Below are 288,358 nucleotides of genomic sequence, written 5' to 3' on the forward strand. Positions count from 1 at the left end.
CAACAGAATTTTTACATAAATTTCATTTTCATTCACCAATATCCAAGTTACAATATCTTCCCTTCTCAATGTTGAGGTTATGTGAGCTTACTCTAAAAATGCCTTTTTAACAAAAATTGGTTAAATATAGCTTTTAGAGAACTTTTTACTTTTGATATAATATAGTTAAGATGAACTAGGCATATGGAACAAATAATCAAGTTTCAGATAACATACATAATGATGAATAACTTCCTAGTCCACCTCTACTGGCCAAGTTGGATGATTTATTTTCAACACCAAGTGCAAATTTACAGAATTTTGTATGTTTGCTGAGTTTTGACTGCTGGGTCCAAATTATTGTCACATTAACCTATTATGTCTGTTTTGGTTGCTTACCAATTTTTTTGTTATACTTGTTTACATCATTGCTAGTCCACTTCTTATCGGATTTAATGTTCTTAAATGATGAATTTTTGGTTTACCTTTTTTGGCAATTTTAGCAAATACTAGAGTAGAGAAAAAAATCAATTTTAGTCTATAAATGTTGGAGATTGAAAGTTGTTGAAGATGCACGTGTATTTTGAGCCTTATTTTGAGTATTATATTATTATTAGTAGTATGGGTACTGCTTTTTTTTTTTCAAGTACTGTTTATTTGTGAAATAAAAATAAGAAAATCGAAGGCAAAATTAATGGTTTACATATTGTTTTAAATGCTACAATTTTGTTTTCATTTTTACTTAATAGAAATTAATCTGCTTAAACTGCAGATTTTTTCATTCAGAGTTGGCCTTAGGTTCATTTTGGTTGTTCTTGTTTTTAACCTTTTCACTAACTGGATTGAAACAGTTGTCAGGCTCCGAGGGATTTAAATGGCAAATATTGTGATTTAAAGTTTATAAATAATTGAAATGTGCAACGACGGGTGCCATATGTACAACAGGATCTGCTTACCCTTCCGAAAAACCTGAGATCATTAAGGGGGGTTAAGAAAAAAAATTACTAGATTTTTCGAATCTTGCAATCTATCAATATAAAGACTAAAAAAAATTAACAAGAAATGTAAAGTATAGTTCAACAGAGTTGGCCGACTGGGACATTTGGATCGATGGCATTTTTTTTTTTTTTCAAAACGAAAGAAGACCGTCATATTAGAACCAGAAGTATGTACTATTTAGTTAAAAGTGGCTTACATTCTTTGGACAAGGTTCACTTTAGGCCAAATATGGCCTTGAATTTCAAAATGGCCATAATTTGGTTCTTGATTGGATCTATTTCAAAAGTTTTACCACTAGGTTAAACAATTCTCTGCTTTAGAGTACATTTAATGATATATTGTCATTAAACGATGATTTTGTGCATTTTTCGGACTAAATAGATTAAGGAAACCCTTTGGCCGCAGTCTAAGATTAAAAATGTTCTGTAACCAAAAGTTGCTAATGATGATATTGAATCCCTAGACATAAAAACTTTCTGTAGCAGGGGTGGCGACTAAAGTAAAGTATGCTAAAAACTGCTAAGAATTATTGAAAATTTGACGAAAAATGATGCATACTTGCGGGGTCATTTCTTCGTCATTTTTAATGTGATGTGCCAAAATGAAGTTATTTTGTATTAAAACTTCGTGAACTTACTCCGTTGGGTTAAAATGAAAAAAACAAATTATTATAAAAATAATACAAACTCTAGAACACTCACGCAATTAAACAATAAATTTAAAGAGGAAATATAATGTGAGAAGAAAATGATATTGAATTTTCAATTATTAAGAATTAAATTGTGAGATTGCCATATGTGTGCGATTAACAACGGTCTTTAGTTGAAGCAAACCGCTTTTGAAAAGAATGAATCATTTAATATAATCTTACACAAAATATCAAATTAACCGGTATTTTTTTTTTATCCTTTAGGAAAATTTATTATTAATATTTTGTGTTATGTAATTTCTGTCCTCATTTTTCAGTGGATCCAAATGTTCCGGTCGGCCAATTCTGTTGATCTATCTTTCAGATTTATTGGTTTTTTTTTCTGGTCTAACTGTTTATTATTAATGGTATACTCAGGACAAATTAACGATCAATACAATAGTCAGGTTTAATGAAGGTACGTAAACCAAAATGATTGGCGGGTAATTTGGAATGCCACTGGAAAAGATGGTGATTGGATAGTAGTCAAATTTTCCTTGCTAAAGGCCACCTACGGTTCCCTTAGCAAAAAGTTTCAAAGGTCTTTCAGTGGCATTCAGCGGGACACTCACTCAACACGAGCATTTAATTTAACGTCCCGATTCCGACTGGACGTGGCTGCGTATTTAAACGTCCTTAACAGTCTTACAAACGCTTCATTTTGCAAGGGATTGGTTGATTGCTTAACGTCCAAAGCCTAATATTTTATGCATCATAAGAACGAGTACAAATTAACAGGTAGTGCAATTTTTTAGATCTGCAAGATTTGACGGGTGGGAAATAATGGTATGCTGTATAGGAGGGGCAGGCATTTAAACTTTGAATTTTTCGAAATATTAAGGATTTTCTACCCTAGGAATGACTTACCTTAGCTGTATTTGGCAAAACCATTTGCAGACGAAACGCGCGTCTGGCGAACAACATTTTAATCCTGGCATCTATGATCAGTTTATTATTCACATTGGAACAAACAAACTTGTCTCTTCCTGGGGTAATAAATACTAAGTATTTCGAAGAATTCAAATTTTTGTAAACAGTTAATTTATAATTATGACCATATCAATCATAAGTCATTCTTCCGTGATTTTCAATACGGTAACCTTACTTTTGAAAGTTTCCAACGGTGACTGACAATTAAGATTTAACATATGAAAATAAAAAATAAACTCTATGTTATGCCGTAGCAAACAAAGCAGGGCATTCAAACGCATGACGAGAAAAATGTCTCAAATGTCTAAATAAACTTTTAACGTGTTTTTACACAAGGCATGGATCTGAAGATAGCTTGGATGTATGAAACGATAGTATTCTTGCTGGCATTATCTTATACATCTTCATTGATATCAATAACTCAATGATTGCTGACTCTTCTTCTCTTTGATGTCACCTTTCGAAACAATTACTATGTCGTCATTTCTGTCCATTTTTATTTCAGCATTCATTTCCATCTTCCATTTTATACTGGTCATTTCCTTTGCTTCATTAAAAGTTTGCTGCTTTTTTATGGCAATGTTCATGTGTCCCAAAATTACCTTGTATATAAATAAAGACTTTTCGGGGTGTTTTTAAGCTGGCCAGATATCCCAACAGTTACTTTTATTTACCTGTGAAGTGTTACTAGTGAAAGAGAGATCGAGTGTTGACCGTGAAGTTCGTGTTATATATGTTGGCGCTGTTACAACTTGTTCTAAGTAATTTTATTGGCATATATCAATTAGTTCCAGATAAAGTGTATCTACATATATGTGATCATTATTCTCCTGTTTTTGTAAATCATATATACCCTGAATCAAAAATTGCATGATTGTCTCCATTTTATACTTTTGCACGCTCCTTTGTAAAAAAAAAAAATAAAAATGTCATATCACAGACCAGTAATTAACGTGAAGTCGAGGAAGAAAAAAGGTACGGATAGAAAAATCTGGGATATAGGAGAATGGTAAAAATGGACAAACATATTTGAGAAGTGGGACAAATAATAAAAAAAATAGCGGAATTTGGGAAGTGAGCACCACTTTGTCACCCCCTCTTTGGTGATATTTTATAATGCTCTTCAATATTTATTATTTTCGGATTCAGAATTTCTTTTTACGTACCGTTCATACTGTTGAACGGCAAACGCCTGAATCTGACAGATAGAGGTCAATTTGTCGACAAAAAAAGTACCCGTATGTAAAATGTTTACGCCCACAAACAGCGCCACCTATAATTTTTTCTACGGCGTCTTTGAGAACGACGTTCCGTTCTGTAGTAAATTAAAACATTAAATTAACTAAAACATAGAAAAGTAAGTGTATAAAACTAATTAAAAGATATATTTGCACATGACTGGTTATGCATGATACGCTGGCAATGTGCGCAATGTCCTTTAATCCAAGATTCAAAATTAGTTTTTTTCCTATGTCAAAATGGCGGATTCCAATGTTTACATTTTTTCATCGATTTGAGAGCTGACTCAAATTCGTATCCAATCATTAATTTGCATATTATGTACTGTGTAGGGTAGCTTATCCAATGGGATTTACTGTTATAAAGTGGCTATACGTTACCATCCATCGTTACAAAAGTGCCATGTGATTTGTGTGTATAGCTCAGGAATGATGTGTATTCATTATTTACGGTAAATAATCAATGATATGTTCATTATATTTCCATGCATACACAAGTCATAACAGCAAATGCATTTTTTATAGAACTTATTAGGTAAACAGACATGTTGAACTGTCTGCTTTAGCAAAAATTCGTGTAAATAAACCCGATGGGTCGTTTTGAATATTCAAGCACAGCAGACAAACACGTGGTAGATTATTGATGTTTGTTTACCTAAATTGCACGCTGTTGTTACTAAATACTTAGAAATAACCATTATCGTGTTATTATTGTTTAACAGCAGATAAAATTAATTTTACAATTGCATTTAACTACTTTCAAGAGTTATATAATACACCTTGCCTAAGAAATAGGTCTAGCTAGGTCCAGGGACCTCCTTTACTAGGTCCTTAAAAAAGAGGCTGTAATAATGTACATGATGTAAATTACCATATTTACATTCCAGCATTTTTTTGCATTTGATATATTTCATATACATGTACATGTATGTACATAGAGTAAATGAACATACATGGGTTTAATTCCCACCCTAGGTATTAATTTTAATACTCATTAGAGGTTGGAGCAAATAGGGCAGATTGCAATTGACCATAATGTAGTGTCTAAAAATGCTGATTGATGTGGCCAAGTCCTCAACATCCTTTTTTCTAAGTATACAGCAGCTCCTTTAAGGATTAGTAAGGGAACACTTTACATATATAGTCCAGTGGCTAAGTCCTGTCTTTTTTGTCTCTATATTTTTCTTATTTATATTATTATATTCTCTTGTACATGTAGTAAGCTAAAAAGCTATCATTACTCTTTTTCCTCATCTGCCTGATAACAATGAAATGTATTTATTGTTGATGTCTGTAAAGTGACTTATAATTTAACTGCTAACAGACATTTGGACTCTGGTGGATAGTGTCTATACTGTTATCTCATTGGCAATCATACCACATCTCTTTATTTTAGTACAGGTTAAGTATTTAAAGTAAGTGACGAACAAACATTAAATCATTTGAAAGAAAAATTCTGCAATGATTTCAGTTTACATATATCAACAATAAAATTTGGTTGTATAAATTGTGTCATTATGTTTATAATGACCACTGTAATTGTGAACTGCCATGACTGTCTTGTACAAAATATATTTGAATAAGTTCCCTAATGAATAGTATATAGATGTTTAAAAAAACAAATGTATGTACTAGTTCCAGATCTATCAATTCAAAAATAATTGATGTTTTTTTTAATTAATTGAATAATAACAACTTATTGCAATAATCATGATAATCATGATATTAAAATACAAACTAGCATTCTTATATGTGATAGATATATAACTTAATGCAGCTTATTCTGAAATTGTAAGGTATGTCATAAAAAAGAGATTTTTTGTAAAAGTTACCAAAATTGTCTGTATTTCAACCACATTTAGGCCTAGGAACCTTAAATTTTTAAGTGTAGAGGTTGACAAGCTAAGTCATGACTGTAAATTCAGATATTATCATGAGGTTTTTATTAAAGTAAATAATGCGATTAAATTGATTATCTCAATAAAAAAAACTCTCATTCTGATTTGATACTATGAGATTTTTTCTGATATCAGAAAAATAAATATCTCATTGTTGTCCATTGTTCAAAAAATTTCTGAACATACTGTACATGTATTTAAGTCAGCTTTGTTTTTGTCTGAGACTACTATAACATGGGAAGTGACCAATCTCTATGTTAATTGTTATAGTAGTCTCAGGTTTTTGTTTTGTAGTTCAATTGACTATGCATTTTAGAGCAGTTAAATATGAATTTGGATTAAATTTGAAGTTGATTCAGTATATTTTATGACATAATAACACTCTTTTATTTAAACAAAGCATTTTCAGACTTTATTTACAGACCAGCTTAGCTAATCATTCATTATTCAATAAATAATTTAATTAAAGGACTCAACAGTTGTTTGTAGGACTTATGAATTCAAATATAAGGAAAAAAAATCAAAACTTGAAGTAATACATGTAATAGGAATTATGAGAACTGCATGATATCAGATTGCAATACAGCTTTTTGTTCAGTTTTCTTTGTGTTGATTATAATGTTTTAAATCCCTTTCTGGCTTTTTGGATGTTAAGATTTTTTCTCTTGATTAAGAGCGAGCAACGGAACTTGTACATCTTATATAGTTTCTTATCTCGGGGGTGGATCAAGCCAATTTTCAAAGAGGAGGGGGGCATGTATTGTCTACATTTTCTTTTTTTCCATATTGTATTTTAATGTAATGCAAAGTTAAATTCTATTGTAACACAAGTTCTGCTGACAAATGGCTGATAAACCCCTCTTGTATGTAATTATTTGGCATGAAATGAAATGTTATAAATAACTATGGCTGCCTATTAAGGCAAACTTCTTGAGGAAAAATATGTTGTCTTTTTTCACGTCCTAGAGCTGCGGTCATTTTCTTTCTATTTTTGGTGGTTATTGGCGATCTGAGCTCGATCTAGTCCATTTAGAATCAGGTCTTCCTCTCCTCATGAGTCTCGTATGTGGACAGTTACATACCTCCCTGAGACATCTATCCCTTTTTGAACGGTTTTTTGAAAATTTGTATCTATTGTGTCTATTGTAGTATTGACTCAAGTTTAGACTTCAAATCAGTTTTGTTTATTTGCGATACTACAGCTATGATGTGTATGAAGTGCGGGTTCAGGACAACCAACATACCGAATGCAATTTCGCGATATTTTATTGGCTTACTAATTGTTTTTAGCATGGGTATTACTTTTACTGTTTGGTCTGTTTTTGGGGATATACATTTGACGTGGTTCTTTACTTATGCATCCCGTCATTGTGTTGTTTGTATTATTTTTCATTTTTACTTGTGTGCTTTGTCCGTGTGACTTTTTATGTTTCTTTAATACATATGACGTGTCTCTGTACTTTAAACATCCCGCCATTGTGTTATTGTTCTATTCTAATTTTTGCATACTTTGAACGACTAAATTATTTTATGTCTCTACCTGTGTGACGTTTGCATTCTGACGTCAAACACGCGATTCTACGCCAGAGTTAATGTTAAAATTACGATTCGGTCCCAGTGCTTAAAATCACTCGATACTTTATGGGTTGATTTGGCATACATAAATAAAATACAAAAATAAGTAAGCAATGAATGAGATTGTTAAATGTGATATATGCTTTTTTGTGCTTCTTTGTTAAATATTTGTTTGTTTTTGTTGTTGTCCATTCGTTTGATGTGTTTGTGCTTTTGATTTTGCCATTTGATTAGGGACTTTCCGTTTTGAATTTTCCTCGGAGTTCAGTATTTTTGTGATTTAACTTTTTCCCTAGCATAACAAATTATTACAATACCCAGGAAGACGATGATCTGTTCAGCCTCAAAAACACGGAAACTGATTTTTTTTGTTTATCAGTGAATCAAATATATTTGTTATGTATGCTATAACGTTCATTTCTGGATACATCATTAATACATTATAAAAAAAAAAAAAAAAAAAATACCGAACTCCAAGGAAAAATCAAAACGGAAAGTCCTTTAACAAATGGCAAAATCAAAAGCTCCAACACATCAAGCGAATGGAAAAAATCGAATGCCATGTATTACATTCATTCGACAGGATGATACAATCTATTCCTTTAAGTTCACACACATCCTAATTTTCATCCTCATGTTTGTCTTATACTTAACTGACGGGTTTTGTTTTGCCTGATTTCGATTTAGGATTTTTCAACTAACAATAATCTTTTTTTTATGTTATGATTTAGTACCCTATTATATAAAAGTGTTTGTATGCTCATGTAAACGCGATGTAAAAGTAATTTTATAAAAATCATTGCTCTAAGATTGTTATAAACAATGTTTTTAATACAACATTATTCAAAAATACAATTTTTAACCTTGAAATATACTTTTTGTTTTATATTTCTTATCTTTAAAAATATGAAGATAATATACTCATTGCTAATAATTTTACAAGCGCTTTTGTTTTATCTTTGTCAAGTGAAATGCATAGCTGATTCTTAACCACCTCTAAAATACTAGAATGTATTTATCCTTGTTATCTTATTAGCTTAGTAAACCTTGTTATAATTGATAAATACCGTAAAGAATTTCTCAAATAATTATATAAACAAAACAACGGCACCCAATGAAAATAAAAACAATATATGCATGTACAAATAAAAATAAGTAAAACTCCGAACAGCCAATTCTATGAACTACTTCGTGTTGTAAAGTATTATATGTGTCAGATTAATTTTTTCATTCCTAGCCTTGTTTCTGTCGGCGAGGAAAGAATTTTAAATGTTATTATCCATATTCATTTTGTTTATTTCTTAATCGTGTTTATTATTATTTGTTCACCACTTATTGCACAAAATTTGAGAGAAATGTTTGAAATTTGAATTTGAAAAACAGAAAAACGAGGGAAGAAATTCTAAAATTAATTTCTATTGTCTACATGTGAACCTGAATCAATCATTATTCATGACTTGAACATTTTATATTTCTATTTTCATTTTCTATGATGAAATACAAATTGTAATTGGCAAACATGAAATATCTTTTAAAATTCGTTGATTGATAAATTGTTGTTTGCTCAACGTTCAGTGGCATGTATTTCATGCAATATTAAGGACGACTGAGATCTAATGAACAATAAATCTGTTGCTCAGTAGGTCCTACAAAGTAAAAGATCTGAGATGAATGGCTGAAAATTTAGATTGCCACCGGGAAAGGATGATATGTTGGATAGGAAGATAAATCATCGGGTCGCCTACTAATTTAACATCCCCATTTCGAATGAAAATAAATATTTTTAGATTATTGCTTCCATGATAAAAACAGTTATAAAATATATTGAAATATATTGCAATACAACCATATCGTATATTTATGAAAGAAATCTAAGATCTCTAAAAAAACAATGTGGTAGTTATTCGGCCAAACACAAATATAATGAAAAAATCTTTTGCATACAGTTCTGCAATTCTATGGAATAACTTACCAACGAACATAGAAACATCAACTTCCTTATGTTTATTTAAATCTAAATGCTTCAAATATCTCCATCAAGCCACACAGCACTATGAATGATATTAATCTTATGTATATATACTGCTTGATTGCTTTTATTGTTTATTTGTATGTACTTTATCATGTTTGTACATACTTTATGAGGGCTCCAAGTAAGATTAGTGAAAACTAATTGGGTTACCATCTTTAAATAAAGAATATTATTATTATTATCGTGTTACATTTGTGTACCTTTACAAAAAATACTTAAGAAGTCAATCGCGACATTTGAGCCCAACAAATATTTTCCAGTTCTCTTAAATAAAGCGTGTATTGTGAATATTAATATTTCGCTTAATCAAGTATAACAGTTACCTTTTCTGTGATTATTTATTAGGAATGCGATTATTAATTAAGATATTCTGATTTAAAAGATATATGAAAAAAACTTACATTTTGCATGAAAATCGTGAACTACATAATTAGTAAACACGTTAAATAAGTTGTTATTATAGTATAAACAAGCTTATGATCCTGTATTATTTGTTGACAAAAAAGTTACATCCGTTTTAAGTATAAAAATCATGAATTTAATTCAGTTTGCTTCATTCCCGCTAAAATCGTCCTTTTGGCGCCGTCTTTTGACGTTGTCAGTGTTTCTCTGTATTGTGACGTTACCATGGACCATTGACGTTCTACACAGTAAACAAGTTTTGTGTGTAGAAGCCATAAATGTCCCTTTGGCAGCAAGAGGGTTAAGAGCTATATAACCTTAAAGGATCTACTTAGCATAGCCAAACTCATGTAGGGTCAACTTTGACTGAGGGAGTTTGTACCTTAGTTTCTTCATTATTTCTTAATTTTCTAACGGGGTAATTAAGAATTTATCTCTACTGAGCTGATGATAACCTTTGAACATGGAGTAGATAAGACAGTGACTCATTTAATAAAATGGATGTTAAAGGAACTAGTCCTTTATTACCATGATTATTGTGGGTCTATCATAGATGTCCCCACTGATGAAATATCATCCATTTATAATGTATACCGCCTAATGTTATAAGTGTATTTAACACACATACATGACATACAAATCATGAAGAATGTATTCAAATTTCCAACTTCTCTAAAACAAAATAAAAACGTAACAGGAGTAATGTGTTGGTTCAATAATTGGATGACAACATGACCTACATATTCAATCTTTAACTTGTGATTGGTAATAATTCTAAAATGTTCTCTGAAAAATCTAGTACAAAGCCAAATGTTTTGAATCATTACAGGATTGATAATTGGGATACCTACATATGATCCTTTTAGATTCGTGTGACGATTATGGGTGCTCTGCTGCGAGCACTATTCCAATTTTCAGAATTGATTTCCGACAAAGCCTATTGTATAAATACCATGCTTCTATCACCTGTTACTGGAATTACTGCATTGACATGTCCATTTATTCGTTTTTCTGATCCTCTGAATTCGCCATGCAAACCTGGGGGTCGAAATCTCAGTTTGACCCTTCACGGGATTAGAGCATGCAAGTTCATGATAATAGCATGTACATTTTCCTGTATGGCCATAGCGTGGTGTTTTAATCGAACCGAAAGTTCACCTAACCTCTTACAAATAAATCAATAGTCACATTTCCATATGCTCTGAAATTTAACCAATTTTAATTGGAATGATGTCCAGATGCTTCGGATGAGATAGATGTAATTTGGCCGCAAAAGGCAAAATTAGCTTAATATGACAACAAGATGCATCTGGAAATTAATATATCACTGATATTATATGAAGAACACTTAAGTTGAACCAGCTGTTAAACGATAAAAGTTTATAAAAGATTGTGCATAAAAAGTGAGTACGAAATAAAATAGTTAAAAATTTATTTAAGACAATTACAAGTCTGGTAATTCTTCACAATCACTGTTAGAGTCGACGCTGCTGTCTTTGTCATCATTGCCAATGTCTACATAACCTGAGAGAATTCGACTTTTTTTGTTTTATTTTTTATGCTACTTTGGTTTATTACTCTTCGTCTTATTATTATCGGATAACGAATATCTCTTCACGCATCGCTTACATTTGATGCGACATCAAATAAGGTTCAATCTTGAAATTTTGTAAAAAGAAAGGAAAGGTTTACTATAGAATCCTGTGGGATTTTTTCAAGATCTACATAACATCAACATGACTAAAATTGTCAGTTAATATAAGTTATTACCCTTGTTTACATTGAATTTTTTAACTTTACGATTCTACATCAATCCACATTTATTTTCATTACGTTACTACAATTAAACTGCAATTGTTTACACAAAAAATTTGATATACAATAAAAGGATGACAGAATTACATCAGAGAAGCGAAAGATACCAAAGGGTCATTCAAACTCACAAGTCGAAAATAAACTGACAACGCCATAGCAAAAAAAAAATAACAAAAGACAAGCAATAGAAAACTAAAGACTTAATACCCTTATTTTAAATCAACCTCCCCCCCCCCCCCCCCCAAAAAAAAAAAAACCAAAATCAATAATTTTATGAAAGAAAAAAGGGTTTGTGTAAAGGACTTTATAAATTTCCTTGATGACTTTTTGAATGGAACTCCAATAATATTTCTGCAAGAAGAAAGCTCTGATTGTGCAATCGTAATACCTATTGTTTGTGGGTCATATAATGAACATGAAATGGTAGTCATTTCAAGAAGAGACTAATCATCTGTCTTTCTTTTGGATTAGCTAATTGTGATGAAGCTTGAAAATGGGATGACTAAACCAAGTAAAAACGTGCATTTTATCCCTTCATTTGATTTTTATCTTAAATAGTGTGTTTTGAAAATTCCTCTTATTCTTTTTCAACCGGTTTGTCGTTAGTACGGGACGGTAATTCGTGAATAATGTTCTGTATAAAGGTGGAAATGTAATGGTTCCAAGCCAAAGATTTCATAGTTATCCATGTTGAGATGATAAATTGAAATGAGGTAAACTTTCTATTAATTTTGAAATGGATTTAAATTTCCCTTTTTCAGCTAGTCAAAACGTGTTGTTGATTTTGTTTTGCCGACTCTCTCATCAAGTATGAGGGGTTCAATGCCATAGCAACGACCAAATTTACCATGATCTTTTGCATGCACTCAACATACACAGGGATAAATGTCACTTCTCTGTTGTCCGATTTCAAATTCTCTTGCAGGACCATCACCCCTGAATACACACATTACATTAAAAACTTGAATGTTACCATTGTCCGTAGTTATGGGCATGTATATTATTTACAAGTCTTCAATTCTAACTGCTATGTAACTAGATTGTTCCAAGTCACTGCTACCTGATTGGCGAAAATTGATAACTTTTTTTTTTCAACAAAGCTTTGTATGGTATTGGTTAACAGTCTGTACTCGTCATCTGTAAGCACAATCATAAGTAAGAATAGTTTAGGATGATGCTGTGGTCGTGTCAAAGTTTACTTTTTCATGTCCTTTCGATGCGTTTGTGATGTTCAATTTTTCCAAAGAGTTCCTGCTTGTGGTTTCTGTCAGATCCTGATGTAACGGGATTCAAATTGTTTCTTGGTTACATTTTCATCTTCTTGGTCCTTCAAATACTTTGAGACTCCACTGCTCACCTGTTACTGAAAAGTTGTTTTTCTTAAGTCTACTGAAAGGGAATTCTCTACCATATATTACGATCAATTTCTGCTGCAATTTTCTCTCGCTTATCGTTGTTGAAATAATAATTATCTTTCCTGCTATTTCTTCACCTAAATGTAAATCGCTGGAAGATATCTTTTCGCTTATATCATCCTTTAAATGGTATGAAGCTAGGGTAAATTTTTGTTTTTTAACACTTGTTTCACTCTTCTTATCCTCCTGTAGTATGCCCTACGGTTTTAATAAACTATAGATTTAAATTATGGAACTAATTCCATTGCTCTATTCCTGTAGGACTTGTCCGTGTTTGCAGGAAAATTTCCGTTGCAGGTGATATATCTTCTCGCTAGAGTTGGCCAGTTGAAAGTGTTTCCTTTGTTTTTTTTTTTTTCTTTTTTTTTTTTTTTATCCGAGTCCAAATTTTTGTTTTGTCAAATCTGTAGGAACCAAATTGTCCATGGTGTTTTTTGGTGTTTTCTCTATGATTTTGTTTATTCTCTTCTGGGCATAGTCTTTGCTTTCACGGAAAATGCCAAGGCGAATCTTTTCGCGCTCACGAAAAGATATTGTTGTAGATGTAAAATTGTAAACATTACCGACATCGGCCAAAGACTTCACTTTTATGTTTGTGGTTTGCAAGTTCCTTGATGTTGCTGATAGTAAAAGCATGACGGAATCTGAAATGGTTCTGGTACATTTCACGTCTAAATGTTGCTCTACAAAAGATTGTATGGTGTTGACGATCTATTTCATTACTTTGTGGTGGTACAATGTATTTGATTACTCTTTAATGATGTGATCTTCAAGAAGTTTCCTTGTATATAAAGAATATGTGCATTTGCATAATTGTATGCTATGGATTTATGTAAACTTAAAAAGTCATGGTGTACAGTGTAACAAGGCCTAAGATCAACTAGTTGAAGTCTTTCGTTTGAAGCTGAACAATTACTAAAAGTTTGCTTGAGGTCTACAACGTTTTATGTTAAGACTGCTGTACTTCATGACTTTACGGGTTCATGTTTTTGTAATAATCAATTTCAGAAAGAGAAATGTGTATTTATTACAAGCATCTGCCTGTCAGTATATTTGCAATTTTTGATCAAGGGTTGACTAGTGTAAAGACATATGGTTATCTGGACTATCCGGTACTAAGACCCAGGTAATAGAGGGCGTCCTGTGAAATACGAAGGAATTTTTTCCCAAGGAATAGATTTCGGAATTTTGGGTCCCCAATGCTCTTCAACTTCGTATTTAATTTGGCCTTTTTAACTTTTTTGATTCGAGCGTCACTGATGAGTCTTTTGTAGACGAAACGCGCGTCTGGCGTACAAAATTTTAATCCTGGTATCTATGATGAGTTTCTTTGGTTATTTTGGATGTATAAATACGCAGCCATGAACGGGCACGATAAAACCGATGTCATGTGTATCGATTTTTCCACAGTTCTGCACTGTAAAGAAACCTTGCGATAACTTGCAGAAATATTATTGGAGTTCCATTCAAAGAGTCAGCAAGGAAATTTATAATGTCATTATACATTTTTGGTATAAATACTCAAAATTGCAGTTTTGAACTATCTTCAGACGTTTAAGATTAAGAAATCTGTTTTCAGAAATTAGCCATAATATATTTAGACCCTTTAGTACACTCATGTAGCTATGATTCTATAAATTTAAGTAAATGTTGAAATAGTCCTGGTGTGAAATAAATTCAACTAAAATTAGCCTATCTGTTTTAAAACACATTATGATATAATATGACACGAATCATTATGTTTTTCTTGAAAATGGTCATTCTAAAAATGGAAAAGGTATCTTAAAGTCTGATTCCGGCTAGAGCTCCATAGCGCCTAATGAATAATTTTGATTTGAAATGACTTATTCATGGTTAGTTGTAGTATAAGCATATCTAAATTTCAGTGTTATAATTGTTGCCAATCTTTATGACAAAAATAGTTTTTATATATTCCTTCCTTATTTTACAATGCAAAATGCCTTTGTCGAAGGTTGTCTTACAGAATAAATAACCAGATACCTTAGGAAATGATAATACATGCAGGCACAATAAATATGTTTAACAGATTTTTTTTTTTAAATATATTTTCGTAAGTCGTAAGTTTTAGGACGGGACGTATTATGGTATACAGTTGTCCGTCCGTCGTCGACACTTCGGGCAACAACTATGAATTTTTTTACCAATTTTCATGAAAATTTGGATAATTGTTTACATCTATTGACGTAAGCTACCGTTTTATTTTTATAAATTTTAGATTTTACGTTTCCGAGTTATGGAATTTTATAAGTTATACACAGTTAACACTTTCAGATATTCTTAGAAGCAATTGTGAGAACACAAGTATATTAATTAGTAATTTTGAAAATGTGGTATAATCAATCCCAAGAAATATAATGCCAATTATGTTTTGGCCAGCTGTCTAGACCATAGTATATTGCTTTTGTCATAAGACAGCATTGCACCTACAAAAAGAGTGTATCTTTACAAAAAAAAAGGGGGGAGGGGGTACCTTGCTACATTTTATCTCCCCACCCCGTTTAAAATTTTGCGTCCTCAAAAATTCAACAAAATCCTTTTATCTGTCAAATAAAGCTCTGAATTTATCCTTCAAAAATGTACCAATTCATACCTTAGCAATAACATGAATAATATAATGTAACAGATTCAATAGATAAATAAATAACAATCAATTTCACACAATCTTTCATTCTCAACATTCTTCTTGAAAGTTTAAAGAAAACAATTATCTTTTCATTATTAAACTGAAACTGGAGTCAAGGTCGGAATCCGTCAAGAGTGGTGGACACCTGCTCCAGGACCTCCTAGACTACCTCCATCGGTGACTCTTCCGATAAGTAACCTGGTGATGACAGGTGCCCAAATCGTATAGGGGGTAGCAAAAATGATGCCAGCTCTGCATCAGAATCTGGTGGACCAAAGGTTGGTATGTATAAACTAGTTGAGGTTTTATCAAAGGAGGAGGTGCTGGCTCCTCAAGAACAACTTATTGGATCTATGACTGTGCCTTTTTATTTTTTATTAACTCCACTAAATGAAAATCTTTGTCTTTCTCTGGTTGATAGGGATTTTCACTTCTAAAGTAGAAGTCCCCCTCGAACGTGTGGCCAGCCAAAGCTTCAGACTTCTGCTCTATGTGTTTCTGGTGAAAATTTATATGTGCTTTGAACTGGTTTTGTTTTGTTGTTTTTTACCCACACAGTAGGCAATAATAAGGTACTCTGGTAGGTTCCACGTGCTACATTAATATATGGGTGACTACGCGATATCTTGGCCTCTGAAAAGGCTCCTCTTCCGGGCACCTGAGGCAAACAGTAGCCCTTCATACAGCCTTACCATAATCATTGTTGTATGTGCTCATCTGAAAAGATTATAGGACCTTAAAAACTTGTCTAATTATAAAAAAAAATGATAATAAAGACAACACCCATCAATTACTGCATGGTAAGATTTAAATGTGGTCTGCATATTTCGCCAACAGGTGTGGCGTCTTCAGGACAAATACAAGTGTGAACAATTACCGTGAAATATGAATTCTGTGGTTGTGTGGTTCGCACAAATGTAGTCATAACGACGTTATTGTAAATTGAAAGCGAAAGTAATAATGTATGTATATATAGAACTGTTAGTATGTTCTTGTCTTGTAACAGTGGATCGTGTGGTTGGTATCTATGCCATTCATTTCAATGTCGGGATATTCTCCTGTAATGTGCCGATATCCCTCCAGGCCTTGATAGCTAGAATATATAAATAAACTTAAGACTGTTTCCAAAGTTGTGACTGTATATGTGTATTCTGGTGGTGTAGCTGTTTCTTGTGGTGTAATTTCGTCTTCCTCTTCATCACTAATGCTGATATATAAATCTGCTGATAAATCTACCATATTGTTATTGAGATCTGCTTTGGGTATTAAACGAAACATTGGTGGTTTTTTCCAATAAGTCTTCTTTGTGGCCTCCATTGGTGGTATCCAAGGCTTAATTTTTTCCGCTCATTCGCGGGGTGTTTTTTTCTTCCGTGATTAAACCTTTGGTATGCGATATATTGTGGTGTCTTTTCATGTGTCTCTTTGCAGAGTCCTTCCTGATAAATGTTTTATTGCACCAAGATCACAAAAAAAATTGGGTTATTGTTGGGTGGTGATCGGTGTTGAAGTGTCTTCTTAAGCTGCTTACATCTTTATATTGCTTGTTGCATCGATTACAACAGTTTAACGGAAATGGTTCCCGAGGTTTTTGGGGAATTGTTTTCGTTTCTGCCTTTAGATTATGTCCTTATGTTGAGTCCCCATGGCGATTTTGTGCTCAAGTGGTGAATGTATGCCTCTTCTGTGCGTAGTCGTATGTTGACGTTGGCAACGGTGGTCTTGATACCTGTTATTGTTATGTCGTATGTACTGTGATCTTCTGTGAAATGTTTTAAAACGGGTTTATGTTCGTTTTAGTTTTTGATGTCATTCAAGTGCCCGTAAAATCTTTCACAAATGGTGTTCCCTGTTTGGCCTATATATTGTTTGTTACATTTTTTGCATGTGATTTTATATATATAACACTGGTGGTTAGACATGTAATTTGTTCCTTGATTCTGATTGATTTTCCGTTTGAGTAGCTTTTTATTTCGGTTGATTGGGTCATCTTTTTGCAAATATGGCATCCCCGGCCGCAGGCCGGTTACCCATTGTTTTTGGTGGTTTTATGTCCGTGTTAAATAGTAATTGGCATAGACTGGTTGTTTTGCGTGTGGTGACATTGAACTTCATGAGGGACATGTGGTTTGTTTCAGGTGTTCTTTCTAATATATTCTTTCGTCTATTGATAATTTTTCTTATTGCTGGGTTGTGGGTGATAATGAATTGAACATTTTCTTCTGTGGTTCCATTTCTTTGAGTGAAGAGTGAATTCCGATCTTGCTCACGTGCCTTTTTAATAGCCTTTTCTATAGGGTAGCCTCTTTTTAAGAAATTCTCTTTCATTTTCTGTGTGTGTATCTGATAGTCGGCTAATGTGCTGCATATGTCGTCGATATATCGAAACCACATAAGTGGTTTGTGTGTTGAGGAAATTTCGTTCTAATTTGTCCATAAATATTATGGCATATTCTGGTGCCCATGCTGGTCCCGCGCTTTTGTAAGTAGTAATTATTCTCAAATCGAAAGCAGTTGCAAGTTGAAATAAAATATATCCATCTTAAGACGATCTTAGGCACGTATCGTTTGTTCCTCTCTTGTGTCTATCATCTCTTTTGTTGCGAGTAATCCTTCTCTATGTTGGATAGATGTGTAAAGTGCCGAAACGTCTGCGGTTACTAGAATACTGTTTGCAGGTACAGGGCTTATGTTTTTTTTATTTAAAAAAAAGTCTTTTCTTGATCTGTTTGGTTTCTTGTTTTTTCATGGAACTAGCTATGACAAGAGCTGTTTTTGTGCATTTTGCACATGAACCACATTTTGAATATTCCATGTTATAGGTCTCGGGACAATCACAATCACGGGGGTTACTACATCTTGACATGGCATCAGCATTTCCATGTTTAGGACCTGGTCTATATTCTACTCTAAAATCAAAGGGAGATAATATCTCTACACAACGGGCTATTCTACCCTTGCGCACTTTCAGACTGAAAAGCCAATTAAAGCTTGGTGATCTGTTCGGACAGTAAACTTCTACCCAACAAATATTGTCGATAGTATTCTATAAAATATCTAACTGCTAATAATTCTTTATCTGTGATACAATAATTGCGTTCAGCTTTGTTAAGTGTTCAACTTCAATAGGCTATAACTCTTGTCTGGCCATCTTGAATTTGGCTTAATACTGCACCAATAGAAACATCAATGGCGTAAGTATCTTATATGAAGTTTCCTTCATCTAAAGAAAAAGCCATTATATCTGGACAAATAAATGATTGCTTTGGCTTTAAAATGCATTTTGACTTTCAACTGTCCAAATACATTTATTGGATTTCATTATCAATTCTGACAGGGGTTTCACCATCAAAGAAAAATCTTTAATGAGTCTTCTATAATAACTACCCATCCCTAATATTTTTCGAACTTTTGGTTTATTTTGTGGAGTTAGCCATGCCAATATTTTAGCAAAATTATCAGGATTAGGTTGTACCCCTCCCCCTAATACTACATGACCTAGAAAGGTTACTTTAGTTTTGAAAATTTTGCTTTTTTCCTGTTTTAATTCTAAACCAGCTTCAGATATTCTTGTGAGTACCACATCTAGTCTTTTTAGGTGCTGTTCAAAATTCGAACCAAAGACAATAATATCGTCCAAATAAACCAGACATGTTTGCCATTGCAAACCATTCAAATCTAACTCCATAAGTCTTTGACATGTGGAAGGACCATTATACAGTCCCATAGGAAGAGTTTTAGACTCGTATAAACCATATTTAGTCACAAAAGCTGGAATGTCCTTTTTCTTTACAGGTATTTGATGAAATCCACTGAGTGTATCCAAAGTCTTGTATACGGGGCAAGGGAAAATTGTCCCGTTTTGATAGCTGGTTGACCCCCCGAAAATCTGCAATGGGGCGCAGCTTGCCTGACTTTTTGACCACAAGAACGAGAGGACTGGCCAAAGGACTGTATGACCTCTGTATAATACCTTGATCTAACATCTGATCTATTTTTTTAAATTTCTTCTCATCATTTGCATATGCCATTGGCATCCTGCGTGGCGGTTGCCTTACTGGTTTAGCATCACCAGTATTTATACTATGTTCTGTTAACTTGGTAAGGCTTAAGTCTGTTTCATTCTTTGAGAATGTATTTGAAAATTGATTTAAGAACTTTACAATATCTGCAAACTCATTTTCAGAACGGCCCTTTATGGCATCATTATAGTTGCCTTGTAAATGATCTGGGACTATCCCACTTTTCCCCCTATCAGCAGTTCCCTTTTTGGTTAAATTTCTAATAATACCAGTATTAGTTTCCCACTGAACAGGTTGAGCATCTCCCAACTTGATGCGCCTGACTGAAGAAAAATTGGTAACTTCTTCCATGTCCTCACATTCTACCAATACTTTAGTCTCAGTGGTCAACTGTTCAGCTTCCCCAAGTACAGTATCTTGATGCAGCTCAAATTGCTGATCAAAAGGATTCATAACTCTTACAATACAAGTAACATCTTTTTCTAAATTAACAACGGTAGGGCCATAATAATAGGGAATTTCTGTAAAATATCAGCATTAGATTCTAATTCAAAATCTTTGGACTTGGAACTTTGATCAATTTCAAATCGATCAATAAATACATCTATTAACATTTCACTACTGGGAGGTATAGGAAAATTATCTGCTACCCTGATTTTTCTAACTTTTTCAGGTAAGCCAATTTGTTTGAAAGGAATGGAGATACCCACCCCCTTCCAGCAGCATAATTCAATCGCTTAATCTATGATTATCAGGACCACAAACTGCCTTCATTAGTACATCTAGACCTAATAAGGCATCATCTTCAATATAAGCAACAACTCATTCAATATTAAAATCTAATTCCTCTAATTTTACATTAAAAATGGCTTTCCCCAACTCATCTTAAGGTTTGTCATCAGCACCGGCCAGCATATTAGAACTTTTCAAAATGGTCTTTTGGACTTTGGAATATGTTGGAAAGCTTATCTCGACAATACTGTTCGAGCAGTTCCGGTATCCACAGTAAAATTTATCCCAATGCCCTGTACTTGACCCTTAACATAAACTCCATCACTACGGAGTACTTGACGTCCAACAACCTGTGGATTGATCAACTCGTGTTCCTTACTGTCGTCACAGTAGGTACATTGATTTTTCTTCTCAGTTTTAGAAGTACTAAGTTCATCTTTTGAACCCCCGTTATTAACTTCAATAACCTCCGAATTTCTGCTGCTGTGTAATACATCTCCATTCACTACATTCAAAGTTTGACCTTTTTCCTGAAAATGATGGGTCAGCTCCTGGTCATTGGAGTTTATCCATCTAGTTTAAAGCAAAATCAGGGAAAGGTCTATTTTTCCCCAATTTTGTATCAGATGTCACAGGAGTAGCCTCTCTATGATTACTTTCAGACCAAACCTAACCAGTTATCGTCTGGTCTGGTTTTCTTTTAGGGTTGCTAGAGCAATTTCTGACAATGTCCTGGTTGACCATAATAAAAACACAGGAAATTTCTATTGTGGGTGTTGACCTAAGACACTGTCTTTGGGACCATTACAATTAATGGGTTTTCTATCTTTATAGTTTGGTCTGGGACCAAATGGTTTATTTCTCTGGTAACTGCTTATATTTTGGTTTTCTTCTTTCCTATTTTCTTCATACATTTGTTGGAACACTTTCTTTACTTGTTCCAACTGTGTTTTACCCAACCCATCTACAGAAGAAGTCATATTCTGTTCCCTTTGCCATTTAATTTCCCTGTTTTTCAGTCAGGCTTCTTTGACTCATTTTTTAGTTGCCTTACTTGTTTCTTAAATTCCCCCCTGATTGTTCCTCTTCAGGACTGATAGAAGTCTCAAGATAAGTTATAACATCATGTATAACTTCATCCATTTTACTAGGATCTTTATACAATTCTACATGAACCATGGTTTTATGGTCTGAAAGACCTATTAAGGGAGCTACCATTTGATTTTTATGAGGGCGGGGGGCTAGGATAAAATTTGAAAAAAATAGGCAGGACAGGAGTTTTAGGTAAAAAAAAAAAAGGCAGGATGAGACACTTTGCAAAAAAAAAGGCAGGATGACAATTTATGTAAAAAAAAGTCAGGATAAACTAAAAAAAAAAAAAGGCAGGACTGAATAGAGTGAAAAATAAAAAGGCAGGACAGAGATTACAACTAAAAAAAAATGCAGGACAAAATTTTTCATCCTAATTTGTAGGTCTTTTTGGTCTCAAATACACCAAACCTATTTTGCATTTCTTTGGTCATTTTACCATAACTAGACAAAATCGGCAACTGTCACTGGGAACGATTTCAACGCATACTTTAATGTTATTTGTTATGAAAGCGTAACGTTAAGCTCGGTGCTATCAATCGTGTTTGAATTGCTTCTGAATTTTTGAATCAGATTTTTATTTGGTTTATTTATTCCAACAATGTATGCCATTGCTTTGGCGTTTGGTGTTCTATTCTGGGGGATATCTACAATATTAAGCCAATGTAAAAAAAATCAACTCTTTTGTATGAGGCATATTAACTGGGATAGGGGAATGTAACCTAGTCCTTCAACAGTTTTTTGCTGAATACAAAAAGTTGTTTTTCTGACTATGTAATATCGTTTATATTATACCTCAGCTTAAATTGGCTGCAATTATAGTTATTTCAATGTAAAAAACAAACTCATCTTCTATCCCCTAACAAGCCCTAGATTGTTAAAAAAAAAGTAATGTGACATTAAAACAACATTGCCACATATGGAGCAGGATCTGCTCTCCCTTCCGGAGAACCTGAGATCACCCCAAGTTTTTGGTGGGGTTCGTGTTGCTCAGTTTTTAGTTTTTTATGTTGTGTTTTGTCTGTTGGTCTTTTTCTATTTTAGCCATAGTGTTGTCAGTTTATTTTCGAATCATGAGTGGAATGTCCCTTTGGTATCTTTTGCCTCTCTTTTCTCTTGCACAGAATGTTTGTATAAGTACAAGTTCAGATATCACTGATGGAACTTTTCATTCAAACAAACCGAAGGACAAGCTTATTGAAAGTAGGAGTATAAAAGAGGGACGAAAGATACCAGAGGGACAGTCAAACTCACAGATCGAAAACAAACTGACAACTCCATGGCCAAAAATAAAAAGACAAACAGACAAATAATAGTACAGATGACACAACATAGAAAACTAAAGACTAAGCAACACGAACCCCACCAAAAACTGGGGGGGGATCTCAGGTGCTCCTGAAGGGTAAGCAGATCCTGCTCCACACGTGGCACCCGTCGTGTTGCTTATGTTATTACAAATCCGGTAAATAGTCTAATTCGGTAAGTCACATTCGTGAAAAGGGAAGGGTATTGTAGTTACGACATAAGGGACATGTCCGATATCATCTGTGAAACGGTTATTCCATAACGGTCAACCAACGTCCGTAAAATCTACGAAGGGATGATTTCAACTTCACCATTTGGAACTCTTGGTTTAATAGCTTCCTTGTGAGCAGCAATCCTCTATCAAGGAAATCATGATAGGAAACATATGCCCGGGAATATCGTATCAATTGGGAGAAATATCATACACCATAAAAATTTACCTGAAATAGAACTAAACGACTCACTAAAAGTTGTGCAACTAGGGCATGTTATTGGTTGCAAAAATTTGATATTTTTCATTTAAATGCAATATTTTTATTTAATTGATATATTTCTTCATTTAAATGCAATATTTTTTTATTTGAATGGTATATTTTTTCATTTAAATGCAATATTTTTTATTCAAATGTTATAATTTGTCATGCAAATGCAATATTTTTTATTCAATTGGTATAACTTGTCATTTTAATGCAATATTTTTTATTCAATTGGTATAGTAGTTTTTTATTTATATGCAATAATTGCATTATGGGAAATTCTTTGACGTCATAAGGTCAAATTTGCAACAACGTTTGTGATTGGTCGGTAATTGTTTGGATTTCTCCCCTTTCTTTCTAAACATAAGTGACCAAGAATTAAAAAACGCGTCAGAATATCGCCCCTCAAACTAAATCTGACGTTCGTGCGAGTCCTGCTCTGGCTGTTAAAATCTTCTGGTCCTAACTATTATTTCTATTGCAAAATTTCGATGGTCAAAACGTTCGGACCACAACTTTTCAAAAACTTTCATTGTATATGGATCTATATGCAAGTATATCGTTTTTTTTTTAAATAGATAAGACGGCACCGTTGGTTTTCCCGTTTGAATGGTTTTACAATAGTCATTTTTGATGGGGCCCTTTATAGCTTGCTGTTCGGTGTGAGCCAAGGCTCCGTGTTGAAAACCGTACTTTGACCTATAATGGTTTACAAATTATGACTTGGATGGAGAGTTGTCTCATTGGCACTCATACCACATCTTCTTATATCTATATACAACGTAAACCAGACGTTTCTCAGACTGTTTTCTTTTTTAATAAATCCTTTGCCGCGCGTTGTGTACTGATTGATACTTCAGTCTGGGAGAACAAGATTTATTTCAGTACTAGTTGTTATTAGCTTTGAGCAAACTTCCACTGAGTAATTGACAATACTCTAATGTCAGTGCTTTGTGTCTATTGTCTTAATGTTAGTTTTTTTTTTTGTGTGTCTCGTACCGATCTTTGACTAATTGCAACTGATTAGTGCAGGTTGTTTTTTTATTGTACTGTTACACCACTGTCCCAGCTTCGGGATGGGTTGAGTGCTCACAAACATGTTGTACTGTTACACCACTGTCCCAGGTTAGGGGGAGGATTGGGATCCCGCTAACATGTTTAACCCTGCCACATTCTGTATGTATGTGCTTGACCCAAGTCAGGAGCCTGTAAATCAGTAGTTGCCGTTTGTTTCTGTGTTATACATATTTTTGTTTCGTTCATTTTTTGTACATTAATTCGGCCGTTAGTTTTCTCGTTTGAATTGTTTTACATTTGTGATTTCGGGGCCTTTTATAGCTGACTATGCGGTGTAGGCTTTGCTTATTGTCGAAGGCTGTACGGTGACTTATAGCTGTTGATTTCTGTGTAATATGGTCTCTTGTGGAGAGTTGTCTCATTTGCAATCATACCACATCTTCGTTTTTATATCAACCCTACCATATTCTTTATTTGCCTGTCCCAGGTAAGGAGCCTGTAATTTAGTGGTTGTCGTTGGTTCATGTCTCGACTCATATTTGATATTTTGTAAATTGTTTTGTTATGTATAATTAGGCCATTAGTTTTTTCGTTTGAATTGTTCCCACTTTTCATATCGGGCCTTTTATAGACGACTTTACAGTATCAGGTTTTTGTCATTGTTGAAGGCCTTACGATTGTCTATAATTGCTAACATCCACTTCATATTTGAACTCCTGTGGATAGTTGCCTAATTAGCAATCATATCCTATCCCATCTCTTCGTTTTTATATTATATACCTGACTTCTGAATTCGTGTTTTCCTGAACAAGCATGAAATATTTGTCACTGGGCGTTAAAAATTAGCAACAAACAATCAATCAATTTAAAATTGTGTTAAATAAGTGGAAAACCATTTGATATTAATCTACTTGTTGGGGTGGGGGACAGAAGGATTTCATATATGAATATGGTTGCCTGGTAAGAGCTGAAAAATAGGCATGATTAGCAACAGATTAAAATGAATAATAATACCCTCTCTTTCTTTCCCCATTCTTCATCTATAAATTTAAACTGACCACCACGGAATAGCCCAATAGTGTTCAAAGTAGCGTTAAACACCAATCAATCAAAATCCCTTCCCTAGAATATCTAATAATCGTCCCCTAACTGTTATTGTCCGACGGTGTAGTTCTGATATTTATCCAGCTAATCGTCCTACAGGGATGTCCTACTAAGGCTGTCATACCATAAAAACGTTTATAACACAGCTCACATTCTAATATATCTGCATTCATAAATTTATTAGTCATTTAGACTAAACGACGCCATATGTTTGTTATGTGCCTCTGCCGTCTAAACAACCTATCAAAAATGAATAGGTGGAAGAGAGCCAGAAGATCTTCCCAATGCAAAAAAAAAACAGAAATAGACTTCTTCTGGCTCACTACCGAAGAACAAAAAAACGCGCCCCATTATTATGTTTTAAAAACGCCTTGTCCCTACCCTTTTTTCCCCAAAAATTGGCATTGTTAAATATATATACATATAAATAATCATCATTACAATGCTATTGTATTTTTATAAGACCTACTTTATTACATGATCTGGGACTAATGACATCTATCTATAAGTCCAATCATACAGTAAATTATTATAATATGAATATGTTTCTTGTTTTAATAACCACATATGATGCTATGCATGAGTCACCATTTATCCGGACAGGAATTGGGTTTACATAGAGCGAATAATGTGCAAAAAATAGATAAGGGGCGGGACCAAACCTATAGATAACATAATAAAGAAATGATGAAATATAAAGAATACGTTGATTGTTTTTTGGTTGCCTTATGTCCAGTGGCAAATATTTCACGCATGTTTAGGACAAATATAATAGAGATCAAAGGATAAAGAAAAGAGTGAAATGGTAAAAACTAAAAGATTTAGAATTATAGAAACTATCTTTGATCTGAACCCCCTCCCTCTCCCATCACACACACACACCATAACCATTACTGCCAATACTCGCATATATACATTTCTATACAAATATCTAAATCTGAACCCCCTCCCCCCTAGACACCGAGGTTCTGGATCCGCCCCTGTTAAATGTATCTTATTATATACATTTTGTACGGGTCTAGATAATAGCTAAACGTACAATCCTACAATTTGTTGGATACAAATCATTAGAGATTTATATCTAATTATATTATATACTGTGTCACAAAATAAAGTTACTTGTATACCCCCCCCCCCTTGTCCCAATGCAGTATTGAAAAGTAAATCAATTAAAAGTCCTGAAGAAAAAAATATGTTTTGAAATATGCCCTGCATACTTATTTATGCAAAGACATATAGTAGTTATTGAACTACTGTGGGGCTTGAAAAAAAATTCTATTTAAGGGATTCGGAGATAGGAACAGTAAAAAAAGCTCAGCAACGAATCCTAAATGTAAAATGATATGCGGTATAAGACCTAAGAGCACAAATTATAGATAGTCCAAAATATGAAGTTCACGCCTTCATATACAGTGTACCTCCTATGTCATAGGACTATTGTTGTAACATGGGTTAGTAACTGGTTCCAATTTATCCCGAATTGTCTTTATTAAAGAATTAGTTCCGGAGTATCACAGCGCATGTCTCTTCTTGTGGGTCTCTGTGAACTGGTTCTGCTGTCGTAATTAGGTGATTTTTTTTCTACATGTAGCAAAAAAGAGGGAACTTAGTCCAAATAATTATAACGTCCTGGAAGGCTTTTTATTCTTTTTTATGTTTGCCTTCCTCCAATTGTCTCTGAGGATCAAGAAAAGTAAAAAATGATATAGTATCAGAGAACGTCATGATTACATGTATCTGGACTTAGAAGGGGGGGGGGGGGGGGGGGGGGGGGGGGAGGGAGGCTAGCTATGTATTTTTTTTTTTATTTCAATGTGTAGACTGTAGGGGAGTTTCTTCAGAAAGGGTTTTCATGACCTTGTGACGTCAATGAATTTCCCATAATGCAATTATTGCATATAAATAAAAATTGAATAAAAGATATTGCATTTGAATGACAAATTATACCATTTGAATAAAAAATATTGCATTTAAATGAAAAAATATACCATTTAAATGAAAAATTATACCATTTGAATAAAAAATATTGCATTTAAATGAAGAAATATACCCTTTAAATAAAAAAATATTACATTTAAATGAAGAAATATACCAATTGAATAAAAAATATTGCATTTAAATGAAAAATATCAAATTTTTGCAACCGATACCATGCCATATGCAACACCTCTATTTTGGTCAAAGTAAATAGAATCTTCCGAAATTAACAGCAATATCATTTTGCCAAATACAACAAGTTGGACTCTAACTTTTCATCGTCATGATTTATAATGATTTATAATTATCACTACAGAGGCTGTTCAAGCACTGAATGCATTGGAGGGTCATGAGAGGCCCTTTTTTAGACCCATATAATTCCATTTCACTTATAAATCTTACAAAATTCTGAGGAAAATCCAACCATCTGTATTTAAATAATTTGAGTGCCTTATTCCCACCACCATATATATTTTGGAACAGAGCAGACAATAAAGTAAAGAAATATCTAGATCAAATCTTACACAAATACAAACAATTTTTTTTTTTTAATTTGGCACTGCCAACAGGTGCTTCCAAAAAAGCACATCTCAATTTATCATCTGGAATCCATATATTTTCAAAGAAAAACCAAATGACAAAGTTCTTTACATGTATGTGCTCCTGATTTATTTTTTTGTTGGGGGGGGGGGGGGGGGGGGGGGGGGGATAAAATGTCAGACTTCTATATATAGTATGAACTCAAACAAAAAGCATCAATAGTATTTAGTTGAGAAAATATTGTAATTTTTACTCTGAAAAAGGAGAATCTATATTTATGATATGACACACGTCCATAAAATACAGCATTTTGATTAAGTGTGGTTGAAAGAACTAAGTGTTTTAAATTATTTTTTTATGAAATTGAAATATGAATACTACACCAACAATGATAAATGAAAATCTATATATACTTGATGATGTGATGGTAGAGGGGTCTATGCACAGAAGTTTTTGAATATATCCATGTGCTACAATCACGTCCTGTTTTTGTATTGCTACCTTTAAAAGGGCATTAGCTGTCAAATTCATGTTCACCGATTTGACTCAAATTCTCATAGATGATTTATAACATACTAAAACATATATCCAAATTATAAGATGTCTAAAACAAACAATTTACGATGCATGAACCCAATAATATGTATTAGCATTTCTTGTGTTTTTCAGTCTAGACGCCATCTAGTTAACCATCGAGGTAACCTCCGAAGACTGCCGACGATCATTTAACCGATATCCAGGAATTTTCAACAAAATTTCTGGAATTCATGCCTTCTCATCTCCTCCTGCTGATTCTCCTGGGTGAATTCCTCCATCCAATATGGTGCCGACTTCTTATTTGTGGTTTTATTTTCTTGTGCTGCTTGTGTGGTGGCTGGTGTTGATGGTTTAGTTGTAATTTAATACATATAAAGAACAGTCAGTAAAGTAAAGAAATATTTTAGATCATATCTTACACACATACCAATTTTTTTTTAATTTCGCACTGCCAACAGGTGCTTCCAAAACAGCACATCTTAATTTATCATCTGGAATCCATATATTTTTAAAGAAAAACCAAAGGACAAAGTTCTTTACATGTATGTGCTCCTGATTTTTTTTTTTTGTTGGGGGGGGGGGGGATAAAATGTCAGACTTTTATATATAGAATATATATGTTCAAGCACTGAATGCATTGGAGGGTCATGAGAGGCCCTTTTTTAGACCCATATAATTCCATTTCACTTATAAATCTTACAAAATTCTGAGGAAAATCCAACCATCTGTATTTAAATAATTTGAGTGCCTTATTCCCACCACCATATATATTTTGGAACAGAGCAGACAATAAAGTAAAGAAATATCTAGATCAAATCTTACACAAATACAAACAATTTTTTTTTTTTAATTTGGCACTGCCAACAGGTGCTTCCAAAAAAGCACATCTCAATTTATCATCTGGAATCCATATATTTTCAAAGAAAAACCAAATGACAAAGTTCTTTACATGTATGTGCTCCTGATTTATTTTTTTGTTGGGGGGGGGGATAAAATGTCAGACTTCTATATATAGTATGAACTCAAACAAAAAGCATCAATAGTATTTAGTTGAGAAAATATTGTAATTTTTACTCTGAAAAAGGAGAATCTATATTTATGATATGACACACGTCCATAAAATACAGCATTTTGATTAAGTGTGGTTGAAAGAACTAAGTGTTTTAAATTATTTTTTTATGAAATTGAAATATGAATACTACACCAACAATGATAAATGAAAATCTATATATACTTGATGATGTGATGGTAGAGGGGTCTATGCACAGAAGTTTTTGAATATATCCATGTGCTACAATCACGTCCTGTTTTTGTATTGCTACCTTTAAAAGGGCATTAGCTGTCAAATTCATGTTCACCGATTTGACTCAAATTCTCATAGATGATTTATAACATACTAAAACATATATCCAAATTATAAGATGTCTAAAACAAACAATTTACGATGCATGAACCCAATAATATGTATTAGCATTTCTTGTGTTTTTCAGTCTAGACGCCATCTAGTTAACCATCGAGGTAACCTCCGAAGACTGCCGACGATCATTTAACCGATATCCAGGAATTTTCAACAAAATTTCTGGAATTCATGCCTTCTCATCTCCTCCTGCTGATTCTCCTGGGTGAATTCCTCCATCCAATATGGTGCCGACTTCTTATTTGTGGTTTTATTTTCTTGTGCTGCTTGTGTGGTGGCTGGTGTTGATGGTTTAGTTGTAATTTAATACATATAAAGAACAGTCAGTAAAGTAAAGAAATATTTTAGATCATATCTTACACACATACCAATTTTTTTTTAATTTCGCACTGCCAACAGGTGCTTCCAAAACAGCACATCTTAATTTATCATCTGGAATCCATATATTTTTAAAGAAAAACCAAAGGACAAAGTTCTTTACATGTATGTGCTCCTGATTTTTTTTTTTGTTGGGGGGGGGGGGGGATAAAATGTCAGACTTCTATATATAGAATATATATGTTCAAGCACTGAATGCATTGGAGGGTCATGAGAGGCCCTTTTTTAGACCCATATAATTCCATTTCACTTATAAATCTTACAAAATTCTGAGGAAAATCCAACCATCTGTATTTAAATAATTTGAGTGCCTTATTCCCACCACCATATATATTTTGGAACAGAGCAGACAATAAAGTAAAGAAATATCTAGATCAAATCTTACACAAATACAAACAATTTTTTTTTTTTTAATTTGGCACTGCCAACAGGTGCTTCCAAAAAAGCACATCTCAATTTATCATCTGGAATCCATATATTTTCAAAGAAAAACCAAAGGACAAAGTTCTTTACATGTATGTGCTCCTGATTTATTTTTTTGTTGGGGGGGGGGATAAAATGTCAGACTTCTATATATAGTATGAACTCAAACAAAAAGCATCAATAGTATTTAGTTGAGAAAATATTGTAATTTTTACTCTGAAAAAGGAGAATCTATATTTATGATATGACACACGTCCATAAAATACAGCATTTTGATTAAGTGTGGTTGAAAGAACTAAGTGTTTTAAATTATTTTTTTATGAAATTGAAATATGAATACTACACCAACAATGATAAATGAAAATCTATATATACTTGATGATGTGATGGTAGAGGGGTCTATGCACAGAAGTTTTTGAATATATCCATGTGCTACAATCACGTCCTGTTTTTGTATTGCTACCTTTAAAAGGGCATTAGCTGTCAAATTCATGTTCACCGATTTGACTCAAATTTCTCATAGATGATTTATAACATACTAAAACATATATCCAAATTATAAGATGTCTAAAACAAACAATTTACGATGCATGAACCCAATAATATGTATTAGCATTTCTTGTGTTTTTCAGTCTAGACGCCATCTAGTTAACCATCGAGGTAACCTCCGAAGACTGCCGACGATCATTTAACCGATATCCAGGAATTTTCAACAAAATTTCTGGAATTCATGCCTTCTCATCTCCTCCTGCTGATTCTCCTGGGTGAATTCCTCCATCCAATATGGTGCCGACTTCTTATTTGTGGTTTTATTTTCTTGTGCTGCTTGTGTGGTGGCTGGTGTTGATGGTTTAGTTGTAATTTAATACATATAAAGAACAGTCAGTAAAGTAAAGAAAAATTTTAGATCATATCTTACACACATACCAATTTTTTTTTAATTTCGCACTGCCAACAGGTGCTTCCAAAACAGCACATCTTAATTTATCATCTGGAATCCATATATTTTTAAAGAAAAACCAAATGACAAAGTTCTTTACATGTATGTGCTCCTGATTTTTTTTTTTGTTGGGGGGGGGGGGGGGGGGATAAAATGTCAGACTTCTATATATAGTATGAACTCAAACAAAAAGCATCAATAGTATTTAGTTGAGAAAATATTGTAATTTTTACTCTGAAAAAGGAGAATCTATATTTATGATATGACACACGTCCATAAAATACAGCATTTTGATTAAGTGTGGTTGAAAGAACTAAGTGTTTTAAATTATTTTTTTATGAAATTGAAATATGAATACTACACCAACAATGATAAATGAAAATCTATATATACTTGATGATGTGATGGTAGAGGGGTCTATGCACAGAAGTTTTTGAATATATCCATGTGCTACAATCACGTCCTGTTTTTGTATTGCTACCTTTAAAAGGGCATTAGCTGTCAAATTCATGTTCACCGATTTGACTCAAATTCTCATAGATGATTTATAACATACTAAAACATATATCCAAATTATAAGATGTCTAAAACAAACAATTTACGATGCATGAACCCAATAATATGTATTAGCATTTCTTGTGTTTTTCAGTCTAGACGCCATCTAGTTAACCATCGAGGTAACCTCCGAAGACTGCCGACGATCATTTAACCGATATCCAGGAATTTTCAACAAAATTTCTGGAATTCATGCCTTCTCATCTCCTCCTGCTGATTCTCCTGGGTGAATTCCTCCATCCAATATGGTGCCGACTTCTTATTTGTGGTTTTATTTTCTTGTGCTGCTTGTGTGGTGGCTGGTGTTGATGGTTTAGTTGTAACTTAATACATATAAAGAACAGTCAGTAAAGTAAAGAAATATTTTAGATCATATCTTACACACATACCAATTTTTTTTTAATTTCGCACTGCCAACAGGTGCTTCCAAAACAGCACATCTTAATTTATCATCTGGAATCCATATATTTTTAAAGAAAAACCAAAGGACAAAGTTCTTGACATGTATGTGTTCCTGAGTTTTTTTGTTTTTGTTTTTTTTTGGGGGGGGGGGGGGGGATAAAATGTCAGACTTCTATATATAGTATGAATTCAAACAGAATGCGTCAATAGTATTTAGTTGAGAAAATATTGTAATTTTTACTCTGAAAAAGGAGAATCTATATTTATGATATGACACACATCCATAAAATACAGCATTTTGATTTTATAGGTGTGGTTGAAAGAACTAAGTGTTCAAAATTATTTTTTTATGAAATTTAAATATGAATAATACACCAACAATAATCTATATATACTTGATGATATGATCTTTACAGGTTTGGTAAAGGGATCTATGCACAGAAGGTTTTAAATAAAGCCATGTTCTACAATCACGTCCTGTTTTTGTATTGCTATTTCTAATAGTTCTGTATCTGAAATATAAAAGAATAGCATTTCTATATTAATGAAAAGATTTTAATACATGATGGACTGCTTAGATGTATTATTAGCTGATAAGGGCTTCTAAAAGGTCTAGTCAAACTTATGAACAGTAGGTCAAACATTACAAGTCATCAATTCAGGTATCCTATATGATAGTCTGTGATGTTATATATAAATCCTATATCTTCATTGTTTTTTCTTAATTGGTGGAAGATATGATATATTGGAAGCACAACGATTTAAAGATGTTTGGTGCTCGGTACTACAAACTAAATGAAAGGTCTGTTTTCTTAGTTTTGTCATATACGTCGAGTAGCATAAAAGTAAAGTGTTTAATTTCAATATTCATATATTAATTGAATCGACTCGAAAACAAACTTTTCCCGGATTGCATAAACTGTTTTATAATTTTCCGCTTTTTACCATAACGATATAGTTTCCAGGTTCTGTTTTTTCGTTTTTTTTTCTTGTGATTGGGTTTTACATTTTACAATATATAAGCTCGAAATGGCAAACCGAGGGTGAACTTAAAATCTCTGTCTGATTAGCCTTGCACTGCATGTCTATGTTCGTTCGTTTGTATTCACGAACAGCGTTTTTTTTTTGTGGTCTGTTATTTCTTATATTAGTTGTTCATCCTGACCATCCTCGTACAAGCTACCATCAAGGGTGACTGGGGAATAGAATTATGGTCACTACAGGTCTTCTTCCGACCGGCAGTAAAAACCCTTGCCAAAGTGGGGCGTCCGTTTGGATGTGTGGGATGTACAAGTACGCAGCCACGTCCGTTCAGAATAAGGACGTTAAATCATGTTCTTCGTGTAGAGAGATCGCTACGCTCTCTGCACATAAAGAACCCTTGCAACAACTCTGTGGTCCGTAGGTGGTCTGTTGCAAGGCAAAATTTCTGTCCCAAGCTAAATTAACCATTTTCCAGTGTGCAGGACCCATGGCTAAAATCGGAAGCAGTCAAGTCATACTGAAGTTTGAATGTTTAAAAGTATAATTATAAACTTCAGTTTTCAACAATTTTTTATGTTTCGCTAAAATCAGCTACTTGTTTTTATAGTATAGGTCCACGTGCTTTTTTTCAAGCTACACTTTGTTCATGAATAAACACTTTTTTGTGAATAGAAAGAAATCTAACAGATAACATTTTATAGTAAATTTCTGAAAACGGAAATAAGTACATATGGAATTTGCTTTTTGTTGCAAAAGGAAAACCTACCTATGAGATATGTAGTCTCTATGAAATGTTACAATACATCTGTCGGCATTGTCTTTGTTTGCATAGACAAAAACCACTTTTTGCTTGCACTTCCGAGATTTCATTTCTCCTTGGTTTGACTTAAAAACATCTTCTCTGTATACAAGGTAAGAGTCACCATTTGTATCCGTGTGCTCTGAAATTTGACTGTTTTTATCATCTAAGATCTCGATGCTCCTTTCCAGCATCAAGAGCGAAATTTAAACCAAATAAATAAATAGTGGTATCAATGAGTGTTTTTGGAGTAGCATTTCAAAGAATTCCCTTCTATCATAGCATCTTTTCTTTATCGTTAGTCTTTCCCTGTTCTTTTTTCTTGTTAGTTCCTAAACCAGATCTCGCTCGTTCTTTTATAGTGTGATCGAGTGTACTAGTATTCTTTATCTGGATAAAACAATCTTCATGTAGAAATTTGAAATATTTTCCTTTGCCTCAAAATATAATTGTATGTTTATTAAAATTTCATAAAGGGTTTGACCTGGATATTTTTCTCCGTTTTCTTTTTTAATCTCACAGATGAACCTAGAAAGATCATAACACAGTTCATACTTTGTCGTCTTTTTCCGATAGAACGTTCGAATAAACTTTGGAAATAAAACAGCATTATTAATATATTTAAACCATTAATCGTTTAATATATACTTTTTGGTATTTTTGGTTATCTCTAATGTAATGAATATTTTTAAATAATTTAAAAGTTAATTTTGAGTCTATACTTTTCAAATGTACTTATAACGGTCTGTTTGTTTTTTTCTTTATCGTATTTCCATAATCTTTGTGTTTTCCTTATGTTTTCTGCGTCTAGAGTAATTTTGGCATCATAAAAGAGTTGTATTATGCTTTCTACATCATAATCTATTCTTTCTTGCTCGTTTTCGTTTATACCAAATATAATTAAATTATTTTCCCTTGTTTTTCTTTCGTTGATCTTTTCTAATAATGTGGTTACTGTTTCATTTTTTGGGTGGCACTGTACCTTCATTTGGCTCATTTGATGCTATATTGGATATAGCACCTACTTTTGTATCTTCATTTTTTGCTATTTCTCTTAGTATGTCTTCATTGCAACTTTGTTTCATTATTTCTTCGTTGACAATTTCTCTTACTCTTCTTCATCGCATTTCTTGTCTATTGCATTTTCCATGACGCTGATTCTTTGTTCGTAATTCTCCATTATCTCCCTACACCTCCTTTCAATTTTTAGGTCTGTTACTATAAAATTATGCTCTTCCACGATATGTCGACAAGGAGCGCAAAACCGCATTGTATCTGAGTTGCTCAAAATGTCATATTAAGCTTTTGTTTTAAAGCATTTGATGCCAAAATGTTCTTTGCATCTTTGGCATTCCAAGAGTTTTGCATCTTCATTTTTATATATTTTTTTTGCATAATTTACATTCCCATAGATCATCTTTTTATACCCCACGCAACGCGTTGATGAGGGTATAATGTTTTTGACCCGTCCGTCAGTCCTGTTTCTTGTCATCGCAACTCCTCTCAAACCACCCAACAGAATTTCACGAAACCTTTTAATATAATAAGGACATACTATGTAGTTGTGCATATCGACAGGAAATTGCGATTCAATTTTTTTTCTAGGAGTTACGCCCCTTTGAACTTATTTACTTTAATGTACTACTGCAACAGTTTGTCATCGCAACTCCTCTCAAACCACACAACAGAATTTCATGAAACCTTTTCAGATAATAAGGAAATACTACGTAGATGTGCATATCGACAGGAAATTACGATTCAATTTTTTTTCCAGGAGTTACGCCCCTTTGAACTTATTTGCCCAATATACTACTGCAACTTTTTGTCATCGCAACTCCTCTCAAACCACCCAACAGAATTTCACGAAACCTTTTTAGATAATAAGGACATACTATGTAGTTGTGCAAACCGACAGGAAATTGCGAATCAATTTTTTTCTAGGAGTTACGCCCCTTTGAACTTATTTACTTTAATGTACTACTGCAACAGTTTGTCATCGCAACTCCTCTCAAACCACACAACAGAATTTCATGAAACCTTTTCAGATAATAAGGACATACTACGTAGATGTGCATATCGACAGGAAATTACGATTCAATTTTTTTCCAGGAGTTACGCCCCTTTGAACTTATTTGCCCAATACACTACTGCAACCTTTTGTCATCGCAACTCCTCTCAAACCACACAACAGAATTTCATGAAACCTTTTCAGATAATAAGGACATACTACGTAGATGTGCATATCGACAGGAAATTACGTTTCAATTTTTTTCCAGGAGTTACGCCCCTTTGAACTTATTTGCCAAATATACTACTGCAACCTTTTGTCATCGCAACTCCTCTCAAACCACACAACAGAATTTCATGAAACCTTTTCAGATAATAAGGACATACTACGTAGATGTGCATATCGACAGGAAATTACGATTCAATTTTTTTTCCAGGAGTAACGCCCCTTTGAACTTATTTGCCCAATATACTACTGCAACCTTTTGTCATCGCAACTCCCCTCAAACCACACAACAGAATTTCATGAAACTGTGTAGACAATAAGGACATACTATGTAGATGCGCATATTGACAGGAAATTATGATTCAATTTTTTTTTCTGATACAATTTTTTTTTCTTACACTTATTTTATTTCTACAATGACAATGTGGGGACGTGGGGTATGTGAGCGCGCTCACTAAGGTTCTTTCATTTTGAATCATTTGAGGTATTTGAGTTCGATTTATTATTATTATTCTAGGATAGGGCTTCCCTTTCACTACTTTGAATTTAAGTTTTATTGTTTCATTTATTAGGGCCTCCCCAAAAAAGTTACGGCTATTTATATAACATTTATTTTTCTGTTATTCTAGGATAGGGATTCCCTTTCACTACTTTGAATTTAAGTTTTATTGTTTCATTTATTAGGGCTTTCCCAAAAAAGTTACAGCTATTTATATTATATTTATTTTTCTATTAAGCTAGGATAGGGCTTCGCTGAAAAATGTTACAGCTATTTATATTATGTTTATTTTTCTATTATTCTAGGATAGGGCTTCCCTATCACTACTTTGAATTTAGGGTCTAATGTTTCCTTTATAAGGGCTTCCCCAAAAATGTTACAGCTATTTATGTTATATTTATTTTACCTATCTACTTATGGTTTTAGGGCTTCCCACCGAACCTAGGGAAGCTCTATCGCTTCCCTATCTAAAATGCAGTTCTTGTAGTTTGTATGCAGATCTATTCTATGTTATAAGGGCTTCCCTAAAGATTGATCGTACGTTACAATAGTACTTATCACTTCTTCTCTACAGTAGGTCGTATAGGGCTTCCCTATCAGACCTACAAATCTTCTGAATATTTCTTTTTAGATGGGACTTCCCTATCTAAATTTTATGGGTGACGAAAAAAATGGTCTTCTTTGGTATGTATTGACCCCCTGTATTTTCCTTTTTTCGTGTGACTATCCTACTTCTACAGTTTGGTACAATTTAAGTGAAAATAGGGCTTCCCTATTTTTTCCTTGTGTTATTATTAAGTATGAAAACAGTTCAATTGTTATTTCGGGAATAGATAATAGGGCTTCATATTATCTATTCTCGAAAATCTATTCCTCTCCTTGTTTTGTTTTCATATATGTAAAATGAGGGCTTCCCTCATTTAATGACTAAATGTTGATTTCGTATTAAGTTTGTTAAATAAGGATTCTTCATTTAACATATAAACTAGTTAGTTTGTTATTTGATTAATAACATCCCTCTTCGGATAATTCCAGAGCCAACTCAATGAATTTTAGAGTCCACAGTTTTGCTATTGCTCGTAATGGATGTACCCCATCCAGCAATAAGTTGTAGTTTTTTTTTTCTGTATTTCACTCTACTGTCCCTTCTTGTTTTGTTAGACAAAATTATATCCTTGGATATCCTCGGTGTTGAGCAGAATCTATTTATTAGCTTTAGATGTTCGTTGTAGTAATCAATTTGTTCACAAACCTGTTTGTCAATATTGGAAGCCAATTGAATCTGTCTGTGTCCTTTAAGTGCTGGGCAGTGTTTTTTACTGGTGTTTAAATTAGGTTTGATTAATTCCTTCTTGTCTCTGTTTTTATTTGCTCTTGTGATTGAATAGTAAGGGAACTCTATAAATAGTACGGTAGTTAACGTTTTGTTTCTGATAATTCTGTCTTTAGTTCCCTGTACTGTGTTAAATGTTCTAGTATGGACAATCTCTAAATCTAATGATCTTATTTGATGTTTTAGTAATTTTACCCAGCCAAATTAATATTATGGGTTGGTCTAAATCTTTAATTTTGTCCAAGAGGGACTTTATGTCGCTTTCATTGTCGACTGTTCCACCTCTCTTGGGTAGTACTTTAAATTTATCCCCTATGGAATCGGGAACAAAATCTTGAAGGCCGACGCCTTTACTGTCTGTGAAAAGGATAGTGTCCCTACTTATTTTGGCTCCCCGTACCCTTTGGTATATCTTTTTCCTTTCCTTGATGATTTTCCGTACAGATATATAATATTGTGTTATAGATATAATTACTATTAATACTGCATAGCACAAGTCTTTCAATATAAGTTAATAGTGTCAATTTCGCTCGTTAATCCAACTATACTTTCGGTTATACTGACCAACGCAAAGTTTGATATTTATTAATAAAAGTTGTATTTTGATTCCGCAAAAAATAATGAATAATAGGACTTCCCTATTTTTTAATTGTCTTTAATCAAAATGAAGAAAACTTACTCAAATCACGGATCACTGTGCTTTCAGTTACACTGACCAAAGTAAAGTTTGATATGTATTTTCAAGTTGTATATTGATTACGCAAAAATAAATAATAGGGCTTCCCAATTTTCTAATTGTCATCAATCAAACACAAAAACACTGTCAAACTAAAATTTTGGAACAAAAACACAACTGTACAGAAACATGGTTTGACCAACGAACTAGAATCAAAATTGTTTTCTACATATTGGTTTGGAAGCGATCAAAATGAATTAAATATGATGTAATGTGATATAGACAATAGGATTGATGTGTTTTTGTTTATGTCGATGGACACAGATTACCAACAAAATCCACGGATTTTTATCTGAATTTCCTGAGCTACAAAAATTCCAACATGAAGTTCGAATAGTGAATACTTACTCACTTTATGAGAAACATTGATTACGAATTTGTGATTTGTAAAGGATGCATTTAACTCGGTTCCGTGCAAACTATGTAAAACTATCGTAGGGGAACGATAAAGTTCTTCATCCAAGAAAATCATTGTATACATAACAATGGTTTAAGTAAGATAATTTAAAAGAACGTCGCGCGTTGATTTTCGTTTTCGAATCCACTACTTCTTATAAATTCTCATCTACTTGCAATTTGGTTAAAGACTATAGCTTCATGTATTTTCAAAATGCAAGGCCAGAAAGAAAAATGACATTTTCCTTACAAGCACTTAGCTAGTCGGTATAGCTACGGTTTTAGCCATAGGGTTGACTATGGTATAGTAATATGGTTATCTGGACTACAACCAATGTTAGAGAGGTCGTCCCATTCGGAATATGCCTGTACCAAGTAGAAATGTGACAATTGTTTTCCACGCGGAAGTTGGTTAAAATAGTCGAGCGTTTTGGTCTTGTTGGTTTTTATGGACTTCCCCCTTTTTTAATTTACCTTGGAGTTCAGTAATTTTGTTATCACATTTTATGGCTGTATTGGATGTATAAATACGCAGCCAAGTATCTTGTTAAATCCGATGACTCTTATGTGGAATAGGCTACAAATCTGAAGTGCATATAGGTGACCGGTTGCAAAGGCAAAATTTCTGTCCCTATCCAATATTTCCTTTACTTTTGAGAGGCTGTCCAAATTTTCAACTTTTCAAGCCTTTCCAACCTGTTTTCAGATCTTCCATATGTATTTTATATAAAATATTTGTTCTCGTCTTGAATATTCCTGAAATATTTGACAATCTTTAAGTAAGCAATGAAAAGCACAATAGACACAGTTCTATCCATTAATGTTTAAAAAACGGGAGTTGGTATATATGCTAACGAGACAACTATCTGCCAGATACCAATGACGTAAATATAAGCAACTATAGGTCACCGTACGACCTTGAACAATAGGCAAACCCCAAACCGTATAGTAAGCTGTAAAAGGTCCCGACATGGAAAAAATAAAACAATTTAAACCAAAAAACCAACGGCCAGAGTTATCATGATAAAACAATAAACGAAACACAAATATTACAAACAGCAACCAACGACAGCCACTGAAGTATAGGCTCTTCACTTGGGACAAAAACAAACAGAATGTAGCAGGGTTAAACATGTTTGCTAGTATTTAAAGTGCGACTATGAGTCGTGTTTCTTGCTTTGTTATTTTCGAATGGCAGTCTATTTTTTTTTTTAGTTTGTTTGTTTTGTTTTGGGGGGTTTTTTTTGGCTTTTTTTCGCTAATTTTTTTATTTACAGATCCATGCTTTATATTGTTTTCACTTGTTCCATTGATTGATAGCATTTGATTTTGTCAGTTTGTATGGCCTTTTTGAATTTGCCTTGGAGTTCGGTATTTTTGCTATACTTTTTTACGATGATGCACAATTCACAATACTTTCCATACTCGAACTACAATATTTATTTGAATAGAGGTTAGGAAAATTTACATGTTTTTGTAAAAAAAAATGTCCTTGGAGGGCTTACCAAAATGAATTAATTCGTATCAAAAAAAAAACAATTTATAATTTAGTGATTTGTTTAGAAATTAGTCACAATATTGCTAGAACCTTAAAGTACACTCATGGAGCTATGATTTTATGAATTTAAGTAAATTTTGAAATGGTCCTGGTGTGAAATTAGCCCTATCTCTTTAACAGCACATTATCAAAGATATGCAACGAATCGTTATGTTACTTTGGAATTATTCATTCTAGAAATCGAAAAGGTATCTTTTTAAAGTCTTGATTTCGACCAGAAAACAATAGTGGCAAAATGATCAATTGGATTTGAAAAGGCTTGTTCATAATGATTGTTATTGAAGTATGTTTAAGCATATCTTAATTCCAGTGTTATGAAAGCATAATGTGAATCTCAGTGCTGTCGATCGTGTTTGAATGGTGTCAAAACTTTACATCATATTTTATTTGGTGTATTTATGAAATTCTTGCATTAACGCATTTTATGTATTGTGTTGTTTTGTTAGGTTTGTCAATTTGCATGTACATATATGCAACAATGTAGTAATCAATTCAATTGCTCTTAATTTTCCTGCAAGGCAAAACGGTATCTTTGAAATTCTAAAAACAAATACGTAAACACAAAAGGTCACTCTGTCACTTGATTTTGCCATTTGATAAGGGACTTTCCGTTTTGAATTTTGCTTGGAGTTCGATATTTTTGCTATTTTTCTTTTACATTTGTCAATGTCAACTCTTTATTTTTTTTTAATTGAGAATGAAAGCTATATAAGTACATAGTTCAAAACATATAACACTTTTTTCGGAGTGACTTCATTAACCCCGCCTTCTTTGAATCACACAGTAAAACGTTCATGTAGACTGTAATGACTTAAATGACTTAAATGAATAAAACTGAAAATCACATAATTTGTTTCTAATCCCTCGACACTTTAGTCACAAAAACTTGTTGATTAAGTTCGTTGAGATTTTGCCAGATATTATTTTTATCTTTGGAAATGAAGAGAAATAATTACACGAAGTGCGTTGAAAGTGCAGAATGCATCATCTATGCGCAATAATTTGACGTTTTATTGACATTTGAGGAAACATTACTATTGAAATCAACTTGAGTAGTTTTTTTCAGTGACATTTATGATAAGAACCTAAGTCATATTCATTCAATTAATTTTGTATTCTGTAGTGTAATGTACAGAACTTATGACAGCTTGTAACCTTCGAAGTTTTAATTATCTAATCGAAGTACAATTATAGTTCTTAATGCTGGTGATTTGTGTTGCAAATATTTAAAGCTGTATCAATAATGATTATTTTCAATTTCTATTAGTCAAGGTTTTTGTAGAGAGTTACATTTTTTCAATATTTTTTACAAATATAAATTCCCGTTATTTTATAAATCCGCTTCATTTTTGGTGGATTAGAAAAAGCTAAATTATCATAACAACTAAAGAAAGAAATAGGATTATGGCGCATTTCTTTTTTTTTATATTATTATTTACCAGAAAATAACCAATTTTTAAGTAAACTCTATTGGACCAGGTACTTTATTTGCAAATTTAATGTAGCAATAGATACTTCGCCATTAAAAACAACTTCCACTATTGGTTGATAAAATGTTTCTCTGATGAAAAGAATATACGTTCAGTACGTTTGTTATTAAAAAGGTTTACATACGGGCTCATTTATGATATCTGAAATGTATTCATCTATGTGTTTTGTATGTTTTTGGCTTTTGGAGGCCAAGTTGGAATTTTATTAACATCATTATTTAAAGTACAACAGCAAATAGAAATATAAGTTTATTGAATAGAAGAGTAAATGGTTGTACAGAATTAGATATTTAGCTGCAATTACCTGTTTAGAATTCTTTTCACAACATTTAAAAAAAATCAAAACGTTTAAAAAATTGAGTACCCTACTCGTACGCGTATCGGGCGGTCATTAGCCTATTTAATTTCTAGGTTCAGCTGTATCATTCGTTACATATTAGATTTTTAGCAATGTAAGAAAACTTGCAATAACACTTTAGTTGATTAGTTAACATTTTGAGAGGGGAAATATCTTTAAACATCGATTTTTTTTTTTCGAAACTTTTAAGAAATTCGAATTTATTATTTTTTTTCAAAATTAATCTTAACAATCAGTTTTTGAAAATGTAAAATGCAATAAGTTTGAAAGTTATTTCTTTAATTTGTAATTGTCTTGCTGGCCTGACATGTTAAAACAGATTTGCTGAACAACTCTAGAGGAACAAATCTAGAGGTGATTATATAGAGTTTTTTCCACATTCAAAGAAAGATAATTCTAACTGCCTTGAACGACACCGCAGTCGAACAAATAGACTTTTCTTGAATTTTGAAAATAAACCTGTTATGTTCTAATTCATAACTTTAAGCGAACATAAATTATTTACAAAATAAACTCACCACCTTTGTATGGGATCAGCTCGCCTGACAGTGTGCAGCAAAACTTTAATTTTATTAAAGACAAATGCAAAATAAAGTTCATCTGTTACTGTCTGCCTAGTAACAAACACAAAAAAAAATCTACAAGAATAAAAACAATTTTGTCGGGTGGGAGGGTGGGAAACTTTACTGCACCAAAAGCGAACCTCGAATGACAATATCTTAAATTCACACAACCGCCAAAAGTATAGCACGAAATATTTGAATTGACCTTATTCAAATAGGATGGTCAGTTCTAACTCAACTAATGAAAATCATTTAACCTAGTATATACCTTCAACACGTGTATAATTATAAACAAATACACGTGGTAATGTTTACATACCGGTGTACATAACTTTAATAAATATATTTTTAGTATCAGCATGAATACACCTTTTGTCGTGATAAGCATACACCAACTTGTAATTCAAAGTATCAGCTAACAGAAGGCATATGTCTGACAGCTCTGAACAGTTCAGACCATAATATGCGATAGACAAGATTTGTTGATGTGCTTATCCCAAATCAAGAGCATGTAGTCCATTGTATGTCGTTGGTTGATGTCTGTCATGATTGTTTTCGTTTTATATAACATAATTCATGTCGTTGGTTTTCTCTTGGATTGTTTCACATTTTATTTATCCCGCGGCATTTTATAGCGTACTATACGGTATTCGTTCTGCTCAGTGTTGAAGGCCGCAATGTGACCTGTAGTTGTTATCATCCTTATTCTTTGGTGGATAGTTGTCTCATAGTCAATCATACCATATGTCCTAATTTTTTATATTGGGCAAGATGTGATGTAAAACAACTTATATCGGGGATCTTTTTGTTACCGTTATTCCGTTTCTAGCCAAGTTTGTTGCAGTTTCTTTCCGCAATTTTATCACTTTGTTGATGTATCAAACAAGAGAAGATGAAAGTGGACTTATTTGCAACGATTTCGAGTTATTTTTTTATAAATAAATCGCTCGCGAAAATAAACTGGTTTACAATATAATGAATGCCATGAAGATACTTAATTGTGCTTCTTCCTTTTGATAAACAGACATTCGGTATGACACTTGTAGGTTTAATGTTTTGTAATGATATTTTGGAAGCACTTGATTTTTATTTTACGTAAATCTGATTAATCAAAATAGTTTTACGACTACAGAAATAATGTTAAACGCTTTGAATAAAGTCATCATTCAATGTTTACTTAGTTTATGTTGATTAGGTCTTTAGTTTGCAATTTTGATTTTGAATACATTTGTATTGGTATTAGATTTTGTATTGCTTCTGTTCGATTTTATTCTCTACTTTTCCAGACTCTGGACGAGTGAGATTGATTGATTGATTGTTGGTTGCTTAACGTCCACTATGGGACGAGATAGAGCAATCCCTTAAACATCTTAATGTCTACAAAATCGTTACTTTCATGGAATTTAACAAAGCTTTGTCAGAAGTTTCTTCATAATCAAGATGTTGCATTCTGAGGATTTTTTTAATTCATTTTCCGTAACTGATGAAAGAACTAACTTTGCATGCAGTTAACACAAATGTAACTCTTTCACACTGATAACATCAGTCGGAGGCGAGACGTGGGGTTCCTCGAAACCCTTTACGAATTGTTTTACAAAACACGTAAAATGTGCAATATTTTTAATAGACTTTTACAGTATCATGTAGTGTTGAATAACATTTTGATCAAGTCTTTTTTGTAGCTGAATATCTTTCTGATCGAATCTTTTTGTAAATATTATTTTATTTAGACTTTGTAATAATCAAATACATGCATGTTTCAAAAATTTTCCAATTTTTGCCCATTCAGTAAAATAAATGCAATTTGGAAAATTGGTCAAACCTTTTTCAAACAAGAAACAATATTTTGTGTGATACATCTTGTGTAAAATACACAGTAGACAGAAAAGCATGGAAGATTTGGGATTCAGTTTTAAACGTTTTGTGAATTGACAAATTCAACCATAGGAGCAACTGACAGTAGTTTTGGTTCAATTCAACAATCATTTGCGTTGTTTTACATGTGTTCTTTTTTTTTTTTTTTTGGAATAAAAGACGATTGCAGAATTAATTGGAGACGGGCACTGACTTGTATTATTATCTGAATACATTTTATTGTTACGTATCAAACACGTATATTCCGGGAAATAACAGACTCACAAAGAAAGTGGACCAGGAGAATTAATAGATACATAAAAGAAAGAGATAAAGTAAATCAAAAGTGACGTGGATCTAAAATAGATGTAGCCATACATCAAAATACGCTTAGGGAAAACAAAAATTAAATCGTCAACATTACAGAGAGGTGAACAAGTTTAACTTCCAATGCTTATACACAATAAAGAGAACACAGCAAGCGACAAACATGGATACGAACTTACACAGTACATCAATTTGTACAGCAAGAAAAATAGAACAAGTAGAAGTAGGAAGAATGTGTTTATATATAATTTCCTATATTTATAATTATAATGACTTTAAATTAATTTGTTCATCACCCCAATGGTTTAATGAAGTATAGAAATATTGTGTCATCCCTGAACTTCTCAGTCTAACAGTAAAATCCTGGCTAAAGACGTCTGTCCGATTGTCTGTGTGGAATGTATCAATATGCAGTTACGTCCGGAGAAGTTAAATTCGATGCCTCGTGTAGGACGAGTGCTACGATCTCTTTACTTTGAAATAGTATTGCAGCAATTTTCTGATAGAGTGGTTCGTGTGTGGCCTGTCACAAGGCAACATTTCTGTCCCTATTCAGCATTCGTGTTATTTCCAGTGATATACCTTAATCCAGTCGACCTACCTTGCATGACAACTCATCAAAGATACCAGGCTTATAATAGTGTACGCCAGACGCGCGTTTCGTCTACACAAGACTTGTCAGTGGCGCTCGAATAAAAATTTGGAAGGCAAAGTCAAATACGAAGTTGAAGAGCTTTATAAACCGAAAATTCCGAATAGTTGCGCAAAATAAGGTTAAGGCAATCTATACCCTATCTAATGTATTAATTGTTGATTTGCATATCTGAATATGCATGAAATATTTGCCACTGGAGGTTAGCAAGTAACCAACAATTAATTAATAACCAACTTATGACAGCAAACTCCTTTCTTCGATATTATCTTGTAATGAAAACGTTAATTTCATTGAAACCTAAGATGTAACTGAACGAATGCACATCGAGAAATTTTTAAAATTATTATACATGAGGGAGCGAACGAAACATCACTATTAAGACCAGGGCATTTAACAATAGCGAAAAAAAAAATTGTCGTGTTCGTCATAAATGTTGGACCTTCTTTGGAAAGTTTTATTTCAAGATTATTTTTACAATGTGCATTATTAAAAGTCCAAATTTCATTTGAAGTAGCTGAATTGTTGTCCCATATTTTTGTCATTATACGAAATTTGCCAATTTTCTGCCAGATTTGGGGTTTTTTCAAGAAATAAAAAGTTGCCCGTTCGGTCTGTATTTCACAATTTGATACATACAAAAGGAGATAATATTTTTTAAGTCCATGACAGCCATTCAGTTGTCATTAGCATTACCATTCGTTCAAATAACAACGAAAGACCCATCAGTCCTTGACAAAGCTATGCTCTATTCATATTTAAATTATGTTGTTTACAAATATGAAAAGAACACCTGACCAGTTATTGTCACGGTCAATTCATTCACTCAATTACCTTTTATTTACCTTGTGTGATAATTTTTAACATTAGACCTAATGAATCAACATTTCAATTACAAAGTAAATTTATAATAAAAAACTATACTTTTGGAAAACAGTATCACACGTCCTGAACTATACTTATAGTAGACAGTATCACACTTCATGAATGTCACTTATGGCAGACAGTATCACACGTCTTGCACTATACATATGTAGACAGTACCACACGTCCTGCACTATACACATGTAGACAGTATCACACGTCCTGCACTATACATAATATGTAGACAGTACCACACGTCCTGCGCTATACATATGTAGACGGTACCACACGTCCTGCACTATACTTAAGTAGACAGTATCACACGTCCTGCACTATACATATGAAGAGTTTTTTGTAGACAGTATCACAAATTCTGAACTATGCGTCTAGTAGACAGTATCCCACGTCCTTGTCAATACATATGTAGACAGTTCCACACGTCCTGACCTTTACTGATGTAGACAGTACCATACGTCCTGACCTATACATAAGTAGATCGTACCACACGTTCAGACCTATACATATGTAGACAGGACCACACGTCCTGTTCTATACTTATGCAGACAGTATCCCACGTCCAGACCTATAGTATAAGATAAGAATTTTATTAATCTAATCAAGAACCCATAAAGGGCATCATTTCACAACAACAATATGCACAATATGATTGGAAAAAAGAAAAATAAGAACCTAATATAATTCAATCATGTTATGGACAGAATCAGAGCCTAACACATCATGTGTCTTATATCACTATTTCAACATATCTCATAATAATCAAATATCTTTTATATATTTTGTTTCCACCTGGATCTTATTTCTAAACACTGAATAATATAATTTCCTAGGTACATAAGAGTTGGTAAATGCTCATTTGTGAACAGCCAGAAATATTTTTTATCCATGGGTAATTCTTTAAAATAAGAACAAAAACTGTTTACTTTATCCAATAATAATTTTCTCTGTTCATTATATAAAGGACAACTTACTGTAAAATGGTTCTATACATATGTAGTCAGCTCAATACGTCCTGACCTATACCTATGTAGACAGTATCCCCCGTCCTGACCTATACTCATGTAGAGAGGACCACATGTCCTGAACTATACCTATGTAGACAGTATCCCACGACCTGGCCTATACTTATGTAGACAGTCCCATACGTCCTGACCTACATGTATACCTTTGTAGGCAGTAACCCACGTCCTGACCTATACTCATGTAGACAGAACCACACGTCCTTACCTATACCTATGTAGACAGCAGTGGCGGATCCAGAGGGGGGCGTAGAGGGCGTACGCCCCCCCCCCTTTTGCTTGCACTTTTTTTTTTTTTTTGTAAAATGATTAATCAGACTAGACTTCGTGAACTTTGCCATTTCCCGTGTATTTAATTTTTATGCGACAATTCTTTACTTATAAAGATATTTTTCGCTCGTATTTAGTGTAATATATTATTGATTATGTCAAAGTCATGTGATTCTCTACGGTGGAGCTGACCAGTTCGTCGAAAAAAACGTCACTCAGTCATTTTGAAATTCAAATCACAGTAACACATTGCTTAGGCTGAGGATGACAAGCACGACGCCTTCAAAGCGACAAAGTATTGAGCAAGAACGTATTGAATTCTACTTCACAATTCCGCCCAACAGAAAGTAATACTCTATTACACTCTCATGAAAAAAAAAGTTCCACAGCAATATTATTTACCTACGAAAACATGTTTAACCCCACATGCCCCAGCCCATTAATAACATTGCTGAATAGTGATCCCCAGTCAGTAAGCTATAGATATAGATTTAAAGTCTAAGGTACGGACCATTTGATCTGAGGGGGCAGTCTGAGATTTTTAAGAGAAAAAATTCTGACCCTGATTTTTGCCTTAAACAAAAATTCTGGCCGTATCTGGATTGAAAACAATAATCTTGTCCACTTTTTTGCTATTAGAAAAAAATATTTTCAACAGAATTATTTAGCATTAAATGAACATGATGAATAAAAAACGGGCGTATTTTTTTTTTTGGGGGGGGGGGTTGCATATGAATCCCATATCTGACCGGAATGTCTGTTTCGCCGAACTGATATATTGAATACTTTTTCAAGGCCCGACTGCAACTTGCCTGCTGGGTGTGGCCTATATGTCTCCATGTGTCGACCGTCATTCACAACTTCATTGTCATTTCCGACTAATTCGTAGCCTTTGGTTGATTTGGAACCCCTCACTTCCCTTGTTGGGTAAAACATTTCAACCAAACATTTGGATGAAAATTGCTTGTTTGTCTTTCTTCGTGTCGGTCGTATTGTAAATTTCATTGAATAGCCGTATATCTTGTTTACAACAAGAAATCTGTGAGGTTTAAGCTAACTAACCATACAACAAACGATAATTTTCCATGTCCATTTTTTACTGACAAATCCCACATCAAATATATTAATTAGTACATAGCTTTGGATCCATCCAATCATTTCATAATAGACAATTGGTGGAGAGGATACGGCACCAAAAATGTCCAACCCCTACACTTTAACTATAAAATGCATTTTACACTTATTTTATGTTTTTTAGCCAAAAAAAGGTCCAAAAACTTTATTACTACGCCCCCCCTTTCCAAAATCCTGGATCCGCCCCTGGACAGGACCACACGTCCTGACCTATACCTAGGAAGACAGTATTCCACGTCCTGGCCTATACCTATGTAGACAGTACCACACGTCCTGACCTATACCTATGTAGACAGTACCACACGTCATGGCCTATACATATGTAAACCATTCCATACGTCCTGACCTATACATATGTAGACAGTACCACACGTCCTGACCTATACATATGTAGACCGTATCCCACGTCCTCACCTATACATATGTAGACAGTATCCCACGTCCTGACCTATACATATGTGGACAGTACCACACATCCTGGCCTTTACTTATGTAAACATAATCACATATACTGAACTATGAAACCCGCCAAATTCTGCATGTGCCTGTACCCAGGACAGGAGCCTGTAATTCACTGGCTGTTGTTTGATGCTGTATGTCATATTTGTTTTTCGTTTATTGTTTTGTACATAAATCAGGCTGTTAGTTTTCTAGTTTGAATTGTTTTACATTTGTCAATTTAGAACCTTTTAAAGCTTACTTTGCAGTGTGGATGTTGCTCATTGTTTAAGACCATGCGGTGACCTATAGTCGTTAACTTCTATGTCACTTGGTCTCTAGTGGATAATTGTCTTATTGGAAATAATACCACATCTTATTGTTATAATAGTAGACAGTATCTCACGTCCTGAACTATACTTTTTGTAGAACTTACCACACGTCCAGAACTATACTTGTGGTAGACAGTATGACACATCATGTACTTTGCTTAAGGTAGATAGTATCACATGCCCTTAGCTGAACTTAAAGTAGATAGTACCACACGTCCTGAAGCTTCATATAACTGTTTAAACTAAATGATAATTTCAGTGTTCTAAAGTATATAAAAACTACCAACAAATTATTTTGGTACTTAATGAAATATATGATAATACTAGTATACTATTTTTTCTTTCTTCATTAGTTGACTAATTTGAAAACCTCGTATACCTTTTACATTTATGATAACCGATTTTTTAATGACATCTTTGCCTCTGATTCATGCAACAAGACGGCGTTAACATTGATATCAACAGTTGTAAACGCAGATACATGATTATAATCAGGATACATAAATATAAAAGCTCATACCTTTCTCTCGATTACATTAAAATAGGATTTATATTCTTCAAAGCAGTCTTAAAACTGTTATGATTAAAGATGAATCACTGCTAGATTCAAAGATACTTTAGTAATTTTTTTAACGCCATTATTCTAAGAATGGAAATAAAAATATTTCTTGCATACTTAAATGTAAAGGAACCATTATCTATCATCAAATTAGAATTAAGACTGTTTACCCTTTTCAAACAAATACAACTGAATAATAAATCTTATGCATAACATACAATGCAAGGTTTACCCATTTGAATTATATAGAAAGACTATTATCCAGTACCTAATACATCAAACATATACTAGACGGTCTTATAATCAATTGACTGGATCTAACAATGGACCAACAAGAAATTTTAAATGTATATGAAGTATAAGGTATTTTGTTGCTGTTTATCGGGTAAAGTGTCGTTTTCTCTGGTTTTCCTTGAGTTATTGATTGTTGGTTGCTTAACGTCTAGTGGTAATTATTTCATGCATTTGCAGGACGAAAACGAATTAATAATAAATACAATAGGTAGGTCCTGTTATAGAGGCCGTTCGGGATGAAGGTCGGGGAAATTTGGACTGATACTGGAAATGAGGGTATTTAGGATAGGGACAGAATTTTTGCCTTGCAACAGGCCACCTACGGTCTCATCAAAGAGTTGCTGCAATGGTTCTTAACGTGTGCTGAGAGCGTGGCACTCTCTACAGGAGCAATCGGATTAAACGTCTGAATACCGGACGTGGCTGCGCACTTATACATCCCGAACAGCCAAACGGACACCCACCTTTGCAAGAGTTTTACTGCCGGTCGGGAGAAGACCATATTTCTATTCTCCAGTCACCCTTGGGTTTCGGATTTGATGGAGAGTAACTATGATTGTTTTATATCTATGTAGTGTTTTTAAAATGTTAATTATAGTATCACATGTTCTTTCTTGTAAATATTTTCACCATTGAAGGTACATAAATGTTTGTGTTTTGATATCGTCTTATTGCATGCCGACCGTGCGAGAACATCATAGGTAGCCAAGATCGTTAAACACTCTCCTAGTAGTAATCTTATTGCGGACTACATTTATATTTCTTTTAAGACCTAAATGATATTTCTTCAGCTCTTATCTTGTGTGTTGGGGGAGGGGTTGGATTTGGAAGAAGATATCAAATGGAAAATAAAAAATAATAAGTTGGAAAAAAACAGACGATATCATGGCCTAAAATAAAAACAAGACAACATTCTATGAAACATTATACATCGAACTAAAGACTGAGCAACAACAACCCACAAGAAACTAAAGTAATATCAGGTACTCCAGAAGGTTTAGCAGATTCTGTTCATGGCACCCGTCGTTGATATGTCGCATTCAGAAACTGTCACAATCATGGAAACTGAAGAGGACGGGATTGTGATTACGACAGTTGAAACACATTCGTGGTTATCTTGACATATATATTCCACAACGGCCAACCAAATCATGAAAGCGTCCGTAAAACTTTCAAAGTGATGATTTCAATTATACCATACCACTTAGAACCCTTGGTTAAATAGCTTCCTTGTAAGCAGCATCCCTCTATAAAGGAAATCACGATAGGAAATGCAAGCTCTGTGATATCGTATTGTGTGTAATGAAGTTATCTTCAGAACATATATAGACACGGTTATACAGTCATATGAAACGGAATGTTAAGGAAATTGTTAAACCAATGCATGTATTAATACTAAACTAAGTCATATATGCACGATTTGTTTACAATGATCACAAATCAATAACATATAATCGACAAAAAGTAGTTCATCCAATGAAAACTTTCCCTGCTAACTAACTTTCGTGCTTTCTTGACGAAGTTTACCGGACGTGACTTTAATAAACAATCAACACAGAACCATGGAGCACGTGAAAAATAGTTGAGAATAGAGCGATGTTTTTAGCATTTTCCCTGCGTTTCTATTTGTTTATTAAACTTGCATAAAAGTTGTTAAATGATTTAGTGTACTTAAAAACTTACTTTCTAAACCTATATACACTATATAATTTCCACATTTGTTTACCTTTTCTTTTATCACGGTTCTTCCCTCGCACTGCCGAAGTAATACCGATAGGTCTCGTGGTTAAGGTCATTGTATACGGGAAAAAATAGGTGAATTAGAGTGCGGGAAGACAATAATTCAATAGCAGTACGTTTCAGAAGATTTTGATAAGATAAAGGATTTTCCTGTAAAAGAAAGCTTATGTACACGTGTTATATAGTAACACTTAACCATTTAGGTATCTCAAACGAATTCATTTTTTTTTTAAATTCGAAGTACATGTATCATTTGACTTAAAAGCTAAATACTTATAAACTGTGCTGAAAAGAATCATATACAATATGATATCAAATAAATCCATTTGTACAAAAATAAGTAAAAAAACTGTTACCAAAGACAACCACATAAAAAAGTAACATTCAAGCACATGGAATGCCGATAAAAACAGCTATGCTTCAAATTAGGACATTTTTAAAGTTTTATTTTCATTCATTCGGTTGTCAATTTGTCGGTTTTTTTTTGGGGGGGGGGGGAGGGGGGGGGCTTAGTGTTGTCGGTTTCTTTTCGACATATGCGTTTTGATTTTCCTCTGGAATTCCGACTCTATTTTTTTCGACTTTTATCAACAGGGTACTTGCTGTATTGATTGCTCCACTCATCACTAGACGCCTTCAGAAAATATCACGACAAAAGAATACGATTAAAAGAGTGTTACTTTGCTACACACATTGTAAGTTCCTGATATTTATGTATATTGTTTCGTGTACATCTACCTATATTCCTTTTTCACATGTTACATCTAACATTGATGTAACAACATTCTAGATGAAGTACGGTAATTGCTTGAGACTGATGACATTGCACTATATATCTACTAAATCTCTGCATATTGTGCAGTAAACAAAGCCATCTGTCTGTAATAGTCTGTTCTCTATAAAACACAATCAACCTGTCTCTATACATACTTGAAGTGAATATTTGGAGTCGTCTGTAAAAATTGTGATAAATTAGTTAATAATTCATAAGTGTTATTAGATTAGTGTAAAGAGCTAGAAAAAACAAATTATGAATGAATGAACTTCTTTAGGTTTGCACTTGATAGTATAAAAAGAGACAGGCATTGGTAAAGGTTAACTTAGAGTAATGGTATTATGTTTTATGTTCTACGGAAATTAAATTATTTTGACACACTCTTTTGCAAGTATAAATATAAGTGTAACTGATTTCAATCCATTTGGCGTTCTTTGGTTCCTATAATTGTCAATTAATCGGATTTAAATTCGGAGTAAACATAAGTATATTACATAATGTGATTGTTATAAAAACTTATTACAAACAGAAAAAGAAATTAAACAATTTGAAAGGTTGGCAGACGAAAGCAATAAAAACAAAAGCGTGAAAATTCTATCTAAAGTGTGATCTAAACCCAGTAGACGAAATTTGAAAGTTTACACTAGATGGATTTTACTTATTTTTGTATTTGTGCCTTTGGGTACCTTTTGGTCTTTGGATACCTTTTGGTCATGTTGCTTCTCAGGTATATAAGTATTTGTACAGCGTTGGTTTTCATACTTTGGGGTTTGGATATTCCTGATGAACGTAAAAAAGGCGCTTCGGACGCAACAAACTTTAAGTGTTCTTTTCATTTTCTAGCATTAGATCGATAACGTTGTTGGTAGACTGCTGGTCCCCAAAGGTATCATCAGCTCAGTAGTCAGTTCTTTGGAACTCCCATGATTCACAACAAATTGATAAATTAACAAATTATTTAAAAGAAATTCCAACACCCTCAGGTAAAATTGAAATTATACATGTAAGTTTAGCCATTCTTTTTTGGTCCCTTTTTGGTCATATAGCTCTCAAGTATTTATAAATCATCCATTGGCTTTCAAATTGTTGTGTTTGAGCGGTCATAATTAAGGTAAATTCAGAAAAGGGCATCAGACGCACCAAATGTATAAGTTTTAAATTCCTTTTAAATGAATTTATACTTGAAGTAGTTATTTCTGCAATTTTTGCAAACAAAGGCTTGTATTTTATATATAACTTAAATGGAAAATACCTGTTTAAACTATTCAAAAATATATGGAGAGGCTGTGTGCCAACAATTTTTGAATAGGTTGGATGTGACTGTCACTGAGTTAATTATTTAAAAAAAATACCAACGGGGCTACACATTTTCAAACAACAGAAAAACAGCGTATCAAGATAATATCTATAGTTGCCATAATCTCTTTCTCCATTACTGTTGTATGACTTGTCACCGAATGAGTTTTATTACCGGATTTTCATTCTTATTCAGCAACATGACAGTTTCCACCAGTGCAGTAGTAATAAACGCTGGCCGCCACGAAATAGCCAAGTGTTGAAATTGGCGCTAAACATAAAAAAAAACAATCGATCAATCAATCGATCGATTGGTAAAAAACAATGGCTTGGTTTTTGGTTTTTTCTATTTATAGTTTGGAGGGTATCAGTATTGTTCTGATAGAAAATAAGACACTTGTAGATTGTGCGGTACAAAAATTTGAGAGAACCTTGTAACTATTCTAAGTTCATTAGACTACATAGACAAGTTACCGCAAAGTGTGGAATACTTACTTTTCCACAAACTTATAATGTCTTATACATGTAAGTAATATACAATAGTAAATGATCTACTTTTTCGGATTTACGTTTTAAGAACAGTACAGTCATCAAATATTAGCATAAAACATCTGTCAAAAGAGTATTAATGGCTTTTTTTATATATACATTTACGGTACATCGCAAGTTTCCTCTTTGTATACATTACCATGAGAAATACACTTCAATCTGATTCTGATTCATTAATTTATTTATATTTTGCGTAATTGACTGGAGAAATTATTTTTGGCAGTCTGTATGCAATTTCAAAACAAACAGAAAAAAGCAAAAACTATTTAGAAACATCACACCTGTCTTCAAATGTTGCTTATTTAACCGATAATGTCTTTGATATATAAAAATAAATCTCATCTGTTTATTTTTCATTAGAGAATTCATTTGTTAAATTTGTTTTTCACATTTCATTTAGAAAAAGTTGACACCAATTTGTACGTATTATAAAGTAGTTTTTGACAAGTCGACGAACCATGTATGCGATGATACCGGTTTCTTTTATTCTTTTTAAATTGAAGACTGTATTTAACAAAAACTGGTCAAGACTTTATTACTTTATATAGTGACATTTTATGGTACTACAATAAAGCCTCCCTTTGTATTCTAGACTTTATACTTTGATTTAACTTCATGATTACGATATACTTTGTGAGACTAACGTGGACGGTTACTCCATATATTATGTGAAATGATTGTAAATTTGAAACGTTTTGTTGAAAATATTCGATGATCAACCTTTGTGATTTATTTCTGTACGAAACAGTTACTTTAATAAATTAACTTCTAATCCTAACGTGTAATTAAATTCACATTGAAATCGTCCACCTGAATCTTCATAAATAAGAAATATAGGTTTATCTACTTTACAGCGAGTTCCCGTAGTGATTATGACTTTACTTTTCCTACTGTCAAGATTAAACGTAACGCTAAGAGCGTCGTGACTTACAACTTCTCGCTACCATCAAAATTGAGAGGGTTGTGATTAAAAATTTCGATGAGAAAAAAGAAATTATTTGTAGATCAGTGAGAATATGGGAACGGAAATACCTACGTTGGTAGTAAGAATCTTGATATAAGTTACTGTTTGGTTGTATTATCAGTGAACAGTAGTTGAAAGTACTCAATTTATCTGAACCTATGGATAAAGGAGGGTAGATAAATAGAAAGGGATATTTTTTTTTAAACTGTAATCTAATCAACTTCCTCAATGACAGTTGGAATACATCGTGCATTGAAAAAAAATAAAGAGAAAAAAAAAAAACAACAAAATTTGAAGTTTTGAATATTAATGTGTTTCAACTTCCGAAATGATATAATCAAGAAAGCTATTCGATTTCAACACATAAGATTGTCGATAGGAGAACTAGTGTAAATAAAGAATTTAAACAGTATTTTAAATGTTGAATGGAGGTTTAAATTGTTATAAGAACATCGTTCTTTTATAATTCCTAAAAATGTGCAATATTTTGGAATTGTCTTTCATATTTTTTGCAATTTTCTGTGATATTATTCATTCCTGGAACGAACCTGGCTTGCAGAGAGACGAAAATAGATATAGATGGCAGCGAGATGATCCAAATTCCAGACTGCGGGGGTAGGTCATATTTTTTAATATTGATCCTTATTCTAGAATACGGGGTATGTTTTTTTACTTTATCTTCATATTTTATATATGCATTTAGAATGGTACATCTTTTTATTCATTATTTTCTGTTGCGTAATTAACTGTCATGTTTAAAGTAGTATGTTAGCTTTTATTTTTATTACTAACTTCAAAATTTTGTTTCTTGCGGTTCAAAACTATATGCTGACAGCGTGTAGAAATTGAAGTTATTTGTTTAACATCATATTTTGACAGAAAACAGACATATTGCCACTTTCATGAGATAAGATTTTCACTTATAATTTAAAACAAATCCTAATTATTACAGATGGAAATTATCTATTTGAGAAATCTGGGTAGTGATAGTATTTTAACACTTAAATGAAGGTCAATAGAGTATATATGAGTTCTATCTAGAGAAAAAAATTTCCAAATTGACGCATCCAAAAAAACCAATAACCTCCAAATCTGAAAAAGTGGGACTCCGATTTCAGATGTTAAACAAGAGGTACTACGATCAAAGCTAACAAAATGATACCCCGTCGCTTGCAAAGACAATGAATTGTTAAGGGAAGACCCAGAAATAATTCGGGTTAGAAACAAAGTTGGAGGAACACAGTGTCATTGTATGAGATTCTGAGAAACTTCCATTAGAATATGATAAGGGTTCAAGGAAAAGAAGCGGATACAAATGTGTACTATGGTGTGCAGATATGACGAAGTCCATGTTTTCCCAAAGTAAACCCTTAAAATTATTCAGACGTAAAAAAATAATTATGAGGTGCAAACATACATAATGTGAGTAAGATTCTGTAAAAGATTCACAAATCAAGTAAAGCGGTTCAGGAGCAGTTGTGGATACATCAGTAGGTCAGAAGAAAGAACAAACGAGCAAACGAACGGCCGGACGAACAAACGGATAAACTCCCTATCACTGTGGAGGTATAATAATTCGTGACGAATTAATACTGTGAAGGGAAAAGGAATATTCTGAATTAAAGTTTGTCAACAAAACACTCCGTTATATTATCACAATATTTGTCCAAATTTGATGTAACTACAATTAGAAGTTAAATGAACCAAGTCAAAATGTCTCATTCAACCGGATTATTTCTGGGTCTGTATGTCCATTATTTTGATACGATCAATGCGCCTTACCCTAGACGGATGAACTAGAAACATTGAATATTCTTCGTTTTAAAGTACCCAGTTCTCACTATGTCTGACTTTATTTGTTTAAGATATTAATCTTTTGAATGGTTTCACAATACTTGTTGTAAATATTTTCAACAAGTGTCGAATTTTAAGGCCTCTTATCTGTTTATGTAAACTTTCGCTTATTCTTAACCCTTTAACATATCTTTAAAATATGTTAAGTGTGTATTCTCGTATTTTACTGCTGATATCTGACAAACTAAGAATATTTCGATTATTTTCATGATGATTTAGCAAATATTAAACAAACCACATGGTTATGATTAAAATGAGATTTTAGGAAAACTTTAATCGAACAATACCAACAAAACGCTTTTACGAAAAATAGACACCAGTCTGTATATCCTCCTGCTCAACTCTTAACAAAATCCCATATTATGGTTTTGTTGTATCCCCTCATTTCTTTGACAACAACTTTTCGAGTCTACCAAATATACTATTTTGCGTGTGGAAAAAGATATAGTTATTGTTTTTATCAATTAAAATAATACAAAAGCAGAAGATTCTGATCATACATTTTCAGCTGCTCGAAAAAATAAAAGTTTTGAGCTCGTCTGCTATGCTCACGCGCGGCACGAGTTCATTTATCAACATGTTGAATTTTTTCCCAACATTCTACGATAACTTGTTATGTAATATTGTTAACATTTGATGTGTTTCGGTTTCTGCAATACCGATATAATCAACTGTAATGTTCTAGCTGATTTTTATTACAAGTTTTATGACTTTTTGTGTATCTTTGTTCTTTCACTGATCGAGACAAAACGCAAATTGGGAGGGTTGATAAGTCACAAAACTAGGTAAACACATGGTTTTGCAAGTTTCCCTGTCGATTTTCTTCTGCCAGCACTTTTGCGGTCCCTTAATGTTTTTATCCGTTGAAAATAATTTTATTTATATGCTGACGGAATTTATTTTAGGCGCAAATGTTCAAGAAATGACTTCATCAAGATGAATGTATGTCGAATAAACGGTCTATACGCATTTTCTTTAGTAGAATTCGTTAGAACAAAATCCGCGAGATAACATGTCTGACATAATTTTTTGTTTAGCTACAATAAATAATACACTTTACAATCTATCAATCGTCAAGTGTGTTTATATTGTAGAACAATGTAGACTTTAGATCTTGACGTTCGCATGTTAAATACCTCATTGCATTTTTGTATTCTTACAAGATTTAAAGTATTGATAAATCTTGAAGTCAATTTGAGTAGCTAAGAATTAATAGCTATTGGGCTGTTTACCCCCCATCCCCACCCCAACCCCCTTTTTAGCTCACCAGGGCTTCGGGCCCCATGTGACCTTATGCCATCACTTGGCGTCCGTCGTCGTCCGTCGTCTGTCGTCGTCGTCTGTCGTCGTAAACTATTTCAAAAGTCTTCTCCTCTGAAACTACTGGGCCAAATACCTTCAAATTTTAACTAAATGTTCCTTAGGGTATCTTGTTTATAAATTGTATCCGAAGTTTTGATCCATCGACAAACATGGCCGCCATGGCTAAAAATAGACCATAAGGGTCAAATGCAGTTTTTGGCTTATATCTCAAAAACTAAAGCTTTTAGAGCAAATCTGACAGGGTTAAATTGTTCAATTGGTCAAGATCTATCAGCTCTGAAATTTTCAGACGAATCGAACAACCCATTGTTGGGTTGCTGCCACCGAATTGGTAGTTTTAACAAAATTTTGCAGTTTTTTGTTATTATTTTGAATATTATTATAGATATATATAAACTGTAAGCAGCAATAATGTTCAGCAAAGTAAGATCTACAAAAAAGTTAATATGACCATAATTGTCAATTGACCCCTTAAGGAGTTATTGCCCTTTAAAGACAATTTTACACAATTTGTTCATCAAGTTTGCTAACATTTAAAAATCTTCTCCTCTGAAACTACTGGGCCAATTACCTTCAAACTTTAACTAAATGTTCCTTAGGGTATCTTGTTTATAAATTGTATCCGAAGTTTGTATCCATCGACAAACATGGCCGCCATGGCTAAAAATAGAACATAAGGGTCAAATGCAGTTTTTGGCTTAAATCTTAAAAACTAAATCTTTTAGAGCAAATGTGACGGGGTAAAATTGTTTAATTGGTCAAGATCTATCTGCCCTGAAATTTTCAGACGAATCGAACAAGCCATTGTTGGGTTGCTGCCACCGAATTGGTAGTTTTAACAAATTTTTGCAGTTTTTTGTTATTATTTTGAATATTATTATAGATATATATAAACTGTAAGCAGCAATAATGTTCAGCAAAGTAGGATATACAAAAAAGTTAATATGACCATAATTGTCAATTGACCCCTTAAGGAGTTATTGCCCTTTAAAGACAATTTTACACAATTTTTTCATCAAGTTTGCTAACATTTAAAAATCTTCTCCTCTGAAATACAGGTGAGCGATCCAGGCTCTTGAGAGCCTCTTGTTTTGTTTGCCCAACTTTCACTGCACAACGCCTTTTGTTGTAGAAGTATATAGGGTATATTTAAGTAAAAAGATTATTGATGAGCATTTCAGTGCGGAAACATGTTGACAATTTATCAATTGATAGACTTTTAAAAGTGGGTAGAATTTATTAGCAATAAAGGAAATGTCCAATGAAAACCAACTACAAAATGGAAAAAAATGTTCTCAGAAATCTGTTTGAAAGACAACTATTCTCATTAAATGCTTTATAAATGTTTACGATGACATAAAAGGAATTAAAAAATAAAACATACATTATTTAAAAAAAATAAAGGATATGGGGTATCCATCCATGACACAAAATCAGAATATGCACCGCAAAAAAATACACACAAAAAAAGCAAAGGATAAGCGCTTTTATTGCTGTTCTGACTGTTATATTAACAAAAGTATTACTTTGAAAACTGTACTGCTTCCCTTGCTTTGTAACAGGAAGTTTGAAATACTTTTAAACATTAAGTTTATTTGTAAAATAAAAAATACGATGCTCCGCCTTTTTCATCGTTCAGATAATCCCGTCAAGTACATTTGCATTATATAAGTTTCAACAAATAAATAATATCAAAATGCAATCAATCAACGGGCAGACTTACAAAAGGAACTTAATGAAAGATAGCAAGGATTAAAGAAAAATGAAAACCTACATGTTGAGAACATCTTTTCGGGAAATAAATCTTTTAGATAAGTTATAATTTAACGCCTACGTCACTACGTTTTACGTAATGTTTGTTGTGTTTAACAGATGGTTTTCAGATATACTTTCCGTTTTGTTTTGTTTTTTTGTTTGTTATTTTTTATATATTTTTTTTACAATCTATCAACATTATGTATACAATAATTGTTTCGATTGACGAAAAATACAACCATTTTTATATACCACTGGATCGATACCTCTGCTGGTGGACTGTTAGTCCCTGAAGGTATCACCACCCCAGTAATGAGTGCTTCGATACTGGCATGAAAAAGAAGCATACTGTGTAATTGTTTGCTGTTACAAAATTTTGGAAATTATTTCAAATTAAGGAATATAGTATCTCCCTCGTGCTAAGCTCTGATTCTTTGCACGGCTTCGGCTTTACTTTTTGTCTTTTTGGTTTTATCAGCTCTTCAACATTTTTATGATTTTTTGATTTTCAAATATTTTGGCATCGAGAATCACTGAAGAGATATTAATTGTTGAAATGCTCATCTCGGGCAGTAAAATTGGTACCGTGAATCATGAGTGAGGGAAATGAACAATATTACAATCGCAAGAGTGCAAGACTAAAAATATCATGCAACCGTAGGCTCTATCGATGCTTTCCGAGTCAAAAATGCGGACTTAAAATCTTACCCCAGGGTTATGAGATTTCTTCTGATTTTGCATTATTTTCATTTTTTGGTACTTTTTCTCGCCTGTTGGATTTTCAAATAGATTAACAATATTTAGATATTGCGAGGAAAGCAGCGCGTATAGTGTCATCCAGGAGATTATTATGAACTAAGATATTCCTGTCTAAGCCATTTTCCAAGCCCTATTAAAGATCGTCAATCTTTCGTTCGGGTGGTAAAGATTTCATTTTTGGTGTTTGATTCTTTCAAAATATCTTAGTACATAGATACCATGCATATATATACTAACACTATAGACATTCAAGTTGCGCTGAATTAATGACAATTAACAATTTCTATCTGTGTAATCAAAGTCAATGTTCCTGTTTTTTTATTGAAAATCACCATGAAACCTATGTTTATCTTAATGGCAATAATAATTGAAATTGTTCAAGGTTTTGGTAAGAGTATCGCATTCTTCACTTTTCAAGGATGTTTGACAAAATTTTAGACGCTATTTACATCAAAACTTCTTTTTACTATGCTTTAAGCCAAAGCTTATAAAACTTGTGGATGATGCAAGTGTCCTGTGCAAAGAAAATGTCCCTATATACATTATAACTTGACAGTTCAAATTTAGCTTGAAACATGACGATTTTGGTGAACATAAGTATTCCGTCTGAAAAAAAAATTTCATGACCCCCCCCCCCCCACCCCGAATATCAAATGGTCGTCCCTTTTTAAAAAGAAGGAAGTAACCATACAAGGCAAAAACTCATTAATAGGTCTAACACTAAGTTGGCCAGACGCTTGTTTCGTTTACACAAGACTTAGAATAGAAACAATCGGAGGCTTAATCAATGACGAAGTTGATTATTGAAAACAAACAAATCCAAAACGTTTTGCCAAATATGCATAACTCAGGCCATCTATGCCTTGGGGGAAGTATTAGTTATTTTAAATGATTTTTAGTATTTAATGAACTTTTTGATAAGTCTGAAAATGCTGTATACTGGGTTGGTAATATGTGGTAATTAGTGGGATCTATACCCGGTGGATGTAGAAAGTCATCAAAGGTACCAGGATTTAGTACGCATGACGCTTAGTTTGTTTTTTTGTTTTTTGTTGTTTTTTTTTTTGGGGGGGGGTTCTTTGTTTACTTTTTTCTGCTGGAAAAGAATGACATATCCTTTTCTTCTAAAACGCTTCGGGGTTGCACCAAACTCATTTTATAAATATGTTGCATAGTTGTGATTTCAGAATTCCATGGCTTATAGGCTTTATCAGGTATCATAGTTCTATGATATTTCATTGCTGATAATATTTCAATCCATCCGTCTTCTACTTGACACGTGGACATTCTTACGCCCATTAATTTTTATAGTTATTCGCCTCCTCTAGAAAAAGAAGACTTCTGTTGTAAAAACACCTTAAATTCTTGCATTATCTCATAAAACTATACACTAGTATACAAAGATCTTTTTATTATAATTATGATATCTTTTTAAGTATTTCAGTAATTAAAAGATGACAGATAAAATCGTGATAATTATTGAGAGGTTTCTAAGTATCGAAATTTATATTGCGCTTCCGCCGTCTCCCCAATAAGCACGTGCTGAGAAAATAAAACATCTGGAGAACTGAATCACAATAATAAAACTTAGACTGTGTTGGATGTAGGGTTAACTTTATATATACAAATTATGTTATTGTTACAATATCAAAGATATGTGTACTTCTGCTTTTTTCAACTGAAAAATAATTAGCCAAGAGATAAACACAGCGAAACCCTGTGTTATGATATAATGCTCGAGATGATGGATTGATAAATCATTAGACTTTCAAAATGTTTTTCAAGTGATATTGAAATAATTTCATGAGCAAGAAAAAAATGAATTCGCCCTGTAGAGTGGATGGATTCAAAGTAAGTAAGTTGGTGTTTATAGCTAACAATATAGATAGACCTGGATTTTATTTCTTTGAAGATTTGATGAACTCCAACAGTATTTTTGCAAAGGTTCATTTTTCTGAAAAACAAAAGCCCTCCATGTTTACAGAACTTCGGATTAATATAAACTATTACTGCAAACGTATGTTTCTCTTGCATCCAGCTGACGTCTGCATTCTCAAAAGGTTCCTATACAAACATGGAGAAAATCAGTATACCCATCAGGGCTAATTATTTTGTATGGGGTAAGATAAACTCAAATCAGTACAGTTTTAGTATAGGATTAATTATATTCACACAAATATTCCTAAAAAGGAAGTCAGTAAATGGGCGTTAGTATAAAGCCAATGTCGATTTTTTTTTTGCATGTTAAAATATCCTTATGAATGGCCACTGGTTGTGACCTTACAACAAAATGTTCTCCTTGGAGTGAAAATTCAACCCAAAAAAGTCTCCCAATATTCCTGTCACAAAATTGTTTCGTGTTAACTAAGGTAGAATCAAATGATTTAATTTGGGACATATTTCTTATTTTATAATTTAAATCGAAACAAACTCTTGAAGTCTTTGATGAAGGAATTGTAGAGGTTGTCTAAGTCGTTGACATTGGCTTTGAAGCAAATACTTTGTCATTTGTTTTCACAAATTGACATAACCTCCTATCAAGTAGCGTTTTCTAATGGATAAACAAAGTGATTTTTCAAACTTTATAAGGTATTGGTTTAAAATTAAATCATTTCAATTGCTCATTCGAATGATCGTGAGCTTAAAATTATAGCTAGCTTATTATCAATAAAGATATTGATTGTTACATATTATATATAAATAAAAGGAGATGAGGTACACGCCAAAGGAGACAGCAACGTATAATGACATACATAACAAACAGACATGCGCCTTTCCCAAGCCAGGAGCTTCTGGCCTTTGTTAGTTTTGTATGTTTATTTTTAATTTTAGTTCATTTAGATGTTTCGGAGTTTAGTGTGACGTCCATTTTCACTGAACTAGTACACATTTTTGTTTAGTGGCAAGCTGAAGCCCGCCTCCGGGTGCTGGATTTTCTCGCGCTGTGTTGGAGACCCATTGATGGCTTTGGGCTGTTTTCTGAACTTTGGTCGGGTTGTTGTCTCTTTGACACATTCCCCATTTCCATTCTCAATTTTATCAACACAGTCTTGTAAAGGTGTCTATGTAATATATGTAGTATTGAAAACCATTCAGAGCCAAAATGTGAGCAAATTAAACATAAACTATCAAAGACATGCCAGTAACATCAAATATAATAAAGATGTGATGTTAAACAACCACTGACAAGGCTACCGAGTTTAGAGAGAGGCTGCTTAAATATGATATATCAACATTGTCAAAACATTGATATATAAAGATAAAAGTGTGATGATTTTTTTTTGTATTTTATATTTTTATTAGATTCATTTACACGAGCATTCGGCGATATCAAAAGCTGTCAACTCCAAAAATAGGAATAGCATTAGATTTGATATAAATGATGTACACATTTTGTAATTTTATCGTACGTACTTACAATGTATACCTCCATATAGAATAACAAGTTACCAAAATCGAAACTTTTCGAGAGAAAAAGAAATACTGTAGGTGGTGCTTGAAAACAAATCTGACAGAAAGTTGAAAGTGTCAAACGTTAAAGGGCAATTAACCCCACAAAACATTAAAAGTGGACCAGCAAAAACCAGCTTAACACATGTGCCTCGAAAGTGTGAATGTGTGTCTGTCCAAAGTCATCAACCGCGGAAGTCGTTTTCTTTAGTCATGTCGTAATGTATTTTAATATAGCTCTTTAGTTAATTTTAGTATTGGTGTCAGATCTTTAAAATTCTCTTTTAAACCTTTTCTCGGCTTTTCTAGGCTCTGGTTGATTTAGAGCTTGATATATTGTTTCATCACTTGTCTTTTGTTGGGGCCCATATGTTTACCTCTATATAAAAATAGATGAGGTATGATTGCCAATGAGACAATTATCCACCAGATACAAAATGGCGTAGATTTATTCAACTATGGGTTGCTAGATATCTTTTGATTTAATGTGTTTTGTTTGATTTTGATTTTTTTTATAAACTTTCATCAATTGTTTTTATAGAGGGTGTCTTTATGCGTTATCTCGTCCATGTACACCCTCACCTTCTTTTCATGGTGACTTGCATGAGACAGGTCTTGCTATCTTAACACGAAACTGATGTTATTGTTAGCGTGATGGTATTGACAGGTCTCCTTGCAAATGAATGCCACTCAATGTTTTTGATGGATATTAAAACTGCAGTCATTATTTTCTCCTAAGGGGTAATAATGCAGTTTCACAAAATATCAAAGCATCGCTGCGTTTTGCCTTTACAACCCATGGGTGACTGGTGATTAGAAGTATGGTCACTTTCGTCTTCTTCCGACCGGCAGTAGAATCCTTGCCGAAATGGGGCGTCTGTTTAGTTGTGCCATATGTATAAATACACAGTTAGGATGGGAACGTTGTACATCCGAAGCTTCGTGCAGAGAGAGTGCCACGCTCTGTGCACGTTAAGAACACTTACAACAACTCTTTCACATGGCCTTTTGTGTTCTAGTGTGTGATGCCTAGATGTGATTGTTATAATTAGAAGTTTAAAGAGCTTCTGTAAGTTTATGCTTTCAGACCGATAAGGAACAATTCCTTTAACATCACATCCTTGTTCTTACTATAAATAGTATTATCATCATCATTATTCAAGGTTCTTTCTATTGTTATATCCGTTACAAATCATTGTCGCAATATAGTCGTTTCAGGCAATAATCAACCAATCAACCGATCATATATTATTATTTAGTATTACATATATAATTCAGTTGTTCATATGTAGTCAAGGACATTAATCATTCCCGTAGTACTATAGTTCATATACAATATTGAAATAGATGGGGGTAGACCCCAATCATTCAAATATGTGTAACCGTACAATTTTAATAGATAAAGGGGTGTCAAATCTAATAGTCAGTTGAAAAAAATATAATGAACTGATATTAGTTTACCATTTACATGTCACATATTTAAATCGCTAGTTAAAGACGCTTTTATTATATTAGACCCTGCTATTTAATCATTATACATCTTCAATGAACAGGTATTTCAATATTCTGCATTTTTAAATATTTATTTTTAATTATAACTACTTTAGTATTTCGTTATTAAATAGTACTCGATCTCTTTCCTATTGATATCTCAGCAGTTTAGCTTATTCATCACTTTTTAGATAACCAGTTAAGGCTACCGAACGTTCACTATCTATTACCGTTTGTATGTGACCTGTCAAATTTTTCCGCCCCAGTCTCGTTGTATGTATGTCCGCCTCTTTCTTCGGCAATTTATCTTAAGAAATTAAGATGTCCTTATCGGGTCATCAACTTTAACTCTATTAGTCTGTATTGGTGGTCTAAATATCAGCATATCAGTTTAATACAGGTGGTTGTAGGGTGAATTTTGATCCACATCAAATATTAAATTCACGTTGAATGATACTTACCGGTAGATGGTGAGCTATTTCTGGTATGGAACTTTAGAAAGAAAAAATAGATTACACAATTGATTTAAACTTTTAAGAACAGAAAAGTCATTATATCGACTGGACAATTATTTCATTGAACATATGTACAGAATATCCTCATTAGTTCACTTGAATTAACGGGCCATTATGCAACTAACAATTATTATTAAGCCCACTTTGTTATTATCATTGAAGACCTTGTCATAATGTATATTTGTAATATTGTCTCATTCTCCGAGATAATGTTTCCTGTAGTTGTAGCTCGTGAAAGGAAATAACGCACATTTCTTTCCAAATTAGTCTATATCACTTTCGGTATCACGATTTTTTCACCAACACTCTAAGACATTGATTGAAACTTATGAGATTCCAGGGATATTGTTCTTTCGTATTCTTATTTTTATGGCGAAAATTTTATTATAAGTTGGTGTGGCTCAATATAATAATGTCGTGTTAAACTACGCTAAAAATTATCTCTACATGGAATATCTCCAAGAGGACAGTTTTATTTCAGAGTGAAAAAAAAATGAGCTGTCAATGATTTGTGTCGCTTTATATCATTTATATCATATAGGAGTCACACTGTCTGCCTGTTAGTTCGTCTGTCTGCCTGACTCTCCATATATTCCTTGTAAGCGCAATTCTTCCAAACGGACTACATGGAAACTTACACTTCATCATGATGTGCATAAAGGAATATTATGCCGGTCATGTTAAGGGGTAATACGTAATTTGCATGGCTTTTTGTGGTTCCATTTGTGAGTTCACTCATTTTATCTCATACGATAACAATAAAAATTCGCACGTGTAGTGGTGAGTAAAATAGTATATATATAATTTTTATTACCTTAATTGCAAAATCCGCACGTGTAGTGGTGAGTAAAAAAGTATATATATAATTTTTATTACCTAAATTGCATGAACAGAGAATGACTGCTGACAGTTTTATTTGTTGCAGTGAGCCAAATATCTGCTCGTTAATCTGCTAGACTGTCACGCATGTGTCATTAAAACTAAATTGCTGCTTGACATTTCACCTATAATCGTAAAAATAAGACAGAATCGTTCTCTGTAAATAATACAGTAAATTAAGTAATTTGGAATTAATTGTGAGAATTAATTGTATTTCTAGGTGAAAGCCAAATTCTTGTTTATAATTCGGCAAGTCTAAGATTTAATATTTTCTATAAGCAACATATTACTAAGTTGTATAACGGGTTTGATGATGTTGACAAGAAACAAACCTCTACTTGACATTTGACCTTGAAAATCAGCATGCAGTAATCAAACTCATTAATGTATTTTGTATACTTAATCTGAATTGTATCTGTACATAAGATTTAAAAGGGGCTACTGTTTGCTAATAATTAGGTGTTCCAAGTTTGACAGGATTAATAAAACTGTATACGTTTGGCAAGTTCAGCCGCACCTTGTTGTGTCTTTGATCTCCAAATTTTGAACTTTTAGTATATCACTGTTTCAAGGTTCAAGTCTTCTTATAATCAATAACTCGCTGGTTTTTTGTATACCAAGACTGTGGAATAATGGTTTCCGTTATTTTGTTTTTATTTTGTTATAATTTAATTTTTTGAAAATCAGTTTTTCAAGGTGATAAGTTACGTTACAGTTGCCAACCTAATTATTCTACATCGCATTGGCAGAATCATTGATTCAGCATGATCTGGAACCCTGAACATTTCATGACAGCAATTCTTTCTTGAAGAATAATTTGTGTACACCCTAGGCCTATAACTAGCTATCTGTATTGCAGTACTCGATTGCAAAATTACATAGCTGTTTGCAATTGCAATGTCAATCGGAACAAAAAGTCTGCTGTTCACAGATCCTAATTGTATTTACCGTAATGATAGCCAGTTATACGGAGTAGTGTGATGTTTTTCCAAATTGCAACTCAAAGAAATGGCCTTTATTAGCCCTCTCTCTTTTCCATCGTTAGGTTTCTTCTCCATATTCCATTCCCATTTTCTTCAATTTTGTTTTAATAGATATCAACAAATGTAAAAATAGTTAGATATATAAAGTTTTACTCCCAATGTACAATTTTGTTTTAACTGAATTTAGCGACGTTTTTGGTTTGTTTATAATTTTGGTTGATTATGCTTACTGTTTTCGTATTTCCACGATTAAAAAAGAATTGTGAGTATCAATGTCGGGAAATTTAATATGCATATCAGAAACTTATTTTGTGTACATTATTAATTCTTTCTTTTCGTGGTATTTATTTGTTTGAATTCATACGGATCACTTTCCTTTGCAGAAAGGTTTGTGGACCATTAACTAGACGATATTGTTGTCGTGGTTGGACTAGAACTCCCGGTAGTTATAGCTGCATAATTCGTAAGTATAGATATTCCATCATACAATAATGTCATCTGGCAACATTTATTGTCTAAAGAATGACATACTATTGTTCTAAGTTCAATGCAATAAAACAGATTTTTCAAAATTGACACAAAAAATTAAATTTTGACCATCAACACTTCAGTTAAGCAATACCTTTTGGCTTTTCATAATTTGCGTTTGTGATGTTACATTGTAGATTAATATATCCTGCAATCAGCCAACAATTGTACAAATAACAGGTTCACAAATTAATGTTTGCTTTATTTGTACTTGTAACTTAAACTATGTCGATTTCTTTGAAAAAACAGAGACAACTGTTTGAATTTTATCAACTAAACCTTTAAGTTCCGGGTATGGATTGCAGGATAAAAACAATATATGTACATTGTCGGAAATATAAATGTATTTGTATTCGCTACGAAATAGGAGAAAAGATCGACGAGTCTCGTTTTTCGTCCTGTTTCTAAAGCTCGTACATATAAATTTTATATTTTCCGGCAATGTACATATATTGTATATATATTGTACTTTAGAGATTCTTATAATTACTTCTGTATGCTACAACCATGCAATTAAGAGGTCCATCAAGCTTTCCGTTTCTTTTTCTATGCATTGTTTTTACGCAATATCAAGTACAAATAAAGCAATCATATCTCATCTCCTTATTTTTATATTTGATAATAATAATTGCAGTACAATATAAAAATAAGGAGATGTGGTATGATTGCCAGTGAGACATCAATCCACCAAAGTTAAAATGAAGTGGATGTAAGCAATTATAGGCAACCGTACGGCCTTCAACAATATCAGATAAAGACCAAATTATAGGCAAATCTATCCTTGTTTTAATAAATGTCTCACCCCCTTGAGACGCAAAATATGACACTCCGAGCCAAACATTAAATTTCGATGAACAATTAACTTTGAAACCAACGAATGTTGACTAAGAAGCTGGCATTTGGTTAAATTCTATGATAGGAATTAATTTCTATATAAATCATACTTGAAAAATCGCCAAAGTAGTTTTTTATTGTGCAACATGCATATGAAGTCTCAAAATCTGCAACACGGAAAACTAGGGAGAGGTGTTTGAGAAAACGGAGCACTGGAAACTTCTGCTTCTGCTTGATGGAAATAGATTATGGTTCGGTTCCTTCCGTGCAATACATTATTTGGTACTCACAATTCTCAAAACAGAAATTTTGATACTTTTACTTACCTTAATCGCTTTTTCTCCGCTTCAAAACCGCCACCCCGTGTCAAACACAGCTAACACCACCGCATGTGGCGTTCTACATGGAGGAATACAAGAATAAATCTATGATAAAAAGCAGTGACACTGTAATGATCTAAGAGAAAGAAAATACAGACCGCAAAATATAGTACATGAATATTCATTTAAGAGATATATTTGACAGCACTGACATCTAAATAACCTCCATAAAAAGGGATGTATAAATACCCTGCCACGTCCGGTCTGTTTTTGTTACTTGTTTTTCTGCTTTGTATCGATCTGATGAGTTAAGACCTTAATTTTCAACTGATTTTTATAGTTTGATCATATGCTGTATTGTTACAACACTGTCCCATGTTAGGGGAGGATTGGGTGCCCGCTAACATGTTAAACCCCGCCACATTCTGTATGTGCCTGTCCTAAGTCAGGAGCCTGTCATTCAGTGTTTGTCGTTTGTTGCTGTATATCATATTTGTAAATTCGATCATTGTTTTTTTAATAAATCAGGCTGCTAGTTTTCTCGTTTGAATTGTTTTATATTTGTCATTTCGGGGACTTTTATAACTGACTATAAGATATGGGTTTTGCTCATAGTTGAAGGCCGTACGGTGACCTATAGTTGTTAACTGCTATGCCATTTGGTCTCTGGTGGAGTGTATGTCTCATTGGCAATTATATCACATCTTCTTATTTTTATATCCTCATAGATACCAGAAAAACCACATCTTATTTTTATATCCTCATTGATACTAGGAAAATTTTGTACGCCAGATGCGCGGCTAACTTTACGTGCCTTCAAAACGATCCTACAATATTCTCAGTGTGCTTTTTTCAAACAAAAAGCCTACAATTCAGTGGTTTGCTTGTCGTTGTGTTACATTTGTGTTTAGATTTATGTTATGGACTTTAATAATGCCGTTGTAGATTATTTTGACTTCCTAATGTTTGCCTATTAAGTTTTACTTACCTTACGAAATGGGTCATTCCCCATTGTGGAATTCGTACAGTTGCCAGTATTTTCTTAGACATATTTCATCCACGAACTGATAGCAAGAAAGGTTGAAAATTCAACTATTATACGCACTATGATGTTTTTGTTCTCTGGGTTTAATTTCATGCAAGTGTATAGATTCTTTCCATACAACTTTCTCAATTTTTGTATTTCTGTTGGATTTTTTAACAGTGTGTTCATTTCAATATATTTTCTTTCATTGATACTGTCATGAAATGCATTTTTTTTTATTTTCTCTAATCCATAGAAATAAGATAATGTGGTATGACTGCCAATGAGACAACTCTCCATCCATGCTTGTTTCTTACATTCTTTTGAATTTCTTAATAATTTTTGGAAATTCGTGGTGCTGCATAATCTAATTCAAATACTGTGTATTCATTTTTATTCGTGGGATAACAATTTCCGTGGATTTTGTGTGCACAGCTGAACCACGAATTTAAATGTACAATTTTTTTTTTCTATATGCTTATATGCAGTATTTTGCCAAAACCACGAAATAAAATATCTACGAAAATGCAAGTTTTTCTAAAGCCACGAAAATTGATATTCTCGATAATAAATTAATCCAGAGTACCATTATTACCTTGAAAAATCTTTAAAACAGACACACTGGGTGTCAGATATTTACTCCGATTCAGAGTTTTTAAACCGTTGGGTCGATGCACGTCATTTACTAGTACTAAAATTTAAACCTAAATCTTTTGGGGTTTGTTTATACAAAGATTCATTTTATGAAACATGTATCCATAAAGATAAAAAAAAATCCCCCACTGTGACATGGAATAGAAATTCCTTTATAATGTTTAAATAAAGTAAATATTCTGGAATATTATTTCCACTGGACGAATTATTACAGCATTTGCTCCAAACGGAATAAAGGGTATATTGTATAGAAAAATTGTTCCAACAGGATGAAATATTTTTGCCATAGGGAACTTCTGTCAGGAGGAACAAATAATAAGTTAACAACTGAGGAGGAGAAACAAATATATGTTGACCACTGAGGAGGAACAAATATACGTTGTCAACTGAGGAGGAACAAATATACGTTGACAACTGGAGAGGAAAAAATATACGTTGACAGCAAAATCAAATCCAATCAAATCATTTTATTGGTGTAAAATCTAAATGACAATGTTTACAAACATACAATATTTAAATTTAAGCAACATTCATATTATATAAGTATCTCGTACAACTGAGGAGGAACGAATATACGTCTTAATATGGAAATAAGGGTGTTAACAAGTACGGGTTATCATACGGCCTTCAACAAAATATCAAAACTCAAACCCGATAGCTAGCTTTAAACTGCTCAGCAATACAAAATGAGAAACAATTCAAAAGAAGCCAACGGCCTGATTTATACAAAAACAATACGGTAAACGAAAAACAGCTTTGACATATATTAACCAATGGCAGTCAATGGACCTTCGTTGCTTTTGGACTTTAATTAAAAATGTCAAAATCAGTGCAATATTAATTCATTTTTTCTGATGTAAGTGCTCATAAAAATAATAATTTTAGTGAAATTGGTCAATCTTTAAGAAGAATCTACTTAGTTTTATGACTTTTAACAACCGCAGGGATTGTGTAACATCTATGCAACAAATTTAACCCAGTAATTATCACTAAAAGTACTTTAACTGTACGCCTAAATCGGTTTTGGGCTGAGCAAAACTTGCGTAATGGATAATTGTCATAAAAATTCAGTAACAGGGGTAAACTGACTTGAAGAATCCATGACGTTTTATATCTTTTCAAATAATCAGCCTGAGACGGTCCGTGCAATGGATTAAATCTAGTCAATTATCCAGTCTATATCGAGCCTGCTTCCTATGTCCCCAAATTTAGCAATGTTAGGATGTATATCATGATCAGAAATAGCTATGGTATGTGTCAACCTGCTTAAGTGGGATCAAAATGTGTTTGAAGTGCATAAATTAAAACGTCAGTGTTAACTTTCAATGTATAAAACTTGATACAAAGGTAACCTTATGCTTATAAAAGTATCTTGTTGTATTTTATTATAAGATTTATTTAACTAGTATTGGCTTACTACTATTTAAGATCAGTTTGTTATAATTTGTTTTGTTGACACTTGTGGTATAGGTGAATCGAGTAAAGATTGTGTTCAGATGATTAAATTTATTTATTTTTATACTAAAAGCGAATTAAAGGCGAGCAATCAATATAATGCAGTAGTGCTGGAAAATGTGAAATTGATTGGAATTTAATAAGGATATGTATATATATGTATATATTTATTGGGAGCATATCATAAGATCATTTCTTCATGCATGCATATATACATGTAGTATTGTAAACCCCCATAATTTGAATAGGATAAAACATCATTTAGTCTTCATATTATATGTAACGAATGCTGAAACATTCAATGATGATTTGTCTACTCATTACACAATCAAATATCAAAACAATACTTGCAAGGTCTTAGAACAACTGGAAATGTGTCGTTTTAGAAGTTAAATTTTCGTTTTTGGGTTGAACGAATGAAAACAGAACAAACCATATATAAGGTCTGTAATACATGTATGTGACGCATCCAAGGAATTGTAATAACGAGTGAGAATTTTTTTTTAAGACGGTCAAAGATAAAGCAAAAGAAATAGTTATATATCGCAAGTACTATGCATGCATAAAAGGATGCATTGGGTATACGTCAATGAGACAGCAATCCTACGGCAGAAAATAACATATATATATGATATATACTGTCAATAGACATCGACATTTGACAGGTGTCTATGCAATGTGTTAAAAGCTCTAAATCGTCCCAAGTTTATATTATTAAGTTGTGAATAAATTGAACAGAAGCCATCGACACAAAATTCCCAAAGTAACAAAATCATCAGGAAACGAGAAAAGGCAACCAATGACAAGGTTTCTGATTTGAGACAGGCGTATGAATGTTTAGCGTGGTCAAACTATTTTGTCAGATCTCAGCCTCACTTTTTAAAATCTAGATCAATGGAATAACAAAAGATATATAAAAGATGGCATTAAAACATGTTGCGGTCAATGATAATCTTTAATGATAATGGTAATAGTCAGTCGATTGAGTGGTCAGGGGATCTTAAATGTCGACTGAGAGGAAACCTTAGGTCTGGCTTACATTCATTTATTGCGCATAGTATCGTTTTTCATATACTGGTAGTATCGTTTTTCCCTTCATAACGATCCGACGCTCTCGTAAGAGTGTCCGATCTTTGCCTATTATCTAGAAGTTTCATACATCTAAAGTTTGTGTTGTAAAACATATTTTTCTTTTCTCTTATATTTAGCTACGTGTATACAAAGTTGCAATGGTGGTAGATGTGTACAACCTAATCGATGTTACTGTCAAAATGGACAGATGTCTCAAAACTGTCCTCTAACACGTATGTATATGATTATTTATTTGATAGATAGAAATCAATGCCGACAACCAATGAATTACAAGCTCCTGACTTAGGACATTTATGCAGCATAACAACGGCATAATCGAGACAACAAAATCCCATGTACTGTACTGTAAGACAAGTGAATACTAAATACGGAGTAATACCGTATCAACGAATGGTCGCAGTTACTACAAGTAACGGAAATTGATCAACCTGCTAATAACGAATTTATGTCGCTCATACTGTAATATTGACGGCTGTACATTGGAGTAGATTCCATCTGAAACTACTATAACACATAGTGTTATAGTGGTCTCAATTCTATGTGTTATAGTAGTCTCAGATTCCATCCATACAGCTTAAACGACAATCTATCAGCTAAAAATAAAATATAAATCGTTCAGTAAACAGCACAGAAGACACGATTTTACATCATCAAAGTTATAATGTATATAGTTTGTTTATAAATGTGTATAGAATTTCTTCAATGAAGAAAAATGCACGGTCTTCTTCAAAATATTTGCAAGGCGAATTATTTATACTTTTATACCGTGATAGTAGTTTCCTTTTGGAATCCAACTATACTAATTTATATATAACCAATGCCAGTCTATTCATATAAGATTTCCCCTCTACTTCATCATCAGGTTAGTTCGTTGAACCTTGTGTGATTTTCTCAATAAAATAATGAATGGTAGCTTCTGATAGTTTTATATGATTATTTAATCACGGATAAAAAAATCTCTCCCCGATATAATGTTCCCCATTCTTACTTTGTAATTTTGAATATTGTGTAATACTGAGACATACTCATTGTTAGTATTATATATTCCCAGAGCAGCTAGGTAAAAGAAATCATGTCAGTTGCTATATTACTGAGTCTGCCGCAGTTAACAATTCTAGCTGTTTGATAGTCTTTAGTTTTATATGTTATGTTTTGTGTACTACTTGTCTTTTCGTCGTTTTCTTCTTTTTGTGCCGTGGCATTGACGGTCACTTTGTTTTCGACCAACTTGAGATTGAATATCTCTTTGTTATCTTTCACATCTCCTTTAAAAAGAAAATAATACAACCAGAATCACTGTGGGATTAATGAAGTCATTTGAGTTCATTTAAATTTTTTAAATGAAAAAGAATAAGAATATTTATTGAATCCAAATAAAGGGCCCATTTCCGAGCATATACATATATATATAAAATGAATGTGTATTCATGATAAAGCAACAAAGAACGCCTTCAAATGCGATTACATATACGGATTTTGTACACAATCGTTCCGGATGGATTCTAAAGCATATTAATTTTGGCGGGAAGAATTGTCAACAACTTGCTAAATCTGTTCGTAATATTTCATATTTGTGTAATTTTCGCGATTTGATAATGTATCTGATTGGTAGCCATACCAGATGATATTTTGGAAAACTTTTTCAATAATAATTTGGTCGCCGTGATTCATCTTCATTTAAATTAAATCACTTAATTTAAAAGAGTGTTATCAAATATTGACTAAAAATGAAATTTGAACGCCTTTCTGCTGATGTTTAAAACATGTGAACACCGATAACAATACATTGATAAACTAAAAGGACATAATCAAGGTATTCACAAGATTCACATCATTCAGTGATTCCCGTCCCGATTGCATCTGGATTTTTTTTAGCAAGATCAACAGTCGGACAATAACCAGTCCAGTCGAGAAAAAAAAAACACGACTGAATGCTACGCGAGGTTTTGCACTTGCCTTAAAGACAACACCAGAAAATAAATATTATAATTGCAACATTTGGACCCCATGCAGTCTTCACGCTCAACCACAGGCCCACCAAACCAGGCTTGTAAAAATGCTGTCGGGTCTGAAAAAATCATCTCTACAAGCCAATAGAATCGTAAAATTCAGCTTCGGGCCTGTAGATTTTAAACTTTATCGTGAAGACAGGGACCTTAAGTGCCTGCATTTCTATGCCACAGTATATGCTGCAATAGAAAATTTCCACCAGCACTGTAAATAAAAACCAGCCAGCAGCATAGAATACATGTTTAATCCAAAGGCAAAGGTCCTGTTAAGGACCACCCAAATCTTTCATAAAGAAGTCTTAAATTGTTGTCTACATCAATCATTTGTCAATAGAATAATTAAAAATAAATAAGTAAATAGGTCTTTAAAAAGATAAATAATACCAATATTACTGTTTGCCATCTTTAAGTCCTCCACGCAAGGTGGCAAAGGGGCTGGGTGCCCAAGGCAATGACCACATGCATGTTTTCTACTGTTGTTGAATTTGTGTGGCACAAGATAACACCAGATAATCAACATCGATGCATTTCATTTTGCAGCACAGATGTGAGACATCAAAATAAGTAATTAAAAATTCAGATAGCTAATCATGAATGCGCATGCATTTGTTTCCACCCACTGGCATTGGGAAGTAATTTATCACCCCATACATGTATTTGCCATTGAGTGTACAAGTCCCTGTCCAAATCAGACGGTCCATTTTGGCCAGGGACTGAATTTTCTTCCAATTTTTCTGAATATTTTTGAAAAATTTCCTCCATTAAGCTTTAAAGATTTTTTTTATATTTGTATGAGTAGGAATTTGCCCCTAAAAAGCAAAATCATGAACCCCTGACCCTGTTGCAGATTTGCCTCAAAAGTGTTAACTTTAAAAACATTCAAAATAGACGATGATGGAAGGCAAAAACAAGTTTTATTTTGCAATTTAAAAATTGTTTTGGTTTTATTTTCAATAAATTAACAATGAAATATCTTTAAATTACAACTTTGAGTCAAATTGTGCTCATCAGGGGGTCACAAAGTCCATTTTTAGGTGTAGTTGGTTATGCCACTTGGGAATGAGAACACAGTTATGTTTAGTGGACAACATATTGACGGTTGATATCTGTGTTTCCTGGACCAACTGTGCAGGGGCGTAGCTACCCGGAGGCACGGTAGCACGTGCATCAACGTCGTTTTCACAAAAAAAAAAAAAGAGAGAGAGAGGGAGAGAGGTTGAGGAACAAAGTTAACATATAGGAATTGGTCTTTCTATGTATGCATTTTAAAAACTACACAAAGAATAAAAGCAAGAGGAATACACATGCAGCGGAATTTTTAATCCTGTAAGACATGTATGTGTACAATAAATACATACAACTGGTGTAAACTTAGAGGAACTTTTTATATTACGGGCATTGTTTAGAAAATACCAGCTACATAGTTGTTGGTACCACAACCATACAGTATACTCGCTTTGAGTGCAAAAAAAAAACATAATCCCTTTAGGGTTAACAAAAAAACTTGAAAATTATTATTTTCCGCTTCGCCCTAAAGCACACATCTTACTAGAATGAAGACTCTTCAACTAGTATCGATCCGGGAATAATGACTGTTACCTTGTGAACTAGTTCAATATTGACTAAGTATGTAGGTCTTGACAACACGAATAGTTCATTTTCACATCACGCCAACGTATCTCGTCCTGTGTGCATGTAATATTTGCTATCAGACATTTATAACAATTCAATCAATCAATAGTTTCCGTATACTAGTAGATGAGAAGTTGGAACTGCTGTTGTTATAAAAAAAAAGTACACATTTTCCAGTACATGTTTTATGTTTTAATTTATTTTACAAAAAAATTCTTTTATATAGATTCGATAATTCGAAGTCGTTTCTATATGGGCCGGCTATACGAATGGTTGATTGTAAAACATTTAAATAAATTGTTAATTCTAGCTCGTTTTACTGGACTATTAGGTCATTCAATTTTAAAAAGAACTGTCTGTCCGAGTAGGACACTAAACTGAGGGGCCTGATGGGGGGGTCTCATCACGATTCACGAGTTGATTTTTTTGTCAATCACGATTCACAGAAAATAAATTTCCATGATCACAGATCACGAAATTATATAAAAAAAAAAAATCTGTAGAAAAACGGATCACCATAGTGAAAATGCGCCGATCACGAAGAACGAAAATAACCCATCAGGCCCCTCTAAACTGCTGATTCTTGTTCGAAAGATACACCAAACTTTTATTACACGTATCTTCACTGTTATCATCTAGATATTGCCATACAACTGGTCGAATGCATATGCATTTGTTAATTAGCTGGCTAATTAAAAACGCAGATCGTGATCAAATTACCATTAACTCTGAAAAAGTTCATTAATTTCAACTTCGAATATTCCTAACTACGTAAAATTCGAAATTCCCATCTCTCTCTTGTAGAGTTTACCCATAAAATTTTTAAACATCTGAATACATATGTTAAGCAAAATATATATGAGAATGTGTCCAACAAGTATTGGGTATCCATTATGTTTATGCTAACAGAAACTCCACATATAGTATTGTGTTTATGTTTATTGTTTGTTTTTTTAAATCTACTTTGCTCAATACAAATACTAGCATATGGAACAAATCTCTGTGATTTTAAAAGCTTTCACTTACAAAAAACGCAAGCGATAATGTTAAGTCTTCATTCGACTCTAAGTTAAACAAATAGTTGACCAAAAAATTACAACAAAAATTTTTAAGTTTTATTTCGGTTGTGATTGTTTTGAAACGCTGTATATGCGGAGCTTTCGGGGGGCTTTGCCCCCCTCGCCCCCCCTACCAGGGCTTTGCCATGGACCTACTGGGGGCATTAGGCGGCCCCCAGACCCCTCGCCCTTTAGTTTGTGATTCCACTTTATTAAGAAGGTAGCTACGCCCCTGCTGTGCAACAAAAATTGAAACTTATATTACTTTATAAATATGATCAATTATAAAAGTGCAATGTTGATTGTTTTTCTTTTACCTACTTTCTGCTTCCTCTGATATTGACTTGTGTAATTACTAAACTGTTTTACAGTCAGTTGATTAATTGCTAATTACTACAAAATATTACATCACTGATGAGATCTGCCAATAGTATACACAACAATAATGTGGCCTTGTGTTGGATCTTTTAAGCTTCCTTTGGTCATGTAGCTTCTATTTATTTTAATCATTAGGCTTTCTAGACTTCGAGCATGCACAATATCAGAGGGGCTCCCGATGAAAGAAAGTAATGAAGATCTTCGTCTACGTTTCACTTTTATTGACTCATTGCTCTTAGTGTAACAGAAAGCCTTGAATTTATGTTATCACTCAATGCAAAAACTTAGCATGAATTTCCCACCTATATTTCATAGCTAAAATGTCACTCCCTAAAATCAAAGCAGAATTGTTTACAGTTCAACCCAGCTCAGTATCTTCTGTAGCTATGTGAAAAGCTGACAAAATTATCAATTTATTTAGGATTACTTGTACAAGACATGTCAACATGTTACACTATCAGTAACAGATTACATGTAGATCTTGGTTTCAGAACATTTTAATTGTTATGATAGTGATTATTGACAATTTATTTGTTAAAATGAGGAAGAAGATACATTTTTATGCACCTGTCCCAAGTCAGGAGCCTGTTTTTCAGTGGTTGTCGTTTGTTGATGTGGTTCATAAGTGTTTCTCGTTTCTCGTTTTTTATATAGATTACACCGTTGGTTTTCCTATTTGAATTGTTTTACACTAGTTTTTTTTGGGGCCCTTTATAGCTTGCTGTTCGGTGTGAGCCAATGCTCCATGTTGAAGGCCGTACTTTGACCTATATTATTGTTTACTTTTTACACATTGTGACTTGGATCGATAGTTGTCTCATTGGCACTCATACCACATCTTCTTATTTATACTTAAAAAGATGTGGAAGATACCAAGGAAACATTTAAGAGGAACTGACAATGCCATGGCAAAAAAGGAAAGATTATGAAAATACAAACAAGACCACAGAGCACTACACAGTAAACTGCAGATCTAGTAACATGAAACCCTACCATATGATCCCTAAATCATTGATATGTCAATTATGATACTTTTCCATAGTTCATAGGTATTTTAAGGTGTTTCAAAACATCAAGTGAAAGGAAAACTTATAATTTCTTTCTTCATTGCATTAACATGTACCCAGTTGGTGAAATGTTACCATATATAAGAACATTACTGTTTCATTTCAGAAAACTGTAGTCCTGGATGTTTGAATGGAGGAAAATGTTTGGGAAACAACAGGTGTGCATGTTCTTATGGATTTTCAGGGAAAAGATGTGAAGTTGGTATGTTGTATTGCATAGAACTACATAGAGCCAAGTGCATTTTGAAATATTAAGTATACAAATGCAAAATGGGTATTTTATTTATAATTGTTTGAAAAATTATACACCCTTCTAAGATTAAGATTTGCAAAGGCTTGATCATTGCAAATCTCAAATGAACGAATAATTGGACATTTTTATCTTCATTTTACATATTAGTATAAATAATAAGAAACACAACTCACAGAACATACATGACATACCATGACTGGTATTTTTATTGTGGAATAAGTATTGTGTCTAAGTGCATATCCTAAAAATGCATTATAATGATTTAATTATGGTATGTACAGTAGTTAATACATGTAGTGATTTTTTTTACCTCAATATAATTTTATGCAGTACAACATAATGCTGCATTATTTGTTTCACCATAGGTTGCATTTCATGCTTGAGCCACTTTTATTAGGTATTATATAAGATCTAATATATAAACAGTTACAAAACGCTTTTGCAGATTGACTTCTGTGGCTCTCTTGGTGGTCATCTATGTCTGATGCAGAAATTACAGACTAATGTATTGAAATCAACTACATAGCCAACAGGCTTTAATTTTTTTGTTGAAATTTTCATAGAGATCAGTGTTTACAAGTATAAGTAGGAGTCACATTAAGTGTCTGTTTATATTAGAATTGGCAATAAAATGCTATGCAGACAAAAAATGTCAGTAACAACATGAACAAGGGAAGTGTCAGAAAATAACTATTTGAAAAGATGGATACAAAGATAACAAATTTACTTACTATTTGTTTATTTTATTGGCAGGAATGTTGCTTTTAACCCTGATTTATAGATATTTTGACATTTTTGACACCATGTTGTGTTTTATCTTGTTAAAACAGATTAAGATGATGTTTGTTGCTACCTTAAAGTAAAAGTATACATAGTTAATTAAATACGAGACAAACATATATATATTTACACCAAGATGTCATTAAATGTAATGGGATATTCTGCATTTGTCATGCTTTACGATAAAATAAGATCAAATTTGAAATTGCTGAAAGACACCCTTCTTAATTATTGCAACATATCCTTTTGTATAACCATAATATCTTGATTTAGATTAGGAACACCCAATTGAGCTAATGCCCTCATGGGTGTATTTAATACATATTCACTTTATCAAAACCACCTTATTATCAAGCCTCTGTTATTGTTCAGAAAGGTTGTGTTTCCTATTTCATGCATAAAATATAAAGAAATGAATTTGGAAAGTGTATGAACAAAATTTGCAAGTTATACACTGTCCACACTAGGGACTATATTTGTAGACAACAAAAATCAAAGGACGATAACTGTGTCCTTGGACCAATTGTCAGTTGACTCCTTATTGGAGGTATTGCCCTTTAATGACAAATTTTATCAATATTTTGTGTTTTTGCTTTTACCTTGAAAACTATAAAAGATATAGATAAAAAAAATTTAAATTGGAGGGGCCTTTGTGGCCAAGCAGTTTTAAAAGTATTTCAACTACTATATCACTAGCCTGTCAACACTGAAGTTGTGTGTATGAATCCCGCATGTGGCAGGTGTGTTCGACTCCAATTGTAACTGACTGGGATTGTCAATTTTCCTCCAGAAGGTTGTGGTTCTTTCAACGCACTCCTGCTTTCTCCACCAAAAAAAACCTGACCAGTTCAAGTTAGCCATTAGTACTGAATGTAGTGTGAAACATCAATCATTCAATTAATCATTCAATTAATCAATTTAAAAACAGGATAAGATCTACAATAAGGTCAAGATTGCTTTATTGGAGTTATTGCCCTTTAATTATGATTTTTACCAATTTTTGCATTTTTTGAGAAGACCTTGGTAGGTAAAAAAAAACTGTAAACAGCAATAATGAGCAACATTGCAAGATCTACAAATATGTGAACATAGCTGAAATTGTCAGTCAAATCCTTCCAGGAGTTATTGTCCTTAAATGACAATTTTTACCCATTTGTGGGTATTTTGGTCAAAAACTAGAGTAGATAGAAAGAAAATGTAAACAATAAAAATAGATCATCAAGACATGATGAAAAAAAAAAGAGATATTATTCATGAATTATATTTTAGTCTACAATATGTTGGAGAGTGGCTTTATTTGAAGATGCACATAGATCCAGATGAGCAACAAAGACTCTTAATGGGCCTCTAGTAGCAGATGCTAGTAATCTTTCAGCCTGCACCAAAATATTTTCCAATTCTAGTTAGAAGACCAATATTCCGACATTTTTCTTATGTGTCTAGACAAAATGTTGGAAATACTTACAAGTTTGAATTAAATTTCTGTGGCAGACTGTGTTTGCTAAAACTGTTGATTAATTTCAAATCAAATGTTGCTTTTTGTCAACTTTACCAACAGCTGTGAGCTATGAAAAACCTGTAATTTGTAAGTCTGTATGATAAGTGACATAATTGAGGTTTTATAGAAATCGTGTATACTACAAATATATTTTAGTATGTAAACAACAAAATTATAACCTAAAAATACATTATTCAACTAAAGTAAGTCAGATTCTTAACATTACAAATTCAACAGGTGTTCAAACTACTTGTATTTCAGATGTAGAGATTTGAATGAACCTGTTTCATAATATTGTTGTAGTTTGAACTTTATTTATTGTTTATTTGATATTGATTCTGGATTTAAAATAGTAAACATATTTTCTCAAGACAAATTGAATTATGTTGAATCATACTAAACTCATATTCATAGGCTTTAAATAATGACCACTTGTTTAATGTGTAAGCAATTGATTCAACACAGATGAAAATATTGGTTGTGACTTTTAAACTTAAATGCAAATACAAATAATGTAAATTTGTGAATTTAAGTTGTGTAAATGGTATTTGGGGAACAAAAATCTTTTAAAAACACATATTTGGTAGAAAAAAGAAAAATTATGATATTGCCAGTGTCTTTAGATGTGATGTGTTTGTGTATTTGGAAACTAATTATTTCTCTCTTTCATTCACTTAAATTTTCTAATTAAATAGAAATAATTTGAATAGTCTTTCTCATACAACCTTTTCAGGGTTGTTTTACCATGATACAGTATGTCAAGTATACTTGACCTTCATGTGATTTTGACTTCAAGGTCAAATAAGTTACTTTTGGAACATTTCTTGTCCAGATTAACTTTTTTCTCCTTTGATGTTGAATTTTGATATTTGCCATGTTCAAGATCAAGTGTCACATACCATATGCAGGTGACCTCTGACCTTGACCTTTGATTTCAATGTAATCTTTTTGGAAAAAAGGAGGTCTTGTCTGGAGCAGGATCATAACTTATCCTTTGAATAAGGCTTTTGATGTTTTCAAATTGTGTACATTACATCAAGATGATGTGTAGCATAATAATCCAGATGACCAGACCTTGACTGTTAACATCAAGGTCATACGAGTTGTTATTTTTGTAACATTTATTGAGTCTACCCTATTTATATTCTTGCTTATTATGGCCAGACCTTTCTAATGCACTTTGGATTTGTCCCTAGTGGTCATTCCCTGTCCAATGATGCAATAAATTGATAAATATATCAGACACTGTTCAGATTACTACCCCTAAACTATATAGAGTCTTAATTAGGGCCCCGCTGAATGGCGGACGCCCTATAGTGATCAGTCTGTCCGTCCATCCGTCCTTAACAAATTGTGTCCGCTCTATATCAAGAGAACCGTTATGATTTCAAAGTTTTTACTTGACATGTATATTAACCAACACCAGAGGGTGTGTCATAATGTTTGTTCAACTTCCTAGGTCAAAGGTAAAGGTCAAAAACTTTGGTTTTAGTTGACAACCCCATGTCCTATGGTAAAGATCGTGTCTGCTCTATATCTTGAGAACCGTTATGATTTCAAAGTTTATACTTGATATGTATATAAACCAACACCAGAGGGTGTGTCATAATTTATGTACAACTTCTTAGGTCAAAGGTCAAGGTCAAAAAATTTGGTTTCAGTTGACAACCCCATGTCCAATGATAAAGATACAAATTTTTTACCACACATTATTCACAGCGGGGCCCACAGAGATGGCTCCCATCTCAATGATATCTAGTTGTAGTTAAACATGGAAGACCTTTCTAGTGCACCATACTAAGGTATTGTTCCCAACAGTCACACCATATTTGCTTCAGGGCTAGGAACCATTTTCTTATTAGTATATACAATTTGAGCTCTAACAGCAATGCTCTTTTGACTTTGATACCTTGGGGAAAAAAATATTTTCATAAAACTGCCATTAGTATTCTGTCACACCCCAGGTGATTTGTTATCAAACTTTGTCTTTAATTGAATAGTTCACCTGAACCTGACATATGACATGTACCATATGATGTACAGGTTGTTAAAAATGTAAGAAAATTTTACCACTGAGTGATTTCTTTTTCTATTGAAAATTAAAAGAAAATAATCGGATAAAAGATTTGTAATGCTGATGGCTATAATAGAACAGATCATTTTATAACTGGTTTTTCAAGGGAAAATATTATTTTTAATTTTTGGTAGTATTGGGGTGGCAGCTTCAGCTGTTTCTGTGCAATAATTGTGGAACAGTTTGGCCAATGCCTTTCAGACTTTGATATGTTGTTACTGGTGACAATTTTCAATTTTGTCCTCCTGGACTTACGGTTCTTGATTATTGAAAATTGCAATTTTTTATGTTCTTTCCATCATGTCCATGGAATAACTTAAGAACCCTCCAACCAATGGTTATCAAATTTTAATATATTGTTACTGATGACAAAATGGAGGTCAAGATAGATAGTGACGATTTTCAATTTTGATTTAGGAGTTATGGTCCTTAGTTGATTTGAAAATGACACTTTATGTGGATTCCCAGTCATTCCCAAGGTTGCCTGACATTGGGCAAAGTCCACTAAAATTTGGTTTGGTCCAGTTAAGTGATATGCATTACTGGACCATTTGACCAGTAAAATTTTTTATTTTGTCCAAATCATATGTGTAAATGTCCTGTAAAATAAAAGTCCAGTTAAGAAGAATGGTTTACTTGATCAAATGTCCAGTTAATTTCTCAAAGCCTTGGGAACCACTGGATTCGATGTGATAACTTGAGAATGCTTTATCCAATCCTTTTTGAAATTCAAAAATATCTTGTTTCTATTGTCATAATGGAAGTAAAGATTGGTCTTGACAATTTAAATTTTGCTTTTTTGGAGTTATGGCCTTCAATTGCCTTATCCCAAACAAAAGTACTACATGTTAAAAAAGCCTGTTTTCAGCCTCATGTTGAAAGGTATATTAATATTAGGGCTTATACATATATGTAAGGAATATGTGGTTAGTGGTTCATCTTATTATAAAACCCTCTCCAAAATAGAGGTTATACTGCTTTACCTTTGTCTGTCCTTCTCTGTGTCTTTTAGTCTGTCCCATTAAATTTCTGTCCCATTTTTCTCCAGAGCTACAAATTGCAGCTTCCTAAAATTTGGAAGAAAGCTTCATGTGAGTATGCTATACAGCATGATGCACTTTCACATCCATTGCTAAACTACTTTCTGTTAACTGTATTCTTAAGCTTATGGTGGGGGTATAATTAGTGGGCCATTGCTCACAGTTCAACTTGTTTAAATAAAAAGATGGTCATTGTTATATGGTTAAAATAATTCTGTAAAAAAGAAAAAAAACAAGGTTCTAATAGAAATAAGAAGATGTGGTATGAGTGCCAATGACCAACTCTCCATCCAAGTCACAATGTGTAAAAAGTAAACCATTATAGGTCAAAGTACAGCCTTCAACACGGAGCCTTGGCTCACATCGAACAGCAAGCTATAAAGGACCCCGAAATGACTAGTGTAAAACAATTCAAACAGGAAAACCAACAGTCTAATCTAGATAAAAAACAAGAAACACTAATGAACCACATCAACAAACGACAACCACTGAACAACAGGTTCCTGACTTAGGACAGGTGCAAACAAATGCAGTGGGTTTAAACGTTTTAACAGGCGCCAACCTTCACCATTCACTGAAATAGTAGTGTAACATTACAACATAGAAAGACACACTATCTAACTCCATTAGGCAAAGTTGACTTTCGATGGTTTTGTCCATTTTTGTCATATAGCTCCTCAAGAATTTACTCATCCTTGGCTTTAAAATGTTTGCTTTGAGCATTCCTGTTGAAGGTAAATCCAGAGAGACAAAATTTTTGCTTTGAGCATTCCTGATGATGGTAAATCCAGAGAGACAAAATTTTTGTTTTACTCTTATCCCTATCCTAAAACATAACATTAACCATATGCAAATCTAACCAAAAGTTTTGAGTCAATGTTGAAGAAGACAAAGTCAGCTACTTTTTAATTGTATTCAATTTCAAATACTTACTGAATATAACATCCAATGTTTCTATAATCTTCAGCAGAGCATTTACATGTAAATATTTGTCTGTTTGGGTATCATGAAAACTATCTAGGATTTTCTACTAAGTACTTATGTATCATGTTTTATTTTCTATTTTTAGACTACAGAACTGGACCATGTTTTACCGAGTTGTCTGATGATATGTGCAGGGGTCAGCTGACAGGTGTTGTATGTACAAAACTGTTATGTTGTGCCACTGTAGGAAAGGCATGGGGCAATCCTTGTGAACAATGTCCAACAGGGCCGACTATTTGTAGAAAGGGATTCCTGCCAAATCATCAGACTAAAACTTGCCAAGGTATGGCTTTGTTTAGTTTAAATAGTGTATCCTAAAAAAACAATTTCCTGAATACTGAAATCATTCTAAAGCTGGCAAATGTACTACATAAATTTTATCTCTGTGATCAATGCCCCCTAAGGCTGGCAGTTTTATGAAAAATCTCATAAAAAATCCTTTTAAGAATTGTCATGGCTCCACATGAATTGATCCTTAAAAGCAATGGCTAATGCGCACAGTAGTTGATTTTCTGGAAAGATCATAATTCACTCCAATAAAGTTTGCCCACATAACGGTTAAAGTAATTTGTGTAAATAATTCCCAAATGGCTGACAGCCTGCTGAAGAGACTTCCACTTAAACCATCTTTTTAAAGCATTCAGAGGTACTGTTTAATTATTGAAAAAATGTTTTTCAGAATCAACAGAAGCCCTTATTAATTATCATTTTTAGCTCACCTGGCCAAAAGGCCAAGTGAGCATTTCTCATCACTTTTCGTCCGTCGTCGTCCATTAACCATTAACTTTTACAAAAATCTTCTCCTCTGAAACTAGAGGGCCAAATTTGACCAAACTTGGCCACAATCATTATTAGGGTATCTAGTTTGAAAAAAATGTGTCTGATGACCTCGTCTGTCAACCAAGATTGGCATCATGGCTAAAAGTAGAACATAGGGGGTAAAATGCAAGTTTAGCCTATTATTTCAAAAACTGCTATAAATAGAGAAAATCTGACATGATCAGAAATGTGCAGAATGTTGAGCTCTACCTATTGTCCATTTAAGTCAAAGCTCTCAGGTGAAGTCTTCTAGGAGTTATTGCCCTTAATTGACAAATTTTACCATTTTTTAAATTTTTTGCTTATTACATGTATTATCTCGAAAATCATAATAAATAGACAGAAATTTTAAAAGACAAAAATGATCAGCAAGACAAGATCTACAAATAAGTCAACATGACCAAAATTGTCAGACGACTCCTTATTAGAGTTATTGCCCTTTAATGACAATGTTTACCCATTTTTTGAGTTATTGCTTAATATCTTATAAACTATAATAGATATGATAGAATCTTTGAAGGCAAAAATGATCAGCACAACAGGATCTACAAATAAGTCAACATAGCGGAAATTTTCTGTCAACTACTTATTAGAGTTTTTGCCCTTTAATGACACTGTTTACCAATTTTTTCTGTTTTTGCCTAATATCTTAAAACTATAAAAGATAGATAGTAACTTTAAATAGCAGTTGTCAATTTACTCTTAATAGAGTTGTTCCCCTTTAATGATTATTTTTACTAAAAAGTGGTAATTTTTGAAGATGAAGGTGAACGACACAGGCTCTTTAAAGCCTCTAGTTAAACTTAACAAGCTACCATGTCAATTTAAAAGGGAAAACAATGTTCATTTGGTCTAATTTAAAAAGACTTTCTTCTAAATTATCAGTCAGCTTTGGGCAATTTAGAATTCTTATCAACTGTTTCACATGAATATAAGTCTGTCAAAATATTAGTTCAAAAGGTGTCAGAAAGAGTAAAGAAAAATAAGATATTTACTGCATTAGATCTGCATTTTTTATTGCATGAAGCAAAAAAATTGCTCAGATATTTAAAAGTACTGACAATTTGTAAACTTGATTATTACTTATTGATCCTGCAACTTACTGCATTATGCAAAATGGCTAGAGATAACAATGAAATCACGGCTCTTTATTTTACTAATTTAAAGATATAATTTTGTGTATACAAGATTTTTTTTTTTTCTCCAGATATAGATGAATGTAAAGCTATTCCTGGTTTGTGTATTGGAGGAAAGTGTGTCAATACTATGGGGTCTTACATATGTCAGTGTAGGGACGGCCAGCGAGAGAATCCAATAACAAAAAAATGTGAAGGTAAGGTCATATACACTCCAGACTTTCAACACATAAAGCCATTAATAACAATGTGACATTGTTTAAGTGATAATCATTGTTCTTTCCAAGAATATCATATAAAAAATTTGGCCTCCTTTTTACATGAACCCAAGGTCACTGAGTATTTTTTGATAAAAATTCATGTTGTAATTTTACAGTCCCAAGGTTATTATACTCCCTCAAATAAAGTTTGGGGAGGGGGGTATATAGGAATCACCATGTCTGTCCATCTATCTGTCCTGCTTCTTGCCTGGTGCATAAAGTTTTGTTCTGTAAAATTTTGGTCAACCAAACTTGGTATGCAGTTGCATCATGGGCTGAGTGTGTGTCATATACCAAAGTCAGGTCACTCTCACCTTGACTTTGACAGTTGACCCCTATGATAGTAAAACCTTGTCCAATTCGTGTCAGGTGAATAACTTTTGTACCGTCAAACATAGGATAACCAAAATTAGTATGCAGTTGCATTATGAGCTGGGGGTGTGTCATATACCAAAGTCAAGTCATTCTGACCTTGACTTTAACCTTGAACCCCTATCAGAGTAAAACCTTGTCCAGTTCGTGTCAGATGCATAACTTTTTGTACTGTAAAACTTAGGATAACCAAACTTGTATGCAGTTGCATCATGGGCTGGGGAAGTTGTCATATACCAAAGTCAGGTCACTCTGACCTTGACTTTGACCTTTGACCACTATGATAGTAAAACCCTCTCCAAGTCATGTCCGCTGCAAAACTTTTGTGCCATTAAACTTCAGATAACCAAACTTATTATGCAGTGGCATCATGGGCTGAGTGTGTGACACATTCTAAAATCAAGTCACTGTGCGGCTCATAAATTTTAAACTTTAAAACTAAACCTTAACTCAAGTTAAGCATTTGCTAATTCATTGATAACATTCTTGCGTATCACAAACAAACAACTTGATTATGAAAAAAATATAAGGATACATACCACTCTCATACAGAGAAATTCATGTATCACTTTCAATTTTTCTTTCACACTGATGGGTTACAATCATATCCTAGGTTATTGTTTTGACATGTCAATATCATTTTTTCAGATTCACCTATCATTAACCATGTGTCTATCTAACACAGAGGCAATGATTATATGAAATGAATAGCTGAAACCAATTTCAAAACGTCATTGCCTCAATACTGAATTTCACAGACTAGCAACTAAAATGCATGTGAGTTATGAAAAATGATATGGCATATCCAGTTTACTGTATGTTTTTTTTTAATTCATTTTAGATTTAAATGAATGTGAATCAGTACCAAATGCTTGTACCAATGGACAGTGTATCAATACAGAGGGTAGCTATTTCTGTAGATGTAATCCTGGGTTTGAGTTGACAGCCGATAGAACTCAGTGTCTTGGTAAGAAAAATAAAGAAATATTTGTAATATTTTATATCTCTTGTTGCTAGCATCAAGCTATCAGGCTGTCTTTCTTCAGTTTTTGTTGTTGGTTCATCTTTCGATTTAAGATAGTTTTAAATGTGAAAAAGATGTGATGCCACAAAATTCAGAATTATGGATGGCAGCAATGGATTCATCACTATGATTTAGTACAGATCTTTTATCAGACTTGTGTGTACCTCATGTTTCATTTTGATTAGTCAAATAATAAATTCAACCATCTACCCCTCCAAAATGGTGGCCAAGGGAAAGAACACATACTCAAATTATGTCATATCAAAACCTATCTATTGGTAGAGGACATTGCATTAACTAAGCAGAACTTTCAGAATGCTTGTTGGTTAAGTTTCAGGGTTAGGAAGTTTGGTTTGAAGAAAATTTGACAATACAATGTAACCACCTCTGATTATGTCAAGATAGAACACAAAATAAACAGTTGAATGATTGTGATATGCCATGTCGTGGTTCAGTGATTTTTTTGAAAGAATATTTTGAATTATATGTACATGAAAGTTGCCTATAATATAAGTAACTTTTCAGTGAGCAATGTTAAGTTTTCATTTTTTTAGTTTCATGATGGGTAAAGCTTTTGCTGTGGGTCACTGTCCATTGTTCATAGAATATTTCTATTTATCATTGATTTTTATTGAACACATGTTTTAAGTAGTAAATAATTCATGGTAGCGTCAACAGATTCAAGTTTGGAACAAATGAATACTAACAAATGATTCCTTTCCATTCAGAGTACTGTAAGAGAAGCTTCAGCTCCTTAGGCAAAATGTTTTGCTATGGAATCCACATGTTAAGAGAGTAAATTTGAAAGATCTCAAAATTTTTGTTTATAACACATTTTAATTACTGGCATTTTAATGATTAAAAATTATTTGTTACCATCTTCAAAGCACTATCTTTATAGAAATTACAAATATAAATAACATTGTTAATTTTGTGCATCCAAAACTTTTCTGGAATTACCTTCATCAGGAACCCTCACATCCAAAGGATGTACAAGACCTAAATACACTATATAAAAGGGACCTAAATGATTATTTTGTATATCCTTTTTTATACAGCTATTCTGAGAAAGTATTGTTTCGGCAGAGTATCTGGTTCCAGATGCACTGATAGAATGTCCAGATTGTTATCCTTATCTGACTGTTGTTGTGGAGTAGGCAGAGGATGGGGAGATTCGGAACAGTGTATGCAATGTCCAATATCAGGAACTCGTAAGTAATCCTTATATGACTGTTGTTGTGGAGTAGGAAGAGAGGGGGGGGGGAGAGAGATTCAGAACAGTGCAGGCAATGTCCATCATACGGAACAAGGTAATCCTTATCTGACTGTTGTGGTGGAGTAGGCAGGGGGTGGGGAGATTCAGAACAGTGTATGTAATGTCCAACATAAGGAACTCGTAAGTAAACCTTATCTGACTGTTGTTGTGGAGTAGGCAGAGGGTGGGGAGATTCAGAACAGTGCAGGTAATGTCCAATATCAGAAACTCGTAAGTAATCCTTATCTGACTGTTCTTATCTGACTGTTGTGGTGGAGTAGGCAGAGGGTGGGGAGATTCAGAACAGTGCATGCAATGTCCAACAAGGAACTCGTAAGTAATCCTTATCTGACTGTTGTTGTGGAGTAGGCAGAGGGTGGGGAGATTCAGAACAGTGTATGCAATGTCCAACAAGGAACTCGTAACTCATGGAAATTTACTTGCTTTTTTAAATATTTCAGCTGGATACCAGGAGTTATGTAGACCTGGTTCTGATAGAATTTTATTTGCCTTTTAAATATTTCTGGATACCAGGAGTTATGTAGACCTGTTTCTCATAGAATTTTACATGCCTTTTAAATATTTCAGCTGGATACCAGGAGTTATGTAGACAATTAGGAGGGAACCAGACTTTAAATGAATGCAGGATATTATTGAACTTATGTGACAATGGCCGGTGTGTAGATACACCAGATGGGTACAGATGTGATTGTAATGTTGGATACAGACCAGATTCAGCAGGACATAGGTGTACAGGTATATTTATCATCAACATGATACATATATTTTAACTGGACAAGGAATTCTGAGATAAATGTAACTTTAAATATCAAACCTACCGGTACACATACAGATATGGCCATATATACTATTGTATTAACCAAACATTATTGTGCTGTGAGCGAACAAGCACTTCTCTTTTAAGTCTCACCAATTCTCCATATCAGTTCCAAAAAGAGAAGTCACTTTTCCCTATGATTCTAGAGTAGTGTGAGTCCTGATTAGATGACAATTTGTGTCCAAATCCCATTTGTAAAAAAAATGTTCTGAGTATTCCCAAAAAGTCTCCAGGTATTGTTTTAACCTGTTGGTATGAAGCAGGGTCTATAACATAGATTACTTAAATTGAAAATAATATCCTCTCCCGTTTGGCAATGTTGGTAAGTTTTACTACTGAAGGTCGGTGGCAGATATTCCAAAAAATATTTGAGTCAGCTGGACATTTTATGCCTTATCCCGATTTTAATCCCTTAAGACTTAATAACAAAAGGCAATTATGGACCATGGTAATCAGTTGGTCATCATATAACCAATGATTGACATTAAAAAAACAATATTAAACTTTACTTTGATATAAATTCGATGTTCTGACTTAAACTGTTAAATTGACAGTGCATCATTCGAAGTGTGCAACATCAGCGTACTAATATCTGCCTTAGACTCTTTATTTGTGCAAAATAACATTGTCAAAAACTTTTTCGTTTTTAAAAAGCACATTTTCCTAATACCGGATGTTGACTTGACAATGGTAAAACATGGACCAGAGACGGATATGTAAAATGTCCGGTAAATTTATAAATGTCCGGAATATATGACCGTTTTGGAAGCCATGGTCGGTGGTTCTCTCTGGGCACTCTGCTTTCTCCACCAATAAAAAGTGACCACTATGAAATAGCAGAATAGTGCTAAAAGTGACTTTAAACACCATTCAATCGATTAATCAATCAATGTTGGTAGGTAATATCAGTCATAACTTCAGGCATGATATAAACATTGCAAATTGTTAATAATTCTGTATTGTATATTGCATAATAAATTGGCTTGTAAAGCAAATGGATGTAAAAAGTTTAGTTTAAAAACCTCCTCTTTACAGACATAAATGAATGTGTAGAAAGAAGAGGACTGTGTAGAAATGGGAGATGTAGGAATACACCTGGAGGGTTTACGTGTGATTGTAACACAGGTTATGTCCTGTCAAAGGATGGAACTTACTGCACAGGTATTCAAATATTCTGGGTAGCCTGCTAGAAGTAGAGCAATATATGGGGGGACTAGGGTTTTGAATTACAAGTTGAATTTTATTTCTTGGTAAAAATGAAGGGTCTGGATGTTTATTGTATGGTGGTTTCCCAAAAATTCTATAATTATGTACATGATGTAGGCACTGATTATATGAATGGAATAATATAATTATACTGTATCATACACTTATCTATTAATGGTTGTTTCAGGAATCTGTTATGAATTGTAAATGAAGCCTTTATTATAAATATAACATTTGTATCACCTGTTATATGACTAATATTGATAACTTAAATTGATGCTAACAACTGATACTGCTTTTTTCAATGTACAGCACACAAAAGGTTTTTTTAGTAAAAAATTCGCCCCTTTCAATTTTTGAGGTAATTATTGTGAAATATTGGTGATAGTTGATGGTTTAGGGGTGATAACACTGGTTTACAACCCTGTCTTATATTACATATTTGAAATAGGAGAAGATATTTCAGAGTAAATCACCCATATTCACCAGCATCTACATGTATATCTAACCTCCAAGAGGGATTTTTAACTGAAACATTTTTTGTGTATTTCTAGTATTCTCTGACAAATATTTCCATTTTTTTTAATTTTAGACATGAATGAATGTGCAACAACAAGGATGTGCCCTAATGGTCGTTGTGTTAATATGAATGGTGGTTACAAATGTGAATGTAACCCTGGCTTTAGACAATCACTCAACCAAATGATCTGTTATGGTAAGAGTCTAAATTCAAAAGCATCAAGAGAGAAACTAGATTTTATCAGTATGTAAATTGTCGCCTTTTGAGAGATTTATGCATTTAATTTTGAGGAAATTGTTATATGTTCAGGAACAAAATTCTTACCAGATTTAAATTATAGAGATGGATTCAATTTAAATTTTTCTTTTGAAGACAGTTTTTTTCTTTATGCTTTTCAGTTGATGCCATATTGAGTGTATTAATAAATTCTTGCAGACACTAGTTTACATGGAAATTTGAATGAACAAGTTCATTTATTTCATTGTTATTTCTTTCTGTAGTTGTTTCAAGAAATCAAAGAATGTTTCTTTAATTTATATTCAATATTGGAAATAATTTAGTTGATTGAATACAAATCAATAAATGTTGTATTTAGATGGACTAAAGTCTACCGAATGACTGACTAACAGTTATGTGAATTGCAGCCTGAATAGTTTACCATTAATTAAATTTGAAATACTGATAACGTCACAGTACCCAAATTGCACCAAGTACTCAATTTGCAAAAGGAGTGTTTTATGATTACCAATGAGGCAACTATCCTCCAAAGACTTAAGGACAAGACCAAAAATAAAATTTGAATTATTTGATGTTGCCTACCTACCCACCTAAAAAACAGCCTTCCAGTAAAATTTTATGACACAAATCGTTTCAATTTTTTTTTTAAGATTTTTTCCTGCTTTAAAAGGTTTTCTTGTCTAAAACATGTAACTGATATTGTTGGCAAAAAAAAATAAAATCCCTACCTACCTACCTGACCCTTTGTGGCATGGGTAGGCAACATCAAACACATAATTTTTTAAGGGTGGCTCGAGGATATAAATATCTGGTCATGAGGTCACAGTATGACCTTCAGTAATTAGCAAAATCCATGCCATATAGCAAGTTATGAAAGGCCTGGTCAAAGTTTTCAAACAAAAAAAATCAGTCCTAGCTCCCCTGAATTTTCTACTTAGAAAAGATGAAAATTTGCAAAGACGATTAGTAAAAGAATCCTATCCTTGTTTCATCTATTTCAATTGAATCTGAAAATTTGATCAGAACCATTATATTTTCAGATATTGACGAATGTAATGAAAATGGTAAACTATGTATAAATGGTCAGTGTGAAAACACAGTAGGATCCTATAGATGTATATGCGATAGAGGTTTCCAACTTTCTCCAGATGGTGCATACTGTCTGGGTAAGTATTGTAGTACTAGTGTGGTGGAAAATCACTTACCTCTGTCAAAGGCAATGTCACTGATTTGTGTATGATTTTGAGAAATGATTCTTTTAACTTATATTTTCTGAAAAAAAATCCCTATTAAAAAGTGCACATTGTATAGAATGCATGCAATAACAAATGGAAAATGTTGTATCAAATCTCACCAGTTTATAGATATACCCAGTAAGTGTTTTAAGAATATTAACTTTTGACACTAATTATACCCCACGCAACGAGTTGCGGAGGGTATAATGTTTTTGACCCGTCCGTCTGTCCGTCCGTCTGTCTGTCCGTCCGTCAGTCCTGTTTCTTGTCATCGCAACTCCTCTCAAACCACACAACAGAATTTAACGAAACCTTTTTAGATAATAAGGACATACTATGTAGTTGTGCATATCGACAGGAAATTACAATTCAATTTTTTTTCTAGGAGTTACGCCCCTTTGAACTGATTTACTTTAATGTACTACTGCAACAGTTTGTCATCTCAACTCCTCTGAAACCACACAACAAAATTTCATAAAACTTTGTAGATAATAAGGACATACTACGTAGATGTGCATATCGACAGGAAATTACGATTCAATTTTTTTTCCAGGAGTTATGCCCCTTTGAACTTATTTGCCCAATATACTACTGCAACCTTTTGTCATCGCAACTCCTCTCAAACCACACAATAGAATTTCATGAAACCTTTTCATATAATAAGGACATACTACGTAGATGTGCATATCGACAGGAAATTACGATTCAATTTTTTTTTCTAGGAGTTACGCCCCTTTGAACTTATTTGCTTCAATATACCTCTGCAACAGTTTGTCATCGCAACTCCTCTGAAACCACACAACAGAATTTCATGAAACTTTGTAGATAATAAGGACATACTAGGTAGATGTGCATATCTACAGGAAATTATGATTCAATTTTTTTTTCTAGGAGTTACGCCCCTTTGAACTTATTTACTTTAATGTACTACTGCAACAGTTTGTCATCTCAACTCCTCTGAAAGCACACAACAAAATTTCATGAAACTTTGTAGATAATAAGGCCATACTACGTAGATGTGAATATCGACAGGAAATTACGATTCAATTTTTTTTCCAGGAGTTACGCCCCTTTGAACTTATTTGCCCAATATACTACTGCAACCTTTTGTCATCGCAACTCCTCTGAAACCACACAAAAGAATTTCATGAAAACTTTTCAGATAATAAGGACATACTACGTAGATGTGCATATCGACAGGAAATTACGATTCAATTTTTTTTCTAGGAGTTACGCCCCTTTGAACTTATTTGCTTCAATATACCTCTGCAACAGTTTGTCATCGCAACTCCTCTGAACCCACACAACAGAATTTCATGAAACTTTGTAGATAATAAGGACATACTATGTAGATGTGCATATCGACAGGAAATTATGATTCAATTTTTTTTTCTTATACAATTTTTTTTTCTTACAGTTATTTTATTTCTCCAGTGACAATGTGGGGACGTGGGGTAAGTGAGCGCGCTCACTAAGGTTCTTTAATTCATGTAATTATTTACAGATTCATTCAGTTTAACATGATAGTTTTGTCTTACTATTTTGTCATGTTAATGTGGACATGTTAAAGCAGGTAAAAAAGAATGGCAATCAGATTTCAGTATTATGTAAACATTATATTTCACCTACGTTTTCTTTCTTAAAAAATGTCTCAAAAAGAAAATATAATAAATTACATAGAAGATTTATATATCCTATTGCCTTGAGAATTTGTATACATATACCGGGGTATATAGTTCACTGTGAAAGTATGGTAAAAGTAGGGTGTGTTAAATTTTTGTTTTTATTTCGAAAAAGAAGGGTTGTATGTTCTGATTTTTCTTTCAATTTTATGTTAAACTAAGACAATCTGCATATCTTGGTGTCCACCTCAAACTTTATCAATAATTCACATGTTTTAATTAAAAAATACTTTTTTAATAGATTATAATGAATGTGCCAAGTCTGGGATGTGTACTCATGGTAAATGTGTGAATATGAATGGTGGTTACATGTGTATCTGTAATCCAGGATTTGTTGCTGCACCTGATGGAAAAGTGTGCATTGGTAAATAACTGAGTATATACTGTATATTATCATAATAATAGATTTAACAGAAAGTGTATTTTAGAAGTACTGTGTTGGTGAGGCAATTTCTAAATAATTGTTTATCTATACATAAGAAACAAAAACAAAAAATCTGCACAATCAATTGCGCTAGTTCTTTGTAATGCCTTGATTTTTGTCGAGCTTAGCTCGATATAAGGAAAGTGATCCGGCGGCGGCGGAGTTAGCTAACTTCTTAAAAGCTTTATATTTTCCAAGGTGGAAGACCTGGATGCTTCATACTTTGTATATAGATGCCTTATGTTATGAAGTTTCCGTCTGTCATATGTCTATTGTCCTTGACCTCATTTTCATGGTTCAGTGACTACTTGAAAAAAAAGGGAAGATTTTTTGTAATGTTAATTTCTCTCTTATTATGAGTAATAGGATAACTATATTTAATATGTGCGTACCTTGCAAGGTCCTCATGCCCGTCAGACAGTTTTCATCTGACCTCGACCTCATTTCATGGATCAGTGAACAAGGTTAAGTTTTCCTGGTCAAGTCCATATATTAGATACTATAAGCAATAGGTCTTCTATATTTGGTGTCTGGAATGATTGTAAGGTGAACATGTCCAACTGGCAGGTGTCATCTGACCTTGACCTCATTTTCATGGTTCAGTGGTTAAAGTTAAGTTTTTGTGTTTTGGTCTTTTTTTCTAATACTATATGCAATAGGTCAATTATATTTGGTGTGTGGAAATATTTTACAATGTACTTATCAGTCTGGCAGGTTTTATTTGACCTTGACCTCATTTTCACGGTTCATTACTCAAGTGTTTAGTTTTTGTGTTTTGGTCTGTTTTTCTTTAACTATAACCAATAGGTCAAATATATTTGTTGTATGGAATGATTGTAAGGTGCATATATCTGTCTGGCAGGTATCATCTGACCTTGACCTCATTTTCATGGTTCATTGGTCAATGTTAAGTTTTCATGGTTAAGTTTGTTTCTTAGATACTGTAAGCAATAGGTCAACTATATTTAATGCAAAGATTGATTGTAAGGTGTACATGTCTGTCTGACATGGTTCATCTGACCTTGACCTTATTTTCATGGTTCATTGGTCAATGTTAAGTTTTCCTGTTTAAGTCTGTTTCTTAGAAACTATAGGCAATAGGTCAACTATATTTGGTGTATTGAATGATTGTAAGGTGTACATGTATTTCCGGTTTGGTTTATCTGACCTTGACCTAATTTTTTTGGATCATGTTAAGTTTATGTGATACTTTTAGTAAAGCTTTATATTTAGGACTATCAACATAAAATCAATGGTCAGTAAAAAAGGCGAGATATTTCAGCGTGTGCACTCTTGTCTTCCAAATGCCCAGAGATGATTCCAACATAAGGCTATTCCATTAAAATGTATGTGGGAGGGTAGGAAGGGACTTTCAAAATATCCCTACAACCAAGAACCATTTTTGTCGAGCCTGCGACTTTTGTCGCAGAAAGCTCGACATAGGGATAGTGATCCGGCAGCGGCTACAGCGGCGGCGGCGTTAGCTAACTTCTTAAAAGCTTTATATTTTAGAAGGTGGAAGGTCTGGATGCTTCATACTTTGTATATGGATGCCTCATGTTACGAAGTTTCCGTCAGTCACATGTCAAATGTCCTTGACCTCATTTTCATGGTTCAGTGACTACTTGAAAAAAAAGTTCAGATTTTTTGTAATGTTTGTTTCTCTCTTATTATAAGTAATAGGATAACTATATTTGGTATGTGCGTACCTTGCAAGGTCCTCATGCCCATCAGACAGTTTTCACTTGACCTCGACCTCATTTCATGGATCAGTGAACAAGGTTAAGTTTTGGTGGTCAAGTCCATATCTCAGATACTATAAGCAATAGGTCTAGTATATTCGGTGTATGGAAGGACTGTAAGGTGTACATGTCCAACTGGCAGGTGTCATCTGACCTTGACCTCATTTTCATGGTTCAGTGGTTATAGTTAAGTTTTTGTGTTTTGGTCTGTTTTTCTTATACTGTATGCCATAGGTCTACTATATTTGGTGTATGGAATGATTGTAAGGTGTACATGTCTAGCGGGCAGGTGTCATTTGACCTTGACCTCATTTTCATGGTTCAGTGGTCAAAGTTAAGTTTTTGAGTTTTGGTCTTTTTTTCTAATACTATGTGCAATAGTTCAACCATATTTGGTATGTGCGTACCTTGCAAGGTCCTCATGCCCGTCAGACAGTTTTCACTTGACCTCGACCTCATTTCATGGATCAATGAACAAGGTTAAGTTTTGGTGGTCAAGTCCATATCTCAGATACTATAAGCAATAGGTCTAGTATATCCGGTGTATGGAAGGACTGTAAGGTGTACATGTCCAACTGGCAGGTGTCATCTGACCTTGACCTCATTTTCATGGTTCAGTGGTTATAGTTAAGTTTTTGTGTTTTGGTCTGTTTTTCTTATACTATATGCAATAGTTCAACTATATTTGGTGTATGGAAATATTTTATGATCTATTTGGCAGTCACGCAGGTTTTATTTGACCTTGACCTCATTTTCAAGGTTCATTGCTCAGTGTTAAGTTTTTGTGTTTTGGTCTGTTTTTCTTAAACTATAAGCAATAGGTCAACTCTATTTGTTGTATGGAAGAATTGTTAGCTGTACATGCCTGCCTAGCATGGTTCATCTGACCTTGACCTCATTTTCATGGTTCATTGGTCAATGTTTAGTTTACTTGGTTAATGTTAAGTTTATGTGACAGTTGTAATAAAGCTTTATATTTAGGACTATCAACATAATATCAATGATTAGTAAAGAAGGCGAGACATTTCAGCGTGTGCACTCTTGTTTAGATAATTTTGCATAATGGTAAGACGCATACTGAAAGTAGACCCATGACCCACATTCAATAATTAAACTTCCTTTCCTACCCTCCCACATACATTTTAATGGAATAGCCCTAAAAAAAAACAATTTTTGGGGGTATTTTCTATTAATGCACTTTCAGATTCTTATAAAATAAAACTTTGGAAAACATGGGGTAGAGGATAGTATGAAGATGAAAATTTATATATTGCCATATTTGGCACTAACAGAGTTATAAAAGCCAAACAGAAAGCATATATTTGTTTTATGGTTCATATAATAACAATATTAATTCCATAGTTCTTAAAATATCCATGTTTATAAAACACTGAATTGACTAGATAGCAGGCTAGAAAACAGGAGCTGCAAAACCACAAAATAAATATTTCTAAGTAGTTAATAAAGTTACAATGAAATAACAGTGTTATTTAATAATGAAATGTATTGTAGATGTAGATGAATGTGAGAGAAATCCATGTGTTAATGGAATCTGTATAAATAACCAAGGAAGTTTTAGATGTGAATGTCCAGAAAGCTTCCAACTACAGACAGATGGCAGAACTTGCTTAGGTATAGTATCACATCGCATATTGAATATAGATATAAAACTGTTACATTTATGTTTATTTGGGAAGAAGGAGGGGGAAAGAATGGATCTCATTTCATAAATATACTATTAAAAAAAGAATAAACATTGCAATATTGAAAATAAGTACTGTGGATATCATTTTCTTGGATTGAGGAAAAATGTCTTGTGGAGATTTGATTTTGTGGTTTTGCCAAAGTCTGCATAAAAGTATACATAAAATTTGTACTTCGTTGAACATTAAATTTTTGGTTTAACTTTACCCATGAAATCCACAAAAATTGGTATCCCACAACTAATAATGAATCCACAGTAAACATTTATAAAAAGCATAAACAATGCAATATGGAAAATAAGTAGATCCTTTAAACCTGCTACTTGATATACCTAGTCTTTAGTTTTATACCGGCTACATGACATATAAGTCTTTAATAGAAAAACAAAGGATATGGGGTATCCATCCATGACACAAAATTAGTACATGCACAGCAAAAGACACACACAAAGCAAAGGAACAGCCCCTTCCACAGCTTTAGTTTATACCTGACATGAAACACAGATGTATATGATGCATTGACATATTAGATATTTATTTCTTCGAACTTAAAACATCAATTAAAAAAACAAATGGAAAAGAATGTACATGATTTTAATAAGCAAAAATTACCGTAGAATACAGGGAATAACCAACATATTAAACTTGCAAATGCTTTCCTATACAAGGTATACATCTAATACTATATAATATATTTCTGATAATTCATAGATCATTCATTATTGCAGTGAGTCAGGAGAGGCAACCCCCTTCTTGAAAATTTCTACATATGTATAGTTCATGATTTAAATCTGAATTTACAAAATTACAGATGTGAAGACTGATATATGTTACCAAGACAAGAAGAGAGGCGTGTGTGTTTTGCCCCTTCCACGGCCAATGACAAGATCCATGTGTTGCTGCACAGATATAAGTTCAGCTCTTTATAAAAGATGGGGCGCTGCATGTGAAATTTGTCCTCTGACAGGAACCCCACAGTATAAACAACTGTGTGATGCTTTGCCAGACATAGGTAAACCACCAAATATGAATAGAATCACATAATCTCAGTGTATATCAGTTTTTCAAAAGTCAATAAAACCACATATTTACCTCATCAAAAGACAGTAATTTTTATGTCTATGTGTGAACAGTTCTAGGTTACATGTTTTGTTGAAAATTGTGGGATAACTGATGAGTTTAGGAGGATATATCAATCTTTTTATTCATATCTATAAATATATATTTTTTTTTTTTTTTAATTTGAAGAGAAAGTAATTAATTTTAATGTAAAAATATGGCATTTAAATGACTGATTGATCACTAAAATAATAAGATTGAACATGAAAAGTACAACACATTACATTTATTTTTATTTAGAAAAAGTGAAACTATTAATACATTACTTGTAAGACATTATTATTTATTGAATTATTTTCACAGTTTTTAACTGCAGACAATCTATGCAAAAAGTAAGATAAACTAGTCAGTTCATTAATTAGTTTTTAAATGGCCTGAATAAGTAGTTATATTACACTGTCCATTACCTTTAAGGCAGGAATCTAATTTTAAGGAATTTTCTACCAAAAGATATAACATCACCCATCTGCATTACAAATTATTATATAGAAAAAGGCAAAGACTGAAGAAAATAATCGCACAAACTGATGTATCCAGATTAAATAATACAAAACAGATTTTAAAGATGAAAATAACACTTTATAAATTGTATGTGTCCAAAGCACTTTTCTGGATTAAGGATGTTCGCTCCTCTTGTTTTTGAATTTTTGCCAGATTGTTTTATCCATGTTTGGCCATGGAATAATTTATTACTAACCCCTACTTTTCTTTTCATAATTTTATTACATTTAGTTTAAAAAGCCATATTTGGAAATCTTATAAAATCCTTATTATTTTTTCATTGTTTTTGAAAGAAAAACGGTGCCAATGTTTAATGTATGAAAAATCTAGAGAGAATCATTTCCCGCCAAATTTTCAAAGGCTTATATCTCGAAAACAAGCACACGGACCCTTCATTTTTTTTCTGCTATTTTAGTTCCTTCATTCATATACTATCAATTTATACCAGTCTTTTAAAAAGCTTCTGAAACAGAGTAGCGAACATCCTTATCTTCTTCAGGAACACTCTAATCCAAAAAATTGAAAATCAAAGATGTATATGAACTGAAACATGTGAAGAGCTATATCATTAAAACTTTTTATAAATATTAGCCAAATCCATCTAAGTTCAACTTTGCATGAAGGGGTTAGAACCTCGTTTTCTGAATAATTTCTTAATTACTGTAAATTCAGAAATTATTGCGATTTTGTCATTTAAGACTAAAATGCGATTTTAATTTTTGCGATATTCAGAAAAATCCTGTTTGATTCATATAAAAAATTTCAAAATGCGAGTTTTAATTATTACGATTATAACCCTGTCGCATTTTTCGCAATAATAAAAACATCGCAATAATTTCTGAATTTACAGTAATAAATTGAAAATTTAAGAAAGGATGTTAAAAAAAATCATGCTAGCACCGTTTAAGCATTGTTTGAAATTTAATTTATTCATATCAGAATTTAATTACATTTTTGTGTGTTTATATCAGAAATGCAACATGCGTAGTATTTAATTTACAGATGTGAACGAATGTGCCATGAATCCAGAGATATGCCAGAATGGAGCATGTGAAAACTTAGACAAGTCTTATAGATGTATCTGTAACCCTGGTTATCAAGTAGACCAGTCTGGTAAAAGATGCCGAGGTAAGTAAAAAGATTGCTATCAAAGATATATACAAAATAAAATTGAACTTTGAAAATAAAAATAGAATTGGTATTTGTTGAAGAATTTCATCTTAAAAATACATGCTTTTCTTTTCATGTAAACTTTATAATAAAAATAGAATTGATATTTATTCTAGATTTTCATCTTAAACATACATACTTTTTTTTTCATGTAAACTTGTAATAAAAATAGAAATGATATTTATTATAGATTTTCATCTTAAACATACTTGCTTTTCTTTTCATGTAAACTTTGTAACAAAAATAGAATTGATTTTTATTGTAGATTTTCATCTTAAACATACTTGCTTCTCTTTAAATGTAAACTATTTAATGAAAATAGATTTGCACTGATTGTAATCACCAACTTAAGTATACACACTTTTATTTTAAGAATTTTATGAATTGAATTAGTTTTTAAAAGATCTTAATCACTTTTAGCATCATGTTAGTTTCACAGGTTGATTGACATGACAGACTATTAAAGGTTGTGAGGAATTTAAGACAATAAATTTTAAATTAAAGTACTACCTAAGTTCATAAAAATTTGAAGAAAGCTAATACCCTTGATAAACTTTAAATTGGACAAACAAGAACATTAAATGGTTTCTTTGTATTTCTTGAAAATATATAACTTGTACATATGTGTACTGCATCAAGATTTTATAAAAAATATATTATGAATGCAATATTTATATTTATGCAAAATACTTTTGATGCAGATGATTTTTTTATATCAATTTGAGTTGAACAAATTTAAAGTGTCATCTAAAAACTAATATTTGATCTTTCCTTATGATTTCAGATATTAATGAATGCCAAACATACCCCCATTTTTGTACTGGAGGACAGTGTAGGAATACAGAAGGAAGCTATCATTGCACTTGTCCTACTGGGTATAGATTTAATCCAGACCGGTCTTCTTGTCAAGGTATTAGACTGAAGTTGTTAACATAATATATTGTTATTTCTTGTACCAGAACAAAGAATTTGAAATGATATCATAATGTAATTGGTTGTACAAAAAAAGTATGAGCATTTGAAAAAAACACAGTATCGCAATTTGCATGAGAGGAAAAAAGAACTTGCAAAAACTCAGAAATGATATTTGATTGGGAAAGTGTTTTATTTTAAGGCATGAATGTTGACAAAAGAGACCCTTTATAATAGATTCCTCTTTTAGTATTGATCAGGTGGCATATATTTGAGCAATGATGTCAGCGTTTGTGCCAATTGAAACCTTTGGAAAAATCCAATCTGGAACAACTTAGCCAATATAAGTAATTCTTGGCTATTTTAATCTCTGGTGCATTTCAAAATACAACAGACATTTAAAATACAATTTTGACGTCGAGCACACATACCAGTTCCCCCTGTTTAGTTGGAATTTTGAATGATTTATAACAAGTCCTGCATATAAAGTCTCATTTTGTTTTATATGAAGAAAGAGAAAATTCAGCCAAAGTCAAAGCTTTATTCTAATCAGTAAATTTTTTAATTCTTTCTCTGAAAGTAAAAGGCCAAATCTATATAATAAGTGATGATTTTAGACTTAATAAAAAAAAAATTCAGTTTGTTTTAATGGGATGGCATACATGCCAGTAGTTATGCCTGGAAGATTTCCATTGAATCTTACGGGGAATCATATTCCCATATTCATCTCTGAATATGATATGGACTAGACCTCGCTGAAATATTAAATGTTGTGGAGGGGAGAAAACATGGCATTCCCTTATAAGATAATTTGACAATAGCTCAGATTGAGTTTTCAATAGTGTATTAATATGATCTTTGGATTACAATTGAAGTTTTTTTTTTAAATTGCATTCATTTAACACAATGCAATTGATAATAATTTTCTAAGTATTTGTTTCTTAGGTATCATAGATTTATTCTTAGCTTTTTAAGTAGGCTCTTCTCAGCAGTTTATGTGACAATAATTGTCATGATCCATTAAGATGTCAATCAAATCTATAGCACTTCTATAAAAAAGGAAAATAGAGCATTATAGAGGAAGCTCAACTAACACCTGTGTTAATATGTTGTTACAGATATAAATGAATGTGTTGAGAGTAAACCATGTATTGATGCCCGCTGTACAAACACTCCAGGAAGTTTTAAATGTGACTGTACTGATCCAGGAATGAGATTAGACTCCACTGGCAGAATATGTATAGGTAAAATTTTAGAAATTATTCTTTCATGATGTGGTCTATGCTCATTTTAACATATGTAGGTTTTATATTTGTCAATATCTTTATACCAAGTGATAGTGAGTTGTAAAATGTTGACAAATAAATCCCAACCCATGTGAACCTGAACATAGAGCAGGATCGACATGTAAAAATTATTTTGTTTTATTAGGAAAAAAATTTTAATTTAGTGGTTTGAACCTACAAGATGCATTGGAAAGACGGCCATTTTGATTTGATGATGCTGAAATTTATAAATAAAAGAAGCGTTTCAGTATTAAAGTGAGCAAATACTTATAGGCTTACTTTTTTTAAAGATTTAATTGAACTTAATAGCAAGCAACTCTCATAGAAATTTTCATTTTGATCTCCAGTTCAAAATACAAATGACGTTTCAAATTCAATTGTGAAGTCAATAGATATAAGAAGATGTGGTTTGAGTGCCAATGAGACAACTCTCCATCCTAGTCACATTTAGTAAAAGTAAACCATTATAGGTCAAAGTACGGTCTTCAACACGGAGCCTTGGCTCACACCGAACAGCAAGTTATAAAGGGCCCCAAAAATTACTAGTGTAAAACCATTCAAGTGGGAAAACTAACGGTCTAATCTATATAAAAAACAAGAAATGAGAAACACTTATGAACCACATCAACAAACGACAACTACTGAACATCAGATTCCTGACTTAGGACAGGAGCAAACAATTGCAACGGGTTTAAACGTTTTAATGGTACCAAACCTTTACCCTTATCTGAAACAATAGTGTAACATCACGACATAGAAAGACATATGTCTTCATCATGTGTAACCATCTGACAGAATTCACTAAACTTGTCTTGTACGGTGGATTTATTATTATTTTCTTATAGGTGGACCACAAATATAAATGTTCTTGGAAGTATACATTTTCTATAGGCTTGTATACAGACTTTTGTAGAACTATGAAATTAAATATTCAAAAAACATTTTTTCCTTAATCCACATAAATTGGTACACAGAAATAAAACAGTATATATCCAGTGGATACCCTTGCATATGAGTAAGACACAATCTGAAAAGGATCTATGTTAATCAATTCGTCCAAGGTTATAACACTTATTGGTATACACAAGTGTTAATGATGTTAATATTTGTCTTTTTCCAGATGACAGAAGAGCCTCTTGTTGGTTGGAGGTGAGAGGAGGTAGATGTGAGAAAGATATAAAGACACCTGTAACTAAAGCTGAGTGTTGTGGCAGTATAGGAAAAGCTTGGGGAAGTCCTTGTGAAGAATGTCCAAGATCTGGTATACAAAATATTCAGTTGAATAGCAATGTAGCTTAATTGATACTTTGGCAGATTGAAAAAACTTTTATTTCTGATTAGTCTAGATCTGGTTGATAGGGAAAACTAAAATACATCTAAGGGTCCTTTACTAAAAAAGGGTAAAAGGGGTTTGAACAAAATCTGAATAATGAGACCATGAGTATCACTCCCACTTTGATATTAGAATTTTTAAAGTTGTAAAAGTCTTTAACACCATTTTGATCCGTCATCAGACATATACTGTAAATTCAGAAATTATTGCGAGGTTTTTATTGTTGCGACAAATGCGACAGAGTTGTAAACACAATAATTTAAACTCGCATTTTTAAATACTTTATATGAATTAAACAGGATTTTCTCAAAATCGTAAAAATTAAAATCGCATTTAAGTCTAAAATGACAAAATCGCAATAATAAATGCACGCAATAATTTCTGAATTTACAGTAGATGAAATGGTATTAAAAAAAACAAATAATAAGAAGCAATTGCAACATGTATGGACATTTTTTTAGGATATTGCACTAGCAAATAAAGCCTTCTTTTAATTGTTTGAAAAATTATGCTGAGGAAAAAACCAATTAAATTTTACATACATTTTGGTGAACATACATATAGATACAATGTGATGTTTTGATATATTGTACATTAGATTATTTCAGAAGAACAATGGGGAAATCTTGAGGCCTTCAAAATTATGGATGGATAAATTTGGGGAGAGGAGGGCTTTGAATGAATTGTTGAAGAATGAAATCCCAGTTTCCTTATTTGGTCAAAATTGCAGGAGAAAAAAGTCTTCCAACTTCCCTCCTCTCTTACCTGATTTATATTTATATTGTTATACTTAAACTGTAGTACAAGTTTTATTTGTTTTAGAGGATATGAAATGCAGAAAAGGATTCAAATCTGATGATGGAATAACTTGCATAGGTATGTTTGTATTTGATTTTTGTCAAGTCTGCAGATGAAATTCACCAAAGGGAGACATAGCAGTCCTGCATTTGTTAGTGGCATTGTCAACATTTAGGTTCAGTCTGTTAAAAGGTTTTTAGACATCAATGACTTTGTCAAACTTTTATAGAATTTTACAAACTTTGACAAAAGCTTCCTTATGATCAATCATTTGTAATTTAAGATTATCTTAAAACTTTTTTTTTTTTTTTTCGTATTCTCAAAATCAAAAGTAGAATGGTTTAATCCTGAGGAATTTACAGTTTTAAGTTATTAAAATCATTTCAATTTTTAAGTGTTGCATTCCATTAATTGTTCTGATACTTTTTTACCATAAAAGGACAGAAATTTCATGAAGTAAATGCTGTGAAACCGTCGGTACAAGCTTTAAGTTTTATATGCCGTGATTTATAGTATGAATTTGACAGTTTAAAAAAGGACTTGAACTATTAAATCATTTTGAAAATGACAACATTTGCATTATACAATCAAAAATACATAAGACAACAGTTTATTCAAATTATTGTTATTTTCATGCTTATAATCTATACTTTTGTATTGATTTTATGAGCTTTTTTTCAGACATTAATGAATGTGAATTATTTCCTGATATATGTGTTGGTGGATTCTGTACAAATACCAGAGGATCATTTAGGTGCACCTGTCCTCCGGGGCTTTCACTGGATTCCTCAGGGCGTAAATGTGTAGGTAGGTTATTTATAATGTGCACCATGTTAAAAATCACTATAATAATTTATAATTATAGAGAAAACTTGAATGAAACTTTGAAATGAGTAAATGAATGATCATTTCTTAGTCTAAGTATCACAGTGACTATATACTCTAAAATGGTTTATTTTTGTGAACATTAAATGTCATGATTTCAGATGCAAAATCTGTTAGACTAGGTTTTCGTTCATGTTTTTGTAGTTACAGACTCTAATCTTAAAGACAAAATTAACCTGAGGGAACATTTTCGTGATTTCATGTTAATTACAAAATTAGCATAAATAAACCCCTCTTCATATTTCCGTCCGTCCATCCGTAACAAATTGTGTCCGCTCTATATCTAGAGAACCGCTATAATTTCATACTTTATACTTGACATTTATATTAACCATCACCAGAGGGTGTGTCATAATGTTTGTTCAACTTCCTAGGTCAAAGGTCAAGGTCAAAAACTTCGGTTTCAGTCGACAACTGTTATTTACAGCGGGGCCCACAGAGATGGCTCCCTTCTCAATGATGTCTAGTTCTTTTTCAATTTTATATCAAAGTTTAATAAATGTCTTTTTACTGATTTAGCCTTTTTCTTATTTCTAAGTTGGTCCTATTAATTTTTGCATGAGGCTATAAATATCTGATTTATAGAGGAATAATAAATTGTCATGCACAACTTGGATACAATGGAAAAGTCATGAACAAATTAGGTCACCCCAAACTAGATTTTGTGCATGAACGACTTATTAAAATTGAAAAAATAATGAACAATGGAAGGGGTTAGTTTGGGTAGTTTTTGTTTTTGAAAGTTGCTGATAACCAAAAAAAGACAAATCAAGTAAGAAAGTCTGCATGAATAGTAGAGCTAGGTGAACTTAGAAATATCTATTTGAATGAGACTATAAAAAAATGGTCAATTCAAAAATATTATTTTAAAAGCAAACTAAACTTTACAATTAGTATTTAATGTATATATATATTTGAAACAGATACGCGACAGTCATCATGTTTTATGGAGTACAGCAGAGGATTATGTTCCAGTCCTATCTTTGGAAACTACCTGAAATCTACCTGTTGTTGTTCATTAGGAAAGGCTTGGGGATCCCCTTATAAATCATGTCCTAGAAAGGGAACAGGTACAGTGTCATAGTTACTGTAAATTCAGAAATTTTTGCGATGTTTTCATTATTGCAAAAGATGAAACAGAACATGTTTCACAAAATTTAAAACTCACAATTCAAATTTTAATATGTATGCAGCATTTACTGAAATTGCTATAATTGCATGATCTCACTTTTAATCCATTCTCCAAAAATCCCAATCATAAATGCATGCAAATATTTCTTAATTTACAGTTTCAAATTTTTTTTTACCTAAACTATATTAGAAGGGACTAGATTGATTGATTGATGATAGTTCAACACATTGCAAGCCCACATGGGTTGTGTTGTGGCAATTTTCATTCCGACATTGTATTTAAATAAAAAAAAAAGAGTAATAATAATACATGGAGAGATAAAAAAAAAAAAACATGCTATTTATAAATAAAAAAAAAATCACTTTTTGAAATATTTGAAATGATAATTAATATAAAAATCAGGAGATTTGGTATGATTGCCAATGAGACAACTATTCACCAGAGTTTAAATGACTAAGATATAAGCAATTGAGTTAATACCAACTTTCTTATGTTAGATATGAAAATTCTATGAAGCGCTTCAATTTTAATTTTGAAAATACATATGCTTCAGCTTCATAAATATTTTTTATTTTCAGATGAATACACATCTCTTTGTGGCAGTGTAGTAGGTAAAGTATTTTTAGAATAAGTTATTTACCTTAATTCAGTGAAAATTTGGTGTTGTAAAGGTCATGGCAATATTATAATAATTCAAATTACTGTCTGAACAGTTCAAGGATGAATGACTTACAAGAATGAATATTTTCAATTAACAAATGGTTCAGTACAATTCAGGCCAGACCAATTAAACAAAGGTTGTCATAAAGGCAGAAATATTCCCTGATGACATATTCCACGAGTTGTATGCCATTTTTTTAATTTTTGAAAGTGTCCCTTTTTTATTTTTTAATTTTTTTTTGGTGGGGGGGGGAGGTGGATGATGTTTACGTAGCCTATTATGTAGCTAAACCTTTTTAAATACATATTGATCACATTATGAATAATGAATCAATACCATTAGTGTGTGTGTATGAAAAATAGACATGTATAAACTGTTCTTTCATTCAAAATTATGGATGAATTATGAATTATTTTTAAGTAAGAGATTTCACTATTTGTAGTTCATTATTTCATTGTAACTGGATTTGTATAAAAGTAAGAAGATGTGGTTTGATTGCCAATGAGACAACTCTCCACCAGAGAGCAAATGACGTGAAGTTAGCAAATATTAGATCCGTACAGCCTTCATCCATGAGCAAAACCCATATCTCATAGAAAGCTATAAAAGGTCCTGTAATAACAAATGTAAAACAATTCCAGACTTGGGACAGGCACATACAGAATGTTGTTAAGCTAATCATGTTGTAGTTTACTTTGTGTAATCTGGTATCTACAAAGCACAAGACCACAAGTACTGAGTTTAGAAATTGTAAGGATAATTCCAGTTAAGACCAATACCGATACTTGTACATTTCATATTTAACTAAATTATTTTTAGTAAAAGCATTAAAAGTTGAATAATATTATATTTTATTACATATTGTTTATTGACAGATTTGATAAATGAATGTGTAGAGTTCCCTGATGTTTGTTATAATGGACAATGTAAGAATACATTAGAAGGATTTGAATGTATTTGTAATCCTGGCTTTGCTACAGACCAACGAGGGGTAAATTGTACAGGTAAACACTATATTTAGAAAAAAAAAGAAATGTAGGGTATAAATCAATAAGACAGCAATCCAACAACACCAAAAAACAAAAAGAAATCTATAGGTCTCAGTATGGTCTTTAACACTAAACTTGGCTTTACAATATGCCAACCCCTTAATTTCCCTGAATGTAAAAAAAGTTTTGAATATATTTAACAGACTATGATAGATCAGTCAGCATTCCAAACACCTCTACAAAAAATAAGGATATAATAAAAACACAACAAAACCAGATGGCAGAATTAATAAAGTTTATTATGGAAAACATTGGACATAAAATAACCAATCTAATCAAAATGTTACATATTCAATTAATCTATCATTGTAGCAAGGGACAAGTATGCAGAGAATGGTACCATTCAAAAGTAAAGAGCAAGTTTATTGAGATGTTTATTCAGTTGCAATCTTTGCATTTATAAACACTTGCATATAGTATTTATTTCACACAGAAAATAGTTGAACAAATAGACAGAGGAAGGAGCACAAAAATAACTATGGAATAAAGGCATTAAAAAGCAAATCAGTTAAATGTTCAACAAAGCACAAATTTTCTATAGGCTTGTATGCATGCAGACTTTGGCAGAATCAAGAAATCAATATCCACAAAAATACATATTTTCCTCAATCCACAAAAGTTGGTAGCCACAAAAAATAAATGAATCCACAGTATGCTAAGGTTGATGACAATAATTAAAGTTAAGTTGTAATTTATAAGTAAAAGATATCATTACACAGTGGAAATATTGTATATTTTACAGATATAGACGAATGTAAGATTTCCTTTGGTGTATGTGGTGATGGTACCTGTGTCAATCTACCTGGTAGATTCAGGTGTCAATGTAATGTAGGATTTGAACCAGTCATGATGGAACAAATGTGTATGGGTAAGTTTCGTGTATATTAAGAGCAAAAATTTTAACTTTGATTTAGGGAAGAAAAACATTGTATGTTATGATTGTGTAATCGTATGCGTGTTGTATACCAGCTGCTATACTAATGAAATACTCAGTGCAGGACGTTTGCGCTTTTTCATAGGTCATTTGCACTTATTTTAATGGACATTTGCGCTTCAATTTATAGGACATTTGCACTTTTTATATAGGACATTTACGCTTTTACAATATTTGCTTTTTATGACTTCCCTCCTATTTTATCCAGGCTTAGAACTGGTAGGTCTGACCTAATTTTCATTATGGTTAAAAGTTTGATAGCCATTTCATAGCAAATTGGTGTATAAGTCATTTCATAACACATTGATATAGTTATATATAGATAAAAGTAAACATTCTAAAGACAATAAAGACACGTATGGTCATCACAGGATCATAAAAATTCATCGTGACATATACATTATTTTCCTTTGCTAGTCTATAACTTTAAACTCTATGTTTAAGACTGTGTCAATGTGAACTAACGAACCACAAATATAAGTTGAATTTATTTACGTAATGATTACAACTCATTAAAATTACAGGTTGACGACTATAGGTAAAAAGTGCAAATGTCCAATCAATTTGATACAGGTGTATCAAAATTTAAAGCACAAATGTCCTATCGTGTTACAGGTAAAAAAGCACAAACGTCCTGTTGGTAATTTATTTATATATTCAGGTGAATTTTTTTTTTTAATTTACCATCTGCAGATCAATTTCTCTTATTGATTTGCATACTGAATTTACCTTTTTACACAGGTTTGTAAATAAAGTTATAACTTTCTTACAGCAATACTTATATTTAATATGAATATAATGATATGTTGGATATACATATATGTAAGAAAACAATCAAAAGAAATGAAAACCAAAAAGACCCTTCTAACCTTTAGTATTTGAATATATGTTTCAGATATTGATGAGTGTCAGACCCAGCCAAATATATGTACAGGAGGTACATGTGAAAACTCACCAGGAAGTTATATCTGTCATTGTCCACCAGGTCATATACTGTCACCAGATGGACGATCATGTAGAGGTAACATCATTAGGATTTTATTTAGTGTAGTGGCTCAGTGTTCAAAAATGTAGCAGTATTACCACAATTATTTATGTATGAAAGTAAGAAGATATTGTATAGGCATCAGTGACACAGTTACAAAATAGTAGACATTTATTAATCAATTAATTTTGATTTTAAAAAGTTATAGTATTAGTTTCTGTAAGAATAAATACTAAAAATTGATAAATTCAAGACCTTTTAACTTGAGTCAAGTGACAATATAGGTAATGTTTACATAAATCAGGCCGTTAGTTTCCTTGTTTGAATTGTTTAACATTTGTCATTTCTGGGCCTTTAATAGCTTAATTTGAGTTATGGGTTTTGGTCATTGTCGAAGGCCATACAGTGACCTATAGTTGTTGATTACACGTCATTTGGTCTGTAGTAGAGAGTTGTCTCATTGGCAATCATACCCCATCTTCTTAAGATCTACATTTTGTTATTATTTGTAGATCTTATCTTGCTGATCATTTTTGCTGTCTACAGTTTTTGTTTCATAAATGAACCAATTTTTGTCTTACTGTGGATTTTTTATAATTAGTAGGGTACCAAATTTCTGGATTTCAAGTGTCCAGTTGAACCACAAATTTACATGTTCAACAAATTACAAATTTTCTATAGGCTTGTATGCAGACTTTGGCAAAACCAGGAAATCAAATATCCACAAAAATTCAAGTTTTCCTCAATCCATGAAATCAAATATCCACAAAAATTCAAGTTTTCCTCAATCCTAAAAAAATTGCTACGTACGAAAATAAATGAATCCACCGTATGTCTAACAGAATCTTTCAATATGTTTTAACTTCTATTTACAGATGTGAATGAATGTTCAGAAGACAGCAGTATCTGTACTAACGGTATCTGTGAGAATTATATGGGTGGATATCAGTGTCGATGTCTGGATGGATATCAGCCTAATGCTCAACATACATCATGCTTAGGTAAAAATAACTCTGTAGTTAAAAAGTCTTTCATGATATCAGCCTAATGCTCAACATACATCATGCTTAGGTAAAAATAACTCTATAGTTAAAAAGTCTTTCATGATATCAACCTAATGCTCAACATACATCATGCTTAGGTAAAAATAACTCTGTAGTTAAAGTCTTTCATGATATCAGCCTAATGCTCAACATACATCATGCTTAGGTAAAAATATGCTGTAGTTAAAATAGTCTTTCAGGGAATATGAATTAAAAATGTATATTTAAGAAATTAAAAAAAAAAAAAATTCCCAATTCCAATAGGGAAAATAAACAATAAGTTATAGTCGTCTAGCCTCACTGTTTGTCCTGTTTCTAAAGCTCGTACAAATAAATTTTATATTTTACAACAATGTGCAGATATTGTTTTTATCCTGTAATTTACACCCAGCAATGTACGGTTTGGTTGTTTTAATCCAAATAGTTGCTTCTGGTTTTTCAAAGAAATCAACATAGTTTAAACGTGAACTGCGAAGAGGACCCCAAAATGTACTGTTACGCAAAAAAATATTCACATTACTGTTTGCGCAACATGGGAGCGGAGTAACAGGAGACTATTGGTACAAGTACAAAATAAACTAAAAATTATTTGTGTACCTGTTTTTTGTACAATAGTTGGCTGATTGCAGGATAAATTGAATTGATTCTGTTTAAAACATAACTGAAATACATCTGGATTCAAACAGGAATTGCCATTTTCCTATTTCCTGATGTTTACATGTTTTTGTGATTACAGCAACAAATGACCATCTTTTCTAACTTCATTCTGTGAAAAATGGTATTTCACAACCATAAAGTAATAAAAATCATTAAACCTTAAAAATTTCAAGCAAATGGTCAAATTTTAGAACTATATAAGCATCTTGGTAATAAACCCCTTCAAAAATATAACATAGTGTTAATTTGGTAATTTGCTTGATTCACATGAATGTGAATGACAGTAACACTTCCAAAAGTATGAAGGATCAACTGTCCATCCCCCACCCAATAAATTTTGGAACTGCACTAGGAAAACAGTATACACAAAGTAGTTCAAAGGTGAATATGTTGTCAAGTAAGGTTATATTTACAGATGTTGATGAGTGTGCTGTAAGGAATGGTGGATGTCAAGCTATCTGTATAAATACTCCAGGATCCTTCACCTGTGGATGTAAACCTGGCTTCATCTTACTACCAGATCAGAGGTCTTGCCAAGGTATACATTGATAGATATATTGTTATAAAATGTTTAATTAGATATTATTTGGTGATCCTTGAAAGATTCTTGAGACCTACAAATAATGGAATTTAGATTTTAATCTGGTTCATGATGACACCAATAAGTCAATCTGTAACATGCTATGTAGAGATGACATTGCTATGGAGAGATGTCCAAGTTACTCTTTAAAAATTTTGCATTTTTTCAAGATTTAAACCTACAGAAAAACTTTAAAAGTTCATAAAAATATTTTGGGGTTCAAAATATTGCTTCAATGAAAGTTGAATATTTCAAAATTATATAATTTATTAGACTTTGTTTTTGTATAATAGTTTTCCCCTTTCTTACCCTTACAAAATAAAAAAGAGAATTTGCACAACCTCCAGATAAAAAAACAAGGTAGGTTTCATATAATTTTTATTATGATTTCAAATAGCATAACGAATAATGCATTTTGGCAATATTTTATCTTTCTATTGATTTTGTTAAGGATCCCTTAGTCACCTTATTAGCATAAGAAGTTCGGATATAATATAAGAATCAATTTTTGTACATTTCAGTTATTGGTAAAATAGAAAAAAAAAAAATAAAAAAGTGGATAGAACTTCAATTTGAATCAGAATAATTTTACACATCAATGAGATACTTTTTTAAAACATTTCTTGTGCCTTTTAGTTTTTTGTCAAGCCTGCAACTTTTGTTGCAGAAAGCTCGACATAGGGATAGTGATCCGGAGGCGGCGGCATTAGCTAACTTCTTAAAATCTTTATACTTTAGAAGGTGGAAGACCTGGATGCTTCATACTTTGTATATAGATGCCTCATGTTACGAAGTTTCCGTCTGTCCATTGTCCATTGTCCTTGACCTCATTGTCCTTGACCTCATTTTCATGGTTCAGTGACTACTTGAAAAAAAGTTAAGATTTTTTGTAATGTTAATTTCTCTCTTATTATGAGTAATAGGATAACTATATTTGGTATGTGCATACCTTGCAAGGTCCTCATGCCCGTCAGACAGTTTTCACTTGACCTCGACCTCATTTCATGGATCAGTGAACAAGGTTAAGTTTTGGTGGTCAAGTCCATATCTCAGATACTATAGGCAAAAGTATATTCGGTGTATGGAAGGACTGTAAGATGTACATGTCCAACTGGCAGGTGTCATCTGACCTTGACCTCATTTTCATGGTTCAGTTGTTATAGTTAAGTTTTTGTGTTTTGGTTTGTTTTTCTTATACTGTATGCAATAAGTCTACTATATTTGGTGTATGGAATGATTGTAAGGTGTACGTGTCTAGGTGGCAGGTGTCATCTGACCTTGACCTCATTTTCATGGTTCAGTGGTCAAAGTTAAGTTTTTGAGTTTTAGTCTTTTTTTCTAATACTACATGCAACTATAGGTCAACTATATTTGGTGTATGGCAATATTTTATGATGTACATGTCAGTCTCACAGATTTTATTTGACCTTGACCTCATTTTCACGGCTCATTGCTCAGTGTTAAGTTTTTGTGTTTTGGTCTGTTTTTCTTAAACTATAAGCAATAAGTCAACTATGTTTGTTGTATGGAAGAATTGTAAGCTGTACATGTCTGCCTGGCATGGTTCATCTGACCTTGACCTCGTTTTCATGGTTCATTGGTCAATGTTTAGTTTTCAGGGTTAAGTCTGTTTCTTATAAACTATAAGCAATAGGTCAACTATATTTAGTGTATTGAATGATTGTATGGTGTATGTATTTCTTGTTTGGTTTATATGACCTTGACCTCATTTTCCTGGATCATGTTAAGTTTATGTGATAGTTGTAGTAAAGCTTTATATTTAGGACTATCAACATAATATCAATGATTAGTAAAGAAGGCGAGACATTTCAGCATGTGCACTCTTGTGATTTATAAATATAATATGTTAACCTAATTTGATGACACACTTTTTGTTTCAGATGTAGACGAATGTAAGGAGAACCCAGACATATGTAGTAGTGGTAGATGTACCAACCTACAAGGGTCATATAGATGTACTTGTCTGGGTGGTCTAGCTCCTACTGATGATAACAAAAATTGTATAGGTATGCTGAAATTATTAGCAAGTTTTTTTGCAATCAAAAATATCAAATATTTTGGAACTTATTTTGAAAAATTAAACTCCGTCTGGTGAACCAATGCCTGTGTGAATCCTTTCGGTAATTTTTATTTTGAAAAAGTTGCAAAAAAAGCAGTTTGTAAAAATTTTGTGCTACTTATTTTTTGTGGAATTTATTAAGATAAGTAAAAATTTGGTTGTTTCCCATTCTAGCACAGATTTTTTGTCCAGCTTAACAGTAGTCAAAGATATCAGTAGATAGAGCTTTAGGGTTAAACTTCAGATAAAGCTTCGCAAGGATATAGCCTTTTTGTGCTGATGTGGCGTAAAACAATCAACAATCAATCAATCAGATATAGCTATTTATTAGCAATCCAAATCCAATGTCCTATAGATTCATTGACTAATGTTTAAAACATTTTCAGACATAGATGAATGCAACTTAGGAAAGGATTTCTGTAGAAATGGACAATGTAGAAATACACATGGATCATTTACCTGTGTATGTGATCCAGGATATTCTGTCAAAGAAAGTACAAATGATCCAGGATGTACAGGTATGTAGAAATACTATGACCTACAAATGATCCAGGGTGTACATTCATGTAGAAATACTATGACCTACAAGTGATTCAGGGTGTACATTCATGTAGAAATACTATGACCTGCAAGTGATTCAGGGTGTAAGGGTATATAGAAATACTATGACCTACAAGTGATCCAGTGTTTAATGGTATGTACAAATACTATGACCTACGAGTGATCCAGAATGTACTGGTAAGTAGAAATACTATGACTAACAAGTGATCCGAGGTGTAAGGGTATTTAGAAATACTATGACCTACAAGTGATCTAAAGCATATGGGTATGTAGAAATTCTATGCTCTACAAATGATACAAGATATATAGGTATGTAAAAACAGGATTATATGAACTATAAATATACAGCAAAGATACTGTATTTCTTTTGTTCCATCAACTCCTATTTCAATGTGTGATAATATCTTTAAGGATTGCATTTTAGATGCTCATTATTTAATTGAATTTATAACAGTTTTTGCACAAGTTATTGGCTGCAGCAAACTCTTATAGGAAATTAATGAAATAACGAACACATTTTACGCTTATTTCAGATCTGGATGAATGCACTGAAGGTTCAGCTAGGTGTGATCCACAGGCAGTGTGTATCAATACCATTGGTTCATTTAAGTGTGACTGCAGACCTGGCTATAGTGGTGATGGATTTACCTGTAGAGGTAAGGTTCATATTAACCTTGCTATAGTGGTGTTGAATTTAGGTCATGAGGTAAGGTTTGTGTAATTCTGGCTGTATTGGGATAGCTTTATTTGTGGGGAGTAAGTTAAGTTTAATAGGTACTTCCATATAATAGAGACACATTTAATAGCAGAGGTTTCTAGCCTAACATTTGTTATCTTGCGATACTGTGAATTCATTAATATTCGTCGGATACCATTTTCCTGCATTTCGTGGGTAAAGGTGAACCACAAATTTAAGTGTTCAGTGAAGTGTAAGTTTTCTATATGCTTGTACGCAGACATTGTTATAACTTCAAAATCAAATATCCATGAATAGACAATTTTTCCGGAATCCACGAAAACTGGTACCCACGAAAAAATTAATGAAATCACAATAATGGAGTAAAATCTTCTTACAGTGGTAAGGCTCAAGTAAATCTGGCAATTATCTTTTACAGATTTATTTACAAATCTAAAGTTTCTAAAAAAAAATATTATGTTGTGGAGACAAGTTCACTTGTAGAGGTAAGGTATATATAAACCTGGCTATTATTGAAATGAAATTACTTGTATGGTAAGATTTAATAGATGTAAGTAGTCACATGCTTGTCTAGGTAATCCTTTATATCAAATATTAAAGAAGAAAAAACTTGTGCATAATTATGTTTTTTGTCCAGTATTTTATTTTAAACTTTTGATTAAATTGAGTTGATTTTCTGATATGCCTTCATGTAATAAGATACATCTTTATGTATATAAATTCAGCTTAATTATGAAACTGAATGATAGTTTCATCTTCGAAGAAGTAAAAATTAGTTAGGAAGAATAAAAATGGTTGATATGAAATATATTTTATTAATCATTTGATATTCATTTCTTTATAGATGTAAATGAATGTACACGTAACAACGGTGGCTGTGATATAGATGCCACCTGTGTAAATGTACCAGGCAGTTTTAGATGTGTTTGTGATGATGGTTATACTGGTGATGGGTTCCATTGTAGAGGTATGTTTTAACTTGTTTCTTTAAAGTCAGTGATAGAAAAAGGGGTCATTCCTTGTCAAGTTTTCTACCAACTATATTGTCACTGTTGATGTTGATTGTCCATATTGATATCAGTTGTCAAACAATAGAACAACAGGAAAACTTCACAAACATTATAAATAATCAATTACTCCCATACATAGCTTCTAAAGATACAACTAGTATACATTATTGTTTAGGGGCCAGCTGAAGCCCACCTCCAGTTGCGGGATTTTCTCGCTGTGTTTAAGACCCATTGGTGGCCTTGGGCTGTTTTCTGCTCTTTGGTCGTGTTGTTGTCTCTTTGACACATTCCCCATTTCCATTCTCTATTTTTTATACATAATTAAATACAAATGGTAATAGTTTATTGCTTAATATGATGCAAGTATTTTTAAGGACAGCTATATTTTTTGTTAAATACAATTTTAGTGGTTATCACAAGAAAACAATGGTGGTTGATGTTGGAGGCCATATGGCCAAAGACCACAATTAATGATCCCGCTTTTCGTTGTCCACGAATATAGTTCCTTTTAATTAGAGTGTATTTTTTCTTAATTTTTTTTCTTTCCCTTCCTCACTCATTTCTTAGATTTTTTTGGATGGAAATGAAAGAAGAGAGGTGAAATAAACTTTTGGATGTTGTATTTTAACTGATTTTGATATGGAAAGAGTAATTAGGCCAGGTGCAAAAAGGTGATATTTACAGTTTTCGGAACATCTCTTGACTTGTCCATAGGGGTATGGATGTGTATTGGCTAAATTTGTAAGATGCTGGGGAGCGATATTTCTGAATGTTTGATATATGTTTGGACTAGTACTGTACTTTACACACACAAAATATTTGACAAAAAGAACCGGAGCATTTTTTTTAATGAAACAAAACGTTATAAAGAACTAATAGAGAATTTAATTGTGGTCTGTGGCCTAAGAGGTGAAATTCAGGAAATATTGAATTTGTACTTTGACAACTTCCCTGAATGATCTATTGGTATTAATTTGTCAAACTACATGAGAATAAATGATTTCCACTTTTATTTGATAGAAATTTTGTAAAAAAGTGACATTTCAGCCTACATGCCCAAAATTGAACTTTTTCAGTTGTTTCAATATTTTTACAAAAGTAGCATGCTTACTTTCTCTCTCACAGGTTTTTCTGATTTTCTACTTGTGTTTGTGGTATCTAATGTAGATGTTTAACTCATTTTTGAACACTAAACATACAAAAAAAGTAGATAAAATCAGAATAAGAGTGCAAAATGTGCTGCTTTAATGGTCCTAGTCTAACGGTCAGTATGAAGCAAGTGAAAAATGAGGTTCTATGCACATACAAGTTGAATTCCTTTTAGCAGATTTCACTGAAACTGTATCAAAAGCACTTATTACTGGTTGTTTGACCTTGTCTGTTTCACAGACTACCTTTATTTTCTTTTGTTTGATAGCTAGTGGTTAAAATATTGGCCTTTTGAGGCTGAAATTTCATGCCGGTTTTAAAAAGTAAAGTAAATAACTTTGCATTAGATCATACTGTCTACATATATAGTTGAAAGTGACAGTCTTGTTACATCCAGGCTCCATGTTTTATCATATCTGAGCAAAGATTTGAGCAAAAAGAAGCATATCTTCATCTCCCATATCATTTATATGCTTTTTAATATGCAAATGTGGGGAACGACCTAAATTGACAACCTGTTTTTTTAAGCTTGACATTGCTGAAGACCATTTTATTCACATGTGTTATGCTATTTGAAACTTATATTTCCATTAAAAGTACATTTATAACATGTAAAAGGTTTTTTTATAACTTAGCAACTTCAGAAAATTGTGGTAAGTGAAAAATATTACATTGCATATAAGGCCTCACTTCATTTGAAAACCTCTATTTTTTGGCACAGGCCCATATGAAATTTACTTCTGGCCATTTTTTATAAGTCTGAAACATGAAGTATGCTATCTGTTGCTTTTAATAGGTGATAACTTATACATAGAGACATTAAAAAGTGTAAGTTTTGGTATATTTTGGTTTTTAGAAGCCCAAATTTGATAGTTGAAATTATTCTAATTCAACGCCACAATTCAGCACCCAAAGTTCAGATATGAAAAATGCCACAATTTTTATAATTGGTATCATATGGCTTTGAAACTTTATAAACTGTTTCATAATACACTAAGCTTAAATCATACCAAGTTTTATTAGAATTGGTCAAGGTTTAGACCCCTAATAGGCCAAGGACCACAATTAATGATCCCGCTTTTCGTTGTCCACGAATATAGTTCCTTTTAATTAGAGTGTATTTTTTCTTAATTTTTTTTCTTTCCCTTCCTCACTCATTTCTTAGATTTTTTTGGATGGAAATGAAAGAAGAGAGATGAAATAAACTTTTGGATGTTGTATTTTAACTGATTTTGATATGGAAAGAGTAATTAGGCCAGGTGCAAAAAGGTGATATTTACAGTTTTCGGAACATCTCTTGACTTGTCCATAGGGGTATGGATGTGTATTGGCTAAATTTGTAAGATGCTGGGGAGCGATATTTCTGAATGTTTGATATATGTTTGGACTAGTACTGTACTTTACACACACAAAATATTTGACAAAAAGAACCGGAGCATTTTTTTTAATGAAACAAAACATTATAAAGAACTAATAGAGAATTTAATTGTGGTCTGTGGCCATATAGTAGTCAAGATAACCCAGTGAACATTTTGCTGGTGTTTGCCTCATTTTCAGTTAATCTTGATCTCCATAATTGTGTATTATTTATGTATATCAAGATTTATGTTTGCAGATGTGGATGAGTGTACTGTTGACAGATTATCTTGTCAGAATGGACAATGTATAAACATTCCAGGCAGTTATAGGTGTGAATGTGAGATGGGATTTACTACGTCAGAAGATGAGAAAGCTTGCCAAGGTATCCATCTAGTCATATTATGCTAAGATAAAAAAAAAATATAACAAGAAACCAACAAATTAATAAATGCAAGGACCATTTGTTCACAAAAATCATAGTGTGTCGTAGGAATTTCAAGATGCTCATTACACCTCTCTAACAGTTATAGTTGAATTATTAATTAAAAGTTTAAAGATTTTATTATTATAGCTGTAACTTTGTAAGGAAAAAAGGTACTGAATGGGTTGTCAAGAAGTGATTACAGTCTTGTAAGTGCTCTCACAACTTCATTTCTTGACAGAATTTTATTAAATTTAAATCAGCCTTGTCCTGGACAACTTTGAAAATCAGCTACAACCAACTGTTCTTACAGGATTTATGCCCTTTGAAATGTAAATTATGTAGAAAATTGCATATTCACCTACCTTTCATGTAAACATTTTTTTAAATTATATCAAGGTTCATATGAGCACCCCCAAGGGTGACTGGGGAACAGAAATATGGTCACTTTGGACTTCTTCAGACCAGCAGTAAAACCCTTGCCAAAGTGGGTCATCCATTAGGCTGCAGCCATGTCAGAATGGGGACGTTAAATCCAATGCCTGGTGTTGAGAGAGTGCCATACTTTGCACGTTAAGAACCCTTGCAACAACTCTAAAATGGATCTGTAGGTGGCCTGGTGCACGGCAAAATGTCTGTCCCTATCCAAAATCTTAATATAATACATGGACTATTTTTATACTGGTTCTCACATCATGTTTTGTTTGATTTTCAGACATTGATGAGTGTATATTCAAGCACTTGTGTGTTAATGGACAATGTGAGAATACATATGGACACTTCAGATGTAACTGTGAACAGGGCTATACACTGGACCAGACAGGTGGAAATTGTACAGGTACATTATTTCTTATATTATGTTTTATTTAAAGACTGGTTCCTGAAAACAATTTTACCTGATGGAAAAAGTTTGATATCTTTTGATCTGTATGAGATAAATGGGTGACTTAAAGACATTTCCTCAGTACCATACATAGTAGCAATTTATTTTAATATAACATAAGATAATAATTACTGATACCTCAACTTTCTAATATTTTTACACATTTAAATTGGGGTTTTTTTGTAAGCATATATACTATATTAGAGTACAATCTTTTTGGTTTTAACAAACTAATTAAGATTCATTGCCGTTTTTGTAAAATAAAAAAAAGTTGATTTAAATTCTATTTATTGTTTTAAAATGGTGAATCTGTAGAAGTTCAACACATATTGTCATACTTTCAGATATAAATGAGTGTTTGAACCCAGATAACTGTAGATATGGGACGTGTATAAACACCAGTGGAAAGTACATCTGTCAGTGTCCACCAAACTTTACGTTGACACCATCTGGAACAGCTTGTATTGGTAAGTACATCTGTCAGTTCACCAAACTTTACGTTGACACCATCTGGAACAGCTTGTATTGGTAAGTACATCTGTCAGTGTCCACCAAACTTTACGTTGACACCATCTGGAACAGCATGTATTGGTAAGACTCTATGTTAGATAAGTGCTATTAATAGCATACTTTAATGACTGAAGCAAACATTTTTCACTGTAAATTTTAGTGTTGATAAATTGAAATTGCCTATAAATTTCAACAAAAATGCTACTTAAGTGCAGTCAGTAGTAGGAGTGAACAGAAAACTTAGAATGTTGAATGAATATTCAAATTTGTATAAATAAAAACCTTAAAGAATATGTTCATAGTTGAAGCATTTCTTGAAATGTTTTTCAGTAAAGAAGCAAGTCCTAACCAAAACCTAGTTGTCTTGGGTTAGGACATATTTCAAAATCTGATTATGGAGAGAAGTGCTTAATAGTTAGTATAATATTTGAAAAATAAGCTACAAGTAATAAAAAGTTTTCTTTTTGTCAATGTCTAATCTTGATGAAATTCCACTGGCTAAAACATTTTTGTAATTTAGATTTAAGAATTGGTACCTGTTACTTGGAAGGGCCTGCTGTATCACAAGGAGTTGGTAGATGTAGAGGAGAGATTGGTACAAACTTATTACGATCTTCATGTTGTTGTTCTGTTGGTAAAGGATGGGGTGAAGCAAGGGGCATGTGTGAGCACTGTCCCAGAAATGGATCATGTAAGTAGAAATTTACGTAAAACTCCGTTTTTATAGTTAAAAAATTCTTCCTAGAATTTCTTCATATTCCAGAAACAGTGCCAATTAAGTTATATGATATTTAAAGTAAATGGACAGATTAAATAAGAAAGATAGCCTTAGATAAATAAAAAAAGAGAGACAAATTTGATGCAAGGTTTTTTTCTGATGATGATCCATTTGTAAAAGCCGTATTATCCATATCTGTTATTATCACAGACAGTTATCAAAATGATTACTGTAAATTCAGAAATTATTGCGACTGGGTGATGATCGCAATAATAAGAATTCGCATTATGATATCTGATACATATGTCCTTATGCAGATTTTCTTGAAATCGCAATAATTCATTCCACATTTTTGTCCATTCTTAAAAAATCACAATAATAAATGAACGCAATAATTTCTGAATTTACAGTATCATATTTTTTTATTTTTAGCTGAGTATAGATCCCTCTGTCCAGGTGGTCCAGGATTCAAACCAGGAAACACCACAACAGGAGGTATAGATGGTAAGAATGAGCAGTAGTTCTGTATTAATATAAAATATGGGGTATATGTCAATGAGACAACAACCTGACTATAGAGTTAACCAAATGACTTTCAGGAGCCAATATACAATCTTCAGCAATAGACAGGTGTCTATACAACATGTTGAACTTTAAATTGTCTCAAGTCTATGAGAGTTGTGAATAAATTAAACAGAAGCAAAGAAAAATCTGTGATCAAGACCAATTTTATTCTCCAAATAACAGATATGACATAGGACAATCACTGACAAGATTTCTGACTCTGGACGGGCACATGCATGTATAGGCAAGGTTAAACTTGTTTGAGATCTCAACCCTGCCCCTTTTAATCTTGATAAGTGAAATAATAAAATGTACATAAAAGGCATACAATAAAAATCTGTAGAGGAAAAGCACTGAACTCTAAATAACGGTATAATTAAGAAATGACTGTAATATTTTTTTCTGTCTATGAAGAAATAACATAAAAAATGTGGTGCACACTGAATAAACCTAGTAGTTGTTTATTTAAAAGTGTGCACCACATTTTTTGAGGTTATTTCAAATAGACACAAAAAATATTACAGTCATTCCTTATAACTTAATTCTAATTTCCATTTTTAAGGAGTAAATCATGAAAAAATGTTGATGATGTCACGGTCACATTACAAAATTATGTCTTATGAGCTGATAGACAAACAAATTTCAGCCAATCAGAAGACATGTTACATCAAAAATTAAAAACGATAATTTGTTTTGTTCTGAATATGCATGAATATTCGCAACTGTATGTTTAGAAAAGAACAGTTGATCAATTAGTGATACTGTCAATTGAACATCGAACATCTAAAAGCTCTTCTTTTGTAAAAAAAAAAATGTGTTGAGAATGCACATGACAACGCATAATATAATTGTTGCTCTGTATAGATATGAACTGTTTGCCTTATTTTGTTAGACATAGACGAATGTGTAGAAATCTCTGGTATATGTGAAGGTGGAGAATGTCAGAATACTTATGGTGGATATATCTGTATATGTCCTACTGGATATAGACTCCAGCGTCACAGGTGCATAGGTATGTTATGTCTGGTAGACACAGAATACTTATGGTGGATATATCTGTATACGTCCTACTGGATATAGACTCCAGGGTTACAGGTGTATAGTTATTTTTAGTAGCATTGTATTATTTATAGGAAAAACCCAGAATAGTTATGAATAATGAGAGTATTTGTAGTGAATACATTATGAGACAACACAAATAACCTAAATACATCTAGTGGTCAACATACAATCTTCAACAAAAGATGGCTTTCTATCAAATATTTCAACCTGTTAATCATCCAGAGCCTAAATAAGTTGTGAATAAATTAAACAGACACCATCAAAGATTTTCCAAAGGCACAAAATTTTTCAAATATTTACAAAAAAATTTCGGCATATATGTGAACAGGGCCTGTTGTATCATTCCCACATAAATGATGCTCAATAAATTATGTTTTTTCCTATAAGAAATGAAGTTTTGGTATTGAGCAGGTCCTGCTTCCTTCATGTTGGATTATACAAGATACTCATCAAAGATACCAAGCTTAAAATTTTGTATGAGGGTCTGATTGAGGGGTCCTTCAATTCTGTATTCTTTAATTTTTTAGGCCATTTTTCTCTATTCTTTATATTTTTTGCTCATTATTCTCTATTCTGTAAACTGGGCCATCCACACCCTCTTGTATGCCAGATGTTTTATATACAAAAGATTCATCAGTGATGCACGAATCAAAAAAGTTAAAATGCCTAATAACGTACAAAGTTGAAGAGCTTTGAGGACCCACAAGATAACCACTGATCTGAAAGAGACATGAAATTTACAATATGTTACAGTCAGGGAGTTTTGGAAAGTTAGCTGCAATCTACATGCTTGCCACACTATCTATCTGGCAGTAAATTTATGTGTAAATGTAAAATTTTTAAAGAAAGAGACATATTAGCACAGAATGTTATTGCAGTGTTGAAAATGAATAGGTTTTAGAATACATAAATACTTTGCAATGATTTCATTTGGAAGGCATGATTGAATCCCATGTAAAGACAAACAAGGATGGAAATTAACTGTTTTAAAATTCTTGAATTTAATATTTATACTGAAAATAAAAAGAAATTAAACAAATTTTGTGTTTAATTGAGCTTTTTTTTAAATAGATATTGATGAATGTAGAGAGAATCCTACATTATGTGGAGAAGGGACATGTGCTAATATACAAGGTAGCTTCAAGTGCATGTGTCCTGATGGATATGTACCAATGATTGGTGAGAAAGGTTGTATGGGTAAGTCTTATTTTAGATGTATTGCTTGAATTCAAAAGTTTATTTTGAAGTATTACTCAAATGGGAATTGCTGAACAAAAACTTTTTGTCCACAGACATGACATGTTTGTTTTTGAACAAAAAATCAACCATTTTTACAGACATTTACATTATTGGTCGAAGTGGGCAGCCAAAGGATGAGTGTGACCTAATGAATACAAGTTCACTAACCAATACTAAATTCTCTCATACCCATCATAAAATATTAATAAGAATAGAATGTGTTACCTACATTGTTTAAATATGCTTCATTTGTATCCTGTTTGATAGTCGTCTCATTGGCAACCATACCACATCTCCTTATTTTATATTACTTGTTTAAATATTTACTCTGAAAATCCTTTGTCATATAAACACTAATTATCAAAACAAAATAAGTTGAACTGATTTACATATTACACCATTACAAAGTAAACAAATCAAACTAAATTCATTGGAAATTGCAGAGTCATTATGATTCGTGGGATATCAAAGAAGTAGTTTCGATAAGGCTCGAGATGGCCCCTTTTTTAGTTATAATTTCAAAATTAGGATTTATTGACCAATATCACAATGAATTATAGCTGATACAGTGACTAGATATGAAATATGTCTTTTTGTTGAAAATTTACGTACTTGCGTTCTATTCATGACGTCACAAATAGAACTCATGTTGATTTTCCATGAATATGGGTAAATTTCCATTGATTTTTTAGTCAGGATCCATAGATCGCATGTGTCGACAGAAAAGATCTTTCAAAATAATGTTTGTTATAACATTTTACATATCTGACTTGAATATTTTGTTTGTCTATGTATGCACTCTGTTTCCTAGGCCTGAATTTGGTTAAAATCCGGATGATTTTGTCAAATTTCGCAGAAGTCTCTATTTGTGGCTTATTTGGGATGTAAAAATCGACGTTTTAAAATATAAATTTGACAAAAATAGTCCTATTTAACTTTCTTACATGTCTTTTCATCAACTTAAAACATTTTTTATCTTGAAACATTGAACTATATAATCTGGGCCAAATATGGTCCTTACTGAACTTAAATTACTCCTTTCATGGATTTCGTTGGTAAATGATAACCATGAATTTAAATGTTTAACTTAGTACACATTTTCTATATGCTTGTATGCAGACTTTTGCAAAACCACAAAATCAGATGTCTATGAAAATACAACTTTTTATCAATCCACGAATAAATAGTATCCATGAAAACAAATTAATCCACAGTACATATGATCTTATATGATGAGATGTTTCTGTTTTAGATATGAGGAAAGGAAACTGTTATTCATCATACTTTACACAGCTGAGACGACCATACCAGCTGGTTTGTGAAAGTCCTTTGTCATCTAATGTCACCAAAAAGATGTGTTGTTGTAGTTCACTTGGTAAAGCTTGGAATTCTCCCTGTGAAGTATGCCCAGAAGCTGGAACTGGTAGGTTAAAAATAGAATTTAGTAAGTAAAAAAAAAAATGTTTCGAAAAAACATATATACCAAACAACCATTGAACTTTATTTGCAAATCCGACCATTTTTTTTGTCTAGCATGTTTTGATCTGAATCACTGATTCATGCTCAACAATCAATCAATTAGCTTGGAAGTTTACAGTGATTTGTATGCCACAACTACATTAGTAGGGGGACGTTATGTTTTTAGTCTTGTGTGTTTGTCTATTCATTCGTTAATAGTCTAGTACTTTACCATGGGATGTGGTCACATCAACTTAAATCTCTCATACACATATTCATTATGATGTGAACTATTTTAAAAATATTTGCCAAATTAAAGTTTCGATGCTGATTTAACTACTCATTGAAATGGTGATGTGATAGTGTGAGCAGTGCATCGTGTCTTATGGAAACATATTCTTGTTAAAAAGTCAAATGACTAAATAAAATCATGTGAAGAAAAACTTGTTAAATAAACACTAATTAGATCACAAGACAGACTAACATAGAATAATAAAAAATCCAAAAAGTCTGTTATGAGAATAGTTTCATTGGTTATTTACTGTGGTTTCATTATTATTTGTTGGATATCAATTTTCGTGGGTTTCGTAGGTACAAGTAAACCATGAATTCAAATGTTCAACGAATTACAAATTTTTCATAGGTTTTGTATGCAGAGATTGGTAAAACCACTAAATCAAATATCCACGAAAATGCAAGTTTTCCTCAATCCACGAAAATTGGTACCTACGAAAATAAATGAATCCACAGTATATATGATTTCTAGTTAACTTTTTGGTCAGATCCAGCTTTTATTGCTATAACTGTATCAGAGATGTGAAAAAAATATTTGTGTCTGCTCATAGTTAAGTAATTGTTTCACTTATGCTGTGTTTAGATTTATCTTTTGTTTCTTTTGGTAATATTTTTTTTATTTAGACCATTGTAAATTGTACTTGCAGGAGACTATAGTGAGCTATGTGGACCAAAAGATATTAGTCGTAAGTAGATATATGTGTAAAGATTAATTAAAAGAAATACATTTCTATTTCAATTTCTTTGAAAAATACCCTTTTTTTAAGGTTTGGAAAATTTCTTGCAGATTTAATGGGTCCATTCAAAATAAAGACTTAGAAATTTTGTAGTTGGTTTGGTATTGTATTGTTTCAATGATGACTGAAATGTGGAATTAGCTTCCTAGCAGAATATAACATTTTGTAACATCATATTTTTTTACGTGACAGCTATTCCAAAAGATTCTTCAAAAGCAGCACATTTAGAATATTTCTTTACCAAATTTGTCAAGGCTGTTCCAGAAATAAATGTGTGGAAGGGTGGGAAAGCTCTAATTTTCATTCTGCCAAGCATAAAATAGTAATTAAATATTTCCCCTCCCCCTCCCAACCCTCTACAATCAATTCTTGAACAGGTTTTAGTAAGCTTAAATATATAAACTATAGATATATAAAGTTAAAATTTATTCAGTTTATATCAGCTTTGTAACACATCCAGTTATTTTTGTTTGAAGTAAAGTACATAATTTTGTATATGTAATATTTTTACCTATGTTGCCAACAACAATGGCCGGTCTAGAAACTGCTCGACTTCGTTCCTCATTCTCCCCATCTGTCTGGCCAAAAGACCTTGAGTAGAAAACTTGGCTTCTATGACTGGGAATGATTTTATATTTGGTCTGCAACTTGATAATGTTTTGTGACATATAAGCAATTTTAAGGTCTACTTTGCAGCTACGTTTTGTTTCCCGTAGTTTAAAATTTCAATCATTATACACAGTGATGTCGGTCCAGACCCAGTTTTGGTCTTGTTTTACTTGAACTCAATAAATATGATTAGATCTATATATTTTTCAGGTATAAATGAATGTGAGATATTTGGAAACAACATATGTAAGAATGGTCAATGTTTTGACACAGCAGAAAGTTTCAGATGTCAATGTAATACTGGTTACCTGTATAATCCAACAACATTTAACTGTGAAGGTAAATTATAATACTGGTTACCTGTATAATCTAGCTACATGTAATTGTGAAGGAAGAATATTATATTCTTAAGAATTGTTAAAATTTAGAGAAAATTGGAAATGATTTATCTACAGAAATGCAAATTTACATCTTATTTCATTACTGGCTGATGGTGAAGGATACAGTACTTGTAGTGCCAAAATATTTTAAAACACCGATCAATCATTAAACATAAACACGTCACTAAATTCCTAAGTCTTTCCTAGTTTAGCAATAGTTACTAAAAGATCATGTTGTGTATTTATAACAAAGACTTTTGATGTATATATATATATAGATTCTTACATTGGTACCAGTGGATTATCAGATTTATCCAGAGATAGTTAAATTATCAAATTTTAAAGTCCGAGCCTTGTCAAGGACTTAAAAATTGATAATTTAACTATTAAGGTTGGATAAATCCCATAATCCACGAGTGACTATGTAAGAATCTGTTTCTCTACTGATGATCAAATAATTTTTTTGTAATTAACGAAAATCCCCTTCGAGTGCTTTCCACATTCCACAAAGTTGTCAACTTCGTTAACACCTTACACTTTGATTCATTCAGTGAGCTGACAGAGGTTATGACCCTTAAACTCATCCAATCATCTTCTGAGATCATTGGCAACAACCCATTAATTAGATTTTTTCATACAATGGGTCCAGAAAGCGTTGAATTGCCAAAGAATTATAGAAATGTATACATGTATATGTAACTGTAACCTTGTTGATTTGATTGATTCTGTACAAAAGATTGCATATAGATTTTTTACAATTTCATATTTTCAGACGAGGATGAATGCAGAAGACAATTGTCACCATGTGCTGGTATATCACAATGTATGAACACTCAAGGAAGTTATTTCTGTAGGTGTCCCACTGGATATAAACTGACCCCTGACCTTCACAGTTGTCAAGGTAAGTTTTGCATTCATGTTCTTACATAGAAACAGTGTTGTGAATCCACTTATAGGTATATTAAGAATGTAAAAAAACTTTACATCCTTGAAATGAAAAATAACACACTTGTTTTTTAAGTGTTTGATAGTTCGCCTATGGTGTTGTTGACTCAAGAGATGGTATTTTGTTCAATTGTTATTTCTTAAGATTCTAGATGTTTATCAGACTTTGATCAATATTATACAACATCTAGTGTTAAGTTAAATACAAATAGCATACAATATATTTTTTTAGGTGAATATTTTCTTAAATTATGTGAATTTATGTTGATTGTGTCACTCACAATGAAAAATCATTCATTTGAAATCATCTACATTAGCTACTATAAATCTTTGTAGATATTTTAAGTATATAATGATTAATTTGTAGACGTGGATGAATGTAGGGATATTTCTGGAATCTGCAACAATGGTGAATGTACCAACTTGGATGGCAGCTTCAAGTGTATCTGTAGACCTGGTTATAGGCTTAACCAAAACAGGGACTCTTGTATAGGTATGCTATACATATACATGTATATCTGTTTTAAAAAAGGCTTTCAGGAAATCATTTCAGAGAAATTTTCATTATTTATGTAATTTTCGCCACTACAAGGATGTAAAGCGGGCATGGAAATACCTGTCCTTTTGGTCTTCTATTATAAATAAGAAGAGGTGGTATGAGTGCCAATGAGACAACTCTCCATCCAAGTCAAAATGTATAAAAAGTTAACAATTATAGGTCAAAGTACGGCCTTCAACATGGAGCCTTGGCGTACACCAAACAGCAAGCTTTAAAGGGCCCCAAAATGACTAGTGTAAAACAATTCAAACTGGAAAACCAACGTTCTAATCTATATAAAAAAAAACGAGAAACACTTATGAACCACACCAACAAACGACAACAACTGAACAACAGGCTCCTGACTTAGGACAGGTGCATACAAATGCAGCGGGTTGAAACATTTAAACAGGCGCCAACCTTCATCCTAACCTGAGATAGTAGTGTAACATTACAACATAAAATATCAATTGAAATGGCTTAACTCTATCAAAAAGACATATAAACAAAAACTAGTTAACATACACTGAATGAATAAGTTTGATCTATGACACAAAATAAATACAATATTAATAAAAAAAAGATGTAGCAATAGTGTCAAAAAGACAACTCTAACCTGGAACTATTTTTAAAAGGAGTTAGGCCCTGGAAATAGAATTATATGGAAGATATCATTGTAAGCACATTAGAGTTGACATTGGAGCACTGTTACTTTTATTTATGGTAAATTTAATCAGTTAAATTAAACAAGCAATTTAATTTATCTTTAACTGCATTATTGGTTTGAACAATTAAACATGTGTAGTAGCAGACATAAAATTATGTTCAAAGCAAATTTCCAGAAAGATAAAAAAATTTCATCGTTAAAAGTTTATATTATGAAGAAAAATAGATCATTTTTGTTTGGAAATGGCAAATAAATGTATAAACTTATATTCTCCTGCTAGAGAAAAAAATTGTTAGCAAGTATGACAGTAAACAATGGCTATTTCATTCCTGGTTGCTTGAATTGTAGACAGTTTACACTGAAGATTTCATATTTTATTAGATATTGATGAATGTGTGGCCAGACCAGGATTTTGTAGAAATGGTACATGTGAAAACTTGGAAGGAGATTTCAGCTGTCATTGTAACCCAGGCTTTAGATTGTCAGAATCCAGAGATTGTGAAGGTATTGTAAAATAAGGAGATATGGTATGATTGCCAATTAGACAACTTTCCATCAAAGTTCAAATGAAGTTGATGTAAGCAATTATAAGCAACCGTACGGCCTTCAACAATAAGAAAACCCATACCATATAGTCTGCTAGAAAAGGGCCAGACATCAAAAATATAAAACAATTCAGTTGAGAAAACTAACTGCCTAATTTATAACAAAACAATTTACGAAAAACAAAAATGACAGTCATGAACCAACAACAACCACTGAACTACAGGCTCCTGACTTGGGACAGGCACATTAAGAATAGTTATAAATAGAATCTGTTTAATGTGTTTAATTCTCTTATATCATAAACTGAAGAAATAAGGGAGGAAATTGGTTTACATTATGTTATATTTTTCTATCATTTTAATGTATACACATTGTTGAAGGCCGTACCGTGACCTATAGTTGTTAATTTCTATGTCATTTGGTCTCTTGTGGAGAGTTGTCTCATTGGCAATCATACCACATCTTCTTTTTTATACATCTATTGATATAGAATATCATGATTTTTACAGCTGTTATCCTAATGCTAGCAAGTTACAGGTTTGGTTAGCTTGCTTGCTTTGTTTGTATTAAAGTTTGCTCAAGCATTGTTATTAAGATTGACATCTGCAAACAATATAAGTAAGCAGAGTTAAACCTGTATATAGCTAAATTTGATTATTTGATAATGTCCAATCAAATTTAAATATTATGTATAGAAGTTTAACTCCGCCTTTTGATATTGTTTTCAGATGTCAATCTTAACTACAATGCTTGAGCAAACATTAATACAAACAATGCAAGCAAGCCAACCAAACCTTTAAATTGCTAGCATTAGGATAACAGCTGTAAATTGAAAAAGAAAATTAGCCTTTACAGAGGACATAACTATAATAATAATACATGACTAGCATTTGTATAGTCTATTTTGAAAAATATGTCTACCAAGCCAGTTGACATATGCTATTGACCAAAGTGTTTGATGCCAAGGTTTCTAAAGAAATTCTTTGAAGACAAGACTGTTTAATAGGCAAAAGTGTCTGGAGATTTTCATATAACTGAGAATAGAATTTTTAACAGTACACGATATCCCTAAAGTTCATTTCATAATGCCCCATAGGGTGAAGAAGATCTATATTCTTAGGTCACTTGGTCATAGGTCAAGGTCACAGCATCTATTGATAGACTTATCACAATGAGTCATAGTTAAAACTAAGACTTAAAAATACATTTATTTTCCAAAGCCTTAATGTCAATGTTTCAAAAGAAAATTCTCCAAAATTTGCTCTTTTTCATGTTATCACATAGACTTGATATTTTGGGCCAAATGATTGGTTTTCCATCATCTGACATAAATTCTCAGCAGATTTTACAGTCTCCATCCCCCTAAAACAAAACAGTACCAAACACAAAAAACAGTACTTATATTACAAGTCCATGAGTTCTGCAAATGTGCCAATAATGCTTCTGTATTTTTTGCTCAGTATGAATGAATACTTAATATATATATTTGTAGATGTAAATGAGTGCCTTAACCAGGTAGGAATGTGTCAGAATGGACGATGTATAAACACAGTTGGAAGTTTTACTTGTCAGTGTCAAGTTGGCTTCACATTGTCACCAGATGGTAGCAACTGTATAGGTTAGTTTTAAAGACTTCAGAATATTTCTAGATATGCAAGCTGTATAGGTAATTTATAAACACTGTTATTGAAAGTTTACTTGTCAGTGTCAAGCCAGCTTCAGATTGTTGTAAGATGGTACCAACTGTATATAGCTAGGTTTTAAAGGCTTCAGAATATCACTAGATTGTACCAACTGTATGTGTAATTTATAAATATTTCTCAATACCAAACTAGTTTCAGACATTCACTAGATGGTACAGACTAAAAAATTTATAACTACTGTGGAAAGTGTTTATTTTTAGTAACAAGCACTCTTGAATCAGTCAATTGATGATGAAAACTGCATAAGTTAGTTATGTTGAAGCAGTAATTTTGTCTTGTCAGTGTCGAAAGACTTCCAAATATCACTGGATGGTATACACTGTATAGTATATTATGAATACTGAGTTTTCGATGACAAAAAGTAACTTTATATCTGTATAGATAAATTATGAATTTTGTTGATAGATGTGGATGAGTGTCAAGAGGACCGAGACATATGTAGGAATGGAATATGTAGGAACACAGATGGATTTTATAGATGTTTCTGTGATGATGGGTATATTATGTCCCAGTCAGGAGAGTTTTGTGTTGGTAAGTACCTAAATGGCCACAGAGTCGCATGTAAAAAGAGTTAGAGAATACTAAGGGGTATCTCAAAAACCTAGTAAAGTGAAAGACAAAACTGTGACAAAAACAAAAACATTTAAAAAACAAAAACAGTCCATGAAGCACTTAACAGAAAACTAATGATGATCAATACGAAATCCATCAACACCTTTTGTGTACTCTGGTGTGCATAAAGGTGTAAAATATATCACTGTAGTTAATGCAGACACATTGATAGTAATTGAATTTTTACCAATTTTTCTTTTTTCTTCTGATTTTACCTTTCTTCAACAAATTGGACATTTTGATAGAAAAACAAAGGATATGGGGTATCCTTCCATGACACAAAATCAGTACATGCACAACAAAAAACACAAAAAGTAAAGGAACAGCTTTTTATTGCTGTTCTTCATCTCAAAGTCACAGTGAGACCTTCAATATGGAGCAAAAAAACTCTCACCTCACTGCAAGTTTAAGACGACCCCTAGCACCAGCAAGCGGAATTCTTTGCAAAAATTGTTTGGAAAGATTTTGTGAGATGTAACACCACTAAATCGGGCCCGGTCAAAAAAGAACATACTGAGTCTGGTTACAAATACCCTACAAGAATTATAATGTAGAATTTAAGACTAGAACATCAAATGTTTCACAACAAAGCAATTGTGATAGTTCATATGCTTAGATAAAGAATCTTTGAATGAGTTTTGGCTGGCTTTTTTAAAGTTGATAATGGATATTTGCTTCACATCTTCTTATTTCTTTGACTGGGATCTGATGACTTTTGATTATGTAAGTTTATTTGATATATATATTTGATATCTTTAACTATTTTAAGGCTATTTTACATAAAAATTAGACCAGTAACAAGGTTCTTTATTTTCTCTGAAAAATGTGTATGAATATATGTTTTCAGACAAGAATGAATGTTTAACAGAAGCAGGATTGTGTGCCAATGGTAGATGTGTTAATACTGTTGGTGGATTTAAATGTATCTGTCCTCCAGGGTCACTAATGACATTGGATGGTAGAAGTTGCTTAGGTAATATTTTATGAAATGATTTTCCCATCTATATCTACATGTCATAATATATCCTGTGAATTAAATGAATTCATGCTTAATAAATACATATGGTATAGATAAGTTCTTAATATATTGTTGAGAAGTTTAAGTACCCAGAAAACTAGTTTAGTCCATCAAATTTGGTTTCTTTTAGCCTTTATATCTTATTCTTTATTGGTTTTCTTTGTTAGTAATATTTTTTCTTGGTTGAGTTCATTGTTGGGTGTTTGATGCAGTTTACCATTTTGTCCAGTATGGTTTATTTCTCTCATCTTTACTGTATATCATATAATTTAACTTGTTATATTATTTAGAAAACATGTTTACAGCTCAAAATTATTTGAACAGAACTTAAAATTAAAATGTTGAAAGCTTGGTAACTGAAGGACAAAAGAAAAACTTGAGGTCACCTTCATCTATAGGAATGAAACCTTGTTTGGGTGTCAGAAATATTTCTGATAATTCTCAAATCATAAAAAATGATTGAAAAAAAAGAATAATAGTCTGACTGTGCAAGAGACAACTATACAAAGTAAATCATGAGTAATTGTAAATTTTGAAAGTTTTATTGTTGTTCTTTATCTTGATAGTTATCAATGAATTTTGAGGAAATCAACTGATCCACAAGAAATTGTTAGTTTTGCCAGATTCCTTAAATTACAACACAATGCACAACTACTTTTTATATACAGATATAAGAGAAGGTAACTGTTTCAACAGATTTACCAATGGCCGTTGTTTGGATCCAAGGTCCAGAAATACAACACGTCCCAAATGTTGCTGCAGTCGAGGCGAAGCCTGGGGAAGCTCAGAACTTTGTGAGATTTGTCCCAAACCTGGAGAAGGTAACTCTTTTTAAGTAGGAAATTTTATAGACTGAAAGCGTATTGATTGAAATATTGTAGAAAATAAGCCAACATATGGTGACAGTAAATCTGACGTTTTCTTAAACAAATCAAAGCCAGGTGTATGTAAATCTTACCCTTACTTTAACAATGCAACAGATATTGTCAGTAAATTATACTTCTGATTTTAACAAAGGCAGTACCTGGTGCCATACTGTAACCATTCTCATACCTTAAAAGTTTTAACAAGCAAGAACAAGCAGCAAATATTGTAAGTACTTTCAGAACATAAATATAAACCTTGCTAAATTACTAAACCACTACACTGAGCCAAATTTTTTAAATGTGTGTTAATTTAAGAGGTTGCAGTGTAGATGAAGACATGTCACAGTACCCAGGCATAATTATGACTGGCCTGTCTTTGCTCTAACTCCTAAATGCTGTGTGTACAGAGAGAAAATACCAGTTTAGAGTCTGGTTTGAAATGGCTTTTGATCAAACCTATAACATTTCACTCTTGATGAGTGTGCTACCACAACACCAGAGAAGTGGTTCACTTTAACAAGGCAATATTCAGTATCAGTAAATCATGACTTCTAGTTGTATAAGTGAACATTTTATTTGTTTTAAAGCCATTCTTATTATATATAAGATAATTTTCTCAATCATAGTTGCTTACAAATTACCTTTAAATTGATTGCTGATGTAAATTAATCCAAAGAGTTTAACATATGAAGTAAGTGTACTGTATTTTGCAGCTGGTTTTGACCTACTATGTCCTGATGGTTTTGGAAGAATCACAGATCCATCTGGAGGAACAAGAGGTTAGCTGATATTTATCTTTATTAGCAATATATATTTTTTGAAGTTTTAAAGAAGATTTCATAAAAAACTGAAAGGTAAAACTATCATCTTGTTGTTTGATCGAAATTGTTCATTCCTAATTTGATTTTTTGTTTGTTTGTATTGAATGATTCAAAATAGATTAATGGCTATGTTTCATTTCTCCAGATATCAATGAGTGTGTAGATAATCCAGACCTTTGTAGGAACGGTAGATGTATTAACACTGATGGATCATTCAGGTGTGATTGTGACCCTGGTTATAAACTGGACAGATCTGGTACTACATGTATTGGTGAGTTTTATTAGGATATATATCTTGACAACAGAACAAGAGTAAGCTATGTCAGTGGTTGTCATCGTTTCCCTATATTTTTGTCTGATAGGAATTTTGATGTTCAAGGCAGTTCTTCAATAGCTTCTAATGAATTCAATCACACATGTCTCTAAACTCAATCTCCTTTCATTTATATAAAATATAAGAAACAGCCATCCTAAAAAGCATAAGTGAAAGACATGGGTTGCCATATGACCCCCGTAGATGCCCAATACAATTATGCTTATTTTACTGTGTCTATAGCAACTTATTTTATTGTCTGTAACTGCAAAGCATAGAAGGCCCTTGAAATGCTGATGTCCCTTTATCTGTCCAATGAAGTTATACAGTCACACCTACAGTTGTCTTCAGATTTTGATAAAATTTATGTCAAACAAGATTAAAATTCAGTGCTGATAGATTTTTGTTTTGAGAGTTATGCTACTTGATAAAAAAAACCCAAAAAATGATTAATTTTACATTGCAAGTGCTCTCTTGGCAAAATTTCTCATTGAATTTATGTCAAAGGTTAAAATCAGCAAAATCTATTATACATTGATTTCGAAAAATCAGCTCTTATCATATATTTTGGACAGTTATGCCCCTTAGAAATGGAAATAATAGGAAGTCAACATTGTAAGGGTTCTCACACCTACATATCTCATTGGGGTTTAATCAAATTTATATCAAAGGTTTATATCAGCAAAAGTCATTTGAAAATCGGTGCAGATGGATTATTTTTGCTGCTGTTATGCCCTTTAAAATTAGTGAAATGGAATATTCCAGTGTATCCACAAGGAACATTGGCATATATGGAGCAATCTTGTTAATCTGTGTATAATTTGCAGTTAATGAACTAATGTTAATTATTAGTCCCCTAACGACGAAATAGAAGGGGACTTAAGGTTTGCACTCCACACTTTTTTCCTCGTGATTGAATATATTGATTTGATATATGGTGTATTGTTTTATCATGACAAGTTACAGATCAAGTTAGAATTTTGTTCCGGTCTGACAATTTTGTGCAGAGTTATGGTCCTTGGACTTAGAAAATTCACTCAAATAATCAGTTTTCCGCACTTTTTTTTGTCATGCTTGAAGATATTGATTAGATGATTGGTATATAGTTTTATCATGACAAGTTATAGATCAAGCTCGAATTTTGGTCTGGTCTAATGATTTTGTGCTGAGTTATGGTCCTTGGACTTAGAAAATTCACTCAAATAATCAGTTTTCCTCACTTTTTTTCATCATGCTTGAAGATATTGACTTGATATTTGTTATATAGTTTACACCATGACAATTTATAGATCAAGTAAGCATTTTGTTCCAGTACAATGAATTTTTAACCAGTAGGGAACTATGTATTGCCAGGCAATACTCACAGAATGCTTTTTCAGTATTTATTTTTAAATCTTTAACTGATATTTGTTATACATGTTTATTTTACAGATGATGATGAGTGTGTAAGCAGACCCGGTATTTGTGGAAATGGCACCTGTACTAATGTCATTGGTAGCTTCCGGTGTTCTTGTAGTGCTGGATTTGAACAAGGCATAGACAATACATGTCAAGGTAAAAATATAAAATTGTTCAAAAGATATATTCACCTAATTCAGCCCCTGGTGCTGTTTGCTGAGGGCCTGTACAGAGTCAGGACTATAACAGAAATTACTATCAACTGTTCCAGTGATAGTAATTTGAAGGGATTTTTTGTTGGCCAGAATATATTTTTTATAATATATTTTTATATATATATGCATTTTCTTTAAAATTTAGTGTTATTCTTTATTCTAATATGATGCTCTTCTTTGCTTTATAAATAAAGCTATGTTCTAATTCCAATAAAACCTGGAGTACATATTTTTGACATCAGAATTGAATTTGTAACATTAGATTATTTTGAATGATGCCTGAGTTATAGTTGATATTTCTATGGAAGTTTCTTGCTATGAAATTCAATGTAACCTCTAAAAAGTAAGTCTATACTGTATCTGCTCTGTTTCAGTCATAGAACATTTGTTGTTTTAAGAATGCTTTTGCTTCATTTAATAAAAATGGCTGCCTTTCAAATGTGTCTCAAAGGTCAGTTTCAATAAAAAAAAGTTGAAAAATTTTCCTACATGTACTAGTATTTAAATAACTTTTTCATGGCATGATCTATGCACATTTTAACATGGATAATGCTCAGTGTAAAGATATTGATAAATGAAATGCATACCCATGTTAAAATGAGCATAGAGCATGACATGAACAAATTGTTTCATTAAAAATATCTAACTATATTAACTGTACCAAATAATTGTAAATATTTGAAAAGCTGTTAATCATTGGGATTTATGATTTTAATGACTGCTATGAAAGTTCAATTCTTATTTATCATTTCAGATATAAATGAATGTAATGGTCCATTGAACAACTGTGCATTCAGGTGTGTCAATATACCTGGATCATTTGCCTGTATCTGTCCAATGGGATATTCTTTAGCTTCTGATGGTATTCATTGTCAAGGTAACTGTTCTATCTTATACTGACATGAATTTATGGTTAAGTGTAAACACCCTGTTCAAATTTTGAAAGATTTTCATTTTCTGCACAAATGAATAAATTGGTGGGGGAAAATGATAACCAGCTTTCTATATTTTGATAGTTGCTGTACCTCATTTAATGCACTGAAATCTTAGTTAACCACATGTTCAAGAATTAAATCTTGATTGATTGGTGGTGTTTAACTTCGCTTTCAGCACTCTTGGCTATATCATTGTGGCCAGTTTTTATTGGTGGAGGAAGCCAGAGTACCCAGAGAGAAACCTAATTTTATCTTGAATATTTTCATTTAATCTGCATAAAATTTCACAAAACTAGACATGAGGTAATATCAGAATAAAATTGATAGGATGATTAATTCTCAATTTTCAGTATTTTGAATATAAAATGGATTTGAATTTTTTTACATTGCCATCATACCTGCCAACAAACCTGATTTTATTGATATGATTATGGAATTTTCCCAACACACCAAAGATTTTTAAATGATCAGCCTGGGGCATCCAACAACCCAGGATTTGATGATCTGACCCATTTTCACCTGTATTATAGTTCCATGAGACTTTTGATGTCTTACATGCAAAATTCTTCATTAGGACAATTTTCAGGTTTGTCATTACAGAGTTAGATGGTACTTTAAACTAAAAAAATCAGCAATTGTTCTTATGCTTGGGTTAACTTGAATGTATATTCATATATCATCTTGACATTTGTACACACTGTTTTGTTCATTCAGTAACATGTTTTTAAGTCTACATGTGTCCAATCTCATTGATATGTGGATAGGCACAACATGCATTCCTAGTGCAGCTGATTATATTAATGCATGTAATGTAAGACTCCATATGAAAATACTTAAAATATGTGTTAAAATCTATTTATAGATGTGGATGAATGTCAGACCCAAGCTAACACATGTCGATATGCCTGTAAAAATTTAGTGGGATCATTTATGTGTATCTGTCCTGAAGGTTACAGAGAAGTAGGACCAAATCAGTGTGTTGGTTAGTGTATCTTATAGTCTACTTTGTATTAAATACTTTTGTGAATATAGCGCTTCTCTAAAGGAGCCAAGTTATACTGATTAACTTTTGTCTGTCGGTGCATCTTAACATATTTCTGTTGCATTTTCTCAGTAACTTTAAATCAGAGTTTCTTGATATTTTGTACGAAGTTTCATATTGGTAGGTTTAATAATGCCTCATTTTCAGATCTGTTTCTTATCCTCTTCCTGTTTTCCTGAATACATGTATGTTCTTCACATTTATGCGTGTTTAAAAAAAAAGTTATTATTAGCAACTTCAAATTAAAGCTTCAATATCCTTTCCAAAAGGAAAAGGACAAGCAGACAAACAATCGTTCATAAAACATTACACAGAAAACATCATTGTATATTAAGAAACATGAACCACCTAGACCCTGGGGGATTTCTGCTTTTGAAAACACTGAAAATGGCAAAAATAGTATAGAGTCCATTAGAATCGTTGTTTGGTTGCATTTTATATTAAAGAAGTAAAAAATAGTGTAATATTAAAATGATTATTGTTTTAGATATAAATGAATGTCAGACTATACAAGGTGTATGTCAGCATGGACGCTGTACTAATCTACAGGGTAGTTACAGATGCCAATGCCAGCCTGGATATAGTGTCAGCAGTGATGGAAAACATTGTGTTGGTGAGTACCAGCACTCTAAGGGATTGTTGAATGCCCTTAAGATGTGATGTTTTATGGTATACCAATGGCTGTCTGACTGTCAAAATGTCTGTCCATTTGTCTTTATGAGCAAAGCCTTTAACTTTCAATTATGATTTTTTTTTTTTTAATTTATCAACTTTTATTCTGTTATGCAGGAAAAAGTCTCTGACTTAAAGCTGAAATATTGTCAAGAAATGTATGCTAGCTGTGTCTACTGTGTACATTTAAAAGAATCAGTAAATGTACTGTAAATTCAGAAATATATGTGTGCATTTATTATTGAGAAGCCTTTACCTCTCAGCAACGTAATACATTTGCAGTTGTATAAAGAGAAATACAAATTTCTTTGAATGTAAAATTTTTAGTAACTACTCAACATGGTTGTGCTCTTGAGAAATTCTCACAGTACTATCTAATAACATGAGAAAACTAAATAGTTTGCAAATATGATATATTACTGGACTAGATACCCAGAGAAGTAGGTATTCGTGTTGGCATGAACCTTTTGAGTTGACCCTCTGTGCTGTACATAAACTTGATCCCCTTTCTTCAGATTCATTAAAACAGTTGATGTTTGTGAGTTCCAGGAACCTCCGCTACTTGTGTTCCCTAAGGTGTAGCTATTTCCATTTAACATAATCTGGTAGGTGAATATATTTGTATCATATCCTACTATAGTACAAGATATTTGGTAAATTCCTGGTTTAGGTGCCGTAAAGTACCCTGTAGATGGGTTGTAAGAACTACCCTTGTTAATCTTGACATTGGCAAATTTAAGAACTTCATATCCATTTGACGTTACATCATTAGCTAGGAATGCAAAGAAAACTGGATCTGACGGCTCTGAAAAAGAAAAAAAGAAAAGTTTATAATATTGTTGATTCATTTGTTTTCATGGGTACCAATTATTGTGGATTGAGGAAAAATTGCATTTCCATGGATATTTGATTTCATGGTTTTGCCAAAGTCTGCATACAAGCTTATAGAATATTTGTTATTTGTTGAACATTTCAATATGTGGCTTACCTTTACCCACGAAAATTGGTATCCAATGAATAAAAATGAATCCACAGTAGATATGATTTTATTCCCAGCTGTAAATCAATACAAATTAAATATACAGTTGACTCTCAGAAAATGTGAATGGGATATGATGGTAATAGTTCTTGAAAATTTGTTATACATTGTATTTTGGCTATTCAAAAAGAATTCATATTTAAAAATTCTGTCTTAGAAATCAAGGTTGATGCTAGTGATAATGGAAGATGCATTTCAGTTTTACAGTCAGTGAAAAAAATGATTGACAGAAAAGATATAAATATGCACAAAAACTTTATTGAGAAAAAGTCTAAATTGAAAACAACTTTCAAACCTATGATTGCGTTGGATAAAAACCACAATTTTTATACGTGTGCATGCAAAACAAATTTCTTTGTTTACATATTTATTAGGGATCATAGATTTATTCTTACGAGGAAGCTCCGAGCATGCTCGGAGGATGCTCAGAGCTTTTTCAGTAGTCTCTTCTCTGCAGTTTATGTGAAAATAATTATCATGATCCATTAAGATGTCAATCAAATCTACACCACTTCTATAATAAGGAAAGTTGAGCATTATAGAGGAAGCTCAATTAACACCTGTGTAAACAACTGATCTATTCAAATACATTTTGCATGACATTTTACAAATTATAGAAAAGATAAGAAATTCTTCAACAGTACTGTGTAATGCTTGGAAAGAAATCTCAAGTCTCCACAAAAAAGTGAAAGTCATTTAACAAAAAATATACAATTATTATATTTATTAATCATTTCTTTTTTTATAATAAAAAAAATTCTCAAATCTTATAATTAGATGATATGATTTAAATAGGGTTTATATTATATAATATGCTACATAAAAGTTATCAAGACACAAACAACAGTCAGGGGGCGATACTAAACAACTTATTTTTTTTAGTTACTTAATATATACTAATAGGTATTTTTTGTTTTTTTAAATTATTTGATATAAACTCAATAGTTATTTTAAATGTCAAAAGTGGACTAAATGTAGTATTTAAGAATTTTTTCATCATTTCATTAAGTAGAATTAAGTATTTATCCAACTTGAGATGAGTATAGAGAGATTACTTTCAAAATAATGAAAAAATATTACTTTTATAAATTATTTTATACATCTTTGAAAAACTAAGCATACTTACAATTATTTAAGGAACATATGTAATTGTTTTTGATAAAGATTTCAAATTATAAATAACTTCAAGTCTTAATTAAATCACAAAGTTCCATCCATTTATATTTGTTCATCACTAAGATTTTAAAGGAAAATGTTATTTTAATAGCCCCAAGAGACCAATCTATGACCAAGAAGTGTGGCATCAGAAAGGCAATTAGTGTTTCAGGAGGATTTAAATAGTTTTATACTGCATGGGGAAAATAACCAGATGTGAAAATTTGGTAAAGCTTGTAAAACCTGTATGAATGGACACCTATAGAAATAATATTAACAGAAGTTACTTATTCATGATATATAAGTAATATTTGAAACAACCTTGTTTTCAATATAACTTGTATAAGTAATTTTGAAAATTACTTGTTTAAGTAATGCCCCTAACTATTAAAACAATGATAATTTTTTTTTTTTTTATAAAATAGCAAAGTTAGTTTTTTATAAAAAAAAGTATGGCTACTCTAAGAAAAGTTGAGGAGGTAATACCACCATTGTTTTCCCTCTAGTACGTCTCACTTTAATTGTCATTTTTTTTATAATTGTGCGGATTTGGTTTTTTTTAAATAAAGAAATACTTGGCATAATTATATAAGTGAAGTTTTATCCTGACCTGTACTTGAATGAAAATCTAATATAAAATTGTTTCCCCCTATCAGTCTTTGTTTAATTGGTATTTTTCAAAAAATATGTGCAGAATTTATCTATGTTTTAAATAAAGAAATACTTGACATGAGTAAAGTTTTTTCTTGTCCTGTACTATAGTAATAAAACAACATAATTTTTCAGTGCATATAAGAAAGAAGACATCACCAGAATTAACCAACCAAATTCTATCCCCCTTTTTTTTTTCTCTGTTTACAAGCTTAAGTAGCCATGTCCCCTAAAATTGCAAAAATATTTTATATAAAAAACTTTGCTATTTTATAAAAAAAAAATACCATTGTTTAGTTAAGGGCATTATTTAAACTAGTAATTTTCAAAATTACCTATACAAGTTATATTGAAAACAAATATTACTTATATATCATGAATAAGTAACTTCTGTTAATATTATTTCTATAGGTGTCCATTCATAAAGGTTTTACAAGCTTTAACAAATTTTCACATCTGGTTATTTTCCCCATGCAGTATAAAACTATTTAAATCCTCCTGAAACACTAATTGCCTTTCTGATGCCACACTTCTTGGTCATAGATTGGTCTCTTGGGGCTATTAAAATAAAATTTTCCTTCAAAATCTTAGAGATGAACAAATATAAATGGATGGAACCTTGTGATTTAATTAAGACTTGAAGTTATTTATACATGTAATTTGAAATATTTATCAAAAACAATTACATATGTTCCTTAAATAATTGTAAGTATGCTTAGTTTTTCGAAGATGTATAAAATAATTTATAAAAGTAATATTTTTTCATTATTTTGAAAGTAATCTCTCTATACTCATCTCAAGTTGGATAAATACTTAATTTTACTTAATGAAATGATGAAAAAATTCTTAAAAACTACATTTTGTCCACTTTTGACATTTAAAATAACAATTGAGATTATATCAAATAATTTAAAAAAACAAAAAATACCTATTAATATAAGTAACTAAAAAAAATAACTCGTTTAGTATCGCCCCCTGACTGTTGTTTGTGTCTTGATAACTTTTATGTAGCATATTATATAATATAAACCCTATTTAAATCATATCATCTAATTATAAGATTTGAGAATTTTTTTTATTATAAAAAAAGAAATGATTATTTTAAAAATATAATAATTGTATATTTTTTGTTAAATGACTTTCACTTTTTGTGGAGACTTGAGATTTCTTTCCAAGCATTACACAGTACTGTTGAAGAATTTCTAATCTATTCTATAGTTTTGTAAAATTTCAGGCAAAATGTATTTGAATAGATTAGATGTTTACACAGGTGTTAATTGAGCTTCCTCTATAATGCTCTACTTTCCTTATTATAGAAGTGGTGTAGATTTGATTGACCTCTTAATGGATCATGATAATTATTTTCACATAAACTGCAGAGAAGAGCCTACTGAAAAAGCTCTGAGCATCCTCCGAGCATACTCGGAGCTTCCTCGTAAGAATAAATCTATGATCCCTTATATACTTTATAGTAAGAACAAACATGAAGTGTTTATGATATATGGCATTTTCAATATGACACACTGCATCAAACCTGAACCAATATAATCATCAGCAGAACTCTTGAGATTATATAAGTGTCTCAGATTGATTTGGGTGTGATAATGAAATAGTCATTTAGCATTCTCTGTATACAACTACATTTATACAAGGAAAGGAAACTAGAAATAAGACCAGATTAGTTTCCTTATCCAGGTCATAATTTCCCTTTCATTATAAAGGTGGTAATTAGAGGAAATGTAAGGATGTTGTCCATATACTGTAACAAGATCATTTAAATACATTATATAAACATTGTTCAAACATTGTTCATGGATTTCAGCCAAATTTCCATCATTTCATATAAAATGTCATGAGAAAATGATGGAATATACATCAATGAGCCAGCAACTCAATGAAAGTAAATAACCAAAGACATGTCTTCAACAATAAACAGAATGTATGTCAAACTCTAAAGCATCCGTAGTCTGTAAAAGTTGTGAATAAATTAGATTGAAACAATCAAAGATCTGATATTAATACTAAGTTCTCCAAATAATAAGAAAACATTAAGATATGAAATGAGACAACCACTGACTTGGTTATTGACTTGGGAAAGGTACATGAACATGTGGCTGTGTTAAACTTGAATTAGTTTATTTTATATTTCAACATTACCTCCCCTCTTCAATCTCAATTAGTGGCATTACCTAACATACAAAAAGAGCATACAATAGAAAGCAGTTCATAGAAAGGACTTAACTTTATTATATTGTATAAAAAAGTGCTCACAGCTGTAGGTTCTTAGATATAAGAAGATGTGGTATGAGTGCCAATGAGACAACTCTTTATCCAAGTCAAAATTTATAAAAGTAAACCATTATAGGTCAAAGTACGGTCTTCAACACGGAGCCTTGGCTCACACCGAACAGCAAGCTATAAAGGGCCCCAAAAATTACTAGTGTTAAACCATTCAAACGGGGAAACCAACGGTCTAATCTATATAAAAAACAAGAAACGAGAAACACTTATGAACCACATCAACAAACGACAACTACTGAACATCAGATTCCTGACTTAGGACAGGTGCAAACAATTGCAGCGGTTTTTAACCAGCTTAAGAGTGTAGGATGGCATGTAAATTCATACTTTAATGTCATAAACAGTACAAAATACATGACCTTGATCATTATTCCCCAGAATAAAATTATACCGAAAAAAAAAACAACATTTTTTTAGTATTGCTTCAAACTATAAATTAATGAATTGATTATGCAAAGAAATACCAGTAACAGTGATTGAACAACAATAACTATTATTTTATCCTTTATCAACAAGTTTATTTAGCCAAAATGAAGATTTGAAGGACATTTCCTAGACTTGTTAGCTTTATAAACAATATTTCTGAAAAATATGGATGTGAATAACACTTTTTATTAAATTCCTGCTTCCACTTTGAATCTATATTTGTTATCAAAAGTAGAAAGGTTTTTACTTATGTACAACTATCAGCATTTTTAATTTTCAGGCTTCATCACCATCAGGATAGCCACAAGGCTAATACACCCATGCTCCTTCTGTAATTTTTCAATGATTTAGAATTTCATCAAATTGATTGCTACCTCAGTCCTCATTTTATTGACCCGTCATTGAGATCAGAAGATAAAAATTGATTTTTTAAAAATATATCATGTTTTGTTTTGCCAAAATTGTATATAAATATCAATGAAAGAAGGTGGTTTACACCAATGAGACAGAAGTCCAACAACTTAAATAAAAAGACATCCAGAGGTCAACATATGGTTTACAACAATTAATTCATGATTGAACCAATAAATTCTGAAACAAACAAAAAACTTTTATAAGAATAACAAAAAACAGTACAACATATTACCATCAACACGTGATCTGTTCATAGTCAGCAATGCATGAATTACATCCTCTTCAACACAGATTGTCTTTCCTATAATAAAAGATTTAAGTTAGTACACAAATGACTAAAACATAATATAATGTACTGGATTTTATAATGTCTGAATTAAAAAAGTATAACGAGTCAACTTTCTATAATGCCAGGGTTGGACAGTTTTTCCCCAAAAAATTTACTATCTCATTGCCTGCCAGGATACTGATTATAGAAGCCATTGACACTGAGAAATTATACATCCGTCTGTCCAATCAAAATTTGCTTAAACTTTTCTCAGGAACTACAATTCAGAGCTTCTTGATATTTTATATCAATATTCATGTGAGCATGCTAAACTGTGTGAGTTCATCTTTCATCCGCTATCTGTTTAGTGAATAAATATATATTCTTACATGTAATGGACATTTATGAAATGTGCATCAATTTTTTTCTGAAGAATTACAAATCAAGGCTTTCTGAAATTTGGAATCTACTTTTATGTGACCATGCTTTACTGTGTGATGCCTTTTCACATCCTTCTTTCGTCATCTTCCTGTTAACCAAATACTTTTAAAAAGCATCAGTAGTGAGCAATAGCTCACAGTTCCACTTTGTTCTTTTACTTCTAATTAACAATGAAAATTTTCTTACCATTAGTTGTAGAAAAACTTGCAGCAGCACAAATCAGAAAAATTGTAAATATATATTGCATACTATTCATCCTGGTCCATGAATAATTGTTTGAATTAATAAGTTTTGAAATTCTTAATGTTTATGTATGAGCTACAAGCATTAACTTCCTGGACATACTGCGTTATAATTGTATTTATATTCTTTATTTCCTGTAAATGAAAATATTGAGGACAATCATTTTTTATCGACAAGATTAGGGCAGGTAGCTGCAAGTCTGAAGTAATTAAAAGTTGAATACAAATATAATCGAAAAAAAAAGAGTTTTCATTGGCAAAATGCATTTGAAAAGAAAAACGCTTTCATTGGCAAAATTAATTTGAATAGAAATGAGTTTTTATATGCAAAATGTATTTGAATAGAAAAAAAAATTTTCATATGCAAAATTTATTTGAATAGAAAAAAAAATTTTCATATGCAAAATGTATTTGAATAGAAAAAAAAATTTTCATATGCAAAATGTATTTGAATAGAAAAAAAAATTTTCATATGCAAAATGCCAGTGACTATCAATTTTTTATAGGGCAGGTGTTGAAAATGTCTGTCTGAGATCTGCATGGAACTTTTAAATGTTGTTAGAGGACCATCCATAATATTACATTAGAAGTCTGATAGACTTTTATTTTAAATTTATGTTTCTATGGGCAGTGAAATCATTATAACAATGTAACAATTTATTTAAAATTTTAATTGCTAAAAAACCATATTTAAATGTTCATTTATTCAAAGGCAGAAGATATCTCAATGACGACATATATGTGTTTTGGACAGGAAAATACATTTCAAGCCCATTAACTCATTTTTATTCCTCTTTTGGAACAGTTGATACATTAGACATGTCTTTCATGATTTTTCTCAGTAATAACTTTCTATCTCTTGTTGTTGGGTCATTTATACAGGTATTTATCTCTATCTCCGTATACCCTTTTTTCATCTAGTTTAATCTGAACTGTGATGGAATTCTTTGTTAATCATCTAATTATTTGTGTACCTGATGGATCGTATTACCCCGCCCCAATGAAGGGAAATTCCATCAGCTAACTAAATACCAGTGTAAGAAAACTTAGAAAGTACATCATTAACCATAAGCAAATCTAAAAGAAAGATGTGATTTGCAATAATATATTCACAGAGAAACCAACTATAAAATATAAAAGGCTAACATTAACTAATTTAAGAAATAAGGAATTTGATTTCAACGAAAGAAATCTCTGTATTACTGAAAAATTATTACAAACTAGTCAAAACATTTACTAAATTTTATCATCGGTACAAGGACATCATTCGTAAATATAAATCAATATGCAGACATCTTATACGTTCAGGTATTTCACATCCAATATTTTATGGTAATATTCTTTACAAAGCACAAAAATGTCGGCATTCACCTCAAAAGCTAACCAAACCTTTAAACAGACTTATTCGGAAAGGATATAGTTACGATACTGTTGTCAAGTCATTAAGGATTGCATATTTTGGTATTAATATTGATTCACTCATAGGGTCTTTGCATCGGAAATAAACACATTTATTCTAAAACCAGTAGTTGGCATGATACGGGTTCTTCTCATATATTTTATGATGGTATGAAATCAAACCTGGAACGGGAGGGATTGTACTTGATTTTCATATGATGAAGACATAATCTTTCAATCAGTTTAATTGAGGTCTGGAGCTGGCATGTCAGTAACTGCTACTAGTCCTTTGTTCATTTATGTATCATTGTCATTTTGCTTAGTTTCTTTTGTTACCTATTCTGACATCGGACTCGGACTTCTTTTAAACTGAGTTTTACTGTGCGTATTGCTATGTGTTTCTTTTTTATACATTGGCTAGAGGTATAGGGGAGGGTTGAGATCTCACAAAACATGTTTAACCCCGCCACATTTTTGCGCCTGTCCCAAGTCAGGAGCCTCTGGCCTTTGTTAGTCTTGTATGTTTTTTAATTTTAGTTCATTTATATGTTTTGGAGTTTAGTATGATGTCCATTTTCACTGAACTAGTACACAATTTTATTTAGGGGCCAGCTGAGGACCACCTCCATGTGCGGGATTTTCTCGCTGCGTTGAAGACCCATTGGTGGCCTTCGGCTGTTGTCTGCTCTTTGGTCGGGTTGTTGTCTCTTTGAAATATTCCCCATTTCCATTCTCAATTTTAAATATGGGACAATCCCTGACGATACCTATATGCAAAACCCATTCAAATTTTTTTTTAAATGTAGTTGAAACACTAGATTAGTTGAAGGATGGATTTAAAAAATTAGATAAATATAGCCTATCAGTTTTATTTTTTTACCAGAATTTTTTAACCTTCTCAGACTCTTAGATGGAGCATTTTTATTCAACAACTCATTGAAATAAGGGTTGATATGAATTGCATAAAGATGACTAATGTTGGAATATATGTGGATGTTGGGTTACCATTTCAATTTAGATTAAACAAATCCAGACCCAAGAGATTAAAAATAATAAAAGTAATCTAACAGACAACAACAGGAAGAAAAACAATGAACCCAAAAATCAGTGTTATTATTGGAATGGTTAATTTATCATTTCCCTTATTTGTTAGCATTTTTGTTTGCTAGATTTTTCAGAATTTTTGTCATATTTATTTTATTTATTGGAAGCAGTCAGTTTAAGATTACCTGGTCCAAAGTTTGAGCCGTGTCCATCATATGACATCCATTTTTGTTCCTTTGTTGACTTTTCACCTTTTTAGCTCAACTGACCCTATTGAGTTATTGTTATCACTCTGTGTCTTTTGTCATTGTAAAACTTTTAAAAAATCTAATTTTAAACTGCTAAATCGATTATTATCATACTGTTCCTTAGGGCATCTAGTCAGTAAATTTATCCATGGATTTGGCCCATCAGCAAACATGAACACTGTTGCTGAAATTATAATTGTTATTATTGTCCATTATACCTTTTATTTTTCAGATTCAAGAAATGGTTACTGTTACCTACAACTAACAGGAGGAAGATGTCGGCCTGAATCTTCCACTGTATCCTTGTCTAAAACAGATTGTTGTTGTTCCTTAGCTGATGCCTGGGGACCAGCATGCGAAAGATGTCCTTCAAGAAATTCAAGTAATATTATATATGATCAAACAAATTTGATTGAAACCAATTTTGTTGGAATAATCTTTTGAATGTCATTTATTACAGGTTGCCAGAGATGCCAGAGACAATTTTTGATTGTGATTAGGTGATATTTAAATGGCCCTAAAAATGACCAGAAACATATATAATAAACAGTTTATTGGATTTTCTGCATGTATGTATGGTAAAATATGAGCCGCTAAATACATTGAGAAACTCACCAAAAGTGGTTATTATTGTGACTCACAGCTGATATTTTACGATATTGAAATGCAGAACATCTGATAATCTATATAAACCATTGCATTTATGACTGAAATATATGCCTAAATTGTGTTTTGTTTTTGGTTTTTGGGCAGAATTTGATGTTGATGGTATAACTATATCAAGCTAAATTAAGTAGGCATGTAATTCAAGCTCCTAGATACCTCTTCTATTGTCAGTTGATGACCATACATTCAAGTTCATCTAAACAAATCCATTAAAACATTTCAGAAAGAGTCCTGGCATTTTTAGCAGACTTACTGAGATTTCACATATCATTTTTAGCTCACCTGGCACCAAAGGGCCAAGTGAGCTTTTCTCATCACTTGGCATCCAGTGTCCATCATCCGTCGGTGTCGGTGAACTTTTACAAAAATCTTCTCTGATGAAACTACAAGCCTCAATCATCTTTGGGGTGTCAAGTTTAAAAAATTTGTCCCAAGACCCTACCTGACCCAACCAACATTACCCACATGGCTAAAAATAGAATATAGGGGTAAAATGTATTATACTTCATGTCAAAATGCTAGATTTTGATTGGTTAATACAAGGGAGATAATTTACTTTAAAAATTTCTTATACTTCATGTCAAAATGCCAGATTTTGATTGGTTAATACATGTACAAGGGAGACAATTTACTCTATCCTATGCTGAATTTTCTATTACCCTTCACGGAGACGCTTGATCAGGTGTGCACTTTATTAAATAGGGATGGTTGTTATGTACAAGACGTCATAGTTTATTACTTTGAATTTGAAATTTGATAGACAGTAATAACAGAACATTCAGTATAATAAATTAAATAACACATATCTGAGAGGGTGATAGAGCAGATTGTTACCCCTCGAAAAGACATTGTCAACCTTGGCTTTGCCTCAGTTGACAATGTTTTCTCGGGGTAACAATCTGCTCTATCACCCTCTCAGCTATGTGTTATTATATACTATCCCATGGCAAAATACTCTATGACATTATAGTTTATTACTTTGAATTTGAAATTTAATAGAAAGTAATAACAGAGCATTCAGCATAATAAATCAAATAACACAGAAGGTTTGGTTGACAATGTTTTCTCGAGGTAACAATCTGCTCTATCACCCTCTCAGCTGTGTGTTATTTATATAATGTGTGTCTATTATCTTGAAAACCATTAAAGTTAGAGAAAATCTGAATCAGGCAAAAATGTTCAGAATAATGATATCGTGTCAATGTTTATTGACACTAAAACTGTCAGACGACTTCTCATAGGAGTAAATGCCCTTAAACTACCATTTTCCAATTTTTTTTGCAATTTTGCCAATTATCTTGAAAAGAATTAAAGATGGATAGAAACTTTTAAAAAGCTTGACAGTTTTAATCTGTGGGAACCTTTCAGATCTGTCAGACAACTTTTTACTGTGTGCAGATATTTAGAATTTTTCAATGTATTGAATATAAACATACTTTTGTGACATTTTTCCCAGGAGCTACTGAATTTAGGAGTTTTTTCTATTGATATTTTGTTTCTGTATTGTAGGAGAATTTAAGAGGTTATGTCCTCATGGTCCTGGGAAAGATACAAGAGGCGGAGGTTAGTGTTAATGCTCTTGCTGGCAGAAATATTGTCTCTCATAACAATATAATTGCTGTAGATAAACAATTTAACAGATATTTTATTCTTGTTTAGAAATTTCATTAGGAAAACATCTTACATTATTGTAGTAATTAAACCATTTTTATACGACAGCAAAAAATTTGTGTTCGTATAATGCTATCATGTCTTCGTCGTCGTCCGAAGACATTTGGTTTCTGGACAATAACTTAAGTTTAAGTGAATGGATCTCAACCACAAGGTTCAATAGCACAAAAGGAATGTTGGGAATGATTTTGGGGGTTATGGTCCCAACTGTTTAGGAATTAGGGGTCAAAAAGGGGCCAAAAAAGGCATTTTTCTAGTTTCCGGACAATAACTTGTGTATAAGTGTATAGATTTCTATGAAATTGTACTAAAAGGTTCCATACCACAAAGGGAAGGTTTGAATTGACTTTGGGGGTTATGACTCAAACCGTTTAAGAATTAGGGGCAATAAAGAGGGGGGAAAAGGTTTTTCTGGTTAATGGACAATTACTTATGTATTAGTCTATGGATCTCTATGAAATTGAAACGCAAGGTTCCATACCACAAAGGGAAGGTTGGATTTGACTTTGGGGGTTATGGCTCAAACCGTTGGGTCAAAAAGGGGGGAGGAACAAGGTTTTTCTGGTTTCCGGACAAATACTTAAGTATTAATCAATGGATCTCTATGAAATTGTACCACAAGGTTCCATACCACACACAGAAGGTTGGAGTCGATTTTGTGGGTTGTGGCTTGAATCGTTAAGAAACTAGAGGCAGAATAGGGGCCAACAAGACTTTTCATAACTTGCTAAGCTGGTTCTAACATAAATTATTTCTTATCTATATAAAGAAACAGCAGATACTGAAATGGCAGGAGATACACACCAAACAGGGTGTGTAAATTATTATATTTAGTTTGTAAACAGATTTAGTAAGTATTGTGCAACAGCAAAGTATTGCACAACAGCAAGAAATCTTCAATTGAAAATAAATACAAATCTTTTAACCAATTTCAATGAGGGTTAATTTAAAGTCTTGAATTGTTTGAGGTTTTTACCATGTATTACTATATTGGATCTTTGGACATTTTTAAATGGGTCTACATTGAGGTCCAAAGGGTCCAGAATGAGACTTTGTTTGATTTCATCAAAAACTGAATTCTGGTGGTTCTATGATATGCTGAATCTAACTGTGCATTCAGATTTTTTACGACTGCCAAAAAATTTTGCGGTCGTATATTGGTATGACGTTGGCGTCGTTGTTGTCGTCGTCGTCATTGTCGAAGACACATTGGTTTTCGCACAATATTTTTAGTTTAAGTGAATGGATCTCTATGAAATTTTACCATAAGGTTCAATACCACAAAAGGAAGGTTAGGATTGATTTTGGGGGTTATGGTACCAACAGTTAAGGAATTAGTGGCCAAAAAGGGGCCAAAAATAAGCATTTTTGTAACTTCCAGACAATGATTTGTGTGTTAGTGTATGGATCTCTCTGACATTGTACCACAAGGTTCCATATCACAAAGGGAATGCTGGGATTGATTTTGGGGGTAATTGCCTCAAAATTTTAGGAATTAGGGGCAAAAAAAGGGGCAAAAAACAAGCATTTTTCTAGTTTCATGACAATAACTTGTGTGTAAGTGTATGGATCTTTCTGAAATTGTACTACAAGGTTCCATATCACAAAGGGAAAGCTGGAATTGAGTTTGGGGGTAATTGCCCAAAACGTTTAGGAATAAGGGGCCAAAAATAAGCATTTTTGTAACTTCCAGACAATAACTTGTGTGTTAGTGTATGGATCTCTCTGACATTGTACCACAAGGTTCCATATCACAAAGGGAATGCTGGGATTGATTTTGGGGGTAATTGCTACAAAATTTTGGGAATTACGGGCCAAAAAGGGGCAAAAAACAAGCATTTTTCTAGTTTCAGGACAATAACTTGTGTTTAAGTGTATGGATCTTTATGAAATTGTACTACAAGGTTCCATAACACAAAGGGAAAACTGGGTTTGAGTTTGGGGGTAATTGCCCTAAACGTTTAGGAATTTGGGGCCAAAAAGGGGCCAAAAAACAAGCATTTTTACAGTTTCCAGACAATAACTTGCGTTCAAGTGTATGGATCTCTCTGAAATTGTACTGCAAGGTACCATACCACAAAGGGAAGGCTGGGATTGAGTTTGGGGGTGATGAATCATAAGGGGGTTCAAAAAATTAGGGGGGAGGATTTTTTTTTCCTTTTTTTTTTCTTTAAAATTTTCCATTTTAAGTTGGTTATTTTTGATTTATATATAAAAGCAAATAATAATGATATGGTTTGATTTCATCAAAAATTGAAATATTGGGGTTCTTTGATATGCTGAATCTAACCGTGTATTTAGATTCTTAATTTTTGGTCCCGTTTTCAAATTGGTCTACATTAAGGTCCAAAGGGTCCAAAATTAAACTTAGTTTGATTTTAACAAAAATTGAATTCTTGGGGTTCTTTGATATGCTGAATCTAACCGTGTATGTATTTAGATTTTGGATATTGGACCATAATAGGTAAATTAAAAAATTTTAAGTTCTTAGACCACATTCATTCTGTGTCAGAAACCTATGCTGTGTCAAATATTTAATCACAATCCAAATTCAGAGCTGTATCAAGCTTGAATGTTGTGTCCATACTTGCCCCAACTGTTCAGGGTTCGACCTCTGCGGTCATATCAAGCTGTGCCCAGCAGAGCATTTTATTAATTTTGGGCCCTGTTTTCAAATTAGTCCATATTAAGGTCCAAAGGGTCCAAAATTAAACTTTGTATGAATTCATGGCATTATGTTTTCTGGTCTGTGCATCTGTCCATTTGTCTGTCCGTCCGTCTGTCCCGCTTCAGGTTAAAGTTTTTGGTCACGGTAGTTTTTGATGAAGTTGAAGTCCAATCAACTTGAAACTTAGTACACATGTTCCCTATGATATGATCTTTCTAATTTTAATGCCAAATTAGTGTTTTGACCCCAATTGTATGATCCACTGAACATAGAAAATGATAGTGCGAGTGGGGCATCTGTGTACTATGGACACATTCTTGTTTTTTACGTGCTGAATCTACCCATGGAATTAGATTTTGGATATTGGACCATCAAGTAGATTAAATGTCCCATTTCAAATTTTTAAGTTATCTGACCGCATTTGTTCTGTGTCAGAAATCTATAATGTGTCAAATATTTAATCACTAACCAAATTCAGAGCTGTATCAAGCTTGAATATTGTGTTCAGAGTTCGACCTCTGCGGTCGTATCCAGCTGCTCCAGGCGGAGCACATTTTTTTGTCTTAAAAAATGGTTTAATTACTACAACCAGTTATTTTTATTCTTTTTTTGATAAAGAGATGTAGCAAAATAATAGTAAGATATGAATTATTGAAAAGCTGCTGCAGATGATATAATTTAACTCTTACTAGTTATTATTCAAACAACTGATAATTTTTTTATGCACTGATGTAGATTTTTAGTAAATTGTAGGTCTACTTTTAACCCCAAAAATACGTGAAATTTACTTGTACAGTCTATATTTATATTTGATGTTTACTATTTTGAAGATTTGAATGAATGTTTGTTGTTTCCAAATGTGTGTCTCCATGGAAAGTGTGTGAACCAAGTTGGTTCTTACAGATGTATGTGTGACAAAGGATACAAAACAGATATCACAGGAACTAAGTGTATAGGTATGCTATTTACATTTCACTTAGCAATTAATGCATGTACATTGGGTAATACAGTACATGCCAAAAAGTAGTGTTGTTATGCCCAATGAATAAAAAATATGCTGAAGGTATAATGTCTTTAACCCACCAATCATTTTATGTGATAGTTTAAAATAGGTACATTCTAAGGTTAAAGTTTTCACTCAGATTAACTTAAAACCTACTACACATGTTCATTATGATGTTATTTTTTTTTATACACCCGTCAAAAGATTGGAAGTATTATGGTATACCAATGTTTGTTTGTCCGTCCCTTATAGATTTAACACAACATTAGAATTAACAAAAGAAAGCTGCCTTTTGATTTTTTGAATTTTTGGCTTTTTCATTCCCGAGTTACAGAACTTTGACCATTAGATTTAAGGCAATTTTTTACAAGTCGTGCAATTGGAAATTTCCGATTTTATTCTTGCAACAATTTCAATAGCACAGTAAGGGTGTATCATGCACTCTAGGTGCAGCTGTCTATTAAATTATATGTAATTAGAATTACACTTTTGACCTTTAAACACAGTTCATAGATCATAGAAATGTGATAGTGGGAGAGGTCATAGTGTTCTATGGTCACATATTGATCCTTTTAGAACAGGAGAAAAAGGCAGATAAACTCTATAAATTTTTCATCTAAGATAATTCATTGATTTCAGATGTAAATGAATGTGAAGATCGCCAGAAGCCTTGTGAATTTGTATGTCAGAATATCCCAGGCAGTTACAAGTGTGCATGTCCTCGTGGTTATGTGCTGAATATGGATGGAAAATCTTGTAGAGGTAAGTTTACAATAAAGATTGTTACACTGAAAACCAAACCTTTTTGTTTAAACAATTGTGTTATAATAAATTTGACTTACTTTGGCATAGTCTGGCAATTTTAATGGTTATATTTCAGATGGAAGATGTAATGCATACCTGCCAACTTTTGAAAATATTTATGGGGATTTTATTGTGTGACAACATTTTTAGGGGTTGCATTTTTTTTCTCTTGAAATAGTGTCATATCTCTTCCTTTTACTTATGGTGTAATGATGAGGAGCTAAAAACCCTTTTTTCTTCTTTTAATTTGCATGATTCTTGTACTTATTTTATTATGTTACTTTGCAGATTTGGATGAATGTACAACAATGCAGCATAATTGTCAACATGAATGCGTCAATACAGTTGGAAGTTTCCAGTGTGGATGCATGACAGGATTTAGACGTGGTCCAGGACAACAGTGTATTGGTATGTGCAACAGTAATACTACACAGTTTCTTTCTTATGCCCCTGTCACCAGGCAAAAGAGGTATTAAGGTTAACCCTTGTCCGTCTGTCCATCTAGAAATTGGTTCTTTAACTTAAGTTTACCATATGTTGTGAATCTTATACACAATGCTTATTATCACCAAACACAGATCAATTTAGAATCATGATGACATCACTTTCACTGTTCTTGAGTTATGTCCCTTTATTAATTGAAAAATTGGTGAATTTGCTGTTTCTGCACTCTAATTGTACTTTGCCTCATTCTAATGTTCTGAAACTTATACACAATGCTTATTTATGCCACCAAACTCAGATCCAGTTCCAATGTGGGTGACTGCACATTCAAGTATGTTCTTGTTTATGCCCTTCTATTAAGTTTCAAAGAAATCAAAACATTAGTGAATTAGTGCATTGAATCTTACATATTTACAAGCGGGGGCATCTGTGTCCATGGATCTGTGTCCCATGGACACATTTTCTTTTACGTTTTATGTAAACATGAGATGTTTAGCAGTTTGTTTGATCATATGTGGAGATAAGGTTATTGATCAATTGCAACATTTGTTTAAATGCATTTCTGTTCATATGTAAAAAGATGCATTAATTTTTCAACAATTTCTATGTAAATTTTCGTCTGTTACAGATATAAATGAATGTAACGAAAATCCTAGATTGTGTGGACCAGGGGGAACATGTCATAATACTAGAGGAAGTTACAGATGTACATGTCCTGATGGATACAAAGTGGATATAACAGGAGAAAGATGTGTTGGTAAGTTAAGGGGATGCAAAGTTGATATCACAGGTGAAAGATGTGTTAATAAGTTAAGGTGATACAAAGTTGATATTACAGGTGAAAAAAAGTGTTGATAAGTTAAAGAGATACTAAGTGGATATGATGGGAGAAAATGTGTTGGTAAGTTAAGGGGATATGAAGTGGACATAACCAGTGAAAAATGTGTTGATAAGTAATTAGTATAAGCAGGTAATTCCATCAGAAAAGTCCAACAATACCAGGATTTTTATATGACATTTTTGTGGGGATTGATGAAAGGAAGCTCCCTTTTGATTTTATAAATTTTCTGGTTTGTTGCTCCAGAGTTACGGCACTTTTACTGTCATATTTTAGTACATTTTTCACATATTGTACCACAACATGTGTTTGCTTGGATTGATTTAGTAGAAAGTTTACATAATTGTTGGAATTGGTGAACATAATAACATTTTTTTTTATTTAAATATGGTATCCTCATGCATGTTTTTCTTCTGAGCAAATTTATTTTGCCTTCGAAATATCCCATTTTATTCTTGTAACAGTTTTTATATGCACAATAAGGGTGAATCATGCGCTCTTGGCGCAGCTGTTTATTTTATTTTTTACAGTTTAGCAAAGGGAAAAAAGTGTGGATGAATGGTGAAAGTGGTTAGAACTGTCAATAAGATAAAAAGCAAAGTTAAAGACCATATACGTTCAATATTTCTACTAACAGATTGAACATTAAAAGTGTTTTTTTTTTTCAGATGTAGATGAATGTGCAGATGGAAGATGTAAAGAGGGCTGTCAGAACCTTGTTGGCTCATGGAAGTGTTCATGTCCTCCGGGGTACATACAGACTTATGCTTGGGGACAATGTGAAGGTTTGTGTGCTTTCAAATTTCAGTTCAAGCAGCCTTTAATCTGCAATTTTTTTATATTGGTTGTGGAAACATCTATTTTCAAGAGTTTTTCACTCTGACATTTGAAAGTTGCATAGGTGAAATATAGTAATTTCATTGTTTGGCTTTTGACCATCCATCCATTCCTCAATTGTAGGCACCACAGATGTTTTAAAGTTTTGCAAGTTTGTCCCTTGATATTATACAATTATTGACTTTTGATGAGGTTGATATATCTTGTATTGTTATATTGTTCTATTATTAATTTCCTACCATATTTGTATCAAAATTGTCAGTGCATTATATTTTTCCATTTTTTCCATCATTTAATTTTGTTAGAATTTTATAGATGTCTCTGTTAAGAACAACATATTAGTTGTTATTTCAATGATTTTTTGTGTATATCTTATGTATTTGAAGATAATTTGGTAAAATAACCGATCATAAATATGTACTTTTTAAAAACTTTTAACAATATTATGAAATTCATTAGATGACGTCACACAATGTATATCGGTTTTTAGGTATTCTAAAAATATCCATATTTATCACTTTTCTATCCACTGTTTTCAATCTGTTAAATATAGTTTAACATGTGACTATTCCTGAACCAATCAAATTAGTCAAAATATACAAATTAATAATATTTTACAATATGAATATGCAGACAACCAGATGATATTTACTATGCAGTTGTATCAGTTGCATTAACAGTTGGCATTTTGATTTCAATATTTTGCATTATACTATCACAATTGCATACAGGCAAGAGATTATCTCTGTGTCAACAGTTTATTTTTTTGTAAACATTGTATATTGTATATTACAGACACAGATGAATGTACTGATGGTTCTATCTGTGGAGTATCACAGTGTATTAATATGCCTGGTAGTTACAGTTGTCAGTGTAATACAGGAATGGACTTTGACCCTAATTCATTGTCCTGTATCAGTAAGTTTATTACAGGGATTCACTTTGATCCTAATTCATTGTCCTGTATCAGTAAGTTTAATACAGGGATGGACTTTGATCCCAATTCATTGTCTTTTATCAGTAAGTTTAATACAGGGATGGACTTTGATCCCAATTCATTGTCCTGTATCAGTAAGTTTAATACAGGGATGGACTTTGATCCCAATTCATTGTCTTTTATCAGTAAGTTTAATACAGGGATGGACTTTGATCCCAATTCATTGTCCTGTATCAGTAAGTTTAATACAGGGATGGACTTTGATCCCAATTCATTGTCTTTTATCAGTAAGTTTAATACAGGGATGGACTTTGATCCCAATTCATTGTCCTGTATCAGTAAGTTTAATACAGGGATGGACTTTGATCCTAATTCATTGTCCTGTATCAGTAAGTATAATACAGGGATTGACTTTGATCCTAATTCATTGTCCTGTATCAGTAAGTTTAATACAGGGATGGACTTTGATCCCAATTCATTGTCCTGTATCAGTAAGTTTAATACAGAGATGGACTTTGATCCCAATTCATTGTCCTGTATCAGTAAGTTTAATACAGGGATGGACTTTGATCCCAATTCATTGTCCTGTATCAGCAAGTTTAATACAGGGATGGACTTTGATCCCAATTCATTGTCCTGTATCAGTAAGTTTAATACAGGGATCGATGTTGATCCTAATGCATCAAATATCCAATATCTGTAAGTAATATATTATAATAACTGTCAGTGAAATGCAGTGATGGGTTAAGGAAACATCATGTCATCCCCAAAAAGTTTGATAATAACTTGTAACTCTCTCAACACCACATAGTTTTCTTGAACAAATTAATGAATATCTTTCAATTTCAACATTTTTGTATAATAACTCTTAACCATGCTGAATTGTTTTCAGAGAATATTTAAATTTCGTTTGTTTGCATAAATATGCAAATAAGTTATACCTTGCTGCTGATGCTTATTGTTGAATTTAAAGCTGAAATAGGTGACCACACTGGGCATGGTGAATGGGCTTTATGCTACATCAGTTAATTTTGACAATTTTTCATCCTATGTCTTGACCTGCATGACCTAGAGATGCTGAAAGGTGCAGCTTACTGCATTGTGCATAATCGAACACATGAATCTTAAAAGTGCTTAGGTCTGAGAGAAACTGGTCTAAACATGGCCATTTCAATCAATAAGACTTCCACAATTTTTCCAGATTTTTGGCTTTATTTGTACCTGCAACGAGAAGTAGCCATTACAGAAGCATATTATAATTATAAACATGGTCAGTAGTTTTATTTCCATAGGTTTACACTGATTTTTTTTTAAGTTCCAGACTTCTTTGCTGCTGGACCAGACACAGAAGGGAACCCCAACCCTCTAGATTTTCTATTTTTCTCCAATTTCAATTTTTCAAAGATTGAATTTTGGATCAAATAACACCTTATACCTGATGAGCACAACAATAGATAGCCTTAGGCTAAGGAAACATGTATGAATTTTTAAATCAAAATAAAAAAGCTAATTTCTAAAAGTAGTGAGAGCTAAAGGAGCCAAATAGGAACTTGTGGAAGAGGCTGTAATATTATGAACCCACATGGTAAGGTATAATAGAGATTGCAAACATGTATCTTAAAAATTCTATTATGTCAGCCCTTGTTTTATATTATATCTTTTTCACCTACTCATATACACATGTATATTATTTTGTGAATTTCAGCTTTAAATGCTTGTGGTACTGATCCATGTCTCTTTGGATGTGCTCCTACAGTTTCTTCCTTTACGTGCGGATGTCCTAGTGGATATCATAGCTTAGGGCAAGGGTAGGTATAGTAAGAATTTTTAGATTACATCCTTGTTTTTATGCCCAGCTTCTGAAGTAGTGGGGCATTATGTTTTTGTTCTGTGTGCATGTGTGGTTTTACAATTCATTGAAATTGGAAATGTGAGTTTGAAATCAGTACATTTTCACTTTAGGTTAAGCAAGTTTACCATGAGTTTGTTGTCACATTTAATTAATACTTAGTAATTATATTCATTATCATATGTACTTTTTAAATTATATGCCAAATTACAGCTTTAACCCTGATTTCGCAACTCACTGAACATGGAAATGTGATAGTAGGAGGGGAGCATGGTGTCGTGTGGACACATATTCTTGTTTATTTCCACATCTTTGAATAAAATATATTCCATTGCAAAGGACAATATAAATGATGAACTTGAACCATTTCTATAAAACCTGTAGGTAAATATAAGGCACTAAGAAATTTTAATTATTTAAAATATCTGAGTGAGATGTAACTTTTGATATTAAAAAAAAAGTATTTTCATTTTTATCAATACTTATTTTGATGCTCCATTTATGAATATCATCAAAGGAAAAATGGATTATCAAATCCTTGCTGTACTTTCTCTGGAAAACTTGATCCACCACCCTTTTCCATTATTTCCTGTTAACATTATTTTATATTCAATATTCGGTCCTTCTGACAGTCAATCAGTTCACCATTGACAACACTCATACATGTAAATATTTTAGTAAGGACCAATAATCATTTTGTATGATTACACATTTTTTAGGCATTGTGTACTGGCTGTAGAACCAACGTTACAACCTGGTCAGAACATACCTCATGTAGCAGCCCCAACAGGTGGACCAGGTGTCCCCCCAGGAGAAGGCTGTTATCAATGTGATATAGAGAATAAAGATTTACCTCTATCAAAAAGAGCAAAAAGAAGTATACAGGTAATTGCTATAAACAATAAAAACCCATGTTTTGTACACATTTAATCAACCTCAACACAGTTGAAGCAGGTTTTTTTTTTTAATACCATGTTGAAGTTTGACAAGATCTTAGAAACTAAAAGTCACACAGCCATATCATTTGGTGAGCAGTTGTATGTTTGATATGCAGTCGACTCTCATTATCTCGAAGTCAACCGGACCAGAGAAATATCTCGAGATACCCGTAGTTTGACTCAAACGAAAACTGGAAGTTTGACAGACCAAGGGACACAACTCTTTCTTAACTTGGTAAAGCTAAAATAAATCCGGATGAATATGGGAAGGGGATTGATATTCTGGTCTCATATCGATGGATTTGTATGTTATGGTCTTTCATTATTATAATAACATTGTTTTCACTTATTTAATTATTTCTTTGAACAGTTACAACTTTTTCCTGTGGCTTTTATCCGAGAGAGTAATTTCCAATCGATCTTAGTGTTATTTAAGTCATTTAAATTTGACAAAATTGTTTATTTTGGGATACAAGAGATTTTAGAAATTTATTTTTATTTTTATTTTCTTTTATCTCAATCTTTCTTTTAAAGAAAAAATACAAAAAGATAAAAGACGCTGATTGAGTAGTTTTTATGTGATCACCAACGGAAGTCTTAATCCCCACTTTATACACATCCAAGCTCATCAGTGTAAATCACAATTAATTTAATTAATTTTTTTGTAAACATTTTAAATAATTTTTCATAAACTTTAACAATGTATCACTAATTATTTATCATGGTGATAAAAGATAATCTTAAACACTCCTGGAAATAGAATGTCATAAATCAATACCTTAGTCAGTGACCGGAAATTTAATTACAAGTGTATTGTCAGATTAACTCTTCAATCCATTTAAATCCTGGAGGTCATGTTTTGACATATGTGTATTAGTTCGAGATAAATAATGAATTTTGAATGCTTTTGTTAACCTTGGGACCGTAAATTTAATTCGACTCAACCGAAATTTTGACTCATCCAATTTCGACTCATCAGGAGTCGAAATACATATATTTATATGGAACAAAGTTCAGGACCACGAGAAAACTTCGACTCATCCGAAATTTCAAGTCAACCGGAGTTCGAGACAACGAGAGTTAACTGTACATTGTACTTACAGATTATCTATGGAATTGAAAATGAGAGGGAGTTTCTCGGCCTTAATCTCATCAAAGGGAGATAGCCCTGAGATGAGATGTTGCTGAGAAACTTCCTTGAGTTGAGAGACTATAGATAATCTGTTTATTTCTATTTTTCAAGTCAACTTCAATGAAATAGGCTTATGATGTCATTGTGTTCTTTCTCTACTCAACTGAGAAAAACCGTTTGGAGTCGCTAGACATGAAAAATTTTCACACAAAAAGATCAGAGCAAAATTTAAGAAATTGCAATAATACCAGTAATTATGTATCATTAGATAAATGTCACATAACAAACATTTCATGTCTCAGTGGCATTGGTTGAGCTTTTAAAATTATTCACTAATACAAAGTTTCAGAGTCTAGGTCAGATCTCTGAGACTGAATGAGGTAGAGTTATAAAATGTGGTGTTAGGACCCATCATTGGGATTATAAAAGCATCCCATAAAATAAAGTTATCTGACATATATTTTTCACTAGCCTTAAGTTTTTTGTTGTGTTTTCTTTGCAGTGACATTTAAAATTTACCGAATTACTGCTTGTAAGATCTAAAGGCACAGCTATATGATTTTCTTTGGTTAGGGGAATATACTACCCTGGTAAGAACTGAAAATAATTTAGCCCAAGACAGGATGAAAACTGAATATTCTGCTAAACAAAATGCAGAAATAATTGTGTGTTTTAAATCAGAAAATGATTTTTGCTCGGTTGTGCAATTAAATCAGTAGTTCTAGCAACACAAAGGCTAAGAATCAAAGTTGTAAAGATATATATTTTATATTGATTGATGTGATTGGTTTTAGCCGCATCAGCACAAAAAGGCTATATCGCGGCGAGGATATATTTTATAAGCCTCTATCCTAAATATTGGTCACCTATTTCAATTCTTTTAATATTAAACTCGTGAGAGGATTTGATAAGTGGAAACCTTCATCCTAATTTGAAGAGGTATATGATAAGGTAATTTACAAGACACCATCTCAAAAGAAAAATGTTCTCCAATTCAGATTTTTCTTATTATCAAACTAATTGATACAAGTTTAAAAACCATCTGATGAAAAATGAAGGTGCTATCAACGAGAATTAATATGGGGTATTTTGACCAATTTCACTCCTGAAAAAAATATATACAATAGTCCCACTTTCAGATTTTATCAAACTCATTCACAGATTTGATAATTTGATAGATTCATCTGACAACAAATTATTAAAGTGATATAATGGTGACAACAGTGTGATGATGTGATGATAGACAGATCAAAAACATTAGTCCCTACACAAGTTTGTTGAATGGGGTAAAAAAACATTGGTAATCTATAATTATGAAGTTCCCCTTGTCCAACACTAGCTTGATAAACTTTTTATGATAATAAAAACATTTACCAAAGCAAAATTAAACTTTAAGTGTGAAAAGGACTAAATACAGGTCATACTGTCTGAGAAATGAGCTTGAATTTAAACATACGACAAATCAATAAATTTAGGACTATGTGACTCATTTTGTGCTTCTATAGAAACTATTTGTGAAGTTAGATGAATGGTGAGATTTATAACTTATTTCCAATTATATTGTTATTTGTCATTTTTTGGATAATTCCTTTCTTAATATGCTTTTGCTTTACTAATAAATTTGCTCTGTTATAATTAAAACCAAAAACATTCAGCTGTTATATCCATTTTTAAAAGACTTTAAAAATCTGTCCATGGGAAATAACCTGATATCCAATTTTCAAGTAATAGACCAGAGTAATCTCCCATTCTTTGAATAAGTCTTAAATATTTTTCAACTTCTGTAAAAATTAACTAAAAATAGATGAATAGATTATGATAATCTTTAAGACAATAACTATCATTTTATGCAATGGTGAATTATTTGTAATTAAAATCAGTATCATGACATTGTACTATGAATCCAGTTATTTATAACTGTCAGAAACATTAGCCAGATTTTGTTAAGTTTCAATTTCTTTGTCTTTTTTCCATTTTTGGAACCTGTACTATTAACACTGCTGACTTATTCTAGTGATAGTCTAGCAGCGTATTATTTTGCAGGGAGAAAGGGGAGGCTAAGAGGATTTTTTGCATATTTCTTTTCACCTGTTCAAAAGATTTTCGTTTAACAGTTTTATATTAGGAATTATGAAGTCTTCTGTCTTTTTATTTTACAGGATAACAACACAACTATGAACTCTACAATTGAGGAACCCTTAGATCCATCAAAACCTTTAGTAATAACACTTCCAAGGACACAGATCAAACCAAAAATGACAATATTGAAAGTTTTACCAGCCCTTGTAGCTCTCAAAGATAATGTCAGATACAAATTAGCTAAAGGAAGTGGGAACAGAGTATTCTTAATGCATACCAGGAAAGGAGTCAGTTCTTTACAGTTTAGGAGAAAAGTACGAAAGCCAAGGACATTTAACCTTGACATTGTAGGTCGTCCAAGAATTAAAAGAGAAAAAATCGCAGGCAAACTTGTGCATCTGAAGAAAGTTGATATTCGATTAATTGTATCTGTATTATGAGGATTGTTACTTGTATATTTAGCAATTCACTGCCATAAGTCCAGTCCATACATTGGATAAAAGTGCCTTTAAAACAAGGTTTGTTTGGGTTGAAATGTTCAAATTCAGGTCTTATTGAGAAGTGTATTGTCTTCTATGCAACAAAAATTTTAAAATGTTATATGCTGTTCAGATAGCTGTAAAGATAGTTCAACTTTCAGGTACCACTGACTAATTCTCAGTAATTAGAAAATGTTTAATTTTCAAATTAAGAATTTTAAAAGATAGATATGTATGTAAAAAGTAGATAGCTATAGATATATTTGGAAATCTCTCAGGATTTTAAGGATAAGTGCCAGTAAGTGTTAAAGAAATGTTTTATAGATTTTTGTGTGACCAACATTATGACAGATTTTTTGCCAATGATAATGAGAAAAAAATAACTGCTCAAAACTGAATATTCCAAAAAATTTCTAAGGGAAATAAAATAATCTGAAAATCATTGAAATATATTTATCTGAAAATTAAACCTATCAAAATTCCATTTTCTACCAGCTCTTATAAGACCAGCAACTTTTGATATTTCTTTTATCCTAAAAAAAGAGAGAGCGCTTATTTTAGAAAAGTAAAGACACAGCATTTGATAATTGTGTATAAAATCACATGATTTGCATTTATATGTATGTTTCACTCATTGTTTTCAGTGTGTTTGGTATGAGGTTTAGAACATGTCTTAGGTCATCCCTCATCAATTGATAAAAGTAAACCATTAAAAATGCAGCATTTGAATATAAAACAATTTGGCATTTCAGGTCGAAAATAGTGAAAATATACTTAATGAAAGTTTATCGAAATAAAAGTGTTTTTAACTAGTATCCCTCCATGCGAACAAAAAGAACAAAGACCTGTTAAATATTGTGTAATATAATACAAACAAATGCAACTTTGTATGCCTTTATTAATGCTGTTTTTACTCAAGATTGCCATACATATTGACCATTAAAGTTTGGTCAGACAATAAGATAACAGTTTCATGGTGTGATACAGTTTTTGTTGATATACATTTTATGATATAATAGGTATCTAGATTAAGTGTTTTTAATTTCAATTTGTATTATTTTAGCTAGAAAAAATATAGCTGTTTCAAAAACATATTATAAAGCTTTAATTTAAACATTGAAATCCATATGGTTTCATTAATGCATTTTTTGTAAAAATGTATATTTATTTACCTTAGAATTTTAGATTATGCACCATTTGTATTTATATCTGTATTGATATTAGGCAAAGTACATGCTAATCATATATATTTTGATTGTATTTTCTGCTTTTTTAAAATTCAGATGTAAAGTAGTAAAGTTGTTGTGTAACTGCATGTACAGTAACATGTAAAAATGAGTGCTTTCAAATATATAAAATGTGTTCTAGTTATTCTAGATGCTCTAAATCAATTAATAAACTATACTTTTGTTACTTTTATTGTCTTCTTTGTGTGACCTGCAAGCCAGGTTCTTTGTTGCCACCTCTTTCTTGTCCATCTTTTCAATCATTTTGAAATTCTAAATAATCAAAGGTATTTTCTATGTTCCTTTGGAATTTAAACCAAAGATGAAGAACTGGATCTTCCTTCATTGTATTGGATAACTGAATTACATATAAGAGTCCTTACAAGCAACGTTATTATACCCCACGGAACAATGTTTCGTAGGGTATGTTTTTGACCCGTCCATCCGTCCGTCAGTCCTGTTCTTGTCATCTCAACTCCTCTGAAACCAAACAACAGAATTTCATGAAACTTTGTAGATAATTAGGATATTATATGTAGATGTGCATATCGACAGGAAATTATGATTCAGTTTTTGTTCTAGGAGAAATGCCCTTTTGAACTTAGAATTTTGGCCTAAATATACTACTGCAAGGGTTTGTCATCGCAACTCCTCTGAAACCACACAACAGAATTTCATGAAACTTTGTAGATAGTTAGGACATACTATGAAAAAATGTAAAATATCGACAGGAAATTATGAATTTGTTTCGTATGGAGGATGTTTTTCCCATGGGAACCAACTGTACTCCTCTTCTTGTCAACTTGTTCCTTTATTCATATGAGACTGACTTTATACAGGAGCTTCTTCTGAAGAATGAAAAGAAGCTAGCATTTTCTTTTTACTTCATGTTCCTCTATTTAGATGATGTCCCTTCACCTAATAATTCAAAGTTTGGTGACTATGTTGAATGCATCTATCCCATCAAATTTAAAATAAAGGATACAACCGATACAGTGTCAGTCTGCCTCATATATTGAGTTGCATCTAGATAATTTCATCCTTCCAATTTTTAACTTTCCATTTCTATGTATTAACATTCCAGTATATAGAGTATACATCTCTCTGTTGTTACAATATTAAAGAGCTTGCATTTCCTATCAGAATTTCCTTGATTGACTGATTGTTTGATGTTTAACACCACTTTCAGCACTATTGTGCTATTTTGTGGTGGTCAGTTTTTGTTGATGGAGGAAGCTGAAGTGCCCGGAGAGAACCACCGAACTTCGGTCGGAAAAATTACAATCCTAGTCAATTAAGACTGGAGTCTAGAGCACCTGCCACTTGCGGGATTCGAACTCACAACCTCAGAGTTGACAGGCTAGTGATACAGTAGTTTGACGTCTTAGACCACTCAGCCACCGAGGCCACGGATTTCCTTGATAGAGGGTTGCTGCTTACAAGGAAGCTATTAAACCAAGTGTTCCAAGTAGTGAAGTTGGAAGTCATCCCTTTCAAAAATTATGGACACCATCACAAGTTGGATGACTGTTATGGAATATCCATTTCACAGATGATGACTGTTATGTTCCAATTGTCATTACCACAGTCCTGTCCTCTTCCTCCAATGTGACAGCACTGAATTTTTTGCTTACCCTTCTGCACCTGAGATCACCCCTGGTTTTTGGTGTGTGTGTGGGGGGGGGCGGTCTTGTTGCTCAGTCTTAAGTTTTCTTTCAAAAATTGTTGTGTTTTGTAGACTGTTTGCCAGTTGGTCTTTGACTTGAGTTTGAATATCCCTTTGGTATCATCGGTCTTTCTTTGTCATTTTGAAATTAAACAGCTGTCCAGCATTAGCACATTCTATATCCATAGAGATTATTTGGTTCCACTGGCCAGAGACCACCCCAGTCATTTTATATTGACTTTGAATGGTTTGCATAGTTTACATGTTAAAGTTATAGATTAAGTCAGTTTAAGATGAATCATTGATGGTTAGTCAATGATATTTGATATTCAGTCGTAAAAGCATTTGCACATCTCATTTCCATGGAGATGTTGTCTCCCCCTCCCCTTAATCATGCTTCATTAACTTTGGAACGTTTGCATACTGATAGTTTACATGCTAAAAGTGTGTTATTGGGTCAGTTTAAGACAAACCACTTATGATAAGTAAATAATATTTGGTAAGCAGTTGTATCAGCTTTAGCACCTCTCATATTCATGGATATCATATCGCTCTCTCCCCCTCAGTCGTGGTAACCAGACACTTCGGCACCTGGTATTTTTCTGTAAACAGTTATTCAATAAGGGAAAAGTGTATTCGATAAATATTTCGATTGCCTTCTTCCTGGGTGGATGGATGGCTGTTTAACGCCAAGTGGCAAATTTAATGCATATACAGGATGAAAACATGATTTAAAACCTGCTTGCAGTCAGATGATTGAAAAGTTATAATACTTTTATATATGTGTATGTACGTTCCTCAACTATGCAATAGTTTTAAAGGTTAGATCATCAAAAATCACTTTTTAAAGATATCTTTTTTTTAGATAGATACTTTTTCCTGTTTACAATTTCCTCAGTTGCCCAGGGTGCAGACTAAGGATCCCCATTTACAATTAAACCAACTGCCCGGGAAGCAGGAGGTTAGGAAAAAGTCCACTGTGTTCTTTAAAATAAAACAAATTCAGTATTTTATGATATGAAAAAAATAGTATAATGATAACAATGAATATTCTTTTATATGACAACAAATGAAAAACACAGCTTTCTAGATAGTAATACTAATTAATATAACATTATAACATAATCGAGTGCACCGCTTAGCAATGGACTACCTAATACAAATTAAAGAATACATAAAATGCAGACCATATTATATCGTGACTGTTCTCTCCTTTACGGTTAGTTATTATCATATATAATTAATGAACGTGTGTAATTTTTCTTTGTCTATTGTATTATTAGATATATAGCTGGCTACAGATTTCAGATTGTTTAAGATATCTTATTAACTTAAAAGGGGCAGTAGCTGTCAAATTCGTGTTCGCCGATTTGACTCAAATTCTCAAATTTGGTTTATAACATATTAAAACGTATATCTAAATTATAAAAAGTCTATAATAAACAATTTACGATGCATGGACTCGATAATATATATCAGCATTTCGTGTGTATTTTAGTCGACGCCATCTTATTAACCAGTTTTAACCTCAGAAGACTGCCGACGGTCATATAACCCTATATAAACATAAATATAGATATAAAAAGATCGCGAACACGTGCAGTTGGATTTTTCTAGGTTTGTTTGATTTCATATTATAGGTTTAAAATATGTTAATCATCGTTTTTACCTGTATAAGAAAGAGTTTTTGTGGATCGAATCAGTCAACCAAATGGTTTACCCTTGTTTCATTTTCAATGTTGACATTCTCTTCCATTTAATAGCTGAACACGCCTAGTTTATGCGTAACCCATCTCTAGCTAAGGGGTTAAATTGAAGGTTACATGGATACGGATTCAATGAGATCGAATTATTCACTTGCAAGTGAATAATTCATCAGCGATGTTTCTTTGCTTTTTTGACAAAACTGAACCAAACTGGCTGCTAATAGCGAGTTATTATTTCTCTATTTCACTTTCATTAATGATTGAACCAAAAAAAAGCATATCTTATTTTTTTATATTTTGTCCCTTTAAAATATATCTTGAAATGGAATAAATATGAAAACGGCTTGCAATAGAAATGTGTTAAAATTCTTTTTTTGAAGATATCCGATGATATACAACTCAGCACGATGATTATTTTAATGATGCTTCAGGACATGCTCATTTTTCGTATTTTCAAGTCCGTGATTTGTCGAATAAGCGGTTAAAAATTTCTTTAGTCTATAATTAACGTGGAAAATATTTTGTTATAAGACACATTTTCGCGCAGACACAGACAAATACAAATAAGCATCCCAAAATGTTATTTAATAATATTGTATTGCAATAGGATTGGACACAGGTTCAGTTGCAACTTACATTAAGTCCTTTTCCTTACATATACAATACATATATAATTTTATGCTGACAGCAAAACGTATGAATAAAAAGCATTTGTAATAGAAAGCAAAGGAAGGAGTTACACATTGGTACAACTTAAGAAAATAATCTTAAAACAGGCAAGACAAGAAAAACTTAAACAAGCAAGACAAGAAAACTAAAAAAAAACCAAGCAAGACAAGTAAACTGAAAAAAAGCAAGACATGAAAAAACCCAAACAACCATAACAATGAAACCCCAAACAAGCAAGACAAGAAAAACTAAATAAAATCAAGTCAGGAAAAAACCCCAAACAACCATGACAAGAAAACCCCCAATCAACCAAGACAAGAAAACTCCAAACAAGCAAGACAAAAAAAACTAAATAAATGCAAGACAGGAAAAAAACCCAAACAACCATTACAAGAAAACCACGGAAAAGCAAGAAAGAACACCCCAAACAAGCAAGACAAGAAAATCTAAAAAAAAATCAAGACAGGAAAAAACCACAAACAACAACGACAAGAAAATCTCCAAACAACCAAGACAAGAAAACCCCAAACTAGAAAGACAAGAAAACCCCAAGCAAGAAGCGAAAAAACCTAAAATAAGCAAGACAAAACTGCTGACATGGAATATTAAATAAAATCTTTTTGATTGTTTAGCGAAACCGACCTTTTCAAAAATTTAGGAGTTAGTTTTGTATTGTATGTATCTTTATCAAACAATATCGTTTCAATAACAATATAAAATTGAGAATGGAAATGGGGAATGTGTCAAAGAGACAACAACCCGACCAAAGAGCAGAAAACAGCTGAAGGCCACCAATGGGTCTTCAACACAGCTAGAAAATCCCGCACCCGGAGGCGGGCTTCAGCTGGCCCCTAAACAAAAATGTGTACTAGTTCAATGAAAATGGACGGCACACTTAACTCCAAAACATATAAATGAACTAAAATTAAAAAAACATACAAGACTAACAAAGGCCAGAGGCTCCTGACTTGGGACAGGCGCAAAAATGCGGCGGGGTTAAATATGTTTTGTGAAATCTCAACCCTCCCCCTATACCTCTAGCCAATGTAGAATAAACAAACACACAGCAATACGTACAGTAAAACTCAGTTTAAAAGAAGTCCGAGTCCGATGTCAGAATAGGTAACATAAGAAACTAAGCAAATGACAATGATATATAAATTAACAAAGGACTACTAGCAGTTACCGACATGCCAGCTCCAGACCTCAATTAAACTGATTGAAAGATTATGTCTTCATCATATGAAAATCAAGCACAATCCCTCCCGTTAGGGGTTTAGTATCATACCATCATAAAATATATGAGAAGAACATAACCTGTATCATGCCAACAACTGGTTTTAGAATAAATGTGTTTATTTCCGATGCAAAGACCCTATGAGTGAATCAATATTAATACCAAAATATGCCATCTTTAATATGTATGTTTATATTTTATAAGATCAACTTGACTAGATATATTCTTGGGTTGTGATGTATTCTAGGAAGAAATGTTTGGTATCTTCAACAGGAACATGTATTCATTATATTTTGCTCTATGTATTCAGCAGTGTATGTTATCTGTGTTTCAGTGTTATATTTTCCAAATTCGTATCATTTTCATATTCCATATTCACATTTCTTATTGCATATTCCCCAATCATATTTAATATTCATATTTCATTTGGCGCTTGATGGAAAATGTTTTTGGCTGCGTTTTTAGAAACGAAATGTTTGCACCTGTCCTAAGTCAGGAATCTGATTACAGTAGTTGTCGTCTGTTTATGTAGTTCATACGTGTTTCTCGTTTCTCGTTTTTATATAGATTAGACCGTTGGTTTTTCCGTTTGAATGGTTTTACACTAGTAATTTTTTGGGGCCCTTTATAGCTTGCTGTTCGGTGTGAGCCAATGCTCCATGTTGAAGGCCGTACCTTGACCTATAATGGTTTACTTTTATAAATTGTAACTTGGATGGAGAGTTGTCTCATTGGCACTCATATCACATCTTCCTATATCTATCAGACTTTAAAATTAGATAATTTAATTATCTCGATTTGATAAATCTGATAATCATGTAAGGGTGAAAAAATCTGCTTTTATATATCTTTACTTTATTGTGGCTGTTGTCATGTCAGTTAAAAAAAAAGTTATTTAAACAGTTCAAATTAAAAAAAAAGTAGAGGTTATTTGGTCAAGTATGGTTCAGACTGGTCGTGTATTGTTCAGATCTTTGGTCGAGTATGGTTCAGACTGAAAAAATAGGTCGAGAACTGGTCGAGAATGGGTTAAGACTGTTTCAGACTGGTCGAGTAATAGTTCAGACTATTTTCAATGGCAAAGATAAGGGTCAAGTATAAATCAGTACAGTCGAGTATGGTTAAGATTGGGGTCGAGTAATATCGAGTAAAATTCAGACCAATTCAGACTGGTAGAGTAAAAATCAGTACAGTCGAGTACAGATATAGGCCATTTCAGACTTTTACTGGTTTGTAGTGATAGAACACGAAGGAAATTGGGAAATTGAATCAATCAGCCAAAAATGGAATCTAACATTTTAAAGATATATATAAATTCAGAGTTCTCAGTACACATCTTTTTTTCCCTGATGGTCCTTGAAGAAAATATTCTGGTCCTCACTATTATTTAATTTGCAAATACAAAATTGTGTTGGTCCTTTGCAAAACTTAGGTGGCCAAAACCTTCGTACTACCACTTTTCGAGAACTCTGTAAATTCAAAAATCGTATGTATATTTTTTATTTAACGTGATCGAAACCGAAAGATTCGAGTTTGTTAAGGCGTACTTGTATGGATAAAATTAGAGAAATAATCAAAAGTGTACCAGACATACGAATACATGCAACGGACTAATTATTTGTTTAGCTTTCAAGCTTATTTGACATGACGTATGGTCTCAAGTGAACTTATTGTTTGATCTTACATAGGGTCTCAAGTACACTTTATCTGAGGCTGTACACGTACACTTTCTTTCTTTTTTTGTATTTTTTGGTATCTTAACAATTATCTGTGTAAATTTAATATGAATTAATAAACATAATTTGTCGAATAATCAATGTAACAAAATAAATTAAGACACAATTATCGACCGCTTTGGGGGATATTTTTAAACCTCGTATAATTCAATTATACATCTAATATCGACTGATTCCATCAGCTACAGTGTCATCGATTTTCCCCCCACATTATCATAGATGGCGTTGTTGTTGTAGATAATAGGAAGCATCGTCCTGGAAACCACCATTTACGTCAATAATTCAATTCTACAATTCCATGTTGACTAAAATGTAAAAGATAAATACATTGTGTGTGTGTGTGTAAGAGAATTTTACACAAGATATCAATCACGTACTACACTTCCTTATCACCAGAAATTGACATAAGAGGACACACAGTAGAAATAGATTACGGTAAGTTGACATGATATTTTACTAGTTTACGTTCAATATGGACAAGAAATGAGATGTGTGATTGATTGGGAATTTTTTGTTTTTGGTGGTTTACTGTTGTATACATGGGGAGATTCAATCTATAATTTAAAAATTCACTAAACTCGCAAAATTTGTCAAAAGTGTGATGCCAAGGTTCGACCCCCCTTTTTTACCCAGTTTTTCTTTTCTGTTTATAAAGACCTCACATCAAGCATATATTTTATTGCATTTGTAATACTGGTATTTACAGTGGTTTAAAAGTATGTAATTTTAAAATTGTTTTCTGATAATTCAAGGTTTTGATTATCTGGGACTATTACACTTATATACCAGTCCTAGTCGACTCATTTTAAACATTTGGTCATAACGTACATTTTATTTGTACACGTTAACACAAGGTACATATAGAATGTCAGATTATGCAGTCTTTCGGCTTACAATCTTACACGAGATGACTACTTAATGTCATGTAAATGACACTTCAAAAATCTTTTACATTTTATACACTACAACAATTTTTTTTATATATATGATCATATATTGTAGAATTATCGCGTTTAGCGAGGAGAAAGTGTCCCGTTTTATTAATGCATTTTAATAAATTTTTCTTCAATATGAAATCTTACTTTCTTTTTTTTTCCTTTGGTAAATTCGCTTGTTCGATGCCAATATGATATAATGTTGTATTAGGATACCTACGGAAAGAAGAAAAATCTCAGTATTTTCATCCAATTTTCACGAATACTGTTAATTTCGGCCATTAAATTCATAGTGATTGTTAAATAAAAATCAACTGTTAATCTAATCATGTCTATCTGACAAACAGATATTAAACTGCAAATATACTGCAAATATAGATTACAGCAAATGGTTGACTCTTGACAATTCGTGGCTGATTGCGGGCCGCTATTCCCCTAGTCCTCGGCAAAACAAGAAAGACAAAACATTTGCAGTCTAACTGTCAGATACTACGCGCGTCCTATTGTAAAGACAGTGGTCGTTCTTCCGGATTTTAAATCTCGCACCGATACGATACCAAGCTGAGCTAATAAGAAAATAAACTATAAATTACCCAAAAATTATTTGTATACAACATCTCATGTCAACCGATTAGTATAGTTTTGTGCACTATTATAACTATGCTAATAGTTTTTTGCACTAATAATTCCAACACTGTTTACACCTTAATTTTGGTCATTATTCATATATTTTTCGTGACACGTCTAGAATACCTTCAGCATTTTTGCTAATCGTAAATTGAAAAGTTCGTTAAATACATTGTACAGATTACTTCCGATTATAAGATATTATTTGGAATGCATAACAAAGCACATCAACCATAAAGTAAGTTTTAACGGAAAAAGTAGAATTTTTCACTATTTCAATTTTTATCTGTAAAATTAACAAAAGATTGATATTTATGGACTTCAAATGAAACATCTCGCCTTTTATATGGTATACATGTTTCAGTGAATTTGTAAAATCAGCCTCGGGATTTTGTAAAATCCTTGAAATTTCAGGAGTTTTGTAAAATCACTGAACTGATTAGTCTAAAATAAATAATTTCGTCTAAGGATTTTACAAAATCCCTGAAATAATTCAGGTTTTTTTTACGGATTCACTGATTTAATTCAGGGAATTTGTAAATTAATCAATCTTTGGTTTAAATAATTCATTGAAAACAGACAATAGCATACGGCAGTTACACTGGACAAGTCTGGGGTAGTTTGTTCTATTTGATACAAGGCGTACATTTTCCAAATAACTGAGGGAAAATTAAAATGTAATATATAGAAACGGAAAAAAATATTAGGAAATTGTGGATTATATTGCTAAAGATCCAAAAACAAGCTCATGGCCTGTTGCAAAGTAAAATGTCTGTCCCTATCTGAAATACCATCATTTTCCAGAAGCAGTCGAAATTTCCCCGACCTTCTTCCCGGATGGTCTCTATTACAGGACCTACCTATTGTATTTATAGTTAATTTGTTCCCGGCCTGAACATGCATGAAATATTTACCACTGGAGGTTAAGCAACCAACAATCAATCAATCAACATGATCACCTTCCAAATGCTCCGTGTTTCTGTGTTTGTAAACTTGTCTAGTTTTTGCATGTATGTAAATCAATGTCATTTGCAACAAGGAACACTCGTATCGAAAATGACATACAACAACACTAGTCGTAAGGCTTTCAAAATTCAAAATCTGTAGCGAACGCAATTTGTTTAATTCTATATAAGAGTAGCAATGATCTAGATATCTGGTAAATTTTCACCTGTAATACTGTGGATTCATTTATATTCGTGGGTATCAATATTTTGTTGAATTTTTGAATTTGTGGTTCACCTATACCCACGTAAATTAGTACCCCACTTATAATTAAAAATTAAACTAACAATAGGAGCCTAATCGAACATATTCCCTTCTTGTCTGATCACAAATAAGCAACAATTCTACTACCAATTTTTATATATAATTCGATGTGAAAGTCTAACTATTCGCTTTGATGTTTTTCTTTAGACATTTCACCAGCATCATAATTATCATTTTCATGTGGCCCTTCATCTTTCATGTATTTTATTATGTGATCCTAAACTGTTGATGTTAAATATTGTTGGTTCAAACAATGAAATTGTATTGTCGTTAACATAACAGTGCATATCAACCCGATATGAAAATCAACCTTTTGGCAAAAAATGCTTCAATTGCCAAGCATATGGTCACATATCAAAAGACTCTCTCGAAGAAAAGCACTTCAAGTGGAGTGCAGCCAGGACCCGCCTCTCTAGAACGGCGAGTAACGAATCGGCACACAAGAAGCACACGATTCACAAAAAAAAACAAAAACAATTAGAAACACCGTCATTTATTAATGTTTTTAAGGAGTTATTTGTCTTTTTCCCTCTCATGTCTCGAACAGTGAATGCAATTATCACTAAAATTAATACGAAACAACTTATTAGGTAACGATGAACTTATTCGTTTAGTGTATGTTTACTTGTTTTTGTTTTAATGTCTTTTTGATCGAGTTTAGCCATTTCAATGAATATATTATAGTGTGTCTTTTTATGTTGTAATGATACACTACTATCTCAGGTTATGGTGAAGGTTGGCGCCTGTTAAAACGTTTAAACCCGCTGCATTTGTTTGCACCTGTCCTAAGTCAGGAACCTGTTGTTCAGTAGTTGTCGGTTGTTGATGTGGTTCATAAGTGTTTCTCGTTTCTCGTTTTTTATATAGATTAGACCGTTGGTTTTCCTTTTTGAATTGTTTTACACTAGTCATTTTGGGGCCCTTTATAGCTTGCTGTTCGATGTGAGCCAATGCTCTGTGTTGAAGGCCGTACTTTGACCTATGATTGTTTACTTTTTACAAATTGTGACTTGGATGCAGAGTTGTCTCATTGGCACTCATACCACATCTTCTTATTTCTATCATAGTATTCCCTTGTTCGAAAATGAGTTAACGATTAGTGCTTCGGTCTGTTATTGCTGGAAATTATAAAAGAAATCTTTTATTTTTAAAATCAAATATAAAGACAGTCGAATTGATTGATTACCTTCCTTCGTAAGAGGTGGAAAACACTTGCAAGGAGTAAGAAACTGATTGGTTTAGGTCATGTTTCTCATGGAGGTTTAGCTAGCTATAAAACCAGGTTTAACCCTCTATTTTCTCCGGAAATGCCTGTAACAAGTCAGGAATATGGCAGTTGTTTTTCACTTGTTTCGTTGATCGATAGCGTTTGATTTTGTCAATTTTTATGGACTTAATTCCCCTCTTTTTTTAATTTGCCTTGGAGTTCGGTATTTTTGTTATATTTTTTTTCACAATGGCAAGTATTAAAGACATATCAGGACGAGAATATTGATTGATTGTTGGTTGCTTAACGTCCAGTGTCAAATATTTCATGCATGTTCAGGACGAAGGACGAGAATATATATTATATATAAATGTGACGTGAATATGAACCTTGCTTTGGGTAGACTGACATGCCGGAGTATTAACGTGCTAGTTCACATGATAAATGTCCTCAGGGAGGGATGCGAACATACAAGGGCACATTATATTCTGACTCAAACGCTGAAAACAAATCCAAATATTTTCATGTTTGAACAGTAAAAAGGAAATATAAAAATCAAAAAAAGTGTTGTCATAGCAATATGATACATATAAATAGTGATGTCTGTCCTAAAAAAATTAGTAGAGACATCAGATAGTATGTAAATCAGTACTTCTTATTGATCGATAACCAACCATGCTGAGTCTTGACTATTTTTTTTCATGCTTCACTTGCTTTTGTCATATTTAAGAAACTTTAATAGATGATGAATGACTGCTAACGTCCAGCGGCAAATTGATATGCATATTCAGGAGCTTTAATATACATCCATGCTATCACATATGGGTAAATAATTTTCCATGTTTTCTATACTCTTAAGAGCCAAATCAAATGAAAAGTAACTTTTGTTTAATATTATCATTTATGTAGGTATGAAGATCTTAAATGTGGTAATGTTATATATAGGTGTACCTGTCGAAAAAGCAGAGCAATAACGTAACAGCAGATGTCGTCCAAACTTATGATGCATTAATAAATGAGTGTAGTCTTTATATCTGTTATGATAGTCGCTTTAAAATAGTGTAAACCAGCAATGGTCAATCTATATTAAGAACAATACATTTCTAAAATAAAGTTTATACTTGCAATTATGGAATTAACAAACTTCCTAGCAAAATTTTAAGTGATTATATAAAATCCATGATTTTACACATTCACTGTAACATACATGTACATATCCAAATTGACTCTAATTTGTAACATTTGATTTTAATAACACATGCCTTTTTTATATTTCAGAAGTCAAAATGAGCCTGTTAAGGGCCATATCGTTGCTGCTTGCAGTATTTATAGTGAATGCATCGAAATTAGATCTTCTTATGCCTGAAGTTGCCCCCGATAAGGTATGTTTTGCAGTTTGGGGACGTTATAAATCATACATTTCTGTAGAGGAATTGGATGATTTTTTTTAGGATTTTAGTAAATGAGACGTATACTCTACACCCCCTTTATTATTATTGTTTACACGATTCCAACAAGATTAAACCATTACATAATCGTAAATTATATTTTTATTTCATCATAATTTAATTTTTGATGTAACACGTCTTCTGATTGGCTGAAAGTTTTTTGTCTATTAGCTCATAGACCGGCATAATTTTGTCATGTGCCCGTGACATCATCAACGTTTTTTCAGGATTTACTCCTTAAAAATGGAATTTAGAATTAAATTATGAGGAACAACTGTAATATTTTTTCTCTCTATTCGAAATAACCTCAAAAATGTGTTGCACACTTTTAAATAACCCGCTACGCGCGTTATTCAGTGTGCCTCACATTTTTTATGTTATTTCTTTATAGACAGAAAAAATATTACAGCCATTCCTTAAAACACATTGGTTTATTTAAGAAACGTTTGAATCATTAAGTTCTTTTTTTTTTATCCCTTTGAATTAACAATGGTTGACGACTCAACACTATGTTTCGTGAAAAAGACGAACGTGTCAGTTGTGTTATTGTTAATTTCAAACTCTTTGAGTTATAAAAACATGATAATTATGCTCCCGTTGCTCAAGTATTTAGTTAGCCGGCGTTACTGTTCAAACATTATTGATGATACGATATACCAAAATAATGTTCGCATATGGTAAATTTACAGACAGAGTAAGAATTTCAGTGGTTGTTCCTTTTAACCCTGTTGAACTAGTTTTTTGTTTTTGTTTCTCGTCGTAAAAAGAAACAAGCAATGATGTGAGGAAATACCATTGAAATTATAATGGGTACGATGACATATTATCCTGCGGTATATTGATAGTAGTTTCATTAGCAATATAACCACATATTTTTTGTTTTAGAAAGTTAAAGCAGTATATTTCACTATACAAGTACTCGAGTGTCTAAATAATTAAGAGATATGTTTTATTTTACTTCCTCTGACTTTATACCTAGTCTAGTAATTACCTCGTCTTTACATTTATTATTGCGTTTGAATTTGGAATCCCATGACGGGTGGTGTATGTAAAACAGGAGACGTTCATCTTTATATTATATACATCTGACCGAACTGTTGATAAAGTAACCTGGGAATAAATGGTATACTGACAATATATTATGTCCCAAAATGTAACAAATGAGCAACCATACTATATATATGTTCATATATTATCCAACGCAATCATAGGTTTGAACGTTGTTTTCAATTTACTACTAATAGACTTGTTTATATGTTCATATATACACATTATGTCTCTGATATGTTCTGACATGTATACACATTGTATAATTGTCACTGTACAATTTATATTAAGAGCATTCATTTGAACAGTTACTTAAATAATCCTATAAACACTTTTCATGTGCGTTTTTTTTTACAAGCTTCGACATCCGTCTTTAATTTTTAAGATAATTGTAAAATGTATGTTCATCAATTCATCCATCACTATCGCTATTTCTTAAAACTAAATAATGACATGTATTTAACTTCTGGGCATATTACAAATCAATTTTCATGTTCGGGAAAATTGTTCATAAGATCACAGACATATGATACAGTAAATAAAGTATTTACATTGCAACTTATTAAATTTTTGATTGCCATCATACACTTCATTCGGGCAATTCAGTATTTACTGTATTTCTATTGATATTTTTTTTTCATTTCAGGCTGACACGTATTTGTGTATACCACTGAAAATGTCAGATTTAAACACTTACATAGGTAACTTTAATAAGAAAAAAATAATTGTACATTTATAGACGAGTTCTGTCATACTAGCTCGATGTGGAAAACAATCGATTATATGAAAATGTTTAGACTACCTAATTACATCAATGTATAAAACAAAACAATAAATGCTTATTAATTATAAATCTGAGCACAGCACATTAAAGCTTAATGCACAATATATATATAAGTAAACCTTTTCTAAGGGGAGGACTAGTAGATATTCTAGGACAGGAGGATTTTTCTCTGTCTAAAATATTCATTTAAACCTTCTAACGATTATCAATTATTTTTTGGCGCGATTTTCAAGACTGCACGAACGTTTATTTTCCCTTTTATGCACATTTGTTTCATGTCTTTTGTGCAAGGGTATTTTTATTCAGTTCCTACCAGACTAAAATATTCATTCCCCAAATTTTCCTTTCCCCTCTTTAGAATATTAAATGGTCGTCTTTTAGACCGCCTCCATGAATGGCCATAAAGTAGTGCGGTCGCTTCTCGTACGATGGATCCATAGCCTGTCAAACCAATAATTTTTAAACGGTTATTTTCTGTTTTTATGCCAAGTATGCGGGATGAGAGCTAGAGCTGGTCGAACCAGAGTTTGCATGATGTGTCTGTAATGTTTTTGCAGACTTTAACCTTGTGAGATAGCACTTATAAATTCTGCCCATCGTCTCGGTCAAGTATATAACAGGGTTCAACATGTACCTTTTCAATCACTATTTGTGTTCAAGAGTTCATCAATGTTTTCTCTTTTACAAAAACGGTCTTTGGCTGTTATCAATAAGGACAAACAAATAGTGGCAATAAGCTAATAAATAACAGCGCTTACCAGATGCACTGGTTTTCTGTTCGTTTTGTTGTTATTTTGGGTAAACAACTCTTCAACCTTCAATAGGTTCAGATTTTTCAGATAATTACAACCATTTATTTTAAGGCTAAAACTTCTTATTTTATTAATATGAAATATGAAATTTGTTTTTAATCTTTTCAAATGCGAGTTTTTAAAGCAGTTCTAACATCAAATTTATCGATTTTCAGTTGGATTTGAACCCCATGCTAATAAGAAAGTAGCCCACCATATGTTGTTGTATGGTTGTGATACACCTGGAATTCCCGGGGCTAAAGTTTGGTGAGTACTTGCTTTTATTGTTGATTTCGAAAAATAAATCACAGTAAAACTTACAAAGATTTTTTAAAATGAATTTACGAAATCTGTGGTAAATTTTTGATCTCATATACATTTCAGCTTATGTATATTTGATACATTTGACATTAAATGTAAATGTTTGTGACATTGCGTCATGCTGGAAAACATACTAACTTATCATTGCATAACATAATGAAGATATAAATCATAAAAGGTAAATGTTGTTCAAAGCAGATTTTATTAACATCTGACAGTCTAGTGAAAGTCAACTATACTGAATGTTATTTTCAGAATTAACTTTTATAAGAAATGCTTGAAGCCAAAAGCTTAAAACGACACATATTATAAGCATGAATATAAGGAGGTGTGTGGATAAAATGAGTCCCGGATTTAGTAAAATTATAGTATTTAAGGAGCTTCTGAAATATTTCCAAGACCTCCATAATTCGAAATCAGGATATCCATAAATGATTGAGGACCTCATGAATTGTGGAGGTCCTGAAATATTTCAGGATATCCTGAAATCGAGTAATGATGGTCCTGAAAAAAATTATGATAAATTGAAATCGATTTATCTATGGACTTCCTGAAATATTTCAGGAACTCTTTAAGTACAATAACTTTGACTAAATCCGCCCCTCATAGGTTAAAGTCAATTAGGAAAAAAGGTTACCCAAAAATAATTACAACGTACACAGGGAACTGTCCACTTAATTGCCAAGAACTGCAATTATGTTATATAAGCATATTTTTCAGGAAAGAGTCAGCCAGACTAAATCTTTTAGTTACACTGCCTAGTAACTCTTTTTTGTAATTTAAAACTGATTATATTTATAACCTTTATATTTACCATAGCATAACTGGTGATACAAATTAATATATAAAAAAAATATGAAGTGTTAGATTGAAAATTTCGATAAGAATTACGTCTTTTTTTTCGGTCCTTGCAATACTGCATTTAACTGTTTAACATATGACTGAGTGTAAGTCGAAAGCTTGCAAAGTATTTTGAGTATGATACCAGAAAATGAATAAAGAAAATTAAATACCCTGTCTAATGTTGAAAAACACCTTTCAGTTTATGTATTTAAAAAATTCACAAACAAAAGAAATATGTGTTCGTAGGACACCATGCCCCAGTCACACTGTCGCATTTTTCAATGTTCAGTAAATCGTGAACGCAAGATCAAAATCATAATTTGGCATATATTTTTAAAAGTTTTCCTCACAATGAAGATGTGTACCAAAAAAGTAAAATAACAGAAATGCCGAACTCCAAGGAAAATTTAAAACGGAAAGTCCCTTATCAAATGGCAAAATCAAAAGCTGAAACACATAAAACGAATGGAAAACAACTATCATATTCCTGACTTGGTACAGGCATTTCCTTATGTAGAAAAGTTTCAAGCTGATATGACCGAAAACTACCTTTAACCAAAATTTTTATCCAATACTGGACGCACGGACGGACGGAGGCTCAGACCTGAAAACATAATGCCCCTCTACTATCGTTGGCGGGGCATACAATCACATGTCGCTGAAGTTGTTGAACATCACAGTAAGATTTTTTGATATTTCTAAATGCAAGTAATCGAAATGATAAGTTATTGAAAAATACATATATTTTTTGACGGCCAGAATCAAAAAATGTTTTCCATTCGTTTGATGTGTTTGAGCTTTTGATTTTGCCATTTGATAAGGGACTTTCTGTTTTGAATTTTCCTTGGAGTTCGGTATTTTTGTTATTTTACTTTTTAGTGCATGACCTTCCGACCTCCTATTCCAAACTATTTGGTTTTCATTGTACACTTGGACTACTACATAGTGGTCCAAGTTGTACATTAGCTTAAAAGTCCCTGTATTCAGCATTTCAATATGGGTTATAGCTTTGGGATTTTTAAAGTAATTGATTTTTATTTGAAAAGCCAGTGCATTTTGTATGGTAATGCATTTTTTTTTCGGGAAAAGTAATTAAATAAATTAACCAATTATCACTGTCAATTAAAATCAATGTAAACAAGCAGAATTTCAATCGTTAAAAAGTTGTTATCGACCCTTTTTAGGAACTGTGGAGGTATGGAACATCCATCATTCAAATCAGCAGGTACATGCAAGACGGGAAATAAAGGAATTATATATGCCTGGGCTTATGACGCACCTGGTTTGACATTGCCAAAAGGTATGTTTTATTGTCCGAGGAAAGAAGGTAATTTATATCGGAAAAAGACATTCCAATATTTATTTATTTTTTTAAAAAATCTACAACTTCACGTATCAAATCATAAGAAAGGCTTATGAAAGTCACCGGTTATTAAGAATCAATAGCTATTTTCCACTGTAAAAATGTTGTCTAGCTTTGTGGCTTAAAATAACATTTCATCCGAAGCAACAACCGTTACCGGTCAATATACCTTTTCCATTTTAAGATACTTGATTTGTTCCTTATGTGTGAAGAGAGTTAAGTAACCAACGCTTTGTTAGGATGTGACATCAATAACTATATACGCAATACTTTGTTACAACTTTAGTATTGATCAGTCAACTCCTACGCTAGGAGTTCCAGGAATGCAGATCAATCGGAACTGTTGATCTCTGTTTGAAACATTATCCAATAAAAAACTAAAATAAATCCAATACTACATGATAACTTGAATATAACACCGGAGTCATGCAAAGCAAACTAAACAAATAATTTAATAACGATGAATTAGCTCTTTTGAAGGTGCGAATATCAAAATTCAATGCAAATGTTTTAGATTAATTAGCGCTTTTGAAGATCCGAATATCAAATGCAAAATGTTTCAAATATGTTCTTTTAAATCTATTGATTTGGACTGATATGAAATAATTAAGATGTAACATGTGCCTGTTATGGTCGTTGATATACATTTAATGTAATGTATTACTATTCTTATTGATTTTGTCATTTGTTTGACCATTTTTCTAAACTTATTTTACTTATACATTTCTATTGGCTATACATTTAATTTTGTAACATCCAAATAAAAAGTGATTAGGCTTTATTAATGGAAAGACATAAGAGAAACACTAGATAGTTTTTTGTTATAGTATCCATACGCATATCTGATCAAAAACTGACACCTTCTATGCTTAGAAGTGTTACTCTTGTGGGAAAGATGGAATATGGTGTATTAATGTGTAACATAAAATTCCTACACGTGATTGACAAAACCCAAAGTAAAAGAGCAACGTCTTTTATTGCTGCTCTTCATCTAATAGTGATAATCATATCAGTATATTCACAAATCTAATATGAATCTCTGTAAAATGCAGACAGTGACCCTATTACGTTATCATCGATAATGATAATTCACATAACTCTTTATAATATACATAAATTAAAAGATAATTTGAAAAAAAATATTACAAATATCAGCTAGAAAATTGTTATAAGAAATAACCATAATGTCTAATCACACCTATATTGCTAAATGTATTTTTTATTTCAGATGTTGCATTCAAAGTAGGCGGAGACACTGGTATAAATTATCTAGTGCTGCAAGTTCACTACAAAGATGTTTCCAGTTTTCTACCTCCCAGTAAGTTTATATCTGTTTTTTTTATGCTTTCCTAACAAAGAAAATCCAGATTCTTATTTAAACGTACAATTAAGTGAAAAGTTTCACTTCTTACTTACTTACACCATTTACTTATCCTCATTTACCCGAATGAGACACAATGCCACAAAAGTTACACTACAGCATCGCATTATATATTTTACAAGGAAAGAAAGTAAAATGTAAATATATATTAGCAACACGACGGTTGCCACATGTGGAGCAGGTTCTGCTCACCATTCCAGATCCCCTTAGATCATCCCCGGTTTTCGTTAGGGTTCGTGTTACTTAGTCTTTAGTTTTTTAAGTTGTGTTTTGTGTGCTGTTGTTTGTCTTTTGGTCGTCTTTTGGTCGTCTTTCTTCATTTTTTTTGCCATGGAGTTGTCAGTTTGTCTTCGACTTATGAAATGGAATGACACTTCGACATTTGACATCTCTTCTAAAAAGCAGGCTTTTCATATGTTCTGTCAAAAATATCAATGATCTGTTTTAACAGAAAAACTTTTATTCCACATGGTGTCCTTATAAATGTACCTTCCATGTTGACCTATTCAGCCACACTATTTAGAACTAGGCATTTTCAACCCCTTTCCTGTCATTCTTTTAGCACAGATTGAAATTAAGAATAGTCTTATTACCATAATTAATAAAAAAAATTGTCATGTTTCTAGACTTATATTTCCCAATTGTTGTTTTTGAAATCGAAAGATACTTAAAAAAGAATTGAATAATACAACTTTACATTTGGGTTTCTTCGCTGAAAGAATATGATGTAAATCTCAGCTTCAAACTATTACTTAAAGACAACACAAACAGAAAAGGGTTTAAAACGTAATCCTCGTCTATAAGAAGCTATATCCTAACACTTAGTGGGTCTCTTTTTGATGAAACAAGCCAAGTGCAGTGCACCATTTTAAAACATTAGTCTGAATATTACATTGGTTGCATCACAATTGTTACATCACCAACTTACGAAACGTGATTATTGTTTAAAATAAAATCATCTTGACGTTGTGAAAAAAGTCCGACCTTGAAAAATCGCTTAAAAACACATTTATGGCAATTTTCCTAAAAGAATAAAACGTTTATGTATTAATGGTAAAAATGAAAAAAAAAAATGGAATACTAATTTCTATCTTGTTTTTTATTTCTACGGGAGTTCTACCATATCCGGGTAGATTTTGTCGCGACAAAAGACTATTCAGACTTTTCGAAATGGAAAAAAAACAAGGTGTGTCTGTAATTTGATCAGAGAAATCTGCATTTAAGAATTAAGTTAAAACACTCGCATCTCTTTTTTAAAAATTTTTATTAGATTAATTCAAACAATTTAAAAAAAAAAATCATCCACTTCTGATATTCAAATGTTTATTTCAGACAATGGAGTAGATAGTTCTGGTGTCTCCCTAATAACAACAGATGTACCGTAAGTAAATAGCTTTAGTCCTTATTCATAAAATTGGAATTTTTTAATTCTCAAATTAGTCCAATATTCAATTAAGGTATGCAAACTGATGATTGAAAATTTTGGTAACAAAATATTGCTGATAAACACTTTCTTACTTTTTCTATAAAACGACTAGAAACATAATGTGATAAAATGTAAAATTGCCAAAGCACAAACGATTTTCTGTTTAATGAAGCTTGCATTTATTTACTTTGTTTCACTCGAAAATGTTGATTGAAACTCAAAAATTTATTTTGTTAGAAATCTCCCAGAAGTAAATTAGTTGAAAACTTGACACTGAGTGAACCATAACAGAATTAAACAAACGTAAATTGTAAACTTATTCGTATATCTCGCTCTTATCAAACTATTTAGTTACACCCAATAACACTGATATGGAAATATTTTCAGGCAACCTAAACGAGCAGGGGTAATGTTATTAGGTACAGGAGGAATGATACCCAAACATTCTGTAGGTATGTATGACTTGCAGTGTGGACGAGGAAATAAACTCAATATGTACCTTTTCTTTTGCAAAAAGTTTGTTATATTTTATTTGTTATTCAGGCAGTGGGTTGCCAGTTTCAAACTTGTCTGCTCTTGGCATTTATTGCGAACCCAATGAAAGTTTTCCACAGTGCCATCTCTATCTTGACCAGGTATTTAAAGTAGTTTAGTTTATTCACTGGGACCTTTAAATTTCTTCTAAGAGAAATCTATCACTCATTGATTAATTTACCTGAGTAAAAAAAATCTTGTAAATAGAGGAAAATACATGTTTTATACTCAAAACTGCATGTGATGTTACATTTATTCAATATTGATATTATATTTTCAATCGGTTGAATGTAAACAGTGATGCAAACATTAATAAAATATAAAAAAGAAGATGTGGTATGATTGCCAACGAGACAACTCTCCACAAGAGACCAAATGACACAGAAATTAAAATAACAACTATAGGTCACCGTACGGCCTCCAACAATGAGCAAAGCCCATACCGCACAGTAAGCGTTAAAAGGCCCCGAAATGACAATGTAAAACAATTCAAACGAGAAAACAAACGGCCTAATTTATGTACAAAAAATGAACGAAAAACAAATATGTAACACATAAACAAACGACAACCAATGAATTACCGGCTCCTGACTTGGGACAGGCACATCCATACAGAATGTGGCGGGGTTAAACATGTTAGCGTTGATTTCTGTTATATTAATAATATATTAATAATATATTTTCATTCAGTTTAATATAAACATTGATTCAATCATAAAAAGTTGATTTCTGACAAAACTTTCAACATTGTTCCTTTTAAAAAAAAAATTGTTTGACATGAATAAAAACTTGAAAATTATGATGTTCAAATTAAGATCTTCTTAAATATATTCTATAACTAAACAAAAAAAATCAAATTTCAATAGGAACATTGATAAAACTTTTGTTAGAAATCAACTTTATTATTATTCAAAATATATTATTAATATTGAATAAATACATCATCACACGCACTTTATAAGTATAAAAAAAGTATTTTTGTCTATATATAAGATTTTTTTTTTACTCAGGTAAATTAATCAATGAGTGATAGATTTCTCTTAGAAGAAATTTAAAGGTCCCAGTGAATAAATTACACAGAGAAAAATAGCTATTGTATTCATTCAATAGGACGGGTGAACTTACAAAAGTTTAAATACCTGGCCAAGATAGAGATGGCACTGTGGAAAACTTTCATTGGGTTCGCAATAGCATATGTTTTTGGACAAACTTGAATAGATATGTGTGCGTTCATCTTCCTGCAACTACTGCATAAACACTTTTTTAAGGAAGGTTTCTTTAATTTGCCAATCCATTTTTATGAGATCTATTCACATAAAACTGTTCTCTATCTCACTTAGTTTTGAATGAGAAGACATCCCTCGAAAAGTGAAAATGACAATAAAGATTAATATTCAATGTTATACATTTTACTTTCCCGTTGTTTTCTGCGTTCATCTGACATCAATTAATTTGAGAAAGCCCGAGGAGCACCTTATAAGGACATCAGCTCATAAGTGTCCATACTTCATCACATCATCATAGTCTTCCCATGGTACTCTGGATTCCTTTTTAATTTTGCATTATGCATAAAATACCAGCCTAACAACCGTTCCAATGGGCATGTGTATTAAAAACGACGAAAACAACGATTTTTGTGTGAGATTTATTCTGAAAATAGTATCAAACTGTACCAATTTTACTGCACCAAAACCAAATACAAATGCAGCAGAGCAATTATAACCGAAACGGATCAAACAGCCAAACCTATAAAATGTGTATCAATGTTAAAAATACATATTTGTGATAAGTTTGTTTCATGCCCGATATCTCCTTGATAGCAACTTTATCTCACACTATTCCTTACCTTGATGATGGATTTTTCGGGCATTTTTCTTCTTAGTATAACTTTAACTTAACAAAATTGTTTGCTTATAAGACAAATAATTCCTATTTTGTGTCGTTTCAGAGTACTTTGAGACTGCTTGTAAGTATGGTGAGAGTTTCACGGTGCATCCATTTGCCTATAGGACGCATGCTCACATGCATGGTACGTTTATATATATCGTTTAGATGTTGTTGTAAATTTAGTGCATTTTAGGAGAAATAGTTAAACCTGCAACACTTCCTCGTGTTACATCTTTCATTTTTTAGTAATAAGTTAAGAGCTACATATTTAGATGATATGTTCTGTGTTTGGTCAAATATCATTATATCAATTATGATAGGTTTATTTAATGACATAGGCACCGTAACTTAAGCACTGAAATGGCGAGGTCGTCTCGTGGTATTCATTAGGCAATATAACGTAATTTACAGAACGACATAGGAATTTAGACATTTTAACATTAGTGAGTTTAGGTGCATATGGTTATTTCCTCCTTAAACACATTTACGAACCAGCAAACCCAGAAAAGGTCTTCAACAGAGTTATAGATTAAATGATGTTTTTTTTTTATCATATATAGAAGCTTTTTATCAGTAGATATAAAAATAGTATTTAGGTATAGAAAATGACATTATAATTTATTTTGTAATCATAAAATTAAAAAAAAAGGAAATGTTGTATAAGACAACTATCCACCAGAGTCCAAATGACGTGATTGTTAGCAACATTACGTACAGTTATTTTTCCTACCTTTGACAGGAAAGGTTGTATCTGGCTATGTTATAAAGGATGGTGTGTGGACAGAATTAGGAAGAAAAGATCCCATGAAACCAGAGGTAAACAAAAACATTGCTTTAAATTGCAAGTTGTTTTAGAAACTTCAAATTTTTTAATGATCTGTGAATGTTAAAATATAGCAGTTTAAATATTTAATCCTCAAATGTATATTCCGTTTTGATTGATAACAGAGATACACAGATATGACCCTTTAAACAGATGCGTATATCTTATTATCTTACCTCCTATACATTTCTAGGAATATGATTGGTTAAAAGCAACCGCGTGGAGACCGTGTATATTCCATATTGGGTTAGTAGGGTTCCATATTGGGTTAGTATGCGGGGCTTATTTCAATACACGGTTGTAGTAGTGGTGTTACATCCCTTTATAAAAACAACACGGTGTTGAGGAAAATCTTTAAGGTTTCAACAATCGAAAAAATTAATGATGAACGATTGAAATAAATTCAAAAAACACATTTAAAGCTGACAAGTTGTTATTGTTGGCATTTGTTTTTGTATAGACCAATGGAGAGGGTTGTTAATACTAACGGTATTGAAGTCGTTACATAATAATATTGTCACTGCTATCCTACAAACATTTTAACACGTTTACTGCTTACCTTTCCAGAGGACAAGAGTTTAAACCATCGGTTTATTGTTGGGTTTATGTTGCTCAATCTTGTTTTCAGTGCAGTTTTTGATTACCGTTATCTTTTCTTTCGTTTTGAAATGTCTCATGTCTGTCCTTTCTTCAACGGACTTGTATCATCTTTGATATCTTCTTATTTTAAACAGAAGTTTTATTTATTTATTTGATCGTTTCAGATGTTTTACAATGTGACGACACCAGGAGTCACTATCAACCCAGGAGATTATATGGTAAACTAATAACGTTATATTTACTTTATATATATGCTACAGGCATTTTCTAAAATTAGGTATTTTGTAAAATGCCTGCAAGTTTCAGGCATTTTATATTTTGACTGATTTTTTTCTACAAATTACCTGAAACTAAACAGGCAATTTGCTGAATTTTGCTTCAAGTATTTCATATAATGCTTGTCAAGGTTAGGCATTTTATAAATTGCTTGAACATTCAGTCATTTTACAAAATGTCTAAATTTAGAAAATGCCTGTAAAATATATAATTCATTGCAGGTGAACGTTTATTTTCCATGAATAATAGTACTGACATACATAGAAAGAGTTAATCGTTGTCGTCGTCCATCTGTTCACAGTTTTTTTTTTGTTCACCATACTTTATATTATAAGATTAAGGGATTATTCATAGATTTTTATGAAATTTGCGTTGAATAAAATCATATTTGATAATGTTTCATTTTTGGGTCTCTTATGGAATTTTCCTTCTATAGTAAACTATTCTAACACGTTTTCGTTATTCTTATTTTAAGGTAAGAAGGTGGGCTGAAATAAAGCTGACCAGCTAATAATTGTTATGTCAATTTTACTTCAGCTTCACAATTAAGTTTCCTTATAAAAATAGGAAGATGTGGTAATTAAGTCATGATCAACTATCCACCAAAGACCAAATGGCTTAGATGTAAGCAACTATAGGTCATCTTACGGCCTAGATGTAAGCAACTATAGGTCATCTTACGGCCTTCAATAATCAGCAAAACCCCTACCGTATATATAAAGCTATACAAGGCATGTCTTTCTTTTGAAGCAGATGTGATAAACGTTTTATCAAAATTACTTGTTTCGTGATTGTCTTCTCTGATTAAATTATGGAATAAATACAAATACACCTGTCTCACTGAAATATATCACAGCTGTAGTGATGGACAACAGTCTTAGTCAGTCAAAAAGGTTCTTAGTCTTGTTTACATGTTTGGGTCGTAACATGTTTAGCCCACCCTAACTTTATATATTAAATTTATATTGTTTGAAAACTTTCAAGAGAAACGAAAGATACCAAAGGGACATTCAAACTCATAAGTCGAAAATAAACTGACAACGCCATGGCTATAAAATAAAAAGATCAACAGACAAACAATAGTACATAAAACACAACATAGAAAACTAAAGACTGAGCAACACGAACCCCACCAAAACCTGGGGGTGATCTCATGTGCTCCTGTATGATAAGCAGATCCTGCTCCACATGTGGCACCCGTCGTGTTGCTCAGGTTAGTACAAACCCGGTAATAAGTCTAATTCGGTAGGTCACATTCTGGAAAAAGGGAACGGGATTGTAGTTACGACATTTGGAACATATCCGCTATCATCTGTGAAACGGATATTCCACAAACGGTCAACCAACTAGTGATGGCGTCCGTAAAATTTACGAACGATGATTTAAACTTCACCGCTTGGAACTCTTGGTTTAATAGCTTCCTTGTGAGCAGCAACCCTCTATCAAGGAAATCATGATAGGAAATAAAAGCCGTGGAATATCTTATCAACTGGGAAATACATACTCCGTAAACTTCATTAACTAGTATAATGTTACCATTTGCTCATTAATGACCATAGGCAAAGAGAACAAGAACCAAAAAAAGGACAATACTAACAGATATTTTTTCGATTTTCAAGGTATAATTGCTATAAGAGATCAAACATAAAAATATTTTTTTGTAAATGTATGTAGTGTAATGTGTAATCCTATCACGAGTATAACATGAATATTTCTTTTTGCTTAATCTCAAAGATAAGTGTTGCATAAATTGTTCAATTTGTGTTATATTCTGCTCAAAGTCCAAATTGTAATGTTTTCACTTGTAGGCTGCTCGCTGTACAATGAAGAATGACGAGGACAGAGATGTATATATAGGGTAAGCTTTTTACACAAAAACCGATTATGCATTATACCAAACATCTCATTTTATTCGTTTTATCATTTCTCACATTTATCTAAATTTTCATTGCACCTGATTTGGTCTGTAAAAGTAGTAATGATCGATACAAACATTGTCATATTGACAACATACTTAATGTCCACCTACAACAACTCATTGACTAAACACCCTCTTTAGTTAATAAGCTTTTACCAGAGGAACCAAATTACAAATGTACATGCTTTTGAACACACACATATATAGGTATAATGAAATGTTTAAGGTTTATATTAACATTTGATCTTTATCATTTAGATCCACTAGCAAAGATGAAATGTGCAATTTTTACATCATGTTCTACACCGATGGAACCAAAACAACTGCCCAAAACTGTTGGACCGGAGGACCACCGTCTTTTTATTGGGACAAATCAACACGATATGCCGGAGCAATTCACCCAGAAAACGTCCCTGAAAACGTCAGTACAGAACCGGAAAGTGGAAAGTCATACCAAATTACGACAAGAAAGGTACAACCCATTGTTCAAGACAATTACCTAGACACATTGGCAAATTTGGAGAAGCCCAATGATGAGGGAGACCTTGTAAACTTGTTGAGGCGTCTTGATGCTACATACAGACAACGCTACAGAGATCAGGGTTTTTAAGTCTGAATTCAGATATCAAATTTAACGATTGTGTTCAAGGTTACATAGAAATTACTGATGATTATTGAGTTATCTGTTGTTATGTATATAAATCGGGTAATAATTACTCGAGAAATTATTGAAAACTTTACATAGAGAAATTGTTTTAACTCAATAAAACAGATAGAGAAATAATCTGTTTATTTGAAGGGGATTATTGTTTATTTTTTAACACTTTTTATCAATGAAACGGGTATAGTTGTCCTGTAACTAGTCATTAAATATATTTCTGAATACAGCATTATAATCGCATGGCGTTTATTGCATGCATACACGTAACACAGAATGTTACGATCTCTTTCGTTTAAAGTTTACCCATTTCCAACTTTTCATTACATGTTTGGCTGATTCTACTTAACTGACTATTTTGTTTTGGCTAATTTTAGATTAGCTTTTTTTTTAACACAACAAGAATCTTGTTTATATTATAGTTATGTATCATGTGATTAAAAGTTTATGTTTTTTATGCAGATGTTGTTGTGATAGCAGACTACTAACCCACCAGTTCAACATTTTACTAACGAAATCCAGACAATGCAGATATTTAATAAATATAAAAAAAGAAAGAATTAGTACTTTCAGTTTCTTTGAGGTCTTTGGGTATTCTGAGTTACTAAAGTACTTGATATTACATTCCAATACATATGCAATGGACCTCGAAGTAAAAATTGTTAATTGCTAGTATTCTGAGTGTCACAGGAATAGATTGGCCTTTTTAACCTTTTTTGATTCGAGCGTCACTGGTGAGTCATTTGTAAACGAAACGCGCGTTTGGCGTACACAATTTTAATCCTGGTCTCTATGATGAGTTTATATATAAACGTTTTCTGTATGTGATGACCATATTGAGATGTGCACACGTGCACTGAAGTTATGTTTACTTAACTAACATATAAACATTAGTACAAAAAAGATTAGGAAATGAGGAGTTCAACAAAGTATAAGCGGTGGATATACATTACATCACCGGCAAGTATTTAAGATCGACGTTAGCTTCTGTGAAAACCTCTTCGTTCCTGTTCGGTAAGAAAGTATTACAAAAATACCTGATCATCCTAGGTTTTTGGTGGTTTTCATGATACTCAGTCTTTACTTTTCTATGTTATGTTTGTATACTGTTGGTTGTTTTTTGTCGTTTTTCTGTTTATAAATATGATTCATGTCAATGACGAGTTCAACTGGACGAAACTTATTCCTCTCTAGACACGATCTACAAGATCAAGAGCCTATTAGGATTTTGTATGTCTACTTTTTGTTTATTATACATATATTTTTACAACTAGAAGGGCAAAATTAATATACACCTACAACCTACGATGTCCTTTGCAATTTAGATAATTGTCTCTACCAGTAATATTAATTTATTCCTTATTCGATTTATTATTTATTTTACTTGGATTGTCAACGACGAGAGCCGATTTTGTAACCAATTTACTCAGACACAGAGTATGCATAGTTAGTGTCACGCGTACCTCCCAAGATTTTGGAAAGATTGGAGCTATTCTTCCAATTCTTTCCTAAGGCACCGGCCTCCCAAATAGGATTTAGCTACCAAATCGATATACACTGAAATATAGTGCTCAATAAGTCCCATTTCTGAGTACACATGCACACATGAGCTGTGAATTATTTGAGTTATATCTTCAGAGCAGTTCATTGAGGAATGTATATCTTTATTTATGTCAGTTAGCTGACTAGTTTTAAGTTAGTCATTTTAATTAGGAAATAGTACTGATACAATACCAGTATGACTGACAACTGCCATTATTAACAAACAATCAGATATAAGGTATATTAGAATGTTCGACCCTCTATATGCCAATCATATTGACCAAACAACCTAATGTTAGCTTCTGTCCAAGTTTGGTAAAAATCCAGGATAGTTTATGAATCTAATAAATGTTTTAAAAACTTAAACCACAGACTGTATGTAATGTTAACTGGAAGAAAAACTAAGAACAAAATTTTAACAAAATTTCCTTCTAGATACTAGCTTTTAATCATAAACAAGCTTCTGTCCAATTTTGGTACAAATCCAAGATAGTTTAAGAAAGTTGTTAAAATTTAAAAAACTTTAACCACAGAGTGAATGTAATGTTAACTGGCAGAAAAAACTAAGTCCATTTATAAGTAAAATACTGAAAAAATGATTATTTTTTTTTACAAAATTTACTTCTGGATACTATCTTATGATCACAAACAAGCTTCTTTCCAAGTTTGGTAGAAATCCAGGATAGTTTAAGAAAGTTATTGAAATTTCAAAAACTTTAACGACAGAGTGAATATTTGTGGACGCCGCCGACGACGGAATGTAGGATCGCTATGTCTCGCTTTTCGACAAAAGTCGAAGGCTCGACAACAAGATTTGATAATTGACCAATTTCTTTTGTTCTACATTGCACAAAATGATTCTGTAAATATTGTCTTGAAGATGAATGCTTAAGGATTAACTAGATATTTTTTTCACAGAAAAGGATAAATATCGGTATAATTGGTATTGATAGCTAGTTTACTTGATACAGCAATGCAATTATCATCTATAATTTCAAATAATTTAGGGTACAATTATCAGTGATTCCCCTGAAACAGTAACATTTCAAAACTCGTAACCTGAGCAAACCAATAAGATATTTGCGTTTTTTTCCTAATTATTTCGCTTTTAATAACATAAGTCATTTGAATACAGGAAGTGTAGTTTCTGCAACTAAGAACGAATACCCATTTTATTAAATAAGTTTTTATTTTTATTTAAAAAAAGTACATTTTCAATGCCTTTTTTGGAAAATATGAAAAACAAATGCTATGGAGGGTACCTTGTTTTCTCATATGTAACTATAACAGAACAGTTTTCCTTCATTGTCATTCAGTATTTGTAGAATGGTCTCGCAAGAATTGAAGATATACATCTGTTTTTGACAGGTTTGAATGATTTTTCTCAGCTTTTCGTTATACGTCGCAGACCCAGACACGGCTATGATCTTATTGCAGTAGACTAGGATAATTCTACTTATAATGTTTCAAGTTTTTTTATGTTATTACATTTATCCAAATATACTCCTGGTTAGCTCACCTGACCCAAAAGGGGCCAAGTGAGCTTTTCTCATCACTTGGCGTCCGTCGTCCGTTAACTTTTACAGAAATCTTCTCCTCTGAAACTACTGGGCCAAATAAAACCAAACTTAACCTAAATCATTCTTATGGTATTTAGTTTAAAAAATGTATCCGATGACCCCGCCTATCAACCGAGATGACCGCCATGGCTAAAAATGGGGGTAAAATGCAGTTTTTGGCTTATATCTCTGAAACTAAAGCATTGAGAGCAAATCTGAGAGAAGTAAAAATGTTCATCAGGTCAAGATCTATCTGCCCTGAAATTTTCAAACGCATCAAACAACCCGTTGTTGGGTTACTGCCCCTGAATTGGCAATTTTAAGGAAATTTTTCAGTTTTTGGTTATTATCTTGAATATTGAAATACATAGAGATAAACTGTAAATAGCAAAATTGTTCAGCAAAGTAAGATCTACAAATAAGTTAAATGACCCCATAAGGAGTTATTGCCCTTTAAAGTAAATTTTTCACAATTTTTCGTATTTTTTTTAATCTTTTACAAACATCTTCTCCTCTGAAACTACTGAGACAAATTTAACCAAACTTGGCCACAATCATCCTTAGGGTATCTTGTTTAAAAAATATATCCAATGACCCCGCCTGCCAACCAACATGGCCGACATGGCTAAAAATAGAACATAGAAGTAAAATGCAAGTTTAGTCTATTATTTTGAAAACCGTTATGAATAGAGAAAATGTGACGAAGCAAAAATGTTCAGAATGTTGAGCTCTACCAACTGTCTATTTACGTCAAAATTGTCAGACGACTTCTTATAGAAGTTATTGCCCTTAAATGACAAATTTTACCATTTTTTTCATTTTTACCTATCATCTTGAAAATTATAATAGATACAGAGAAACATAAAATTGCAAAAATGATCAGCAAGACAAGTTCTACAAACAAGTTCCATTGTCGAAATCGTCAGTCTACTCCTTATGAGAGTTATTGCCCTTTGATGATGATTTTTACAATATTTTGCGTTTTTGCCTTATTTCTTAAAAATTATAATAGATAGATAGAAACTTAAATAGGCAAAAATGGTCAGCAAGACAAGATCTACAATTAAGACAATATAGAGGAAATCGTCCGATCAACTAACAAGTCACATTTTGCTGATAAAGGTAGTAGGCTGTCACTCTTTATAGGAGTGGTTACCCAGCCCTTAAATAAGGATTTTTTTACCTTCTTTTGTGTTTTGAGCAAAAACTAAAGAAGATAGAGAGAAACTAAACAGACTAAATGATCAGCAATACAAGATCAACAAAACAGAGATTTTTCTTATGAATTCTATTCTTGTCTTCAATGTTGGAGAGTGTCCTTTGTTGAATATGCACATAGACCAAGGTGAGCTACACAGGCTCTTTAGAGCCTCTAGTTTTATTCCCCGAGGGTATCACCACCCCAGTAGTCAGCACTTCTGTGTTGACATGAATTATCATTGATATGGTCATAATTATAAATTAACTGTTTACAAAACTTTGAATTTTTGAAATACTAAGGCTTTTCTTCATCAGGAATAGATTACCTTAGCTGTATTTGGCAAAACTTTTAGGAATTTTTGGTCCTCAATGCTCTTCAATTTCGTACTTAATTTTTGGCCTTTTTAACTTTTTTTGATTCGAGTGTCACTGATGAGTCTTTTGTAGACGAAACGCGCGTCTGGCGCAAATACAAAATTTCAATCCTGGTATCTATGATGAGTTTATTTAGTATTGAAGTTTATTTTCCCGTGTTTATTTCTTACCATTACCAGTTTTTATTTATTGAAACGGGTAATTTAAACACGTGTCTGTAAACGCTTTGACATATAAGCTACCATTATTCGTTCACGGGGCTCTCTGTGTGCAATCAAATCTCAAAATTATATTTTCTATTATCATGTATTTGCAAATACCTGAAATACTGAAAACCTGTGAATCGTGTTGCTCAATTTTCTGTTTTCGGTGTAATATTTTGTGGAATTTCGGTAGATTTGCCATGGGTCACAGTTGTATATGTTGTTGTAACTGATTATGATCGATCGTTTATTGGCAACCTGGTATCTTAATCTGATCTAATCAGATGTGTTTCAGTGTCATGATATACAATGGTACTTTACGTTGTTATATCGCCTGAGGTTTCTAGGGAGTTTTTACTCCAGGAATAGATTACCGTAGCTGTATTTGGCAAAAACTTTCGAAATTTAGGGTCATCAATGCTCTTCAATTTCGTATTTTTTTTATTTTTTTTGCCTTTTTTGCCATTTTTAATTCGAGCGTCACTGATGAGTCTTTTGTAAACAAAACGCGCGCCTGGCGTACATAATTTTAATCCTAGTATATATGGTGAGTTTTTTTCCTCTTATTTACATGTTCAGTAACGAATTTTATCTTTAAAAAGAAGAATAAAATAAACAACAACATATAAAAAATAAAAGACAGCAGTCATCGTTTTGATGGACATTTTGTTTATTTCAAGCCCTAACGTTTTTGTTTTGCCTTTGTATTTTCTCACTTATATCAATGCCAAAACACAATAAAAATAGTTATGACTTCCGTTAAAAGGATGGGCTGTCTGATGATCAGACTAAGTCATATTACAAAATGTACCATTCAAACAGGTTAATCATGTTTGATATTGTCTTTCTCAGTAAGACTTGATATATCATCCTATCGAGACAGATAGCCTCGTGTATAACTTGACTATTCACAATTTATTATTGTCTTGATTTATTTAGCTCTTGTATAGATCATCTCATGATGTTATGCAAGAAAGCCCAAAAGCGGGAAGGGACATCAAATGTCATCGTGTATAATTGGTAGTAATAAAAGTCGAAAATCGATGTTTTGCAGCAATCAATAGGTACCTATGAACCTGTGAGCAAGCTTGATTCGTTTTTGTGAATTTCTAATCCGTAGATGATAATCATACATGGTTTATAGTGTATTTTATTTTTCTATGGGTTATAATCTTGTTTGTTCAACCTGTTTTTCAAATTTATTAGTATATTTCGTCTTTGAATGGTTATTGTCTGAGAAAAGAAGTAATAAAAAACTACTATGTAGAATGATTACCTATCATATAAAAGTTGCCTTTTTCCGAAAACATTCCATTGAAAAATGAAAGCCTGGTAGCTTTAAAAGATTTGATCAAAGTGAGCTCATTCCGCTGATATAAACTATGGAATAGTAAATTATCATATTATATGGTTATATTCATAAATTTCGAAATACTAAGGATTGTGTACGACGAGGAATATATTACCTTAGCTGTATTTGGCAAAGCCTTTCGGAATTTTATTCCTCAATGCTGTATGTTTCGGAGTTAAGTGTGGCGTCCATTTCGCTAAACTAGTATACATTAATGTTTAGGAGCCAGCTGAAGCCCGCCTCTAGGTGTGGTATTTTCTCGCTGCGTTGAAGAACCCAATTGTGGCCTTGGGCTGTTTTCTGCTCTTTGGTCGGGTTGTTGTCCCCTTAACACGTTCCCCGTTTCTATTCTCTATTTTATCTCTAATTTCGTACTTTATTTGGCCTTTATTTGTTTTTATTCCAGCCTCACTGATGAGTCTTTTGTAGACGAAACACGCGTCTGGCATACACAGTTATATGCCTGGTATCATTGATGAGGGTTTTTTTTTAATCCTGATAACTTTGATAACTATTTGATAGTCTGAACCGTCATGTTCTTGTGATTTATGATTCAGTAAATTATAGTGCATCATCAATATAGGTAATCAATGCACAGTACTAGTATGACGCAAAAGGATGTACCCTGTTTTACTGTGTATTTGCATTCATTTCTTGACTAGTAATTTCTAACTAAAATTGGTAGAAGTTAACTCACCTAAGGTACCTTGTGATGAAATCAGTCATGCACTTTACTTCCTAATGACAGAAAAACATATTGCAAGCTGACAACGAGTGTGATATGGACTATATCGTTGCCACTATTATGTAGACAAAACGAAGTTAAATGGATTATAATTTCTTATGTCAGACGTTCGTTTCGTCTAGAATCACCAGTGACAATAAAAAATTACAAAAATCGGCTAAGAAAAACAATCCGTAACGACATTCGACTTAGGTGTTTACTGCAATAATGTTTGTAAGCTTGAAAATCCTTACAACTTTCAAAACAAAAGAACAAAAAAGTACATTTACGTTTAAATGAGCAACAATAGATATGCGAGGGGAACAAGAGGTTCAATATACTTTTATGTCAAACAAAACAGTATAAAATAAAGCGACAGTAGCCAATATTCAAATCTCACAAATCGATTAAGAAAAGACAAATCAATGTAACAAACAGAAACTGAGGGAATCGCATAAACTCCAACGGAACCAGGCCGTGTGTGTCAAAAGGATAAGCGCCTCCTGCTATGCATTCATCACTCTTCATGCATATTTACATTCAGTAAAAATGCCACAATCTAAAATAGGACAAAATCTGAATAACATTGTTATTGAGCGCTTCTCCGCCAAGAACACGCTGAATTTATGAATGAGATAATTATTAATCTATTCTGGTCAGCTCATTTAGAATATGTTCGGGATGGATGTATGTTATGTTTAAAACTATGGTTATGTCAAACCTATATGTGAAAAAATCCGATTCGGAGTTTAAACGTAGCCGAAAGCATGGTGCATATTCATATCATATTTGATTGAGGCGACTGTAGTTTACCGATGTTCAAATTTTGTAAATCGATTGGGAAGAGACAAATCACAGTAACAAAAAACTAATCCGAGGGAATTGCTTTAGTATAAGCGCCTCCTGCTACGCATGCATTGCCCACCGTGCGATTTCACACTCAGTCAACATTGACACGATTGGAAAAATTACAGATAAGACGACTTTACTAGTATCTAAAGATCTAAAACCGCGACAACATGTCGGTAATGAGATGAGACACCGACACATCGTATCGAGTAATCAATTTGTGAGTGTGACCGTAAACTTATTTAGTGTCGATTTCAGTCGTTCTTCCTTATACTTTCGCTGTAGCAGGTTTTGTGTAAGGAGAACTCCCTGTTAATGAAGTGTGTATAGTGTGAAAAAATTGAAAACAACACGTTTAATAATTTCATGTGTCCGAAGCGCTTTTCTGGATTTACCTTCATCAGGAACGCTCAATGCCAAACATTTGAAATCCGAGGGATGTATAAGTACCGAAACAGTTGAAGAGCTATATGACAAAAATACCTAAAACAAATAGCCAAATTCATCTAAGGTCAACTTTACCTGAGGGAGTTGAAACCTTAGTTTCTTTATAATTTCAAAATTTATAAACGGACATGCACGGGCATAATGAATCAACTGAGATATGTAAACGCTATACGACGGGACAAAGGGCATGTTACTGCTGAGAAATGGGAAGTGGACTATTGGAAAGTTAAACTCATCACGTTTGTCACTGATTCTAGTTTGAAGTAGACAATATGTGTCGATATCAAGTCGAGGAAAAGATCAATATATAAAGCAGGCCTTCTAAATTCACTAGGATATACGAGATATAAGCACTCATTGGAATGTAGGTTATCTATTGAACGAACATCATCAATATATCAGAAAGTAAAATTAAATGACTTTGCAAGATGTTTTTTTTCTTTATGTCTATGACAAAGTTCTGTATGAGTTCTGTTTCATAGAAGTTTAAACATAATAGACCACTTTCGAGTTTGTCCTTCACCGGAAAAAAAAGTCGTCAATTATGCGCGCCTTTATGGCGTCATTTACAAGATAGAGGGGGTCGCCTGTATCCCTGCACTATTAACGTTCATCAAGCGTCTTAGTGATCGTCATTGTGCAGGATAAACTAGAAATAATGTTTGTTCCGTATGTACTTAATCACAATTCCCTAATGTTAGCAAGGCTTATTGTCAATTATGAGAATTCAATTTGCCGAATAATTCGTGCAATATAGCATCATAGTTTTCCAACCACTCGCTCATCATGGGAACGTAAGTGACGATGCCCCTTTACACACGAATGATGTTCACTAAAACCAAAGTTTTGACGGAAATGCACCGAACTCGAAAGTTGTCTATTCGGTCAGTAGTGGTGCACAATAAATAACCATTGGAATACCGACTATCTGCTAAAATATCAATCCACCAAACTCAACAAATATGTTGTCGATACAAAAAGTCCAGCATTTTGATGATATTATCTTCGGTGTATTTGTTGTTGGAATCAGAATAATTCTTAACAAAATAAAGATTTTCATGACCTAAAACAAGGAAGTTGTCTTCACGTTTCTAATTTTTGTAGAAAAAGGTCTGTTTGATGGGACGATGTAGTCGATCTTTCAATTGAGCATGGGGAAAACTAGCACTACAAACCAGTAAAAGTCTGAAATGGCCTATATCTGTACTCGACTGGACTGATTTTTACTCGACCAGTCTGATTTTTACTCGACCAGTCTGAATTGGTCTGAAATTTACTTGATAATACTCGACTGTAGTCTGAACCATACTTAACAGTCTGAACTTGTACTCGACCAGTACTTAACCATTTTATACGCGTCTGAACCATGCTCGACCTAGTCTGAACCATGCTCGACCTAGTCTGAACCATACTCGACCTAGTCTGAATCATGCTCGACCTAGTCTGAACCATACTCGACCAAGTCTTAACCAACCTAGACCTATTTTTTGTATCTATCTATTGTATTTCATCAATTTAGGAACTGTTTTTAACAACAGCTATTTCCCCTGGCTAGAAATTTGAACAACAATTTGAAATTAAAAATGTATTCAATATAGCATTGAAATCAAAATTTCACAATAAACATAATATAACTTCAACACCATATTCATCAACACGTAAATACATATATCACCTTTAAAATAAAAATAAAACAAGCTGATCAAATAATCTCAAAACTGAATTGTGACTAATATTTTCAATGTTATTCAAAAAATTTTGAATGTTTCAGATATATTTTATGGTTACTGGACAATTTTCACCATTATAGATTTATGGTGTCAGTTGAGTTTAGTTAATAATGCAGTGAACATTTTTTTTTATTAAAACATATATAAAATAGCATATAACATGTATAAAGCAACTTGATAAATTTAAAAAATGACACCTTTGTTTTGTTAAACCAAGAATTTAATATAATCATGATAATAGAACTTCCATAGTAATCCTGTGATAAACTTTTAAAAAAGGAAATGTGTTCCAAAGTTACAGTAAAAACTTATTTCAATTAAATTTAAATAATTTTTGTCAAAATTAAAAACATGGCATACAATAAGCACTTTAATACGGTTTAATTACCTCAGTACATGTATGTTTTACAGGTAAAAAGAAAGCCCTATTTTTCTTAAACTCGTGTATTACTTATCTAGTGTATTCAAAAGGCCTTGTGATTTAAGTTTCACATGATGTTGCAATTTTGAATGAATGTTATTTAGAATTTAATACTCTCTGACCAGGTGTGATCTTTTTCATGAGTTTGCCCCAAGCAGGATGTTACTTCACCACTAATCAGAAGAAAAATTTTATTAATTTCTTTAATTTTTATCCCTTTTTGATATATATTGTATAAAATATATCCCAAATTATAATAATAGATATATTTCTAAAATAAGGTAAAACAATTTCAGTGATTTTGTTGGCTGTTGTTACCTCATTAAAAAGATAATTATATAACTATTGTACATTTTTTGTATGTAACCATGAAACCTATGTAGTTTTCATTTAGGAATTTTGGAAAATTAATTTTAAAAAAAACACATGCCAAACAAGAAGCACCTTTATAAGGTTTAATTACCCTCAGTATATGTGTGGTTTTTAGGTAAAAGAAAATCTTTTTTTAACAAAACTCCTAAATTTTAAAATTAATATAATTGAATTATTACATAAGATAATTTGATTCAACTATCTCTATTTGATAAATCTGAGAATCAGGTAAGAATGTAAAAATCTGTTTTATAATATATCTTTATTTTATTGTGGCTGTTGTCATGTCAGTTAAAAAGAAATTTATTTTAACAGTTAAAATTTAGAAAAAGTAGAGATTATTTGGTCAAGTATGGTTCAGACTGGTCGAGTATTGTTCAAACCTTTGGTAGAGTATGGTTTAGACTGAAAAAAGTAGGTCGAGTACAGGTCGAGAATGGGTTAAGACTGTTTCAGACTTGTCGAGTAATAGTTCAGACTATTTTCAATGGCAAAGATAAGGGTCAAGTACAAATCAGTACAGTCGAGTATGGTTAAGACTGGGGTCGAGTAATGTAGAGTAAAATTCAGACCAATTCAGACTGGTCGAGTAAAAATCAGTACAGTCGAGTACAGATATAGGCCATTTCAGACTTTTACTGGTTTGTAGTGTAGTGTAAAGCATAGAAAAATCAAAGGTTTTGATATTTATAAAATCTTTAAGATCCACATCTGATTGACACCGCTGGTTGAATATTCCTCATCAGAATATTTCTGAAGGCCATCTTTTACTATCAATAGAATGGTGGAAAGAACTTTAGAAACATGTTTAGTCGAACATCTAGACGACCCGGTTATATATCGTTCTTTATAGGATTTATGTGAAATTAAGATATTCAGTATAAAGACGGGACATTTTCATCGATCTTTTTATGTTTTTTTATTAACATAACTTTTTTTGTGCTCATCACACTATAGTTTATAAGCATACATCTCCCCATCCAAATTATTAATTGTCAAAGACGTTATGACAAAGCAAAATGTTAATTTATACATCACTATTTTGGATTTTGTTTTATTCAGAATGACGAGTGTTTATATACATTAATACAAATTTAAACACCTACTGTAACAATGGTATGTTTGCCTATATCATATTTATGTTAAATAAAATACAAGTCCCCATTTAAGATCGCACATAAACTTTTCAATTCTATCTAAGAAAGTATGGATTTTTAAGTCACGTATAATAAATAAAATCCTATTTTTCAACATTTTCAAGTTTTGTTAATATCAGCTAATTATGCTAATAAAAATGGAGCTTAGGAAGTATTTAATTCCTATTTTGTGTTTCTGATAATAACATGCACATGTTTACATGCGCCAACGGTTATATGTAAATCGTGACTGTTTTGGCACGTTTAACGTGTAATTGTTTTTGGGAACACATGTATATTGGATGTTATGCAACATGTGGTTGACACTTTTTTGTCCTAAAGCATAAGCAGATATATATATTATATATCTTTGTTGATAAATTCAGAAATCCTAACAGGGAACTACGGTCCAAACTTCCTAAGACAAATAAACTCATCATAGATACCAGGATTAAATTTTGTACTTAAGCCAGACGCGCGTTTCGTCTACAAAAGCCTCATCAGTGACGCTCGAATCCAAAAAAGTTGACCTTTAGTTAGATGAGTTTAGTTTTTTATCATGTCATTTTTGTTATACCGGTATAGCTCGGCATGTGTTTAGGTCTTGTACATCCTTGGGTTTCAAAACTTTCTGTTTGAGCGTTCCCGATGTAGGTAAATCCTGACTAGCGATTCGGACGCACGAAATGAATAAAGTTCAATCTTCATTTACTAGCATTTGGTCAATACACATATACCACTGCTTGTTGACTGTAAGTCCCCGATGATATCATCAATTCAGTAGTCAGTGCTTCGGTCGGAAGATAGTAATTTCGTATCTTGGCTATTTCGTACCTTTGTCTTTACGTACCCAACATTTTCAATTTTGCACCTATCATTTTCCGTCTCGTACCATATGGGCCAATGGTATATACCATTTCGTACCTTATAGACTAAATGCATGTCTAATATTTCGCATCATTTAGCTCTTAATCGTTGACATTTTGTACCAACAACGATATTTGTGATTTTGTAAAACACAGATTAATTATCAAAAAAGGGAAAAACCTGTATACTGCCTCATATCAGTTTTTTTTTATATTTAATGTATTACGGTGCAAAATGGTGTTCAAGTTTTGGAGATGATATCATATCAACAAAAGCAGTAAAATGCTTCCAGCACTATAAATTTTCCAAAGATCTATGATTGGTTAAATTAAGCAGTACATGGAAACTTCAATAGTTTTGATTACGCTTTTTTGTGTGCAATGTTTATCTTTAATTGATTTTTAACTCTACACATATGAGTTTAGTTAACCAACAACGGAATAATAATCTGCAACTGCTTTTATAGTCATTTACAGTTGTTTATGAATGTAATGCAGTAAAAAGGGACACATCCTGATATTCAATTAAGAAGGAAGCCATACATTTTAATGTTTGCATAAGAATTTTCACCTTATGTGACCAATTAAAGAACTTGCTATTACAATATCACTATAACGTATTTCGTTTTGAATAAGCACGCAAAAATAATCACTGGACGTAAAAATATAAAACATTGATTAAAGAACATGTGGAGTAAATATCAATGAGGCATTTTTACCATGAAATGACACGCAAGTCTTCCATATGGTACGAAATGGCATGATATATATCTTCCTGATGGTATGAAAAGACAAACATAAAAACACTTCCATCAAGTGCGAAATAACATACATATCAATCTTCCTTATGGTTCGAAATGACATAACAAAAAACGTCCAAAAGGTACGAAGTGGCATATATATAATATGATATACAAATCTTCCATATGGTACAAAATCGCATATTCATAAATCATTTATATGGTATGAAGTGGCATACATATTAATCATTCCGAAATGGCATACTTATAAATCTTTTATATTGTAAGAAATGACTTACATATAAATCTTCCATAAGGTACGAAATTGCATACATACAAATCTTCCATGTGGTACGAAATCGTCCAGGTACGAATTGGTAAGAGAACAAAATGGTTTTTGTTAGGTTACGATTCGATTATCGCTTGCGACAAAAAGGGGAATACTTATATTCAAAACTTTTTGTTACCGGTGACGGAAAAATTCTGGATTGTCCTGCTTTCTAGTTGGTTTATGAATGTCTCTGAGTACGTACATGCATCAATGACAATAAATAATTAAAGAAAGGAAAGAGTAATATTTTAAGTCAAGGATATTGTATTAAAAAATACGACCGAGTTAAGCTTTGCATTAAAAATTCATCTTTAAAGATGGCATGCATTTGCCAGAGAAAATTAAAAAAAAATCTCGTTTTGTTTACCCACACGGTAACTTGCTCAAACATAACTCAACTGGTAAAGAGAAATGTTTTGAAAAAATTGGAATTTTCTAATTTTTTTCCTTCTTAGCGTTCCCGCGCAACAGCTTTATTCTTCAAAACCGATTTTTTCTCTATGAAATGAATTCCATGAGTTAACTCCCGTACACCTTCAGGTTCAGTAAATTTCAGTAGTCTACCATTATGAACAGATTGTGTGATCGTGAACATTTTTTCTAGCTATATTTTCATCAGATAATAGTAAAACAACGGAAAATCATATAGATTCCAGCAATATTACGGAATTACAAAACAGTTTATGCCAATACAATGGTCATAACGGTTTTTTTAGGTACTAATAAGTCTTTTATAGTTCAGCATACTATTAGGTGTTTTAGGGAAAGCCTCTAGATCTCGATAAAAAAATGAATGACCAGAAAATAAAGTAGAAAAAAAATAAAGTTCACTAGGAATAACATCAAATACACCAATCTCGAGTTTATTTTAATAAATGAGTTACACCGATTGACCTGAGGTCAATCTGCGTGAACGATGTCATCGAACAATCGGTTCTTGCTTGATAATACACATTTAAGCATTGTGCCAGAAAATTTTCGGGATTTTTGGAAAATGTGTGTGCGAGGTTCTCACAAATCTGATTTCATTCGTAATAAGCATTTGTTCTGCCAGCTTGTTATATTAGCCAATGTTATATCACTGACCATGATACGTTTTTAGGTTCTGACTGTTTGGCATAACAGACTCTATTGTCAGGAAACTCCCAAAAATTGAAGGCTCTAAATTTCACATTACCTAAAACAGAAGCTGACGTCCGGGTTTTGTAAGGACTATAAAAAAAACACATATAGGTTAATTATTAGTATCATAATTATTTTGAAAAAGAAAGGGCTCTTACGGCCCATCCTTTTATTGTGAAATTCATTCAAATTGTTGTAAAACGAAATAAATGTAAATTAATACTGTAAAATGAATAAACTTTTGTTGAAAGAATTGCCATATTTTTTACAATATCGTTTAAAATTTGTCTGAAATGAGTACAATTGATTTATTACAAATAACATCTCAACATATTACGTAGATATATCTATTATCATACTTATCTTATCCGCTTCACGACAACTGTCTTTCCTGAAAAGAAAAAAACATATCTACAATGAATCATAATCAAAATGACTTTTTGCCAAGATAAAAATTTGTCACCTACCGTAACTTTTATGTGTTTTCGATACAAGCCAAACAGTTATGAGTACACAATTCATATATGTTAGTTGCAACCGATTATCGAAATTTTAAGTGGATTCCGGATTTTTACTTCTCTAGTTCGGAAAAAAATGTTAAAACCTTTGAAATGAACGCCCCCGAATTACATGGCATCTAAAACAGTAGCTGTCGTCTGGGTTTTGTAAGTACTTTACAGGCAGCATCTAATTTATACGTTTCGTCTGAAAGTTATCGAAAATGAAAACAAACAGACTTCCTAAATATAGAATAAAGCCATTTTTTTTATACCAATGCAAATGTCAAACGAAAAGCATACACGGAAATATATATATATATATATATATATATACAGAAACTTTACAAACATTCCTGTTATTGTATTGGGAAGGACATTTTGAGAATAAATTCATTTTCATGTCAGGGTTTTTTTGAAAGCAGTTTTATCGAGCTTTTATTTACATGAACAATACGACGGATGCCACATGCTGAGCAGGATCTGCTTACTTTTCCAGAGTACCTGAGAACTACAACGGTTTTTGTTGGGGTTCGTGCTGCTCTGTCTTTAGTTTTCTATGTTGTGTTTTGTGAACCCTTGTTTGTCTTTAGATCTTTTTCTGTTTTTGCCATGGCGTTGTCAGTTTATTTTCGATTTTTTTTTAGTTTGAATGTCCCTTTGGGGTCTTTCGCCACTCTTTTCTTAGCAATACATGGAAGTTCAACAACGCTAAAAGACAAAATCAGCCTAGGTATAGTACCATCATTTTGCGTCCGCTGTTAATGTGTCCCCTTATTGATGGTGGCTAACAAAGAAAAATACTCACTATTTCTATTGTTTTGTTTTAAATAATGATTAGTTCAAGGAGGGATAGTGAGGTTTTATGTAATATACATGTGGTAGATCTGTCCTAAAAGTTAATAATGAACAAGACTTACATTAATCCTCCATCCATGTCCAGTGCACAATGTTAAAACAATATTGTCGACATCGCGATATTTACAATGTTAACACGATATCGTGTCAACATCGTTTACATCGTTAACATTGTAACAACTCTTATATACTGTTTACGTCGTTGACATCGTTAACATCGCGATGTATACAATGTATTATCAATATCGTGTTTACATCGTTTGCATTGTAGTATGCACGATATGGTGTTAACATTATTTATAATGTTTGAAATGTAATAAAATGTTTACATCGTTTACATCGATATATTACAATTTATTAACGATATATTATTGATTACAAATGTGTAAATTTTTGTAATTGGATAACACTACGGAGATGTCAGTCTATATTCAGGAAACTGTCGGGGTATATACTGTATTTTTTACCCCAATTGGAACATCAAAAACGTCATTATAGCAAACGTTACTATGCAGAACACTTAAAGAATGTAAGAGGCTCTCAGAGGGAAAAAAAATGGCGTGTATCCGTCAATAATATGTTTTTAATTTTAAACCACGCTATTTACACATTCAATACTTAAGTAGTCAGATAAAAGTGTCTTAAAGATCTGTCACAAATTATTGCATATATGATAGAATTATTTTCACAGCAAATTATAAAATCATTTACATATGCGGAAAATATCAAGTTGTTTTTTCAGTATTTGTTGTTGTTAAAAAAATATATAGAAAATACAAACGGTATACATGAAATCTAAAACTTTATTGAAAAATATCAATGAAATATTTGAGAAGATGGAAAACTTGTATTTAAAAGAATTACACAAAATAGTAAGAAATGATAAACATGTACTGAATATATATACTGCGTGGTGAATGTTGAACAAATACCTGATATTGATAAAAAAAAAAAAAAAGGCAGGGATAATAAGTAATATATGTGTAGTTCGGGTTTCAGACATAGTATATATTGTGACATTCCCGGCTTAGGGTTTATACGATGTGAACGATGGGAACACGAAGGTATAGACTCTATATACAACATAAACATGATGTTGACACGATATTGTTAACATTGCGATGTATACGATGTGAACGATGTAAACACAAAGGTATAGACTTGTAACACAACATTAATACGATGTTAACGTTGTGAACGATGTAAACACGATATTTTCAACTTCACGATGTATACGATGTGAACGATGTAAACAGAAAGGTATAGACTCTATAAACAACATAAACACGATGTTGACAAGATATTGTCAACATCACGATGTATACGATGTGAATGATGTAAACACAAAAGTATAGACTTGGTACACACCATTTATACAATGTTGACGATGTGAACACGATATTGTCAACATCACGATGTATAAGCTGTGAACGATGTAAACACAAAGGTACAGAACATATATATAGATAGGATACAATGTAAACACAATAATGACACGATAAAGTAGACATTGCGATGTTGACAATATCGACAAAACATCGTGCACTGGATATACTTCTAGTCCTACAGTATAACAACTACGCAAGTTCAATTCATAGAGGAGAACACAAGTTAACGATGTGAACGATGTATACACGATATTTTCAACTTCACGATGTATACGATGTGAACGATGTTAACAGAAAGGTATAGACTCTATATACAACATAAACACGATGTTGACACGATATTGTCAACATCACGATGTATACGATGTGAATGATGTAAACACAAAAGTATAGACTTGTTACACACCATTTATACAATGTTGACGATGTGAACACGATATTGTCAACATCACGATGTATACTATGTGAACGATGTAAACGAACATATATATAGATAGGATACAATGTAAACACGATAATGACACGATAAAGTAGACATTGCGATGTTGACAATATCGACAAAACATCGTGCACTGGACATACTTCTAGTCCTACAGTATAACAACTACGCAAGTTCAATTCATAGAGGAGCACACAAGTTAAACTATGTCAGGCCATATTTCTAATTCTAACACGGTTTGATCAAATTTAAACATGCATTTCTTTTATGATTGAACGTTGTTATCAACAGTGAGTGGTGTATCGCTCGTTATCTAATCGAGTTATTTAACATCAAATATATTTTGTATTAACTAAATACTTATTTTTGCCATAACTTTTTCTATTATACTTGATGTTAAATACCTTAATTAAGTTAATTGATAACATGATAAGGAAATACGTAATAATTAATGTATAAATTTTGACTATCAGTGCTTATATAGCAGTGTCGAATGCACATACTGTCAGATGATCCGTATATAATATTATCTCCCCTTTCTGACGTGCTTCCAATTTTAGAACTCATTAAAGCCACTAAGATCTTAGCCACACCATTAAGCTACCAATCAGAACAAACTGTTGTTGCGTAATAATTTCATGACAGCGTGTATATCGACTGACACTAATAGCTTCGCATCGTGACATAGAAAACGGTATAGCAAGATCTAATGAGTATCTGGGGTTACTGACAACGGATTCTGTTTGTTAGATGACTAAGATTTTATAATGTATTATGGTTTATTTTACGTATACTTCACTTGTAAAATGCTACAAATTTTTTTTAAGAGATTGAATAGAAAGAAGTGACAACTGTCGTTTATATAAAAAGAAAGAACTTTCTGTAATTTTAACTATGTTACTACCCTTTTGAACTCTAATCTTTCAACATCTAATTTTTTTCTTCTTTAATATTTGGTAATGTTGCGCTACTTTCAACATTTAATGCTACATGTTTCTTTTTCCACACTTTACACAACAGTTCCTTATTTCAAACTTTATTAGTGTTATACGTAATTATTAGTCCGACTGAAATACTTATATCTCAATGTTTTTCTACAATAATGGCAGACGTAGATAAAAATATTTGATGTTTGAACGAGAGAAATCATATTTTGTGAAACACCACACTGATTCAAACAACAAGTCACTGATAGTGAAATAATTCAAAGGCTGATAGACAATATATTTATTGAGTTTGGTAGAACATTTATTCCAAAAGTTAGTGGGAATTCCAATGGGGAACAACTGTGTTCCACTTATAGCTGTCTTTTTTTGTACTCCTATGAATCAGAATTCATTCAAAATCAGTCGAAGAACAAGAGCAACCAAACGTCTTGCCAGATCCTTCAATTTCACATCCAGTAAGTACATAAGTGATATTTTGTCACCGATAATAAATATTTTTGTTTAGATTACATACAACACATCTATCTAAGTGAACTTTGGATTACGGATACGAAAGATACAGCGCAATCTGATTCATACGTTGATCTATACCCCGCCATCTACGACAACAGACTTCTGCAGTCGAAAATCTATCAGAAAATGGACGACTTTGATTTTCCAATAGTGAATTTTGCATTTCTAAAGAACAATTATGTACCAGATGCCTCGTCTTACAGTGTATTTGTGTTCTCCTTTATGTGTAGCAACATTTCAGCAGCGCTGAGTATAATTATCACAGCTTATAAGATATTCACGGGCCTATAAGTCTTACAGTGAATTCATTGACATAGGATAGTTGTTCACTGTAAAGGTAGTAAAGCAAGAGTTTCTGACAGTTAAGGTTATGATGTCCCTACGTAAATTTTATAGTCTTAAACATGAATTGGTTGATCGTTACTGGGTTTCCGAAATGGTGACGGTTTTCTAAAATAACTTAACCTAACGGTCTCTTCTCTCGTTAGTGACCTCACTCAGATTTTGACAATGAGTAATAAGACGAGTGTAAGTAGTGAATTAGAATCTGTTTATCCTTCCGGAACACCTATGATAATTCCTTTGTTCATTGGGGCAGGTGTAACTCATATGTTTGCTATCTGTTTTGCGTGTTTGTTGCTAGGTGTATTTGTTAGTTTTCTGTTGGTCATGGTTTTGTACTTTTGATTACGTCCCAGTGTCTTCTTCATTACTTTACCGTGTACTTTTATTTTATTTTGTATGTTTCAGTCAGAATAAAGTTGCAATGTTAGAAAAAGATTTCCAGAAACAACAATGGGGAAGGAAAAACATGTAGCAAAGCTGTTTATTATACGTTATATTTAAGCTGCCTAATCATACAGGCACTTGCTTAAAATAGCACACAGAAACACAAGACTATCAGTTCTCAAGAGAAAATCAGAAGATACCATCCATGATTGATTGATTGTTGGATGCTTAACGTCCAGTGGCAAATATTTCATGCATATTCTGGACGAGAACAAATCAACAATACATACAATTGGTAGGTCCTGTAATAGAAGACGTCCGGGAGGAAGGTAGGGGAAATTTGGACTGCCATTGAAAATTGAGGATATATTGGACAGAAACTTTGCCTTGCAACAGGCATCCTACGGACCCCTCAAATAATTTTTAAAAAAAATCTTCTTTCATAATTATTTTCATAAAGTATTGTAGCAACTATTTTTACCATCCACGTATTTGGTAAGATCGCCAGCTTATATTCAATGCTTGGCAAGACATTTGAAGTTTAACAATATTTATTTACATGATAGAATCTTAAGGTTACTGTTAATTACAGAATGTAATCATCGAATACGGGTTTATTAACATCATAATTCAGGGATGCCAACATATTTTTGAATAGTATTCAATTATAGTCTTACAAAATTATATAGTCTTACAATGTACTATTTGGTTAAAAGCTCAATAGAACTTATATGTTATGCCCTCGTTTTCGTATATTATACGGACTCGTAATTATTTAATATCTATAATTCAATTACTCAACGAATAAGGTTTTCAAGATATTAACAAATCGCGACAGATTAGATTCAAGTTTAACAACCTTTTGCACTCTAGGACGTTTTGAATACGATTAATATAGTTTATGAAAATGATGCTTAATGTCATAAACACCCATTTGAATTGTGATTGTTAACAAATTCATGTTAATAAATTACTTTTTAATATTAAGATAAAAGAAAATATTTTTCGACAAATATGTATATACAAATATTTGATTGATGAAAAATATTATGGAAATAATATGCTGCACTTTAAAATAATAATAGTAGAAAAAACATATTTGCAAAAGTTAGTTTAATTCTTCTAAACTCAATAGACTCAAAATAAACATGTTTACTTACAGAATTTTTAAATGCAAAGTATAAAATGTCATGAAAAAAATATAGAGATTGTTCTATGTCTTTTATTGCATCACTACAGACGGACAATTGACAAATAAATGTTTTTATATCCATTGACATTCGTTAAAAATGTTTGCAAGTATTCATCTATATGTAGTGCCAACCTTTTTTTTTAAAGCTTCTAAAAATAAATCTATTGAGATTTTTATGTGTTTCAATCCATCATATATTGAAACTTCTAATTGATGTTCAAAGTTATACCACAGATAATGAACGTAGTCCAATAATTATTTGAAAAGCAGCCACATGTAATAGATAATTACGAGTTCATTAAGTCATCCTGCAATTATAGTAACTTTCAATTTTGGGTCAGTCGAGAAGCAGCTTGTTTCAAAAGCTTCCCGAACTTTTTCCGATGGAATCTGTACATTGGTTGGTATTAGAATTAACGCAACGGATGTGTACTTTGGAACTTTCATTTTCTTCTTATGAAGCTCATCGACAGCTATTTTATTTATTTGAATTTGTAGATTCGCATACGTTTGGTTATCTACATATCCTTGCAAATCTAGGCGAAACACGGAGTCATGTTTTTGAGATACCACAGTTTGACCTGGATTTATTCCAGTTCCGATTAAAATAGTTCCAGTTGTGCTATAATTGATATATTCATCAATAACGTCCTGTGCATCTTTTTTCCACCCTGCTTTTGGAATCTCACTTATTTTGTCATAATCCTCTATCCTAAGATTCCAGTTGTTTTCCATATTAGCACATTAAGACGAAATGCACATCAGAAAAAAGAAATATATAAATGTATGTTTTGCCAGATGTACCTCTTTTTATACCTATCATCATAGGTTACATACCACGTGAATCAAACTACGTGGAAAATCAATAAATGGGTGGGTGGGACAAGAGTTTTTTTTCAGATTGATCATTTATTATCATCTGTTGCTATCAATGTTAATTCTTTTCCGCACCATATCAATGTTGCAGCGTTAAAAAGCTGTTTATGCCTCACCTTAACCAGTAGCACTCAAACTCCAAACTATGCGTTGATATTGATTAAATTTGTCTAAATCAGTTCTTGTTATACACAGGATAAGATTTTGTGTACTGTTCAAGTCTTCATAAAACAGAACAACGAAAAGGTAATATAGTTTTGAACAAAGTGTGATCTTCTTATCATCTCCCTTTCAAACCAAATTGTGAAATGTAAAGCCAGTCTTTGCTCTTGTCTCTCTTTGTCCACAATTTCGTTTTAATCATTTTAAAAGAAGAAACAAGCATTTGTAACTTTTGATTAAATTAAACGATGTCGTTTATTTAAACTATTTTTTTCTAAATGGTAGGTCCTTTAATAAGATCAATAAAAGATAAGTTTAAAAGTGATCACTTAAACAAATCTAGAAATAATCTTATATTCTTGGAAATGCTTTCGTTTAATATTTTCGTGGAAATGAACTGATCACCAAAACAATATTCGCATTATTGTTTGCTCAATATGGAACAATATGGAAGCGGAGTAACAAGAGACTTTATTACAAATAAAGCAAAAATGTATTTGTGTACCTGTTACATGTATTTGTACAACAGATGGCTGATTGCAGGATAAAATAAAATTTTTATTGTAGGATGTCAATATCAATCTCAATCTTAAAACATTAAGTTATGGGTGCATTTGCATACAATTATCTTATGATTTGCGACCAACAATTTTCTTTTCGAGGGGCTGCTTGGATTGTAAGTTCGGGCAGACATTTGTTTCCGTCATGGAGTCGACGCGTACTATTTTGCTGTTGAAAATATACTTAGGGGATATAGAAAAAAAAGGGGATATTGGACTATAAGACATTTTGTTTGGTCAGACAGGAGACAAATATTTGTTTGCAAAAATTCCACTTACCCCAAAAAAAGGTCTAAGACTCATACAATTGTATAAAACTAAGCGTTTTATAAAACGGTATCGTTGGCTAGTGCGCAATTTAAAAATAAATCTTTTATATTTAAAAGTAGGTTAAGTGCTACATATGATTTATATCCTGATTACATCTAACCTTAACAAAAACAAACATGATATAAACGATAAACATTTCCACGAATATTATAAACGATGATCATTTCCACGAATATTATAAACGATGATCATTTCCACGAAAATTCTAAACAATAAAATTTCTACTAAAAGACTATTTTTAGATTTGTAATAATGAACCACCTTCAAACTTTTACACTGCGGCTAGAAAACTCCTTCCAAATAAAGTGACAAGGAGATATTTATTTCATATGTCGCCACTTTTCTTTACAACCTGGGGTTCATTTAGGGATGGAAATTAAAATTTGTTTTGTGTTAACATTTCCATTAATATAATTGTTGCAATTTTTTGCTGCAGAATAAAACAATAATAAGTCAAAGTCCGAAAAATATTTTGAAGCGCGCGGTAAATCTCGCCCTTCCCCAGTTTCTTAGCTTCATATACAAAAGTTAATATCTTTTCTGACATTGACCTAATATTGCATATATATATATATATATATATATATATATATATATATATATAATATATATAAGTCTAAATTAAAAACAACGTTTAAACCTATGATTGCGTTGGATAAAAACCGCAATTTTTATACGTGTGCATGTAAAACAAATTTCTTGGTAGAGGGGTCTAAATACAGCACAAACAACATTTTCCAAAAGACCAAAAAAGTGAAAAAGGATATTTTAACAAAACGCATTTGACTAACAGGTCGAACAACGGATGTTCTTAAACCCTGCTGACTGCCATTGGCGATTGCCAAATAAATTGATCACCAGATGAACAAAATGGATCTTAATATTAATTTAATACCAATATATATATACAAGACTAAATTGAAAACAAATATATATATATATCATTGTGTTTTTTTAATGTTCATACCGTCTCAAAATAATAGTTTAAAATAACGGCATACTTCAATTGAATTAGAAATTACAAGAAATGGTAATGTTTTAAAATGGGTAAAATGAAAATGTGGATATAGAAAGATGAGAGCAATGACTTGATTTTATATTTCACAATTTTGCATGAAAGAAAGATGACAAATACATTTGGACAAGTTTTATTGTTTCCTTGTTCTGCTTTTGTTGTTAAGACTTGAACAATGCACAAAGAGAGGCGAAAGATACCAAAAGGACATTCAAACTCACAAGTCGAAAATAAACTGACAACGCCATGGCAAAAAAGACAAACAGACCCAGTATATCATTCACGCTCTAAACATATGGACAGCGACTCCGTGAATACAGAATGGAATGTTACTTTATTTAAAAAAAGGTCGAGGAATTGTTCATTATAATTTTCTTTAAATTAGCAACATTAACGACTCCAACGTTTTATATAAAAAAAACTATATAAATACATGTCTCTTATTTGCTGTAATGAAGAATAAAACTTTTGAAAATACTCCTTTTTCTCATGAACGCTTATCCTGTGTATACCAAGGGCTGATTTAGAAAAAAACGAATTAGGTTAAGCATAATTTTTGAACATCAAACACATAGTTTGGAATTTGATCGTTACTGATGTAGGTGAAACAAGAAACAGCTGTATAACGCTGTAAAACTGGCATCTTTGATGTTTATCACAGCAACATGTCTTTCATATTGACCCTTGCCATAAGGAAACGAACATTTGATTTTCTAAGGAGGGAGAAAAGAGGATTTGAAAATGAATAGCATTTACTTATCTTTGTAAGAACTCAAATTACAAAGCGATGAAAATGAATATTCTGCAACATAAAACGTAGGAAACAAATGTTTGATCAATCTGTAAAACAATTCTCCTGCATCCCCCTCCCCCGAATTTCAAATCGTCGCCCCCTAAACAAAGCCAAGTACAATGTTTTTTTATATTAACTAACAACGGACCGTAAACATTTGATATAACGGAACTAGCTTCAAAGAGTTCAAACACAATAGCAATTAGCGACACGCCGAGGATTAAAAAAAAATATGTCCAGATTTAATTAGAGTTAAAGGTTACAAGGAAACTTAAAACACGAAATTTCACTATAGTTACCATATGTAAACAATGGAACATTCATCGGTTTTACGTGGAAAATAACAAAAGCTTATACATGTGTGTTAAACTAGATAAGATAATCATTCATCGCTTAAAACTACCAGTATAGGTCATTTTATTTAAGAGATAAATGTTTTTTATTGGGATGTATCTGAATAGTACGAAAGCCTATTAGGGTCACAAAAAAAAATATTTATCGCGTAATTACGAGATAATTATCGAGTAATTACGAGAAAACTATCGCGTAATTACGAGAAAACTATCGCGTAATTACGAGATAATCCTTTTTTATCTCGTTATTACGAGATAGTCATTGTTTATCTCGTAATTACGCGATAAATTTTTTTTTTTGTCACCCTAATAGGCTTTCGTAGGCTTTCGTAGAAAAGCGTTCATCAAGAAATATTTTGTATGAAGCGAATATGTGCGCACGTTCGACCCTATAAAATTACAAAAAAAAAAAGCATTCAAGTCTTATAATTACATTTATGTCAAGACGTTTGGAAAAAAGTCTAATGTTAGAATGCCTCTCGATTGTTGTCTCAAATGAAAAGTACAGATTCTTATGAAACATACATTTAATGTAATCATTGTTTGTTGCACAATTAATACCGGATTCACGTGATATATTACCTATTGAGTCAAGTATTAAAGAAGAAAATCTGACAAAACTTTACTTTTAAATGATACTTCTTTTCATGATGTTCATTTGGTCTTAATGTGCTTATATAGAAAAACACGAAACTAAACGAAGAGGTATATGGAGAAATTATTGAAATTCCATTAAAGGCATTGGGACACTTTCAAATCATTCGGTATTCAGAGCGTGCAGCTGCTACTCAGACTTTGTAAAAGGTCACCAGTGTCTGAGCAAAAAGTTGATGAACCAGGGTTATGCCAAAGAACGTCTCATCCTTTTTTCTAAAAACGTCCATAGAAAAAAAGATATCAAGACCTTGTTGATAAATATTCTGTATCAACTTCACAAATTATACATGATAGTCTTGATGTATAGATTCTAGGTATCATCTTAATTACGTGTTATAGTGTTCTTTTAGTTGTCTATGTAAATTATGAACGTTTACTGTTTGGTTCATTTGTGGAAATATCCTTTAGACGTGGCTCGGTACTTGTTAACCCATTGTGTTGTTGTGCTGTTGTAATTTTTTGTATTCTTGTGATTCAATGTTGCGTATGTGCTTTGTATAAATGCCATTTTGTTTTTCTTTGTTGACATATTTGTTTGTTTTTATAGTGATTGAGATTATGACACACTGTTGACCACTGTACCCCTATTTTTGACATTTTTACCTATTATGTCTTTGTTTTGTTCTCGCATCGTTGTCAATATAATGGAATTTTATGCGACTGTCATACATGTGAGAAGTTTAGCTAGCTTTAAAATCCACCATATAAAATATAAAATATTTTATCAAAAAGGAGCTAAACAGAGGTAAGTTGCCAAAATATTTTGTAAGAACCCAAATAGGCCTAAATATGTGTATGTGAATTTAAGAAAAATAATTATTGTGCTCTTCGTACTTTTCCTGTTATTGTAAGATCGTATAAGTAGGAGCAAGAACACATTAAATAACTAAACAATATTTGAACTATTTAAGAATTTTTATTTAATAAAAACACAAAATCAAATTCTAAAAAAGAAAAGAAAGAAGTTTCAATGACCAAAGTTCATGTGAGTTAAGCAGTTGACTTCTTCTTTAACAGTTCATTTAGATATTTCTTGATGTTGTTTTTATAAGTCGACATATTGCATCTCGTATAAATGTAAAGGCAAACCAATAATGACCATGTAAAATGATTTAACTATATTTCTTACAATAATTAACAATATGATTGAATAAGTATAAATTTCATGTTTAGAAGCTCTTAATCTATGGGACACCTTTCCAACGTTCATCGTTTACTTATTCATTTTTTTGTGTGTACATACAAAACCTTATGCTAATTATTTTTCTTAAATTCACATACACATATTTAGGCCTATTTGGGTTCTTACAAAATATTTTGGCAACTTAATTCACCTACACAAATTGGCATATCAAATTTCTCTGCTCTTTACTTGCCTGCTGGTGTACCATGACAACGTTGCTGCCGCTCACTGTCGTTTGCTTGGCCTTTTCACCTGTTCCGGCTTTTAGTGGCTCCTATTTTTTATATTTTTTTTATATTATATTCTTTTTTTTTGTTCTTTATTAAAACTTTTCATTTTTTATTTCCTTTTATCCATTTAAGATATATTTATTTTTATCTTTTATTTCTATTCATCAATTTATTTATGTAGTTAAAGGCGCAAGCCAGGGCCGACCGTGCACGACCCTCATGAGTAGTAAAGGTCGTTAACCCCTCCCCCCCCCCCCCCTTTCGTCGTCGTCAACGTTCATCGTGAGTATATACGCATATGGTTCGAATATTCATATGGTCCGGAACAGATACTTTAGTCTTAAATACATGATTTTTTTATTAGTTGTTGTTGGCTTTGAACAAGCTGTCAAAAGTTGCGAGTACTCTAAGATCTTTTTTGTTGTTGTTGTAGGGGTGTATAAAATACCCTGCCACGTCCGGTCTGTTTTTGTTACTTATTTTTCTACTTTGTATCGATCTGATGAGTTTAGCCCTTTTCAAATGATTTTTATAGTTTATTCATATTAACTGTTACACCACTGTTCCAGGTTAGGGGAGGCTTGGACGCCCGCTAACATGTTTAACGCCTCCACTTTCTGTATGTGCCTGTCCCAAGTCAGGAGCCTGTTATTCAGTGGTTGTCGTTTTGTTACTGTATATCATATTTGTATTTCGTTCATTGTTTTTACATAAATCAGGCCATTAGTTTTTTGTTTGAATTGTTTTACATTTGTCATTTCGAAGCCTTTTATAGCTGACTATGCGGTATGGGTTTTGCTCATTGTTGAATGCCGTACAGTGACCTATAGATTTAACTTCCATTTTTTACATTGAATTTCTTTAAAAAGTATTTTTTTCTATATGTGATGCCAATCTTTTTTTTCAATGCTTCAAAACATATTGACATTTTTATATGTTTCAATATAGATCTATCATATATTGATACTTCTAATTGATTTTCAAAGTTATATCATGGATAAAGAAGCTATATAAAAATAAGAAGATGTGGTATGATTTCCAATGAGACAACTCTCCATCTCCACAAGAGAACAAATGACACAGAAATTAACAATTTATTGTGCTGAATGTTCTGTTATTACTGTCTATTAAATTTCAAATTCAAAGTAATAAACTATGTCGTCTTGCACATAACAATCATCCGTATTTATCAAGCGTCTCCGTGAAGGGTAATAGAGTATTTGCCATGGGATAGAGTAAATTGTCTTCCTCGAATTAACCAATCAAAATCTGGCATTTTGACATGAAGTATAATAAATACAAATGAGCAATGTTATATGTGAAATTTGCGTGTTCTTTATTTGAACCTTTTCCTTGTTTTTTAGCGTAAATACACTGACATATGGCATTTAAACCCATAGGAAATTTGTGTATTCTCTCGATAAAACCTGGACCGCACTCGAAAAAACCAGGACTGCTCTTAAAAAGGTCCTTCTCACTGCAAAAAGAAGAATTTTTGTGAAGTGTCTGTATATCTACAGATATATAGATTTCATGTATGCATTGCCTTTGACGTTTGCATTGGTATTTGTATGAAAATAGCTTTATTCTATGTTTTGGAATAAAAGCATTGTAAGGCTAAAATAAACTTCTACAACACAAAATAATGTAAGGTTGGTAATATCTTTTTGTCACAAATACTAAATTACAATTTATGATCTTGTGTATTAAGTTCAAGCATCTATTTTCGGTCTAACCAGAAAGGAAGCCAGTTTGTTTACATTTTTGATCACATTAACTCGAAAAAAAAAAACGTGTTCGCCCTCGAAAAACCTGAACAAATCACTCGAAAAAACACGATCCGAGCCGAACACTTTACCATTAACCAGAACATTGCAGACGAAATATATAATTTAGATGCTGTCTGTAAAGTACTTACAAAACCCAGACGACAGCTACTGTTTTAGATGCTATGGAATTCGATGCCGTCTATTTCAAAGGGTTAAACATTTGTTCAATTGAATTGATTTTTTTCCGAACAAGAAAATTAAAAAACTGGAATCCACTTAACATTTTTTAATGCAGTTTTAGTCAATATTTGGTTGATCATTCAAATAACAGCATACATTTTGTAATAATGTGTTGTAGCTAACATAATAAATTTTGTACAGATACATGTAATTGTTAGGTTTGTATCAAAAACACAAAATAATTAAATAAAAACTTTTTTTGCAAAAACTCATTTTGATAATGATTCATTGTCGATAAGACGGTGTAGATAATTGTGTTGTTGCATGTTTCAGGAAAGACAAATGTCGTTTGGCGGATAAGATAAGTACGATAACATTTTATCTACGCACTGTGTTATGATGATGTTATGTTAAAATGTGTTAAAAATAATATGTTAAAAAGTGTCGTAAATATGTTTTGCTTTCGAGAACATATGTAACCATTTTATTCGTTTCCTTTCTTAGCAGTTGGTATACGCGATAATTTTTAGCCTTATCACTCTTTTTTTAAATTCTGTCAATGTTTAGGCATAAACAGTTTTTTAATTTCGTAAATTGGGTGGAATTCACTTGATTTTCTATTGTTTTACTGTTATTTGATGAAAATATAGTATAGCAAAATTTTGACCACCGCACAATCTGGTGTACGGGAGCCAACTCTTGATATTCGTCTCAATATAGACATAGGAAAAACATCGATTTTAAAGAATAAAACGGTCGCACGGGAACGCAAAAAAGGAAATATTAAAGAAAATTCGCACGTTTTTACAACATTTTCACTACACGTTTTAACTATGCTTGAGCAAGTTACCGTGTGTGATAACATTCAAGAATTTATTTTAATGGATTTTGTTTTACAAGAGAAAAATTAACATGATGATATGTATTAATACATGTTCATTGACTGTAAACATTATTTTTTCCATTTCATAAATAGTCCTTGTCACAACTGTACATGTATGTCCGTACTCAAAGACATTGATCAACCAACTAGTGCCGGTAAGCATGACAATCCGGAATTTGTCTGTCACTGGTAACTAACAATTCTAAAATGCATGTATATACGATTTGTTTTTGATACATCTTACAAAGTCTATCCGAATCATTTGGCACAAAATTCCGCTCAAACCGTTACTAGGGGCCGTCTTAGTTTAAACAATATTTTATTTTTCAAAAGTGCACAAATTACAATTATACAATAGAAATACAGGGATTCGGAATCAAGAAGAACTTATATAAATCCGTCTCCCTTAACAAAATGACAACATTGGGAACAAAGTGTAAAGAAATCCGCTATAATATAATTTTCAATTACCCCAGTTAATAGAGATTATAAGACACGCTGTTTTCAGATCTTTTCTGAATTGATTCTATTAATACTTTGAGTATGAATGAACCGTTAGAGGAATTGGGTATGGAATGTAAGATATAATTCCTTTCCAAACAAAACCACATAATAAAGGCATTCATATGGAATTTTACTTTAAAAATTTACAAACACTTCTGATTAATTGATAGAGCACATCGACCAATATAACCCGCTGTCTCTTCATTTCAAATTACTAAAAACTCAAAGGACCAGTTCTATAACTTATGTAAACACAACAGTATCAATAAAGGCAGCTAGGACTATGGAAAAATGCTAGCTCTGTTACCTCAACAAAATTCAAAGCTGCTTGTGAGTTTGAATTCGGAAGTAGAGAACATGTCTAAAAGAACTCGATTTATCGAATATTGTAATTGCATAGTACCTTGTTACGACATTGTTAGATCTGGTTTTCTAAACCTTAAATCTCAAATTGTTGGTTTGGGAAACGAAATTCGCATTATTAGATGAATGATCGTTTGACCAATAGCGATATGAGTAAATATTTCATTTTTTCTTATTTTGTTTTTCACTATAGGTTTTATTTCGAATTTCCTTCCCAGATGGTTAACAAGCAAAGGACTGAAATAAATCACGAAGAAAACAACATAGAAACCGTGACAGAGAACAGGATATTATCCGCGACAAAAGTTTCTAAATGAAGAAAAATTCTTTCAGTTACCCAATCGACCTCTTTATCATACAACAAAGGCATACAGGAAGTATATGCATCCAGTCCTTTTGTATCTTGCTTCTTTTGCGAGCGAACGCTTTCATCAAATTATTGTTAACGTCACTTTGTCAGTTCAAATCGGTGTCCTTTTCGCGGTCCCCGTTTTAATCATGCCAGTTTCATTCAAAAACAAATACAATGGTTAAGAAGTAGAACAATACACTTTAGCGTTGGTGTTAAGTTTCAGGACAAAACAACGTTATAGTACATTTTAAGAAAAGATAAAACGTATCTACACATACTACAAAACAGAAAAAAAGTCGGCCAGTCATACTTTTTTTCTTGTTTCTAAAGCTCGTTCAAATAAAATTTATATTTTCCTTCAGTGTACGAATACTGTATATTAAAGTTGACCGTACGAACCTGAAAAACCTTTTTTTGATTACATCCGTAACATATGTTTCAAACTTGTGACCCAAGAATTTATTTTTTACAAAGTTTATGATGTGTTCAGCTTTCATAAGTAAACCGCGTTTATAAATACCACTGAGATTTTATCATTGAAATCCAGATCAGCAAGTGTGACTATACATTTTTCCATCAATTTTATGATGATCATGATGATAAAGCATTAGTGCTTAACATTAGATGACTGTTTTCCGTGCATATAAGGACGAGAACATGCTAATGTGTTATGGATAATATAAGGCATGTGGTACCTGTGAAATAGGCTGAAATCCGTACATTATTTGCGTGATATGATACCATTTGGTGCTCAGATGTTATACAAATTTGCAGGAAATCGTATGATTTACAATATGACACTCGATGTCAACAGCATGAATGCACAAGTGCAAAGTTTTGAACAAAAGAAAATGATTTGATTCGCCAGTTAATTGTTTTTTATACTGAGTTTTATTTTTATTGCTCTTATTGCTATTATGAGGACTTCGTCCTCTATGAACCATGCTTGCTCATTGCTGAAGGCTATAAGGCGACCTATATTTGCTCACATATAACATCTACGTCATTTTGTCTCTGTCGGATAGTTTTCTCATAGGCAATCATACCACATCTCCTTATTTTATATTGTACTAGACGTACACACTGAGTCGCAGTTCAAACATGTTCGATGTGTACTGATTGATATTTTAGTCTTCTGACTTGGATGGAGGGTTGTCTCATTGGCACTCATACCACATCTTCTTATATCTATTAGATGCATGATTTTTTTATTAGTTGTTATTGGCTTTGAACTAGCTGTCAGTAACAGCGAGTACTCGCTAATCTGTACTTAAGTGTATTTTTTTGTGGGGATGATAAGTACCCTGTCACGTCCACTCTGTGTTTTTGTTACTTGTTTTTGCTTTGTATTTATCTGATGAGTTATTCCCTTTTCAACTGATTTTTATAGTTTGTTCATATGTTGTACTGTAACACCACTGTCCCAGATTAGGGGGAGAGTTGGGCGCCCGCAAACATTTTTAACCCCCGCCACATTCTGCATGTGCCTGTCCCAAGCCAGGAACTTTTTGTTTCTGTATAGCATATTTGTTGTACGTTTAATGTTTTTTATAGTTTGTTCTTGTGCTGTTTCATCACTGTCCCAGGTTAGAGGAGGGTTGGGCGCCTGCCAAACATGTTTAACCCCGCCACATTATGTATGTGCCTGTCTCAAGTCAGGAGCCTGTAATTCAGTGGTTGTCGTTTATTGCTGTATATCATATTTGTTTTTTCGTTCATTATTTTGTACATAAATCAGGCCGTTAGTTTTCTCGTTTGAATAGTTTTACATTTGACAATTCGGGGACTTTTATAGCTGACTATGCGATATGGGCTTTGGTCATTGTTGAAGGCCGTACGGTGACCTATAGTTGCTAATTTCTGTGTCATTTGGTCCCTTGTGGAGAGTTGTCTCATTGGCAAGCATACCAAATCTTCTTATTTATATATTCACATGGTACATATACCAGTTGGCAGAAAGACAGTGCCTGAAAGCCAGAAAGAACAGCCCGTCTATGCTCTTACACATTTACACCGCGTGATATGCGTTAACCATTTTTGAAGTCTCTGTTTTGACCATGCTGGTAACGACCACTTGAGGCTAGCACGCTACAACAAGACCACAAAGGCAGACATTCAAACTTACTGAATTTGAATGGCTACGGATGAAATGTATCTTGACGAGTCTTCATTTATATATTTTTACTGTTACTGTTCCTCTTTTAAAAGTACAACTGAAAGCCTAAATTATTACTTTAGATCATATCAAATAAATTGTTTTATTGTCCATACTTTCTACGAACAATAATTTTGATTTGTTTACTGATAATCGGGACAAAATTGAGGTCGGCCGGGTTAAAATCAAGGAACTCAAAAGTGTTGTAATGCTTCTTATTCAATTTTCGCGACACAAAGACCTAAGAAATATACAACCTGATTTGAAATTAAGAATATGGTCTTCAATTATATTTTCACACTCGGTATAATAAATGTGACATGTCGGTTAAATAAGATTGATATAACACGATGTCTTAGCTTCTATATATTACCAAGCAATCATTTAATGCCCCTCAAACGAACAGTAAAATATATGATGATGCTCATATAATATGCAAAGATAATGTAAATAGAAAAAAGATATCAATGTTAGTGAAACTCTGGTTATAACAATACTACATGTAAGAAATTAGCAAAAGCGTACAACGTAAGAACTTTGGACGTGACATGTACAAAACTGTAACGCGTAAACAGTATACATTATGACCAATTTGACTAGGAAAAATGTTGATGGTCAGCTGATCTGACCAAAAGCGCACATGACCTTGAACGTCTGTTTTGCTGACATTGCTTTGCATCGGTTAAAAGAAACCTGTTACCTTAAACGACCCAATTTCTTTTTATCAGAAATTGTAATTAAGATGAGTGTTATTTTTTTATAAATATTTTGTATCATATATTATCTCATTTTCATATTCTGTAGTAAGAGATTTTATTTACTGATGACCTTGTAGGTACCTTGAAATCTTGAAACATCAGTCGTCTGGAAATTCAGTATCTTGTATAAATTATGAAAAATAGAAAAAAACTTGTTAAAAAAACATGTTTTTAACAAATGTTACAGGAGTTATTAAGTAAATGTTTTCACTTTCCAGACTAGTTGTCCATATTATTCAGTTTCAACCTTGGACTCGGCTCGACAACATCAATCCTCATTTAGTTTTTGAGAATGTTTCTAACATGCTTTCTTTTAATCGTTTTTTTAGTAACCAATTGCACATCAGTAAATACAAAAATAATAACGAAAACAGGAAAAATTGAAGGGTTTACTCAGATTGTACTTGGTAACAAGATAGATACATTCTTAGGAATTCCATTTGCCGAACCTCCAGTCGGAAACTTAAGATTTAGGGAACCTGTTCCAAAACGGCCATGGAGAGGAACAAGAAAAACTCAGAAGTTCGCCAAATCGTGTTCTCAGCCTGCTTTCTTTGCCTCTGATATTCCAGCAACCACCCAAGGTGAAGACTGTTTATACCTAAATGCATGGATCCCTCAAGGAGGATGTAAACACAAACATACAATGGTATGGATTGTAGGAGGGGGGTTCATTACTGAGAATTTCGTTGGCAGTAATCCGAAAGTGATTGCTGCATATACAGATACTATTGTTTTCACAATAAGTTATAGAGTTGGACCATTAGGTTTTCTATATTTTGACCACAATGATGCACCTGGTAATATGGGACTGCTTGATCAATCAATAGCAATTAAATGGATACATGACAACGTGAAAAGATTTGGAGGAAGCAAGCATAAAATTACTTTATTTGGACAAAGTGCTGGAGGTGCCAGTGTGAATTATCACATTTTATCCGAGTTTTCGCGCCCGTATTTTCAAAAAGCAATCATACAAAGTGGAGCAGCTGACTCGAGATTTGGCTATCATTCCCCTTCTGTAGCACTTAATAATGCTAATGCATTTGCTGCGCAGCTTGGTTGTAACAAGGCCTCAGTAGAGGAAACGATTCAATGTCTAAGATCATTACCAGCATCAGTAGTGTCGGCAATACAATTTTCTCCTTTTCCGATCCCTCCGTTGTTTATCAGGGCTCATTTACCTACAATTGACAAAATTGGATTCATTTCCAAATCACCAAGAGAGCTCATGAAACAGCCTCTTCCCAAGCATATTTCCGTTTTGTTAGGCGTTGTAAAAGATGAGGTATCGTTCTTCTTGGCTTTTTACGTTAATTTGCTGAAGATACCTATAGACATCAATGATGGAGTTATTACAAGGGAAGAGTACTTCAGAATTCTCCCACTGCTCGTCGCTGCGAATAATGCAACTTTAGCTAGCATCGCTGGATATTACCTTCGTCCATTCCTACCAGAAGAACCGCAGTCATACCTAGATGTCGCCATAGACATAGGTTAGTTGTTTATAAAATAATGTTCAGTTTTGTAAAACTTTTTATATCTGTTATTTATTAACTTTTGTGATACATTGAATAGATATACGTCTAGTAATTATTAAAAATTAACTAAGTCACCTTTTTTTTAATACTGAATTCCATTTTAATTGTCAATTTACAATAAACTCATCATAGATACTAGGATTGAAATGTGAACGCCAGACGCGCGTTTCGTCTACAAACTTCTCATCAGTGACGTTCACATCAAAAAAGTTAAAAAGGACAAAGCAAGTACGAAGTTGAAGATCATCGGACCCAAAATTCCTAAAAGTTATAAGAAGCCAACAAATTGCTACGATTCAATTGATAATGCCAAATGATTTATTTTTTACAAATTTACGAAAAATATTTACAATATATATATATGTATAATCCTTACTGTAATAAAATAGATTTTTATTTAAAACTGGAATGAATCTATTCTTTCTGTATATATGTTTCAGGCATTTTCGTGATTTAGGCATTTTGTGAAATGATAGAGATTTTAGAGAATATACTAAATATCAAACCTATACAGTTATTACATAAAATGACTAAGAATATCTATATTTTTGAAACAAAATTCAACACATTGTTTGTTTAGTTTCAAGTATTTTTTTTAGAAAAAAAAATTATCAATGAGATACATATAACCAAAAGCACAATAATTTTTAAAGAAAAAACTAATGTTCGGTAAAATTAAGTTTATTTTCAAATACCATCTGTAAAAGTAGGTGAATATATAATAAGTTCTCTTTTTTTTTGTGAAAACAAGTGTTACATAATTTATGTACGTTAAGTATGTACTCGCTCCGTATTTCAGTTAGTTTTTTTATATAATTTTCTTGTCTTGAAGGACATTTTTTTTAACAGTAGAACAAAAAAAGAAGGACAAACTTTTATAGCAATAGAAAAAATGGATAAACATTTTTTTTGAAAATCTACATTAAAAAAACAAGTGTTTATACGAAGCAGAGGAAACGAATCAAATATTTTTGATTGACTGATTGTTTTTGTTTGCATTCAGTAGCAAATATTTTATGAATATATAGTAAGAGAACAAATTGATAATAAAATAAATAGGTAAGTTCTGCAGTGGATTGATTATGATAAAGGGTCAACAGGTCAACTACGAAACAGTCAAAGAGGTCTCAACGTGCAGAGAGCGTGGCAATCTCCTTATACGAGACATCCGATTTATTGTCTTCATTCAGAAAGGATGCAAAATTAAACATCCCGCACTTCCAAACGGATTCCCCTTTATAGAATGGGTTCACCAAACAATGCTGTATGTGGTTGTAATGTTACTGTCTCAATGTAATTCTTGATTCTTTACAGTATAATGAATTAAGGCGATAAAGGGTTACGGATATTAAAATCTCGAACATCGACCAAGAAGAGACAAACCAAGGTTACCAAAACAAACCCCGAGGGAATCGCATAAATTCCTTGATAAGCGAGAACATGTGCGTCACCTGATATGTCTGCATCACCCGCTAAGCAAAGATCTACTTTTTTAAATGTTTTGATAAGCCATATAAATACGTTACTCTAATCATGCTAATTTTTCTTTAAAACTTTTGGGAACACATGCAAAAGAAGATATTTATGTGTGTACTGTTTGCAACCCCCCATGGTTTTTTTAACGTTTAGTGTTTCATCAAAAAACGTATTGACAGAGCTGAATCCGACATGGTCAGGGTTTCGTGTTAATTCCAGATTTAACGCTAAACGATGTATTTGGATATAAAATCAGGACAAATTTGGAACATAACCTGCCATCCAAACAGTTTATGAAATAATAAATAATTGTCGATTCCAGTGGGAAATTTAATCAAATTCAGTAATATTTATTTATAGTCATCAAAATACTTAAAATACAAGCTTTAAAATTCAGTAATTATCATAGATAAAACTGCTCTGTTCTTATATACAATCTGTAGCTCATTTTTGTGAACATTTAATTACATAAAATAGTTTCAGGCATATACAAAAAAGTCAATATATAAATTGCCTGAGTCTTACAAAGTTTATGTCATTTTACAAATGCTTCTAACAAATATATATATATATATATATATATATATATATATATAGAGTGGTCTAGCGCGTCGGGCATAGTGCAAGGCGATTTGGTGCCACGATATCTCAGAAGCATGAGTTCGAATCCCGGCCAGGGAAGAACAAAAAAATTTGCTTCCGCATTGAATCGCATAAATTCCTTGATAAGCGAGAACATGTGCGTCACCTGATATGTCTGCATCACCCGCTAAGCAAAGATCTACTTTTTTAAATGTTTTGATAAGCCATATAAATACGTTACTCTAATCATGCTAATTTTTCTTTAAAACTTTTGGGAACACATGCAAAAGAAGATATTTATGTGTGTACTGTTTGCAACCCCCCATGGTTTTTTTAACGTTTAGTGTTTCATCAAAAAACGTATTGACAGAGCTGAATCCGACATGGTCAGGGTTTCGTGTTAATTCCAGATTTAACGCTAAACGATGTATTTGGATATAAAATCAGGACAAATTTGGAACATAACCTGCCATCCAAACAGTTTATGAAATAATAAATAATTGTCGATTCCAGTGGGAAATTTAATCAAATTCAGTAATATTTATTTATAGTCATCAAAATACTTAAAATACAAGCTTTAAAATTCAGTAATTATCATAGATAAAACTGCTCTGTTCTTATATACAATCTGTAGCTCATTTTTGTGAACATTTAATTACATAAAATAGTTTCAGGCATATACAAAAAAGTCAATATATAAATTGCCTGAGTCTTACAAAGTTTATGTCATTTTACAAATGCTTCTAACAAATATATATATATATATATATATATATATATATATATAGAGTGGTCTAGCGCGTCGGGCATAGTGCAAGGCGATTTGGTGCCACGATATCTCAGAAGCATGAGTTCGAATCCCGGCCAGGGAAGAACAAAAAAATTTGCTTCCGCAAATCTACAGATCTAACATTGTTGGGCTGTTGTTTAGACGAATTATATATACAGAATGTATTTTCAGCCTTGTATCACCATCACTGCTGGTGATCCGACGGATAAAATCTGTTGTAGAGTCGTCACTGGTTCAGACGTACTTATAATATGATTATTTCTGTGACTGCATCTTATATTTATTTGTAGGATCATTTACAATAGATAATTCAGCTGATCTGTAACAATTCCATCTTCATGCCTTATATATCATGTACTGTGTTACGACGCTAGATAAAAACTGACGAGGAAAGGTAACACCCGGCCAACGAAAGCTTTACTATTTAGAGCCTATGTGGTCCAGTGGTCTAGCGCGTCGGGCATAGTGCAAGGCGATTTGGTGCCACGATATCTCAGTAGCATGAGTTCGAATACAGGGCAGTGAAAAACAAAAAATGTTTAGACGCATTATATATATATATATATTTGCAAAATCAGACTGATGTCTAAGAGTTTTAATTTAAAAAAAATCTTAAAAAGTTCAATATGATATATAATAATGATACTTTAAAACGTTTTACAGCTGCTTTCGTTGTTCGACATAAAACATTGAAAACAAATTCAATCAAGGGTGAAATGATGTGACTTTGTGCATGTACGAAACTAAATACAAGTTGAGCGTGATAATTTATTGTTTATCAATATCAAGGCAACACTCAATAAATCAAAATATTCCACTGTATGCAAATAATGTGGCTGAAACAAATATTTGATAGATTAAGGTATCCAACGTGACATCGAAGAAAACATCATAGTCCCCTCTGAACACTATATTTCCTCTGAACATCGTGTTTACTTCGCGCGACGAATCCCGTTGTTTACATATCGTTTTAACTCTTTAAACTGCGAAATCGTTATCAACGTCATGTTTAATGAAGGTGTAAATAAAAAAGGATGCTATCAATAGTAGATGATTGCTATACTAGTCATATGAAAATAATAAGATGTGGTATGCTTGCATATGAAACAACTATTCACAAGACACCAAAAGATGTAGATTTAAGCAACTGTTTATCACCGTCCGACCTTCAACAATTAGCATAACTCACATAGTCAGCGTTAAATGTTTCCAACATGACATGCTGATTATAAAATCAAGCTTATAGAGGAAACTGCATGTACATTTATGTCCCTCTTTTCTTGAAGCCAAAGAAAGATCTGGAATAAAACATTCAATTTCTAGGTAGATTTGAGGATTTAAAATCTCTCTTTTTTATTTTTTGAAAAGCACCAACAATCATCTCTGCACTTTCAGTAATCAGTGGCATAAGCCATTATAGTTAACAAATTGCAAATGTCTCGTTTGACTTAAATTTTGCTGTAATTGTATACCATAGTTTAATTGTTTTCTATAGAGTTAACTGAATGTTCCTGATCTGACATGAATATTCGCCACGAGTTTCGATTATCCACAATTGTTCTCATACACTCTGGTAACCAATGTAAATCGTTGTTTATCAGCCAGAAAAAGACCAGAATAGACCCTTTGACATAATGAGAACAACCGCGAGGTATCGAGAAAATTTTCCACTGGCGTTCATTACAATCTTTACTGGAAAACATTGAATTCTCCCCTGCGGAGGTATTGGATCGGCGTTTTTTGAAATTTATGACAAAAAAAAAACCAAACTATAAATATGGAAAATTATATTTCTATCTATTATTTTAGGCTAGTTGAGAGACTTGTGAAAACAAAACTACCGACTGTTTTGATTGGGTTTGTGTTGGTCTGTATCTAACTTTTCATATTGTTTATTCCCTGGACTTTCGTCTATTTTCATTGGTCATTCTACGATATTTCCTCTCACCGTTACCATACTCTATAATTGTTCTATGTTACTAAACAATTATGCTTAATGTATTGAAGACTGTGTGTACAAAATATTCTGGTATTTTATTTTTATTTCAGACGAATATTATTTTTATTGCTGCGGTCTTCATATTCGAAGTTCTTGAAACGAAAGAAACCACACTTCATGCATATGAGTATGGTCAATATTCCATGTTCAAGTGAAAAGAAACACCAATTATTATCAATTCGATAGTGTAAAATTCGTAAATGATGAAATAACTCTTTATATATGTAAAGCGTATTATTAAGATTTGTATATCTTCATATTTGCTTGTTTGAAATGTTTTATAATACATGTTCAAATATGATACTTGTAGGTTCAGATATTAATTTCAAATGTCCAGTCATTGAAGTTGCGCAGACTATGTCCACAGTTAATCCTGGTAATACCGTTTACATGTATTCCTTCGAATATAGAGCATTATTTCCACCTGTACCAGAATGGTTTGGAGTTCTACACGCAGGTGAAAATGACTTTGTCTTTGGTGCGCCTTTGATAGACAGCGTCAACTACTCCGACACAGATAGATATGTCAGCAAGAGAATGATGAAATACTGGACAACATTTGCTAAAACAGGGTATTTAGCCTTTTTTATATTTTCCCTTATCTGGTAAAATCAATTTTCTTGAACTGAACGTAAAAGTTTCTTTAGTTAAGAATATATTTTCGAATTCGTTGTTTCGGAATCTAAAAATCTAAAAATTATAAAAAAATTCATTGTTCGCACCCAAAATAGAAAATATCGTCATTGCCTTTGCCTGAATGTCAATTGCTTATGACGTTTGTAACCAATAAAAACTTTGAAAATTTTACCCAGAATGCATTATATTCTATGAAAAAATGCATTACTGTTACCTTATTGCAAGTTTAATAGTAAAACATTGCTTCCATAATACAACAACCGGTATTAATGACATTCAGACAATATTTGGAACAAAAATGTCAAAATTAATTACTTTTAATTTTTCAACTTTATATTTTTTTAAGATTGGCCATTCAAAGTGCACCGATCTCTCATGCAGACATAACAGAAAGATCTGAATATTTCTCAAAATTTTATCAATTTCCAAGAAAACCATGTACACAATTTTAATTTCTTGGTAGCTATATTGAGTTTATAGTGTTTATAATCGGAATAACAATGAAATTAAAAAAAAACAACAATAAACACAACAATAAAGCAAAAGACGTGTAGACGTTATCGCTAACTATGTATCTATACTATATGCCAAGGTCTAATACAGACTAAGTGTTAACCCTAGTATGTTTCATAAAGAAGGGTATACATCTAATTAGATAGTTCACTTTCTCGGAAAAATTACTAGTGTGTTGCAGTACCGAACAATGGTGTGAGGTAAATACCCAAATTCATTTCCCGTTAAAAATTTGATTATTACAGAAATTTTCTTTACTTCCATTTTAACAAAATTTTATTAAATTGTTTCTTAATTTACAGTTTTGGCAATGTTGTTTTGTAATCTGGTACAAAAGTAACTGATTTTCAAGATGTTCAATCCGGATGTGTATGCAATGGATTATTTTTATACAATTTTCTTTTCTTTAAAAAAATAAAAAATGAGTCCCATGACAATATGAATTATTTTTGTAGAAATCCAAACTTCTGTAAAGATACGTGTAACGATTGGAATCGCTATGACAGCCGGGACAGGAAGTACCTGATTATTGACAGTGACTGTCCTCAAGATGGTCAAGGACTCAGGGAAACACAGTGTGCTTTCCTGAAGAACGTACTGTCACCCGGTATAGTAATTAATAAATAAAATCTCAAAATCTATTCTATTTTAATTATTTTTATTTCATTTTATTTCATTTTTTCAATTCAATTGGTTGAATTTTCAAGTATGATGTCCAGCTAGACATGTATCTACCAAAGACAAAATTATGTGCCTGTAAGCAATTAAAAGGCCAATTAAGAATGAGAGGGGGCCTCGGTGGCCAAGTGGTCTAAGAAGTTACTACTGTAATCACTAGCCAGTCAACACTGAGGTTGTGAGTTCGAACCCCGCTCGTGCGGGTGCACTCGACTCCAATCTTAATTGACTAGGATTGTCAGTTTTCCTATCGAAGGTCGGTGGTTTTCTCCGGGCACTCCGGCTTCCTCCACCAATAAAAACTGGCCGCCACGAAATAGCCCAAAAGCGGTGCTTAAAAGTGGCGTTAAAACACCAAAAATCAAAAATCAAATTAAGAATGAGACAAAACCCATGTCAAATATTAAGGTATAAAAACCTCCGACATGGACAAATTGTAAAACAATCGAAACCAGAAAACTAACGGCTTGATTTATGATAAAACAAAAAAAATGAGAAACAAATATGACCGATAGCAACCAACGACAACCACTGAATTACAGTAAAAATAAAAAAAAAAAAAAGTGGCATGATTGCCAATGACACATAAAGGCAACAGTAGTATACCCCTGTTCAATAGTCATAATTTGATTAAGCACAAACAAATTCGAGAAACAAACTAAAACCGAGGGAAACACATCAACTATAAGTGGAAAACAACGGAGCAACAGAAACACAACTCTCCAGCAAAAATAAAATGACGTCGAAGTTCAAGGTCGACAGTAAGAAATCTCATTACCAAATAAACCTTTTTAATAATTGTCTACACCTACAGTGAGAACGACTAAGAGGGGTCGTCTCAAAAGTTAAATTGAAAATAAAATTATTGATCGCATATGATTCGATTAATTTATATTGATACACTGTGTCTAAACTACACCGGCAAAAAAACAAAATGTTTGGACTCGATGGTATCTAATATCCGGCACGGTGACGGAACATTAATAGACAAAGAAAAGGTAGGTTTCTGTTTATTTATTTGTTATTTTTATGATATCGAAGAATATATATACATATATAACTTTTTTCTATTGTGAGAGGTAATTTTTTCTACAACCGTTCTAGATTAACGGAGAAATAAGTAAAACTGCATGTCAAAATGACGAATTGAGTGAACCTTGCCTCGATTTTGTTTAATATCTCGTTAAATTGTTCACATTGTACGGAAAGAAAGGTACAAAAAGAAAGATATTGACATGGAGATTGAAAAACTAGCCACTTTGAGCACCTCAATACTTGTATTTCTGTGTATGGAACGAAAGAAATGGGTCATGTCAAAATGGAAGGAGCCGGTTTTGTCAATGTTGTTTACTACACAATCACCCGGTTTTGTCTATGTATATCACCCGGTTTTGTTGTGTTTTGAAACCACAAATTTATGAAAAGCAACGCTAATACGAATCAATACATTGTCCATCGAAAGAAATTAAACATATATGTTATTGTAAAACAACTTCACTTGCGTTTTTTCAACAAAAATAAATACTACATATTATTTATACAAGAGTGTACGCACTGACATGTAGCGAATGCATGAATGATCGTAATTGAATCTATTTTGAAGATCTGTAAGATAAATAATTTAATAACAGTATCACATAAACTTAACATTGTTCATGGAACCATAAACAAGTCAAGATCTAATGAAACCTGCCAGACGGACATGAACACATTACAATCATTAAAACCAACCAAAAAAAAAAAATAAAAACTTAACATTTCCCAATTAATCAAGAAAATAAGTTAAAGGTCACATAAATAGTCATGTGGCCATATGGACAAAAATATAGTTGACCTATTACTTATAAGAGATACATATTTGTTTTTCGTTTATTTTTTGTACATTAATTTATCCGTTAGTTTTCTCGTTTGAATTGTTTTACATTTGTTATTTCGGGACTTTTTATAGCCGACTATGCGGTATGGACTTTGCTCATTGTTGAAGACCGTATGGTGACCTGTAGCTGTTAATTTCTGTGTCATTTGGTATGTTGTGTAGAGTTGTCTCATTGGCAATCATACCACATCTTCTTTTTTTTATATTGAACACGAAATGTTAACCTTGATCATGGATATCAACCATTATCAGTGTGACATTCACAGCTATTCATTTTGTTAGGAAATCGCTGAATTATGAAAATGAGGTCAAGGGCAATGGCAATATGACAGATAGAAACATCGTAAGATAAAATATCTGTGTGCGAGGTATGTTGCAGTCAGGCCTTCTCACTTCTGACATATGAAGCTTCATACAAATAGTTCAAGCCGCCACGAATTTGCATCCATTGGTCTCGCATTTCGACGATTCTAAAATATCAATGTGAAGTTTTAGAATAAACATGATAATCCTGCTCACATACATCCAATTTCGGGGGTGTCCTTGTTTTCTTATTTCTTATAAAATTCTAAGTTGGTATACGGTTTAGTTATATAACATGAGTGACGAATCCATGCGGCGTATAGGTCGACCCCCCACCCCCACCTTTGAAAGCCCCAAAAAAAATAAATCATGTTTTTTACGAATTTTTTAAAGCTTAAAATCGTCCAAAAAATTATTCACCTCGCTACGCTCGGCGGTATGTAAGTTGTTTGAATTACGCCCACTTTTAAAAAATCTAAATCCGTCCCTATATATTGTCAATAATATATTGACCAACGTCAATGTACGATAATCATAACACAATGGAGAGATAACAGAACCGTTTATTTATAGAACTATTTTAAAATAGAATAACCATTATTGCATTTTCTTGATGGCCTGAGACTATTATACAAATTTATACTTAGTATTATCCTTTTCTCCCCATAAACATTCATTTTCTATGGCGATTCTGCATGCATATACATTTGTCTTTTTATCATGTTTTATAATAAACACTTAGTATTAAAAAGCTTTATTATAAACGACCATTGGAAAGATTACACCCCTTGGTAGATTGGATTACTTATAAAGATAACCATCCTGTTGTGCAAGAAAATCACATATCAAATGTGCGTGTTTCAATTTTTAAGACCGTAAACTGTAATTTCAAGTTTGATCACTTACACTTACATATTTCATATAAAAAACGTAGAAAGAACTTAAACCTCAATTTGCGTTACAACCTTCTTTTCTATCTATTTCGCAATTAAAGTATTTTTTAAATGCAAACAGAATTATAATTATTTTTGTTCCAATAAAGTAGGAATTCAAGTGTTTACAGATTCAAATAAATAATAAGTTGTCCTCTGAAAGAACTCGTTTTCCAACGAGCCACCAGACTCTTTTTAAACGCCGAAGTTCAATTATGTTATGCGATCATGCATTTTTTTCTTTGACAATACCGGGTTCTGTCTTGTGAAATCTAGGAAAAAACCGGGTTCTTCGATATCATAAAAACAAGTTGCTTTCTTTAAAAAAAGAAAAGCAATACGTGAACCTTAGACCGCTGACTGGTCACCACATTTTTTTGCTGAATTTATTTTTGCTTTTGATTTGAAATAATTGACTGTTAATAGAATGAGGTAATGAAGGTATTAAAACACCTTTATTGAAAATATGTTATTGTGTGTAGATGCTTGCACAAATCAATTAACAGCACTGTTGGATTTTAGTTATAAATAGAAAATTGTATACAGCTACGATTTGAAATTATTAGCTCACCGGTGAGCTTTTGCCATCACTTGGCGTCCGTCGTCGTCCGTCGTCGTCGTCCGTCCAGTGTAAACTATTTCAAACATCTTCTCCTCTGAAACTACTGAACCAATTCCAACTAACTTAAACTGAATGATCCTTAGGGTATATAGATTAAAGTTTGTGTTTTATTTCTGTTTCGTCAAAAAACGTGGCCGCCATGGCTAAAAATAGAACATACGGGTAAAATGCAGTTTTTGGTTTATATCTCAAAAACCAAAGCATTTAGAGCAAATCTGACATCGGGTAAAAAGTTCATTAGGTCAAGTTCTATCAGCCCTGAAATTTTCAGATGAATCTAACAACCTATTGTTGTGTTGCTGCCACTAAATTGGTAATTATAAGGAAATTTTGCAGTTTTCGGTTATTATATTGAATATTATTATAGATAAAGATAAACTGCAAACAGCAAAAATGTTCAGCAAAGTAAGATCTACAGATAAGTTTTATATGACCAAAATTGTCAATCGACCCCTTAAGGGGTTATTGCCCTTTAAGGACAATTTTACACAATTTGTTTTTTATGTTTTCTTACTTTAAAAAATCTTCTCCTCTGAAACTACTGAACCAAATTAAACCAAACTGAATGATTCTTAGGTTATCTAGAATAAAGTGTGTGTTTTATTTTCTGTTTCCTCAGAAAACAGTGCCGCCACGTCTAAAAATAGAACATAGGGTAAAATGCAGTTTTTAATATATCTCACAAACTAAAGCATTTAAAGCAAATCAGACAAGAAGTTAAAGTATTCATTATGTCAAGGTCTACCTGCTCTGAAATTATCAGCCAAATCGGGTATCTTATTTTTAGGTTATTGCCCCTGAATTGATGATTTTAAGGAAATTTTGCAGTTTTCGGTTATTATATTGAATATTATTATAGATAAAGATAACTTGTAAACAGCAAAAATGTTCAGCAAAGTAAGATCTACAAATAAGTTTTAATATGACAAAAAATGTCAATTGACCCCTTAAGTAGTTATTGTCCTTTAAAGACAATTTTTCACAATTTGTTCATCTAATCTAGTTTGCTTACTTTAAAAAATCTTCTCCTTTGAAACTGCTCGATCAATTTCAGCCAAACTTGGGCTGAATGAGTTTCAGAGTATCTTGTATAAATTTTGTATTTTATTTCCTTTTACGTCAAAAAAACATATCCACTATGGCTAAAATGGAACATAGAGGTAAAATGCATCTTTTATCTCAGATACAAAGAACATTTGAATGGCATTTTTAAGCCACTCATTAATATATATTGAAAAGCAAAAATAATCATTGATGAAAGATTTAAGCCAAAAAATTACAGGTGAGCGATTCAGGCTCTTGAGAGACTCTTGTCTGTTAAGGCTTGACTATTTTATTCAATACCTGGAAGTTTACATCATTTTTTCTCCGTGTTTTATATTCAAAGACCTAATCCTATTGCTATTCTCAATTTTTGCAAACCGGATGTCTAAAGCAAATTGCACAGACCGATCAAGATATAAAGTTCAGCACTCAGTTTGCTTCGTAATCTGGATGCGTTTATTTTATTTTTCATATCTTCATAATATTATTTTGTTTCCTGGATGCTTTAAATTATTCTTATACTCATTGAAGCTGTCTGTACTCATTGAAGAGGTTGTATAGAGAAATTGAAAGTCCAATCCATGTGAAGTGTAACTCTGTGACACAAATTGTAAGAATATTTCGTATTTTGTTCTTGAGAGTAACACACCAGCTTTATTAGGACCTCTTATATACTGACAATTATTTGGTCAGATAAAACATTTCAAATTTTATGAATTTCCTGAAGTAACTTAAATCAATTCAAAAATTCGACAGGAAGACTTAGTTTGAAAAATATCTTGTTTTCATAAGTCTTGTGAATACCCGAACATGCACTCAAAAGAACCAATTTATATTTGGTAAAAGTCAATAAACTCATCATGGAAACGTGGTCAGGATTAAAGTTTTGTACGCCAGACGCGCGTTACGACTACAAAACATTAAAAAAGGCCAAATATAGAACAAAGTTTAGGAGCATTGATGACCCAAAATTCCGAAAGGCTTTGCCAAATACAGCTAAGGTAATCTATTTCTCGGGTTATCCTTAGTATTTCGAAAATTTCACAAAGTTTATAATAGGACAGTCAGACTCACTCAAAAAGAAAGAAAACGATTAGAAAAACAACTAGATGTCGGAGTACCTCAATGATGAGCATGCTTCAGAAGCACGTTAAGCTTTTACTGCCCTGTCCTAGATTTATATAAGAAATGCAAAAAATCCCCTACCACGTGTGAAATCAATGTTTACACATGCACGTAGTTTTCTTGCGCTAGAAATAGTAAATGGCAAGCATACGCACTGATATTCTGGATAAGAAAATAATTTGCGTCATCACGTAGATTTATTCTAGGTTCAGATCTAATGTTAGTTTGAAGTCGGGTGTCAAACCGCCTACCTCAAGTGGTTTGACTCAAGATTTTTCGCCATTAAATCTGGAATTTGTGTCAATGCAAACCAATATTGTTTTCAAACCAGATATTAAATCCAATTTTATTGTGTCGTGTGAACAGTGTGACTGTAATGATAAGTAATATTATGTAAATAAACGGCAAGTTTTTTGTAGGGTCAACACAATGCATACAATTTTCAAAATCGCACAATCATTGCAAAGATTTAGATGCTATAAGTTTCAACAAATAAAAACCAAAAATAATCGTAAGGGTTCCGCGGAACCTAGTGTCTCGCCTACTTTTGCTGTTAGTCGTAGGCTCAACAAAAATGGGTAAAAAATTATTAAAAATTTTCCACTAAATACTATTTTTTGATTGTAAGAAGCTTCTATCCAATTTAGGTAAAAATCCATGGTCTGATCTTTTAATTACCGAACGTGACTTATTCCCGATTGTGACTGTTTTGCTGAGTGTGAATTCGCATTGCTATAAGACGTGTCACGGTACTTTTCTATCCAAAATTCATGTATTTAGTTTTGATGTCATATTTGTTATTCTCATCGGATTTTGTCAAATGTCTTATCGTTTGTAGTTGTAAATCTTATTTTTTTCTGTTGTATTCGTGTGTTATGGTAAAGATAATTAATCACCCAGTTCATTAATTAGATTTTAGTTTGGGTCAACTAAATTTATACGATATATTTGGTTTACAGTTTGATTTAGAAGAAACACCGACATAGCTAGATAATACTATTAATTATCTAATTACTACCACATTTTATATTAATTAGTATTGTATTTTTCATTGTTATTAATAAATGTTATATGAGTATTATAAACCAAATCTTGAATTCTATCCTAACTCTATCCTATTTTGGGGAAATTTCAGAAATTCAAATGTGACGTCACTTTTTTTGCGTTGATCTCTTTGGCTAACTCGGCTGTGAATTTTTATGTGCTGGTTTATGTTTTATGAATCCGTTTTTATTCTGTAGTTAGTCACCACTTCGGTGTTATCATGTATATCTATTATATAGTCATTTTTATAAATTTACTGTTTGCAAAAGTATGAAATATTCTAAATACTAAGGATTTTCTTATCCCAGACATAATTAACCTTAGCCGTATTTGGCACAACTTTTTGGAACTTTTGGTCCTCAATGCTCTTCAACTTTGTACTTGTTTTGGCTTTCGTACTTTTTTGATCTGAGCTTCACTGGTAAGTCTTGTGTGGACGAAGAGCGTGTCTTGCGTGTTAAATTTTAAACCTGGTACCTTTTGTTATTCGTATGTTTCTCTGTCCTATATGTTCTCCCATTTATTTGTATTGTAGTCATGTCATGTAATGTTGTCATTTTAATGTTATATTTAACATTGCCATAAAAGCGGGAGGTTTGGCTAGCCACAAAACCAGGTTCAACCCACCATTTTTTCTCAAAATGTCCTGTACCAAGTCAGGAAAATGGCCATTGTTATATTATAGTTCGTTTCTGTGTGTGTTACATTTTAATGTTGTGTTTCTGTTGTGTCGTAGTTCTCCTCTTATATTTGATGTGTTTCCCTCAGTTTTAGTTTGTAACCCGGATTTGTTTTTTTCTCAATCGATTTATGAATTTCGAACAGCGGTATACTACTGTTGCCTTTATTCATGAATCTAATAAATGTTTTAAAAATTTTAATTGAGACTGTATATAATGTTAACTGGAAGAAAAACTAAGTCCATTTATAAGTAATATACGGAAAAACAGGAAATAAAGTTTTACAAAATTTCCTTCTAGATACCTTCTAGATACTAGCTTTTGGTCATAAACGAGCTTCTGTCCAAGTTTGTTACAAATCCAGGATAGTTTAAGAAAGTTATTAAAATTTTAAAAACTTTAACCACAGAGTGAATGTAATGTTAACTGGCAGTAAAACTAAGTCCATTTATAAGTAAAATACGGATAAACAGGATTGTTGTTTTACAAAATTTACCTCTGGATACTATCTTATGACCATAAACAAGCTTCTGTCCAAGTTTGGTAGATATCCAGGATAGTTTAAGAAAGTTATTAAAATTTTAAAAACTTTAACCAAAGAGTGAATGTAATGTTAACTGACAGAAAAACTAAGTTCATTTATACGTAAAATACGGATAATCAGGATTTTTGTTTGTTTTACAAAATGTACATCTGGATACTATCTTATGATCATAAACAAGCTTCTGTCCAAGTTTGGTAGAAATCCAGGATAGTTTAAGAAAGTTATTAAAATTTCAAAAACTTTAACCGCAGAGTAAATATTTGTGGACGCCGACGACGGAATGTAGGATCGCTATGTCTCGCTTTTGCGACAAAAGTCGCAGGCTCGACAAAAAGAATTAAAATTCAATTAACATACATTCCTAACTGTTGATAAATCGTTTCCTGGAATTTAGAATATACTTTCAATAGAATGATTTTAAACACAAACATCAAGTATTTACTAATGGAAATTTTTTTATCAAATCAATTTCTTCTTCAATTCTAACTTTGTATTTTATTTCTATACAAAATATAAGCAAAGACTTATCAAACCATACGTAAACGGTAAAAAATTAGTAACGTATACGTAGTAATTATGATTATTGTAAAATATTAATTACGTTTATTGTGAAATGCAAGGATTCAAAATTCTTGTGAATTATAACCATGCAACAATTTGTTTATTCCCTACAGTTTAAACATTAGATACTAATTTATTTGTGATAATTCCTGATAATTGGTACTCATATGTTGCATATGATTTTCATAAATGTATTCACTGTTAAAACACGCGGGGTGATAATATAACATTAATTATATTCTATTAACAGATAAATGATTAATGATAAATTTAGTTTCAAGCTAAACTTAAATAATTTTAGTGAATGTTCCCGTGGTCTGTTAGTATCTATTAATGAGAATAACTATTTTAGACACAATACCGTTCTGTTTAATTATATTTCTGTTTTCCGACCCAAGATAAATATTTTTAACAGTAATATCGTTTTGTTCATTTTCTTCTTTGCTCAGGCTATGGTGGAATTACAAATATGACATGTAAAACGTTCATAAATAATCAGTTAATTCTGGGACATAATTTAATGTCAGTATATTATTTCCATGTGTATTGTCACAATGGACAATAGCACGTTGTAATACTACACAAACAATGTGTACAGGGACCGTCTCAAAACATGAATTATATACACTTTAAAAAAAAAACGCATATGCAGTCAAAAGCAAATAGGTTGTGATATATAAATGGCTTTCTTACTTCAATCTATTCTTTAATTTTTTATTTTCCGATCTACAAATGAACTTTAATTTGGTTGTCGAAATATTAATACAATGTCACGTGGTGACATATCAATAGAGGGACCGTATCAAAACATGAATTATATACACTTTCAAATAAAAACGCATATGCAGTCAAAAGCAAATAGGTTGTGATATATAAATGGCTTTCTTACTTCAATCTATTCTTTAATTTTTTATTTTCCGATCTACAAATGAACTTTAATTTGGTTGTCGAAATATTAATACAATGTCACGTGGTGACATATCAATAGAGAGACCGTATCAAAGACATAGATAACTACCTGTAAATGATCGAAAATTTTCGAGACGTTCCGAGAATCTTGTTTCCGAGGATATCGAATGGCCTATAGAAGCTTCCAAAACTCGCCAATATATAAGCGTGAACCCCAGGTTCACGCAATAACAAATAAATAAACAGAAACCTACATTTTCTCTGTCTATTTAATGTTCCGTCATCGTGCCGGCTATTAGATACCATCGAGTAAAAACATTTTTTGCCGGCGTAGTTTAGACACAGTGTGATAGCCAATGAGACAACTATCCAACATGACATGTACATGTATTTACGCAATTAATGTGTACCGTACCTTGTACTGTTTATTAAGTATTTGCTTATTAAAATTAAAGTTAGTTTTGGTGAAAAGACGGGCTTCGAAATTTTCATTTTTAGACGTCGAGATGGAAATTGTAAAAAAAAAAACCAACCTGTGTTTTTGTAGTAATGTTTAATTAAACAGTTTTATGTCTGTTGACTAGGGTGGCACATGTTTCTACAATGTCTTTTGATGTTGGTTTCGGGTGCCTCAATGTACTCAATACTTTATTTCTTTTTAACTCACCAATTTGATGTTCAACTTGAATTCGATATTCAGTGAATAATGCAATTCAATTTTTCGTCTCTTCATCTTTAAATTTTCGGCTTACGGTGCCGTCGCTTGACCTGCTGCCCTGCAACCAAAGCTGTAGCTGATGATCTGCATTTTGGTTAAATACTCTCATCTTACCCCCACCCCACCCACAAACAAATATGAAAAATAAAAAAGTAAGCGATCTTTGTGAAACTGCCTATTCTAGAGGTGGCGTGAATCAGATGTGGATACTAAAAAAATCCAAAGATCTTTTAGAGTACATACAATCTAAGACTCTCTCTTATCTTGCAATAGTATTAAAACATTTGACTTTTCTACACTTTACACAAGTATTCCCGATTCCAAACTAAAAGACAAATTGAAAGAGTTGGTATTACTTTGTTTCATTAAAAAGAATGGCGAACGTAGATACAAGTATCTTGTCTTGGGGAGGGATAAATCCTACTTTGTAAAGAATCACTCTGATTCAAACAAAAAATTCTCTAAAACTGACATTATCAAGATGCTTGATTTCTTGATTGACAACATATTTGTTACGTTTGGATGACGTATTTTTCAACAGACTGTCGGAATTCCAATGGGAACCAATTGTGCCCCTCTTCTTGCCGACTTGTTTCTGTATTATAATGAGGCTGACTTCATACAGTAACTTCTTAGGAAAAAAGATAAGAAGTTAGCAATATCCTTTAACTCTACGTTCCGCTATAAAGATTATGTTCTCTCACTAAATAATACAAAATTTGGTGACTATGTTGAACGAATCTATCCCATCGAACTAGAGATAAAGGATACTAAAGATACAATTAAGTCTGCCTCATATCTTGACTTACATCTAGAAATTGACAATGAGAGTCGGTTGAAAACAAAACTTTACGACAAAAGACATGATTTCAGCTTCCCAATTGTGAACTTTCCATTTCTCTGTAGCAACATTCCAGCAGCGCCTGCATACGGAGTATATATATCCCAATTGATACGATATTCCCGGGCTTGTGTTTCCTATCATGATTTCCTTAATAGAGGATTGCTGCTCACAAGGAAGCTATTAAACCAAGAGTTCCAAATGGTGAAGTTGAAGTCATCCCTTCGTAAATTTTACGGACGCCATCACGAGTTGGTTGACCGTTATGGAATAACCGTTTCACAGATGATATCGGATATGTTCCTTATGTCGTAACTACAATACCCTCCCTTTTCACGAATGTGACTTACCCAATTAGACTATTTACCGGATTTGTAATAACATAAGAAACACGACGGGTGCCACATGTGGAGCAGGATCTGCTTACCCTTCCGGAGCACCTGAGATCACCCCCAGTTTTTGGTGGGGTTCGTGTTGCTTAGTCTTTGGTTTTCTATGTTGTGTCATCTGTACTATTATTTGTCTGTTTGTCTTTTTATTTTTGGCCATGGCGTTGTCAGTTTGTTTTCGATCTATTAGTTTGACTGTCCCTCTGGTATCTTTCGTCCCTCTTTGATCGACTAACAAGGAATCAAATATGAAGGCGAACCATAATGTTAAAATACCAAAATTGTAAACTTAAAATTCTATTCCATAAACAACATTACAAAAACGAATTAATCGCTATTGGCATGTGGTACACTATTCGTTGACAGATTCGCTTATCTAAATACTCATAATCATACATTTTAAGAAGATATAAAGCAGTTCATGATGTGAAATTTATAAATTCAACGTGTTGAAATGTCGTATAAATACATGTTATAAGAATAGTATATGAAAGAGAGAGATATTCATATTTGTTTGAAATATGTTCTTTAATCAAAATAGTGTATAACAGTAAACGTTATACTATTCATGAATGATTTCTTTTTTTGAGACGACCCCTCCATTTTACCTGTATACTGTAGGTGTCATTAGTCGGTGTCGAGAGTTGTTGAAAAGGTCTATCTAATAGCAAGCTATAGAAAGCTCCGAAATGACAAATGTAAAACAATTAAAATGAGAAAAACTGTCGTTCTGATTTATTCACAAACCATCGACGAAAAACAAATACGATATACAGAAACAAACGACAACCACTGAATCACTGAGAAAAATAATTAGTAAAGTTTACAATTCAAAATAGTAAATTTAACTGTCCGTTCAAACAGTGACAAATTAGCAACTTTACTGTTAAAGTATTTTATCTTAAGATTTTGCTAAAATTTCGACAAAACATGAGATTGACACATGGGAATACTATTCTGAACTCAATCTGGTATTGATTGGTGTTTAAATGTCCGATTTTTAACATTAAGACATCGGCATTTTTTTCCAATATACATTAAACATCTGTCTTTGCAAATCAATAATTTAGAGGATAAGAATTGGGAAAACAAGTTCTCAACTTTGAACTCCGCAATTGAATTCGTCAGAATTTTCGTTCTCAAGTGCAATCTCAAATAAAGAAATATGAATTCTTGAACTGTAAATATGTCGGAAGAAAATCGCATTTTTTTACTCGAATGTAGGTGTTCTTATCTTTAAATTATGCATCCTAGTTGCACGGAAAAATAGAGCATGAATTCTTAAAATTATAAACGGCTATAGCGAGATGGTATTTTTAAAATTTTGATAGTCAAATCGCAATTCTTTATTTCTAGACGATAAAGATAGCAAAATGTAACTAAATGGATTTGAACACTCACATAAGTCCAACCCCTTTCCAACACCTTTTTATGTTAATGTTTGATGGATGTTCAGGTATATATTTGGTTCAATACAAATGTATTTTTGTGAATTATGTTAGTTTTAAAAACTTTAAAAACTTCAATTGCTTACTAACTACAACTAAACATTACCAAGCTATCAAAGACCAATTATCCTAAATCTTTACCTTCCATAAGGACTAAAAAAAATTGAAGAACATTTTCTTTGTACAATTAGTGTTGTAAAATTTCAATTAATCAGCAAGAAGGAAGATGCTAAATGGCAATTTAAAAATTGCTTACATGCTACAACTTAACAATATAAAGCTGCAGACCAAATATCAAATCATTTCCTTTCATACAAGCCAGAAAACTTTCGGACAGACGGACGGACGGCGTCGAGTGGTTACTAGACCTGCTTGAGCCTTCGGTTATGCAGACCAAATATTAAAATCATTCCCTTCAGTAGGAGCCGGACACACTTTGACTATCGGAAAACAGGAAGTGGCTAAATGGCAGATGTAGAAATAGCTTACACGCTACAGACCAAATATAGAATCATTCCCTTCATAGAAGCCAGAAAACTTTCGGACGGACGGACGGAGTCGAGTGATGACTAGACCCGCATCAGCCTTCGGTGACGCAGCTGAAATGTATGACAATTAGCCTAAAGTTTGGTCAAAGGTCTTATTCGAGATAAAAAAAACCCATGCGTAATGATGAGAAAACCTACTTAACATTCTACCTTACTCCCAATCTCCGTACAGGGCTCGTTTCCTTTCCATATACTCTGTACGCTACAATACGTCATAACAGTATAGAGTATAAATAAACTGTAAACCTGCTCGAGTTTATTTATACTTTATACTGTTATGGGGAACTCTCGTACCTTATCGTGCTGTTCAATAACATTCGGAACATTTGTTGAAGGGAACCGGATTTAGAGTTGTCGCCAATGCAATACTTCCGTCAATTAAGAATCAAAATACGACGACACGACGAGCAAAATTGATCCGTTCTGTCAATAGACGTCGAATTATATTAAAAGTGCCGGCACTTTAAGAAGAGGAATGTTTGCGAAAACGCGTCATGGCCACTGACCCAAAGGAAATGAAAGATTTAATGAAATAGAATTGGGATTCCTCTTAGAATTCACGTAGGAAAAAAGGTGATAAGGTACGAAGTGAGATACCTTCTCTCTATATAAATATATCAGTGACCGCTGTGGATAGTTAACTTGGAATTGATACTAAACAGAAAATACAAGTTAATTGTAGTATATGTATGCTCTTACAATACAGAAAGACACGAAAATAATTGAAATAAATTAGAAAACGAAAAAATAACAAATTTTGGAAACAAGGGGGAGGGTAAAAAAAATTGTCCTGTCCCCAAGTACCTATGGATATGATGAGATCTCTGGTAGTGGCTTTGGCTTTGTGTACAGTACATTCAAATGGATTCCTTTTTGGAAATGGTAAAATGTGAATTGCTTGAAAATTGTTTATTCAAATATTTAACTTGTAAAATATGCTTTGCTGTTTGTTTTCGATATTTTTTTCATAGAATGAATGAGATATCAATGAGGAGAAAACGCTATGTTAGTTTGTTAAAATACTTACAAAATAGACTTATCTAGATATTTGCATGGCGTTGTCAGTTTATTTTCGACTTATAAGTTTGAATGTACCTCTGGTATCTTTCGCCTCTCTCTTGAAGAACATTGTCATTTTCAAAAACTACATTGGCAACGTTGTAGTTTGTATAAAAATAATGTGAATTGGTTTTTATGTAACAATGTACTTCGAACATTTTGAATTGACAATGCAACATTCTAATATGACGTTCTTCTTTTGCTTTGGATACAAAGCCATGTTCTAATTCCAATAAAACATGGGCTGCACATGATTGACGTCACAATTGAAATTGTCACGTCAGTTAAATTTTGAACAATGCCGGAGATCAAAATGGACATTTGTGCTGGTGTTGCTCGCTAGGAAATTAAATAAAATCATTCTAAAAGTATAAAAGTTTAAATGTATCTGTTCATTTTTATCGTTAAACTGTTGATTTTCTATAACGTTTTTTGTTCATCAAATCAAAATGACTGTCTTTCGAGCGTGTATCATGGTATTATATTTCCGCTTCGAAGTTTAAATTTTCCTATTAGATAAAATAATAGACAAGTCGTCATGCGTTTTAGTCGAAAAAACTTATTTTCAATCAATTAATACGAACAGGAGCATTATATTTGTCAACATTTAACACCTCGCTAATGCTCGGTATTAAGATATTGACAAATATAATGCCTACCCATGTTAAAATGAGCATAGAGCATGGCATGAAAGAATTAATTCTTAAATAAATACAAAATCAACGACCATTAATTGATTGAAAATAAGTTTTTTCGACTAAAATGTATGACGACTTATTTTATATCAAGAGGAATAAAGACACAAAGGGTCAAACAACCATCGAAATTCGAATGAGCGACCAAAAATGTCAGAAAATAAAAGAGATTAGAAACAATCTTCTCAAATGAATTGTTACTAAGACGAGTAAAACGATTCGCGTGATAGACACGAGTATTCCAGAAGGATATGTGCAATACCAGCCTCACATGTAAGAAACGATGAGTTCCATTCATTTTGATGGTCAAGTAAGGTCATGAACGAGGAAAGAACGAATAAATTATGACTATCATACACACACACTACGTTTCGGGTGCTGTTTTAAACCATTCAAAACAGTTTTAAAGCACTTGATATTAACCGTTAAATAGTTTAAAGAGAAGTTGAAAAATTTACAAATTTACTCTGTAAGACAGAACTATAGATTGACACCACATAATAAAACATAACCGTTACAGTTAGCTATTTTTTTTCTTTTAAAGGAACAAAGTGGAATAACCTAAGAGGTACGTAAAATGAGTCTATGTCTCATAAATATCAAGCCATATTTAAAAAAAACTGTTGGACACTAGAATTGGGCTTAAAGAATCATCTCATGATGTTAAAATAATCATTTTAGTAATGGACTGACGATTTGTCCATTGTAACTTATTTGTTATTCTTTCCTGCTGATCATTTTACCTGTAACAGTTTACAATTTTTCCATATCTACTTTAGTTTTTGCCTAAAAAAAAAAAAAGACACGGTTAAAAATTACCACTGAAGGACAATAACTCCTATGAATAGTTGACTGACGATCTCGACCATGTTGACTTACTTGTGGCACTTGTATAAGACTTACCGATCAATTTTGACGTCAAATGTTTTATTTTTCTATTGTAGTTTTCAAGATTAAAGCCAAAAAAGCAAGAAACTCAAAAATTAATAAAAATCGTAATATAAGGGCAAAAGCTCCTGTAAAAAGTTGATTTATGTTTCCACTGTGCAAATTTATTTATTGAACTTGTTGATATTTTTTGCTATTCAAAGTTTCTCTCTTATCATTAGAATTGTCAAGATATTAGCCAAAAGCTGTGAAATTTGCCAAACATTGGCATTTTGTGTAGAAAATTTTTTACAATGCATTATTTAAATCACTAGTAAGAAGGAAGATGCTAAATGGCAATTTAAAAATTGCTTACATGCTACAACTTAACAATATAAAGCTGCAGACCAAATATCAAATCATTTCCTTTCATACAAGCCAGAAAACTTTCGGACAGACGGACGGACGGCGTCGAGTGGTTACTAGACCTGCTTGAGCCTTCGGTTATGCAGACCAAATATTAAAATCATTCCCTTCAGTAGGAGCCGGACACACTTTGACTATCGGAAAACAGGAAGTGGCTAAATGGCAGATGTAGAAATAGCTTACACGCTACAGACCAAATATAGAATCATTCCCTTCATAGAAGCCAGAAAACTTTCGGACGGACGGACGGAGTCGAGTGATGACTAGACCCGCATCAGCCTTCGGTGACGCAGCTGAAATGTATGACAATTAGCCTAAAGTTTGGTCAAAGGTCTTATTCGAGATAAAAAAAACCCATGCGTAATGATGAGAAAACCTACTTAACATTCTACCTTACTCCCAATCTCCGTACAGGGCTCGTTTCCTTTCCATATACTCTGTACGCTACAATACGTCATAACAGTATAGAGTATAAATAAACTGTAAACCTGCTCGAGTTTATTTATACTTTATACTGTTATGGGGAACTCTCGTACCTTATCGTGCTGTTCAATAACATTCGGAACATTTGTTGAAGGGAACCGGATTTAGAGTTGTCGCCAATGCAATACTTCCGTCAATTAAGAATCAAAATACGACGACACGACGAGCAAAATTGATCCGTTCTGTCAATAGACGTCGAATTATATTAAAAGTGCCGGCACTTTAAGAAGAGGAATGTTTGCGAAAACGCGTCATGGCCACTGACCCAAAGGAAATGAAAGATTTAATGAAATAGAATTGGGATTCCTCTTAGAATTCACGTAGGAAAAAAGGTGATAAGGTACGAAGTGAGATACCTTCTCTCTATATAAATATATCAGTGACCGCTGTGGATAGTTAACTTGGAATTGATACTAAACAGAAAATACAAGTTAATTGTAGTATATGTATGCTCTTACAATACAGAAAGACACGAAAATAATTGAAATAAATTAGAAAACGAAAAAATAACAAATTTTGGAAACAAGGGGGAGGGTAAAAAAAATTGTCCTGTCCCCAAGTACCTATGGATATGATGAGATCTCTGGTAGTGGCTTTGGCTTTGTGTACAGTACATTCAAATGGATTCCTTTTTGGAAATGGTAAAATGTGAATTGCTTGAAAATTGTTTATTCAAATATTTAACTTGTAAAATATGCTTTGCTGTTTGTTTTCGATATTTTTTTCATAGAATGAATGAGATATCAATGAGGAGAAAACGCTATGTTAGTTTGTTAAAATACTTACAAAATAGACTTATCTAGATATTTGCATGGCGTTGTCAGTTTATTTTCGACTTATAAGTTTGAATGTACCTCTGGTATCTTTCGCCTCTCTCTTGAAGAACATTGTCATTTTCAAAAACTACATTGGCAACGTTGTAGTTTGTATAAAAATAATGTGAATTGGTTTTTATGTAACAATGTACTTCGAACATTTTGAATTGACAATGCAACATTCTAATATGACGTTCTTCTTTTGCTTTGGATACAAAGCCATGTTCTAATTCCAATAAAACATGGGCTGCACATGATTGACGTCACAATTGAAATTGTCACGTCAGTTAAATTTTGAACAATGCCGGAGATCAAAATGGACATTTGTGCTGGTGTTGCTCGCTAGGAAATTAAATAAAATCATTCTAAAAGTATAAAAGTTTAAATGTATCTGTTCATTTTTATCGTTAAACTGTTGATTTTCTATAACGTTTTTTGTTCATCAAATCAAAATGACTGTCTTTCGAGCGTGTATCATGGTATTATATTTCCGCTTCGAAGTTTAAATTTTCCTATTAGATAAAATAATAGACAAGTCGTCATGCGTTTTAGTCGAAAAAACTTATTTTCAATCAATTAATACGAACAGGAGCATTATATTTGTCAACATTTAACACCTCGCTAATGCTCGGTATTAAGATATTGACAAATATAATGCCTACCCATGTTAAAATGAGCATAGAGCATGGCATGAAAGAATTAATTCTTAAATAAATACAAAATCAACGACCATTAATTGATTGAAAATAAGTTTTTTCGACTAAAATGTATGACGACTTATTTTATATCAAGAGGAATAAAGACACAAAGGGTCAAACAACCATCGAAATTCGAATGAGCGACCAAAAATGTCAGAAAATAAAAGAGATTAGAAACAATCTTCTCAAATGAATTGTTACTAAGACGAGTAAAACGATTCGCGTGATAGACACGAGTATTCCAGAAGGATATGTGCAATACCAGCCTCACATGTAAGAAACGATGAGTTCCATTCATTTTGATGGTCAAGTAAGGTCATGAACGAGGAAAGAACGAATAAATTATGACTATCATACACACACACTACGTTTCGGGTGCTGTTTTAAACCATTCAAAACAGTTTTAAAGCACTTGATATTAACCGTTAAATAGTTTAAAGAGAAGTTGAAAAATTTACAAATTTACTCTGTAAGACAGAACTATAGATTGACACCACATAATAAAACATAACCGTTACAGTTAGCTATTTTTTTTCTTTTAAAGGAACAAAGTGGAATAACCTAAGAGGTACGTAAAATGAGTCTATGTCTCATAAATATCAAGCCATATTTAAAAAAAACTGTTGGACACTAGAATTGGGCTTAAAGAATCATCTCATGATGTTAAAATAATCATTTTAGTAATGGACTGACGATTTGTCCATTGTAACTTATTTGTTATTCTTTCCTGCTGATCATTTTACCTGTAACAGTTTACAATTTTTCCATATCTACTTTAGTTTTTGCCTAAAAAAAAAAAAAGACACGGTTAAAAATTACCACTGAAGGACAATAACTCCTATGAATAGTTGACTGACGATCTCGACCATGTTGACTTACTTGTGGCACTTGTATAAGACTTACCGATCAATTTTGACGTCAAATGTTTTATTTTTCTATTGTAGTTTTCAAGATTAAAGCCAAAAAAGCAAGAAACTCAAAAATTAATAAAAATCGTAATATAAGGGCAAAAGCTCCTGTAAAAAGTTGATTTATGTTTCCACTGTGCAAATTTATTTATTGAACTTGTTGATATTTTTTGCTATTCAAAGTTTCTCTCTTATCATTAGAATTGTCAAGATATTAGCCAAAAGCTGTGAAATTTGCCAAACATTGGCATTTTGTGTAGAAAATTTTTTACAATGCATTATTTAAATCACTAGTAGTGATGTCCTTTACAATTAATCTTCAGTAACATGGGGAAGAAATCTATTGAGTAATACCAGTTTTGTAGCTATGCCACTGACAGAGACTGATGCCAAGTGTCAGGGATTTCAGAAGATCTCAGACTGTGGAGGTATAATATAATTAATAACATCTTGTTTCCCATACACGTATACTATGGCAACACATAGAATATAGTTAATGAAAGATACATTTCTTCAATTTAATTCACTAAGTTTCAAATGTAAGAAAAAAGTAAAATAACAAAAATACCAAACTCCGAGGAAAATTCTAAACGGAAAGTCCCTTAAACAAATGGCAACATCAAAAGCTGAAACACATGAACGAATGGATAACAACTGTCATATTCCTGACTTGGTACCGGCATTTTCTTATGTAGAAAATGGTGGATTAAACCTGGTTTTATAGCTTGCTAAACCTCTCACTTGTATGACAAAAATAGGGGTACAGCAGTCAACATTGTGTTAATCTTAATCACAACAAAAACAAGTAAATATGTCAACAAAGACAAACAAAAAGGCATATAGACAAAGCACATTAGCAAAAACGAAAGACAAGAATAAAAAATTTTACCATAGTACAACAACACAATGACGGAATGTACAAGTACTGAGCCACGTCAAATGGATAAAAGAAGACACCAACCAATATTTAGTTCTTTCTATAAATCGTATCAGATTTTAACCGACTAGAGAAATGTAAGTCAAACAATAACGTCTCTCAAAACAATTTCAAAGAAAGCGATAGTACAATGTAAGGTTAAAAACTTTCTTCATGAACATTACAATTGTAAATGATTTTTGAAAAACAATGTTATTCATCATCAGTTTAATATTCATAAAAAGAAAAAAATCATTACGTTCAACATCTGACGCAAAAAGATGGTTTATATTAAAATGTAAATGCCCAAAAAATCCCAATTAGGCATTTATATTGTTTTCTTGTTTTCTTGTTTATAATTTTTGTCACATTAAAAAAATCACTCTTTTAAGTCACAGAAAATGGAAACAAATTCATTTGAGGCTGAATTCATAATCTATTTACATATGTATGTGTTACACTTAATATTTCTTTATAATTATCTTAACTTTGAAGACAATTTGTGATTATTACTAATGAAAATTATTCTTTCCATAACTTGCATTTCCTTTATTTTTACTTTTTTTACCTTGATGAAGATTAAAGTATTACTTAAACAGATTCTAGTGGTTTACATGGCATTCGGTATGTTAAAGACAACGATATGAATCTCATTTTGATACATGTATATGATGTGAAAGGACATATTGGTGGAATTTCTGCTGCGGTTAGTATGATACTGTAACCAATTTTCTTTTTAATCATTAATTGGTGCCTGCTGCTGAACGTCTGGTCGCAATTATTTTATGCCTATTTTATGCGAACTTTTTTTTTTAAATCCTGAATCTGGCTAGATGGAATTTTTCTTTTTTTTTCTGTATGACCTTCAACAATGTGCAAAATTATAACGGATGGTAAGCTATAAAGGGCCCCGGCATGACAAAATGTGAAACAATTAAAATAGAAACACCAACGGCCTTATTTATGTTAAAAAGAATATACGAAGCACAAAAATGGCAGTTATCAACCAAAATCAACTACTGAATTACAGGTTCCTGATTTTAGACAAGCACAAACAGAATGTGGCGGGTTGAGCAACATAATTGTAAAAAATAGTTGGAGAGTTGTTGACTTATCATAAAGGCATGAAGCACAAAAAAACTAAAATACACAAAAGACATAAAGTACCGATCTAAGAATATTTGCAGTTACGGAAAACAGGTTCAAAGCCAATTTCAAATAATAAATAAACATTATTTTTTTTCGATTAAAATATCAATTAGTATGCAATACATAACAGATTTAGTGTAAAGATGTCATACATAGTGTAAAAGAATGACCTTGTGCAATGCAAGCTTTAATTTTGGTTTTCGGCTTGTTTTTTGTTCGTGGAGCACAAGTGAGTTTTGTCAATGTTTTCATAATTTTTATTTTTTTTTCTGATTTTCAGGTTCCAAGTAATCTGGCAAATGGATGGCCACATGCCTTCCTGAAGGGACATCCGTTTATCAAGTCCGGCAATCATTATCATATTTCTGCATATTTTGTTGATCCTGGTATGTATCTAAATGTGCTCAGTAAGTTCCGCTACTTTAAAGTGCTTTCAATGGGTTTTTTATTTGGTTAAAAAGATCTTATCAAAGCATACAAAATACTACCGACTACCGTTTTGCTTTAAGGTGAAGACCACCAGGAATCAATTATGCTGTATTTAATGTAGATAACTATTAGGCGTTTACCAGTGATTTAAGCACCTACATTTTACCACTAGTAAGATTATTTAGCGAGGGTGAAAATCACTAAAGAAGCTAAGGATAAGTAATTCAGCAGTTGTCAAATGAAATAAATATAGAATCTTATCAAGTGCAAGGGATTGTATAAGTTTGTTAGTTGCACATAGTTTACCCATGTTTACCGTTATAAAAACAATATCTTTTTTTGTATTCTTAGTATTCTTAAGGAATTGTAATACTTCCAGACTGATTTGACAGCACACTTTTATGTAACTATACATTAAAGTATAAAGATAGTTTTGTTTTTGATAAGACAAGCTTTGCGACTGAAACAATATAGTTTGTTTATTTTTCGATGCATCCTAATACTTTTCTATCTAAAACTTATATGAATGACAATTATTTCTCAGTTATTTAATTGATCTCTGGAGATATTTAATTTTGTTTGTCAGTCTAGCAATATCTTGGTGCATATATCTTTCGTGGTCAAGTTGAATGCTCGCTTGCTTTTTTTAAAAACCATTACGTATATTTTCATATTTGATTATTTAGCATGCTATCACATCTTTCCTATCTTTAAAGCAACTATTTGTGTCTGTGGTCGATCTACAACCCTTTACCATCAACAGGGTGTAGGAACGGATCTGTACATTCAGAATGGAACAGATCCGATTGCTGACTAAATCAAAATACCACATCTTCAGAGTGGAATAACTTCTACTCACTGGACAAAAGGAAAATGTTTCCCAACAATGGGTACGTTCTTTCTATAGGAATTAAAAACGAAAACAACAGTTGCTTGTGATCTGTTGACGAAATTATCAAACAGATTTATTCTTCTTAGGTTTAATACATTACTATGTATGACTAAAATGAAAATTTAGGTATCCAGTGAGTCATTTATATCGACAAATAAATCAACAACACACACACCCAAGAAAAAAAATATACAGAAAGTAAGTAAGTAAGTAAGTAAAAATCTCCCCGTCAAACTTGAGCTGCAGTAGTGCTGTTTATCGTAATACTATGCATAAATATATTGCCTATATGAATTGATGTAAAGTTAATCCAAACCGGAATTATTCATGGCTAATTACCACCAAATTAAAAAAATATTACGAGATAACCACTGATGCAAACTCCGAAACAACAGTCACGTTGCTTTGCTAAACTTTCATAAGTCAGCATAGCGTAGCAGTGAAGACGTTACTACTGTATCGGAGTTCGCCACTGACGAAGCTCCTGAATTGTGACAGGCACATGAGTATGTTGCGGTGTAAAAGTGTGGGTTTTATTAATATCTCAAACCTCCTCAAGTTGCTCTCGATACGTTAACTATCAAAAAGTGTTTGAAAAAACACACAATAAAATAAGTACAGGGTAAGCACGTAACTTTTAAATATTGGTGAACTAGCTAGGTATCAAAAACCAAAAGAATAAACTATTATGATAATAATAAACAATGATATTATTGTGACAAATGTTTTGAAATAATTTACCAACAAACTATTGGTCGAAGACTATTACTTCAATTTTAGAGGGACAAATATCAATTTTGGGCATTTTTATTAACAATTTAAGTTATCTTCTCAAACACTTTCTTTAGCATTACTAGAATAATACAAATGAATTCTTAACAATTTCTTGATAGAACGAATCTCTAATGAGTTATGATAATAATAATAATAATAATAAATTATTGTTTTAAAGTGTCACGTATTGATTAACAGTTAAACAATATGCAATTAAACATATGCAATATTTAAATAATCAACACCCAGCCAAACAAATTGACTTATGAGACATTGTAAAAATATATTACAAATTTGTATACATATATATTAATATCCTTTTCAAAATCGTATTGAACTGTTTCATCAATTGTTATGAATCAAATTAATATCCCAAACAGGTCAACATTTATTATAAAACTTTGGACATAATGTAAACATCATTCTCTTCTTATACAACTTAACAAATGGCCTTACTTTTTTATTACTGTATTATGTACTGTGAAAACGATTGGACTGGTAAAATCACTACTCTCCCAAAATTAAGGACTTACATTACGATTAAACATAAGAAAGAGACTGAACTTTATGTCAAAATGATCATCAAGAAACAAGAACGATCAGTTATGGCACAGTTTCGCCGTGGTATACTACCTTTGCGCATTGAAAGTGGGCGATTTAGAAATGAAGCTCCTGATATGAACGTTTCTGCACCTTCTGCGACGATGGATCTGTCTAAGATGAAAAACAATTCTTACTGTACTATAAAGCTTATAATGATTTAATTAGTTATCAAAGGTACCAGGATTATAAGTTAATACGCCAGACGCGCGTTTCGTCTACATAAGACTCATCAGTGACGCTCAGATCAAAATAGTTATAAAGCCAAACAAGTACAAAGTTGAAGAGCATTATTAATACACTTGTTATTTGAATTTGTGAACCTTGATGGAATTTTATTGATAATAGAACATTTGCTACTTTGATGACACTTCATCAAACGGACAAACCGCCAAATATTTAAATTTATTTTCTGTAAAATGAAGGAACTTCTTTACAAGTATTAATCTCATATTGCTTATTAAAAACATGAACTTTAAGTTTAAAGTGACTTATAGCTCCAACGAGCCTGATGTACATACTATTTTAGTATATCAAATCTTAAAATAGTCACAGTCACTCAAATGCACATATGGAAAACCAGCTCGAAAAAACTTTATTTATAATATATATTACATTGCAAGCAAGGCAACGAACTTATTATAAAAGATCCACGTCATTTGGACTTTGGAAAATAGTTGACTAGAGCTCGTCAGAATCGTGCCACAACTCCTTATTTTATGTTAAAAAATCGTCTTTAACTTACTCTTTTAAATGCACTCACCAAATAACATATGAGAAAGGGAGGGATATATTATTATATTTATTTTTGCGAAAATAATATTGATTGATTGATCGGTGTTTTAAGACCACTTTCAAGATTATTGTGCTATTTCGTGTTGGCCAGTCTTATTGTTGGAGGAAGCCGGAATGCCCGGAGAAACCACCGACCTTCGATAGGAAAACCGACAATCCTAATCAATTAAGATTGGAGTACTAGCTAGTGTACCTATCCCGTGCAGGATTCGAACTCACAACCTTAGTGTTAACTGGCTAGTGATACATTAGTTCAACTACTTAGACCACTCGTCCACCGAGGCCCGCGAAAATAAGAACACTGTAATGTAATTTAATAATAAAAACGTAAGAATATTATTAAATATTTTTGCTTGTTTCGTAGGGCTCCATTACTGGTACAACGTAAGAAAAAATATGAGTTGTGATGAATTTTATCCAATGTTCTTGTTGTATAATGACGGTAAATTAAATGCTTTTGGTTGGGGTTTCATCGCAGACTTGAATTCATCTAGATTAGAACATCCATCACATGCAGCAATATCTGTGAGTATTTTCCTTGCATTTATTCTTTTCACGTTTCAATTACTCCTATTAGACCTCTTTTAAGATGATTAGATGTCGCAAGAAGTATAAAATCGGGATTGCCTGTTTGAAATATCATATATAAAAAGTTTTTTTATGTTGTTTTCAAACTGTCTTCCTATTTCAAATTGCTTCCTTTACTGATGAGTCAAAAGTGCACTTTAAAGCTTAAAAAGTATATTTTTGCTGTTTTGTTACTTTTCATTGTCATGTGTTTATTAATTTAGCATTTTTAAAAAAGGAACTGACCATCTGCTGTTAATTTCATAAAAAGATAATGACTTCGAACGTCTTATCAAATTGTTCACAATATATTTGAACTGGTCAATTCGTAATGAATCAAGATTCAATGATCTATAATTTGACTAAGAGATATTATAACTTGCAAACAAAAACAAGTTTTATTATCAACCAATTTTTGGGGTAATTTTTAGTAAAATATTAAGAAATCAATAGCATATGCATAATTACTTGATGGTCATGTTAACATAACAATTTAAAAATAAGCACAAAACGACAGAATCGTTGGTTCTATATTGTTTTATTATATTTCAGGCTTTCATTAATCCACCACCAGTGTGTTTGTTCAACTCTGGAACATTATCTACGATGCACATCTATTTGTCCAACAACCCTGCTTTGAACAGATGCTAAGATGGAATTTACCACTGTGTTTATTAAAGATTATTTTCGCAAAATACATTGTTTGTGGTATTTCTTCCAAAGCTATCGGTGACGGGTCTATGTATATTTGAATTAGACAGACAAAAGTCAGGAGATTATAACATGTATTTATAAATAATGAAAAATTTAAATGGAAACATACAGTATAGTTAAATAAATTATGACAATTATAGATTATCGATGTGGCATTTCAAAAGAGAGGGTGTTTCTCTTACTCTTACTTTGAGTTCGATTACTCAAAAACCCTTTCCTTAAAATGTGGACATAAGCCACTAGAGACAAGAGACACATTTCATATTCTTTATCTGATGACATTTTTAAAATATGTCCACTGATTAAATATATTACCATTGATTTGCCAGAACACATCTCAATCTAAATGACAGAAATATCAACATCAAGCTCTCCTTTTGAATTTTGACAATATCCCGAATATGTCCAGAGTTCATTCCAGATTTGACTTATTAGTAAGTTATTTTATTACTGAAAATTGAATGCGTTGATCACTTGGCAATACTGTACCGCATCACTCTATTTTTCATTGGAGATAATGTTGTTTTCAAGTTCCATTACGTGACTAGCCTTTTTATTCAATTACCTCCCTTTGCTGTAGATTTACAGAATTTGGAGATAAGGAAGTCTTTTTTTTGTGCAGGATCTAAAACTAACATGTCCTGGAAAGCTTCTTTTAGTTGATACTTACAAATATCTTCAATAAGTTTGTGTACAATTCTTAAAATTAAAATATTAACGCATAAGGAAACCTAAAAACATCATGTTTTTTAAAAACATATTTTGGCCGAAAAGTCCAGACAAAGATGAGATAAAAATTATTTGACCTAAAAATTCAAACTCCAAGGTGTTTTCCTATATGCAGACACATCATGAATATTATCGAAATGTATGATCTGTATATTTGTATTTTGAATCTGTTTTTTTTTTTTACGAATATGGGTTATTTTATAGAGAAATAATACTATGGTAACGCTTCTGATTTTCAAACTAAAAATATTGAAAGTGTTCTAGGATGACAGCGTTAATGTGTACACGAACATACTGAAGACTAAAAAACTTGAACATATGCATATTTGCATATTTATTTTAGTGGCATTTATAATCCTATTGAAATGGTTGTCCTCGTGATATAGCAATATGTCCTATATGCAAAGTAGAGAAGTATTCAAAATTTTGTCATAGGTATCCATCAAGTTCAAGTAAACTGTTGCTGTTTATTATACTTTGTCCGCCTCTGAGTCCATTATAGTGTTCGTATCAGAGGTGAAATAAATAAATTTGAAGTGCATAGAATTTGCCTACAATATACGGTTAGAAAGTAAGTCAATGAACTACCGTTTTCTGCATAAATAAGCATTCCTAATTATGAGTAGCTATCAATTGAAAATGTTAAAAAGGCTATTTAAAGTCATGTCGTTTCTATTAAAGGTGTTTTAGGCCATCGTATACTTGCGTTACTGCCCTATTTTGAAAAGAAAACCTCAAGGATGCCAGGTTTATAAATGATATACATTGTATAGTTTATGAACATAATAAATGACGTATTTGGGTTGTTATCCTACGAAAGGGTATTATTACCAGTTGAGCTTTTTTTCAACTGTTCAGTTTCATTTCACCTTTCAGTCAATCAAAGTTACGACTGTGGTATACAAATATGGTCATCCGTAGAGACAGCAAGATGTATAAATACGCACACACGTGGGATCGGAATTGTAACGTTAAATCTCTATTTCTTGTATAGGGCGAGTGTTACACTCTCTACACATTAAAATACATTGAAAAAAAAAACTTTATGATCGGTCTGAAGGTTGGCTCCGGAAAAGCAAGATTTTGCCCTTATTCAACATATCTCCATTTTCAAGCGGAAGACTAAATTTTCCGACCGGTCAGCCTGCATTGCAAAAACTGGTGATTCTTAATTTGCATAAAATATTTGTCACTGGACATTGATGAATCAGCAATCAATTGACATGTCTTCTTATGAAAAAACATTGATTCTGAATAGCAAAGCATTTGGCAGTGGGAACTTAATATCAGAAAAATATGCAGATGTAAAACTTTAATGGAGCCACCTGAATTGATCGAATGTGACTCATTTCAAAATAAAGGTAAAAATATTGGCAGATATGCTCAGATTCCAAACGTATTCACGTCAGTGAACAGGAGGAAGTCTCCCATAAAATGTTTGTTTTTCTCTTAAACATCTAAGACGATTAAGAGGCAATTCTGATAATACAAAATGATTATGTGAATGTTTATTAAAAAAGTGTAAAAGTCTCTTTTTGATCAAACGAGTACATACAAACCTTTCTCTTATGATATTTACAGTTATGGTGTGCTTGTTCATGTGAGAATTTCCCATATTAATACACCGTCAAAATTTCATGTTTGGTTAAATTTCTTCAAAATACTGGTCTGGTCATCTGTTTTGTATATTGCCCTTTCATACTATTTTAAACTGTTAGGTTTTCTTACATATAATTCGATGTGCATCGTGTTGTCTATCATTTGTTGTTTAGTTTTATATGTAGTGTCTATCATTTGTTGTTTCGAAGTTATTGGTCTTTTGTTGGGCAATGTATGAAAAATATATGTTGAAAAACCTCGCCCGCAATTATAAATTATGTAATTCATTGACCGCTCCCGACATGTGTAATTTCAAGGCATATTTTAGCGGCGATCTATGTCTTTCAAAATTACTGCACTTTTTTGTATCCCTGGTCCACTACATATAAAACTAAACAACAAATGATAGACAGCACAATGCACATCGAAATATATGTAAGAAAACCTAGCAGTTTAAAATAGTATGAAAGGGCAGTATACAAAACAGATGACCAGACCAGTATTTTGAAGAAATTTAACCAAACATGAAATTTTGACGGTGTATTAATATGAGAAATTCTCACATGAACAAGCACACCATAACTGTAAATATCATAAGAGCAAGCTTTGTATGTACTCGTTTGATCAAAAAGAGACTTTTTACACTTTTTTAATAAACATTCACATAATCATTTTGTATTATCAGAATTGCCTCTTAATCGTCTTGGATGTTTAAGAGAAAAACAAACATTTTATGGGAGACTTCCTCCTGTTCACTGACGTGAATACGTTTGGAATCTGAGCATATCTGCCAATATTTTTACCTTTATTTTGAAATGAGCCACATTCGATCAATTCAGGTGGCTCCATTAAAGTTTTACATCTTCTTATTTTCTGATATTAAGTTCCCACTGCCAAATGCTTTGATATTCAGAATAAATGTTTTTTCATAGGAAGACATATCAACTGATTGCTGATTCCTCAATGTCCAGTGACAAATATTTCATGCAAATTAAGAATCAGCAGTTTTTGCAATGCAGGCTGACCAATATTTTTAGTTTGAAAATCAGAAGCGTTACCATAGTATTATTTCTCTATAAAATAACCCATATTCGTAAAAAAAAAAACAGATTCAAAATACAAATATACAGATCATACATTTCGATAAAATTCATAATGTGTATGCATATAGGAAAACACCTTGGAGTTTGAATTTTTAGGTCAAATAATTTTTATCTCATCTTTGTCTGGACTTTTCGGCCAAAATATGTTTTTAAAAAACATGATGTTTTTAGGTTTCCTTATGCGTTAATATTTTAATTTTAAGAATTGTACACAAACTTATAGAAGATATTTGTAAATATCAACTAAAAGAAGCTTTCCAGGACATGTTAGTTTTAGATCCTGCACAAAAAAAAGACTTCCTTATCTCCAAATTCTGTAAATCTACAGCAAAGGGAGGTAATTGAATAAAAAGGCTAGTCACGTAATGGAACTTGAAAACAACATTATCTCCAATGAAAAATAGAGTGATGCGGTACAGTATTGCCAAGTGATCAACGCATTCAATTTTCAATGTTCAGTAATAAAATAACTTACTAAAAAGTCAAATCTGGAATGAACTCTGGACATATTCGGGATATTGTCAAAATTCAAAAGGAGAGCTTGTTGTTGATATTTCTGTCATTTAGATTGAGATGTGTTCTGGCAAATCAATGGTAATAAATTTAATCAGTGGACATATTTTAAAAATGTCATCAGATAAAGAATATGAAATGTGTCTCTTGTCTCTAGTGGCTTATGTCCACATTTTAAGGAAAGGGTTATTTAGTAACCGAACTCAAAGTAAGAGTAAGAGAAACACCCTCTCTTTTGAAATGCCACATCGATAATCTATAATTGTCATAATTTATTTAACTATACTGTATGTTTCCATTTAAATTTTTCATTATTTATGAATACATGTATAATCTCCTGACTTTTGTCTGTCTAGTTCAAATATACATAGACCCGTCACCGATAGCTTTGGAAGAAATACCATAAACAATGTATTTTGCGAAAATAATCTTTAATAAACACAGTGGTAAATATCATCTTAGCATATGTTCAAAGCAGGGTTGTTGGACAAATAGATGTGCATCGTAGATAATGTTCCAGAGTTGAACAAACAGTCTGGTGGTGTATTATTGAAAGCCTGTAATATAATAAAACAATATAGAACCAACGATTCTGTCGTTTTGTGCTTATTTTTAAATTGTTATGTTAACATGACCATCAAGTAATTATGCATATGCTATTGGTTTCTTAATATTTTTCTAAATATTACCCAAAAAATTGGTTGATAATAAAACTTGTTTTTGTTTGCAAGTTATAATATCTCTTAGTCAAATTATAGATCATTCAATTCATTCAATTCGTCAAAAATTTTCTTTGCTCCCCAGTTTTGATGTTCTTCTTTGGCTTTAGCAATTGTATAATGTGAGGCATATCCGCCCAAAACGCGTCTTGATTTGGATCCTTTGAAATACCCTTTTTCCGCTTACTAGATATAACGTATCCTGCTCTGCCATCATTCCTTTTATGCAGTGACGTCATATCCTTGATGACGTCTCGCTATGTCTTACGTCACCACATTTCGATAAAGGACATAGATTTGAGACAAAAATGGCCATAGATTTGAGTTAATAAAGGACATAGATTTGAGACAATACAGGACATAGATTTGAGACAATAAAAAACAAAGATTTGAGACAATGAAGACATAAATTTGGAACGTCTATGTAGCAATATTAAAAAGGACATAGATTTGCGGAATGGACATAGATTTAAGGCTGGACATGGATTTGAGGCTTATATATAAATATTACAAAGAATAAGAGGAGAAGGAATTTGCTGAATGTCACAAGCATTGTCATTTACTTCAGTTTTATTCACATGGTGTTCCTTCTTTAACGCTTGAACTATGTTGGGCCTTCTTTCTATTTTTTATTTATTCTCAATTCCTCTCTTTTTAAATTTTGTGTTTTCTGGTTATCTCTTTGCCTCTCAAATTTCTTATTCATACTTTGCCCAATTTTCAGAGTAAATTGGCCTGGGGACAGTTCTGATGCTTCATTTACCTGAAAGTTTAATTGATTTATTTGCAATGAAATGTTGTAGTATATTATAGTGCAAAATTAATCCAATCAAGCATTAACACATCAATTTAAGAAGATTATATACCTGACTAACAAAAGCACTCTGCATCATGAAAAATGTTCAACCTAATGTGACATATGGCCAGGTTTTTGAAAATCATAGGTTTGAACCTTGTTTTCAATTTAGACTTGTTTATATATATATATATAAATCGTCTAAACAGCAGCCCAACAATGTTAGATCTGTAAATTTGCGGAAGCAAATTTTTTGTTCTTTCCTGGCCGGGATATATATATATATATATATCTATATATGCAAGTCTAAATTGAAAACAACGTTCAAACTTACGATTGCGTTGGATAAAAACCGCAATTTTTATACGTGTGCATGCAAAACAAATTTCTTGTTAGAGGGGTCTAAATACAGGACAAACAACATTTTTAAAAGACCAAAAATGTGAAAAGGTATATTTTGACAAAACGCATTTGACTAACAGGTCAAACAACAAATGTTCTTAAACCCTGCTGACTTCCATTGGCGATTGCCAAATAAACGGATCACCGATGTAATATATTGATCTTAATTTTAAATTTAATACTAAACAGAAATCAATAAACTTGCGGAAAAGATGATATACCGCAAACAAAAGGTGCAAAGGTTTTTGTACACCATATCCGGATTTCGACAAATAATGTTTCTTCAGTGATGTTAGGAATCGAAACGGTATTTGGAAAGCCCAACAATTTGTCTCAATTTAGGATAGACTCTTGAATTTTGAGGAGTCAAAATAGGATAAACGGATCATATAAACCCTAAGGCAAATATAATACAAGCCCAAACGAAAAAATATTAACAAGTCTAAATTGAAAACAACGTTCAAACCTATGATTGTGTTGGATAAAAACCGCAATTTTTATATGTGTGTATGCAAAACAAATTTCTTGTTAGAGGGGTCTAAATACAGCACAAACAACATTTTCCAAAAGACCGAAAAAGTGAAAAAGTATATTTTAACACATATATAAATATGTATATAAGCCAAAAACAGCATTTTACTCTTATTTTCTATTTTTAGCAATGACGGCCATGTTGATGAGTGGGTGGGGTCATTTAAAAAATAACTAAATACCCTAATGATACTTGTCGCCAAACAGAATTCCATTTGACACATTAGTTTTAGAGGAACAGATTTTGTTAGAGTTAACTGGCAACCTGTAACAAACGATTGACGCCAAGTGAAGAAAAAATGCTTGCTTGGCCCTTCATGGGAAAATTCAATAATTCTTTGTGATGGCAACTGTTATAGTCATATTCATGTTATGTTTGAAGGTAATAGTTTCATCATTGAACTGTAAAGATGAAGAACAGGAATAAAAGCCCTTTTCATTGATATTTTTTTTAATTTTTTTTATGTATTGTGTGCGATTTTGTCCCATGTACATTTACTCCAAATCCTTTTATTTTCTATTCATGTGTTTATATTCCAATATATCCATAATGGGTCCATTTTTATACGAACGCAAAAAATTGCTGTGATGTCGTCTTCGTCGTTCTCGTCTGCGTCAGCTTCGTCCGAAGACACATTTGGTTACCAGACAATAACTTTAGTTTAAGTAAATGGATGTCTAAGAAAATTTACCAGATTTTTTTTTCTAATTTTTTTGGGGGTTCATTTTTTTTCTTCAAAATTTTTGAAATTTCAAATGATTGCGCAATAGCACAGTATTGTTCAATACCAAAGTATTGGGCAATAGCAAGAAATCTTCAATTGCACAGTATTGCGCATTAGCAAGAAATCTTCAATTACACAGTATTGCGCAATAGTAAGAAATCTTCAATTGCACAGTAATGCGCAATAGCACAGTATTGCACAAAAGCACAGTATTGAGCAATAGCACAGTATTGAGCAATAGCACAGTATTGCGCAATAAAAAGAAATCTTCAATTGCACTGTATTGCGCAATAGCAAGAAATCTTCAATTGCACAGTATTGCACTATAGCAAGAAATCTTCAATTGCACAGTATTGTTCAAAAGCAATAAATCTCCAATTGCACAGTATTGCGCAATAACAAGAAATCTTCAATTGCACAGTATTGCGCAATAGTATAGTATTGCGCAACAACAAAGTATTGCGCAATAGCAAGAAATCTTCAAATGCACAGTATTGCGCAATAGCACAGTATTGTGCAACAACAAGAAATCTTCAATTGCACAGTATTGCGCAATAACAAGAAATATTCAATCATACAGTATTGCGCAATAGCAAAAAATCTCTAATTGGTCAGTATTGCGCAATAGCACAATATGTTATTCCGCATCAAAACTAGCTTCAACCTAATAAAAAAAGTAGTATTAATGAAAGTACATACTGTGTTCAAATACTATAGCTATAACATAGTACATTTAAAATTAACTGGAAACTCAAGCTGTCAACATTGTAATTTGTAATAATAATGTATAAAGGCTTTCAAAACCAAATTTGTGTTATCAAATTTGTAGTTAATATCCATAATTATAGATTTCATTTAATTTACAAATGTAACTAAATCTAATTCAATATTTTTGCTGAAACAAATTCTGTCATGATTTATACATGCAAGTATTCAAGTATATGTATCATTGCTTTACCACAAAATTTATTTGAAATATTGACCCTAAACCTAAAATTATAACCAATATCTGTATCATCTATAAACCTAATTCATTTTCTATGACTGCAAGGGCAAATATAAATATATGGTCCTCATTATACTCTATATCTACTTTGAAAAATTATCATAACATTGCTTTAAAATTATTTACCTATAATGATTTAATTTCCTTCCAATTACTTCATTAACTGTTCCTTCTTTTTATCTAATCTACAGCATTCTTTTGCAACTGCAAATTTTATCTTTCCAGTTTCATTCTCCTTTTTCTTTATGGTGGAGGAATTCACAGGAGGTACATTCAATCCATTTAGAAACTTGTTAACATGTGTTGCACCAATTCCTGCATATATCATTCCTGAAAAATCAAGTATTTTCTTTCTAAAACCATTGATTTAGTGTTTCATATGAAATGTCAGTCTGCATTTGGTAAATTAAATAATGTTAAGCTTAAATATAAACTATTTTGAGTTCATAGTTTCTTTGGAATATACAATTGTTTTTTTTATATATATTTATATTATATGATTGTAAATCCATATTTGCCTTTATACTTATAGATCACAGACTCATATAAATTTCTAATAATGACTTAATTCACTAATGTTCAGAAAAAAATATATAACGAACATATATACTAAAAGTCATATATACATATATTTCTTTATTCATAATTATTTCATAATTATTATAAGAATAAATTGGTGCATTTTGTGGAGTTAAAAGTTTTGAATGTGTGGTATGACAAAATGGTCACTAAAAGTACATAGTACATAAATATATATTGCTTACATAAACTACATGTACATATATAAGGAAACTACCTTTTTAGACAGGTTGGGCATAACCCAGCAAATGGGGAACATTTCCCCATATGAGTAACCATCCCTCATTTGAGTAATAGTTCTGTAGTGTCAATTTTTTTAATCACATTTATTAAATTAAAATGGCACAAATTTATAGAAAATGATTGAAACAAATTTTCAAATTGAACAGGCCCCTAATGTGGGGGTGGCGATGGCTTGCCCCTCCCTCATTTTCTTTTTTGTATGAGATGTATTATCCTACATTCTACACATCATACTAGGTGTGTTTTTAAATGACTAAATCTCTAAATGACAAACCACCCGGTCGATGATCACATGTAAGAGATGTTTAATATGAAAATTCTGATTATAAGATAAAGACAGCTCATATTTTATGTTTGTAAAACATTATTTCTTTGAATAAGTCATTGTGACTGTGTTTGTTTTCTTTTTTTATTCTAATTTCATTAATTATAAATTGCTACCAAATAATTATTTACAAAATAATCCTCCCCTTTTTTATTGCAAAACGAAAAGCACCTTATGCTGTTATGTCTCTCTTTTCATTGCAAAATTGACAAAGAAATCCCAGGGGTAAAATTGCAGAAAAATAAAGAACTTTCAGGGGTAAAATTGCAGAAAAATTACCAAGTCCAGCTTCTAAAAATATTTGGGCAGCACTTCCACTTACAATTATGCTTTTTCATCCCAAACCACATAAACCCCAGACCATAACAGAGGGGGATTCAAGAAAGAAAAAGAGAGGTGTGTGGCAGGTTTATTTATACAAGACATGAAACCATACACCTTCTCCACCCAGTAAAATGTGTATACAGTCTCTAGAGAGAAACTTTTAAGTTCTTACCAAGTGCAGCTTTTGAATTGACTACAAATGCGCCAGTATCTTTTCTCCGTTTCTTTACATGAGCTACAGCTACTACAAGCCACAGTCACAAGGTAGGTATGGCCAAAATGCTCCGGTCCCCAAGCCCGAATTTCCGTTCGCCGACAGTATCCACAGGGGGCAGTTACACATCTTAAAGAACACATTTTGCGCGAAGTGAAACAGCTAGACTAGCGGTCGACATTCTTTCCAGGTTTCGTCAAACGAAAGGTCACTGTGAACGGACACCGATTCTCCAATGTCCAACTTACAAAAACTTATATTTTGAGAATCATTTGAGACTATGTTATAAGAAAGATCTTCCAGGCTGAAGATATTGATATTCTTCATTTTTAAAGAACGCATAAATAAATCTTTTTTGATAAACCTTCCTCTCTTTCGTATGCGAGGCTATGTTGTTTATCAATGTTATCAACAGACGACAACGAAACTGTTACTGTGACAAAGAAATATAGGCGACATATCCAATAATTAAAACTAGGAACCAGTCTAACATCAGTAAAACGTTGATCTCACCCTCAGTATCGGAAGTCACCTTAAGTTCAACCGACCGATCTTTTCATTCGAAATGATGAAATATCTGCTGTTAGTGGCTTTGGCTTTGTGTGCAGTACATTCTAATGGATTCCTGTTTGAACATGGTAAATTGTTAATTGCATGAAAATTGTTTATTCAAATATTTAACTTGTAAAATATGCTTTGGTGTTTGTTTTCCATAATTTTTCATAGAATGAATGAGATATCAATGAAGAGAAAACGCTGTGCTAGTTTGTTTAAGTACATTAATCCATCGCTGTGCTAGTTTGTTAAAATACATTAATTCAATCATAACTCTTCAACCCCCCTCCCCACCCTTTTTTACCCCATGGTAAGTTTTGCTGTGCTGCTACCACCTCTCAGACAACATCCTACATGTATATTTAATGGTTACCTCTGTATTTCCTTAGTGTAAAAGTGCGAGTTTGCAACTTCTATGTAAGTGTAACCAGGTTGTTTTGGTCGTATATTAAAATAAACACCTCAAGATCAATGGATTCGTTTTATTGTGATGTAATACATAATATATATTTAATGACCCTGCAATACAAATACAAATAATCAGTACAAAGAAAGATAACTCTATTCATTCTAGGTGACAATACCTAAAATACAATACTCAAATATTTCCTACTGGACAACTATGGTTTTCCATGTTATTAACTTACAAATCTATTTACAGAGAATGTTAACTATTAGAAATATTTTTCTCATCATAAATTACACATCTTAACATTTAACATATTGAATTCTACCAAATATTCTTCTGATAGTCATTTACAGGTCATTCCATTCATATTAATAACAACATTGTATCAGTACACATAAAGCAAAACGTACAGTAACATATCACAATAAACTTATTAAAACAAATATTATAGCCATGCTCAAGACACATGTTAAGCACAAAAACACACATATAAACAGAATACAAAACCTACCATGTATGAGGTACGAAGGTCCTGTATATACAATATGGAATCGTCTACATGATATACGAACAGTATGGTTCAAATATCTGTAATAAAAATATTAACATAACTATTGTGTTTATAATTTACGTATTAAATTATCAAATCATTTAATAGTTTAAAATGTGTCTTAACGTACAAATTACTATTTTATCTCCTTACTATTACTTATTTTCACCTGACTGAGGTATTCATATAATTTAATTGTTTATGACTTAAATACTTACAAAATGATTTATTTGACTGTGTCAATTTAGTTAAACTGATTTAAACAATATCAAATATACTTTTATATGTTGTAATCTATTTTATACACCTTTTACTCTGAAATCATTCATTCTGACCATTCATACAAAATCATCTATACAATCCATTCATATCAGTATTTTAGTATGAATGTGAACTATTAAGTAGAGAAAACTGACCTGATAATAGAATCAAAGATGTCCACAAATATGAATATATCAAAGCAACAGCACACAACTATTCAATTCAAAGTATAAGTAAATTCTGACTTAACTATCGAATTTCACTCCAAAATGACCATATGACTAAATAAGCCAATTATCACAAAGAAGAGAAAGTTTCACAAAACAAACTAGTAAAACCCAGAGAGTAAACAAATAACCAATATATCAAAACTCACTGAGCCATGAAAAGATCATACAATAAACATAACCACTGAAGCATGACTAGAAACTACTCAATAAGTACTTAGAATTGAAAATATTACATTCATTAAATATATAGTATCACAATATCAAAGTATAGTACAAAATAAAAAATATCCAAATTAACACACTACCACATACTCCCCGCTGCAGGAAAAAAATGACGTCCCGTCATTTATCAGTGTGAGTAGATGTTTTCAAAATATCTAAAATAGTGCGTGCTTCTTTACTCTTCATATCCATAAAAAGATCAGAATGTACAAGATCAGTAATGCAATCAATCTTCTGTTTCCACTCACTCTTAACGCTAACGGCTGACTTAGATGTATCGTAATCACCTGATGTATACCAAGCGGGTGGTTTTCTAGATCTAGTTGAGCGTCTGACAGGAACATTATCTGAATCATCTGACTCTAGTGAAACATTTGCCTCAGGTGTTTCATCCTGTTGGCCATCACTTCTCTCTACTGGAGCGCTTTCTATGTGTACACATTCCTCCTGCTTAGCCTGTGTAGCAGTATGGGCGTCCCCATGCGGATCTGTAGTTTCTACAGCTTCCCTGTTGTTATCTTCTAGCTGTGTTTCATCAACATCTGGATCAAGTGGCTCTTCAGTGATGATTCTATCACTGTCCAAATATCCATCTGAGTTGATGATAAAATGGTTTCAGAATCAGACTCGTCTTCTGTAGTGGTGTTAGAATCTGAACCTTCTTCTGGTTTGTCCTGTTTCTTTAGTGAGTGTTTAATATGATCTTTTTTTTTGATTTATGAAGTGGTTTTTCATTGTCATAGATGAATCCAATGGGTAAAAGTAGGTTCCTATGTAACGTTCGTGTTCTTCCTGTTCAATTTTCCCTACTTACAGTATAAACTGGTATATCTGTGTTTGGCTGTATATGGTTCTTCTTCCCATTTGTCAGACAATTTATGCTTGCCATCAAATGCAAGGATTCGGACTAAAACTTTATCTCCAATGCTTATGTTAGCTCCTCGGACCTTAGTATCATACATCTGCTTTTGTTTTTCTCCTTATACAGCGACCACATTGTTCAATCCAATGTTCGACATCTTTATCCATTCTTGGCCAATAGAATCGGTCTTTTAACAATGAGAGTGTCCTTTGTTTTCCAGGATGTCCCATATCGTTATGCTGAGCTTCCAATACAGTTGAGGCATGAATTATAGGCAGAACTTATTGCTTCCTTATTTCTCAATCTATAGTTGTTTCTCTGAATAGGATGTTATCAATCAATGTAAGATGTTGAAATTGGCACATAAATGGACTAGGTCCCATCTCTTCAATTCTAGGTTTTCTGTTCTGGCGGACAAATTCAATCCATGGTCTGATGTACGGATCAATAGTTTGTGCTTTTACCCATTCAATAATGTTGCCTATATTGGTTCCTCTGTTGTCTATATCATCAATCACTTCATCAGGTGAAATAGCTAAACTCTTAATATAAGCTGGTGGTAATGCTTTTCTTCAGATCGCTTTGATGGATTCAAGCGGTATATTAAATAAAGGCAACAGTAGTATACCGCTGTTCGAAACTCATAAATCGATAGAGATAAAAACAAATCCGGGTTACAAAATAAAACTGAAGGAAACGCATCAAATATAAGAGGAGAACAACGACACAACAAAAACACAACATTAAAATGTAACACACACAGAAACGAACTATAATATAACAATGGCCATTTTCCTGACTTGGTACAGGACATTTTAAGAAAAAAATGGTGGGTTGAACCTGGTTTTGTGGCTTGCCAAACCTCCCCGCTTTAATGGCAACGTCAAACACAACACCAAAACGACAACATCACATGACAGGACCACAATACAAATAAACGGGAGAACATATAGGACAAAGAAACACACGAATAATAGCTTACAAAAGGTACTAGACTTAAAATTCAATACGCCAGACGTGCGTCTCATTCACACAAGACCATCCAGTGACGCTCAGATGAAAAAAGCTTCAAAGCCAAAACAAGTACAAAGCCGAAGAGCACCGAGGACCAAAACTTCCAAAAAGTTGCGCCTAACACGGCCAGGGTTTTTTTGCCTGGGACAAGAACATCCTTATTATTTAGAATAATTTATAATTTTGCAAACAGTAAATTTTATAAAATGACTATATAATAGATATACATGATAAAACCGAAGTGGGGACTAAGTACAGAATAAAAACGGATACATTACATAAAACAACTTAATCCAACACATAAAAATACACAGCCGAGTTAGCAAAAGCCTCAACGCACAAAGTGACGTCACATTTGAAATTCTAAAAAAACACACAAAGTGACGTCACATTTGAATTTGTAAAAATATTTCCCAAAAATGAGATAGGATTAGGATTGATTCAAGATTAGATTTGTAATACTGACATTACATTTATTAATAACAATGAAAATAACAATACTTATTAATATCAAATTGTGGTAGTAATTAGATACTTAATTGTATTATCTAGCTATATTACATCTGTTGTTGCAATCTGTATCAGCAGGAAGACGACTTATAGCATCTGCGTCTGCATTGGCCTTCCCTGGTCTGTAGAGTATGTCAAAATCAAATGGTGATAGTGCAGCTAGCCATCTATGTCCTGTTGCATCAAGTTTTGCAGATGTTAATACATAAATAAGAGGATTGCTGTCTGTCATGATGGTAATTTTTTTTTCATTATAGGTAATCCTTGAATATATCTGATACTGCCCATTTCAGTGCCAAAAATTCCCTCTTGTGTGTAGCATAGTTCTTTTCAGCTTTAGATAAACTGCGACTGGCATAGCTAATCATTCTTTTGAGTCCAGTCTGTTCTTGATATAAAACAGCACTAAGAACGTCTCCAGATGCGTCTGTATGAAGTTCATACGATTTAGAACCATCTGCGTAGCCAAGTATAGGTGCTGATATGAGTTTTTCCTTCAGTTGTTCAAATGCTCTTTCTTGTTCATTTCCCCATTTCCATAATTTCTTTGTTTTAGTCTTGTTTTTCTGTCTTTTCTTTGTTGGTGTAGGCATTAACTCTGTTAATGGTTTTGATATCTTACTAAACTGGTTAATGAAACGACGATAATATCCAACAAATCCTACAAATCGACGAATGTCTTCTGGAGTAGATGGTTTTGGCCAAGATGTTACTACTTCTGTCTTTTGTTTATCTATTTGAATTCCTTCTTCAGATACTTTTTGACCAACATATTAAACTTTTCGCTTGAAGAATTCGCATTTTCCTGGTGCTAATTTCAAAAACTAATTTTATGTTGTGAAGATGTTCTTCGTAAGATTTTTCAAAAATTATGATATCGTCGATGAATATGCAACATATCTTTAAATTCAATCGCCTAAAATTTCCTTCATGAGTCTATGATAAGTTGCTGGTGAATTTGTTAGTCCAAACGGAAGACGATTATACTCATAAAAACCCATTGGGCTACAGTGAACGCAGTTCTTTCCTTATGTTCATCTTTGATCTAGACTTGATAACATACCGACTTCATGTCGACAACTGAAAAGAACTTGCTGCCAGCTAAACAATCTAAAAATTCCTCTATCCTTTGCAAAGCATAACTATCTTTTCTTGTTTTTAAATTATTTTGGCGGTAATCAATTCATAGTTTGAGAGATCCATCCTTTTTCTTAACAAGTACCACGTAAGATGCATATAGTGAATGAGATGGTCTTATGATTCCATTGTTGAGAAGTTGGCGTAAGTGAGAACGAACTTCATCATACATTGCGGTTGGAATTCTTCGGTATCTCTGTTTAAAAGGTCTTTCATTTTCATCGATTAAATCTATTCGGTGTTGCACCGTATCGGTATGTTCTACATCACCATCACCTTTTGAGAAGATTTCTTGAAATGAATTTATCATATCTTTTCCTTCTTGAAATTGTTCATCTGTCAAATCACTTTGCATGCTATCCTTGACTTTTTCTGTAATGGGTATATAATCAGTGTTTTTATCCTTTAGTATATCTTCAATAGTGACTGGTTGAAGTTCGCAACTATAGCTTTTTATGGAATTGCTATTGTACTAGTTGTTACATTTGCTATCTTTATCTTCAATATATTGTTGTTGTTATATCTGTATTAGTGTAATGCTGGCTCTATATCTAAATCTTGTATATGATGATCAGATACTAATGTTTTAGTAGTAAACAAGCTGTAGGCTTAAACAGTATTTCCTTGATGCAATATCCTTCAACAATTTTCTCGGTATTTGGAGGTATTATAATCTTTTGTAGTTCTGCAGATCTTACTAAAGCTAATCTTTTTTTGTTCTTGGTAAGTTGTTTTTCTTGTAATGATATAGTCCTGAATGTAAGATACCAAGGTGTAGTTAACTGTGCATTCTGTAAAAATCTATCTCCATGCTGTTGTTTAAGTTCTGACATCAAAGTTTCGAGTATATTAGTTCCAAGTAGTTATGGTACATTCTGGTTATATTGACTATCTGGTATAACAAATATCGGATAAGTTCTGTTAATGTTGTTTTAGTTGTTTTTATTGCTTCGATAAATCCTAAATATGGTAATTGAGTTCCTCCTGCACATTCAATATCCTGTACCATTCCTGAATCGTGTGCACTACCAATGACATTCTCAAGTCTGCAACTCCAATTTGTTATATCCTCATCCTCTTTCTGTCTAGCCCCGTAAAATTCTGCCAATAATGCCTCTCTTTGATTAATGTTCCCATAGATACTATCTAACTTGTTCAGTATCTGGTTGACAGAAATGTCTGTACCAAGTCGCAAAACTACTCTTCCAGCTTCTCCTCTCAATGATGTTATCATCGCTTCCTTAATCATATTTTCCGTGTAAAGTTGTTGTTTTAGTAGACATCTAATGTTGTACCACCATAAATCAAATATAAGTTCTCCTTTTGCATTTTCTCCAGAAAACCATGTAAGTTTTGGTGGCTGAGACATAGATGATGCCTTTTGTACAGTAGTTGGATGATGTAATGTAGATGTATTCTTTGACATCAAAGGTGAAGGTGGTGGCATTGGTTTTGGTAGACCAAATATAATCCCCTTCTTAAAACTAGGTGTTTTGACATCTTTAACAGGTGTTGTCTCGTCTAAATGTCCATAAGCCTTCAACACAGTAATCATCATGCCAGCTAGTAATGGTTCAATTCCTTTCTGTGGATTCTTCTTCAATTCCTCAATGTCCAGATATAAATCTCCAAATGTCTTATCCTTGGATGGAGTAACGACGACTTCCTCCAAAGACTTTCCTCCTTCTGCCATAGTGATCAGTAATACGAAATAAAAAGTGAACAATACTAATAAAATATACTACAAAGAAAAAAAATATGAACGATCTGATAATCCTACACTGAAATATGAAAGAAACAAAATAAAGCAATCAAATATAAACTGTAACAGCAATTATCTGTCAGAAAAAAAAAAATAGAAATTAATATATAGTAATCTGAGAGAGATAATCTAATAAATCTGAAACTTAAAATAATATACTGCTGACCAAACTAGATGATAAGTATAAATACAAAAGAAGAAATGTCTGCTATGTATCAATACTCCTTATCTGTAACAAAATAAATGTCAAATTAATAATCAAAAGCTAATGCAACTTCTAAACTAAAAAAGAACTGTCAAGAGAAATAATCTGAAATTAAACTAAATCTGGTAATAGGTATAAGATGTCTCTAATACAAATGGAACACAATATATGCTATACTGGAATCAATCAAGTATAAGTATACCTACAAAGAAAAGTAAATAAATTAATCAAAAATAGCTGGGGAAAAAAATGTACAAGAATAAAAAAAATATTCAAAATATATATAGCCTACAAGAAAAGAAAAACAAATATGAAAACTAATATAAATCAAATATCTTAACCTATAATATAAGCTAAATTTATACAGAAAATAAAACTAAATAAGTATATCTAAGAAGATATGTTGAGGAGTAATCAGATATATCTCAGAAGATATATAGAAAAGTAATTTAGTATATCTCAGAAGATATATAAAAGAATAATAAAGTATATCTCAAAAGATATATAGACAAAGATGATCAAATCTACAAAATAAAGTTAAAGATCAATCAAATCTATTATACAAATTTAAAACAAATCAAAACTACAATACAATGTAAAGTATATTAATAATCTACAACAATAATCAATGCAAAATAGAATTAATACACAATGACATGTACTATAAATATAATAAAATACAGATCAAAAGTATGAATATAACTACAGAATAATATTCAATACAATATATATACACAATATCACCAAAGCCTACCTTCTTAATAATAATCTGCTTCTACCTACAATATGAGTGTGATGAATTTTTACGTCAACAAACTCAAACTGCAAGAACCTCAAGTCAATAAATATAGTGCAACTTCACTAATATATCTCAACTCCAAAGCAAATACCAAAATCTAAATGCCTCAAAGAATAAATGAACTAAAGCAAATCAAAGTCAATGAGTAAACACTCAGTGAACAGTAAAGATTAAGGATGTAACTAGAAACAGATGGTAAGGTTAATAGTATGAACGTCTATTCACACTCTATCATCTCAATGCTCAATCGCTACTACAGAGTAAAAGTGGTTGCTTAAATTATATTAACGTTCACTCTTGAATAGGATTTATGCTTTTCTTTCTTTTTTGAATTTAAATTAGTTTAAACCTTTAAACTTTTTAAATAATTTTACACCTCAAACTAAAATTCAGTATTAACACCAGTACATCATGTTAACAAATAAAGTATCACAAAGTACATATAAATACTAAATAGTACAGTGAACAACTAAACATACAACATACAACACAAATGACAATACACAGTTACTTTACACATACAACACAAAATAACAACACATCTGAATGTATATGGACGTGTGAAAATGGAATAATTCAAAATGTTTTGTGTGTCTGTATTAATTAATCAAAATCGAATGTAGTAAAGTTTGATCTCGAACAGTACTTTCACTCGTTAAATCAATGAAATGT

General features: G+C 32.3%; 5 protein-coding genes across 6 annotated transcripts; 4 read left to right on the forward strand and 1 right to left on the reverse strand.

Moving 5' to 3' along the window:
* Positions 1 to 56,416: 56,416 nt before the first annotated feature.
* On the forward strand, positions 56,417 to 173,157 carry LOC127735298 (fibrillin-2-like). The gene is made up of 66 exons (XM_052245425.1): positions 56,417 to 57,178; positions 69,956 to 70,035; positions 75,596 to 75,691; positions 81,730 to 81,825; positions 88,338 to 88,535; positions 90,279 to 90,404; positions 91,681 to 91,806; positions 92,922 to 93,074; positions 93,707 to 93,874; positions 94,992 to 95,117; positions 95,755 to 95,877; positions 96,960 to 97,085; positions 99,078 to 99,200; positions 102,515 to 102,634; positions 103,517 to 103,717; positions 105,328 to 105,453; positions 106,280 to 106,405; positions 107,526 to 107,651; positions 108,814 to 108,954; positions 109,849 to 109,902; positions 110,506 to 110,631; positions 111,633 to 111,779; positions 112,420 to 112,452; positions 113,378 to 113,506; positions 114,294 to 114,419; positions 115,381 to 115,506; positions 116,346 to 116,471; positions 117,586 to 117,708; positions 119,652 to 119,777; positions 120,217 to 120,348; positions 120,925 to 121,047; positions 121,933 to 122,055; positions 124,863 to 124,988; positions 125,743 to 125,865; positions 126,255 to 126,377; positions 126,941 to 127,111; positions 127,571 to 127,642; positions 128,595 to 128,714; positions 129,836 to 129,961; positions 131,256 to 131,426; positions 132,403 to 132,441; positions 133,312 to 133,440; positions 134,254 to 134,382; positions 134,794 to 134,919; positions 136,013 to 136,135; positions 137,670 to 137,795; positions 138,286 to 138,411; positions 139,340 to 139,465; positions 140,179 to 140,331; positions 141,090 to 141,155; positions 141,343 to 141,468; positions 142,942 to 143,064; positions 143,878 to 144,000; positions 144,921 to 145,040; positions 145,588 to 145,713; positions 155,632 to 155,781; positions 157,575 to 157,628; positions 161,235 to 161,360; positions 162,047 to 162,169; positions 162,500 to 162,619; positions 163,284 to 163,412; positions 164,162 to 164,278; positions 165,126 to 165,248; positions 166,973 to 167,075; positions 167,836 to 168,001; positions 171,346 to 173,157. Exons 1-66 carry the CDS (start codon positions 57,039 to 57,041, stop codon positions 171,703 to 171,705), a joined length of 8,379 nt encoding a protein of 2,792 aa, XP_052101385.1. The 5' UTR covers positions 56,417 to 57,038; the 3' UTR covers positions 171,706 to 173,157.
* Positions 145,981 to 152,810, reverse strand: LOC127735300 (complement C1q-like protein 4). Its single transcript, XM_052245429.1, has 3 exons — positions 152,654 to 152,810; positions 151,991 to 152,059; positions 145,981 to 146,577 (listed from the first exon to the last, which is right to left on the reverse strand). Exons 1-3 carry the CDS (start codon positions 152,721 to 152,723, stop codon positions 146,189 to 146,191), a joined length of 528 nt encoding a protein of 175 aa, XP_052101389.1. The 5' UTR covers positions 152,724 to 152,810; the 3' UTR covers positions 145,981 to 146,188.
* Positions 173,158 to 180,191: 7,034 nt separating the features above from the next.
* LOC127735299 (probable peptidylglycine alpha-hydroxylating monooxygenase 1) lies at positions 180,192 to 200,678 on the forward strand. 2 transcript variants are annotated; one of them, XM_052245428.1, is made up of 14 exons: positions 180,193 to 180,419; positions 185,301 to 185,404; positions 187,164 to 187,218; positions 188,269 to 188,359; positions 190,441 to 190,556; positions 191,848 to 191,937; positions 193,333 to 193,381; positions 193,814 to 193,878; positions 195,909 to 195,989; positions 196,587 to 196,663; positions 197,435 to 197,488; positions 199,355 to 199,404; positions 199,723 to 199,936; positions 200,585 to 200,678. In XM_052245428.1, the coding sequence occupies exons 2-14, from the start codon at positions 185,309 to 185,311 to the stop codon at positions 200,594 to 200,596; spliced, it is 1,050 nt and encodes a 349-aa protein (XP_052101388.1). In that variant the 5' UTR covers positions 180,193 to 180,419; positions 185,301 to 185,308; the 3' UTR covers positions 200,597 to 200,678. The 2 variants fall into 2 exon arrangements, with proteins under 2 accessions (XP_052101387.1, XP_052101388.1); XM_052245427.1 differs by lacking the exon at positions 200,585 to 200,678 and having other exon boundaries at positions 180,192 to 180,419; positions 199,723 to 200,579.
* Positions 200,679 to 231,187: 30,509 nt separating this feature from the next.
* Positions 231,188 to 244,658, forward strand: LOC127733676 (cholinesterase-like). The gene is made up of 5 exons (XM_052242989.1): positions 231,188 to 231,221; positions 235,106 to 235,840; positions 241,475 to 241,736; positions 242,769 to 242,907; positions 244,623 to 244,658. The coding sequence occupies exons 1-5, from the start codon at positions 231,188 to 231,190 to the stop codon at positions 244,656 to 244,658; spliced, it is 1,206 nt and encodes a 401-aa protein (XP_052098949.1).
* An 18,195-nt stretch (positions 244,659 to 262,853) lies between these two features.
* LOC127733677 (uncharacterized) lies at positions 262,854 to 269,576 on the forward strand. The gene is made up of 6 exons (XM_052242991.1): positions 262,854 to 262,954; positions 264,042 to 264,148; positions 264,872 to 264,878; positions 265,836 to 265,910; positions 268,446 to 268,606; positions 269,201 to 269,576. Exons 1-6 carry the CDS (start codon positions 262,894 to 262,896, stop codon positions 269,297 to 269,299), a joined length of 510 nt encoding a protein of 169 aa, XP_052098951.1. The 5' UTR covers positions 262,854 to 262,893; the 3' UTR covers positions 269,300 to 269,576.
* Positions 269,577 to 288,358: the final 18,782 nt, after the last annotated feature.

Source organism: Mytilus californianus, unplaced genomic scaffold (genome assembly GCF_021869535.1).
Source record: "Mytilus californianus isolate M0D057914Y unplaced genomic scaffold, xbMytCali1.0.p SCAF_3, whole genome shotgun sequence".
In the NCBI taxonomy this organism is placed as follows: domain Eukaryota; kingdom Metazoa; phylum Mollusca; class Bivalvia; order Mytilida; family Mytilidae; genus Mytilus; species Mytilus californianus.

Bases quoted from the DNA above. Each gene is read 5' to 3' on its own strand.
- LOC127735298 (XM_052245425.1), top strand. From the start codon at position 57,039: ATGTGCAATATTTTGGAATTGTCTTTCATATTTTTTGCAATTTTCTGT. The intron at 108,955-109,848 runs GTATACAAAATA...TATTTGTTTTAG, and splicing joins TGAAGAATGTCCAAGATCTG to AGGATATGAAATGCAGAAAA. The intron at 113,507-114,293 runs GTAAACACTATA...TATATTTTACAG, and splicing joins ACGAGGGGTAAATTGTACAG to ATATAGACGAATGTAAGATT.
- LOC127735300 (XM_052245429.1), bottom strand. From the start codon at position 152,723: ATGAATAGTATGCAATATATATTTACAATTTTTCTGATTTGTGCTGCT. The intron at 152,060-152,653 runs GTAAGAAAATTT...CTTTTATTATAG, and splicing joins AAGTTTTTCTACAACTAATG to GAAAGACAATCTGTGTTGAA. The intron at 146,578-151,990 runs GTAATATGTTGT...TTTCTTTTTCAG, and splicing joins GAACAGATCACGTGTTGATG to AGCCGTCAGATCCAGTTTTC.
- LOC127735299 (XM_052245427.1), top strand. From the start codon at position 185,309: ATGAGCCTGTTAAGGGCCATATCGTTGCTGCTTGCAGTATTTATAGTG. The intron at 187,219-188,268 runs GTAACTTTAATA...ATCGATTTTCAG, and splicing joins AGATTTAAACACTTACATAG to TTGGATTTGAACCCCATGCT. The intron at 191,938-193,332 runs GTAAGTTTATAT...TGTTTATTTCAG, and splicing joins TTCCAGTTTTCTACCTCCCA to ACAATGGAGTAGATAGTTCT.
- LOC127733676 (XM_052242989.1), top strand. From the start codon at position 231,188: ATGAATGAACCGTTAGAGGAATTGGGTATGGAAT. The intron at 231,222-235,105 runs GTAAGATATAAT...TCGTTTTTTTAG, and splicing joins AGAGGAATTGGGTATGGAAT to TAACCAATTGCACATCAGTA. The intron at 241,737-242,768 runs GTATTTAGCCTT...TTATTTTTGTAG, and splicing joins ACAACATTTGCTAAAACAGG to AAATCCAAACTTCTGTAAAG.
- LOC127733677 (XM_052242991.1), top strand. From the start codon at position 262,894: ATGCCACTGACAGAGACTGATGCCAAGTGTCAGGGATTTCAGAAGATC. The intron at 262,955-264,041 runs GTATAATATAAT...TTACTTAAACAG, and splicing joins GAAGATCTCAGACTGTGGAG to ATTCTAGTGGTTTACATGGC. The intron at 268,607-269,200 runs GTGAGTATTTTC...ATTATATTTCAG, and splicing joins CATCACATGCAGCAATATCT to GCTTTCATTAATCCACCACC.